Source organism: Ranitomeya imitator, chromosome 10, assembly GCF_032444005.1.
Source record: "Ranitomeya imitator isolate aRanImi1 chromosome 10, aRanImi1.pri, whole genome shotgun sequence".
Lineage (NCBI taxonomy): Eukaryota > Metazoa > Chordata > Amphibia > Anura > Dendrobatidae > Ranitomeya > Ranitomeya imitator.
Genome location: NC_091291.1, coordinates 30456959 through 30745316, shown reverse-complemented (window position 1 = coordinate 30745316; position 288358 = coordinate 30456959). Strand labels below are relative to the sequence as shown.

At 43.0% G+C, this 288358-nt stretch overlaps 4 protein-coding genes across 7 annotated transcripts in view; all 4 read right to left on the bottom strand.

The window, feature by feature from the left end:
- LOC138651878 (pleckstrin homology-like domain family A member 2) overlaps positions 1 to 26797 on the bottom strand; it is a 32553-nt gene extending 5756 nt beyond the window's left edge. The window contains exon 1 of the mRNA XM_069742455.1: positions 25793 to 26797. Coding sequence (XP_069598556.1) covers positions 25807 to 26217 — 411 coding nt within the window. The 5' untranslated portion in view covers positions 26218 to 26797 and the 3' untranslated portion in view covers positions 25793 to 25806. The remainder of the gene's footprint in view (positions 1 to 25792) is intronic.
- Positions 26798 to 65320: 38523 nt separating this feature from the next.
- On the bottom strand, positions 65321 to 193023 carry LOC138651471 (tetraspanin-4-like). Of its 2 annotated transcripts, XM_069741706.1 has the most exons (8): positions 192826 to 193023; positions 131869 to 131948; positions 120820 to 121011; positions 120140 to 120214; positions 118964 to 119065; positions 83356 to 83484; positions 68372 to 68455; positions 65321 to 68287 (listed from the first exon to the last, which is right to left on the bottom strand). In XM_069741706.1, exons 2-8 carry the CDS (start codon positions 131935 to 131937, stop codon positions 68219 to 68221), a joined length of 720 nt encoding a protein of 239 aa, XP_069597807.1. In that variant the 5' UTR covers positions 131938 to 131948; positions 192826 to 193023; the 3' UTR covers positions 65321 to 68218. The 2 variants fall into 2 exon arrangements, with proteins under 2 accessions (XP_069597807.1, XP_069597806.1); XM_069741705.1 differs by lacking the exon at positions 192826 to 193023 and having other exon boundaries at positions 131869 to 132253.
- A 27960-nt stretch (positions 193024 to 220983) lies between these two features.
- PRMT1 (protein arginine methyltransferase 1) lies at positions 220984 to 231281 on the bottom strand. 2 transcript variants are annotated; one of them, XM_069742184.1, is made up of 11 exons: positions 231088 to 231231; positions 227676 to 227729; positions 226929 to 227030; positions 226685 to 226840; positions 226001 to 226064; positions 225751 to 225893; positions 225537 to 225624; positions 224944 to 225059; positions 224396 to 224546; positions 222505 to 222626; positions 220984 to 221932 (listed from the first exon to the last, which is right to left on the bottom strand). In XM_069742184.1, exons 1-11 carry the CDS (start codon positions 231115 to 231117, stop codon positions 221849 to 221851), a joined length of 1110 nt encoding a protein of 369 aa, XP_069598285.1. In that variant the 5' UTR covers positions 231118 to 231231; the 3' UTR covers positions 220984 to 221848. The 2 variants fall into 2 exon arrangements, with proteins under 2 accessions (XP_069598285.1, XP_069598286.1); XM_069742185.1 differs by lacking the exon at positions 227676 to 227729 and having other exon boundaries at positions 231088 to 231281.
- A 4528-nt stretch (positions 231282 to 235809) lies between these two features.
- Positions 235810 to 250807, bottom strand: BCL2L12 (BCL2 like 12). 2 transcript variants are annotated; one of them, XM_069742555.1, is made up of 7 exons: positions 250672 to 250807; positions 245398 to 245579; positions 243687 to 244312; positions 242886 to 243017; positions 242160 to 242269; positions 237611 to 237880; positions 235810 to 236645 (listed from the first exon to the last, which is right to left on the bottom strand). In XM_069742555.1, exons 2-7 carry the CDS (start codon positions 245565 to 245567, stop codon positions 236598 to 236600), a joined length of 1356 nt encoding a protein of 451 aa, XP_069598656.1. In that variant the 5' UTR covers positions 245568 to 245579; positions 250672 to 250807; the 3' UTR covers positions 235810 to 236597. The 2 variants fall into 2 exon arrangements, with proteins under 2 accessions (XP_069598656.1, XP_069598657.1); XM_069742556.1 differs by having other exon boundaries at positions 236458 to 236645; positions 245398 to 245576; positions 250672 to 250799.
- Positions 250808 to 288358: the final 37551 nt, after the last annotated feature.

Genomic DNA, 288358 nt, shown 5'->3' with positions numbered 1-288358 from the left:
ATGTGAGTCCTGGTCCACAAGCCTCAACGCACGTTTCACCCCAAGGCTTCATCAGGGGATATGTTTAACTGGGAGCTTAGTGTGGGTTTTTATAGGAGAACTAATGAACAAATGACCAATGCGACGCTGATGCTGAGACTAACCGGGACCAGTGGTATCTATGTATCCATATGTCACTTACCGCACCAATATCAAACTAAATCACAAAGATAAATAACTGGCACCACCAATACAAGGAAAGAACAAGTGGCAGGAAATGTGAAGGACCTGTCAGGTGACAGTCAAAACAGCAGGACCTGAGAATACAACCAATAGGAAAGAAAGGGGTGTGTACCGGCCGCAATCACCTGGGTGGCACATGCGCAGCAGGACCGCCAATAAAGAAATGTTAAGGAGTCAGGACCTTTCAAGTGAGAGTCAAAACGGCAGGACCTGAGAATACAGCCAATAGGAAAGAGACCCTATATTTTATGAGACCCATTTTTGCACTCTTTTCTCGTGTTGGTTTACAGATATGCCACCAAGTGGTAGCTTTATTTAAAAAGGACTAACTTTGATAATAAACATTATGGAGCTCTGTATATGTCGAGGAAATCTCCGGCTTATCAGGCAAACAGAAAGCCATCCATTTCAATATCATGCTGCATACTTCTTATTGAGGCGGATTTTTATGTCCCAAATTTTGTACTCGGCAAATTTTGTACTTGAACCTATCAGAGTTCAGCTTTCATTTTTTTTCAGAGTAGGTTAAGAAATGAAAGCAGAGTTCTGATTGGTTGCTGGGAGCAACAAGGACAGTTTTGACAGATAATCGTCAATGTTAATTACTGACAGAGCGAACCAAATTCCTATTGTGACTGAGCCGTCCGTGTGTACATGCATGGAGTTATAAAGGCCGGCTGTAGTAGTGTCATCAGCCCTGGCGCACATCTTCCCAGCAGCTGTCCCCGCTCAGCCCCTTCCCCCACCATAGAGAAACATTCGGAATGTGGAACAAATGACAGTCATGTCCCGTTGGGGCACGTATATAAGTATAACATAAACATGCTGAAGTATAATCAGGGACAGATATGAATGCGAAGGAGCAGTAGCCATTAGCAAAACTATGCCCTACTTAATTAGACATGTGTGACCATGTTTCGACCCTGGGGTCCCCTTATATTATGATACCTCACAATATCCCATCTCACATTATAATGTCCAGTAGTGTCCCCTCACATATTAAGATGCCTCCACAGTGTCCCCTCACACATTAAGATGCCTCCACAGTGTCCCCTCACATATTAAGATGCCTCCACAGTGTCCCCTCACACATTACGATGCTTCCACAGTGTCCCCTCAAGTATTAAGATGCCTCCACAGTGTCCCCTCACACATTAAGATGCCTCCACAGTGTCCCCTCACACATTAAGATGCCTCCACAGTGTCCCCTCGCACATTAAGATGCCTCCACAGTGTCCCCTCACATATTAAGATGCCTCCACAGTGTCCCCTCACACATTAAGATGCCTCCACAGTGTCCCCTCACACATTAAGATGCCTCCACAGTGTCCCCTCAAACACTAAGATGCCTCCACAGTGTCCCCTCACACATTAAGATGACTCCACAGTGTCCCCTCACACATTAAGATGCTTCCACAGTGTCCCCTCACACATTAAGATGCCTCCACAGTGTCCCCTCACACATTAAGATGCCTCCACAGTGTCCCCTCACACATTAAGATGCCTCCACAGTGTCCCCTCAAACACTAAGATGCCTCCACAGTGTCCCCTCAAACATTAAGATGCCTCCACAGTGTCCTATTACACATTAAGATATCTCCACAGTGTCCCATCACACATTAAGATGCCTCCACAGTGTCCCCTCAAACATTAAGATGCCTCCACAGTGTCCCCTCACACATTAAGATGCCTCCACAGTGTCCCCTCAAACATTAAGATGCCTCCACAGTGTCCTATTACACATTAAGATATCTCCACAATGTCCCATCACACATTAAGATGCCTCCACAGTGTCCCCTCAAACATTAAGATGCCTCCACAGTGTCCCCTCACACATTAAGATGCCTCCAAAGTGTCCCCTCAAGCATTAAGATGCCTCCACAGTGTCCCCTCACACATTAAGATGCCTCCACAGTGTCCCCTCAAACATTAAGATGCCTCCACAGTGTCCCCTCACACATTAAGATGCCTCCACAGTGTCCCCTCACACATTAAGATGCCTCCACAGTGTCCCCTCACACATTAAGATGCCTCCACAGTGTCCCCTCACACATTAAGATGCCTCCACAGTGTCCCCTCACACATTAAGATGCCTCCACAGTGTCCCCTCAAACATTAAGATGCCTCCACAGTGTCTCCTCACACATTAAGATGCCTCCACAGTGTCCCCTCACACATTAAGATGCCTCCACAGTGTCCCCTCACACATTAAGATGCCTCCACGGTGTCTCCTCACACATTAAGATGCCTCCACAGTGTCCCCTCACACATTAAGATGCCTCCACAGTGTCCCTGACACATTAAGATGCCTCCACAGTGTCCCCTCAAACATTAAGATGCCTCCACAGTGTCCCCCCAAACATTAAGATGCCTCCAGTGTCCATCACACATTAAGATGCCTCCACAGTGTCTCCTCACACATTAAGATGCCTCCACAGTGTCTCCTCACACATTATGATGACTCCACAGTGTCTCCTCACACATTAAGATGCCTCCACAGTGTCCCCTCACACATTAAGATGCCTCCATAGTGTCCCCTCAAACATTAAGTTGCCTCCACAGTGTCCATCACACATTAAGATGCCTCCACAGTGTCTCCTCACACATAAAGATGCCTCCACAGTGTCCCCTCACACATTAAGATGCCTCCACAGTGTCCCCTCACACATTAAGATGTCTCCACAGTGTCCCCTCACACATTAAGATGCCTCCACAGTGTCCATCACACATTAAGATGCCTCCACAGTGTCCCCTCACACATTAAGATGCCTCCACAGTGTCCCCTCACACATTAAGATGCCTCCACAGTGTCCCCTCACACATTAAGATGCCTCCACAGTGTCCCCTCAAACATTAAGATGCCTCCACAGTGTCCTATCACACATTAAGATATCTCCACAGTGTCCCCTCACACATTAAGATGCCTCCACAGTGTCCCCTCACACATTAAGATGCCTCCACAGTGTTCCCTCAAACATTAAGATGCCACCACAGTGCCCCCCAATCCTTCTTACACATTGTGATGCCTCCATAGTGCCCTTTTACATATTATAATGACATGCTTTTGCCCTCTCACTCATTATAATGTCCCTATAGAGCCCCCTCACAGATTATGTTGTTCTCACAGTGCCCCTCACACAATATTATGTCACCACAGTGTTTCCTAACATATTGTGATGCCCTCAAAGTACCCCTCACACATTATGATGTCCCTACAGTACCCCTTCAGACATTATAATGACTAATAGTGCTCCCTCACACACTGTGATGTTCCCCCAAAGTTCCTCTCATATATTATGGTGCCCCCTCAAACATTATGATGTCTCTACAGTGCCTGCACCACATCCCTCCATACGCACACACACTTTTTGGCACTCACTCATATATTTTGGTATTCCACATTGCCCCCTCAAGCATTATGATGCCCCATAGTGCCCCTCACACTGTATGGTGCCCCCTCCAATAGCGCAATGCCTTCATAGTATCCCTCACTCATAATGATGTGCGCCATCACACTGTATGGTTCTCCATCACACCAAATAATGCCCTGAGTGTTCCTCACACATCATGGTAACCCTACAGTGCCCCCTCATATTGTATTGAGGCCAATAGCACAACAAAATACCTTCAAAGTACCTCTTAAACAGTTTGATTTGCCTACAGTGTCCTCTCACACATTTTTATGTTCCACAGTGCCCGCTCACACACTTTGTTGTCCCACAGGGAATCTTCGAACATGATGCCCCACAGTGCCCCTCAGACATTAATGACCCATCAGCAGCGTCGGACTGGAGCACCTTGGGCCCACCAGAGAAAATCTTTCTTGTGGCCCACTATGTAGCTACATAGAAATAAATTCAAGACCATCAATTGTGTGGTAAAGCATGCTAATATCAGGGTGTAATATAAGGTAGTACACATCTTAATTATGTAGCAGGGGTTGCGGTTCGGTAGCCTCCTCATAGCATATAATGTAGCCTTCCTCATAGAATATAATGCAGCCCCGCTCATAGGGTATAATACAGCACCCCACAAAATATAATGCAGCCCCCCTATATAGTATAATTCAGCCCCTCTACAGAATATAATGTAGCCCCCTCAGAGTATAATGCAACCACCTGATAAGGCAGCCCTCCATAAAATATACTGTAGCCCCCTCATAGGGCATAATGCAGCTCCCCTCATATAGTATGATGTAGCCCCCTCAGGAAAAATGTAGCCCCCACATATAATATAATACAGCCCCTCCACAGAATATATTGTAGCCCCCTCAGAGTATAATGCAACCCCCTCGCAAGGCAGCCCTCCATAGAATATACTGTAGCCCCCTCATTGGGCATAATGCAGCGCTCCTCATATAGTATGATGTAGCTCCCTGAGAGAATGCAGTCCCCCCACAGAATTATAATGTAGCCCCCTGAAAGGGTATAATGCAGCCCCTTGAAAGGGTATAATGCAGCCCCCCTCCACCCCCATCATTGTACTCATCACCACCTCCATCATTGCCTTTTCACCCACTACCTTCATCATTGCCTCCTCTCCCACCACCACCATCTTTGTCCTTTACACCACAACCATCATTGCTTTCTCCCCCACCACCCCCATCATTGCCCATTCCAACACCTCCATCATTGCCTCCCCCACCACCATCATCATTGTCCTTTCCACCACAGCCATCATTGCCTTCTCCCCTACCACCATCATCATTCCTTCCCCCCACCATCATCATTGTCTCCCCCCACCAACATCATTGCCTCCCCCACCACCATTATCATCATCATTGTCTCCACCACCATCATCATTGCCTCCACCACCACCATCATTGCCTCCCCACCACCATCATCATCGTCTCCCCCACCACCATCATCGCATCCCCCACACCATCACCTCCCCCACCACCATCATCATCATCGCCTCCACCACCATCATCCTTGCCTCCACCACCATCATCCTTGCCTCTCCCACCACCATCATCATCTTTGCCTCACCCCACCATCATCATCATTGCCTCCCCACCACCATCATTGCCTCCACCACCATCATTGCCTCCACCACCATCATCATTGCCTTCACCACCACCATCCTTGCCTCATCACCATCATCATTGTCTCCCCACCACCACCATCATCATCATTGCTTCTTCCACCACCATCATCATCATTGCTTCCCCCACCACCATCATCATCATCATTGCCTCCCCACCACCATAGTCATCATCATTGCCTCCCCCTACCACCATCATTGCCTCCACCACCATCATCATTGCCTCCACCACCACCACCATCCTTGCCTCCCCCACCACCATCATCATTGCCTCCCCACCACCATCATCATCATTGCCTTCCCCACCACCATCATCATCATCATTGCCTCCCCACTGTCATCATCATTGCCTCCCCCACCCCATCATCATTTCCTCCACCACCCCCATCATTGCCAATCTCCAATACACACACACACACCACTATCACACATATAGGACCACACATAGACGCACCACTCTCTCTCTCTCTCTCTCTCTCACACACACACACACACAAAGCACCGCATCACATACACACACAGCCGTCAGCCGCACACACGCAGGCGGACACACATACACACACAGCATCTACTCACCTCTCTTCACGTTCCCCATAGTCGCAGCACATATCGGCAGCTTGAGCTTCCTCTCTGAAATAGCCGCGCTGAATGATGACGTCATCCAGTGGCGCTGAGTCAGACAGGAAGTGCCGGGCAGCGGGCAGGAAGGAGGACAGCGCTGGATCACTGCAGCTTGGCTCCGGTCCCAAGCTCCGGGGCCCCGATTCCGCATCGGCAGGCAGTGTTAGCCTCAGCATGTGGCTAACGCTGCCCGTTATTAAAGTGAAATAGTATTCACTCCTCTCCACCCCCATGGGGGCATGGGGAAGCGTGAATATTCATTTCACTTTAGCAGTGGGGACAGGCTCCTGTCTCCAGCTGCTACTCTCTAGCACCGGGAGGGCCCCCTTGACTCAGGGCCCCCATAGCAGCTGGATGTGCCGCTATTAGCGACACGCCACTGGCTGGGGGGCCCCTGGAGCAGTGGGGCCCTAGGAAGCTGCTGGCCAATATGTCAGCAGGTGTCAGTGCCTGGGCCCACCGGAGAATACTCCAGTTCTCCAGTGGGCCAGGCCGACCCTGCCCATCAGGCATGTGGAAAGAGGCTATCTAAAGTTCATTTTAGAGTTACATGGAACTATCCTTACACAGTTTATTTTTTACATATTTTGTCCTATACCGTTTTGGACAAAAATGTGTGACTTGTTGCAATTGCAATGTTTCCTCGCCACTTTTGAAGAGTAACAAGAAAAGTTGGTGTGTTTTAGTGGAGAGAGAGAGAGGGAATGGCCTCCAGTAGACCAACAGATTTACCATAACTAATCAACACCTGGCAAAAATTATGGTCTTGGAGGATTTTCATTCAGTTGTTTAATTTTGTAGAAAAAAAAGCAGATCACAGACATGGCACAAAACTAAAGTCATTTCAAATGGCAACTTTCTGGCTTTAAGAAACACTAAAAGAAATCAAGAACAAAAAATATGGTGGTCAGTAAAGGTTACTTTTTTTTAACCAAGCATAGGGAAAAAATTTATGGAATCGCTCAATTCTGAGGAAAAAATTATGGAATCATGAAAAACAACCAAAAAAACACTCCAAAACATCACTAGTATTTTGTTGCACCACCACGGTGATTCAATAATTTTTGCCAGGGGTTGTAGCACAAATCTATATCTGCTCATTTCTGTCTCACTGTCAGAGGTGGAATGATGGTGGCCACATATGACAAGCACTGTCCAAAGTCTATTGTCCCTTCTAATGACCCACTGTTAAGGAGGCTCTATTGTTGGGGATCCAATAGATCATCTGCAATCTGTAGAGGAACCTTCAACAAATGTTCAGTTTACCTGCAGCACCCCAGGTGAAATGAGGCATTACACCGTTCCAATTGAAACCGGTAGGTTGTGTGTGGGTGAGCTTGGTCCTCCAGAGTTGGAGATGCTCTTTGTAGACACTATCCGCTCTCTAGTTTATAGATTAGGAGTCTTGAACTCACTAATAGCATCTAGGATAAACAATTTGCAAAACCAGACATCTCCTTAATACTTTTAGCTTTTTTTGTACCCGGCAGTAATTAAAGTTGTGATGCTTTGAGACAAAAATCATTCATCTGAGATGTCGGTTTGGAATCCCAAGTCCTGGTTTCAATCACTATCTGTTCTTTCTCAGTTTGTTTGATCTCCCTGTCATAGTTTCTGGGCCTCATATATAAACACTCCCGGTGTCCATTGATTGCGTCTGTAACTTCTGCCCATTTTGTGTAAGCAGGGGATGATTACACAGAGGTTTGCTTACAATGTATTACATCAGGATTAGTGTTAGCAAAGTCAAATCTTAAATCTCTAAACAAGCTGCCAACATAGGAGACCATGGTTCATTAACCCCATGGTGCTCATAACCCAAGTCTGAAACCTTCCGTTACCCAGACGCAACACAGCGGGTGTAATTTATCAACCACTATTATTATACCTAAAGTCAATAGGAGAATAGCTATGGGTAAATCAACAATGAAGTCACCGGGCAAGGTCTTCAAATCGAGGAACATTTCCCTGGGGACTAAGACACAGGTCCTACATAGCCTACATAGTTTAGTCTTGTCTGGGCTAACATACGAATGCGAAACCTGGACGATAAAGAAACAAGACAGAAGAAGAATCGATGTCTTCAAAATGAGGTGCTGGAGAAGGTTGTTGTCGGTACCATGGATGGTGCGGAGAACAAACAAATCAATTTTGGAACAAATCAAGCCAGACATTTGAAGCAAGGATCACCAAGCTACGACTTGCCTACTTTGGACACATCATGCGACAAGAGAAATCACTGGAGAAGGACATCATGGTCGGAAAAATAGAAGAAACAAGGCAAAGAGGAAGACCAGCAACCCGATGGCTTGATACTATCTACAGTAGATAATGGTTGAGAAGACACTGGGGGACCTATCTAGGCTTGCACAGGATCGATCTTCCCACAGAGTGTTCATCCATCAAGTCGCCATGGCTCAAGACCAAGCCGAAGGCCGTTAAATAAATTAATAATATTATAGGAATGTGATTATCAAAGTCATTCTATACAGTTAATAATAATGGATTATGGGTGATGTAACCTAACGAAGGGTTGTCCAGTTGTGTTCTTCTGCGTGAAGGTTCACAAGTAAAATGTTAGGGAACTTTCTATGAAAGTTGTTTGTGCTAATTCCAAGTCATTCCCAATACTGTGTTCGGGAACCATCTAGCAAATTGAATTTTTCTGTGGAGCTCAGGCTTGGGTTAATAAAGACAATCTGGAACTTGGAGATTTTCTGTTTATTTGGGTCAAGCCTTCCAGGACACTTATCCACTTGTAACTGTCATTTTTAACATGTCTGCCATCCTTAAGTTCCCCTTACCCTTTAGATAGCTGTTGGCCGATTGAAGGCTCGGCAGCCATCTTACTCAACTCTCCCATATAGAGGAGCTCTCGCTCTACCAAGCACTCCTGCGTTCTCCATGAGAGAACCACAGTAAGAAATCTCTGGGGCAGCGACGCGTGTCTAAAGGATTGGCAGTCCAAAATTGGACAGGCCGGATCCGTAACTCCCCTGTCAGGGGGTCAAAAAAGAAAATATATCGTCAGGTTCATTCAACGTTAGTACGGTACTTGTCCAAGCAACTGTTTGGCATTAGATAATTTTCACAGGTTGCACCAATGATACGTCCACTCCTGCCGATTACCCATGTGTATGAGTTGGTAGAGGCTGTACGCAAAATGAATGTTTGAATGAAAGCTATCTCATGTGTATGGCCACCTTGGCTTACTTTTGGGAACTTTTGGGCCATTCTGGGGCCAGGGCTAATTTGTAAATGCACCCTCTATAGCTACGTCACTGCAATAATGCATATTTATGGGGTCATAAGACCACATGAAAACACAAGCTGTATTTCTGATCAACAACAGCCCTGTACATGTTTTAGCTTTGGGCACCATATTCTAGACCGAAATGCCCACAACTTATGGAAATGAGTTTATTCTAAGCATTTTTATCAAGCAGTTTCAAAAAGTCATCCTGTATTTAATTTTGATAGAAAATACTACAGCATACAATGCACTTGGGGTATGCGCCACAACGTCTTTTTCTGATGACTTCTGCCTGGAACCCACCTGAAAAAGTGGAAATGAGTTTATCCTATGCATTTTTCTCTGGCAGTTTAAAAAAGTCATCCTATATGTAACTCCGATAGAAAATACCGCAGCATACAGTACACTTGGGGTATGTGCACACGTCTTTTTCTGATGAATTCCGCCTGGAACCCACCTGAAAAAGCACAGGAAAAAGGCAAAAAGAAAGAACTTATGCGCAACAATGTGAGACCAACTTGCTGTGCACATATTCTGTCGTTTTTTTTACTTATTTCAACTGCTTCAAGCTTACAAAGCCACAGTTAAAAGAAGCAAACCCTCCATTCTTCTGGCTGACTATTAATCACAATTTTTTTTAAATAATCTGCCAGCCGCAAAGCTCCAGTAAAGGAAGGGAAGATGTAAAAAAAACTATCCAGATGAACAACTCCAGCATTTTCCGGAAGCGTGTTTTAAAGGCCAAACTTAGCTGTAAAAAAAGATGCGATTTTCAGGCCGATTCCGACTGGAACCCACCTGAAAAAGCACAAAAACGCTGAAAAGAAAGAACATAATGCACAGAAATGTAAAAAAGACTTGCTGTGCATTTATTCCGAATTTGGTCAGTTCTTTTACCTGCTTCAGACTTTGAAATCTGTGAGGCAACTAAAAGAAGTGTCCATTCTCCTGGCGGCTTCCGACTATTTTATATATAGAATGAAGAAAGAAAAAGGCAAAAAAAAGTCCGAAAAGACGGTTGAGGAAATACATCTCCGGTGTTTTCCTGAAGCGTCATCTCTTTCCAATATTTTATGGGTGCGCTGGCATCTAAATCCTAGAGCAATGTGTATGCTGAGTCCAAGTTTATGAGGGTTTTGAACTTTTGATTCTGATTTTGAGAATTTCCGCTCAGCAAGGGTATGTGCAGCTGACGTCTTCGTTTCGCCAGCGGACCTGCTGAGTTTTTTCTAGGCGAAACAGCTAGCAGCTGTCGATTTTTTTGAGGGGTCTACGCTGTCAACATCTTTTTTCTGCGTTTTCCAATTTAGTGTCGAGTGGTTACCCGCACAGTGAGCACATTACTTCTTTTAATCACTTCACGCTTTTCGAAACCCAGACGCAAATAAAAGAAGTGACACGAGACGAAACATGCGCACAGCAATGTCGTTTTTACATTGCTGTGCACTATGTTCATTTTTGGCTGCGGTGTTGCTTTTCTTTTTTCAGGCACTTTCCAAGTGGAATCTGTTTGAGAAAGGGTATATGCACGCAGTGTCTTTTTTTGCAGAGTTTTCAGAGCAAATTTTTGAGTAAGATTTGGTTCCAAAACCCTCCCGAAAGAACTCTGTGTTCCAATTCCGTCAATGAGGATTTACGGTAGGTTGAGACTCTGTAAAAAAAAAGTCTACCAATGACATAAGCCCAATCAGTATTATTTACCATTCTATCCTAATGTCCGGATATTGCTTGTTTACGTCTTTCACCCTCTTCGTGGCTTCTTTACAGAGCAATGTCGGAAGGGCTACGTATTGTCTTTACCATTTACTGAACACGTCCCGCAGCTATTACGTGGCTCTCACCAGTCTGCAGTGCACTCGGGATTACATTCCTTTAACGATGGACAAAAACAGGCAAATATGCTCTGAAACATTTAAGCAAACTAATTGTATCTGTCCTGGGTGTACTGGCACCGGAGCGAAGCATGTCCAGGCCTGTCCTGCCTCTGGGCCTGAAGCCTGCTCCAAACTAGCAAGGAAATCTGCAAATGCTGATGAAGCAACATTCCTGAGCAGATGCTTCTGTATCCATGTCAATTCCATGCCAGGTTGCTATGCTCCACCTGAGCCATCCACTACTATTTTGCAATTACTTTGCCACAATAAACATTCTTCATGCATACCGCCACAATACAGCTCCTTCTTGTATGGTGCCATCATACAGGTTCCATAGAGGTGCCCAAGGTCTTCACTATACCTCGATTTTATATAGAAGCATATGGACTTTCTGCTTTCTATTCTGCTTCCATCTTTTTTAAACTCTAACTTCCTGTTTCAGGAAACAACACATGTACAGTCATGGCCAAAAGTATTGACACCCCTGCCATTCTGTCAGATAGTACTCATTTTCTTCCTGAAAATGATTGCAATCACAAATTATTTGGTATTATTATCTTCATTTAATTTGTCTTAATTGAAAAAACACAAAAATAATTGTCCTAAAGCCAAATTGGATATAATTCCACACCAAACATAAAAAAGGGGGTGGACAAAAGTATTGGCACTGTTCGAAAAATCATGTGATGCTTCTCTAATTAGTGTAATAACAGCACCTGTAACTTACCTGTGGCACCTAACAGGTGTTGGCAATAACTAAATCACACTTGCAGCCAGTTGACATGGATTAAAGTTGACTCAACCTCTGTCCTGTGTCCTTGTGTGTACCACACTGGGCATAGAGAAAAGAAAGAAGACCAAAGAACTGTCTGAGGACTTGAGAAACCAAATTGTGAGGAAGCATGAGCAATCTCAAGGCTACAAGTCCATCTCCAAAGACCTGAATGTTCCTGTGTCTACCCTGCGCAGTGTCATCAAGAAGTTTAAAGCCCATGGCACTGTGGCTAACCTCCCTAGATGTGGACGGAAAAGACAAATTGACAAGAGATTTCAACGCAAGATTGTGCGGATGTTGGATAAAGAACTTCAACTAACATCCAAACAAGATCAAGCTGCCCTGCAGCCCGAGGGTACAACAGTGTCAACCCGTACTATCCGTCGGCGTCTGAATGAAAAGGGACTGTATGGTAGGAGACTCAGGAAGACCCCACTTCTTACCCCGAGACATAAAAAAGCCAGGCTAGAGTTTGCCAAAACATACCTGAAAAAGCCTAAAACGTTTTGGAAGAATGTTCTCTGGTCAGATGAGACAAAAGTAGAGCTTTTTTGGCAAAGGCATCAACATAGAGTTTACAGGAGAAAAACAGAGGCATTCAAAGAAAAGAACACGGTCCCTACAGTCAAACATGGCGGAGGTTCCCTGATGTTTTGGGGTTGCTTGGCTGCCTCTGACACTGGACTACTTGACCGTGTGCATGGCATTATGAAGTCTAAAGACTACCAACAAATTTTGCAGCATAATGTAGGGCCCAGTGTGAGAAAGCTGGGTCTCCCTCAGAGGTCATGGGTCTTCCAGCAGGACAATGACCCAAAACACACTTCAAAAAGCACTAGAAAATGGTTTGAGAGAAAGCACTGGAGACTTCTAAGGTGGCCAGCAATGAGTCCAGACCTGAATCCCATAGAACACCTGTGGAGAGATCTAAAATTGGCCGTTTGGAGAAGGCGCCTGCAAATATCAGGGACCTGGAGCAGTTTGCCAAAGAAGAATGGTCTAAAATTCCAGCAGTTGCAATTCTTCAATTGTAAGAAACTCATTGATGGTTACCGGAAGTGGTTGATCGCAGTTATTTTGGCTAAAGGTTGTGCAACCAAGTATTAGGCTGAGGGTGCCAATACTTTTGTCTGGCTCATTTTTGGAGTTTTGTGTGAAATGATCAATGTTTTGCTTTTTTGCTTCATTCTCTTTTGGTTTTTTTCATTTAAGACAAATTAAATGAAGATAATAATACCAAAGAATTTGTGATTGCAATCATTTTCAGGAAGAAACTGAATATTATCTGACAGAATTGCAGGGGGTGTCAATACTTTTGGCCATGACTGTACATAGCTACAATCATCAGACTCCCCCCAATCCTATCTTTTGTACTGAAGCATCAAATGAGCGTGTGCTAAGATCATTGTGAAAGGAAGAGGAGCAGGTACGGCTGTGACATCACCTATTATTATTGGTAAATCCTGTGTTATCAGCTGTTAATAAAGGTTTTATAATCCTGCCTGTGATGATAATGAGCCTGCTGAAAACTCTTCCTGAAAGGACAGTCTAAAAAAGATGCAGTGGCCAATGTGAAAATTGCAAAATTACTCATTCTTTTTTTTTTTTATGAAGATCGTGACTTGACAATTTTTTTTTTCAAATATCAGTAACAAAATAGGTCATTTTTTGATGATAGCTTCCATTTAAGGTTGTGGTTACATGTTTCCCCTCAAGTCACAAAAATTCTGTAACATTTGCCAAAATTTTAGGCATGTTATTTTTTGGGGTAATTGTGGTACAATTATTTTCTTCATATTATAACACTGAAACCGAGTTCAAAAATAGGGAAAAAGGAAAAAATGGGAAGAAAATAAGTCAGCTCACCAATCCCTCAACAGTGCAATGATGTCCATGCACGGAGCCGCCTTGGTCAAGGGCGTAGTCCAGAGCCAGCAATGAAAAAGAAAAAATAATCTCCAGCATGGATCTTCTAAAAAGTCAATTTATTGAAAACACTTTAAAATGCAAACATTTGCAAAAAAGAGATGGGGGTCCCAGGTGGTCAACGCCGACGCGTTTCGACCATCAGGTCTTAGTCATGGCATGACTGAAACCGAGTTAGTCCAAGTAATGGCGGTCGGCCAAATGTAGCCATGGAGATCTGGCCTAAGTAATAAACTTATCTTTTAAGTATACTTGCCAACTCCCCTGGAATGTGTAGGAGGCTCCTGGAAAATAAGTTAGCAATATCCAAAAAAAAGTAAATTCATCTTACCGTGCCACACACAACGCAGCACTCCAAATGGTTTCGGGTGAAGCTCCAGGATCTAGACGCACGTTTAGGGCAAGGAAATTGGGGTATGAAAGGGGTTTGGTCTGTAAAATTGGGAGGTAATTCTGGGAAAAATTTTGGTAAGTAATCTTCCCCAAGACAATTTTTAAAAATTGGTCAGTATGTGTTTAGGTGATAAAATCGTCGCTGTAAAAGGTAAATGATGTCCATGAAATATTTATGCTGCTTTTATCAAACGTGACATGTGCAAGTCCATTGATCTAATTAAAATTAACATTTTTATTTACTTTTTTATTGTTATTTAATGTGATATTTTTATTCATAGTCAGATGAAATGCTAATAATTCTAATTTCCTGCTAATCGTGGATCATACAACCCAAGGATCCTGGTTCCAGCGGACATTGGTAAGCTGTCCTGCTGCTTTCCGGGAGGTTGGGGGGGTATGTCCTAGTTCCAACCATATCTGGGTCCATAGGATGCAGATACAGTTGGATGCAATGGTGGAGTAGGAAGCTGTCAGCATTACTAAAAGGCATCTGCTGCTCCAAGCCTCACAAGGCATAAAGCGCCACAGGTCTGCGCCGATCATTGTGGGAATTGGGCTGTTGGAGCAACATATTGTGTGAAAGACACTGTGGGGGTATCATAATAAGTGTGGGGGGGAATATACGGTGGGGGCATCATAATATTTAAGGAATACTGTAAGGGCATTATACAGTGTGAAGGGGCACCATAAAGTAAGATGAGGCACTGTAGGCACATCATTGTTTGAGAGGGGTACTGTGAAGGCATTATGCTGTGTGAGGGGGCACTGGAAGGTCATTATGGATCGCCCCCAGACACAGGGCCACAGGTTACTCGGTACCGGTCCTTTCTGTCTCAGTTCTGGTGTTGTCACCGTGGCTGGACCCGGTCCGTGACCCTGCTGAGGGGCATCCAATAAAAGGTGATAGGAGTCTGTCAAGGTTTCGTGACGCCATCTGTGGTGTTCGGTCAGGATGACCGACGCTGCTTGGGGTCCGCTGGGGTGATGGAATGGCAGCTGGATGGTATACCTTCCCACAGGTGAAGTATGTCCCCAGGGCCTCCCGGTGATGTAGATGGCGATGGTGTGAGGTGCAGACAATAACGAGGATACAAGGTTGCAGTCTCTTTACCTCTTTACTGAAGACTTCAGGATCCGCAATCCAGAGCACAGTTAACAGGGCTGTCTGAGACCGGCCGGTCCGATGGCACATCCAGAGTTCCCTTTACAGGTGGAAATCGTTGCCTACCAATAGCGCCTGTGTGTTGTAGTGCTACCCTGCTGAGCATTCGGTATAGTCCTCACAACTTCTGTTCTGGTTTGTTCGTTCGTTCTTTCTAGTTCTTTCTCTTTCTTTCTATTTCGTTCCAGATGTTACTAGTTTCTCGTCCCCGAGGTATGTTATGGCTAGGACGCACCCGTATGACGTGATGGCTCGGAGCTCTTCCGGGACCCTAGAGACGCCCCTCTCCACGCGTTGCCCCCTATGTCTTTGTGGGAAATTTAAGGTAGACAGCCAACCTATAATTAACTGTCCTGCGGAGTTTGAAGTAAGGCATAGAGTCAGTTACTTCCTCGGTGTTCTGGCCACCGGCTACACGCCTCAGTAGGATGTTGCCGTTCTCGGGGCACGACTCCTACTGGCTCTCCTTTGTGCTTGATCTCGTTTCTCACTGTTCCACAATATCCTTCGCTTCGTGTCTCTTTCTTAGGATACCGCCGCAAGGTAGTGCAGGCGCGGTTCCGTTACGTTCTGTTCGCTAGGTAGCTACCAGGTTCCCACGCCTGACAGGCACCCCCCTGAATCTTCTCCCTGTAACACCCCCTGCCACGGGATGTTGCCTGAATCCAACCCAGTCAGCTTCTGACTAACTTCCTATCCAACCCCTAGTTTTACCAGTGTGAGGAGTGGCCCAATAAATAAAGCCTTTTTCTCCCCCTAGTGGCCGGAGTGTGAAGTGTAATGTGTGCTGGTGATACCTGCTCAGTAGAATTCCTTCAGTGCCATCAGACGTACCATCACTCCCCTTAGCGGCAGAGTGTCATACTGCAACGACCAGATCTCTGGGGCGCTGCAATTACATTGTGTGACAAGGCACCATACAGTAAGATGGAGTACTGTGGGAACTGTTATGGACCTGGTGGTTAGGAGCACCCGGAATGACCTGATGGTTAAACTAACACAAGACAAGCTCTGGGAAGTGAGAGCTCTGCTGACCGCAACCCCTAATCCTATCACACACACTAGAAATAGCCGTGGAGCGTACCTAACTCTGCCTAGACGCCTCTTCACAGCCTAAGAGCTAACTAACCCTAGAGATAGGAAATAAAGCCTACCTTGCCTCAGAGAAATTCCCCAAAGAAAAAGGCAGCCCCCCACAAATATTGACTGTGAGTTAAGATGAAAGTCACAAACACAGGAATGAAACAAGTTTCAGCAAAGGGAGGCCAGACTTACTAAACAGACTGAAGATAGAAAAGGTAACTTTGCGGTCAGCACAAAAAACTACAAAAAGACCACGCAGAGTGTGCAAAAAGACCCCCGCACCGACTCACGGTGCGGAGGTGCCACTCTGCATCCCAGAGCTTCCAGCTAGCAAGGCAAAATCATGATAGCAAGCTGGACAAGAAAACAAAGAACAACAAATAAACTAGCAGGGACTTAGCTTCTGCTGGAGAAGACAGGTCACCAGAAAGATCCAAGAGCGAACTGAACCAGTACTAGAACATTGACAGCTGGCATGGAGTAACGATCTGAGTGGAGTTAAATTGAGCAGCCAGCCAAAGAATAAACTAGGTCACCTGTGGAAGGAACCTCAGAACCAGCAGCTCCACTCAGAGCCACCAGAGGGAGTCCATGGACAGAACTCGCCGAAGTACCATTCATGACCACAGGAGGGAGTTCGATAACAGAATTCACAACAGGGAACATCATTGTTTGTGAGGGGTTCTGTAAAGGCATTATGCTGTGTGAGGGGGCACTGGGGGCGCATCATAATGTGTAAGGAGCACTGTGAGGTCATTACGTTGGGTGACAGGGCACCATACAGTAAGATGGGGTACTGTGGCAACATCACTGTTTGTGAGAGGTACTTTGAAGGCATTATTCTGTGTGAGGGGGCACTCTGAGGTCATTATGTTGTATGACATGGCACAATACCGTAAGATGGGGTAATGTGGGAACATCATTGTTTGTGAAGGGCTCTGTAAAGGCATTATGCTGTGTGAGGGGGCACTGTGGGCGCATCATAATGTGTTAGAGGCACTGTGAGGTCATTACGTTGTGTGACAGGGCACCGTACAGTAAGATGGGGTACTGTGGGAACATCATTGTTTGTGAGGGGCACTGTGAAGGCATTATGCTGTGTGAGGGGGCACTGTGGGAGCATGATAATGTGTAAGAGGTACTGTGAGGTCATTACGTCTTTACTCTGTGTGACAGGGCACCATAAAGTAAGATGGGGTACTGTGGGCACATCACTGTTTGTGAGGGGTACTGTGAAGGCATTATGCTGTGTGAGGGGGCACTGTAAGGTTGTTAAGTTGTATGACAGGGCACCATACAGTAAGATGGGGTACTGTGGGAACATCATTGTTTGTGAGGGGTACTGTGAAGGCATTATGCTGTGTGAGGGGGGACTGTGGGAGCATCTTAATGTGTAAGGGGTACTGTGAGGTCATTACGTTGTGTGACAGGGCACCATACAGTAAGAAGGTGTACTGTGGGAAAATCATTGTTTGTGAGGGGTACCGTGAAGGCATTATGCTGTGCGAGGGGGCATCATACAGTGCAAGGGGGCACTGTGGGCATATCATTATCTGTGAGGGACATTGCAAGGGAATTATAGTGTGTGCGGACATCATACTGTTTATAAGGGAATTGTGTGTGGCCATGTAAGGGGTATCATTACTGGGTGAGAACAGTAAGGGGCATCAACAGGGGCACTATTTTGGTGTGGATGCACAGAGACAACTGGGCAAGGTTAGGAATTAGAGAAACAAACCCTCTTTTAAAGTTGGGTGCTATGGCTGAAAGGCAAACTCCCCGCACTTCAGAATTAATTTACCCCCACCAATTTTGTTGAAATACAGTAAATTTTGGGGAACTGACAGGTCAGACGATGCTGTCAAAAATTGCTGCTTTGACATACTGCATATTTATCTGTCAAATCAATAGTGAAACTCATGGTCAGCATAACAATACTTGTGGCCCACCTGTGCTAGTATAGGCCATAAAGCATATCTTGGGCTGTGTCTTTATGGCGGAACAGCTGGTGATTTAGTGCACCTTTATGGCGCCATAACAAACTGATTACATTGTGTTTCAGAAGCAGGTGTTCTGCGATGGAGGAGAAGATGGAAACCAGAGACGGCTCTCAGCGGCCATCTGTGCTGAAAGGTGCCGCCAGGCTCCCATTACTATGGAGACAGAGTAATGGCCCCTCATTAAAGCTAGGAAGCCATTGTTCATGTTAGGACTTATCTTGGGACTTTGCATGACATATGTATTGGGATTTGGGACTATTCAAGTGAATGAAGCAACTAAAGGAGAACTATGACAGGAAATAGTCTTCATATACTCTTCATGTAGTACAATATATGACTAAAACATCGATGGCCGCCATTTTATTAGAAAGATTCACTACTGAATAAATAGTAGAAAAATCTGATTAATAGACTTCACGGCTGCTAAACTACTGCGCCCTGTCTCCTTTATCCACTTAGTTTAGTCCAGAGAGCGAAGCTATTTGAGACAAACTGGTTGCTATGGACTATTAAGGAGAACATCCTTAGCAACCAGTCTTTCTTTGTCCTTCCCGTCTTCCAAGAGCCATAACATTTTTACTTTTCCGCCGACATGAAGGCTTCATTTTTGTGGGACGAGTTGTAGTTTGGAATGACACTATTCACTTTACCACATAATGTACAGCAAAAACAGATAAAATGACCAAAATGGCAAAAAAAAATCTGGATTCCGCCATTTTGGAGGGTTTAGCTTTTACGGTGTTTATTGTGAGGTAAAAATGATTTGATGATATGATTCTTGACATTACTGCAAAACTAAACTTGTATATTTTCTTACTTAAATGATAAAAAAAAAATCAGAATTTGGTAAAAAAATAATAAATTTAGTTTGTATGACCATTTTACTGAACCCATAACTTTTATTTCCATTGATGGAGCTATGTGAGGGCTTGCATTTTGCGTGCCGATCTGTAGTTCCCAGTGGTTACCATTTTGTGGTACTTACAACATTTTGACCACTTTTTATTGCATTTTTTTTAGGAGTGGTGACCAAAAAGCATCAATTTTAGCTTTTCGTTTGTGATCGTGGTTTGATTGGCAAGTGTCAGAGGAGAAAGGGGAAATGTAGACTTTTGTTTCTGGGGGCATAACTTCATCACTAGTAGCGTAGCTCTCGGGGGTGGGTCGCCCCAGGCCCCGCACTCATTGGGCCCACCCAGAGTGACACTACACTTAACTGCATGGTCGATATAGTTAAGCTCCGCGGTAGAGCAGGAAGACACGATCGCCCTGCACTACCGCTCTCGTTTCTGTTCTGTAGACCGCAGGTCGCTTTCAACCAGTGGTCTACAGAATGGCCGAGCCGTCTATGCACTCGCAGGATGTCAAAGTCACGGCACGGTGAAAACATCCTCCCGCGCCGGGACTCTGATGTCATGTGTGCGTCAGCACTTTGACAGCACGTTGGGCCGCTTGATTCTAGCCGGTAGAGTTGTCAGGGTCCTTGATTAGGTGAATATATGATGGTTTTTATTTTAATTAAAACTTGGGGGGACATCATAAACAAATGGGGGTCCTGAAACAGTGCGGGTCCCTCATATATTAAAGGGAGTACTGTGGGGGCCCTTACAAAGTCTGGGGCCCATTATACAGTATAGAAGGTAATGTGGACCCATTATACAGTGTAGGCGCTAATGTGGGCCCCATTATACGGTGTGGGAACTAATGCCAAGGCCGTTACACAGTTTGGGGCTTACTGTTAGGGCCATTATACAGTTTGGGGGCTAATAGTGGGGCCATTATACAGTTTGAGGCTTACTGTGAGGGCCATTATACAGCGTGAGGGCTTCTGTGGGGGGTCGCTATACTGTGTTTTGGAGGAGCAGTGGTTATATCATACTATCTATAGAGGAGCTCTGGCGGTATCATACTGTGTATAGCAGAGCTGTGGGTCCACCATACTGTGTATAGAGGAGCTGTACATTGTGGCACTTAGTGGACATTATTAAGTGAACATTATTAAGTGGACATTATTAAATGTTAAGTGGGCACTTAAGAAGCATAATGGCACTCAGAGTATTGTGGCCATCAACAGGGCAAAACATGAACACTGTTTTCTAGGGCATTTCGACAGGGCATTAATATTTTCTAAGGGGCAAGTTCACCATCTCTAGGGCACAAGAAGGCATCGTTACTATGTAAGGAGCACATTTGGGGCATTACTGTGTGGGGCATTAAGGGGACCCTGGTTATTGTGCCAAACAGCAGGCGAAGCAATAGGGACACACATGGCAGCAGCGGCTCAGTTTTGCCATGACAGCAGTTGGGGATAGATGGGGACGGTGCAGGAAATATGACAAGTCAGGTGTGTCTTTGTTGAAATCTCTGCAGCCGAGTCCTGGCTGGAGAAGCTGTCATGTCGGTCTGGGCCAGATGGAGAAGCGTGAAAAATGACCGACTCCATAAGAAAGAACATCAGCTGTAAGTCACTACATATAATTATATTATTGGGTTCCCATGCAGAAAGTAGTTGCTCTGTATTGACTCTCTTAATCTCCTGCACTGATTGAGATCTGATGCAGTTGGATTCAATTATTTGGGCGTATCTAAGCTATTATATGCTATTATACCACAGTATAAATGTATAATTGTTCAAAAATGACATAGAAGAAGTGATTTAAATGACTGTGCCCAAATTCTTTAATTGAGGATTAAAAGAGGTATTGTGAGTCAACGCCGTTCTCCAGCATTGATGTGTGAGCGCTGCGCCTCGTATTTTATGACGACTATTACGGTATTTTATTTTCAGTAAAAGGCTATTTCCCCTCCTACTCGTCCTAAATCTTAATGGTTGACTTCTATGTCTTTTACTCAGAAATTAAAAAGTCCCCGCTGAAGCAATTCTCCATTAAAGAATAATAAACCTTTTAATCAGACTGCAGGTTTACTGTCCTGCACAATAAAAAAAAAAACACGTTGTACAAATTAAAAGCCTTAAATAGCATCTACAAATTGATTTTAAAGGGTGTATTTAAGCCCGTCAAGCCTTGACGCTTGCAACTAAAGGCGGTTTTCTTTTTTTTTGTGACCTTTTGCATTAACGGGGTAATTATTTCCAGTGGGCACATTTCACAGTGCATGGTAAACACATGCTTTATTGCTATTTTGGTAACAAAAATACATGGCATTCTGGTCATTAAATCCTTCGTGCGGAACCCAAGAACAAGTTGCAAACAGGGCCGATACCAGTATTTTTCAATGATAAGCTAATAATAAGTGTTAAAAAATCCTACCGTTTTGTGTATGCTGCTCCATTGCTGGCTAATGTGTCTCTATGGTTTGAAACCCTGTGTAATATGATCGTAAAGTCATGTGTAGCTCAATTTCCATTTGCATCATCTTCTTGATATCCTACAATCAGTAGGACAGGAGGCAGATGAACTGCAATCCTGACGACACCAGTCTGTATGTAGTCTGTAACCAATATTTTCATCAAGGGTTTTTTCCTCTGGCTCAATATGCACTAAGGATCTGTTGACCCTGCCGAAAGTCATCCTCTGGTACTACGGTCACCTCTAAAGGCAAGAATAGTGCAGCATGCAGAAACAACAGACACCACGATATAACCCCGTTATGAAATGGTTTGGGATCCATCATTCAATTGACCAAGCAACTGTCGGCGGAGAGTTGAGAGGTCCCTATGTCCATAAGATACTCAAATAGTCCTATTGATATCGTCAATTTTACTCAAAAGGATTTGGTCCACTTAAGGAGTTGTTTCGATTGGATTGAAAGAATTTATCATCTAACCACAGAAGAACTACTAGAGGTTCCTTCCATTGGAAGAAGTTATCGCGTAACTTCAGAATAACTTCTACAGGTTCCTTCCATTGGAAGAAGTTATCATGTAACCACGGAATAACTTCTACAGGTCCCGTCCATTAGAAGAAGCCATCATGTAACCACAGAATAACTTCAATATGTTCCTTCCATTGGAAGAAATTTTCAGATAGCCACTGGATAATTTATAGAGGGTCCTTACATTGGAAGAAGTTTTCACATAGCCACAAGACATCTTCTAGAGCAGAGGTCCCCAACTCCAGTCCTCAAGGCCCACCAACATGTCATGTTTTCAGGATTTCCTTAGTTTTGCCCAGGTAATAATTGCATCACCTGTGCAATGCAAAGGAAATCCTGAAAACATGACCTGTTGGTGGGCCTTGAGGACTGGAGTTGGGGACCTCTGTTCTAGAGGGTCCAGATGGTAGGGATCCCAACTAATCTCCAGAATGCGGCACTTTTATCTCATTGCGTATGCTTGACCTACGCACCATCCATCTATAGGACTACTGTGGTGCTGTTGCTCAGCTTTCTCCAGTTGTACCATAGAGAACGAACAGAACTTTAGTAGAGCATGCGCACTGGGATAAAAGTGCCCCATTCTGGAGATCAGGGCAAATCCCAGCAGTCAGTCACCCACCTATCTAGACACTAGAACCTATCCTGGTCACCAGTGTGACTTTACACTTAAAGTGGCAGGCTATTAATTGCTCAATTGCCACAAATTATTCTTTAGCATTACCGAACATCCAACCCATCACGTTTTTCTAACTTTTTACAACCCCTTTAACACTCTAAAGGTACCGTCACATTTAGTGACGCTGCAGCGATCTAGACAACGATGCCGATCACTGCAGCATCGCTGTGTGGTCGCTGGAGAGCTGTCACACAGACAGCTCTCCAGCGACCAACGATGCCGGTCCCCGGGTAACCAGGGTAAACATCGGGTTACTAAGCGCAGGGCCGCGTTTAGTAACCCGATGTTTACCCTGGTTACCAGTGTAAATGTAAAAAAAAAAAAAACAATACATACTTACATTCCGGTGTCTGTCGCGTCCCCCGGCTTTCTGCTTCCCGCACTGTGTAAGCACCGGCCGTAAAGCAGAGCGGTGACGTCACAGCTGTGCTATGCTTTAAGGCCAGCCAGCGCTGACACAGTGCAGGGAAGCAGAACGCCGGGGGACGCGACAGACACCGGAATCTAAGTATGTAGTGTTTTTTTTTTTTTACATTTACACTGGTAACCAGGGTAAATATCGGGTTACTAAGCGCGGCCCTGCGCTTAGTAAACCCGATGTTTACCCTGGTTACCGGTGAAGACATCGCTGAATCGGCATCACACACACCGATTCAGCGATGTCTGCGGGTGATCCAGCGACGAAATAAAGTTCTGGCCTTTCTGCTCCGACCAACGATGGCACAGCAGGATCAAGATCGCTGCTGCGTGTCAAACACAACGATATCGCTATCCAGGACGCTGCAACGTCACGGATCGCTAGCGATATCGTTGTTAAGTTGTTCAGTGTGAAGGTACCTTAACTATATACACGCCTCAATAAATTGTAACACCAAGAAGGAAAAGTCATGGAAATATGGAAATCACAAAATTGGTAGATCAAGATCCGCTGCTGGCAGCTTTCCAATGGTTGACCAATAATGTCCCAGATATGCTCGATGGGAGACAAGTCCGAAGATGCTGCAGCACCTTTAGGCAACACAGGCTGCTCACAGTAGCACCAGCAACACGTGTTGAAAAATGGCTCCTGGGATACATTGAGAAATGGCCACACCACTGGTTCCACCACCAAATCAATGTAACACTGAGCTGTTAGTACCTGGAATGAAGACTTGGTGTCCGGCTACCGTACATTATACCACCCAACCATCATTCCAGACCAGTGTAACGTTCCCTCGTGATAGCAGCCAATGCGCAAAGCGCGTGTGTTTCTACACATGGTGCTCATACTCGATACTGAATAAATCGAGATGTTTGCAAAATTTAGTTTTCATTTTTTCATCATTTGCATATCATTAACACGTCTATCCATCTTGTAATTTACATAATTCCATGACTTTTCCTTCTTGGTATTGCAATTTTAACGTTAAGGAATGCAATAGAATTAAAGTTGTTGTATGTCAAAAAACCTAAAATACCTAATTAGAAAATGCAATTATTTTTACAAGAATGACAAAGTGCCTGAAGATCTTGCTTTTTAGAGAACGGCATAATCGCAAGAAACAATACCCAGAAGCCACTAGTTGTAGTCACCTTGGCAACCGAGGTTGACAGAATTTGAGAAAATCCTTGAAAAAAACAAAACAAAGGAAATGAAACGCGCTGCAGATTTTCAAACCACACGATGAGAAAGACACTGGAACTCTTGTGTAGCCTTGTGATCCGGTTTGGCCTGACTTTCTGTTCTCAATCAATTACGTAAAAATGTATCTCTGCAGCTCCGACTGTAATTGGGACATTGCATGTGAGATTGAAAATGATTCAAAAAACAATGAAAGGGAGATGCTACTGCCCTTTAGCTGACTGAGCATAATAATCCCACAGAACAAAGCTTTACACTGCTAAACCCTCTGACAGGGATAACCTGAACGTAGGATTAAAACATATTACTGGGCTTCTCGAGCTAAGAACTCAATTGCAGGTAGTTCAACAAAACATCTCTGTACTCTCATATAACTTTCTGTTTATTGTATCTGACATCATAACGTCACATCAAGTCGTGAAAAAGATGCTACTATCTAATTTCTAAAAGATTCACAAGTCCATACACTTCTACCGATCAACAAACACCAAAAATACAAACTTAAACACTCAACGCAAGGGATGACCTAGGTCGTTGTGGACTTCATTCATGGCCATAGCAATTTCTTAACGAAAACCACCATGCCTACGTCTACTCAAAACCTGGATTTTATGGAGTCTCTGCTAAAAGCCCTAAAAGCCCTAATTTTCCATTTGTGATAATAAATAACTGTCCATGAAACTTAGATATGGGGAGCTTTTAGACATCGGTGGCCACAAGTAAAGTCAGTACGAAGAGTAACAATTAATTAATGGCTATGTAAGCTTCCCGATATAGAGACCAGACCATCCAGCTCCCTAATATCTCAACTTACTACACCCTGCCTCTGTTGGAGTAACAAAAGACATGATTTAGGTAGTTGTGGACATTATGGCCTAAGCAATTTCATTCCGAAAAACTCCATGCCTACATTTACTCAAAACCTGGATTGCATGGTGTTTCTGCTGGTAACCCTAATTTCTCATTTGTGAAAATTAATAAACACCCAGGAAATTTAGATATTGTTAGCTTCTAGCCATCGATCACCACAAGTAAAGTCAACACTATGAGCAACAATAAAATTTGTAGCTGTATTGACTACGTTCTCCAATGTGGAGACCAGACCAACCAGCTCCCTATATCTGAACTTTACTAGACCCGCTCTCTGAGGGAGCACATAGATCTTTAAGTGACCAATGGTAGATTAGCAAAGTAACTGGATCCAGTGTATTCTCAAATAAATCATATTTGACTGGATCAAACTAGCCTTCATCTATAGAGAAGAACAAGGTTACTTTTTGTTTTTAAAAGTATCTCTTACCCGATATAGGACAGTCACGGTCCCCAGCTTCTTAGGCGGTCCCCTGAATCCCGTGCCTGATGCTCTTTTCGCGCTCTTAGTTCTTGCACTGCTCTTCTATTTTGGAAGCCCACCAACGCCAGGGTGATTTCTGCGTTCCATCGGCTTCGTTCCCTGCAGCGAAAGTCTATCTCCTGTCCTTCCATGGTGACCAATGTAAAGTAGACACGTTCCCCTTTTCTCTCCACGCATTCCAACTTGGCCAAGGAATCGAATCGTAAAACCTTGGCCTTGCCTTTCTTTCGAGAGTCTGTGTACAAATGTAGACCTTCAGGAGTCAGCACACATCTGCGTTTCTTCCATAGCTGAAGGAAGCTGTCGCTCCTTTTTTCCAAGTCCCCTTCCTTGATGGTCACAGGAGATGATGCCATGATGCATTGATTCATTAGTCTTTAATAATGAGTGGTCTTTATTGTTGACGTGAACTTTAGGATGGATTGGACCAGTTTTAGGCCTTCCAATGGATATATCTCTCAGCCATAACCATTTCTGAGTTTACAAAACTGGAATCTTGTTGTGGTAAACAGGAAATTTTCTATTCGAGAAGTCTTCTTTCTCAATGCAGAACTTCTTTAGGGCATGACAGCCGATTTTTGTAGACTTCCATAAAATTTTAAACTTCACTGCAGATAACACCACATCTTTCCAAACCTTCTTCGCCTACTAGCAAGGTGGCAACAGTACATGACATGTAAAGCTTTGCAAATGGGTCAGGGAGCAATGTAACAGCTCGGAATCCCAGGAAAGGAAATATCCAGATCTTCTTTAGGTGATAAGAGCAATGCAAACCAAGGAACTGTTTGCAGAGGGAGAAAGCTCTGTGCTTGTAGGATGGATCTATGACTCCCTCTCTCCTCCTCATTCATGCCCCAGGCTTCTGGGTGGGACTGAATAGGTAGACGCTGTAAGTTCTTCCTAGTCACTCACACAAATGCAGCTGCAAGGAACAGTGCCCAACCTAATAGGGTGACTGTAGTTATTCACAGACTGAGATGTAGTAGACTCCTCCTCGCTAGAAGGCAGCTAAACACACTGCAGATCAAATACATAGTGGATTAACTCCATTACATGCTATTGACGGGCAGGCTGAGCACAGGACACTGAAAAAAGGTCAATGTTCAATCAACTCTACGTAAAGGGGGTAAGAGTTATGTAGAAATGGAGCAAGGGAATCTAAGGAGAATAAATTATTCCTAATGACTCTGTGCATCAGGAATAACGTTAGTATCGTAAGTCACCAGTTTATCGGAATCCTTCCAAAATTAATAAATCATCTCCGGTACTTATGTTGTGATCATCGATTCCTGTAAAGGAAAAGTATTACACCCAGCAATTGAAACAGTTAATGACCACAGAGCTTCTTTTAACTTTTTTTTTAAACTTTACCATAGCTTTCTATTTTTTTACCGAATCTTTTTTCTTTTTCCAACACTTCTCTAGAAGTTGACGAGCTCGATGAAAAGACTATAGTACTTTCATATTCTAGAAGCAACCTCATCACCGAAGAAGACAAAGGCCATACATTTTTGTTTCGAGATCTATGTTTATTTAGTAATTTCTGAGGTTTCAACCAACAAATGGTCTATTCCAAGGACATCTGTAATATGAAGAGGTAGTAGGGTGGTCAGTGCTGTGTGTCCATTTTATATTTTTCCTTCATATTGTTTTTTTTAGGATGAGTTGCATTTCTTTAAGGCCCCATTTTTGAGTGTATACTGTATGCAAAGAGCAATCAAGACAGCTCACTACATCCTGGGTGCTTAGCTCGAATAAAACCCGACACTCCATCTTCCTTGAAAGAATTCTTTATCGCTTAATCCATTTGCTTAAACATCATAGAAACAGATAAATAACATCGGACGCCTTTCGGAAATGCATCTATTATTATTATTATTATTATTATTATTTATTTATATAGCACCATTGATTCCATGGTGCTGTACATGAGGAGGGGTTACATACAAGTTACAAATATCACATACAGTAAACAAACTAACAATGACGGACTGATACAGAGGGGCAAGGACCCTGCCCTTGCGGGCTTACATTCTACAGGATTATGGGGAAGGAGACAGTAGGTTGAGGGTTGCAGGAGCTCCGGTGTTGGTGAGGCGGTAGCTTCGTTGGTGATGAGGCAGCAGCGGTGTCAGTGCAGGCTGTAGGCTTTCCTGAAGAGATGAGTTTTCAGATTCCGTCTGAAGGATCCGACTGTGGTTGATAGTCGGACGTGTTGGGGCAGAGAGTTCCAGAGAATGGGGGATATTCGGGAGAAGTCTTGGAGGCGATTGGATGAGGAGCGAATAAGTGTGGAGGAGAGAAGGAGGTCTTGGGAGGACCGGAGGTCACGTGAGGGAAGATATCTATGAATAAGCAATGTATTTCCGAAACGCGTCAGTGGTATTTATCCTTCTTTATGATGTCTAAGCACAAGAATTAAGCCATAAAAAATGTGGGGGCCATCATACAGTGTGTTTGTGGTTGGTGGCCTGTGGAATGCATCATACTGTATATGTGTGTGGGGGGCTGTGGGGTATATCATACTATGTGTGGGGGCCATCATACTGTGTGTAGGGGATGTGGGGTGCATCATACTGTGTGGTGATGTGGGTTGCATCATACTGTATGGGGGACGTGGGTGCATTTTACTGCGTGGGAGTTGTGAGGTGCATCATACTGTGTGTGGGGACTATGGGATGCATCACACTGTGTAGGAGCCATCTTACTGTGTGTAGGGAATGTGGGGTACATCATACCATGTGTGGAGGCTTTACACTGTGTGTGGGGGCTGTAAAAATATATGTGGGGAACTGTAGGAGCTATCACTGTGTGGAGAGCTCTGGGTGCATCATACTGCAGGGATAAGCAGTCAGACATTATACTATGTCAGCTATCATACTGTGTTCGGGGAGGTGCATCATATTGTGTGTGGGGGACTGTGGGGCATCATACAATGTAGGGGTGGTGTTGTAGACATATCATAATGTGTGTGGTGGCATCATACTGTGTGGGAGGCGCTGTTGATCAACTTACAAGGGTTGAATAACAGGAACAGTATGATTTGTAAACTTTATGAAAAACAGTAAAAGATATGGTTTTCATTAGCTGCTGGTGATGAGAATATGTGACAATAAACCCCAGGAGTCCGGTTGCCACAGTGGCATTGCCTTCCTGACAGGGGGTGATGTCATGCTTGGAATCAAGGAGGGCTCCACTTACCAGGTAACTCCAGCATCCAACACTTTTCTTACTCCAGAACAGAAGAGGGAGCTCTAACACCCGGTTTCAGGGGAGCTTCCCTATAAGTTCTGGCCTGGAGGCAGAGTTGGTGAGTCAAAGTCAGAGTCTGAAGGGAGAGGAGCAGAGACAACGGCTCTGGGGAATTGCAGCTGCATCAGAGCTGACCCCGGAGCGCTGACAAGGAGGACGCCAGAGTCCTTGACTGTGCAGGTGCTGTACGCACCGACAACCGAATCTGGAGGGCAAGGGCCTGCAAACTCCCTGGCCACACGGAACACCTGTAGGCACTGCAGCAGACCAGGAGCCTGGGGCTGCCAGTGAACAGGCAGTGCCCATGATAGGTTTGCGTTGGCTGCCATACGAGTCAAAGCCAACATGCAGGAGAGGGTCCCAGCTTAGCCACAGGCAGCAGGGACCAGAAAAGAGAGCACAACAGGAAGGCTTCCAACCCAACCTGGCTGGCTGGACCCCCTGAATGCTTCCAGGCTAGCCGGACTCCTTCGGTCATCCGTAGCTGGTACTGCGGACTGCCTAGTCATCTATTAAGAAGTAAAAAGGTAAAGGAAACTGCACTTTCCTGCGTCCCTTGCTTACTTTCTGCACCCCAACGTTCAGCACCACCTGAACCGACTGTTATATCTGCCCTGGGGCCCCGCTGTACCCGGGGGAGCTGTACCATCCTTGCTGCGTCACCACCGGCCCCAGTGGACCTGAACTGCAACATCGGCCATCCCTTGCCATACACCACCGGTGGCGTCACAAATCAATCCCATTTAACTTTATTTCCCCCTACAATTAATTTTATTGCGTGCCCAGGGCCACAGAGACTGCTGCCGTGACAACCCCCCGAAGAACTGCCCGACCCGGACTGAGTACCCCACAGCCCTAGTGGGTGTCGCATGAGCCCTATAGTAATATGTATTAGCAGGAACAGCAATTCAACAGAATTCATTCTGTTCCATATTAAGGGATAACATGAATATAATAATAATAGACAAAATTAGTTTTGACCTGTTGAGTTGGCTTTCCACAGCAATCATAATGGCTCATGTGGCCACTTGGGAAAATTAATTGCTGGGAAAATGCAATGTAAGAGGGATACTCGGCTTGCAGAGACCAGCGCCGCCCTGGCAAGTGACGACAGACACTGCCCTCTAATGATGCTTCAATTGAAAAAAGGAAGTTGTTAAAAAAAAAAAAAGAGAAAAAAAGAACAGCCACTAGATAGTGTAGGCAGAGAAGGATAAGGACTTTTTAATTAAACTATATTAGAAAATAGATTAGATGATGGCATTAGATAGAGATTAGGATGAAAATTAAGCTGTATTTCGGAGCACCCCTGTAAACAGACCAGCTGTATATGCTGTCTTATACGAAATTCTTTGAGTCGCCCACCAGGGCCGTGGGGTACCCGGTACCGGGTCCGGTATTCACAGGGGGAGGTCACGGTGTCGGCGACCCGGTCCGTGGCCCTGGGCACCCATGTAAAAGGGGAAAGTCTTTAAATGGGGTTTGGTGAATAGAGTTTGTGACGCCACCTGTGGTATTCGGTCAGTGGGGACCGACGCTGCTTTTAGGGGTCCTCTGGGGTGATGTTATGGCAGCTAGATGGTATAACTTCCCACAGGTGAAGTATATCCCCAGGGCTCCTGGTGTGTAGATGGAAGATGGTGAATGGTGCAGTAAAGAACGAGGACACAGGTTTGCAGTCTCTTTACCTGGTTTACTGTAGGCTTCAGGCAACCGCAGTCCAGGGTACCAGATCACAGGGCAGGCAGGGTCCGGCCAGCTTGGAAGCGAATCCAGAGTCCCCTTTACCAGGTGGAGTTAAAAGCCTTCCTCTAGTGCGGTGGTGTTGTAGTCCCTTACTGCCTATGGCTTCAGATAAGGTCCTCACTGTTCTCTCTGTCCCCCATATAGGATAGGACACAAATCCATATGGCAGGTGACGCGAGCCTTTTTCCAGGGACTCTATCATGCCCCGGGCTCTATGTGTCACTGTGCCTCCTGGGTATTGTGGCGGACAGGTAACTTGCAGTTCAGCAGTCCTGCCAGTCTCTGCTGTAAGTCGTAGAGTCCCTTACAATCTCGGTGTTCCGGCTACTGGTTATCTGCGCTTCAGAGGGAGGCAGCTTATTCGTAGCTGGTCTCCCCTGATATCACTCTCCTGTGCTTCACTCTCCTTCATGCTCACTGAACGATGTCCTTTCCTTCTGTATGTCTCTTTCCCCAGGGGTTGTAGTACCTCGGACTACAGGGCCCCTTCAGACCTTCTAACACTCCATGTCGGTCTGCACTCTCCTCTGTCTCTCTCTGACAGGAACTAACTGACTTTCCCTCCAAACCACAATATATGTATAGGGGAGTCACCTAGGAATAGGATCAAAAGCTCCCCCTTGTGCCCTGGAGTGTGAACATGTTGTGTGAATTGTGATACCTGATAAAAGAAGATCTTTCATAGCTTCTAAGCGTAACATCACTCTCCCCGTGAGGAAAGCAATGTCACTGTGACGACCAGGACCCCGGGGTGTCACAGCTACATGGGAAAAGTAAGAAAATGAGCTCTCCTGCAGAATGAAGAAACTATCTGTCTACTACGACCTACAGTGGCAGAGGAGGCTACATCATAAGTCAATGTCTGACACTTTGAAGGGAACCTGTCAAGTGAAAAAACGCTACTTAAGCACAGATATGGGGTTAATATGTAGATCAATAGCGTTCTGAACCTGACAAGCGCCTGTACTTAGACCTCCGCTGTTGGGAGGAACTTAACTTTATTCCTCCCGGTAGCGTTCAGGTTTCAGTCATGAGGGGTGGGGTCGGAGTGGGTTCAGTCACTGCTCTGTGTACAGAGAGTTTCAGCTGTAATTGCGCCCCCAGCACTGACTGACAGCAGCTCAGCATTACGACATGTTGTCAGTCAGTGCAGGAGGCACGGTTACACAGAGCAGTGTCTGAAGCCATGCCGGTGCCACCCCCGTGACTGAAACCTGTACGCTACCTGGAAGAATACAATTAATTTCCTCCCAGCAGCGGGGGTCTAAGTACTGGCGCCAGGCAGGTTCTGAACTTGATTAACCCCATATCTGTAGCTTAACAGCATTTTTTCAGGTGACAGGTTCCCTTAAACAAGTATTGTTAATTTGCATACTTTTCCCATGGAGCATTGCTGTAAGATCCCAAAGTCAGCTGGTCTTTTTAAGGAGTACCAGTTTGTCCCCAATGCTGTCTTAAGGGCATCACACCCAGCCAGGCAGAGTCTGCTCTGCGCTAATCAGGGGGCAAACGGGCCATCTGTAGATGAGTTTCTGAGAATAGTGGTTCCGTGTCCTCCATTTGAATGAAGTGGTGGTCTATATATGCTCACTAATGCTCTGTTAATTGTCTATGAGCAGATAAGTAAGTAGGCCCTTCCTTTTCTTAAGTATAAAGTTTCAGTTCTCAGCCGCCATTAAAGACAGAACTTATTGCATACTGGTTCTCAATTGAACCAAATAATAATACAATATTGTCACGTACTCACCTACCCCTGCTCCATGACATGTCCATGTGAGGCATCAAGATCCACTCAACCAGTTAAATGGATAGTTACCATGGCCAAATAGGTGGTCTAGTTGACTAGCCGCAGACTTGAGACAGTCAGTGAACCAACCAAACCACAGGTTTGGTGGCCAGTCATTCTTTTTCAATCCCCTTTGTCTTGTAACCTTTTTTTGGATAATGCCCTTTTTGGATTGCTTCTTTGTGTTTGTTGACATTTTTCCTGGATACCCTCTTTTATTTGACTCCTGGACTTCCTGACTCGTCTCCGTCTTGAATCTTATTGAGCTCCTGACAGTGATGTGACTTGAAGCACCTTAGCCCTAATGCAAAGTCTCCAAGATGGATCTCAGTTATTATGAGGGATTAATAACATTGATCTACTCATTGGGACCTTTTGGATTTTGAGGCCTAGGCAGGAGTGGAATCCCTGTGCAACCTATACTTACCCCCTCTGACTTCTTTACACTGATCCTAACTAAACACTTGTATCGGGTTTTATGCTTGCCCCAACTTCTGATCCTGACCCGGCTTGTTTAATTTTTATTTTGCCACGCTCCACCAGCCAGCAGACATAACTTTTGGGCCCTGCATTGGAACCCAAATACCCAATAGAGGTTAAAAGGTAAAAAAAAGCAGGGTATAAAAACCTTCCTAAGCACAGTAGCTAGCGCTAATCCTTTTGGATCCCACATACATTTGTTTGAAGAACTCAACTGATATGATCGTTCCTGTAGATGAGCTGTCGGGAGAGATAGTTGTAAGCCAAACAGACGTTCGGCCGACAGCTATCTAATGTGTATGGTGGCCTTTACTGTGGATTCTCACAAGTATGCTGTGAAAACTATAAAGATATATTAAGAATTTAATCATTTGGAAACTAAATTGACATGACGATATAAGGTAGAGATTGGTACACTGTCAATGCCGTTAAGGTTTTGGCAACGGAGAGCGGCACCAATTCTGAGAACTAGAGGATTAGAGGATAAACTCATTTCCATTTATTACTTCCTCAGAGCCTAAGGGTACCGTCACACAGTGCAATTTTCATCGCTACAACGGTACGATCCGTGACGCTCCAGCATCGTAACAATATCGCTCCAGCGTCGTAGACTGCTGTCACACTTTGCAATCTACGACGCTGGAGCGATAATTTCATGACGTATGTGCGATGTAGGAGCCGTTGGTTACTATGCGCACATCGTATACGATATATGTTACACCATGCGATCATGCCGCCACAGCGGGACACTAGACGACGAAAGAAAGTTTCAAACGATCTGCTACGACGTACGATTCTCAGCGGGGTCCCTGATCGCAGGAGCGTGTCAGACACTGCGATATCGTAACTATATCGCTCGAACGTCACGAATCGTGCCGTCGTAGCGATCAAAATTGCACTGTGTGACGGTACCCTAAGAAGAATAAATTAAAAAATACCTTGACTTGTACCTGTGAAGAACACTGTAGGTGTGGTGTCATGTAGTCTTTTTTTTACAAGTTGAGAGCATCTTCACTTCCTTCCATAGTTAACTCTATAAACATTATAGATTTGTTCCCAGGCTTCCCACATAATCTCACTTCAAAGATTGGAACGGTTTGTTATTTGAAGCAACCTCTTGTCTTCCAATGACTTTTAGCAAATTACCACCTACCTGGAAATCCCCGAAGACTTTCGGAGAAATTAGGTTGTGTCACCACAAGAGGAGTTTAAATATTTACCAATCCTCCACCTATGATGTTTTAATTAACTAGTCAAAGAAGAAGCCATTCAGTAGATATTCATTTATCTTCTGTGACCCAGACAGCAGGAGTTACTGGAAATATTTGGGACTTTGATGTCCAAAGAAGAGAAATCACTTTGAACGCTTTAAGGAAATGTTCACAAAAATAATGAAGACTAGAATAGCTCGGTTACCGTACATTGTGCCACATCTCACCATAATCCCAGGAGTAGGAGCGGTGTGATGTTCTCTGGTGAAGGCCTCCTTTTCGTGATGCCCACGTGGTCTCGTCAGATTAGAAGAATGGAGCATAGTGATCCATTATGTAGCGCAAGTGGAATTAAACATCACATACTGAGCCTAAGTTGTCGCATAGTGTCTATACAACCTCAGAAGGCATTTGCACGAAATTGGTCTACTAGTCGGACGTCCAGCTACAGGTGACCATTGACCTCGTACCACCGCTCTCAAAGGCTATTATGGTGCAGAGCAAGCTGGTAATGGAGCTCTGTTCTCTTCAACGATGAGTCTGCTTTTGTTTTGGACACAATAATAGCCGGAGACTAGTCTGGAGACCACGTGGACAACGTCATGAAGAGGAGACATTTAATAATAAGAATAAGTTAGTAATTGAGAAAAAGAAAAAAAATGTAAAAAAAATACATAATGTAAACATAATAAACCATTGTTAAAACCGATATTTATATCTTCCAATGAGCAATATGAAAAAAAAATAAATAAATAAAATGGTATACTCTCTGCTCCCTTCTTAAAAAAAAGTAGGTTACCATTAAAAAATGTAAAAAGGTTGGTTCTGATGAGGTTAAAATTAGTTTAGCAATTTTCAGCAAGATTTTAATTAAAATGCCCTGACATGCCAGTGACAACCAATTGTACATTCAGTGAACCATCAAACCAAGGACAACAAAATGATTGTTTCTTTGCCTTTAGTATCCTTCCAATCTGATCTGCCTGATTGAATCTGAATGACTGGAAAAAAAAAAACAAAAGCTCGAAAGCTGATTTGTTCTAGTTTTGAAACAATGTGAGTCCTGCTACCAGTCATTCCAACCAGTAATGGTAGCCTCGTTCAATCAAGACTAGTTCGACATACCAGTCGCATAATGTGGATTTCCAGTAGTGAGAGCAAGTCAAGAATTATGCTCCTTAACTTAATAGTAATAAAAACAAATAATGTCCCCTGAGTATCCCCTACAAAAGCATTGAGTCTCCCCTTCAACAGTAATAATGATACCTTTGTGTAATCTCCTACACAATAAAATAAAATTAATGTTCAACTCTCCACAATTTGGCCCGAAAGAGTGCCATACAAGAAGCACAAGCCGGCAAAAAAAGATATTTCCACTTTTTTACATGTTTTTCCACCCTGGAGCTCCATCAGATGATATGAGATTCCTGGAGGCATGCCCAAGAAAGCTTTATGAAGTTCCAAAAGGCTTTGGAGGGAATTTGGAAGATACCGACTCTACCCGAATTGCAGGAGGTCACCTTTATTGGGAGATTTTTTGTTATGTGCTCACCTCCTGAGTAAGGATTCTCTAAGCCAAAGGTCAAAGTGAGAAACATGGACCGAAGGTGATGGCATGTGGTATAGAGAGGTCCAGGACAGCAGGTTATGCTTGTCAACAGAGAAGCATGTCCAGACGGAGTTGTATGTTGAAGACGGAGTTGTATGCTCACAGCAGACAGATGGTCCTAGGCCGGGACGTAGGTAGCAGAGATGAACAGGCAAACAGATTACTTATAGAATAGATGCACTCTGCAGCAGGGTTAGTAGTGTGAACATCAACAGAGAAGAGTTTGATATGCTTACAGCAGTCGAAGGGTTGATCAGCAGGTCTAAAGGTACCGTCACACTAAGCGACGCTGCAGCGATACCGACAACGATCCGGATCGCTGCAGCGTCGCTGTTTGGTCGCTGGAGAGCTGTCACACAGACCGCTCTCCAGCGACCAACGATGCCGGTAACCAGGGTAAACATCGGGTAACTAAGCGCAGGGCCGCGCTTAGTAACCCGATGTTTACCCTGGTTACCATTCTAAAAGTAAAAAAAAACAAACAGTACATACTTACCTACAGCCGTCTGTCCTCCAGTGCTGTGCTCTGCACTCCTCCTGTACTGTCTGGGTGAGCACAGCGGCCGGAAAGCAGAGCGGTGACGTCACCGCTCTACTTTCCGGCTGACCGACGCTCACAGTCAGTGCAGGAGGAGTGCAGAGCACAGCGCTGGAGGACAGACGGCTGTAGGTAAGTATGTAGTGTTTGTTTTTTTTACTTTTAGGATGGTAACCAGGGTAAACATCGGGTTACTAAGCGCGGCCCTGCGCTTAGTTACCCGATGTTTACCCTGGTTACCAGTGAAGACATCGCTGAATCGGTGTCACACACGCCGATTCAGCGATGTCTGCAGGGAGTCCAGCGACAAAATAAAGTTCTGGACTTTCTTCCCCGACCAGCGACAGCACAGCAGGGGCCTGATCGCTGCTGCCTGTCACACTGGACGATATCGCTAGCGAGGACACTGCAATGTCACGGATCGCTAGCGATATCGTCTAGTGTGACGGTACCTTAAGCCAAGAAGTAAATGCTGATAGTAGCGAAACAAAACAGGCATTTGTTGAAGAGATGATTATCCAACTTGGATAAGTGAATGGGGAGGCAAAGCATACGGTAAGTCAACACAAAGCTTACCGAATAATCAGACAAATCAACTACTACAGCTGGAGAAACAGAAAACTCAATAGTGTATTATCTGATAAACAAATGAAATAAAATATTGTAGGTTCGCTCACCTGAAAAGGTTGTGACAGTCACATTCATGTAAGGGCTGTTGTCGGACCAACAATAAAATGCCCTGCAGAAAAAGAGGGATACGGTGGTTCAGAGTCCGCCCATTGTGGTTTGGTCCTGATGAAGAGGTTTGGAAACATCAACGCATTGACACAATAAACCGCATTCATGCTTTAACCTTGTATGTGACTCCAGTTTTGAATCTTGGACAGGGTGGACTCTGAACCACCATATTCTTCTTCATTTTCTGCATTAATACTCAGACATGCTGAGCTGTCTGAGTCGGCCTTGAAAGCTGAGTATGTCTCGGGAGTTTGGGAAACGTGGTGTGGACCATAGCAAAGGCTGTCAGTTATAGGGAAATGAAGCACGAACCGGCCCTGGAGCCAAGACAGGTGAGTAACACTCCCAGATGTTCCAGGGGGCCTGTTTGTTACGGTTGTTTGTGCACTGTATGCCCATACATACAAAAGACGTAAGACAGTGGAAAAAACCTCTGCAAATATTATTGCAATGCTCTCCAGAATAGCATTTAGGTCAGTAAGAATCGAAGGACAAGACGATCTCCTCTGTCATCAACATTGGGGGAAAAAAAGTGTTGACATTGCATTGCCCATAACAGCAGGGCTTAGACAATGGCATGCCTGGAAACAGGATTACTGTGGAAAGCAGCTCAGCGTTTCGCTGGTCATATACATCTGGCACAGTGCACACAGACATTAATCTCGCCGGCTTAAAGTGAAACGATTATTAAAAAAATGTCCAATCCTATTTTATATCTTAACACAATCGTAAAAAGAAAACTGTGTAATCCAAATTACATTTAGACACCAACTTAAACTGCATCTGTCACCTACGCGTCGTATGACACAGGCGCACATTTTAGGTGCAGCCTTTCTTTTCTCAAGGAAGTATGCATCATGCCTTAATGATATCTTAAAGAGAGTTTACTACTGACTCACCCATTAACGCAAAGTCTTAAAGGGGTTGTAAAGGGATAGAAAAAACTACTGATTTCATTGCTTCCCTGTCCATGTGTTGTGTATGGTATTGCAGTATAGCTTCACTCAAGTTAAAGGGATTTTCCAGGCTTGGGGCTGAAGTCGGCAGTCACTCTGTGTGACTGAGGACTTGTGAATCCTCACAGAGCGCACCATGTGTTCTGTCAGGATGCTCCGGTGCCAGGAGCATATTTGCATACTTTCGGCCACATTCAGACTAGACGTATCTAACTTCACTCAATGCACTTATATTGAGAGAGGCCGGGCACATCTAGTCGGCATGTGACCACATGTATGCAAATCACTCCCAACACCGACTCCGGAGAATCTTCACAGTGTACACTGAGCACACTGTGATGAGTGACAAGACTACATAAAGTTATCCCAGACTTGAATCCCAAGCCTGGAAGCCTCTTTAATGGCGCTGAGCTCCAATACCTCCTATCGCTTGTGTAACATGCCATCCAATCAGTCAGTGTAGAATAAATGCATTGGAATACATTGCCGGAATCTGGAGAAATCCAAAATGTTTGCCTTATGCAAATGAAGCGTTAAGTGCTTTGTCACACCCGTAGCACTTAAAAGAGGTTATCTCCATTCTTAGCGCCTCCCTCTCTCTGAGTTATAGCTCAGTGCGTCTGTGACATCAGGTGCCGACTACGAGATCTAGTGCCTTCGTAGATCACCGCTTTTCTCTCTTCCGCACACCATGGTGCCCTGCTATGGACATTGGCTTCAGCCCTGTACTGTGCATGTGCCGCCTAACCATGCCGTACATGGACAAGCACCAAGCATCCTCCTTGCACTACATTATTTCCTGATGTGAAGGATGGCACCAGAGACATCACGCAGAATCGCACCGCTGCCACTACTTGTCGTGAACCCACACCTGGCCACCCCATCTGATGTCACCATTATGTCAGATGGATCACGTAATGCAATCTCCCCACTTTCACCAACATGACGTTCCGCACTCCCTGGGGATCATAAGGTCAGCTTGGTACAGTTTTACACAGAGACCTCCTGTCGACATAGGCCAAAGTAGTCACGGGGAGTGAAATGATGCTAGGCCCCTTTCACTAGCACCAGTGAAATAAAACCTTATCAGCCGGGTAGGACTGCCACCAGTTCCTTGTTAGATATAAGCTCGGTCCGTTAACAGGATTATATTGGGCCAGAAACCAGCCTCAATACACTATTTACACAATGGTTATACATATACAATGGTCAGATATGCAAATACAATAGTGGTAGGACAACCGGGTTGATGTTCGACCATGTGTGCGCTGGGCCGCAGGGGGCATGGGCTGCCAGCTGTCTCCTTGGTCCCTTCACAGCACATTAATTGTCGCAGCCCCCACTGTAGAAGTGAACAGCGAGCATAACAGAGAGAGAGACCACATGGCCTTACACTAGCCTTTATCCCCTTTGGGTCACTTCTCTCTCTCCTGCCCTCTAAGCCGAACCTAAGTCCCCTCCTCTTGCCTCTAGCAGCTAAAAACTCCAAAACCTAAGATGAGTCACAATTCCTTAGTGTACTGTCCTAGGGAGACGGTTTTGGTGCCATCGGATCCGGCTGGGCCCCTGCTATGAGTTGAGACTAAACACATCTCTGCTATCTGGTTTCTACTAGCCATTTTACAAATCTCCCCTCACTGGGGTGTTAGAACGGATCCCGAAAATGTACATGTTGTGCCACTTGGACGTATAGCATCTCCATAACTCCTTATGAAATTATGTTTCTAGAATGTTCTTTGGCAGCTTCAGCATGACTCTATATTACAAGCAAGAATTTGTCCTGCTCTGAGATGGCTCAAGGTGTGATATCTGTCACTTCACAGCCTTTGGAGGCTTGACCCCCCCTGGTGAGCTAGGTGCCAGCTTTCTCCTTGACACTTGTAGAATATTGGACTTCCTGCTGAGTCCCTGCTGGACAAAGGAAAGAGGGTTTAATAATCCTAGGCTAAATAGGATACAAATAATTGGCATGAAATTAAATCTTTAATATTCTTCACACTTGACATGCTAAAGTTGGAAGATCAGAAGATCGTTCTCACTGAATTGTCACTTTAACAGTCGGGTTTCACTCTGTAAGTAATATTGGCATAGTACGCCGTGTAATACCACGCCTTATTGTTCTTCTCTCCTTTCTATCTTCCTTCCGTCAGGTTTGGCACCGGGTAACTGTTTGTCTTTGTTCTGCCCAGTGAATGAGGCGATCATGTGAATGTGGTTTAATGAATGGGGCTTTACAGGAGCTCAGATACTGTATAAGTCAGACCGTGCCAGCCAGTAACGATCATTGGGAGGCCCAGATACAGGCCGCGGATTGGGCCGGGGATTACCTGCGCTCTGCCCGGAGGGGTGGGGGCCACATTCCATCTTGTGCCATTCACCTTTTCTGAGACACAGCGAGATGTTATCTGAAAACCTCAAAGTCTGCGAACAACTCTTTGATTACGTAGTCATGCACCAGGAGTAGATTGTGTTTCTGTAGACGCTGTAAGGCTAGGTTCACACTAGCGTTGCGCCGCCCTGCGTCGGCGACGCAACGCGCGACGCACGTAAAAACGCGCGCAAACGCGCGCAAAAACGCGCGCGTTTTGCGACGCGTGCGTCGTTTTTGACGAAAATCGGACGCACAGAAAATGCTACATGTAGCGTTTTCTTGCGTCCGACGCTAGCGTCGGAAACGACGCACGTGGCGAAAAACGCCACCAAAACAACGCACGCGTCCCCTATGTTAAACATAGGGGCGTGTCGCCGCTGCGTCGCCACTGCGTCGCCGACGCAACAGCGGCGCAACGCTAATGTGAACGTAGCCTAACCCAGCTGCCGGCGTAGTATCGGCCTCCAGGATTTCCTGAAAATAAATATATACTCTCACGTTGGCCATTAGAGATGATAAAATCTTTGGAAACGCACGAGAACTTGGTTAGAAGAAAATCGGTCTGAATCAAAAGTGTCCCCATTGCCATTTGTAAATTTCTGAAAGTCTGAGGTCTCCCCAGCTTCCAAAGCATTATACAGAGAGGAAAGAAGAGCTTAAAAGAAAACACCCCCAAAAAATCTAATATGCCTGGCAAGCTTGCTCATGTCATGTAGGTGTCATAGTGTCATAGCCATGACTAAGGACCCTGTGTGGTCTGAAATGGCGAAAGCAAGATGTTTTTATGAAATTACAATAAAGGACAAAGGTTTTTTTTTTTTTTAATCATGGCCTAATTTTCCTCTACCTCTCACGTCATTTTGCTGGTGACGGGACTTCCTCCATTTTGTGTAAATGATGGGAGACGGAATCGTCAGCTGATGCTCCCCCTCCCATAATTCCCCCTCTGCATCTGAGCTCTGTAACATCTCAGTGCAGAGAGCGCGATGACGTCACTACAATGCGCCCTCTGTGTTGGCAGTGCAGACGGTCAGAAGATGCAGAAGAGACCGGAGCAGCAGGGAAACGGGGAGAGGTGAGTATTTATAGATTTATATTTATGTATGGAGCACTATATGGTGCCCATTACACTGTATGGAGGACTATGTGAGGTCCATAATACTGTATGGAGGACTATGTGGTGCCCATAATACTGTATGGAGCACTGTGTGGTGCCCATAATACTGTATGGAGCACTATTTGGTGCCCATAATACTATATGGAGCACTATGTGGTGCCAATAATACTATATCGAGGACTATGTGGTGGCCATAATACTGTATAGAGGACTAAATGGAGCCCACGAGTACTAAGAGAACTAAGTAATGTAATAGATAAACCATTATTTCTTATTTTTAGGGACTCTATAGCAACGGGGTCTGTTCCACAGGACTGGCGCATAGCAAATGTGGTGCCAATATTCAAAAAGGGCTCTAAAAGTGAACCTGGAAATTATAGGCCAGTAAGTCTAACCTCTATTGTTGGTAAAATATTTGAAGGGTTTCTGAGGGATGTTATTCTGGATTATCTCAATGAGAATAACTGTTTAACTCCATATCAGCATGGGTTTATGAGAAATCGCTCCTGTCAAACCAATCTAATCAGTTTTTATGAAGAGGTAAGCTATAGGCTGGACCACGGTGAGTCATTGGACGTGGTATATCTCGATTTTTCCAAAGCGTTTGATACCGTGCCGCACAAGAGGTTGGTACACAAAATGAGAATGCTTGGTCTGGGGGAAAATGTGTGTAAATGGGTTAGTAACTGGCTTAGTGATAGAAAGCAGAGGGTGGTTATAAATGGTATAGTCTCTAACTGGGTCGCTGTGACCAGTGGGGTACCGCAGGGGTCGGTATTGGGACCTGTTCTCTTCAACATATTCATTAATGATCTGGTAGAAGGTTTACACAGTAAAATATCGATATTTGCAGATGATACAAAACTATGTAAAGCAGTTAATACAAGAGAAGATAGTATTCTGCTACAGATGGATCTGGATAAGTTGGAAACTTGGGCTGAAAGGTGGCAGATGAGGTTTAACAATGATAAATGTAAGGTTATACACATGGGAAGAAGGAATCAATATCACCATTACACACTGAACGGGAAACCACTGGGTAAATCTGACAGGGAGAAGGACTTGGGGATCCTAGTTAATGATAAACTTACCTGGAGCAGCCAGTGCCAGGCAGCAGCTGCCAAGGCAAACAGGATCATGGGGTGCATTAAAAGAGGTCTGGATACACATAATGAGAGCATTATACTGCCTCTGTACAAATCCCTAGTTAGACCGCACATGGAGTACTGTGTCCAGTTTTGGGCACCGGTGCTCAGGAAGGATATAATGGAACTAGAGAGAGTACAAAGGAGGGCAACAAAATTAATAAAGGGGATGGGAGAACTACAATACCCAGATAGATTAGCGAAATTAGGATTATTTAGTCTAGAAAAAAGACGACTGAGGGGCGATCTAATAATCATGTATAAGTATAAAAGGGGACAATACAAATATCTCGCTGAGGATCTGTTTATACCAAGGAAGGTGACGGGCACAAGGGGGAATTCTTTGCGTCTGGAGGAGAGAAGGTTTTTCCACCAACATAGAAGAGGATTCTTTACTGTTAGGGCAGTGAGAATCTGGAATTGCTTGCCTGAGGAGGTGGTGATGGCGAACTCAGTCGAGGGGTTCAAGAGAGGCCTGGATGTCTTCCTGGAGCAGAACAATATTGTATCATACAATTATTAGGTTCTGTAGAAGGACGTTGATCTGGGGATTTATTATGATGGAATATAGGCTGAACTGGATGGACAAATGTCTTTTTTCGGCCTTACTAACTATGTTACTATGTTACTGTACGGAGGACTATGTGGAGGTCAATACTGTATGGAGGACTATATGGTGCCCATAATACTGTATGGAGGTCTATGTGGTGCCCCTTAATACTGTTTGGAGAGCTATGTAGGGGCAATTATACTTTTTGGAGAGCTATGCGGGGGCCGTTTTACTGTTTGCAGGTCTATGTAGGGGCGTATTATACTGTTTGCAGGGCTATGTTGGGGGCCTTTACATTGTTTGGAGGGATATGTGAGGCCCATTATACTGTTTCGAGAGATATGTGGGGACCATAATACTGTTTGGAGGGATATGTGGGGGGTCATTATACTATTTGGAGGGCTATGTGGGGGCCATTATACTGTTTGGAGGGATATGTGGGGGCCATTATACTGTTTGGAGTGCTATGTGAGGGTCATTATACTGTTTGGAGTGCTATGTGAGGGCCATTATACTGTTTGGAGTGCTATGTGAGGGCCATTATACTGTTTGGAGTGCTATGTGAGGGTCATTATACTGTTTGGAGTGCTATGTGAGGGCCATTATACTGTTTGGAGTGCTATGTGAGGGCCATTATACTGTTTGGAGTGCTATGTGAGGGCCATTATACTGTTTGGAGTGCTATGTGAGGGCCATTATACTGTTTGGAGTGCTATGTGAGGGCCATTATACTGTTTGGAGTGCTATGTGAGGGCCATTATACTATATGGAGTGCTATGTGAGGGCCATTATACTATTTGGAGTGCTATGTGAGGGCCATTATACTATTTGGAGTGCTATGTGAGGGCCATTATACTATTTGGAGGGCTATGTGGGGTCCATTATACTGTTTGGAGTGCTATGTGAGGGCCATTATACTGTTTGGAGTGCTATGTGAGGGCCATTATACTATTTGGAGTGCTATGTGAGGGCCATTATACTATTTGGAGTGCTATGTGAGGGCCATTATACTATTTGGAGTGCTATGTGAGGGCCATTATACTATTTGGAGTGCTATGTGAGGGCCATTATACTATTTGGAGGGCTATGTGGGGTCCATTATACTATTTGGAGTGCTATGTGAGGGCCATTTTACTGTTTGGAGTGCTATATGAGGGCCATTATACTATTTGGAGGGCTATGTGGGGGCCGTTGCAGGTTTATGTGGGGCACATTACACTGTTTGCAAGGCTATGGTGGGGGTGTTTACATTGTTTGGAGGGATATGTGAGGCCCATTATACTGTTTGGAGAGCTATGTGAGGCCCATTATACGGTTTGGAGAGCTATGTGGGGACCATTATACTGTTTGGAGGGTTATGTGGGGGCTACTATACTGTTTGGTGGGCTATGTGGGGCCCATAATACTGTGTGGGTTTCTTTGTGGGGGTGAGTATGCTGTTTTTGAGGGCTGGGTGGGGGACATTATACTATGCGGAGGGCAATTATACTGTATGGGGAGCTGTGTGGTGATCACAGTTGAGGCGTCATACTGTGTTGGAGTCACCATACTTTGCCAGGGGAGACGGGTACAGCAAAGTCATGGACATCATAGCTGATATCATACTTATGGGGGCTATCTAGAGGCTTCTGGAGGAAATTACTTTGTAATACAACTTTGCAGCTAAGACATGTTCTTCTATGACCTCGATAAATATTACTTTTTGTTTTGGGGGGTGGGGTGGAGGGGGTCCCTAAGTTGAACTTCTGCAGTTGCACTTCTGCTATGGGGCCCCATGATTTCTACTAACGATAGAGGCCCTTTGTCAGAAGATCCTAATTGATCCCATATACTTTGCTGCCAGGTGCAAGAACCTACACAAGACTTTACTATTAACCAAAAAGGAATAATGGGCTCAAAGTAAAAGGGGGAAACAAACACCAGACCCTTCTGTTGTAAATCTGAAACGTTGAGGCCTATTTTGATCTTTGCAGTGGATCTTCTTTAAGAAAAAAAACCAAAAACAACAAAAGTGTAGTAGCAACAAAAAAAGGTGGATTCTGCCAAGTTAATGTGTTTTCTATAAGCTTTACATTTCTAGTTTTCTGTGACTTTATACATCGCAGTGTGGCTTCCATCATAGAGTTTATTTCCAAACATTCTTGATTAGTCATTGGATCATGATCTGATCTTCAAGGAACTCTCTAGTCCCAGTTGAACGTCTCGATCGCTGCCATCTTGGTACACCTAGACGCTGTGCTGATTTTCACTATAATACTATATATACGCTGTAGTATAAAGCACAAATAATCACAGATTCAAGTTTTTAAAAAGAAAGAAATGCAAAATAAAAATTTTGCATATTCGGTGTTGCCGCATCTGTAAAAATCAGACCTATCAAAATGTATAATTATTTAATCCATAAGGTAAGGCGGGGAACAATCAAAGCACTAAAATGGCTTTTTTTTGGGGTACTGAAAAATAATTAAAAAGCAATCAAAACAACATATTTTCAGTGGCTGAAAAGTACAGCTCAGTACAAAAAAATAATCCACTACACAGCTCCTTCAATAGAAAAAATGAAAAAGTTATGGATCTCGGAAAATGATGACACAAACCACTATTCAGATTCAGATCTTTTTAAAGTCACTAATAATAATAATAATAATAATAATGAGGTCTGCTAATGGTGCTGGAGATGCATCAGAAACACTTGCTCCTGTGATAAAACAGGCAGGGAAATGTGTTAACTCACAGAAAGAAACAGCTGCAATCCCGTACTCTCCTGCCTGTATACTCTCTTTTGTTTCCTCCGCTGCCCAGGAGATGTGGTAAGTAACTATAATAATAATAATATCCATGGTAATATAATATGCATCGGGTATAACTTTCAGACTTGAGAATACTCCTTTAACTTCCTCGATTGTCCCAATTTCAGTAATAATATTTTTGAAAATGTGCCGTTTCCTTATTGCATTTATTTTAAGAACATATATTGACTTAATAGAAGAATTTTCACTTAGAGCTGATTTATAAAAGAAGGAGCCGCTTCTGGGATTCTAATAATAAAAAAAATGTGAGAATAAAGTCCGGTTCATAGCACAGATATACCCTAAATAACAACAATTCATTTTGCTTAAAAATAGCATTGGCAGGAGCTGCGGGGCCGAGCGCCAGCAGCTGCGCCCTATTAAATCCACGTGTAGGATTTCAGTGTTTACCAGGGCTGTGTATAACCGCACCATTATAAGGAGGCAGGGTAAACCGTGTAATCTGTTCCTGATAAGAGCGGCACTTCAGAAGACTTATGACTGGCGTTTTGGCAACAGAATATATCGGTTTCTGTGCTTACTAGAGAAGAGCGGTGTTCGAGACAAACTGTTCGCCAATTTCAAATTCGAGCTGTTTTGGGCGGTGTTCGAGTCGTTCGACAAACCCGAACAATTTGCTTAAAATTCGGATGTTCCAGTTTCTGTTCGATAACTGTTCGTTCACCAAAAGCCTCGCTTGATTTGCACATTAAAACTGTTTATCATTGTTAATAGACTGTTTCAGTGTATAGTGGGCGGGGGATAGATCTGTGCTGAAATAACGCCGATCTCCATTTTTTTTTCCCCGCATTTACAGTGGGGCGGTGCAGTCTCTCAGCCTATCAGCAGTGCGCACACACAGCAATGTGCATGTGATGCACACAAGCAAGGGCATGTGTCATTGGCTGTGTATGTCATATGTCCTTGCCCTATAAGAACCAGCCATTTGCCTCGTCGCCACCATTTCCTCACTGCTGCAGCTTAGTGTTAGACGGCACCGCTGCTGCTGTGGGCGCTATACAGACTAAGAGTGTTTTTTTGAGCAAATTTTCAGAGAGATTAGGTTTAGAGAGTCGGGGGGAGTCGGGACTAGTTGTAATATCAGCCCTTTTCAGGGTAGGTTACAGCAGTTCATGGCACTGATTGCCAGGCAGGTCTGTGCCAGTGCTGTGCATGTGTTTGTCACAGCATTTGGTGTAATGTAGCTCAGCCAATCCTTTTGGGCTAGTAGCATTGTCTGATAGTCATCTGAGTAGCCCGCCTGTGAAGCTAACTACACCGCCTGTGTATCTCAATTTTTACTGCATCTAACTCAGTTAATAGTTTTGGGCCTAGGAGCAGTGTCTGCACGTCAGCAGAGTAGCCCGCCTGTGAATCTAACTACACCGCCTGTGTATCTCAATTTTTACTGCATCTAATCCAGTTAATAGTTTTGGGCCTAGGAGCAGTGTCTGCACGTCAGCAGAGTAGCCCGCCTGTGAAACTAACTATATCGCCTGTGTATCTCAATTTTTACTGCATCTAATCCAGTTAATAGTTTTGGGCCTAGGAGCAGTGTCTGCCTGTCAGCAGAGTAGCCCGCCTGTGAAACTAACTATACCGCCTGTGTATCTCAATTTTTACTGTATCTAATTCAGTTAATAGTTTTGGGCATAGGAGCAGTGTCTGCACTACGTATTTAGGGATGTGGTATGAAGGGGTATAAGAAGGAAAAAAGGCGCCAAGGGCCATTCAGCCAGTTTTTACCTGAAGAAGATGTCCAATTTGGAAGAGCATCTCCAGGAGAGGATTGCCTAGGAGGGCATGGGATGGCTGCAGAGCTTCTTATCGCCTCCCCCAGAGTCCACAGGAGCTGTGCAGGGAAGCGTTTGCCCAGCAGTCATCCGAAACAGTGTGTGAGGCCTCCATCGCGCTTGAGCCCCAATCCTGTGCCGGGACTGGAAGACGTCGGGCACACACTGATGATGCCACTGGACAGCGCACGGCTCAGCAAACGGGCCACGCATCTGGCAGAAGGTTACAAGGGCCAGCAGTGGCGGTGAGGGCAATGGTCCTCAACTAAAGGAATTGCAGTCTGCTGGAGGTATCCTGCGGATGCCCTGTAGTAGAGGAAATGGGCAGCACACGCAGTCAGAAGTCATGGATTAGAGAGGGGTAAGTCACAAACACCCATTTAACCATTGCTGGTGGGCCTCAGACTTATAGTGAGTTGCAGCTGGACACATGAATGATGGTGAGAAGAGAGGACATAGCAAGGGGAAGTCGAGTATTGGTAAGTCGGGTCAGAACGAGCCATAGACATGGTAGGGAATCTGGTTGCTACACAGAATAGAATAGGGCTCGATTCACATCCAGATGTGGGACTGAATGCTACAGGGAAAGGAAGAAAGATCTGTGAGGGATGAACATGGTATTGTAAGAGGAAGAACCAGTACGGGGGTACCTTTCCCACGCCGGCTCCTGAACTGCCGGGGCTGTCACTCATGTTGCAGGGGAGAAGAGATTCTTTCCAGGACGGACCCTTGTATGTGACTCTAGTAGACGGAGCTGATATAAGTAGCACAGCATGCGGGAAAAGACTCAGACCTGGGGCGGGAAAGCTGAGCGGTGAGTCGAGGGCAGTGTCTGCCGACAGGGCAGAGCGTGTCATACATACAGCCCGACCCGACAGTACTCCTCCACACAGGCCCACCGCAGATGAACTACTACGTGACAGACCCTTGCCATCCTCTGACTGAAGGAGTCTCAGCCTTGACATCGGGGACCGTGACAGGGGTGCGACGCAGAGAGAGGCAGGCGTTTAGGCCCGAGCCCTGTCACTCTGGACCAGTGTACGACATGGAGCGAAGTCTCGGTTTAGCAGTCTCATATGTTGGACTTAGTACCGTGCCAGACACACGTGGGCACGGGAAAGAGACTGCCTCCTGAAAGACTGCACCAAGACAACACATGCCGCTGTTGTCGGTGCCATCATTGGATCCCCGCTCGTCACATACGACCTCTAGACATCACGTGCCGCTGTTGTCGGTGCCATCGTTGGATCCCTGCTCATCACAGACGACCTCGAGACATCACGTGCCGCTGTCGTCGGTGCCATCGTTGGATCCCTGTTCATCACAGATGACCTCGAGACATCACGTGCCACTGTTGTCGGTGCCATCATTGGATCCCCATTCATCACAGACAACCTCGAGACATCACGTGCTACTGTTGTCGGTGCCACCGTTGGAACCCTGAGACGCCGTACAGAAGACTGCAGTCTGATAAGTTTCATCTCCCTAGTTATTGTATTAAAGTTCGTCCCTATTCCGTCATTACCCTGCCAGCTATCACTCCCTGTGTGGAGTGGGATTTGTTGTTAAATAAAACTGTTAACTCTTGATCTGCCTTATGTCCGTCCCGCGTTCCTGCAAGTTCTACAGTATCATCCGCTCTCATTGCAAATATGACAGTGTTTGGGAAGCAATTTGGCCTTCGGACTATTATTTTGCAGGTTCCAGCAGTGGCGTTGGAAATAACGCTCGGAGTCGGAAAGTTAGATGGGGACGTCACAGGTCTAGTAGAAGACAACACGATGGGAGAAAAAGGTCACCAGTTGACAGTCGTTCATCTTCTCAGTCCATCACTTCGGCCTCTTCACCAGAAAAAGGGTGAGAGTCCACTAATACACATGATTCAAATAAGGATTTAGTCTCTGCTTTAAAAATTATTCTAGCAGGTTTAGAACAAGAACCTTGGGCAAGGTAATCCACCTTTAATACCGGGTGGATAATTTTCTCCTCATCCTGGTGTGGATTGAATGGCTCAAGGTTTAGTTTTTAGAGATTAGATTTTTTGTGGGATGGTTCCTTTGGGTACTCACCTGGTCGGTGAAACAAGGAAGAAGATTAGACATGGAGAGTGTGCTGATATTTGGTTCCTTGCTTCTTCTGATCAGGTGACCATCAGTAAGGAGTGCTCTTTTGAAAGGAGTGGAAGGAAGGTTAAAGTGGCTAAAACATTCGGTAATTGGTTGCAGGCCTTTCTAGTTTTGGTTCACGAGATTTGTCGTCTACACCACATTGTTGTCTACACCATCGTTAGTGCTCATAAATTACATTGGGGTCGGCTTGGTGGAAATATGATGAGGAGTTCCGCCGACATCTGGCACCATGTCCAGGTGTGGGTTGGGCAACAAAAGCTACCGATGTATGGATTCAATTAATTTTAGTCCAAGGTTCAAAACAACATTCCTTTCCCGTTGGTGCCTCTTCCATCAGCCAGTCCCAAGTGGCAGTAGCATCCAGATTCAGTGGGACATGTTGGTTATAGAACGAAGGGCCCTGCCAATTCTATGCCACATATAAGTTCAAACATGAATGTACAGTATGCAGGGGAGCACATGCAGCGTTGTGGTGCTTCCGTAGACAGAAGCAGAACACTAGAATGGGTGCCACTACTGGTACGTGGGTACGCCAGTGGAAAAGGAAGTTCTGCTGTACTGGCTAGAGGGGTACCCAAAGATAGAGGAAGCAAAGGTGTTGCGGGAGGAGTTGTGTGTGGGTTTCCGGATACCGTTTCAGTTTTCGGCAGTGTCATTGTTTATTTCGAATTTAAAATCCATTCAAGATGATACGTTTTAGTTAGGGAAAAGTTGATGAAAGAGGTAGTACTTGTCAGGTTGATGGGACCTTTCGAAAATCTGAGAGTATCTCCTCTTGGTTTAATGCCAAAGAAGGAGCCAGGCAAGTACCGCCTCATTCATCATCTTTCATTCCCACCAGGATCATCTGTCAATGTTGGAATATCGAAAGAAGATACAAGGGTAAAATACACATCTTTTGACAAGGCGATTTTCTTGGTCAATCAAGCAATTAGAGGTGCTTTATTGGCAAATTCGGACATAGAAGTGGCTTTCAGGCTTCTGCCGACACATGAGCATGAGTATTTCCATTTGTTAGGTAGCTATTTGGAAGGCGATTATTTTGTGGATATGTGCTTAACAATAGGGTGTTCTATTCTTGTTTTTACTTTGAGATATTTGTTGTTTTTTTTAAAATGGTTACTGAAATGGGAGACAGGTTTATCTTCATCGACACATTATCTCGATTATTTTCTGTTTGTAGGTCCAGGTGATTCACAAATCTGTCAGTGTTTGTCGCATACTTTTTGTAAATTGATGCAGAAGTTTGGTGTCCCCTTGTCAAAGGAAAAAAGCTGAGGGACTGTTGAGATGTTTGACTTTTGTAGGTATAGAGATTGATACAGATCAGCTGGTTTTCAGGTTGCCCATAGTAAAGGCTAGAAATTACAGCTCAGCGTGGTTCAAGTCAGTAGTGCTAAGAAAGTCACTTTACACCAGTTACAGGTTTTGTTGGGTTTGTTGATTTTTGCAAAGTGATTTACATGCATAGAGTTTTTACCAGGAGATTGGCAACCAGGGGTATTTTGCAACCGCCATTTTTTCACGGCGACACGGAACATGAAGGATGTTCTAATGGTTTGGAAAAAATTTCTACAAACCTTCAATGGTAGGACACTATTCCAAGAAGAGGAGGTGGCCTGTTTGCGGATTCAGCGGGAAGTGATGGATTTGCAGCAGTATTTTTGTCAATTAGTGGTGTAGGAGGCAATTGCTGTACTATTGGTTGGAAATGGGTCTGACCAGAAACATGACAGTCCTGGAGTTATTCCCAATAGTAGTGGGGCTGGAACTGTGGGGCGTAATGCTTAGCAACAAAAGGATTTGTTGCTGGATGGACAGTACAGTGGTGGTATCGGCTGTCAGCACACAAACGTTAGCATCCTTCCCAGTTTTAGCATTACTAAGAAATATAGAGCTTAGGTGTCTTCAACATAACATTTGGTTGAAGGCCAAGCATGTCCCGAAATCACAGAATGTTGTGGATGATGCTCTATCCCATGCTCAAATGCAGGTCTTCAGAGAGCTTCATCCGTCAGCGGATCCTGTTGGGTCAAGGTGTCTAAGTGTTTAGCCGGGGTAGCCTTTTTTCAGAAATTATATGAGAATAGAGACGTGACAAATTTTTCGCAGTGAGACAAACAGTGCTGGGTTGGCATAAAGAGACGGTGGCTTTGGAGAAGCCTTGTGGTACGATGGTATTTAAGAATGTGGATGAAGTAGCTTTATTTAGAGAAGTTTTCTCTTGGACATTTTTTGGGGGTATTGAGGATTGCGGATCCGCACACAAAGAAGTCAACAAAAGGTCTTCTTCTTAAGGATGTGGATATCTGCAGAAAAATGTTAAAGATCTGAATATCAAAAACGGATGTGTTTGGACGAGGCACATGGTGGTCGGTGAATGAGTTGCAATCCGAATACTGCCCAGTTAAAATGCTGAAGGAGTACATGAGAGTCAGATGTGAAGGTAGAGTTCCACCGTTGACTCGCGACCAATTTTCAATGATTTTTAAAAAGGGTTTTAGTGAGGTAGGTTTAGTTCTCTCGGAATTTGGTACACATTCGTTCCATATTGTGGCGACTACATCTGCAGATGCATGTGGCATGTCACCCTGGAAAGTTATAGCACTAGGTAGGTGGAAATTGGATTGTTTTAGAAATTACATACGCCCCGATCTTGCCATTTAAGTCGTTTTTTGGATTGTTTATTTCTATAGATTTGGCCTTTATTACTGGGAGCATCATGTAAGCATGGGTCTTTTTATGGATCGACGTTTCTTTCCATTGTAGGGTTTGCGCCGGCAAAAAATGATATTTGTTATACAGTAGGACATTTTTCATTTTCCGGACAGAGAAGAGAGCAGTCCGGTGGACATCATTTGGGCAATTCGTAGGTTTGAATTTTTGGGAAAGTGAATAGAGGCCTTCGATGGACACAGGTTCTCCCATTGATCGTGCAATGTAGCCGGCAGTTTGGAGGAAACGTTATACTTATAATCCATGCGGGGGGCAATGACTTGTGTAAGATAAAGGTAGGACGTTTGTCGGCCTTGATGAAACCGGATTTTTCAAGATTTAAGGATTTTCTTTACAAGTGTCACAATCGTCTGGTCGGAAATAGTGACCAGGATCAATTGTCGAGAGGCCAAGAGTGTAGTGAGGGTTGAAAGGGCAAGATGGTTACTCAATGTTAGAATTTCGAAACATGTTCAGGAAGGATGGGGCTCACCTGAAAGAAATATGGATGGATATTTTCCTATCAGGTTTGCAAGATGGTTTGGAAAGAGCTTTATTAGTTTCACGTGGGGTTGGTCGGAATACAGTGTAGGGTTAGTAGGGTTACGTTGCCTTCTGCCGTGGAGGTTCTCGATAAGTTTTGTTTGCCCGGCTGTACAGCAGTGGTCGGCCTTTGGATTTTTGGTTTGGTGTAAAGCATAAAATGGGCATGGACGGTGAATGATTTTTGGCAATGGATGTATTGTGTGTTTTGGTTAAATAAAAGCTGTGGCCAACCCACATGACCCAGCATCGGAGTATAGTATCTTTTATTCAAAGGTTTATCTTTGTGATGTTTTGTTTCGTTAATCCAGCCCAGTTTTATGATTAATAAAGGGTTGTGATATCTTACACTCCCTGCAGTCAGTGGGGACAATTGGGGAAGGCCCCTTCATGCCAATATGGGTGCTGGACATCTGTTGTATAGGTGTCTACATTGTGTATCTCTGAAGCAAGAGCAATATTTGGACCCTCGAGAACTGGGAATCTCCTGAGAGTTTACAATTAGTGATGAGCGATGGTGCTGGGATAAGGTGTTATCCAAACATCCTCGGGTGCTAATCGAGTGTCTTTGGCGTGCTCGAAAAATATGTTTGGGTCTCCGTAGCTGCATGTCTCCTGGCTGTTCGACAGGCTAACAAATAGGCAATCCCTTCATTTGTGGCGGATGTCAAACAACCGCGAGACATGCAGCGGCGGGGACGCGAAGACGCTCGGTTAGCACCCGAGCATGGAGTATAACACCTTATCCCAGCACATTCCTTCATCACTATTTACAAAGCATTGCTAATGTAAGATATCCATGTGCATCGCAATTGGAGACTCGTTTTTCGTTTGTTGGTTTTCTTCTTTTACCATTTAGAATGGAAGCTGATAAATATGATTATAAGATCTGAAGAATTCTGAAACTTTTTTGTTGCTTTCAGTAGAACATGCAAATGAACCGAACTGCAAGAATTAGGAGTTACCTTGAGATTAGCGCCACCTAGTGTGGAAATGCCATTATTCCACATTAAAATCTGTTTATTACAGTGCCTTGCGAAAGTATTTGGCTCCCAGGGACTTTTCAACCTTTTCCCACATATCATGCTTCACACATAAAGATACCAAATGTAAATTTTTGGTGAAGAATCAACAACAAGTGGAACACAATTGTGAAGTTGAATAAAATTTATTGGTTATTTTACATTTTTGTGGAAATACAAAAACTGAAAAGTGGGCGTGCAATATTATTCGGCCCCTTTACTTTCAGTGCAGCAAACTCACTCCAGAAGTTCATTGTGGATCTCTGAATAATCCAATGTTGTCCTAAATGCCTAATAATGATAAATATAATCCACCTGTGTGTAATCAAGCCTCCGTATAAATGCACCTGCTCTGTGATAGTCTCAGGGTTCTGTATGAAGCACAGAGAGCATCATGAAGACCAAGGAGCACAACAGGCAGGTCCGTGATACTGTTGTGGAGAAGTTTAAAGCAGGATTTGGATACAAAATGATTTCCAAAAATTTAGACATCACAAGGAGCACAGTGCAAGCGATCATATTGAAATGGAAGGAGTATCATACCACTGCAAATCTACCAAGACCCGACCATCCCTCTAAACCTTCATCTCAAACAAGGAGAAGACTGATCAGAGATGCAGCCAAGAGGCCCATGATCACTCTGGATGAACTGCGGAGATCTACAGCTGAGGTGGGACAGTCTGTCCATAGGACAACAATCAGTCATACACTGCACAAATCTGGCCTTTATGGAAGAGCGGCAAGAAGAAAGTCATTTCTCAACGATATCCATAAAAAGTGTAATTTAAAGTTTGCAACAAGCCACCTGGGAGACACCAAACATGTGGAAGAAGGTGCTCTGGTCAGATGAAACCAAAATCGAACTTTTTGGCAACAATGGTATAACTTCCCACAGGTGAAGTATATCCCCAGGATTCCCGGTGTGTAGATGGAAGATGGTGGAAGGTGCAGTAAAGAACGAGGACACAGGTTTGCAGTCTCTTTACCTGGTTTACTGAAGACTTCAGGCAGTCACAGTCCAGGGCACCAGATCACAGGGCAGGCAGGGTCCGGCCGGCTTGGAGGCAAGTTGGGAGTCTCCTTATCCAGGTGAAGATTAAAGCCTTCCCTCTAGCACGGTGGTGTTGTAGTTCCTTACTGCCTATGGCTTCAGATAAGGTCCTCTCAGATCATCTCTGTCCCCCAAATAGGATAGGGCAATACCTGCATGACAGGTAACTCAAGCCTTTTTACAGGGACTCTAGCACGCCCCGGGTTCTATGTGTTACTGTGTCTCAGGTGTGTGTGACGGACAGGTAACTTGCAGTTCAGCTGTCCTGCCGGTCTCTGATGTAAGTCGTGGAGTCCCTTACAACCTCGGTGTTCCGGCTACCGGTGTCTGCGCCACAGAAGGAGGCAGCCTGCTCGTAGCTGGTCTCCCACTGGTCTCCTCGCCTGTGCTCCTCTCTCCTACATGCTCACTGCAATATATTCGGCTTTCGTACAATCTCTTCCCAGGAGCTGCAGCACTGTGGCTACACAGCTCCGTACACCTTCTTCTGCCTCAGACTGCTCCAGTCTGCTTCCTGGCACTAACTGTTCTGACCTTCCCTCCAAACCACCATATATTTACATATACAGGGGAGTCACCTGGTAAATAGGATGAAAAGCTCCCCCTTGTGGCCTGGAGTGTGAATATGTTGCATGCTTGTGTTTACCTGGTGACAGTTATCCTTTCTTGCCTCCAAACGTAACATCACTCCCCCCGTGAGGGAAGCAATGCCACTGTGATGACCAGGACCCTGGGGCGCCACATATCTATTATCTATCTATCTCTGTAAATGTGCTAAAAAAGTTTTTTTGTTCCATGACTAAGGTATACAACATGTTGCCTCTAGGCCTGAACCTCTTTCAGGTGAGTAGAGACCAAGCGTGAATATTGAAATGCAGACACCATGTTGGAGTAATGTAAACCTCCCATGCACATAGTGATGTACATAGTGTTTCGCGCTTGCGCTACTGAATGCACACTGGTATATATATCATGTGTAATGTTAGAGACATTTTCCATTTATTTTTCCGTTGTCTTGACCAATATAAATGTGATAAAAGAAGCTTTAATCACTCACCGCAGGTCCGGTATCGCCTCTCTGCTGCACCTGGTTTTTGATGACTGGCTGCAGCGGTGACGTCACGACTACAGCTGTCGGGACATGCTGGGAGTTGTAGTTATCCAATAGCTGGGGAGATAAAGATTGATCTACCTTATCTCTACGGGGGATGCTAGCAAGAATGAATGGGGTGTGACGATTCTGACTAAGGACCTCTATATCCAAAAAAAAAATCGGGAGGGACCCTGTGAGTAGGCGCCAGTGCGGAGGACGCCTCGCCTGGTGGTGCTTTAGTGTTGTAAAAAGAGCATTTTATGTCTTCGCAGTACATTGCGTCTTGTGTTCTTTTCTTCGCCATTGATTCTTAAGGTCACGATAAAACAATTTTTCATCATATGTTTCCCAATGTGAGCTGCTTTACCGAGCAGAACAATCGGCTTTTAAGCCTAATGCCAAAATATATCTGTATCCCAGGCATCGGGCCAGATTGTTATTAATTATGTATTTGTCTGACTGTGTCACAACATAAGTGTTTAAGAAATGCGCCTAGATTATATTGAGAGCCTCCAGGATTAGGAAAACATGGCTGCGTTCTTCATAAAAAAAACAGCGCCACGCCTGTCGGCAGGTCGAATGTAGTATTGCAGTTTAGGTGCATTGAAGTGAAGTTGCATTCCCATAAACAACCTGTGGCCAGGCGTGGTGCTGTTTTTTGGCAGAAAATAACCCTTTTCTGAGAAATCAGTTCCATAATGAGATTTTGTATTTTTATTTCTAACAGTGGTGGCCGGATGTGATCAGTTGCTAGGCTGCACAGTTTCATCAATTGTGTAGTGGCCGCAGCTTATTACTGCACATCCGCCACTTGAATGAATGGGAGTTGATCAGCAATACCCACTGCGGCCACTACACAGTCGATAGAGCTGGATTCACAGTGGCACTTCTCAGTACTGCTGTATAATATCCTCCATGCCCCTTCTGCTTCTGTCTGTGCGCTACATAGAGAATGAAGAACAGGAATTCCTCATGTCTATACAGTATGTGGGGCACATGAATTAAAAAACCTATGCATAGCTGAATTCACAGTTGCACTGCTCAGTACTGCTGTATAATATCCTCCATGCCTCTTCTGCTTCTGTCTGTGCGCTACATAATGAAAAACAGGAATCCCTCATGTCTATATATGGGAAAAATCTATGCAAATCTGGATTCACAGTTGCACTTCTCAGTACTGATGTATAATATCCTCCATGTCACTTCTCCTTCTGTCTATGCGCTACATAGAAACAGGAGAACAGGAATCCCTCATGTCTATGTACGTGACACATGAATAAAAAAACCTATGCAGCGCTGGATTCACAGTTGCACTGCTCAGTACTGCTGTATAATATCCTCCATGCCCCTTCTGCTTCTGTCTGTGCACTACATAGAGTCAGGAGAACAGGACTCCCTCATGTCTATGTATGGGACACGTGAATCAGCAAACCTATGGAGGTGGGAGAATAATGAGGAACAGGAGCAGAGGTATACACAGAAATGTGCTACAGCTTTTAGGAAGTAATGTATCTCATTGCAGAGCTGGATTCACAGTTTCACTGCTCAGTACTGCTGTATAATATCATTCATGCCATTTCTGTCTGCGCGCTACATAAAGACAGGAGAACAGGAATCCCTCATAAATATGTATGGGGCACATGAATAAAAAAAAATCCTATGCAGGTGGGAGGAAAATGAGGAACAGGAGCAGAGGTATACACAAATGTGCTACAGCTTCTAGGAAGCAATGTATCTCATTGCAGAGCTGGATTCACAGTTGCACTGCTCAGTACTGCTGTAAAATATCCTCCATGCTGCTTCTGTCTGTGCGCTACATAAAGACAGAACAGGAATCCCTCATGTCTATGTATGGAACTTATGGAAAAAAAATCCTATGCAGGTAGAAGGAAAATGAGGAACAGGAGCAGAGGTATACACAAATGTGCTACAGCTTCTAGGAAGTAATGTATCTCATTGCAGAGCTGGATTCACAGCTGCACTGCTCAGTACTGCTGTATCATATCCTCCATGCTGCTTCTGTCTGTGCGCTACATAAAGACAGAAGAACAGGAATCCCTTATGTCTATGTATGGGACACATGAATAAAAAAATCCTATGCAGGTGGGAGGAAAATGAGAAACAGGAGCAAAGGTATTATACATAGATATGTGCTACAGCTTCTAGGAAGTAATGTATATCATGGCAGAGCTGGATTCACAGTTGCACTGCTCAGTATTGTTTTATCATATCCTCCATGCCGCTTCTACTTCTGTCTATGCGCTACATAGAGACAGGAGAACAGGAATCCTTTTTGCCGGTGACACGAATCATAGGCAGCTAGTTTCAACCCACTAGCTCAGAGGAAACTAAAATTAGAGATAAAGCCGTATGAGTCATATATTGATCAGAAATAAAGGGGTTTACCAGTTAAAACAAGGGGATAGGTGATAATGTCCTGATCAGTGGGGCTCTCCCTTATATAAGAGGAGCGCAGCCATTAGGTGTCGGTTCATTAGGTGAACTGAATCTAAAAAATACAAATCCATTATCTTTCCACATCCGGTGGTTTCACAGCTACACGTCTCCCCGCGGTGCAAACCGAGCCCGTGTCTGTGTGTAAGGGAGACGCGACTAATGCAGATTTAATGATGCCTCCATTTCCTTCCTGTCACCGGGACCGCAGGTAGCCGATCCTGTTGCCCTATTAGTGAGATCTATCAAGCAGCAAGAAAGCGCCTCCGGTTCTGTTCAGATGAGCCGCCGTCTGCATGCATGGATTTGTGCACCGCTTGCATTAATGAATTATTCGTGGGTTGGAAAGAGAGAGAGGTCTGCAGAAGCAAAAGGGAGTTAATGATCGTAAACTGCTACAGTTTAGCAATATGTACTCATCTAATTAAGGTTTCGGTGTGAAAATATTAAGGTTTATTCTTCCCTGCGCGAAGAGGAAGCTAAAGGCGGCGCAGAAATGTGCATAAATAATGATTAACAGAAGGTCTGCAAACATTTAAAGGGCAATTACAGTAAAAAAAAACAAAGTTATTGGAGTACTGAGAACTGCCCCAGAATATACAGTGGGAAAAAAGTATTTAGTCAGCGACCAATTGTGCAAGTTCTGCCACTTACAAAGATGAGAGGCCTGTAATTGGCATCATGGGTAATGAGAAAACAAATCCAGAAAATCACCGCGTCCGATTTGGATTTATTTGCATATTATGGTGAAAGATAATTATTTGGTCATTAACAAAAGTTCATCTCAATACTTTGTAATATATCCTTTGTTGGCAATGACAGAGGACATAAGTTTTCTGTAAGTCTTCACAAGGTTGCCACACACTGTTGTTGGTATTGTGGCCCATTCCTCCATGCAGATCTCCTCTAGAGCAGTGATGTTTTTGGCTTTTCGCTTGGCAACACGGACTTTCAACTCCCTCCAAAGGTTTTCTATAGGGTTGAGATCTGGAGACTGGCTAGGCCACTCCAGGACCTTGAAATGCTTCTTACGAAGCCACTCCTTCGTTGACCTGGCGGTGTGCTTTGGATCATTGTCATGCTGAAAGACCCAGCCACGTTTCATCTTCAATGCCCTTGCTGATGGAAGGAGGTTTACACTCAAAATCTCACGAGACATGGCCCCATTCATTATTTCATGTACAACGATCAGTCAACCTGATCACTTTGCAAAGAAACAGCCCCAAAGCATGATGTTGCCACCCCCATGCTTCATAGTAGGTATGGTGTTCTTTGGATGCAACTCAGCATTCTGTCTCCTCCAAACACGACGAGTTTTGTTTCTAACAGTTCCAGTTTGGTTTCACCAGACCATAGGACATTCTCCCAATACTTTTCTGGATAATCCAAACGCTCTCTAGCAAACTTCAGACGGGCCCGGACATGTACTGGCTTAAGCAGGGGGACACGTCTGGCACTGCAGGATCTGAGTCCATGGTGGCGTAGTGTGTTACTTATGGTAGGCCTTTGTTATGTTGGTCCCAGCTCTATGCAGGTCATTCACCAGGTCCCCCCGCGTGGTTCTGGGATTTTTGCTCACCGTTCTTGTGATCATTCTGACCCCACGGGGGGGAGCTCTTGCGTGGAGCCCCAGATCGAGGGATATTATGAGTGGTCTTGTATGTCTTCCATTTCCTTATTATTGCTCCCACAGTTGATTTCATCACACCAAGCTGCTTGCCTATTGCAGATTCAGTCTTCCCAGCCTGGTGCAGGGCTACAATTTCGTTTCTGGTGTCCTTTGACAGCTCTTTGGTCTTCACCATAGTGGAGTTTGGAGTGTGACTGCTTTAGGTTGTGGACAAGTGTCTTTTATACTGATAACAAGTTCATACAGGAGCCATTACTACAGGTAATGAGTGGAGGACAGAGGAGCCTCTTAAAGAAGAAGTTACAGGTCTGTGATGGCAAGAAATCTTGCATGTTTTTAGGTGACCAAATACTTATTTTACACCACAATTTGCAAAATAAATCTTACCAAATCAGGCAAGGTGATTTTCTGGATTTGTTTTCTCATTGTGACTCTCATAGTTGTGGTCTACCCATGATGCCAATTACAGGCCTCTCTCATCTTTTTAAGTGGGAGAACTTGCACAATTGGTGGCTGACCAAATACTTTTTTTCCCCACTGTATACTGGCCAGTAATGGTCCTAATCACTAATATATGGCGCCATTTAGTGCTTGATACATTTTTATCGATATGCCACAATTAAATATCAACCGTAGAGTCACATGTATGCCTTTTGGCCCTTGGTGAGAAGGGGGCCCATCTCTAAACGCCCCTCCATTAGCCACTTAGGGTAGATCCATTGGATCATCACAGAACAGCTTCAGTTAGTAGCTGTCTACATCCATATACACAGAGCTCCATCTAGTGGTGGTTACAGGCGACAAAAAGACACAAGGAACCAATAATTATTAGGGTCGTTAGTAACAATTCATATTCTGGACCGCCTCTGGATTACAAACATTTTGGCAAAATATATTGTATATCTTCCAAAAAATTTTGGCAAATTCATACTATTTTTTTTAACATTTTTATCGACCGTTGAAAGGACTCGAGTTTTAAAGAAGTCAATGGATAGACTTAAATTTGGAACTTTAGTTAAGAAAGTCAAAAAGTTAATCAGAAGTGGATCACAATATTCGCCTGTTATTTATTTATTTTTTAGGTGGAAATCGTGGGCAGTATTTGGGATTTTACTATATTTTTGGCTAATTCATCAATTGCAACTTTTTAAAAAGTTGCAAATGTCCGCCAGTCCTTCCCACTGAGTTACCATACTTATTTTTTTTTTGCACCCCTTTATTTTGTCGCCAATTTTTTGACCCTGTTACGAAACGTTTGCGCAGAAGAAATTAAAGACAAAAATTAAAAATAATTTTTTACTTCGCACTAAAATCATGAACCACTTGCGCCATGTTGAAAAATTTGGCGCAAAAGATGGTAAAGACCGCCACAATACAAAAAAAGGATTTAAAAAATACAAATGATAAATCGGCACCAAAAATCACTCCAGGATAATTAATTGGAGTATAATTAGCACCAAAATTTTGCTTTTTTTTTTTTTTAAGTAGCAATTGATGAACTGGCTGGAGATATGTGAAAACCTCAAACCTTGAAAATAACAAAAAAAATTGCCAAATGAAATAGATAAAAAATAGAAAAATAAGTTGCAAATTTAAAAACAAGCAAAAAAACACTGAAAACAAGATAAAAAAATAAAATTACCTAACACAATAGACGTAAAATAGAAAAATAAGTTGCAAATGAAAAAGCAAGCAAAAAGAACACCAAAAACGAGATACAAAATATAAAATTGCCAAATAAAATAGACATAAAACAAAAAAATAAGTTGCAAATGAAAAAACAAACGAAAAAACATCAAAATCTAGATAAAAAAAATATAACAAGCCAAATAAAATAATACAAAAAATAAAGTTGCCTATTAAAAAACAAGTAAAAAAAACAACAATGAGATATAAAATAAAAAATTGCCAAAAATTTAAAAATGAGTTGCAAATTAAATAACAAGCAAAAAAAAAAAAAAAAAAAAAAATGAGATAAATAAAAATTTGCCAAATAAAATAGACAAAAAATAGAAAACTAAGTTGCAAATTAAAAAAAACAAGCAAAATCACACCAAACACGGGATAAAAAAATAAAAAATTGCCAAATAAAATAGAAAAAATAGAAAAATAAGTTGCAAATAAAAAAAACAAGCAAAAATACACCAAAAATGAGATAAAAAATTGCCAAATAAAATAGACAAAAAATAGAAAAATACGTTGCAAATAAAAAAATAGCAAAAACGCACGAAAAACTAGAGAAAAAAGTTTAAAAAGGCCAAATAAAATAGGCAAAAAATAGAAAAATAAGTTGCAAATTAAAAAACAAGCAAAAACACACCAAAAACGAGATAAAAAAAATGCCAAATAAAAGAGAAAAATAATTTGCAAATTAAAAAACAAGCAGCAAAAACATAAAAAATACCAAATAAAATAGACATAAAATAGAAAAATAAGTTGCAAATTAAAAAACAAGGTAAAAAAACCACCAAAAACGAGATAAAAATAAATTGCCAAATAAAATAGACAATAAATAGAAAAATAATTTGCAAATTAAAAAAACAAGAGAAAAAAACACACCAAAAATTAGATTAAAAAAAGCGCAAATGCAATAAAGAATCCGGGTCCTAAGATCACAGAACAGGGCCCTGAGCCCATAATATGGGTGTATCTCACCGTGGGGTAATTACATCTCAACGGTGACAGTGCAGGGGTTAATTCTGCAGTCTCCGCTCAGTAATGTCCAGGACTTGGCTGCTAAGTAAACGTTCAAACCTGACAGCGTCTATTGATCCGGCCCTTAATGTATTTGATAGGATTCCCGGACGATGGAGCCCTCCCGCCATCAGGCAGCTCGTATTGAGGACATTGTAATCACATCATGAAATAACATTATTACCTTAATTTCTGCCTAATTCATTTACCTCTGTGTCCCCTATTAATAATGCAAGTGACTTTTAACCGCTCGCTTGCTGCAATCGTTGCCCCGATGATGAAATGTGCCTTAGCCTCGCATACAAGCGAATTAGACAATCGCTTGAATTGCAATTCCTCTATGCAGTTGTATCATATTTGGAGCTGCTGGGATTGAGGCTTAGCTCTAGCTGCAGCGATTTAACCCCTTAGATGCCTCCGGAAAAAAAAAAAACGGAAGAGTTACAAACTCTCCGATGATGACGAGCTCACTGACGGATTCTCAGAGAACTCATTCTACAGTCAGAACTTGTAAAAGTCAAAGGGCCGGATTCATCATCTGCATTTTTTTTTTTTTTCGTCTTGTGGTATTTGTTGATGTAGACGTAAAACAGGAGCAAAACTAAAGAGAAATAGGCGCGAATGCGATTATGAATCGGGGCCAAACGGTGCAAAATTTTTAATGCAGCCTAGCATGCAACAATGATTTTAGCCCAAAACAGAAAATTGTTTTAATATTTATTGCAGAAATTAATAGGACACACGAAAATAAGAAATGTTGTAATATATCAGAGAAATCTGCTTACAATCTTTCACTATTTAATTTGCTGGTAAAATCTGTAAATTCTGTGATCCTTGATGTCACGCCGCAGCTATGCAGGTAAATGCATGCTCCACTAGATGGCAGTAGAGTAGAGGGAAGACTACATCACTTGCCAGAGCAGCGCTGCAGCGAGGCCACCACCGGGTGGCAACAGGGTAGTAAAACAAGCCGCGTCAAAACCGGGAGAGTAACGTAGTACAAAGGGGAAAAACAAACTCAGAGTCAGAGACGCGCCAGAGGGTCAATACCGGACAGAAGCAGAAGTATCAGGAGCAAAAGACAGAGTCAGAGACAAAGCCGAGTCAAGTACCAGAGTCGGAATGGGGGAAAGGGAATGAACAGACATGGGAACAGTCAGGAATCACAGCAGGAAAAATCAGGATATAACTAGAGTCAGCTACTCACGCCGTAGGCAGAAGCTATAAGTGACACCGCTTGCATGATGCAGCAGAGATAAATAGCAGACCTGAGACCAGACTGTGGCTGAGAAAAGTTAACCCCTGACATGATCAGACGGGGAAAGGGAAGACAGGACTCAAAACCCGGTCTGGATCACGACACGTCAAATCAAATTTTCCCATTACTGAGATAAGAGAGGACAGTTGGTGCTCAAAAGATTGTGTGTAGAGGGGAGGAGCTGTCTCTGGCTCCGCCCTCCATCTACATAGAACATTATGAGCACCAACTGTCATCTCTCATCTCAGTAATGGGAACATCTGACTTCACTGATATAATTTTTACCTGGGTATTGAGAATTTTGAGAATGAAAGATCAGTCCAAGAAGCAGATTTCACTGATAAGATAAGTTACAAAGCTTCTGATTTTCACGTGTACTAATGATTTATTACACAAAAATGTAAGCGACGGTTACTCTTTATGTATTAAAAATATCTAAAAAAAAATTGTCCCCAATTGTCCCCCTTTAAGCTAAAAATCACAGACATTTTCTAAATTTTTTTATTTTTTATTTTTTTACTAATTTATTTTGGAGTTCATAACTAGCAAGGGCACCCGACTTTGATAGGAGGGGTTATGGTGTAAATCAATATTGAAAAAAAAAAAAAGGAAGTAATGGTGATTTATAGAGGTTTTAATTGTTTTCACGTCTTCCCCTGTACAGGTGAAACATGGAAAATATAATGACGGTTAATCTAATTATCACTTGTAAGGAGGTGATGGCATCACAGGGAATAGAAAAGATCAGCCATCCTAAAGATGACCCCACCCTGGGCCACCACACGAAGCATCTCCACATATGGACCAAGTATAATACATGTTTTATTGGCATATTACACAGATCTGGATAATCGACATACTTTGTGCTGAGCAGTATTTACACTCCGAGCGAATAGGGGAAAAAAAAAGAAAAAAGAAAAAAGTAAAATAAAAAATGGGACATGGTACAGGGTAAGAATAAACACATTGAATACATCGGATGACACAAAGCTGGAGAAAAGTAAAGAATGAGAGGCGTAATACAACATCCATCCAGCAGGGGGCGTAGGTTGAAATTGAAAATGTCGCCCCTGCCCATCACCTATGAAGCCATTAGCCGAGATGTCATATTAATATTCTACAAAAATTAAAGAGTGACCATCATTTTATTTATTTTTTTTCCCCCAGAAATCAATTGTACAAGTGAAAATAAGCAACTTTGTAATCTATCTTATCAGAGAAACCTGCCTCTTTCTCCTCCTGGACTGATCTTTCATTCTCAGTTCATGGGTAAAATCAGTAATCGGCAAAGAGAGATATTTAAATGACTGAGATAGGAGATGACAGTTGGTGCTTATGAGGTTCTATGGAGAGGGAGGAGCTACACATTCTATTCAATAGACAGTTACAGTTCTCCATAGAACTTTATGAGCACCAACTGTCACTTCCTATCTCAGTAATGGGAAAGTCTGTAGTCACCGAAGACACATTTTACCCAGGAATTGAGATTTTTTTTTTTAGAACGAATTATCAGTCCAGGAGGAGAAAGAAGCAGATTTCTCTAATACGATTTATTACAAAGTTTCCTATTTTTCGGTGAACTATGGATTTATGAAAAAAATAAATAGATTAAAAGGATTACTCTTGAAACAGATTCTACAGGATTAGAATAAAACATGGCTCTTTTCTTTCAAAAACAGCACCACACATGTCCACAGGTTATGTCTGGTATTGCAGCTTCGTACCAGTCACCTCAATGGAACCAAGCTGCGATACCAGGCAAATCCATGGACAAAACTGGCCCCCTATAAGAGCTTGGCTATAAGGGGTATACTGTAAGTGCTGTGTGCCCATCATGTAACATCAAAGGTCTAGAAGAAGACAATCCAAATTAAAGGGGATGTCCGGGACTTTAATATTGATTACCTGTCCTTAATATAGGTCACCAATGACCGATCATTGGAGGTACGACACTTGGAACCTACGCCGATCAGTTGTTCCCGGTGTCGGCTGTATCTGGAACTGCTCAGTGGTCATTCCAGGAATAGTGACAGTGGCCGGAATAGTGACCATGGCCGGAATAGTGACCGTGGCCAGAATAGTGGCCGTGGCCGTAATAGTGGCCATGGCCAGAATAGTGGCCGGAATAGTGACCGTGGCCGGAATAGTGGCCGTGGCCGGGTACTGCACATCCATCCCCTATTGATTAGAATAGATGGGCAGTACCCAGCCGCGACCGCTATACATTCGATGGAGTAGCTCCGTAACTGAGCAGTTCCGGCCAACATCGGGAACATCATATCGGTGGAGGTGCCAAGTATCGCATTCCCACCGATGTGACATTGATGCCCTATCCTAAGGGTAGGCTATCAGAGATAAAGTAGTGGACAACCCCTTCAACCTTTGGGACCACTGGGGTCTATTTTTTATGGGTTTACTCCCATATGATGATGAGAAGAACCAAGATTAATGATGTCAGACATGGACATGATCACTGAAGATGAAGGAGATGGACGAACCCTAGTCCGGTACTGGGAGGAACCTCCCCATGGAATAAAAGGATGACCCAACCTGAGTTGGGGATCCCTTAGTGACCACATTTTCACTCAATATCTAAAGCCGCCACTTTGGTTGTGACGTATGTATGGCAAATTTTCACATTACCGGCGGTGACCAAATCCATCCATCAATGGTAGTGTCCAATCACGATACATAGTATATAGTCTTTTCTCTCCCCGAATTAAAGTTGAAGTTATATAATCTTCAATACCATTGAGGAAACCTAACTTAATGCCATTGTAATACCCTTTGTGCCCCCCACATGGGCCAAATTACATCATGAGAGATTGTGACCACAGTCGAGGATCGTATACATCTGATATTGTACGGAAGAGGAAATTTTGCAGTTTGGATAGGAAATGTAGGATGCCGAGAGCTGAACGGTGGAGTAAATTGGCATCTTATAAATACAGACTAATGAAATATAGATAATCCACATCTAAGAATTAAACCCACCCTCCTCCCATGACCCCGTTACACGTGGCACCACCTACATGGCGCAGCTGCTATGGCACTTACCCACCCATTGCTCTATTGCATTATTAGTCCTTAAATTGAGCATCTCATGGATAGATATATAGATAGATATATACTGGTACATAAAAAAGAGCAAAAATAGCCACTGCAAACTATAATAATCACTTGCGTCCTCCTCTGCAGTCAGCTGAGTCCAGTAACGGGTTCTGGTGTTTATGACCGCAGCATAAGAAACTAGTTCTTTATTTAAGACTGAAAGCTTTTGTGCTATTTCTACATAACCTTGCTTGGATGCCGCGTGGCAATGCCGTGGACATTTTTTCCTGACCTCAATGGATCCATGTATCTGGACGAGGAGTGAGGGGAGGGAAGGGAGGAAAGGTCCATTTAATGGCTTTGGTGCTTTAAAAAAAAAAAGGAGAAGACAAGCCCTTATTTCTCCTTGAGGAGTTCAGAAGCTCTATGTACACGTTAGAAAAGCTAATCTCATTTACTCGTTGGTATAGGACTAAGACGAGAGATGACACAACGTGGAGAACGTCAAGGTAAGACTGGCCCTTGAGGAAAGAGAAGATGCTGAATTCTGCTTTGCAGTTCTAGGAAAGCATGAAGATTGTCCTTCATCCAGTTGGTTGGATATGGACAGTCATACCAACGCTTGGGGCTCATCCTTCACAACTTCCGGGATTATTCATAATACTTTTCCGCCTTGAGAACTTGGCAATACATCAACATGGAGAAAATCAAACCAAATACCTGCCAAGATAAGGAGAAGAAACCCAAGTTTACCCACGTGTACTATAAACTTGGTCAAGAAAAATCCTCGGTGGCCTCACTCACCTGTACGATAAGGATACAGATGCCAAAGATCCCGACAGAAGAGATGTTACTCCCAACCCATCGTTTCACTTTCTCATAGCAGGGCTGAAACACAAAGAATGGCACCACTATCAAACAGTGAAATGTTACCTCTTTGGATAAGTTTAGTTGACAGTACCAGGGCAGGTCAAAAGGTCCCGACCCTCTGCCAAATAACCGAAAAAGTGAAGACCTCCTGGATTCCCAAAAGATCTGGAAAGAAGGAAGAAGGTTTCCTGTGCATGATGACACCAAGATGTTCCACCATCAGACGGAGCTCGAATGATCGAGCGCCATGATGACACCAAGATGTTCCACCATCAGACAGAGCTACAATGATCGAGTGCCATGATGACACCAAGATGTTCTACCATCAGACGGAGCTACAATGATCGAGCGCCATGGTGACACCAAGATGTTCCACCATCAGTTGGAGCGCCAATGATCGAGCACCATGATGACACCAAGATGTTTCACCATCAGACGGAGCTCCAATGATCGAGCGCTTTTATGACACCAAGATGTTCCACCATCAGATGGAGCGCCACTGATCAAGCACCTTGATGACACCAAGATGTTTCACCATCAGACGGACCTCCAATAATTGAGCACCTTTATGACACCAAAATGTTCCCCATCAGACGGAGCTCCAATGATGGAGCGCCATGATGACACCAAGATGTTCCATCAGACGAAGCTCGAATGACCGAGCGCCATGATGACACTAAGATGTTCCACAATCAGACGGAGCTCGAATGACTGAGCGCCATGATGACACTAAGATGTTCCACCATCAGACGGAGCTCCAATGATCGAGCGCCACGATGACACCAAGATGTTCTACAGTCAGATGGAACTCCAATGATCGAGCACCATAATGACACCAAGATGTTCCACAATCAGACGGAGCGCCAATTATCGAGCACCATGATGACACCAAGATGTTCCACAATAAGACGGAGTGCCAATAATCGAGCGCCATGATGACACTAAGATGTTCCACCATCAGACGGAGCTCCAATGATTGAGCGCTATGATGACACCAAGATGATCCACCATCAGACGGGACTCCAATGATCGAGTACCATGATGACACCAAGATGTTCCACCATCAGACGGGACTCCAATGATCGAGCACCATGATGACACCAAGATGTTCCACCATCAGACGGGACTCCAATGACCAAGCGCTATGATGACACCAAGATGTTCCACCATCAGACGGGAGCTCCAATGATCGAGCGCCATTCACGGGTGAAATCGGAGCATTGAGGGGAAATCCGATGGGCAAGGCGAGAAAAAAATGATGGAGTAAGTAACAGATTTTGCATAACGACCCAAATCATCAAGATCTGCTGCTTTTCTTTCCTGTTTTTTTTTTTTACAAAGAGGATGAAAACGCACTTGTTTTGCCTTCAGAAGGAAATTCAGCATTTTACAGCACCAGCAAAGCGAAGGAGATTTCTCATTTTAACCATAAAAAAAAAACAACCCTTAAGTGTGTGGATGACAATTTTGGAATCTCCTTCCCTTTGCCTGTACTACATTTTTGCAGAAAAAAATAAAAGGTAGCGAAACAAAAAAAAAAGAAAGAAAAATCTGCAAATACTGGAGTGTGTATGTGTTGGTAGGAAAAACGCTGCTCAAAGTCCGAGCATTTTTGTGTGCGTTTTTTTAATGATTTTTTCCCACATTCATTTGAACAGTTAAAAAGTGCTGCAAAAACGCTGAAAGAATTGACATGAAACTGCTTCAAATCTGCAAGGAAAAAAATAAGCATCGTGTGCATGATTCTTCAGAAAATCTGATTCACTGTAAAATGCTGCTTTTTTTTACGTGCAGGAATAAAAAAAAAAATGCAATAAGTTTTCTACAATTGTATCCATCCTTGCAAAAATTTTGCTAGGAAAAATAATAATCTGGAGAATTTATTGATACATTGTAGGAAAAAGAGCGTGGGCGCAATCAGCTGCGGCAGGCACATTACAGAACAGACGTGGGCAGCAAACAATAGCAGGACAGGCGGGCAAGCAGGCAGGCGGGCAGGCAAAATGGTCTTCTAAATGTAGACTCAAATGTGTCCCCAAGACTGAGACAAGACGGGAAATTTCAGACTTTCTGGGTTTAATATATGCAAACTGAGTATTGTAGACGCACAGCGGGTCCAGATCATCTCGTTTAGCGAGGACGGAACATAACAATAAATTAGTTGGCATAAATAAGCCGTCATGTTACTCATCATGTCAGATCGTGCAGACAGTCTGTGTTCTGCTTTGGCAGCGCAATTTTACTACAGATTGCACAGTAACTGCTGGAGGCGAGGACAATGCAACATCGCCAGATTAGATGGAGGCTCCAAATGTGGCGTCCGATCTCATACACTTCTTATATTTGGAGAGGAGGAGTCGCTCATATCTGAAATTGCAGGACCTTCATTACCAGGGGTGCTGACCTGCAGACATCTTGGAGACTCTTTGTGGCATTATGTCTAGTTGATATCCCTAAGAGCCTTCCGTGATGTAATCAGGTGGTACTACTGCAGTGATGTCATCAGGTGGTACTACTGCAGTGATGTCATCAGGTGGCACTACTGCAGTGATGTCATCAGGTGGTACTACTGCAGTGATGTCATCAGGTGGTACTACTGCAGTGATGTCATCAGGTGGTACTACTGCAGTGATGTCATCAGGTGGTACTACTGCAGTGATGTCATCAGGTGGTACTACTGCAGTGATGTCATCAGGTGGTACTACTGCAGTGATGTCAGCATGTGGTACCACTGCAGTGATGCCATCAGGTGGTACCACTGCAGTGATGTCATCAGGTGGTACTACTGCAGTGATGTCATCAGGTGGCACTACTGCAGTGATGTCATCAGGTGGTACTACTGCAGTGATGTCATCAGGTGGCACTACTGCAGTGATGTCATCAGGTGGCACTACTGCAGTGATGCCATCAGGTGGTACTACTGCAGTGATGTCATCAGGTGGTACTACTGCAGTGATGTAATCAGGTGGTACTACTGCAGTGATGTCATCAGGTGGTACTACTGCAGTGATGTCATCAGGTGGTACTACTGCAGTGATGTCATCAGGTGGTACTACTGCAGTGATGTCAGCATGTGGTACCACTGCAGTGATGCCATCAGGTGGTACCACTGCAGTGATGTCATCAGGTGGTACCACTGCAGTGATGTCATCAGGTGGCACTACTGCAGTGATGTCATCAGGTGGTACTACTGCAGTGATGTCATCAGGTGGTACTACTGCAGTGATGTCATCAGGTGGCACTACTGCAGTGATGTCATCAGGTGGTACTACTGCAGTGATGCCATCAGGTGGTACTACTGCAGTGATGTCATCAGGTGGTACTACTGCAGTGGTGTCATCAGGTGGCACTACTGCAGTGATGTCATCAGGTGGCACTACTGCAGTGATGTCATCAGGTGGGACTACTGCAGTGATGTCATCAGGTGGCACTACTGCAGTGATGTCATCAGGTGGTACTACTGCAGTGATGCCATCAGGTGGTACTACTGCAGTGATGTCATCAGGTGGTACTACTGCAGTGGTGTCATCAGGTGGCACTACTGCAGTGATGTCATCAGGTGGCACTACTGCAGTGATGTCATCAGGTGGGACTACTGCAGTGATGTCATCAGGTGGCACTACTGCAGTGATGTCATCAGGTGGTACTACTGCAGTGGTGTCATCAGGTGGTACTACTGCAGTGATGTCATCTGGAGGTACTACTGCTATGTTGTCATCAGGTGGCACTACTGCAGTGATGTCATCAGGTAGTACTATTGCAGTGGTGTCATCAGGTGGCACTACTGCAGTGATGTCATCAGGTGGTACTACTGCAGTGATGTCATCAGGTGGTACTACTGCAGTGATGCCATCAGGTGGTACTACTGCAGTGATGTCATCAGGTGGCACTACTGCAGTGATGTCATCAGGTGGCACTACTGCAGTGATGTCATCAGGTGGCACTACTGCAGTGATGTCATCAGGTGGCACTACTGCAGTGATGTCATCAGGTGGCACTACTGCAGTGATGTCATCAGGTGGTACTACTGCAGTGATGTCATCAGGTGGTACTACTGCTATGTTGTCATCAAGTGGCACTACTGCAGTGATGTCATCAGGTGGTACTACTGCAGTGATGCCATCAAGTGGTACTACTGCAGTGATGTCATCAAGTGGCACTACTGCAGTGATGTCATCAGGTGGCACTACTGCAGTGATGTCATCAGGTGGTACTACTGCAGTGATGTCATCAGGTGGTACTACTGCAGTGATGTCATCAGGTGGCACTACTGCAGTGATGTCATCAGGTGGTACTACTGCAGTGGTGTCATCAGGTGGTACTACTGCAGTGATGTCATCTGGAGGTACTACTGCTATGTTGTCATCAGGTGGCACTACTGCAGTGATGTCATCAGGTAGTACTATTGCAGTGGTGTCATCAGGTGGCACTACTGCAGTGATGTCATCAGGTGGTACTACTGCAGTGATGTCATCAGGTGGTACTACTGCAGTGATGCCATCAGGTGGTACTACTGCAGTGATGTCATCAGGTGGCACTACTGCAGTGATGTCATCAGGTGGCACTACTGCAGTGATGTCATCAGGTGGCACTACTGCAGTGATGTCATCAGGTGGCACTACTGCAGTGATGTCATCAGGTAGTACTATTGCAGTGGTGTCATCAGGTGGCACTACTGCAGTGATGTCATCAGGTGGTACTACTGCAGTGATGTCATCAGGTGGTACTACTGCAGTGATGCCATCAGGTGGTACTACTGCAGTGATGTCATCAGGTGGCACTACTGCAGTGATGTCATCAGGTGGCACTACTGCAGTGATGTCATCAGGTGGCACTACTGCAGTGATGTCATCAGGTGGTACTACTGCAGTGATGTCATCAGGTGGCACTACTGCAGTGATGTCATCAGGTGGCACTACTGCAGTGATGTCATCAGGTGGTACTACTGCAGTGATGTCATCAGGTGGCACTACTGCTATGTTGTCATCAAGTGGCACTACTGCAGTGATGTCATCAGGTGGTACTACTGCAGTGATGCCATCAGGTGGTACTACTGCAGTGATGTCATCAGGTGGCACTACTGCAGTGATGTCATCAGGTGGCACTACTGCAGTGATGTCATCAGGTGGTACTACTGCAGTGATGTCATCAGGTGGCACTACTGCAGTGATGTCATCAGGTGGTACTACTGCAGTGGTGTCATCAGGTGGTACTACTGCAGTGATGTCATCTGGAGGTACTACTGCTATGTTGTCATCAGGTGGCACTACTGCAGTGATGTCATCAGGTAGTACTATTGCAGTGGTGTCATCAGGTGGCACTACTGCAGTGATGTCATCAGGTGGTACTACTGCAGTGATGTCATCAGGTGGTACTACTGTAGTGATGCCATCAGCCGGTACTACTGCAGTGATGTCATCAGGTGGCACTACTGCAGTGATGTCATCAGGTGGCACTACTGCAGTGATGTCATCAGGTGGCACTACTGCAGTGATGTCATCAGGTGGCACTACTGCAGTGATGTCATCAGGTGGTACTACTGCAGTGATGTCATCAGGTGGTACTACTGCAGGGATGTCATCAGGTGGTACTACTGCTATGTTGTCATCAAGTGGCACTACTGCAGTGATGTCATCAGTTGGTACTACTGCAGTGATGCCATCAGGTGGTACTACTGCAGTGATGTCATCAGGTGGTACTACTGCAGTGATGTCATCAGGTGGTACTACTGCAGTGATGTCATCAGGTGGTACTACTGCAGTGATATCATCAGGTGGTACTACTGCAGTGATGTCATCAGGTGGTACTACTGCAGTGATGTCATCAGGTGGTACTATTGCAGTGATGTCATCAGGTGGCACTACTGCAGTGATGTCATCAGGTGGTACTACTTCAGTGATGTCATCAGGTGGTACTACTGCAGTGATGCCATCAGGTGGTACTACTGCAGTGATGTCATCAGGTGGCACTACTGCAGTGATGTCATCAGGTGGCACTACTGCAGTGATGTCATCAGGTGGCACTACTGCAGTGATGTCATCTGGAGGTACTACTGCTATGTTGTCATCAGGTGGCACTACTGCAGTGATGTCATCAGGTAGTACTATTGCAGTGGTGTCATCATGTGGCACTACTGCAGTGATGTCATCAGGTGGTACTACTGCAGTGATGTCATCAGGTGGTACTACTGTAGTGATGCCATCAGGCGGTACTACTGCAGTGATGTCATCAGGTGGCACTACTGCAGTGATGTCATCAGGTGGCACTACTGCAGTGATGTCATCAGGTGGCACTACTGCAGTGATGTCATCAGGTGGCACTACTGCAGTGATGTCATCAGGTGGTACTACTGCAGTGATGTCATCAGGTGGTACTACTGCAGGGATGTCATCAGGTGGTACTACTGCTATGTTGTCATCAGGTGGCACTACTGCAGTGATGTCATCAGGTGGCACTACTGCAGTGATGTCATCAGGTGGCACTACTGCAGTGATGTCATCAGGTGGCACTACTGCAGTGATGTCATCAGGTGGTACTACTGCAGTGATGTCATCAGGTGGTACTACTGCAGGGATGTCATCAGGTGGTACTACTGCTATGTTGTCATCAAGTGGCACTACTGCAGTGATGTCATCAGTTGGTACTACTGCAGTGATGCCATCAGGTGGTACTACTGCAGTGATGTCATCAGGTGGTACTACTGCAGTGATGTCATCAGGTGGTACTACTGCAGTGATGTCATCAGGTGGTACTACTGCAGTGATATCATCAGGTGGTACTACTGCAGTGATGTCATCAGGTGGTACTACTGCAGTGATGTCATCAGGTGGTACTATTGCAGTGATGTCATCAGGTGGCACTGCTGCAGTGATGTCATCAGGTGGTACTACTTCAGTGATGTCATCAGGTGGTACTACTGCAGTGATGCCATCAGGTGGTACTACTGCAGTGATGTCATCAGGTGGCACTACTGCAGTGATGTCATCAGGTGGCACTACTGCAGTGATGTCATCAGGTGGCACTACTGCAGTGATGTCATCAGGTGGCACTACTGCAGTGATGTCATCAGGTGGTACTACTGCAGGGATGTCATCAGGTGGTACTACTGCAGTGATGTCATCAGGTGGTACTACTGCAGTGATGTCATCTGGAGGTACTACTGCAGTGGTATCATCAGGTGGTACTACTGCAGTGGTGTAATCAGGTAGTACTACTGCAGTGGTGTAATCAGGTAGTATTACTGCAGTGGTGTCATCAGGTAGTATTACTGCAGTGATGTCATCAGGTAATATTACTGCAGTGATGTCATCAGGTAGTATTACTGCAGTGATGTCATCAGGTGGTACTACTACAAATTTCTATGCATATGCGAAGATGGCAGGTGCCAGATGATACTTATGATATTGCAGTGAAGATCGCACCAGTGAGCAGAGGGACAAAGACAAGTGAGGGCTAGGTGATATTAGATTTTTTAATTATACTGTTACCCCTTCTGGTCCTTTTAATTCTGCTAAATTTGCCTTGAAGTGATTCGCTCATCTCTACCCACTTCATCCAGAAAGTGAAATTTGAGACATTTAAAAAGGGAATATATCATTAATATCAATCCAACAAACCACAAATATGGGCATGCAGGGCTTTTAATTGTAAATCCAGTGCCACCTTTATATCATCTATCTGTTGCTGCATTCCTGAGAAATCAATGTTTTGATAGATTTGCAAATGAGGAGTTAGGTGCTCTGGGCTTGACAGAGCACTTCACGAACCTCAGCCTCCTGAGGCTGATGCTGGGCGGAGAAACATCCCAGAAAGGCTGAGGGCTGTGGAAGTGCTCAATCACTCCCAGAACACTTAATTTCTCCTCTGCATATGAATTAACCCTGCTGTTCTGTTCGGTCTGGGGAGACCTATTTTGAACTTTGGTATTTTTTGGGGTGTTCAAGATGCGGTTCTGAAACTTGTGGTTGATTGACTTAAATGAGGATGTTTCGTTCGGCCACGGGTTTCAGAGCCGCATCTTGAATATTTTAAAGAATATTGAAGTTCAAAGTCGGTCATTTTTGACCAACAGAACAGCAGGGTTAAAATGCTGATTTCCCAGGAATGCAGCAGCAGATAGAATATATAAAAGTGTCCATTGATTTAGCTTTCAAAGCCCTGCATGTGCTTGACAACCCATGCTGCGGCTATAACCCCATCAATGTTGGTTGTCACCTAGCTTTCTCAAAAACTGGTATTCATTAATAGAATTTTTCAGAATATCACAAAGGAAGAAGACTCAGGGCTTTTTATTTACTGGCAAATTGGCAATGTAGGTAGAAATGTTCTATTATATGATTAAAAACTCAATAAAAAAAAAAGGAAAACAAACAATATAAAACACTTGAACAAGGGACGAAGAAAAAAAAAATCACAATCTGTACTCTGAACACGTAGAGGTGTATTTATCAGAAGGAGCACGAGAAAATCCCCCAGGAATAAAAAGGAGAATCAATTCATAGACAAGAACGCGGCTGACAGAGAACGCTTTCTGGCCCTAATTGCTGCTATACGTGCACCGTGACGCCGGCTGTGCAGCCTATTGACGCCACTGAGACACATATGGAACTGGAGATCACACTGTCTCCCCAGTCAATAAATACATGTTTACAATCTTATATATATATATATATATATATTTTTTTGTTTGTTTGCTTTATACATTTTTAATTGTTTATTTTTTTCCATGATCTGAATGTTTTTAATTTAAAGGAAAATTATTGCTACATTTATTGTGGCATTTCAAAATGTGCAAATGAGTCCACTAAACGGCAAACTACCTGGATGTCAACGAGTCTAAATGTTTTTGCTAGATGTGAGGACTTGTTTCCAAAATGCATCAGACTTGTTTAGAAGTTCTTTTGTATACTTCTGACGCTGAATTTTATGGTGAGGACACAGGAGAGGTTTTCTTCTGATGACTCTTCCATTAAGGCCATATTTCTCCAGCTGTTTCTGAACAGTAGAACAATGTACCACAACTCCAGAGTCTGCTAAATCTTTCTGAAGGTCTTTTGCAGTCAAGTGGGGGTTCTTATTTGCCTCTCTTGCAATCCTACGAACAGCTCTCACTAAAATTTTACTTGGTCTTCCAGACCTTATCTTGACCTCCACTGATCCTGGTAACTGCCATTTCTTAATTAGATGTCGAACTGAGGAAAGGGCAACTTGAAAACGCTTTGCTATCTTCTTATAGCCATCTCCTGCTTTGTGGGCCTCCACTATTTTAATTTTCAGAGTGCGAGGCATCTGCTTAGAAGAACCCATGGCTGCTGTGTTTTGGCACAAGGTTAGAGTAGGCTGGAATTTTATAAAGCTGGGAAATTTGTATCACCTGACCTTTCCTAATGATGATAGTGAACCAGGCATAACCCTGATAGGATAATTAAGGTCTGAAACCTTGCTCTAAGGTATCTGAACACACAAATCTCCAAGGGTGCCTAAACTTTTGCATCGGCCCATTTTCCTTTTTATAATTTTTAAAACGTAAAAGATATGTATACTTTTGGCCTGAAATACAAGGGAATGTGTCATCTGTAACTTTAGGCCTTTTAGAGATCATTTCATCTTCATCTTCCTTAACAGTAATTTTGACCAGGGGTGCCCAAACTTTTACATGCACGTCAGGGATACTTATTCTCCCCCGTGCGCCAAGTATAATATTGGGTATTTACCAATACATCGGAATTTCGGGGCGCTGTCATCATGTCTTATAAGTCTCTCTTAAGGACTTTTTGCATGAAGGTTGTACTTCTGCCAGCACAGGGCAAAACTTGACGGGGTTTTCCATTTTTTTCCATCATTTCGACGGCGCTGCAGCCAATCACTGAGCTCAGTAGCTCATACCACCAGAGCCCCTGAGCTCAGTTTTTGGCTGCAGCCTGTCAGCATGATGTCAGCGCTGCACACATATCAGACACCAGGAGCTCAGCGCCGGACCTGGGGAGGGTGACTAAAGCATTGTACTGCAGATGGGGAACAGGAAAACATTTTTTGACTCCAATAATGCCGACCTATTAGGGAATTGCTATTCAAGCATTTATTTCAGGAAAAGTTGCAGTTTTTGCTTCTCTAGAGCTTTTACCGCGCAGATCTCATTAAATATTGAGATACCTGATGTGTTTATGTTCAGGGGATGAGTAATTTCACATTGTGATTTATTACTTAACCGGATTGAATCGAAATGAAATTTTTTTTTTCTCAAAAAGTCAAACTCTGCCGCAATGAGAGATTCATGGCCAATTAATCTGATCAGTGACTGTACCGGAGCTGCCCCGATCTGCCGTATCCAACATGTCCACTGCCGGGTTAGAAGAAAAGATTTATACAAGGAGTTAGAACGCCTGAGGGATAATCCATGAATCTCGGACCCCCGTCATCTCACCATAAATAACGCCACTGAATATCTGCCTTCTAGGAACAAGCCTTGGAAAATAGCAGTGCTCTGGATGGTGCCAAGAATAGCTCTGCCTGTGTAAGTGCCAGTCTTTACTGTGGTTCTGATTCACGAACCAAGGTCTCAGGATGACCAAGGCTAAAGGCCAAGTCTAAGTAAGTGCCCTGCCAGTGTGTATAGGAGTTCTTCTTTCCTGGCGACAGCTATTCCTTTAGATCCCCCCCTATACATGAATGCTCGCTTTATCAGAGTGTGCATGTGTTTACAATGGGAGAGCCGCTGCTGGACATCACCATGAGGAGCAAATGGATTTTGCCTTGAAATTCAATATGTTAAATTCATCTTTCTGTTATCATCATCTGTTGGGGAAGAGTTAGGAGGCCACATGCACAGTACATTGTCCTGAAATACTCGATTTAGGCCAAAAATAATTTTTAATGTCTATCGGGGCCTCTAGGCCATTCAGTGTATGCGCCTAAGGGAGTGATATTGTGTATGAGCTGAAGGCAGTGATAGTGTGTATGGGCCTAAGGGAGTGATATTGTGTATGAGCTGAAGGCAGTGATAGTGTGTATGGGCCTAAGGGAGTGATATTGTGTATGAGCTGAAGGCAGTGATAGTGTGTATGGACCTAAGGGAGTGATAGCGTGTATGGGCCTAAGGGAGTGATATTGTGTATGAGCCTAAGGGAGTGATATTGTGTATGAGCTGAAGGCAGTGATAGTGTGTATGGGCCTAAGGGAGTGATATTGTGTATGAGGCTTATGGCAGTGATAGTGTGTATGGGCCTAAGGGAGTGATATTGTGTATGAGCTGAAGGCAGTGATAGTGTGTATGGGCCTAAGGAAGTGATATTGTGTATGAGCCGAAGGGAGTGATATTGTGTATGAGCCTAAGGGAGTGATATTGTGTATGAGCCTAAGGGAGTGATATTGTGTATGGGCCTAAGGCAGTGATAGTGTGTATGAGCCTAAGGAAGTGATAGTGTGTATGAGCCTAAGGGAGTGATATTGTGTATGGGCCTAAGGGAGTGATAGTGTGTATGGGCCTAAGGGAGTGATAGTGTGTATGAGGCTTAAGGCAGTGATACTGTGTATGGGCCCAAGGGAGTGATATTGTGTATGGGCCTAAGGGAGTGATATTGTGTATGGGCCTAAGGGAGTGATACTGTGTATGGGCCTAAGGGAGTGATATTGTGTATGGGCCTAAGGGAGAGATACTGTGTATGAGCTGAAGGCAGTGATAGTGTGTATGGGCCTAAGGGAGTGATAGTGTGTATGGGCCTAAGGGAGTGACACTGTGTATGGGCCTAAGGGAGTGATATTGTGTATGTGCCTAAGGTAGTGATAGTGTGTATGGGCCTAAGGGAGTGATACTGTGTATGGGCCTAAGGGAGTGATACTGTGTATGGGCCTAAGGGAGCGATATTGTGTATGAGCCTAAGGGAGTGATAGTGTGTATGGGCCTAAGGGAGTGACACTGTGTATGGGCCTAAGGGAGTGATATTGTGTATGAGCCTAAGGTAGTGATAGTGTGTATGGGCCTAAGGGAGTGATACTGTGTATGGGCCTAAGGGAGTGATACTCTGTATGGGCCTAAGGGAGTGATATTGTGTATGGGCCTAAGGTAGTGATAGCGTGTATGGGCCTAAGGGAGTGATACTGTGTATGGGCCTAAGGGAGTGATACTGTGTATGGGCCTGAGGGAGTGATACTGTGTATGGGCCTGAGGGAGTGATATTGTGTATGGGCCTAAGGGAGTGATACTATGTATGGGCTTAAGGCAGTGATAGTGTGCATGGGCCTAAGGGAGTGATATTGTGTATGAGCCTAAGGTAGTGATAGTGTGTATGGGCCTAAGGGAGTGATACTGTGTATGGGCCTAAGGGAGCGATACTGTGTATGGGCCTAAGGGAGCGATACTGTGTATGGGCCTAAGGGAGCGATACTGTGCATGGGCCTAAGGGAGTGATACTGTGTATGGGCCTAAGGGAGTGATACTGTGTATGGGCCTGAGGGAGTGATACTGTGTATGGGCCTAAGGGAGTGATATTGTGTATGGGCCTAAGGGAGTGATAGTGTGTATGGGCCTAAGGGAGTGATACTGTGTATGGGCCTAAGATGGTGACATAGTGTATGAGTCTCATTGGAGTGATACTGTGTATGTGGCCTAAGGGAGTGATACTGTGTATGGGCTTAAGGGAGTGATATTGTGTATGGGCCTAAGGGAGTGACACTGTGTATGGGCCTAAGGGAGTGATACTGTGTATGTGGCCTAAGGGAGTGATACTGTGTATGGGCCTAAGGGAGCGATACTGTGTATGGGCCTAAGATGGTGACATAGTGTATGGGCCTAAGGGAGCGATACTGTGTATGGGCCTAAGGGAGTGATACTGTGTATGGGCCTAAGGGAGTGATAGTGTGTATGGGCCTAAGGGAGTGATACTGTGTATGTGCCTAAGGGAGTGATACTGTGTATGGGCCTAAGGGAGTGATATTGTGTATGGGCCTAAGGGAGTGATACTGTGTATGGGCCTAAGATGGTGACATAGTGTATGGGCCTAAGGGAGCGATACTGTGTATGGGCCTAAGGGAGTGATATTGTGTATGGGCCTAAGGGAGTGATACTGTGTATGGGCCTAAGGGAGTGATACTGTGTATGGGCCTAAGGCAGTGATAGTGTGTATGAGCCTAAGGGAGTGATATTGTGTATGGGCCTAAGGGAGTGATACTGTGTATGGGCCTAAGGGAGTGATATTGTGTATGGGCCTAAGGGAGAGATACTGTGTATGAGCTGAAGGCAGTGATAGTGTGTATGGGCCTAAGGGAGTGATAGTGTGTATGGGCCTAAGGGAGTGACACTGTGTATGGGCCTAAGAGAGTGATATTGTGTATGAGCCTAAGGTAGTGATAGTGTGTATGGGCCTAAGGGAGTGATACTGTGTATGGGCCTAAGGGAGTAATACTGTGTATGGGCCTAAGGGAGTGATATTGTGTATGGGCCTAAGGGAGTGATAGTGTGTATGAGCCTAAGGTAGTGATAGTGTGCATGGGCCTAAGGGAGTGATACTATGTATGGGCTTAAGGCAGTGATAGTGTGCATGGGCCTAAGGGAGTGATATTGTGTATGAGCCTAAGGTAGTGATAGTGTGTATGGGCCTAAGGGAGTGATACTGTGTATGGGCCTAAGGGAGCGATACTGTGTATGGGCCTAAGGGAGCGATACTGTGTATGGGCCTAAGGGAGTGATACTGTGTATGGGCCTAAGGGAGTGATAGTGTGTATGGGCCTGAGGGAGTGATACTGTGTATGGGCCTAAGGGAGTGATATTGTGTATGGGCCTAAGGGAGTGATAGTGTGTATGAGCCTAAGGGAGTGATATTGTGTATGGGCCTAAGGGAGTGATATTGTGTATGGGCCTAAGGGAGTGATACTGTGTATGGGCCTGAGGGAGCGATACTGTGTATGGGCCTAAGGGAGCGATACTGTGTATGGGCCTAAGGGAGTGATACTGTGTATGGACCTAAGGGAGTGATATTGTGTATGGGCCTAAGGGAGTGATACTGTGTATGAGCCTAAGGGAGTGATATTGTGTATGGGCCTAAGGGAGTGATATTGTGTATGGGCCTAAGGGAGTGATACTGTGTATGGGCCTAAGGGAGTGATACTGTGTATGGGCCTAAGGGAGCGATATTGTGTATGGGCCTAAGGGAGTGATACTGTGTATGGGCCTAAGGGAGTGATATTGTGTATGGGCCTAAGGGAGTGATACTGTGTATGGGCCTAAGGGAGTGATACTGTGTATGGGCCTAAGGCAGTGATAGTGTGTATGGGCCTAAGGGAGTGATATTGTGTATGGGCCTAAGGGAGTGACACTGTGTATGGGCCTAAGGGAGCGATACTGTGTATGTGCCTAAGGTAGTGATAGTGTGTATGGGCCTAAGAGAATTACATTTTGAGAGGAAACATGTAACTTCAATGTTGTGGTGCAGGATTTGCCAGTGTCCAGGATGAGAAGGAGCAGATATGAGATGGCGGTGACTGGGCAGGTACCGTGCGTCAGTGGAGCCTGCAGATCTGTTACCGGAAAACTAGGTCAAATGCTGTAAGAACGAAGGCTTAGAGACGGGCCCAGGAGACGCAGCTCTGACATATAAAGGCCAGTGCTAAATACTGTAAGTAATGACAAGAAGCAAACATGACACAGATGACACCGGAAGATGATGGGACACGGATTGTTCTAATGGGGGACAGGCAAAATCATCTCATTTTTGATGTATCCAAAAACAGCACCACTCTGCAATACCAGACGCGGCCACAAGACAGGGGTGGTGCTGTTTTTGGAATAGAAGCGGACCGTTTTTTTCTAATCTCATGGGAGAACTTTAAACTTGAAGTTGAGCAGGGGCCTAAATTTTATCAAATATTCAAGGGAGACCCCCGCGTAACGACCTGTCCTATCACAAAGAGCATGCAGCACTCACATCTTTCCACCAGGTGCCGGGGTTGCTTTGGCAGGAAGGGCTGTGCTCCATACAGCAAGAGTGCGGCACAAGGGTGCTATTACGCATCTCCAGCCAATCGGTGTAGTTCTTCACTCCGCAACATCGGAACTGCAAGATAAAAGATAAGAAAGCTGATCCAGGAAAGAGGACACATCAGGCGCCATTCAATAATCTACTGACAACAGCCATAGATGTAACCACATAGCAGGACTATTCTGGTAATGGTCGTAGTAACATTAACTGTATGTCATATGACCGCTGCAGACAATCAGTGGTCGCTGCAGCCTTCACTAATCCACAATATTGACAGAATACTGGTGTAATATTGATAGAATACTGGTGTAATATTGACGGAATACTGGAGGAATATTGATGGAATACTGGCCGAATATTGATAGAATACTGCTGGAATATTGATAGAATACTGGTGTAATATTGATGGAATACTGGTGGAATATTGACGGAATACTTCTGGAATATTGACGGAATACTGGTGGAATATTGACGGAATACTGGTGGAATATTGACGGAATACTGGTGGAATATTGACGGAATACTGGTGGAATATTGATGGAATACTGGTGGAATATTGATGGAATACTGGTGGAATATTGATGGAATACTGGTGGAATATTGACGGAATACTGGTGGAATATTGACGGAATACTGGTGTAATATTGACGGAATACTGGTGTAATATTGATGGAATACTGGTGTAATATTGATAGAATACTGGTGGAATACTGGTGTAATATTGATGGAATACTGGTGTAAAATTGATAGAATACTGGTGGAATATTGATGGAATACTGGTGTAATATTGATGGAATACTGGTCTAATATTGATAGAATACTGGTGGAATATTGACAGAATACTGGTGTAATATTGACGGAATACTGGCAGAATATTGATGGAATACTGGTGTAATATTGATAGAATACTGGTGGAATATTGATAGAATACTGGAGGAATATTGATGGAATACTGGTGTAATATTGATAGAATACTGGTGTAATATTGATAGAATACTGGTGGAATATTGATGGAATACTGGTGTAATATTGATGGAATACTGGTGTAATATTGATGGAATACTGGTGTAATATTGATAGAATACTGGTGTAATATTGATAGAATACTGGAGGAATATTGATGGAATACTGGTGTAATATTGATAGAATACTGGTGTAATATTGATAGAATACTGGTGTAATATTGATAGAATACTGGAGGAATATTGATGGAATACTGGTGTAATATTGATAGAATACTGGTGTAATATTGATAGAATACTGGTGTAATATTGATAGAATACTGGAGGAATATTGATGGAATACTGGAGGAATATTGATGGAATACTGGTGGAATATTGATGGAATACTGGTGGAATATTGATGGAATACTGGTGGAATATTGATAGAATACTGGTGGAATATTGATGGAATACTGGTGTAATATTGATAGAATACTGGTGGAATATTGATAGAATACTGGTGTAATATTGATGGAATACTGGTGTAATATTGATGGAATACTGGTGTAATATTGATAGAATACTGGTGGAATATTGATGGAATACTGGTGTAATATTGATAGAATACTGGTGGAATATTGATAGAATACTGGTGGAATATTGATGGAATACTGGTGTAATATTGATGGAATACTGGTGGAATATTGATAGAATACTGGTGGAATATTGATGGAATACTGGTGTAATATTGATGGAATACTGGTGTAAAATTGATAGAATACTGGTGGAATATTGATGGAATACTGGTGGAATATTGATGGAATACTGGTGTAATATTGATGGAATACTGGTGTAATATTGATGGAATACTGGTGTAATATTGATAGAATACTGGAGGAATATTGATGGAATACTGGTGTAATATTGATAGAATACTGGTGGAATATTGATAGAATACTGGAGGAATATTGATAGAATACTGGTGTAATATTGATAGAATACTGGTGGAATATTGACGGAATACTGGAGGAATATTGATGGAATACTGGTAGAATATTGATAGAATACTGGTGTAATATTGATAGAATACTGGTGTAATATTGATGGAATACTGCTGGATTATTGACAGAATACTGGTGTAATATTGATGGAATACTGCTGGATTATTGACAGAATACTGGAAAAACATTGATGGAATACTGGTGTAATATTGACATAATATTGGAGGAACATTGACGAAATACTGGTGTAATATTGATAGAATACTGGTGTAATATTGATAGAATACTGGTGGAATATTGATAGAATACTGGTGTAATATTGATAGAATACTGGTATAATATTGACGGAATACTGGAGGATTATTGACGGAATACTGGTGTAATATTGATGGAATACTGCTGGATTATCGACAGAATACTGGAAAAATATTGATGGAATACTGGAGGAATATCGACAGAATACTGGTGTAATATTGACGGAATACTGGTGGAATATTGACATAATATTGGAGGAACATTGACGGAATACTGGTGTAATATTGATAGAATACTGGTGTAATATTGATAGAATACTGGTGGAATATTGAAAGAATACTGCTGGATTATTGACAGAATACTGGAAAAATATTGATGGAATACTGGTGGTATATTGACATAATATTGGAGGAACATTGACGGAATACTGGTGTAATATTGATAGAATACTGGTGGAATATTGACGGAAAACCGGTGTAATATTGACGGAATACTGGCGGAATATTGATGGAATACTGGTGTAATATTGATGGAATACAGGTGTAATATTGACAGAATACTGGTGGAATATTGACGGAATACTGGTGTAATATTGATGGAATACTGTTGTAATATTGACAGAATACTGGTGTAATATTGATGGAAAACCGGTGTAATATTGACGGAATACTGGCGGAATATTGATGGAATACTGGTGTAATATTGACAGAATACTGGTGTAATATTCACGGAATATTGGTGTAATATTGATGGAATATTGTTGTAATATTGACAGAATACTGGCGGAATATTGATGGAATACAGGTGTAATATTGACAGAATACTAGTGTAATATTGATAGAATGCTGGTGTAATATTGATGGAATACAGGTGTAATATTGACAGAATACTGGTGTAATATTGACGGAATACTGGTGTAATATTGATGGAATACTGTTGTAATATTGACAGAATACTGGTGTAATATTGACGGAATACTGGTGTAATATTGATGGAATACTGGTGGATTATTGACAGAATACTGGAAAAATATTGATGGAACACTGGTGGAATATTGATGGAATACTGGTGGAATATTGACGGAATACTGGTGGAATATTGATAGAATACAATAATTTCTGCACTGTATGGTGGTATTGTATGTGCTGTATATAGCTTTGTTATCTGTGCACTGTATGGAAGTATTGTATGTGCTTTATATAGCTTTGTTATCTGTGCACTGTATGGAGGTATTGTATGTGCTGTATATAGCTTTGTTATTTCTGCACTGTATGGTGGTATTGTATGTGCTGTATATAGCTTTGTTATTTCTGCACTGTATGGTGGTATTGTATGTGTTGTATATAGCTTTGTTATCTGTACACTGTATGGAGGCATTGTATGTGCTGTATATAGCTTAGTTATATGTGCACTGTATGGTGGTATTGTATGTGCTGTATATAGCTTTGTTATCTGTGCACTGTATGGAGGTATTATATGTGCTGTATATAGCTTTGTTATCTGTGCACTGTATGGAGGTATTGTATGTGCTGTATATAGCTTTGTTATCTGTGCACTGTATGGAGGTATTGTATGTGCTGTATATAGCTTTGTTATCTCTGCACTGTATGGTGGTATTGTATGTGCTGTATATAGCTTTGTTATCTGTGCACTGTATGGAGGTATTGTATGTGCTGTATATAGCTTTCTTATCTGTGCACTGTATGGAGGTATTGTATGTGCTGTATATAGCTTTCTTATCTGTGCACTGTATGGAGGTATTGTATGTGCTGTATATAGCTTTCTTATCTGTGCACTGTATCGTGGTATTGTATGTGCTGTATATAGCTTTCTTATCTGTGCACTGTATGGTGGTACTGTATGTGCTGTATATAGCTTTGTTATCTCTGCACTGTATGGTGGTATTGTATGTGCTGTATATAGCTTTGTTATCTGTGCACTGTATGGAGATATTGTATGTGCTGTATATAGCTTTGTTATCTGTGCACTGTATGGAGGTATTTTATGTGCTGTATATAGCTTTGTTATCTGTGCACTGTATGGAGGTATTGTATGTGCTGTATATAGCTTTGTTATCTGTGCACTGTATGGTGGTATTGTATGTGCTGTATATAGCTTTGTTATCTGTGCACTGTATGGAGGTATTGTATGTGCTGTATATAGCTTTGTTATCTGTGCACTGTATGGAGGTATTGTATGTGCTGTATATATCTTTGTTGTCTGTGCACTGTATGGAGGTATTGCATGTGTTGTATATAGCTTTGTTATATGTGCACTGTATGGAGGCATTGTATGTGCTGTATATAGCTTTGTTATCTGTGCACTGTATGGAGGTATTGCATGTGCTGTATATAGCTTTGTTATATGTGCACTGTATGGTGGTATTGTATGTGCTGTATATAGCTTTGTTATCTGTGCCCGGTATGGAGGTATTGCATGTGCTGTATATAGCTTTGTTATATGTGCACTGTATGGAGGTATTGTATGTGCTGTATATAGCTTTGTTATTTCTGCACTGTATGGAGGTATTGTATGTGCTGTATATAGCTTTGTTATTTCTGCACTGTATGGAGGTATTGTATGTGCTGTATATAGCTTTGTTATCTGTGCACTGTATGGTGGTATTGTATGTGCTGTATATAGCTTTGTTATCTGTGCACTGTTTGGAGGTATTGCATGTGCTGTATATAGTTTTGTTATATGTGCACTGTATGGAGGCATTGTATGTGCTGTATATAGCTTTGTTATCTGTGCACTGTATGGACGTATTGTATGTGCTGTATATAGCTTTGTTATTTCTGCACTGTATGGTGGTATTGTATGTGCTGTATATAGCTTTGTTATTTCTGCACTGTATGGTGGTATTGTATGTGTTGTATATAGCTTTGTTATCTGTGCACTGTATGGAGGCATTGTATGTGCTGTATATAGCTTAGTTATATGTGCACTGTATGGTGGTATTGTATGTGCTGTATATAGCTTTGTTATCTGTGCACTGTATGGAGGTATTATATGTGCTGTATATAGCTTTGTTATCTGTGCACTGTATGGAGGTATTGTATGTGCTGTATATAGCTTTGTTATCTGTGCACTGTATGGAGGTATTGTATGTGCTGTATATAGCTTTGTTATCTCTGCACTGTATGGTGGTATTGTATGTGCTGTATATAGCTTTGTTATCTCTGCACTGTATGGTGGTATTGTATGTGCTGTATATAGCTTTGTTATCTGTGCACTGTATGGAGGTATTGTATGTGCTGTATATAGCTTTCTTATCTGTGCACTGTATGGAGGTATTGTATGTGCTGTATATAGCTTTCTTATCTGTGCACTGTATGGAGGTATTGTATGTGCTGTATATAGCTTTCTTATCTGTGCACTGTATCGTGGTATTGTATGTGCTGTATATAGCTTTCTTATCTGTGCACTGTATGGTGGTACTGTATGTGCTGTATATAGCTTTGTTATCTCTGCACTGTATGGTGGTATTGTATGTGCTGTATATAGCTTTGTTATCTGTGCACTGTATGGAGATATTGTATGTGCTGTATATAGCTTTGTTATCTGTGCACTGTATGGAGGTATTTTATGTGCTGTATATAGCTTTGTTATCTGTGCACTGTATGGAGGTATTGTATGTGCTGTATATAGCTTTGTTATCTGTGCACTGTATGGTGGTATTGTATGTGCTGTATATAGCTTTGTTATCTGTGCACTGTATGGAGGTATTGTATGTGCTGTATATAGCTTTGTTATCTGTGCACTGTATGGAGGTATTGTATGTGCTGTATATATCTTTGTTGTCTGTGCACTGTATGGAGGTATTGCATGTGCTGTATATAGCTTTGTTATATGTGCACTGTATAGAGGCATTGTATGTGCTGTATATAGCTTTGTTATCTGTGCACTGTATGGAGGTATTGCATGTGCTGTATATAGCTTTGTTATATGTGCACTGTATGGTGGTATTGTATGTGCTGTATATAGCTTTGTTATCTGTGCACTGTATGGAGGTATTGCATGTGCTGTATATAGCTTTGTTATATGTGCACTGTATGGAGGTATTGTATGTGCTGTATATAGCTTTGTTATTTCTGCACTGTATGGAGGTATTGTATGTGCTGTATATAGCTTTGTTATTTCTGCACTGTATGGAGGTATTGTATGTGCTGTATATAGCTTTGTTATCTGTGCACTGTATGGTGGTATTGTATGTGCTGTATATAGCTTTGTTATCTGTGCACTGTTTGGAGGTATTGCATGTGCTGTATATAGCTTTGTTATATGTGCACTGTATGGAGGCATTGTATGTGCTGTATATAGCTTTGTTATCTGTGCACTGTATGGAGGTATTGCATGTGCTGTATATAGCTTTGTTATACGTGCACTGTATGGAGGCATTGTATGTGCTGTATATAGCATTGTTATATGTGCACTGTATGGAGGCATTGTATGTGCTGTATATAGCTTTGTTATTTCTGCACTGTATGGAGGTATTGTATGTGCTGTATATAGCTTTGTTATCTGTGCACTGTATGGAGGTATTGCATGTTCTGTATATAGCTTTGTTATCTGTGCACTGTATGGAGGTATTGTATATGCTGTATATAGCTTTGTTATCTGTGCACTGTATGGTGGTATTGTATGTGCTGTATATAGCTTTGTTATCTGTGCACTGTTTGGAGGTATTGCATGTGCTGTATATAGCTTTGTTATATGTGCACTGTATGGAGGCATTGTATGTGCTGTATATAGCTTTGTTATCTGTGCACTGTATGGAGGTATTGCATGTGCTGTATATAGCTTTGTTATATGTGCACTGTATGGAGGTATTGTATGTGCTGTATATAGCTTTGTTATCTGTGCACTGTATGGTGGTATTGTATGTGCTATATATAGCTTTGTTATTTGTGCACTGTATAGTGGTATTGTATGTGCTCTATATAGCTTTGTTATCTGTGCACTGTATGGAGGTATTGTATGTGCTGTATATAGCTTTGTTATTTCTGCACTGTATGGAGGTATCGTATGTGCTGTATATAGCTTTGTTATCTGTGCACTGTATGGAGGTATTGTATGTGCTTTATATAGCTTTGTTATTTCTGCACTGTATGGTGGTATTGTATGTGCTGTATATAGCTTTGTTATCTGTGCACTGTATGTAGGTATTGTATGTGCTGTATATAGCTTTGTTATTTCTGCACTGTATGGAGGTATTGTATGTGCTGTATATAGCTTTGTTATATGTGCACTGTATGGAGGTATTGTATTTGCTGTATATAGCTTTGTTATCTGTGCACTGTATGGAGGTATTGCATGTGCTGTATATAGCTTTGTTATATGTGCACTGTATGGTGGTATTGTATGTGCTGTATATAGCTTTGTTATCTGTGCACTGTATGGAGGTATTGTATGTGCTGTATATAGCTTTGTTATTTCTGCATTGTATGGAGGTATTGTATGTGCTGTATATAGCTTTGTTATCTGTGCACTGTATGGAGGTATTGTATGTGCTGTATATAGCTTTGTTATCTGTGCACTGTATGGTGGTATTGTATGTGCTGTATATAGCTTTGTTATTTCTGCACTGTATGGTGGTATTGTATGTGTTGTATATAGCTTTGTTATTTGTGCATTGTATGGTGGTATTGCATGTGCTGTATATAGCTTTGTTATATGTGCACTGTATGGAGGTATTGTATGTGCTGTATATAGCTTTGTTATTTCTGCATTGTATGGAGGTATTGTATGTGCTGTATATAGCTTTGTTATCTGTGCACTGTATGGAGGTATTGTATGTGCTGTATATAGCTTTGTTATCTGTGCACTGTATGGTGGTATTGTATGTGCTGTATATAGCTTTGTTATTTCTGCACTGTATGGTGGTATTGTATGTGTTGTATATAGCTTTGTTATTTGTGCACTGTATGGTGGTATTGCATGTGCTGTATATAGCTTTGTTATATGTGCACTGTATGGAGGTATTGTATGTGCTGTATATAGCTTTGTTATCTGTGCACTGTATGGTGGTATTGTATGTGCTATATATAGCTTTGTTATTTGTGCACTGTATAGTGGTATTGTATGTGCTCTATATAGCTTTGTTATCTGTGCACTGTATGGAGGTATTGTATGTGCTGTATATAGCTTTGTTATCTCTGCACTGTATAGAGGTATTGTATGTGCTGTATATAGCTTTGTTATCTGTGCACTGTATGGAGGTATTGTATGTGCTTTATATAGCTTTGTTATTTCTGCACTGTATGGTGGTATTGTATGTGCTGTATATAGCTTTTTTATCTGTGCACTGTATGTAGGTATTGTATGTGCTGTATATAGCTTTGTTATCTGTGCACTGTATGTAGGTATTGTATGTGCTGTATATAGCTTTGTTATTTCTGCACTGTATGGAGGTATTGTATGTGCTGTATATAGCTTTGCTATCTGTGCACTGTATGGAGGTATTGCATGTGCTGTATATAGCTTTGTTATATGTGCACTGTATGGAGGTATTGTATGTGCTGTATATAGCTTTGTTATCTGTGCACTGTATGTAGGTATTGTATGTGCTGTATATAGCTTTGTTATTTCTCCACTGTATGGAGGTATTGTATGTGCTGTATATAGCTTTGCTATCTGTGCACTGTATGGAGGTATTGCATGTGCTGTATATAGCTTTGTTATATGTGCACTGTATGGAGGTATTGTATGTGCTGTATATAGCTTTGTTATCTGTGCACTGTATGTAGGTATTGTATGTGCTGTATATAGCTTTGTTATTTCTGCACTGTATGGAGGTATTGTATTTGCTGTATATAGCTTTGTTATCTGTGCACTGTATGGAGGTATTGCATGTGCTGTATATAGCTTTGTTATATGTGCACTGTATGGTGGTATTGTATGTGCTGTATATAGCTTTGTTATCTGTGCACTGTATGGAGGTATTGTATGTGCTTTATATAGCTTTGTTATTTCTGCACTGTATGGAGGTATTGCATGTGCTGTATATAGCTTTGTTATTTCTGCATTGTATGGAGGTATTGTATGTGCTGTATATAGCTTTGTTATCTGTGCACTGTATGGAGGTATTGTATGTGCTGTATATAGCTTTGTTATCTGTGCACTGTATGGTGGTATTGTATGTGCTGTATATAGCTTTGTTATTTCTGCACTGTATGGTGGTATTGTATGTGTTGTATATAGCTTTGTTATTTGTGCACTGTATGGTGGTATTGTATGTGCTGTATATAGCTTTGTTATCTGTGCACTGTATGGTGGTATTGTATGTGCTGTATATAGCTTTGTTATCTGTGCACTGTATGGTGGTATTGTATGTGGTGTATATAGCTTTGTTATCTGTGCACTGTATGGTGGTATTGTATGTGCTATATATAGCTTTGTTATCTGTGCACTGTATGGTGGTATTGTATGTGCTGTATATAGCTTTGTTATTTGTGCACTGTATGGAGGTATTGTATGTGCTGTATATAGCTTTGTTATTTCTGCACTGTATGGTGGTATTGTATGTGCTGTATATAGCTTTGTTATCTTTGCACTGTATGGTGGTATTGTATGTGCTGTATATAGCTTTGTTATCTGCACTGTATGGAAATATTGTATGTGCTGTATATAGCTTTGTTATTTGTGCACTGTATGGTGGTATTGTATGTGCTGTGTATAGCTTTGTTATCTGTGCACTGTATGGTGGTATTGTATGTGCTGTATATAGCTTTGTTATCTGTGCACTGTATGGTGGTATTGTTGTGCTGTATATAGCTTTGTTATCTGTGCACTGTATGGAGGTATTGTTGTGCTGTATATAGCTTTGTTATCTGTACACTGTATGGAGGTATTGTATGTGCTGTATATAGCTTTGTTATCTGTGCACTGTATGGTGGTATTGTATGTGCTGTATATAGCTTTGTTATTTGTGCACTGTATGGTGGTATTGTATGTGCTGTATATAGCTTTGTTATCTGTGCACTGTATGGTGGTATTGTATGTGCTGTATATAGCTTTGTTATCTGTGCACTGTATGGTGGTATTGTATGTGCTGAATATAGCTTTGTTATCTGTGCACTGTATGGAGGTATTGTATGTGCTGTATATAGCTTTGTTATCTTTGCACTGTATGGTGGTATTGTATGTGCTGTATATAGCTTTGTTATCTGCACTGTATGGAAATATTGTATGTGCTGTATATAGCTTTGTTATTTGTGCACTGTATGGTGGTATTGTATGTGCTGTATATAGCTTTGTTATTTCTGCACTGTATGGTGGTATTGTATGTGCTGTATATAGCTTTGTTATTTGTGCACTGTATGGAGGTATTGTATGTGCTGTATATAGCTTTGTTATCTGTGCACTGTATGGAGGTATTGTATGTGCTGTATATAGCTTTGTTATCTGTGCACTGCATGGTGGTATTGTATGTGCTGTATATAGCTTTGTTATCTGCACTGTATGGAAATATTGTATGTGCTGTATATAGCTTTGTTATCTTTGCACTGTATGGTGGTATTGTATGTGCTGTATATAGCTTTGTTATCTTTGCACTGTATGGTGGTATTGTATGTGCTGTATATAGCTTTGTTATCTGTGCACTATATGGAGGTATTTTATGTGCTGTATATAGCTTTGTTATCTGTGCACTATATGGAGGTATTGTATGTGCTGTATATAGCTTTGTTATTTGTGCACTGTATGGTGGTATTGTATGTGCTGTGTATAGCTTTATTTCTGCACTGTATGGTGGTATTGTATGTGCTGTATATAGCTTTATCTGTGCACTGTATGGAGGTATTGTAAGTGCTGTATATAGCTTTGTTATCTTTGCACTGTATGGTGGTATTGTATGTGCTGTATATAGCTTTGTTATCTGCACTGTATGGAAATATTGTATGTGCTGTATATAGCTTTGTTATTTGTGCACTGTATGGTGGTATTGTATGTGCTGTGTATAGCTTTGTTATTTCTGCACTGTATGGTGGTATTGTATGTGCTGTATATAGCTTTGTTATTTGTGCACTGTATGGTGGTATTGTATGTGCTGTGTATAGCTTTGTTATTTCTGCACTGTATGGTGGTATTGTATGTGCTGTATATAGCTTTATCTGTGCACTGTATGGAGGTATTGTATGTGCTGTATATAGCTTTGTTATCTGTGCACTGTATGGTGGTATTGTATGTGCTGTATATAGCTTTGTTATTTCTGCACTGTATGGTGGTATTGTATGTGCTGGGTATAGCTTTGTGATTTCTGCACGGTATGGTGGTATTGTATGTGCTGTATATAGCTTTGTTATTTGTGCACTGTATGATGGTATTGTATGTGCTGTATATAGCTTTGTTATCTGTGCACTGTATGGAGGCATTGTTGTGCTGTATATAGCTTTGTTATCTGTACACTGTATGGAGGTATTGTATGTGCTGTATATAGCTTTGTTATCTGTGCACTGTATGGAGGTATTGTATGTGCTGTATATAGCTTTGTTATCTGTGCACTGTATGGTGGTATTGTATGTGTTGTATATAGCTTTGTGATCTGTGCACTGTATGGTGGTATTGTATGTGCTGTATATAGCTTTGTTATCTGTGCACTGTATGGTGGTATTGTATGTGCTGTGTATAGCTTTGTTATTTCTGCACTGTATGGTGGTATTGTATGTGCTGTATATAGTTTTGTTATTTGTTCACTGTATGGAGGTATTGTATGTGCTGTATATAGCTTTGTTATCTGTGCACTGTATGGAGGTATTGTATGTGCTGTATATAGCTTTGTTATCTTTGCACTGTATGGTGGTATTGTATGTGCTGTATATAGCTTTGTTATCTGCACTGTATGGAAATATTGTATGTGCTGTATATAGCTTTGTTATATGTGCACTGTATGGTGGTATTGTATGTGCTGTGTATAGCTTTGTTATTTCTGCACTGTATGGTGGTATTGTATGTGCTGTATATAGCTTTGTTATTTGTGCACTGTATGGTGGTATTGTATGTGCTGTGTATAGCTTTGTTATTTCTGCACTGTATGGTGGTATTGTATGTGCTGTATATAGCTTTGTTATCTGTGCACTGTATGGTGGTATTGTATGTGCTGTATATAGCTTTGTTATTTCTGCACTATATGGTGGTATTGTATGTGCTGTGTATAGCTTTGTTATTTCTGCACGGTATGGTGGTATTGTATGTGCTGTATATAGCTTTGTTATTTGTGCACTGTATGATGGTATTGTATGTGCTGTATATAGCTTTGTTATCTGTGCACTGTATGGAGGTATTGTTGTGCTGTATATAGCTTTGTTATCTGTACACTGTATGGAGGTATTGTATGTGCTGTATATAGCTTTGTTATCTGTGCACTCTATGGAGGTATTGTATGTGCTGTATATAGCTTTGTTATCTGTGCACTGTATGGTGGTATTGTATGTGCTGTATATAGCTTTGTTATCTGTGCACTGTATGGTGGTATTGTATGTGCTGTATATAGCTTTGTTATTTCTGCACTGTATGGTGGTATTGTATGTGCTGTGTATAGCTTTGTTATTTCTGCACGGTATGGTGGTATTGTATGTGCTGTATATAGCTTTGTTATTTGTGCACTGTATGATGGTATTGTATGTGCTGTATATAGCTTTGTTATCTGTGCACTGTATGGAGGTATTGTTGTGCTGTATATAGCTTTGTTATCTGTACACTGTATGGAGGTATTGTATGTGCTGTATATAGCTTTGTTATCTGTGCACTCTATGGAGGTATTGTATGTGCTGTATATAGCTTTGTTATCTGTGCACTGTATGGTGGTATTGTATGTGTTGTATATAGCATTGTTATCTGTGCACTGTATGGTGGTATTGTATGTGCTGTATATAGCTTTGTTATCTGTGCACTGTATGGTGGTATTGTATGTGCTGTATATAGCTTTGTTATCTGTGCACTGTATGGTGGTATTGTATGTGCTGTATATAGCTTTGTTATCTGTGCACTGTATGGAGGTATTGTATGTGCTGTATATAGCTGTGTTATTTGTGCACTGTATGGTGGTATTGTATGTGCTGTATATAGCTTTGTTATCTTTGCACTGTATGGTGGTATTGTATGTGCTGTGTATAGCTTTGTTATTTCTGCACTGTATGGTGGTATTGTATGTGCTGTATATAGCTTTGTTATTTGTTCACTGTATGGAGGTATTGTATGTGCTGTATATAGCTTTGTTATCTGTGCACTGTATGGAGGTATTGTATGTGCTGTATATAGCTTTGTTATCTGTGCACTGTATGGAGGTATTGTATGTGCTGTATATAGCTTTGTTATCTTTGCACTGTATGGTGGTATTGTATGTGCTGTATATAGCTTTGTTATCTGCACTGTATGGAAATATTGTATGTGCTGTATATAGCTTTGTTATTTGTGCACTGTATGGTGGTATTGTATGTGCTGTGTATAGCTTTGTTATTTCTGCACTGTATGGTGGTATTGTATGTGCTGTATATAGCTTTGTTATTTGTGCACTGTATGGTGGTATTGTATGTGCTGTGTATAGCTTTGTTATTTCTGCACTGTATGGTGGTATTGTATGTGCTGTATATAGCTTTGTTATCTGTGCACTGTATGGTGGTATTGTATGTGCTGTATATAGCTTTGTTATTTCTGCACTGTATGGTGGTATTGTATGTGCTGTGTATAGCTTTGTTATTTCTGCACTGTATGGTGGTATTGTATGTGCTGTATATAGCTTTGTTATCTGTGCACTGTATGGTGGTATTGTATGTGCTGTATATAGCTTTGTTATTTCTGCACTGTATGGTGGTATTGTATGTGCTGTGTATAGCTTTGTTATTTCTGCACGGTATGGTGGTATTGTATGTGCTGTATATAGCTTTCTTATTTGTGCATTGTATGATGGTATTGTATGTGCTGTATATAGCTTTGTTATCTGTGCACTGTATGGAGGTATTGTTGTGCTGTATATAGCTTTGTTATCTGTACACTGTATGGAGGTATTGTATGTGCTGTATATAGCTTTGTTATCTGTGCACTGTATGGACGTATTGTATGTGCTGTATATAGCTTTGTTATCTGTGCACTGTATGGTGGTATTGTATGTGCTGTATATAGCTTTGTTATCTGTGCACTGTATGGTGGTATTGTATGTGCTGTATATAGCTTTGTTATCTGTGCACTGTATGGAGGTATTGTATGTGCTGTATATAGCTGTGTTATTTGTGCACTGTATGGTGGTATTTTATGTGCTGTATATAGCTTTGTTATCTGTGCACTGTATGGAGGTATTGTATGTGCTGTATATAGCTTTGTTATCTGTGCACTGTATGGTGGTATTGTATGTGCTGTATATAGCTTTGTTATCTGTGCACTGTATGGTGGTATTGTATGTGCTGTATATAGCTTTGTTATTTCTGCACTGTATGGTGGTATTGTATGTGCTGTATATAGCTTTGTTATTTGTGCAGTGTATGGTGGTATTGTATGTGCTGTATATAGCTTCGCTATCTGTGCACTGTATGGTGGTATTGTATGTGCTGTATATAGCTTTGTTATCTGTGCACTGTATGGTGGTATTGTATGTGCTGTATATAGCTTTGTTATCTGTGCACTGTATGGTGGTATTGTATGTGCTGTATATAGCTTTGTTATCTGTGCACTGTATGGAGGTATTGTATGTGCTGTATATAGCTTTGTTATTTCTGCACTGTATGGAGGCATTGTATGTGCTGTATATAGCTTTGTTATCTGTGCACTGTATGGAGGTATTGTATGTGCTGTATATAGCTTTGTTATCTGTGCACTGTATGGTGGTATTGTATGTGCTGTATATAGCTTTGTTATCTGTGCACTGTATGGTGGTATTGTATGTGCTGTATATAGCTCTGTTATCTCTGCACTGTATGGTGGTATTGTATGTGCTGTATATAGCTTTGTTATTTCTGCACTGTATGGAGGCATTGTATGTGCTGTATATAGCTTAGTTATCTGTGCACTGTATGGAGGTATTGTATGTGCTGTATATAGCTTTGTTATCTGTGCACTGTATGGAGGTATTGTATGTGCTGTATATAGCTTTGTTATCTGTGCACTGTATGGAAGTATTGTATGTGCTGTATATAGCTTTGTTATTTCTGCACTGTATGGAGGCATTGTATGTGCTGTATATAGCTTAGTTATCTGTGCACTGTATGGAGGTATTGTATGTGCTGTATATAGCTTAGTTATCTGTGCACTGTATGGAGGTATTGTATGTGCTGTATATAGCTTTGTTATCTGTGCACTGTATGGAGGTATTGTATGTGCTGTATATAGCTTTGTTATCTGTGCACTGTATGGAGGTATTGTATGTGCTGTATATAGCTTTGTTATCTGTGCACTGTATGGTGGTATTGTATGTGCTGTATATAGCTTTGTTATTTCTGCACTGTATGGTGGTATTGTATGTGTTGTATATAGCTTTGTTATTTGTGCATTGTATGGTGGTATTGCATGTGCTGTATATAGCTTTGTTATATGTGCACTGTATGGAGGTATTGTATGTGCTGTATATAGCTTTGTTATTTCTGCATTGTATGGAGGTATTGTATGTGCTGTATATAGCTTTGTTATCTGTGCACTGTATGGAGGTATTGTATGTGCTGTATATAGCTTTGTTATCTGTGCACTGTATGGTGGTATTGTATGTGCTGTATATAGCTTTGTTATTTCTGCACTGTATGGTGGTATTGTATGTGTTGTATATAGCTTTGTTATTTGTGCACTGTATGGTGGTATTGCATGTGCTGTATATAGCTTTGTTATATGTGCACTGTATGGAGGTATTGTATGTGCTGTATATAGCTTTGTTATCTGTGCACTGTATGGTGGTATTGTATGTGCTATATATAGCTTTGTTATTTGTGCACTGTATAGTGGTATTGTATGTGCTGTATATAGCTTTGTTATCTCTGCACTGTATGGAGGTATTGTATGTGCTGTATATAGCTTTGTTATCTGTGCACTGTATGGAGGTATTGTATGTGCTTTATATAGCTTTGTTATTTCTGCACTGTATGGTGGTATTGTATGTGCTGTATATAGCTTTGTTATCTGTGCACTGTATGTAGGTATTGTATGTGCTGTATATAGCTTTGTTATTTCTGCACTGTATGGAGGTATTGTATGTGCTGTATATAGCTTTGCTATCTGTGCACTGTATGGAGGTATTGCATGTGCTGTATATAGCTTTGTTATATGTGCACTGTATGGAGGTATTGTATGTGCTGTATATAGCTTTGTTATCTGTGCACTGTATGTAGGTATTGTATGTGCTGTATATAGCTTTGTTATTTCTGCACTGTATGGAGGTATTGTATTTGCTGTATATAGCTTTGTTATCTGTGCACTGTATGGAGGTATTGCATGTGCTGTATATAGCTTTGTTATATGTGCACTGTATGGTGGTATTGTATGTGCTGTATATAGCTTTGTTATCTGTGCACTGTATGGAGGTATTGTATGTGCTTTATATAGCTTTGTTATTTCTGCACTGTATGGAGGTATTGCATGTGCTGTATATAGCTTTGTTATTTCTGCATTGTATGGAGGTATTGTATGTGCTGTATATAGCTTTGTTATCTGTGCACTGTATGGAGGTATTGTATGTGCTGTATATAGCTTTGTTATCTGTGCACTGTATGGTGGTATTGTATGTGCTGTATATAGCTTTGTTATTTCTGCACTGTATGGTGGTATTGTATGTGTTGTATATAGCTTTGTTATTTGTGCACTGTATGGTGGTATTGTATGTGCTGTATATAGCTTTGTTATCTGTGCACTGTATGGTGGTATTGTATGTGCTGTATATAGCTTTGTTATCTGTGCACTGTATGGTGGTATTGTATGTGCTGTATATAGCTTTGTTATCTGTGCACTGTATGGTGGTATTGTATGTGCTATATATAGCTTTGTTATCTGTGCACTGTATGGTGGTATTGTATGTGCTGTATATAGCTTTGTTATTTGTGCACTGTATGGAGGTATTGTATGTGCTGTATATAGCTTTGTTATTTCTGCACTGTATGGTGGTATTGTATGTGCTGTATATAGCTTTGTTATCTTTGCACTGTATGGTGGTATTGTATGTGCTGTATATAGCTTTGTTATCTGCACTGTATGGAAATATTGTATGTGCTGTATATAGCTTTGTTATTTGTGCACTGTATGGTGGTATTGTATGTGCTGTGTATAGCTTTGTTATCTGTGCACTGTATGGTGGTATTGTATGTGCTGTATATAGCTTTGTTATCTGTGCACTGTATGGTGGTATTGTTGTGCTGTATATAGCTTTGTTATCTGTGCACTGTATGGAGGTATTGTTGTGCTGTATATAGCTTTGTTATCTGTACACTGTATGGAGGTATTGTATGTGCTGTATATAGCTTTGTTATCTGTGCACTGTATGGTGGTATTGTATGTGCTGTATATAGCTTTGTTATTTGTGCACTGTATGGTGGTATTGTATGTGCTGTATATAGCTTTGTTATCTGTGCACTGTATGGTGGTATTGTATGTGCTGTATATAGCTTTGTTATCTGTGCACTGTATGGTGGTATTGTATGTGCTGAATATAGCTTTGTTATCTGTGCACTGTATGGAGGTATTGTATGTGCTGTATATAGCTTTGTTATCTTTGCACTGTATGGTGGTATTGTATGTGCTGTATATAGCTTTGTTATCTGCACTGTATGGAAATATTGTATGTGCTGTATATAGCTTTGTTATTTGTGCACTGTATGGTGGTATTGTATGTGCTGTATATAGCTTTGTTATTTCTGCACTGTATGGTGGTATTGTATGTGCTGTATATAGCTTTGTTATTTGTGCACTGTATGGAGGTATTGTATGTGCTGTATATAGCTTTGTTATCTGTGCACTGTATGGAGGTATTGTATGTGCTGTATATAGCTTTGTTATCTGTGCACTGCATGGTGGTATTGTATGTGCTGTATATAGCTTTGTTATCTGCACTGTATGGAAATATTGTATGTGCTGTATATAGCTTTGTTATCTTTGCACTGTATGGTGGTATTGTATGTGCTGTATATAGCTTTGTTATCTTTGCACTGTATGGTGGTATTGTATGTGCTGTATATAGCTTTGTTATCTGTGCACTATATGGAGGTATTTTATGTGCTGTATATAGCTTTGTTATCTGTGCACTATATGGAGGTATTGTATGTGCTGTATATAGCTTTGTTATTTGTGCACTGTATGGTGGTATTGTATGTGCTGTGTATAGCTTTATTTCTGCACTGTATGGTGGTATTGTATGTGCTGTATATAGCTTTATCTGTGCACTGTATGGAGGTATTGTAAGTGCTGTATATAGCTTTGTTATCTTTTCACTGTATGGTGGTATTGTATGTGCTGTATATAGCTTTGTTATCTGCACTGTATGGAAATATTGTATGTGCTGTATATAGCTTTGTTATTTGTGCACTGTATGGTGGTATTGTATGTGCTGTGTATAGCTTTGTTATTTCTGCACTGTATGGTGGTATTGTATGTGCTGTATATAGCTTTGTTATTTGTGCACTGTATGGTGGTATTGTATGTGCTGTGTATAGCTTTGTTATTTCTGCACTGTATGGTGGTATTGTATGTGCTGTATATAGCTTTATCTGTGCACTGTATGGAGGTATTGTATGTGCTGTATATAGCTTTGTTATCTGTGCACTGTATGGTGGTATTGTATGTGCTGTATATAGCTTTGTTATTTCTGCACTGTATGGTGGTATTGTATGTGCTGTGTATAGCTTTGTGATTTCTGCACGGTATGGTGGTATTGTATGTGCTGTATATAGCTTTGTTATTTGTGCACTGTATGATGGTATTGTATGTGCTGTATATAGCTTTGTTATCTGTGCACTGTATGGAGGCATTGTTGTGCTGTATATAGCTTTGTTATCTGTACACTGTATGGAGGTATTGTATGTGCTGTATATAGCTTTGTTATCTGTGCACTGTATGGAGGTATTGTATGTGCTGTATATAGCTTTGTTATCTGTGCACTGTATGGTGGTATTGTATGTGTTGTATATAGCTTTGTGATCTGTGCACTGTATGGTGGTATTGTATGTGCTGTATATAGCTTTGTTATCTGTGCACTGTATGGTGGTATTGTATGTGCTGTGTATAGCTTTGTTATTTCTGCACTGTATGGTGGTATTGTATGTGCTGTATATAGTTTTGTTATTTGTTCACTGTATGGAGGTATTGTATGTGCTGTATATAGCTTTGTTATCTGTGCACTGTATGGAGGTATTGTATGTGCTGTATATAGCTTTGTTATCTTTGCACTGTATGGTGGTATTGTATGTGCTGTATATAGCTTTGTTATCTGCACTGTATGGAAATATTGTATGTGCTGTATATAGCTTTGTTATATGTGCACTGTATGGTGGTATTGTATGTGCTGTGTATAGCTTTGTTATTTCTGCACTGTATGGTGGTATTGTATGTGCTGTATATAGCTTTGTTATTTGTGCACTGTATGGTGGTATTGTATGTGCTGTGTATAGCTTTGTTATTTCTGCACTGTATGGTGGTATTGTATGTGCTGTATATAGCTTTGTTATCTGTGCACTGTATGGTGGTATTGTATGTGCTGTATATAGCTTTGTTATTTCTGCACTATATGGTGGTATTGTATGTGCTGTGTATAGCTTTGTTATTTCTGCACGGTATGGTGGTATTGTATGTGCTGTATATAGCTTTGTTATTTGTGCACTGTATGATGGTATTGTATGTGCTGTATATAGCTTTGTTATCTGTGCACTGTATGGAGGTATTGTTGTGCTGTATATAGCTTTGTTATCTGTGCACTCTATGGAGGTATTGTATGTGCTGTATATAGCTTTGTTATCTGTGCACTCTATGGAGGTATTGTATGTGCTGTATATAGCTTTGTTATCTGTGCACTGTATGGTGGTATTGTATGTGCTGTATATAGCTTTGTTATCTGTGCACTGTATGGTGGTATTGTATGTGCTGTATATAGCTTTGTTATTTCTGCACTGTATGGTGGTATTGTATGTGCTGTGTATAGCTTTGTTATTTCTGCACGGTATGGTGGTATTGTATGTGCTGTATATAGCTTTGTTATTTGTGCACTGTATGATGGTATTGTATGTGCTGTATATAGCTTTGTTATCTGTGCACTGTATGGAGGTATTGTTGTGCTGTATATAGCTTTGTTATCTGTACACTGTATGGAGGTATTGTATGTGCTGTATATAGCTTTGTTATCTGTGCACTCTATGGAGGTATTGTATGTGCTGTATATAGCTTTGTTATCTGTGCACTGTATGGTGGTATTGTATGTGTTGTATATAGCATTGTTATCTGTGCACTGTATGGTGGTATTGTATGTGCTGTATATAGCTTTGTTATCTGTGCACTGTATGGTGGTATTGTATGTGCTGTATATAGCTTTGTTATCTGTGCACTGTATGGTGGTATTGTATGTGCTGTATATAGCTTTGTTATCTGTGCACTGTATGGAGGTATTGTATGTGCTGTATATAGCTGTGTTATTTGTGCACTGTATGGTGGTATTGTATGTGCTGTATATAGCTTTGTTATCTTTGCACTGTATGGTGGTATTGTATGTGCTGTGTATAGCTTTGTTATTTCTGCACTGTATGGTGGTATTGTATGTGCTGTATATAGCTTTGTTATTTGTTCACTGTATGGAGGTATTGTATGTGCTGTATATAGCTTTGTTATCTGTGCACTGTATGGAGGTATTGTATGTGCTGTATATAGCTTTGTTATCTGTGCACTGTATGGAGGTATTGTATGTGCTGTATATAGCTTTGTTATCTTTGCACTGTATGGTGGTATTGTATGTGCTGTATATAGCTTTGTTATCTGCACTGTATGGAAATATTGTATGTGCTGTATATAGCTTTGTTATTTGTGCACTGTATGGTGGTATTGTATGTGCTGTGTATAGCTTTGTTATTTCTGCACTGTATGGTGGTATTGTATGTGCTGTATATAGCTTTGTTATTTGTGCACTGTATGGTGGTATTGTATGTGCTGTGTATAGCTTTGTTATTTCTGCACTGTATGGTGGTATTGTATGTGCTGTATATAGCTTTGTTATCTGTGCACTGTATGGTGGTATTGTATGTGCTGTATATAGCTTTGTTATTTCTGCACTGTATGGTGGTATTGTATGTGCTGTGTATAGCTTTGTTATTTCTGCACTGTATGGTGGTATTGTATGTGCTGTATATAGCTTTGTTATCTGTGCACTGTATGGTGGTATTGTATGTGCTGTATATAGCTTTGTTATTTCTGCACTGTATGGTGGTATTGTATGTGCTGTGTATAGCTTTGTTATTTCTGCACGGTATGGTGGTATTGTATGTGCTGTATATAGCTTTCTTATTTGTGCATTGTATGATGGTATTGTATGTGCTGTATATAGCTTTGTTATCTGTGCACTGTATGGAGGTATTGTTGTGCTGTATATAGCTTTGTTATCTGTACACTGTATGGAGGTATTGTATGTGCTGTATATAGCTTTGTTATCTGTGCACTGTATGGACGTATTGTATGTGCTGTATATAGCTTTGTTATCTGTGCACTGTATGGTGGTATTGTATGTGCTGTATATAGCTTTGTTATCTGTGCACTGTATGGTGGTATTGTATGTGCTGTATATAGCTTTGTTATCTGTGCACTGTATGGAGGTATTGTATGTGCTGTATATAGCTGTGTTATTTGTGCACTGTATGGTGGTATTTTATGTGCTGTATATAGCTTTGTTATCTGTGCACTGTATGGAGGTATTGTATGTGCTGTATATAGCTTTGTTATCTGTGCACTGTATGGTGGTATTGTATGTGCTGTATATAGCTTTGTTATCTGTGCACTGTATGGTGGTATTGTATGTGCTGTATATAGCTTTGTTATTTCTGCACTGTATGGTGGTATTGTATGTGCTGTATATAGCTTTGTTATTTGTGCAGTGTATGGTGGTATTGTATGTGCTGTATATAGCTTCGCTATCTGTGCACTGTATGGTGGTATTGTATGTGCTGTATATAGCTTTGTTATCTGTGCACTGTATGGTGGTATTGTATGTGCTGTATATAGCTTTGTTATCTGTGCACTGTATGGTGGTATTGTATGTGCTGTATATAGCTTTGTTATCTGTGCACTGTATGGAGGTATTGTATGTGCTGTATATAGCTTTGTTATTTCTGCACTGTATGGAGGCATTGTATGTGCTGTATATAGCTTTGTTATCTGTGCACTGTATGGAGGTATTGTATGTGCTGTATATAGCTTTGTTATCTGTGCACTGTATGGTGGTATTGTATGTGCTGTATATAGCTTTGTTATCTGTGCACTGTATGGTGGTATTGTATGTGCTGTATATAGCTCTGTTATCTCTGCACTGTATGGTGGTATTGTATGTGCTGTATATAGCTTTGTTATTTCTGCACTGTATGGAGGCATTGTATGTGCTGTATATAGCTTAGTTATCTGTGCACTGTATGGAGGTATTGTATGTGCTGTATATAGCTTTGTTATCTGTGCACTGTATGGAGGTATTGTATGTGCTGTATATAGCTTTGTTATCTGTGCACTGTATGGAAGTATTGTATGTGCTGTATATAGCTTTGTTATTTCTGCACTGTATGGAGGCATTGTATGTGCTGTATATAGCTTAGTTATCTGTGCACTGTATGGAGGTATTGTATGTGCTGTATATAGCTTAGTTATCTGTGCACTGTATGGAGGTATTGTATGTGCTGTATATAGCTTTGTTATCTGTGCACTGTATGGAGGTATTGTATGTGCTGTATATAGCTTTGTTATCTGCACTGTATGGTGGTATTGTATGTGCTGTATATAGCTTTGTTATCTGCACTGTATGGTGGTATTGTATGTGCTGTATATAGGTTTGTTATCTGCACTGTATGGTGGTATTGTATGTGCTGTATATAGCTTTGTTATCTCTGCACTGTATGGTGGTATTGTATGTGCTGTATATAGCTTTGTTATCTGTGCACTGTATGGTGGTATTGTATGTGCTGTATATAGCTTTGTTATCTGTGCACTGTATGGAGGTATTGTATATGTTGTATATAGCTTTGCTATTTCTGCACTGTATGGTGGTATTGTATGTGCTGTATATAGCTTTGTTATCTCTGCACTGTATGGTGGTATTGCATGTGCTGTATATAGCTTTGTTACTTCTGCACTGTATGAAGGTATTGTATGTGCTGTATATAGCTTTGTTATCTGTGCACTGTATGGAGGTATTGTATGTGCTGTATATAGCTTTGTTATCTGTGCACTGTATGGAGGTATTGTATGTGCTGTATATAGCTTTGTTATCTGTGCACTGTATGGTGGTATTGTATGTGCTGTATATAGCTTTGTTATCTGTGCACTGTATGGAGGTATTGTATATGTTGTATATAGCTTTGCTATTTCTGCACTGTATGGTGGTATTGTATGTGCTGTATATAGCTTTGTTATCTGTGCACTGTATGGTGGTATTGTATGTGCTGTATATAGCTTTGTTATTTGTGCACTGTATGGAGGTATTGTATGTGCTGTATATAGCTTTGTTATTTGTGCACTGTATGGTGGTATTGTATGTGCTGTATATAGCTTTTTTATTTCTGCACTGTATGGTGGTATTGTATGTTCTGTATATAGCTTTGTTATTTGTGCACTGTATGGAGGTATTGTATGTGCTGTATATAGCTTTGTTATTTGTGCACTTGATGGAGGTATTGTATGTGCTGTATATAGCTTTGTTATTTGTGCACTGTATGGGGTATTGTATGTGCTGTATATAGCTTTGTTATCTGTGCACTGTATGGAGGTATTGTATGTGCTGTATATAGCTTTGTTATCTCTGCACTGTATGGAGGTATTGTATGTGCTGTATATAGCTTTGTTATCTGTGCACTGTATGGAGATATTGTATGTGCTGTATATAGCTTTGTTATCTGTGCACTGTATGGTGGTATTGTATGTGCTGTATATAGCTTTGTTATTTGTGCACTGTATGGAGGTATTGTATGTGCTGTATATAGCTTTGTTATCTGTGCACTGTATGGAGGTATTGTATGTGCTGTATATAGCTTTGTTATCTGTGCACTGTATGGTGGTATTGTATGTGCTGTATATAGCTTTGTTATTTGTGCACTGTATGGAGGTATTGTATGTGCTGTATATAGCTTTGTTATCTCTGCACTGTATGGTGGTATTGTAAGTGCTGTATATAGCTTTGTTATCTGTGCACTGTATGGAGGTATTGTATGTGCTGTATATAGCTTTGTTATTTGTGCACTGTATGGTGGTATTGTATGTGCTGTATATAGCTTTGTTATTTGTGCACTGTATGGAGGTATTGTATGTGCTGTATATAGCTTTGTTATCTCTGCACTGTATGGTGGTATTGTATGTGCTGTATATAGCTTTGTTATCTGTGCACTGTATGGAGGTATTGTATGTGCTGTATATAGCTTTGTTATTTGTGCACTGTATGGAGGTATTGTATGTGCTGTATATAGCTTTGTTATCTGTGCACTGTATGGAGGTATTGTATGTGCTGTATATAGCTTTGCTATTTCTGCACTGTATGGTGGTATTGTATGTGCTGTATATAGCTTTGTTATCTGTGCACTGTATGGTGGTATTGTATGTGCTGTATATAGCTTTGTTATTTGTGCACTGTATAGAGGTATTGTATGTGCTGTATATAGCTTTGTTATCTGTGCACTGTATGGTGGTATTGTATGTGCTGTATATAGCTTTGTTATTTCTGCACTGTATGGTGGTATTGTATGTGCTGTATATAGCTTTGTTATTTGTGTACTGTATGGAGGTATTGTATGTGCTGTATATAGCTTTGTTATCTCTGCACTGTATGGTGGTATTGTATGTTCTGTATATAGCTTTGTTATTTGTGCACTGTATGGTGGTATTGTATGTGCTGTATATTGCTTTGTTATCTGTGCACTGTATGGAGGTATTGTATGTGCTGTATATAGCTTTGTTATCTGTGCACTGTATGGTGGTATTGTATGTGCTGTATATAGCTTTGTTATCTGTGCACTGTATGGAGGTATTGTATGTGCTGTATATAGCTTTGTTATTTCTGCACTGTATGGTGGTATTGTATGTTCTGTATATAGCTTTGTTATTTGTGCACTGTATGGAGGTATTGTATGTGCTGTATATAGCTTTGTTATCTGTGCACTGTATGGTGGTATTGTATGTGCTGTATATAGCTTTGTTATCTGTGCACTGTATGGAGGTTTTGTATGTGCTGTATATAGCTTTGTTATTTGTGCACTGTATGGAGGTATTGTATCTGCTGTATATAGCTTTGTTATCTGTGCACTGTATGGTGGTATTGTATGTGCTGTATATAGCTTTGTTATCTGTGCACTGTATGGTGGTATTGTATGTTCTGTATATAGCTTTGTTATCTGTGCACTGTATGGAGGTATTGTATGTGCTGTATATAGCTTTGTTATTTCTGCACTGTATGGAGGTATTGTATGTGCTGTATATAGCTTTGTTATCTGTGCACTGTATGGAGGTATTGTATGTGCTGTATATAGCTTTGTTATCTGTGCACTGTATGGTGGTATTGTATGTGCTGTATATAGCTTTGTTATCTGTGCACTGTATGGTGGTATTGTGTGTGCTGTATATAGCTTTGTTATCTGTGCACTGTATGGTGGTATTGTATGTGCTGTATATAGCTTTGTTATCTGCGCACTGTATGGTGGTATTGTATATGTTGTATATAGCTTTGATATCTGTGCACTGTATGGTGGTATTGTATGTGCTGTATATAGCTTTGTTATCTGTGCACTGTATGGTGGTATTGTATGTGCTGTATATAGCTTTGTTATCTGTGCACTGTATGGAGGTATTGTATGTGCTGCATATAGCTTTGTTATCTGTGCACTGTATGGAGGTATTGTATGTGCTGCATATAGCTTTGTTATCTGTGCACTGTATGGAGGTATTGTATGTGCTGTATATAGCTTTGTTATTTCTGCACTGTATGGAGGCATTGTATGTGCTGTATATAGCTTTGTTATTTCTGCACTGTATGGAGGTATTGTATGTGCTGTATATAGCTTTGTCATCTGTGCACTGTATGGAGGTATTGTATGTGCTGTATATAGCTTTGTTATCTGTGCACTGTATGGAGGTATTGTATGTGCTGTATATAGCTTTGTTATTTGTGCACTGTATGGTGGTATTGTATGTGCTGTATATAGCTTTGTTATTTGTGCACTGTATGGAGGTATTGTATGTGCTGTATATAGCTTTGTTATTTGTGCACTGTATGGAGGTATTGTATGTGCTGTATATAGCTTTGTTATCTGTGCACTGTATGGTGGTATTGTATGTGCTGTATATAGCTTTGTTATTTGTGCACTGTATGGTGGTATTGTATGTGCTGTATATAGCTTTGTTATTTGTGCACTGTATGGAGGTATTGTATGTGCTGTATATAGCTTTGTTATCTGTGCACTGTATGGTGGTATTGTATGTGCTGTATATAGCTTTGTTATTTCTGCACTATATGGTGGTATTGTATGTTCTGTATATAGCTTTGTTATCTGTGCACTGTATGGAGGTATTGTATGTGCTGTATATAGCTTTGTTATCTGTGCACTGTATGGAGGTATTGCATGTGCTGTATATAGCTTTGTTATCTGTGCACTGTATGGAGGTATTGTATGTGCTGTATATAGCTTTGTTATCTGTGCACTGTATGGTGGTATTGTATGTGCTGTATATAGCTTTGTTATTTCTGCACTATATGGTGGTATTGTATGTTCTGTATATAGCTTTGTTATCTGTGCACTGTATGGAGGTATTGTATGTGCTGTATATAGCTTTGTTATCTGTGCACTGTATGGAGGTATTGCATGTGCTGTATATAGCTTTGTTATCTGTGCACTGTATGGTGGTATTGTATGTGCTGTATATAGCTTTGTTATCTGTGCACTGTATGGTGGTATTGTATGTTCTGTATATAGGTTTGCTATCTGTGCACTGTATGGTGGTATTGTATGTTCTGTATATAGCTTTGCTATCTGTGCACTGTATGGTGGTATTGTATGTGCTGTATATAGCTTTTTTATCTCTGCACTGTATGGAGGTATTGTATGTGTTGTATATAGCGTTGTTATTTGTGCACTGTATGGTGGTATTGTATGTGCTGTATATAGCTTTGTTACCTGTGCACTGTATGGTGGTATTGTATGTGCTGTATATAGCTTTGTTATTTGTGCACTGTATGGAGGTATTTTATGTGCTGTATATAGCTTTGTTATCTGTGCACTGTATGGTGGTATTGTATGTGCTGTATATAGCTTTGTTATCTGTGCACTGTATGGAGGTATTGTATGTGCAGTTTGTGCTGTATATAGCTTTGTTATTTGTGCACTGTATGGTGGTATTGTATGTGTTGTATATAGCTTTGTTATCTGTGCACTGTATGGAGGTATTGTATGTGTTGTATATAGCTTTGTTATTTCTGCACTGTATGGTCGTATTGTATGTGCTGTATATAGCTTTGTTATTTGTGCACTGTATGGTGGTATTGTATGTGTTGTATATAGCTTTGTTATCTGTGCACTGTATGGTCGTATTGTATGTGCTGTATATAGCTTTGTTATCTGTGCACTGTATGGTGGTATTGTATATGTTGTATATAGCTTTGTTATCTGTGCACTGTATGGTGGTATTGTATGTGCTGTATATAGCTTTGTTATCTGTGCACTGTATGGTGGTATTGTATAGGCCGTATATAGCTTTGTTATCTGTGCACTGTATGGAGGTATTGTATGTGCTGTATATAGCTTTGTTATCTGTGCACTGTATGGTGGTATTGTATGTGCTGTATATAGCTTTATCTGTGCACTGTATGGAGGTATTGTATGTGCTGTATATAGCTTTATCTGTGCACTGTATGGTGGTATTGTATGTGCTGTATATAGCTTTGTTATCTGTGCACTGTATGGTGGTATTGTATGTGCTGTATATAGCTTTGTTATCTGTGCACTGTATGGTGGTATTGTATGTGCTGTATATAGCTTTATCTGTGCACTGTATGGAGGTATTGTATGTGCTGTATATAGCTTTATCTGTGCACTGTATGGTGGTATTGTATGTTCTGTATATAGCTTTGTTATCTGTGCACTGTATGGTGGTATTGTATGTGCTGTATATAGCTTTGTTATCTGTGCACTGTATGGTGGTATTGTATGTGCTGTGTATAGCTTTGTTATTTGTGCACTGTATGGAGGTATTGTATGTGCTGTATATAGCTTTGTTATCTGTGCACTGTATGGAGGTATTGTATGTGCTGTATATAGCTTTGTTATCTGTGCACTGTATGGAGGTATTGTATGTGCTGTATATAGCTTTTTTTATCTGTGCACTGTATGGTGGTATTGTATGTGCTGTATATAGCTTTATCTGTGCACTGTATGGAGGTATTGTATGTGCTGTATATAGCTTTATCTGTGCACTGTATGGAGGTATTGTATGTGCTGTATATAGCTTTGTTATCTGTGCACTGTATGGAGGTATTGTACGTGCTGTATATAGCTTTGTTATTTCTGCACTGTATGGAGGCATTGTATGTGCTGTATATAGCTTTGTTATTTCTGCACTGTATGGAGGTATTGTATGTGCTGTATATAGCTTTGTTATCTGTGCACTGTATGGAGGTATTGTATGTGCTGTATATAGCTTTGTTATCTGTGCACTGTATGGTGGTATTGTATGTGCTGTATATAGCTTTGTTATTTCTGCACTGTATGGTGGTATTGTATGTTCTGTATATAGCTTTGTTATCTGTGCACTGTATGGTGGTATTGTATGTGCTGTATATAGCTTTGTTATTTGTGCACTGTATGGTGGTATTGTATGTGCTGTATATAGCTTTGTTATTTGTGCACTGTATGGAGGTATTGTATGTGCTGTATATAGCTTTGTTATCTGTGCACTGTATGGTGGTATTGTATGTGCTGTATATAGCTTTGTTATTTCTGCACTGTATGGAGGTATTGTATGTTCTGTATATAGCTTTGTTATCTGTGCACTGTATGGTGGTATTGCATGTGCTGTATATAGCTTTGTTATCTGTGCACTGTATGGAGGTATTGTATGTGCTGTATATAGCTTTGTTATCTGTGCACTGTATGGAGGTATTGTATGTGCTGTATATAGCTTTGTTATCTGTGCACTGTATGGATGTATTGTATGTGCTGTATATAGCTTTGTTATCTGTGCACTGTATGGAGGTATTGTATGTGCTGTATATAGCTTTGTTATCTGTGCACTGTATGGAGGTATTGTATGTGCTGTATATAGCTTTGTTATCTGTGCACTGTATGGTGGTATTGTATGTGCTGTATATAGCTTTGTTATTTCTGCACTGTATGGTGGTATTGTTTGTTCTGTATATAGCTTTGTTATCTGTGCACTGTATGGAGGTATTGTATGTGCTGTATATAGCTTTGTTATCTGTGCACTGTATGCTGGTATTGCATGTGCTGTATATAGCTTTGTTATCTGTGCACTGTATGGAGGTATTGTATGTGCTGTATATAGCTTTGTTATCTGTGCACTGTATGCTGGTATTGCATGTGCTGTATATAGCTTTGTTATCTGTGCACTGTATGGTGGTATTGTATGTGTTGTATATAGCTTTGTTATCTGTGCACTGTATGGTGGTATTGTATGTGCTGTATATAGCTTTGTTATTTCTGCACTGTTTGGTGGTATTGTTTGTTCTGTATATAGCTTTGTTATCTGTGCACTGTATGGAGGTATTGTATGTGCTGTATATAGCTTTGTTATCTGTGCACTGTATGCTGGTATTGCATGTGCTGTATATAGCTTTGTTATCTGTGCACTGTATGGAGGTATTGTATGTGCTGTATATAGCTTTGTTATCTGTGCACTGCATGGAGGTATTGTATGTGCTGTATATAGCTTTGTTATATGTGCACTGTATGGTGGTATTGTATGTGCTGTATATAGCTTTATCTGTGCACTGTATGGTGGTATTGTATGTGCTGTATATAGCTTTGTTATTTCTGCACTGTATGGAGGTATTGTATGTGCTGTATATAGCTTTGTTATATGTGCACTCTATGGTGGTATTGTATGTGCTGTATATAGCTTTGTTATCTGTGCACTGTATGGAGGTATTGTATGTGCTGTATATAGCTTTGTTATCTGTGCACTGTATGGAGGTATTGCATGTGCTGTATATAGCTTTGTTATCTGTGCACTGTATGCTGGTATTGCATGTGCTGTATATAGCTTTGTTATCTGTGCACTGTATGGTGGTATTGTATGTGTTGTATATAGCTTTGTTATCTGTGCACTGTATGGTGGTATTGTATGTGCTGTATATAGCTTTGTTATTTCTGCACTGTTTGGTGGTATTGTTTGTTCTGTATATAGCTTTGTTATCTGTACACTGTATGGTGGTATTGTATGTGCTGTATATAGCTTTGTTATCTCTGCACTGTATGGTGGTATTGTATGTGTTGTATATAGCTTTGTTATCTGTGCACTGTATGGAGGTATTGTATGTGCTGTATATAGCTTTGTTATCTGTGCACTGTATGCTGGTATTGCATGTGCTGTATATAGCTTTGTTATTTCTGCACTGTATGGTGGTATTGTATGTGCTGTATATAGCTTTGTTATCTGTGCACTGTATGGAGGTATTGTATGTGCTGTATATAGCTTTGTTATTTGTGCACTGTATGGAGGTATTGTATGTGCTGTATATAGCTTTGTTATCTGTGCACTGTATGGTGGTATTGTATGTGCTGTATATAGCTTTGTTATCTGTGCACTGTATGGAGGTATTGTATGTGCTGTATATAGCTTTGTTATTTGTGCACTGTATGGAGGTATTGTATGTGCTGTATATAGCTTTGTTATCTGTGCACTGTATGGAGGTATTGCATGTGCTGTATATAGCTTTGTTATCTGTGCACTGTATGGAGGTATTGTATGTGCTGTATATAGCTTTGTTATTTGTGCACTGTATGGTGGTATTGTATGTGCTGTATATAGCTTTGTTATTTGTGCACTGTATGGTGGTATTGTATGTGCTGTATATAGCTTTGTTATCTGTGCACTGTATGGTGGTATTGTATGTGTTGTATATAGCTTTGTTATCTGTGCACTGTATGGTGGTATTGTATGTGCTGTATATAGCTTTGTTATTTCTGCACTGTTTGGTGGTATTGTTTGTTCTGTATATAGCTTTGTTATCTGTGCACTGTATGGAGGTATTGTATGTGCTGTATATAGCTTTGTTATCTGTGCACTGTATGCTGGTATTGCATGTGCTGTATATAGCTTTGTTATCTGTGCACTGTATGGAGGTATTGTATGTGCTGTATATAGCTTTGTTATCTGTGCACTGCATGGAGGTATTGTATGTGCTGTATATAGCTTTGTTATATGTGCACTGTATGGTGGTATTGTATGTGCCGTATATACCTTTGTTATCTGTGCACTGTATGGAGGTATTGTATGTGCTGTATATAGCTTTATTATCTGTGCACTGTATGGTGGTATTGTATGTGCTGTATATAGCTTTATCTGTGCACTGTATGGAGGTATTGTATGTGCTGTATATAGCTTTGTTATTTCTGCACTGTATGGAGGTATTGTATGTGCTGTATATAGCTTTGTTATATGTGCACTCTATGGTGGTATTGTATGTGCTGTATATAGCTTTGTTATCTGTGCACTGTATGGAGGTATTGTATGTGCTGTATATAGCTTTGTTATCTGTGCACTGTATGGTGGTATTGTATGTGCTGTATATAGCTTTGTTATATGTGCACTGTATGGTGGTATTGTATGTGCTGTATATAGCTTTGTTATTTCTGCACTGTATGGAGGTATTGAATGTGCTGTATATAGCTCTGTTATCTCTGCACTGTATGGTGGTATTGTATGTGCTGTATATAGCTCTGTTATCTCTGCACTGTATGGTGGTATTGTATGTGCTGTATATAGCTCTGTTATCTCTGCACTGTATGGTGGTATTGTATGTGCTGTATATAGCTTTGTTATATGTGCACTGTATGGTGGTATTGTATGTGCTGTATATAGCTTTGTTATCTGTACACTGTATGGTGGTATTGTATGTGCTGTATATAGCTTTGTTATATGTGCACTGTATGGTGGTATTGTATGTGCTGTATATAGCTTTGTTATCTGTGCACTGTATGGAGGTATTGTATGTGCTGTATATAGCTTTGTTATCTGTGCACTGTATGGTGGTATTGTATGTGCTGTATATAGCTTTGTTATTTCTGCACTGTATGGAGGTATTGTATGTGCTGTATATAGCTTTGTTATATGTGCACTGTATGGAGGTATTGTATGTGCTGTATATAGCTTTGTTATCTGTACACTGTATGGTGGTATTGTATGTGCTGTATATAGCTTTGTTATATGTGCACTGTATGGTGGTATTGTATGTGCTGTATATAGCTTTGTTATCTGTGCACTGTATGGAGGTATTGTATGTGCTGTATATAGCTTTGTTATCTGTGCACTGTATGGTGGTATTGTATGTGCTGTATATAGCTTTGTTATTTCTGCACTGTATGGAGGTATTGTATGTGCTGTATATAGCTTTGTTATATGTGCACTGTATGGAGGTATTGTATGTGCTGTATATAGCTTTGTTATATGTGCACTGTATGGAGGTATTGTATGTGCTGTATATAGCTTTGTTATATGTGCACTGTATGGAGGTATTGTATGTGCTGTATATAGCTTTGTTATATGTGCACTGTATGGAGGTATTGTATGTGCTGTATATAGCTTTGTTATCTGTGCACTGTATGGTGGTATTGTATGTGCTGTATATAGCTTTGTTATTTCTGCACTGTATGGAGGTATTGTATGTGCTGTATATAGCTTTGTTATATGTGCACTGTATGGAGGTATTGTATGTGCTGTATATAGCTTTGTTATATGTGCACTGTATGGTGGTATTGTATGTGCTGTATATAGCTTTGTTATCTGTGCACTGTATGGAGGTATTGTATGTGCTGTATATAGCTTTATCTGTGCACTGTATGGAGGTATTGTATGTGCTGTATATAGCTTTGTTATTTGTGCACTGTATGGTGGTATTGTATGTGCTGTATATAGCTTTGTTATTTGTGCACTGTATGGTGGTATTGTATGTGCTGTATATAGCTTTGTTATTTGTGCACTGTATGGAGGTATTGTATGTGCTGTATATAGCTTTGTTATCTGTGCACTGTATGGTGGTATTGTATGTGCTGTATATAGCTTTGTTATCTGTGCACTGTATGGTGGTAATGTATGTGCTGTATATAGCTTTGTTATCTGTGCACTGTATGGTGGTATTGTATGTGCTGTATATAGCTTTGTTATTTGCACTGTATGGAGGTATTGTATGTGCTGTATATAGCTTTGTTATCTGTGCACTGTATGGTGGCATTGTATATGCTGTATATAGCTTTGTTACTTGTGCACTGTATGGAGGTATTGTATGTGCTGTATATAGCTTTGTTATCTGTGCACTGTATGGAGGTATTGTATGTGCTGTATATAGCTTTGTTATCTGTGCACTGTATGGTGGTATTGTATGTGCTGTATATAGCTTTGTTATTTGTGCACTGTATGGTGGTATTGTATGTGCTGTATATAGCTTTATCTGTGCACTGTATGGTGGTATTGTATGTGCCGTATACAGCTTTCTGTTTGTTGTTTATCATTGTTATTTTGGCACTATACGTTGTATAAGTTATACATGGCATGCTATGGTTGGCAAAGCTCCATGTGGCACTATTATGTGCTGTAAGTACTAAATCTTCCATTAAATTGGGTTTCCACTCCAAGCTTGCTCCCTAATTTATAACCACAGCAGTTGGAAGGAAAGAAATCGCTTTCTAGTCACTGAGCACAATATGCCTACAAGAGACTGTAATTGGAATGGGAGCAATTATATCTCCTCCGTCCTGTTCCTCGATCTGCAGGTATGAAGGCACTAACCCTCCCTGGGGTGCGGGGAAACTAAGGATGGGGAGGCCGCAGCTGTATGTGCTGGACTGAAGGCCCTGTGAAGGAGGAGAGGAGCACAGTTTTTATTTTTTAATACACTGGGATTTATAGGCTTCTGTATAGCGTTGGTATTTGGGAAATATATGGCGGTATTATTTATGCTGTGTAATTAGGAGTTCTCCATTACAGGAATTTTCCAATTTTCGAAAACCCGAGGCTGCAAAATAAAACATTCCCCGTCCAAGGGTTGAGCATTGATGCTGCTCAGCAGCGCTGAAGCCAATCACTGACCTCAGCGGCTTGTGCTGTCTATTCTGGAAGAGCCACTAAAGCTCAGTGATCGGGTCGACAGTACAATAACAGACCCCGGACCTGAGAAGGATGAGTGAAGCACAGTTTGTTCAAATTTTTAAACAAACTGCAACCTTGGAAGAGAGGTTTGCCGAAACAGTAAAATCCCTTTAACTACTCTACTCTGAGGGTTCGTTATATCATTTATTCCGTGTTACGCTCTTATTCTTTATCTGAAATTACAATATTTCATATACTCATTATGTCCTTCCTATAGGACTTGTCGGCCGTTTCACTGCCATCAATTCTATCTTAAGCAGCAGATATGCAAAGCACTGCGGGTGCAGCACCGGAGCACATCATCGCGGCCCGTCCGCACCGCTACGCACAGTCATAAAGCATTTACAAAGCGTATCAGCCTTCTCCGCGTCTTCGATTTATTTCAATATTATTCATTTCGCATTCCCCGTCCTATCTGATTACAGACGACCCACAAGCTCCAATACATCACCATTCGGTTCAATGGGGGATTAGTGGGATTTGTTAACCACAAATTATATGACAAGAGCTCTCCGACAAGACGAGAATAATGGATCAAAGCGTACGGCGGCTCTGAGTTTGTCTTCTAGAACAGCCACGACTGATTGTTTTTATTCTATATAGATTTACTCAGAACAGATGTGCTGGAGAGCTTCAGAGAATTGGATTTTTATGGCGTCCATATTTCATATTTGCCTTGAGATTTATTAAAGATTTGCCAAGGCAGACTGCAGGAGATTTGTTACTTTGATTCGAGATACTACAGCGCTAGAAGAATTCTGAACTCCTGATAAAATTCTGTCTGCACAGAACCGCCACCAGAGGGAGCTCAAGAGCACACAATGTGTACACAATGGTAGTGGTCAGGATAACGTATACCTCCGTCTGTACGATGTCCCACGCGTTGGTCAAGCCAAGATTTCCCTCTGTCTGATAGAGTGATAGTCCTTTCTTTAGATCTTCTTGAGCATATTTGTGGAACTGTGCAAGAAAGCATAAAAAAGTGTGCACTTCAGTATATGACATGAGCAGGTTCTTTCCAATATTGTGAGTCGCGTGCAGTTTTTTATTCAGGAACATGTTTCCATGAAGTGCCCACTTTTCGATGGGGTTTAAAAGGTTATCCTTAAAAAAAAAATAAGTTAACCCTATTGCTTATTTCCAGGGGTATAACAGATGGGACCCCCGATAATCCAGAGAATGGGGCTCTGCAGCCGTGATTGAATGGAGCATTCATTGACTATGGAACTGCCACAGTGCCATATACAATTAACAAAGAGTCGGTCAGGCACTTGTACCTCTGCTGCATTCAAGGTGGAGCTGCCGAGCCCTGTCCTCAGGATTGGTGGGAGTCCTGGCTGTTGGACCCCCAGCGATAAGCAGGGTAAAGCCATACAGGGGCCCAAGAGGTAAGGGGGCCACTGCCACCTCTAGGGCAGTTGGAATCATATATTGTCCTTGCATAGGGGCTCTTTCCTGTCTGCGTCCGCCAGTGCCAAAGGTCAATGTGGGCCCAGTGTCGGGGTTGGCAAAGGCCCACCAGTAATATTGATTCTTGGGGCCCACTGTTCAGCTACATACAAAAATAACTTTTACCCCCAGTACACAAATTTCCCTTTGCTTCTATGTAATATTAATTTGGCTAGCTTGTTTAATGAATGATTAGATGATACATTTTTCTGCAATCAAGTATAATAGCACTGCTCATCAGCACTGCTTCAGAGCGGCCCACCGGAGGATTCTCCGGTTCTCCGGTTGGCCAGTCCGAGCCTGTTTTATTCCCTAATTTCTGCACCGGATTAACATTTTGCAGAACTAATGTTGAATCATTTCATAAAGTCAAAGCGTTTCCTCCGGGCATCTGAACGACTGAGATACGCTAAATGGGTGAAAAATATTGGCAACTCTTTTTATAAGCCCCATTTTTTTTCCCGCAATATTATCCGCCGTGTCACATCTCGTAAATTTGACGGCTGAATGAGATCTTTCACGTATGGATTTTTCAAGGGTCATAAAATGTCATTTCTTTTCAGAAATAAACGTTTCAGCGCTCACATTGTCGTTGTAGGTGAAGAATAGCACCATGCTGATGATTTCCAGGAGGAAGATGATCAATAGCACCACGAAGAACTGACGGGGAGACAAAAGGAGACATTTTTATCCATCCGTATGTATCACACGTTATATCATGATCACAAGGGTTACATTAAAGTCACTTATGGATCTGCCATGTTTGCACTTTGTACAGCGCAGAATTGCAGATACTAGGGCAGAATACTAAATTGTAGGGCAGTGAGAATGTTCTTCATTCAATAAACCATAGGACCCCATGCCGATTTAGCATTGCACCCGCTCTAATCCCCGTGCAGCAGCGCCTCCTTCATTTTCACGAGGGTCCAGACTTCTACCGATCACAAACAGAAGACAAATCCTACAGATATGCTTCATTTTATGAGATGTCGTCTGTATTTGCAATGAATAGAAGTTGAGCTGCAGTACCCAAGAATGGCCACTATGCGGTGTATGGAGCAGAGCTTTTCTGATTCCATATACCATGAACTTTCGGCATTGGCGCCGGGTATCAGCTCATCGATGCGGTTGCCGAATATTAAATTCTCACCAATCTGATATTAATCTTCAGGATAGGACATCGATATTGTAGTCCTGCATAACCCCTTTAATTGATGGCAAAAGTATAGACTGATAGGATACTGGATAAAAAAAAAAATACTTACAGTGAGCAAAAGACACCGGTGTTCCGTCACGGCACCAAGGCAGCCGATGAAGCCCACCACCATTATCACTGATCCGGTCACCATGAAGAGGCTGGCGGCAGAAAGTGACGGAAAAGAAATGGAGAGGGTGGCAAACTTTCCTTGGGTGACTGCCAACCATACTCCAACTCCAAGAATCCCACATCCTCCGAGCTGCGGTAAAAAGAAAAACAATCTCAGAAAGTCAATCACCCCCATGGATAAATTATATAACAGACCAGACGTGTACTTAAATAAATGGGGCTAAAAGTCATTTTTGTAATTGGGTTTTATTAAACATTTTACTAAAGTTTGCCTTCTGCAGCCTCTGTTGCTCACTGTCTATTGCAGGCTCCAGAATGAGTTAACTGAGAATCTGTCAGTGAGCTCCGCGGAGAGAGTTTCTAATCTTTGTATCTATCTTTTTCTATGCTCCTTTTAGCTGATTTATGACCACATCAAAGTTGATTTTGCAGAGAAACAAAGAGGGTTGCAAAAGCTATACGGTGCACCATTTTCAATTAAACTGAATTGCAAAAATTGTGTTTTGTTAGCCCCAAATACATGCATTTAAATAAAAAATATATAAATTGTCCCCAGAGGTGGACAACCCACTTAATCTGGGTCTCCGTACATCACACAATGCCCGAGTCTAAGCACTGCACCCGGAGTCAGTCTAACCCCCGTAGATGCCACGGTCAATTGTGGCAGCGGAATTTAAGCAGTTGGAAATGCAGTTCTGACGGTATTGTGGCAGCCAGGACCCTACTGAAAGCCCCCGTAATTCTACAATGAGCTGCAATGGTACTGTACTGCAGTGTATAAGCAATGGCAGGTTCAGGTCCCCATAATAAAAAAAAATGTTAAAAAAAAATTAAAATATTTACAAAATAATAATAATAAAAAAAGTATTTGTAGAATGTAAATAAAGCAAAAATAAATAAAAGGAAAATATTTGGTATTGACTTGTGCAAAATATTATAGTTATCCCAACAAGGGAATGACAAAATAAAAAGTAAAACTAAAATATCAGAATTGCTGTTTTTTTTATAGATATGATTTCTCCTAGAAGTCCATTTTACAGTTCAGGGGGGAGGGGGGAGAAAGAGGGAGGGAGGGGAGAGAGAAAGAGAGAGGAGGAAGGGGAGAGAGAGAGAAGGGAGAAAGAAAATGAGAGGGAGGAGAGAGATAGAGGGAAAGGAGAGAGATGGAGGGCAGAGAGAGACAGAGGGGAGAGAGGTAGGGGAGAGAGAGAGGGATGGAGGGGAGAGAGTGAGGGAAAGAGGGAGGTGGGAGAGAGGGGAGAAAGAGGAGAGAGGGGAAAGGAAGAGGAGAAAAAACTAGAGAGAGAGGGAGGGGAGAAAGGGAAAGGAGAGAGACAGAGGGTAGAGAGACAGATGGGACAGGAAGGGGGGAGAGAGAGTCAGAGAAAAGGGAGGTGAGAGAGAGAAGGTGGGGAGACAGGAAGGGGAGAAAGAGAAGAGGGAGGGGAGAGAAAAAATGAGAGAGGGCGAGCAGAGAGAGACAGAGGGGAGAGGGAGGGGAGAGAGAGTGCTGCGCCCAAGGCGTCGCAGTGGTACTGCTTTCCTCTAAGGGAGAGTGATGCTACGTTTGGAGGCAAAGAAGGATAACCGCATCCAGGTACCACAAACATGCAACACATTTCACACTCCAGACCACCAGGGGGAGCTCCTGCTCCTATTTCTTAGGTCACTCCCCATATATATAACTGGTAGCCTGTAGGGAAAGTTAGTCAGTTCTAGACCAGAGTCTGAGGAGGATGGAAGGTTAAAGGAGCTGTGCATGCCCTCAGAGCTGCAGCTCCCGGGAAGAGACATTGAAAGGCAGAACTGTATTTCAGTGAGCGTGTAAGGAGAGGAAGCAAAGGAGAGGATACCAGGAGGGGACCAGCCCCCGCTCAAGCTGTCTCCTTCTGAGGCGCTACATCCCGGTAGCCGGAACACCGAGGGAGTAAGGACCGCTACGCCTTATTTCAGAGACCGGCAGGACAGCTAATTGCAGGTTACCAGTCCGCACCAATACCCAGGAGGCACGGTGGCACCTACAGAGCCGAGTTATCTAAGAGACCCTATAAACAGGCTCAAGTCACCAGTCCACCAGTCATACGGGTATTGTCCTATCCAAATGGGGGACAGAGAGAGCGAAACATCGCATCTGTGAGACCCTTATGTGAAGACATAGGCAGTAAGGAACTACACCACCGCAGCGCAAGAAGAAGGCTACTGATTTCCACCTGGACAAGGAGACTCTGGATTTGCCTCCAAACCAGCCGGACTCTGCCTGCCCTGTGATCTGGTGCTCTGGACTGTGGATGCTGAAGTCTTCAGTAAAGGTAAAGAGCCTGCAATCCTGTGTCCTCTTTTTTTCTCTGCGCCTCTCACCATGACACCATCTACACTTTGGGAAGCCCTGGTGACACACTTCACCTGTGGGAAGGTATACCATCTAGCTGCCATTCCATCACCCCAGCGGACCCCTTAAAGCAGCGTCTGTCACCCTGACCGAATACCACAGGTGGCGTCACGAACATTCCCCTTAAAGACCTTTCCCTTTTACATGGGCGCCCTGAGTCACGGACCGGGTCGCAGCAACCGTGACGTCCCCTGTGAACACCGGACCTGGTACCGAGTACCCCTAGCCCGCGGGGCGACTCAAGAGCGACAGAAAGATGAAGGTGAGAGAGAGGCAGGGGAGAGAGGGAGGAGAGATAGGGAGGAGGGTGAGGGGGTGGAGAGAGAGGGATGGGATAGGGAGGAGGGAGAGAGAGGGGGATAGAGAGGGAGGGAGGAAGGAGAGGGAAGGGAGAGAGGGAGGAGAAATAGGGAGTGGAGAGAGAGAGGGATGGGATAGGGAGGAGGGAGAAGGAGGAGGAAGAGGGGGAGAGAGAGGGGGAAGGGAGGCAGGGGAGAAAGGAGGGAGAGGGAGGTAGGGGAAAGGGATAGAGAGAGGGATGGGATAGGGAGGGGAGAGAGGGAGAAGGGAGGGAGAGGAAAGAAAGGGAATGGAGAGAGGAGACAGGGAAGAGAAAGAGATTTTCCAGCTCCAAAGTTCAGGTCCCTATTGAGTTCTATGGGGCTCAGGTTCAGGTCCAAGTTCAGGTATAGTTCTGGCACCTGAACTGAACCTTGGACTAAAGTTCAGTCGAACCAGACGAACTCGAACTTCCACAGGTCCGTTCATCCCTACTGTTTTTTGGTTACTTAATCTCCTCAAAAAAAATAATAAAAAGAGATCAGAAAGTAATATGCCCCCCCAAAAATGGTAATAACTAAAAGGCAGAGGAGCTGAATGGGACTCTGTTGACCCCAGGGGCCAAATAAAGCTGGAGGTGCCCGTCCGAAGGCCGAATCTGAAATAGGGCCACACCTAGCGTATACCACATGTAATGGTGGCATCTTGTGCGGCAGAGGCTCCCCCGGGACTTGGGGGCAATGGCTCTCGATACCCCAGTAGCTCTACCGCTGCAGGATCCTAACATGCACATGTATTCTACCCGAGCTTCTACACACACACAGCAGCTTTGTGCCAATTTATGCCCCAAAGACCAGCGGCAATCATAAAAATTATGTTCAGCAAAATGTATGCAGAGCTTGAAGGGTATTGCTGTGAATTTCATGCTTCGGTGAACACACAGTAAACTTAATAAACACCTATCGAGCTTCCAGCGCCGCGAACAGTAATTCTAATCAGCCTTCCGGCGCCATTTCCAATATTTTATAATGACTGCCTGGTGATTATTTCAAGGAAAAAAGCCATTACTAAGGGGCTTTTAAACCATCTTTCTTTTGCGGCTTTAAAATTTAGGAGCAGCAAATTTTATTTTAGTTTCTGTTATTTATTTTTTTTTGTTGTTGCTATTTTGCATAGTTAACTATAACGCTCCTCCTAAAAAAGAGGGGATAATTAAAGGGAGGCTGCACCTAAAGTGAATACATGTCGGGAAAGGAAAAATTTATTATTCTCATTATGCAGAGAGAGAACGGGGAATCATATGGTATATAGCCGGAAAGGAAATATAAAAAAAAAGGTCTGGCAGTCGTTAACAGACCCTTTTATGCTCAGAGGTGGAACTTAAAGGGGTTATCTGGCAAGCGCAACATTTTTACAAAATGCTCAGAATAGGGAATAATAATTATAAAAAAAAGAAACCCTACTCATTTCAACAGTCTCACCCCCAAAATTTTCCTTCTGATGATGGTAAGTCCTCCACCAGACTTTACTTCCTGCTGCAGCAATGACTGCTTGACACAGAGACATGTGATCACTACAGCCAATCACTGGCTACAACAGTGACCTGTAACAGCCTGTGATTGGCTGCTTTAGACACACCTCCCCTGAATAGTGACATCATTGCTATAACAGGAAGTAAAGGTGGCGGGAACTGTTTAGCTTCAGAGCAGGAGAGATGAAAACTAATGGAGAACAGTGGGTAAAACTTTATATATATATATATATACACCCATTATAAAGGGTTTTTATATACCCCTTTTAAGATTTCGTACTCCAATGCAAAATTTGTAACAGCCCCCTTCCCAGTGGATATAAAAGATTTAACAAGCCAATTATCTCTATAGCCAATTCACAACACCCCTGTGCACTCAAAGTACTAGAGATACATAATACTGACCCCCAGTCGATATAAAGGGTTAAGGAGCCAATTACCTCTGCAGCCTGTTCACAGCACCCTTGAGCACTCAAAGTACTAGCCATACATATTAATGAACCTCAAAGGATATAAAAGGATTAATGAGGCGGTAAGCCCTGCAGCTTGTTCACAGCACCCTTGTGCACTCAAAGTACTAGAGAAACATAATGATGAACTCCAAAGGATATAAAAGGGTTAATGAGCCAATTAGCTCTGCAACTTGTTCACAGCACCCTTGTGCACTCAAAGTACTAGAGATACATAATTATGATTCCCAGAGGATATAAAAGGGATAATGAGCCAATTAGCTCTGCAGCCTATTCGCATCACCCCTGTGCACTCAAAGTACTAGAAATACATAATAATGATCCCCAGAGAATACATATTAATGAACCTCAAAGGATATAAAAGGATTAATGAGCCAGTTAACCCTGCAGCTTGTTCACAGCACCCTTGTGCACTCAAAGTACTAGAGAAACACAATGATGAACTCCAAAGGATATAAAAGGGTTAATGAGCCAATTAGCTCTGCAACTTGTTTACAGCACTCTTGTGCATTCAAAGTACTAGAGATACATAACATTCACCCCCAAAGGCTATAAAAGGAGTAATGAGCCAATTAGCTCTGCAACTTGTTCACAGCACCCTTGTGCACTCAAAGTACTAGAGATACATAACATTCACCCCCAAAGGCTATAAAAGGAGTAATGAGCCAATTAGCTCTGCAACTTGTTCACAGCACCCTTGTGCACTCAAAGTACTAGAGATACATAATAATGATTCCCAGAGGATATAAAATGGTAAATGAGCCAATTATTCCTGCAGCCTATTCTCAGCACCCTTGTGCACTCAAAGTACTAGAGATACATAATTATGATTCCCAGAGGATATAAAAGGGATAACGAGCCAATTAGCTCTGCCACCTATTCACAGCACCCTTGTTCACTCAAAGTACTAGAAATACATTATAATGATCCCCAGAGAATATAAAAATGTTAATGAGCCAATTAGTCCTTCAGCCTATTCACAGCACCCTTGTGTCCTCAAAGTACTAGAGATACATAGTACTACTACTAAAAATAATATTACCTAGTAGCAAATAACATGCTTATTGATGGTTTGAAGTCAAGATTTTTTTCCTACAATGTAACATGAAAACAAGCAATACAGAAATAATAGGTGCTGAAGATGTGCTTTAAAGGGGAAATATTTTATAGTCAACATTAAAGGGCTGTGCTCCTGAGCTTTCCTCCATCTTCAAAAATCATCAAATGAAAGAGACGTTTGGTTTCCATGACTTGATGTGTTTGCAGCTGTTTTCACCCACTCACTCTTCAAGCCGAACTCCCCCAAGAGCTAAAGCGGTTGTTAGATTGTCAATAACAATGTAGGAAGATGACAAAGCTCAGGACCTGCTAATCGCAAAGGTAGCCTTAATGAAAGTATTAGTCCTCTCCCGCCATTCCAGAATAAGTAGGCATCTCTGAAATCAGGGAGCAACACACAGGACATTCTCCTTCAAGGGAAAGTATCAACAGAAAATATCTAGCTTAAATCAGGTTTTTTTGCTACATGATTTATTTTTTACATTTTATATATTTTTTTTCATTTCTCATATCAGTTTGTATTAAAAACAAACAAGCGGAAATCTTGCAATTTTCACATTGGTCACTTGGCCTAATTACTAAATAATTTTCGATAGATAGAAGACTTTTTGGCATTTTCATTATCATCCCAGACAGCATTACAATGAAAGCTAACATGTTTATATTCAGTAAACGACACAGAATCTAGCATTCACAATAGGTGATGTCACAGCTCACCTCCTCCTCCTCCTATACAATGACTGATAACACCTCTATATACAGTAGATGATACAGGATCCACCATTCACAATAGATGATATCACAGCTCACCTCCTCCTCCTCCTGTACAATGACTGATAACACCTCTATATACAGTAGATAACACAGGATCCACAATTCACAATAGGTGATGTCACAGCTCACCTCCTCCTCCTGTACAATGACTGATAACACCTCTATATACAGTAGATAGAACAGGATCCACCATTCACAATAGATGATATCACAGCTCACCTCCTCCTCCTCCTGTACAATGACTGATAACACCTCTATATACAGTAGATAACACAGGATCCACAATTCACAATAGGTGATGTCACAGCTCACCTCCTCCTCCTGTACAATGACTGATAACACCTCTATATACAGTAGATAGAACAGGATCCACCATTCACAATAGGTGATGTCACAGCTCACCTCCTCTTCCTGTACAATGACTGATAACACCTCTATATACAGTAAATAACACAGGATCCACCATTCACAATAGGTGATGTCACAGCTCACCTCCTCCTGTACAATGACTGATAATAACACATCTATATACAGTAGATAACACAGGATCCACCATTCACGATAGGTGATATCACAGCTCACCTCCTCCTGTACAATGACTGATAATAACACCTCTATATACAGTAGATAACACAGGATCCACGATTCACAATAGGTGATGTCACAGCTTACCTCCTCCTCCTGTACAATGATTGATAACACCTCTATATACAGTAGATAACACAGGATCCACCATTCACAATAGATGATGTCACAGCTCACCTCCTCCTCCTGTACAATGACTGATAACACCTCTATATACAGTAGACAACACAGGATCCGCCATTCACAATAGGTGATGTCACAGCTCACCTCCTCCTCCTCCTGTACAATGACTGATAACACCTCTATATACAGTGCATAACACAGGATCCACCATTCACAATAGATGATGTCACAGCTCACCTCCTCCTCCTGTACAATGACTGATAGCACCTCTATATACAGTAGATAACACAGAATCCACCATTCACAATAGGTGATGTCACAGCTCACCTCCTCCTCCTGTACAATGACTGATAACACCTCTATATACAGTAGATAACACAGGATCCACCATTCACAATAGATGATGTCACAGCTCACCTCCTCCTCCTGTACAATGACTGATAGCACCTCTATATACAGTAGATAACACAGGATCCACCATTCACAATAGGTGATGTCACAGCTCACCTCCTCCTCCTGTACAATGACTGATAGCACCTCTATATACAGTAGATAACACAGGATCCACCATTCACAATAGGTGATGTCACAGCTCACCTTCTCCTCCTCCTGTACAATGACTGATAACACCTCTATATACAGTAGATAACACAGGAACCACCATTCACAATAGGTGATGTCACAGCTCACCTCCTCCTCCTGTACAATGACTGATAACACCTCTATATACAGTAGATAACAGGATCCACCATTCACAATAGGTGATGTCACAGCTCACCTCCTCCTCTTCCTGTACAATGACTGATAGCACCTCTATATACAGTAGATAACACAGGATCCACCATTCACAATAGGTGATGCCACAGCTCACCTCCTCCTCTTCCTGTACAATGACTGATAACACCTCTATATACAGTAGATAACCCAGGATCCACCATTCACAATAGGTGATGTCACAGCTCACCTCCTCCTCCTGTACAATGACTGATAACACCTCTATATACAGTAGATAACGCAGGATCCACCATTCACAATAGGTGATATCACAGCTCATCTCCTCCTGTACAATGACTGATAACACCTCTATATACAGTAGATAATGCAGGATCCACCATTCACTATAGGCGATGTCACAGCTCACCTCCTCCTCCTGTACAATGACTGATAACACCTCTATATACAGTAGATAACACAGGAACCACCATTCACAATAGATGATGTCACAGCTCACCTCCTCCTCCTGTACAATGACTGATAACACCTCTATATACAGTAGATAACAGGATCCACCATTCACAATAGGTGATGTCACAGCTCACCTCCCCCTCCTGTACAAAGACTGATAACAACTTTATATACAGTAGATAACACAGGATCCACCATTCACAATAGGTGATGTCACAGCTCACCTCCTCCTCCTGTACAATGACTGATAACACCTCTATATACAGTAGATAACAGGATCCACCATTCACAATAGGTGATGTCACAGCTCACCTCCTCCTCCTGTACAATGACTGATAACACCTCTATATACAGTAGATAACACAGGATCCACCATTCACAATAGGTGATGTCACAGCTCACATCCTCCTCCTCCTCCTGTACAATGACTGATAACACCTCTATATACAGTAGATAACACAGAATCCACCATTCACAATAGGTGATGCCACAGCTCACCTCCTCCTCCTCCTGTACAATGACTGATAACACCTCTATATACTGTAGATAACACAGGATCCACCATTCACAATAGGTGATGTCACAGCTCACCTCCTCCTCCTGTACAATGACTGATAACACCTCTATATACTGTAGATAACACAGGATCCACCATTCACAATAGGTGATGTCACAGCTCACCTCCTCCTCCTGTACAATGACTGATAACACCTCTATATACAGCTTTAGCGATGTGGCGCTGATTTCCTAGTAATCAGTATTTTCCTTCTTTTTTTTCTTAAATGAACCCTTTTTTCAATGTTTCCCGGCATGATATAATTAGAGCCGCCCACCACACCGCGATTACATACCCTGCATGTTAATTGAGAGGCTGTGCATGAAAATATCGTAAAGCAACGGGACCATTCGTCTTTGAACATTCCGACCGCTCAGTATTTGTATTGGCAGATTATAATTAACCAATTTCTTTTGTTTCATTGGTTACATTGAATTTAAGGTTTTATGTGAAATATTAAAACTTTCTGGAGAAGGAAATTATTTTATTACAAAACCTTGAGTTTGTGATTCACTCAACTCTTTCTGTAACTTCAAAAGACTTGAATGGGGAGAGATTTGTACACTGAATTTTTTTGCGGACCCTATAGACTTCTATGGGGTTCATCAGACCTTCCATCATGGATACTTAAAATGTATCCATAAAAAAAGCCATAAATGTCCCATAGATGACCCTCTTACCTCTGAGACACGGAACGTTCTTGAGAATGATGCTCCATCTCATGGCCGCTGGGAATGGAGAAGTGGTTGGGCATACTCGACTGTGTATTTACTTCTATGGGAGTTCCAAAGAAAAAGCTAAGCATCCTCCGTGTCCATTTTTGAAATTCCCATAGAAATGAATGGAAAGAGTCTGCGTGGCCACTTATTCTTTTTGATGCTTTGCTTTTTTTTTTGCTTTCTTTGTATGTATTATTTTAAGGTGCATATAAATTTTCATTTAATCTTCATCATCATTCATTTAATCTTTCATATAATTTCTGCACTGGAAGTGGGGGTGGATCTTTGTCTCTGTACAGGAAGTGGCAGGTAGGTATTTGTCCCTGTACAGGAAGTGGGGGCGGGTCTTTTTTTGTACAGGAAGTGGGGGTGTTTCTTTGTTTCTGTACAGGAAGTGGTGGGCAGGTATTTGTCCCTGTACAGGAAGTGGGGGCGGGTCTTTTTTGTACAGGAAGTGGGGGTGTTTCTTTGTTTCTGTACAGGAAGTGGGGGTGGATCTTTGTCTCTGTACAGGAAGTGGTGGGCAGGTATTTGTCCCTGTACAGGAAGTGGGGGCGGGTCTTTTTTTGTACAGGAAGTGGGGGTGTTTCTTTGTTTCTGTACAGGAAGTGGGGGTGGATCTTTGTCTCTGACCAAGAAGTGGTGGGCAGGTATTTGTCCCTGTACAGGAAGTGGGGGCGGGTCTTTTTTTGTACAGGAAGTGGGGGTGTTTCTTTGTTTCTGTACAGGAAGTGGGGGTGGATCTTTGTCTCTGTACAGGAAGTGGTGGGCAGGTATTTGTCCCTGTACAGGAAGTGGGGGCGGGTCTTTTTTGTACAGGAAGTGGGGGTGTTTCTTTGTTTCTGTACAGGAAGTGGGGGTGGATCTTTGTCTCTGTACAGGAAGTGGTGGGCAGGTATTTGTCCCTGTACAGGAAGTGGGGTGCTTTTTTTGTCTCTTTACTCCTGCTCTCCTGTCTGTCAGGACAGGTTTTCAGTTTGGTGGAGGTAAGCCATTTCATAAAAGCAGATGCAATGCTTATTGGCAAGTGATGAGGAAAAAAAAGTTCCATCACTAATAGTGCTGGTAGAATGCTAACATAAAGGATGCGGCTATTCAAAAAGAGTGTATGGCAAGTTGCAGAGCATGAGACTCAGAACAGTTCCTGCACATAATAGACTGGCAGGTGAACAAAAAGCAGTTTTATCTTGTCGTGGGGGACAAGGACAGCAAAATTATGTTTTTCTACAGGTTCTATGTGAAAGGACAGCCACAGTTTAATAACTTACATTCCATAAATATATTTTAATAGTATAACCGTTGTGAATATTTACTCACCCAGAAGATGAGGTTGAAGATGAACATGGTGATTTTGATGCAGAGTAGGCACCCACGCGTCATACTCATTTTCTTGAGTTCTAAAAGCAAAAGAAAAGAGAGATCCAGATACAGGACAATAACTCTGTTCTCCTTTTTGGTCTCCCCCGATGTTTGCTCTTCTGGATTAGACTGTACCCCGCTGAAGGAACAGCTGTCCGCAACCCCCCATCGGCCCCTGTAGACTCCTTTCCATCGAGCTCTCCGACCCCGGGGTGGAGAGCTCTGACTGTAGCTGGGGTCATCGCTACTGGACGTTTGCATTGTCTCTGCTTTAGGCTAAAATCCTACTGTAGAAAAATCTCTTAAGTTTCAGTCCACGGCACAGTCCACAATAGCTGAGCTTTTCCCTTGTAATTATATAGAAACACTTATTTCCATTTTTTTTTCTTCTATATATCCAGACCAGGAGTTCCTATAAGAATGTTACGGCTCCTGAACATGATTTTTGTCCAAAAAATATATATACGGTATATATTTCGGGGAAAAAAAATCCAGCAAGTAATGTACAGAGAACGCCGGAAAGGAGTCAGCGCTCCACATCGTCGAGTTCTGTCTGCGTCAGGAAGCTTACGCTTTAAGGGAAGAGAGCCATGAATTATACATATTGGAAAAGTGAATATATTTAGGTTACCACCGAAAGAGGAGAAATAACATTCCTGTATTAAATATGATCAAATTCTAATCATTACCGCCTTTGATCTCCTACACTAGTTTGTAGTTCACCCCCTGCTTGGTGGTTGACAGCCCACACTAATTAGAGTTTTCGGTTTCCACATACCCCTGGGCCTACTTTCATGTTATCTGTTACAAGTATTAGATGCAAAGGGAAGTCAAAAAGTACAAAAATACTTTGAGAAATAGTTAAGCAATGCTAAGAAATACAATGAAGGTTTCGCAGGTTTCATCATAGGGGAAGAGGTTATGCTGGACCTTTGATGAAGCCTTCAAGGGAAACACAAAGCTTCCCTGCCTAAAAAAAAATAGATCACAGAGTTTAGCTCCTATTAACTTTTTCTATTTTACTGCTGTTATCTTGTTTCCTCATAGGTCAAAGTGGAAGCAGAGACATCCACATTCAACATGACCCTTTTAGATCAATGGCACAGCTCCACGGGACAGCCAGGAAGAGATAACCAGATGGTCATAAACAACAAACAAAGAAGAGCAGATATCTATTATCGCATCTTTTAATTTCCGAGCGGCTCCAGTTAAAATGTCAGCAGAAACTACTTAAAAGCTGATAAAGCTGATTCCGAGCTTACCCATAATTCTAAAAAAACTGAGCTCCGGAAAAGGAACAAAAAAATGTCATATTAACATTCAGTATCCCTCCTCTATATGCTAAAGTTGATAAATCTGCCCTTTAGAAATGTCTAACAATGAACAATTGAGATCCTCAGTGGGGTATGCCCCCCATGTAGGTCCTTGGCAGGAAGTATGTAAAGATATTCTTGCCCCTTACAGAGTTCCTGGCAGATCTAATGTAACCCTCCAAAACTAAGTGTACGGGAAGGAACTCCAAAAGATCTAATGTAACCCTCCAGAACCAAGTGTACAGAAAAGAACCTCAAACGATCTAAGGTAACCCTCCAAAACTAAGTGTAGAGGAAGGAACTCCAAAAGATCTAATGTAACCCTCCAAAACTAAGTGTAGAGGAAGGAACCCCAAAAGATCTAATGTAACCCTCCAGAACCAAGTGTACAGAAAAGAACCTCAAAAGATCTAATGTAACCCTCCAAAACTAAGTGTACGGGAAGGAACTCCAAAAGATCTAATGTAACCCTCCAAAACTAAGTGTAGAGGAAGGAACTCCAAAAGATCTAATGTAACCCTCCAGAACCAAGTGTACAGAAAAGAACCTCAAAAGATCTAATGTAACCCTCCAAAACTAAGTGTACGGGAAGGAACTCCAAAAGATCTAATGTAACCCTCCAAAACTAAGTGTAGAGGAAGGAACTCCAAAAGATCTAATGTAACCCTCCAGAACCAAGTGTACAGAAAAGAACCTCAAAAGATCTAAGGCAACCCTCCAAAACTAAATGTAGTGGAAAGAACCCCAAAAAATCTAATGTAACCCTCCAAAACTAAGTGTAGTGGAAGGAACCCCAAAAGATCTAATGTAACCCTCAAAAACTAAGTGTAGAGGAAGGAACCCCAAAAGATCTAATGTAACCCTCCAAAACTAAGTGTAGTGGAAAGAACCCCAAAAGATCTAATGTAACCCTCCAAAACTAAGTGTAGAGGAAGGAACCCCAAAAGATCTAATGTAACCTTCCAAAACTAAGTGTAGTGGAAGGAACCCCAAAAGATCTAATGTAACCCTGCAAAACTAAGTGTAGAGGAAGGAACCCCAAAAGATCTAATGTAACCCTCCAAAACTAAGTGTAGAGGAAGGAACCCCAAAAGATCTAATGTAACCCTCCAAAACTAAGTGTAGAGGAAGGAAACCCAAAAGATCTAATGTAACCCTCCAAAACTAAGTGTAGAGGAAGGAACCCCAAAAGATCTAATGTAACCCTCCAAAACTAAGTGTAGAGGAAGGAACCCCAAAAGATCTAATGTAACTCTCCAAAACTAAGTGTAGAGGAAGGAACCAAAAAAATAAACTAAAAATAAAATAATTCATGCAGGATACAATTTTGGATGATGGTGCTCCAACATAACTCTAGACCGAAGACCACTAATATCCAAAAAGATACATATGCAAAAATATCTTTCTATGAAGACATTCTACAAGCTGTAAAATATGGATCTCTCGGGAAATAAGAAAAGATATGAAAACTAATCAAAAAGACTTACGGTTTGTAGGACTATGACACTAGAAGACAAGGTTATTAATATGCACAAAACTTTATGCCTAAAACTAAACAAAAAAACCCTTATACTTTAAAACTATACGACCATTCGTGGTTGGAGGAAGCTATTGTCCAACTAATAAGGAGAAGACGTTACGGTAATTAAACATCCAAAGTTGTAGGAGGTTAATTGAGATAAAAGAGGGTGATAAAGAGAAAAAAAAACAAAACCAAGAAGGAGTTTCCAAAGCAGAACTAAAGTTGTGAAGAAAGTCAAAGAACATGAGAAGTCGAGAAGCAAGACATGATGGATAGGGAAGAGGTGAGGAGGTTGTGTTTTCCCAGTGTGCTCCTCATTTAGCTTCCACTGTTTAGATATTCATGATGAAGCACTTGATGGATAAACTCCTCCATGTGTGGATGGTCCTCATGTGTAAGAGGATTCTCGGTGGGGTGCCAATTTTTAAAGTGCGGTCTTCTTCTTGTAGGTTCTTTCAATAGAACATCATGGTGGGGTGCCAATTTTTAAAGTGTGGTCTTCTTCTTGTAGGTTCTTTCAATAGAACATCATGGTGGGGTGCCAATTTTTAAAGTGTGGTCTTCTTCTTGTAGGTTCTTTCAAAAGAACATCATTTCTTAGAGGGGTACCAGCTCATGTTCTCCGCAGAGGTGTCCGCATAGTCCTTTGTCAGCTCCAGGGGGACAAGCAGACCCTCTGAAATGAAAGCTTTGCTCCTCACGTTGGGATCACCAAGGTTATGCCTGGTACATTGCAGATGTAAAAGAAATAGTCACATTTTAGAAGCTGTAGGATACTTCTAAATTGAGCAAGTTCTAAGTAGACGTCCTTTAAGACCATGCAAAGAAGAAAAAAAGATCGAGAGTTGCAATCAATGAAAAATATTAATGGAGAGAAACCCTACAGGGGGCTGAGACGAGGAGACGGGATGCAGAGCGGAATTGCAGGCAAGGGTTGCAGTAACAGTATGCATCTTGGATGGATTTTCTTGTCGTCAGAGGATCTTTTTCATTGTCTGTTCTGCATTCTCAGCAAATAACCACTTTCCTCTTTTTTCTCTTGGAGTTTGCTTTCAGACCCTCCAGCTCTCAGCGGTTGAAATCTTCAGGGAGCTCTGTACAGTCCAAATGCACTTTCCAGATGCATCTCATCGGTAGGCTCGTGAATCCCATTATTAGCAATTAGGAAAAAAAAAAAAGAATTCCGATTATAAGATCCGCAGGAATCTGTGCAACATCAACGATGTATCGAGGAAAAGAAAAATGATTAAAAAAAATAAAATAAAAAAATCCTTCCAGCGCCGACGGCTTGTGATGTTGATCCTTACGAGGCACCGAGGTAAAAGGAACGTGGGGGAAAGAGGACAAGGGGGGAAATATTGGTAGTCAAGGCACAGAGAGGCTCATGGATGTGAGAGGAGGGAGCAGCGGATGAGGGAATTGGAGAGACATCAAAGTGGATATGGGGAGAGAAGAAGAATCTATTCCGAGAGGAGAGAGTGTGGGTTAGAGCGGATAACTGGGACAGATGGGAAGAGACGCAGGCAGCCGGGAAGGCTCCTGTATATATACATGGAAAAAAAAAGATACTCAAAAGAAAGTGGAGCTGAGTGCAAGGCTGGGATGTCACCCTGCACTGCAATGCAGCAACTTGGACTTTTGACGGAAAAAGCAGCAAAAAAAAAAATCTTGCACAGCCATAGGGTCAGCTGCTCCATTGTGGGGCTGCCATCCTACAATCACAGACAGATGGAAGGTGACAGACGCAATATGGGCCGCTATGTAAATTATCATCTGTCCCTGTAAATCCCAAAAGTAGGAGAGTGAAGGCTCTTGATGCATCACGCTCCTCCTGACTAACGCATTTTGTGCTGCAATGTCGGAGGGTTACAATGACCTCATTAGCGGGGGATAGAGAGGCCACCACTTCCACCACTTGTTTTACGTTGCCAGCCTCAATACTTGAATAGTATCAGTTACGTTATTTTTTGTTTGCAGGTTTTGGTGGGCCCTTGAATGGCGCCCTCTTTGCTTTACTATTTTTCCTACTCGTGTTCACGAGCTATAACTTTTTTCATTTTTCGATAGAGTTGTATCGAGTCTTGGTTTTTTTTTGCTGTCTTTTTTACCATTACGATTTTGAGTCTTTTTTTTCACCATTTCTGCCATAAAACAGCAATTCTGCCATTTTTACTTTTTTTTTATTTTGGTGTTAAATATTCTGATGAGGCTGTGACTCTTGGGTCGGGAGAGCAGCGGCCTGTCCTTGGTCCGAGATTGGACCGATTTGCATAGATGTCGGCATGAGCCCTTAGGATAAATTTCGATGTGTGGACACCTCCCGGAAGAGAGAAGGATCAGGAATAATGAATTACTCTTGATACTTTACCCTTCTTTTTGTCTACATAGGTGATAAGCAGTCATCTGGGGTCGATAGCAACAACCTATTCCTCTCTCCCCATTGAAAACTGTATGGGGTAGTTAGGGCAGATAGCGTAGTAGGTATATGGGCAGATCAAAAGGTGTACTTACACTAGATGAGTCCAGTGTAACCCTCCACAAGCTTGTAGCAATACTGAGAAATTTAGGAATCAAGGCACCAGACGTCCTCCTTCAATAACTTTACTAGTACAGAAAAATCACAACCTTTCGGCAGGACAGGGCCTTCATCAAGTCATAAATGCATATTTCTCTTTCTTTATGACTTGATAAAGGCCCTGAAAGGCCAAAACGTTGTTTTTCTATGTACTAATAAAGTTATCAAAAGAGGACACCTGGTTCCCAGGTTCCTGGATTTCTCTAGACCCTAATGGTGGCCAAACGATTTAGTGAGATGTGGGTTGATGGTTGAACAACTGTCGAATAAATGATCATCTGGTGAATGATCATTTCGTAGCAGCATCTTATGCATATTGACCAATATTGACATCTACAGTCATTCAAACCAGCCATAAATGTTGACGGATGTTCAAAGAAAGGCAAGATGGCAGATGACGGTGGATAAATTATCACTTTTTGTAAGATTTCCCCTAAAGAATGATCATTATGGTAGAAATCGTCCTTTTTATCAACTTTAATCTAATTTGGATTGACACCATTGGTTTTGAAAAATGGTGAAACTCCCCGTCCAATTTAACCCCGACCTAGAACATTAATGGTTGGCCAAAAAAAGTAACCAAAATCGTACCGCTTGTATAAAGAAGCACTCCAAGGACGATATCAAATCCTTGCTTGTTTTTTGTTCATTCCTTCCGTGGTGACGTACTGGGTGATCCATCTCGGGAGGTGTTTATTTTAATTTACCCAGGAAAAGACGAATAGCGTTATTAACATTCATTGTTATAATCTGGTATTAGTTTTACAAACTGGCTGACAGACTCTTCTCTCCGTTGCAGCGTAATAAATGCCAATATAAACTCCTATTACTGACGGAGATATTATCCAGGGAATGAGAACCAGCCGCGGCAACGTCAAGCTGAGCAATGGTTTCTTTACTAGGCCGGCTTGGACATATCCCACCTGCAGGTGACGAGCTTGTCTCCATATAAATATTTATTCTCCCGTATTCTGACCAACATTCCCTGAATTGTCCGCGAGGTTCTGTTTTCATTGGACGAATGAGATATTAATGGGTTGGAATGAGTAGCAGGACAGCTAACTGTATGTACGTGACCATGTAGATGTCTGCAGCACATCTGTAGGACATGTGAAATTCCAGACATAGAAATCCATGTCTTAGGGTTAGGATCAATGATGTGACCTCCAGAGACCTCCTGACCTTCTTGGGAAGTGGACCTTCAGACTCCAGGTTAGCCAAACAGATCTTGTGGTTTGCAGATGAACTCAATTAAAAAAAAGTTCCTTAGATCCACATTTCTTCCATTGTCGAGGTCCTATTGGGGTCTGGATATGAGTGTAGACTTTGCATATTCAGTAAGGCCACTAACTCCTCTACCATCTTCCTTGAGACCCGTCAGACGATTGCATTAGTTTCCGATGATTTAATTTAATATTTTCTTATAAACAGAATGTTGCCAAGACGGCTCATGGAAAACAAGACTCACAGGCTCATGGAAAAGAGGACTCATAGGCTTATGGAAAACAGGGCCCACATGCTTCTTTAAAATAGGACCCACATGCTCCTGGAAAACAGGACTCACAAGCATATGGTAAACAGGTTTTAAAAACTCATGGAAAACTGGACTCACAGGCTCATAGAAAAGAGGACTCACAGGCTCATAAAAAACAGGACTCATAGGCTCATGGAAAACAGAACTCACAGGCTTATGGAAAACAGGACTCACAGGCTCATAGAAAATAGGACTCACAGGCTTATGGAAAACAAGGCCCACGTGTTCCTGGAAAACAGGACTCACAAGCATATGGAAAACAGGACTTAAAACTCATGGAAAACAGGACTCACAGGCTTATGGAAAACAGGACTCACAGTCTTATGGAAAACAGGACTCACAGGCTCATAAAAAAACAGGACTCATAGGCTCATGGAAAACAGGACTCACAGGCTTATGGAAAACAGGACTCACAGGCTCATAGAAAACAGGACTCACAGGCTTATGGAAAACAAGGCCCACGTGTTCCTGGAAAACAGGACTCACAAGCATATGGAAAACAGGACTTAAAAGCTTATGGAAAACAGAACTCACAGGCTCATGGAAAGCAGGGCTCACAGGCTCATGGAAAACAGGACTGACAGGCTCATTGAAAACAGGACTCACAGACTTTCGTTAAAAGTGGGGGGAGCATAAAAAGACTCACAGGCTTTCTCGATAGGTGGGAGAGGATGCAGGACTCACAGGCTTTCTCAATAAAAGGGCGAAGGACGTAAGACTCAGTAGTGATGAGCTGGATCAATTGGCTATGCTCACCAAAAAGAATCTGTTCTTTTGGATCTAAAATGAATCCCTTGCAGGTGAACATATGTTTATGGTAAAATCACCGCAGTTTGATGCGGTCAAAATTTCCATTAGCAGCCAAACACCATCATTTTAGCCCTCAGTGAGAGCCATTTATAAAACTGCATGTGGCTCTTGCTTGGGTGCCCACTCCATCACTCACAGAGGGAGCCAGCTCTTGGGTCATAGGCTTTCGCTGTGAGTGAGCAGAAACAGCAGGATTCACAGGTTTTTCTCCGTTAGGAGGGACAAAGAAAGTAGGACTCACAGGTGGTTTGGAGAAACAAGACTCATAGACTTCCTCAAATAAGGGGCACGGGGAGCAAAATTAACATTCTTTCAATATGATCAGGCAAAAAAAGTAAGACTCACAGGCTTTATCTATGAATGAGCAGAAGAAGAAAAGCAGGACTCACAGGCTTTTTGTAATAAAGAATTTTTGGCGGGGAAACTCACACACTTTATCAGTAAGGGTGGAAATAGGACTATCAGTCTTTCTGTATAAGGGGGCAGGAGCAGCAGGACTCACAGGCTTTCTGTATTAGTGGGTGGACCAGGAGCAGGACTCACAGGCTTTCTCTATAAGAGGGAAGGAGAACCAGAACTCACAGGCTTTCTCTATAAGCGGGTAGGAGAAGCAGGATTCACAGGCGTTCTCTATAAGTGGGTGCGGGAAGAAGGACTCTCAGGCTTTCTCTATGAGAGGGCGGAGGAAGCAGGACTCACAGGCTCTCTCTATGAGTGGGTAGAAGAAGCAGGACTTACAGGCTTTCTCTATAAGTGGGTAGGAGAAGCAGCATTCACAGGCGTTCTCTATAAGTGGGTGTGGGAAGCTGGACTCACAGGCGTTCTCTATTAGTGTGCGGGAAGAAGGACTCACAGGCTCTCTCTATGAGAGGGCGGAGGAAGCAGGACTCACAGGCTCTCTCTATGAGTGGGTGGAGGAAGCAGGACTCACAGGCTTTCTCTATGAGTGGGCGGAGGAAGCAGGACTCACGGGCTTTCTCTAAGAGAGCAGTGGAAGCAGGACTCACAGGCTCTCTCTATGAGTGGGTGGAGGAAGCAGGACTCACAGGCTCTCTCTACGAGAGGGCGGAGGAAGCAGGACTCACAGGCTTTCTCTACGAGAGGGCGGAGGAAGCAGGACTCACAGGCTCTCTCTATGAGTGGGTGGAGGAAGCAGGACTCACAGGCTCTCTCTACGAGAGGGCGGAGGAAGCAGGACTCACAGGCTTTCTCTACGAGAGGGCGGAGGAAGCAGGACTCACAGGCTCTCTCTATGAGTGGGTGGAGGAAGCAGGACTCACAGGCTCTCTCTATGAGTGGGTGGAGGAAGCAGGACTCACAGGCTCTCTCTATGAGTGGGTGGAGGAAGCAGGACTCATAGGCTTTCTTTATTAGTGGGGGGAAGCAGGACTCACGGGCTTTCTCTAAGAGAGCAGTGGAAGCAGGACTCACAGGCTTTCTTTATTAGTGGGGGGAAGCAGGACTTGTGGGCTTTTTCTATGAGTGTGTAAGAAAAAAGGAATCACGGATTTTTCTATGAGTGGGTGGGGAAAAAGTAATCATGGGCTTTCTCTATGTGTGGGTAGAAGAAACAAGACTCACAGGCTTTCCTTGTTAAAACATGGAGGAAGCAGGAATCACATACTTTATGAGTCTTGACAGCAAAGAAAGTCTCTGTCTCTATCCTATGATGGTCTGGGATAAATCACAGAGACATTTTACCATTATAATGCTGGTGGAAGAAAGAACCAATCAAAGTCACTTGAAATACATAGATCAGGGGTAAAGTTGACACGTGTATTTCCATTACAGAAGGTGGTGTTGAGTCATATTACATATTAGAAGGGGAAAAATCCTACTGAATATGTGACCAAGTGGTATATTGACTGGAATATTATGATATCAACGGTCATACGACTGTATAATAGTATGTGCAGCTGCCATCAGTTGGGTAGACAAATGAGGGGACAAGCTTATCGCATAGTTTTCCGGAGATGTTACCCGTACTTTGTAAAGGTTTTATTCTCTTTTTTTTCACAATTAAGCACACAATTTAGTTTCAAAGTTCAAAATAGAATTTGTAAACTAAAACTTACTAACCCCCAAATTAATCATGTAAACTAGGTCCAACAGCCAAGAAAAAAAAAACCTATCCGAGCAGATTGACCCCATGCTGGTCTCACATTTCATATCCAAACTAATCACGCTCTGGAAGAAAACATTAGGCGCACTACGGATGATTGCCCGGCTGCCTGTAATCTTCAGTCTACTTTCCGTCAAGGGATATTTTGGAGCATATATTAAAATGCCGAAGCTAAAATGTCCTTTTTTTTTTCTAACCAACTTGTAGACCTTTGCCACAAATCAGCAAGCCTGACTTCATTTTTCTGTAGGCCATATGACTCAAACGTAAAACACATCTGCACATGAGAAGTTCATAGTTTCCGAAAAACAGGCACCGATAGTGGAAGGAAAGAAATAACCCGTAAGTCCACCCATAAATGTCCTGTCTACAGTCCAAATAATGTTCAGCCGGTTGACCAGGAATAATGGTTAAAACCAGTGGGTGACGCCGGTAGACCACCGCACTACTACTGGAAGACCATACAATGTCAGTACTTCTGGTCTGGAATGGGGGAAGGGTTGATGTAAAGGCTGCTCTCCGGTGATGGGCCAAGCAAAACCAGGCAGGGAAGCTCTTATTCTGTGTTTGAAGGGTTTTCAAAGCATGGTTTATGACTATCAATGGGAAAAGATCATAAATATTGATTGAAATCCGACCATTATCAAGCCCAGCGATCCCAATTACAGGACAGGTTTAGTATCGTTCTCTTGGGGGGGAGCAGGTTGAGCGTAAAAGCGCTGCGGAATAGGTTAGCGCTATATAAAAATAAAGATTATTATTATTATGCATGGTCTTCTACTATGAAAACAAATGTGAGCTACAAAGACTGTTGGGAGTATTTAAAGGTGTTTTCTGGAAAGGAAAAAAGAAAGGAAGGGAGAGAGATAGAGAGAGCAAAAAGAAAAGAAGAAAGAGAGAGACAGAATGAAACAAAAGAGAAAGAAAAAAGTATAGAAATCAAAAGTAGAAAAAAGAGAAAAAGAAAGTCAGAGAAAACGAAAGAGAGAAAAAGAAGCTAAAGAAAGAAATAGAAATAAAGAAAGAAGTTAAAGAAAAAAGAAAGCCGAAAAAAAGAAAGAAAGAAGACAAGAAAGAAAAAGAAAGAAATAAAGGAGAAAAATAAAAGAAAGAAAAAGAAAGTAAGAAGAAATGAAAGCCAAAGAAAAGAAAAAGGAAAAAAGAAAGCGAAAGAAAGGAAAAGAAGGAAAAAGGCAGAACGAAGAAAAGAAAGAGAAAGAAAGAAGAAAAGAAAAAAGAAGGAAAAAAGATAAAGATGAAAAGAAAGAAAAACGAACAAAGAAAAGAAATAGGAAGAAAGTAAAAGAAAGAAAAAAAAGAGAACATAAGAAAATGAGAAAAAAGAAAGAACGATGATGCATTAAGTACAGAAGATCAATCCACTGTCACAACCTGCCCCAGTTATAAGCTTCTTTCGCACCATTGGCTTCTTTGACATTTTACATCTCGAATAGAACACCGGTCATAAAAACTAACTTCTGACAATGGGAATGACTTTCAGACATATAAAAATTTCAAGTCTCCTCTTTTATTAAAAATGAATCCTGCAAAAAGTTTTTTTTTATTTTTCTTTTACAGGGATTGTAATTTTTTTCTCCAATATAAGTGGTATCCTTTTAATAAAAGCTCCAGTTGGTGCCAGCTACCATTTCAGATAAGCACGATCCCAGAATAGCACTACTGTGAAATCGATGCAATTTATCAATAAAGACATGAAGCCTGGAGCTGGAGAACCAAGCTCATCCCCTACCCTCTATCACTCCCCGCCAATGTCGACGTTTAGTCATAGATCACACTACCAAGAAATGTATTAATTCCCCCAAAAAGAAAGGTTTACCGTGATCTTGATAAGAGGAGTCTGTCACTGGGACAGCCGGCTTTAAAGGGCATCATCCATCACTTCGACAAACTTCTCTAATTTACAAGATGCCCTTAGAAAGGTAAGTCAATGGGGCCAATTGTAAATCCTACACTAGGACCTAAAGGAAGAGAGGGCTAACAGATAACACTCCCTGACCTCTAAATGAGATCTCTTAGGCAATCAAAAAGATTCTCTTACGTTCTTGTGGACCCACCCAAAATTCTCGATGGCCAAGGGAGTTTGGTGTTTTTAGGGTGGTATAGATTAGAAAGTTACTCAAGTTGCAAGAACAAGTCCACAACACAAAACATGTAGAGGGATCCTTGAGAATGAGCAACTGGACTTTGCTAGTGTTTCTGTCCTACACCACCTGGGAAAATAAGATGAATAGCATCTCTGATTCCACCTCGAAATGTATGATTAAGGAGGTTGTCCAGGTTGGAATGGTCTACAGCATTATACCCAACATTCCTAACCCCTCACCGGTCTTTGTTTGCTGGTAACCATGTGTCAACTGGCTGTGGAAATGATTAGTCAACACCATTGAGGCCACCACTGCAGTCAGTCAGATGAAAATCAAGTGAGTAAAGATGCAGACCTGGGGGTGAGATTAGTTTTGTATATTAGACCATGGAAAACTCTTTGCTAAAAAATATATTGTATTGAACAACCCCTTTAACCTGCTTCACAACACCAGACTTTTCCAATATTCTGAAAATGCCTTAATCAGGGGTGTCCAACCTTTGGACCAAGGGCCGAATGTGGCCCAGCATGGCTGTTAATGTGGCCAACACAGATTTCCAGTGGGCTGTAGTGGTTAATTGCATTGTGGGCCTCAACCTAGTCTTTCTGGCCGCTGACCATTTAATTTTTCAGCAGTAAACTGTGCGTGCGTGTAGTCTTCTGTAATGAATGCTGCCGTGGCACACGCAAAACTTGTCCAGCTCTGGCCAGTTCTAGCGGCAGGATGTTCTTTGTTGGTGATGTTAGTGCTAAGCTCTCCTATCCCACTTCTGCCATCACAGTTCTCTAGCACCTGTAGTTCTGCATCTCGAGAATCTAGGTGAGTCTATATACAGCACTCTTAGTGTATCATCTGATGTATATAGCAGTCTAATGCCTCCTATGTTATGTATATACAGCAGTCATAGTGTCTCCTGTGTTATGACCTGGTGGTCAGGACAATAATGGACCTGGTGGTTAAGAGCACACGGAATGACCTGATAGTTACTGATAATAAAGGACGAGCTCTGGGACGTGGGAACTTTGCTGACCGCAATCCCTAAACCTATCAACCACACTAGAAATAGCCGTGGATTGCGCCTAACGCTCCCTATGCAACTCAGCACAGCCTAAGAAACTAGCTAGCCCTGAAGATAGGAAAATAAAGCCTACCTTGCCTCAGAGAAATTCCCCAAAGGAAAAGGCAGCCCCCCACAAATAATGACTGTGAGTAAAGATGAAAATACAAACACAGAGATGAAATAGGTTAAGCAAATTGAGGCCCGACTTACTGAACAGACCGAGGATAGGAACGGTTACTTTGCGGTCAGCACAAAAACCTACAAAAAGACCACGCAGAGGGCTCAAAAAGACCCTCCGCACCGACTCACGGTGCGGAGGCGCTCCCTCTGCGTCCCAGAGCTTCCAGCAAGCAAGACAACAAATTAAATAGCAAGCTGGACAGAAAAATAGCAAACCAAAGAAATACAAGCTGGAACTTAGCTTCTGATGGGAAGACGGGTCACAAGAACGATCCAGGAGTGAACTAGACCAATACTGAAACATTGACAGGTGGCGTGGAGCAAAGATCTAAGTGGAGTTAAATAGAGCAGCAGCTAACGAATTAACCTCGTCACCTGTGAAAGGAAACTCAGAAACACCCACCAGAGGAAGTCCATGGACAGAACCAGCCGAAGTACCATTCATGACCACAGGAGGGAGCCCGACAACAGAATTCACAACAGTACCCCCCCTTGAGGAGGGGTCACCGAACCCTCACCAGAGCCCCCAGGCCGACCAGGATGAGCCAAATGAAAGGCACGAACCAGATCGGCAGCAGGAACATCAGAGGCAAAAACCCAGGAATTATCTTCCTGACCATAACCCTTCCACTTGACCAGGTACTGGAGTTTCCGTCTCGAAACACGAGAATCCAAAATCTTCTCCACCACATACTCCAACTCCCCCTCAACTAACATCGGGGCAGGAGGATCAACGGATGGAACCACAGGCGCCACGTATCTCCGCAATAACGACCTATGGAACACATTATGGATGGCAAAAGAAGCAGGAAGGGCCAAATGAAATGACACAGGATTGATAACCTCAGAAATCTTATACTCTCAGTCGAGGGGTTCAAGAGAGGCCTGGATGTCTTCCTGGAGCAGAACAATATTGTATCATACAATTATTAGGTTCTGTAGAAGGACGTAGATCTGGGGATTTATTATGATGGAATATAGGCTGAACTGGATGGACAAATGTCTTTTTTCGGCCTTACTAACTATGTTACTATGTATACGGACCAATGAAACGAGGCTTAAACTTAGGAGAGGAAACCTTCATAGGAACAAAACGAGACGACAACCAAACCAAATCCCCAACACGAAGTCGGGGACCCACACAGCGCCGGCGGTTAGCGAAACGTTGAGCCTTCTCCTGGGACAATGTCAAATTGTCCACCACATGAGTCCAAATCTGCTGCAACCTATCCACCACAGTATCTACACCAGGACAGTCTGAAGACTCAACCTGCCCTGAAGAGAAACGAGGATGGAAACCAGAATTGCAGAAAAACGGTGAAACCAAAGTAGCCGAGCTGGCCCGATTATTAAGGGCGAACTCAGCCAACGGCAAAAAGGACACCCAATCATCCTGATCAGCAGAAACAAAGCATCTCAGATATGTTTCCAAAGTTTGATTAGTTCGTTCGGTTTGGCCATTTGTCTGAGGATGGAAAGCCGAGGAAAAAGACAAATCAATGCCCATCCTAGCACAAAAGGATCGCCAAAACCTTGAAACAAACTGGGAACCTCTGTCAGAAACGATGTTCTCCGGGATACCATGTAAACGAACCACATGCTGGAAAAATAATGGCACCAAATTAGAGGAGGAAGGCAATTTAGACAAAGGTACCAAATGGACCATCTTAGAAAAGCGATCACAAACCACCCAAATGACCGACATCTTTTGAGAGACGGGGAGATCCAAAATAAAATCCATAGAAATATGCATCCAGGGCCTCTTCGGAACCGGCAAGGGCAAAAGCAACCCACTGGCACGAGAACAGCAGGGCTTAGCCCGAGCACAAGTCCCACAGGACTGCACAAAAGAACGCACATCCCGCGACAAAGACGGCCACCAGAAGGATCTAGCCACCAAATCTCTGGTACCAAAGATTCCAGGATGCCCAGCCAACACTGAACAATGAATCTCAGAGATAACTCTACTAGTCCATCTATCAGGGACAAACAGTTTCTCCGCTGGGCAATGGTCAGGTCTATCAGCCTGAAATTTTTGCAGCACCCGCCGCAAATCAGGGGAGATGGCAGACAAAATTACCCCCTCTTTGAGAATACCCGCCGGCTCAGGAACACCCGGAGAGTCAGGCACAAAACTCCTTGACAGGGCATCAGCCTTCACATTCTTAGAGCCCGGAAGGTACGAAACCACAAAATCAAAACGGGAGAAAAATAACGACCATCGAGCCTGTCTCGGATTCAACCGTTTGGCAGACTCAAGATAAGTCAAATTCTTGTGATCCGTCAAGACCACCACGCGATGCTTGGCTCCTTCCAGCCAATGACGCCACTCCTCGAATGCCCACTTCATGGCCAACAATTCACGATTACCAACATCATAGTTACGCTCAGCAGGCAAAAACTTTCTAGAAAAGAAAGCACATGGCTTCATCACCAAGCCATCAGAACTTCTTTGCGACAAAACAGCCCCTGCTCCAATCTCAGAAGCATCAACCTCAACCTGAAACGGAAGCAAAACATCTGGCTGGCACAACACAGGGGCAGAAGAAAAACGACGCTTCAACTCCTGAAAAGCCTCTCCAGCCGCAGAAGACCAATTGACCACATCAAGTAAAAAGGGCAGCACACTGCAGCGCCAAAACATGCAAACTTGAAAACACGAAATTTGAACTGCATTACTGCACTAGAAATATGAAAAATGAGAGCTTTTAGCGCATAAAAATGGCCATATTTATGTGTACCTCGTAGCCACTTTACGGCATCTCTCTTATACGAGGTCCTACTCTAAACCTACCTCGCTGAGAATAAACGTCTCCATCTGAATGGGTACATGTGACACCTCTTCTTGGACTCAAATTCTCACTCTCTGTGGACACCCTTCTTGGTCAAATCAGTCAACGGTTTAGCAACAGTAGAAAAATTAGCGATGAAGCGCCGATAAAAATTAGCAAAGCCCAGGAACTTTTGCAGGCTCTTCACAGATGTCGGCTGAGTCCAATCGTAAATGGCCTGGACTTTAACAGGGTCCATCTCGATAGTAGAAGGGGAAAAAATGAACCCCAAAAATGAAACCTTCTGAACTCCAAAGAGACACTTTGACCCCTTCACAAACAAGGAATTCGCACGAAGGACCTGGAACACCATTCTGACCTGCTTCACATGAGACTCCCAATCATCCGAAAAGACCAAAATATCATCCAAATACACAATCAGGAATTTATCCAGGTACTCTCGGAAGATGTCATGCATAAAGCACTGAAATACTGATGGAGCATTGGAAAGCCCGAATGGCATAACCAGGTACTCAAAATGGCCCTCGGGCGTATTAAATGCTGTTTTCCATTCATCGCCTTGTTTAATACGCACAAGATTATACGCCCCTCGAAGATCTATCTTGGTGAACCAACTAGCCCCTTTAATACGAGCAAACAAATCAGACAGCAACGGCAAAGGATACTGAAATTTGACTGTAATTTTATTAAGAAGGCGGTAATCAATGCAAGGTCTCAAAGAACCATCCTTCTTGGCCACAAAAAAGAACCCTGCTCCTAATGGTGATGACGACGAGCAAATATGGCCTTTCTCCAAGGATTCCTTTATATAACTCCGCATAGCGGCGTGTTCTTGCACAGATAAATTGAACAATCGGCCCTTAGGAAACTTACTACCAGGAATCAAATTATTTGCACAATCGCAATCCCTATGAGGAGGTAGGGCACTGGCTTTGGGCTCATCAGATACATCCCGATAATCCGACAAAAACTCTGGAACTTCAGAAGGAGTGGAAGACGAAATAGACAAAAATGGAACATCACCATGTACCCTCTGGCAACCCCAGCTGGACACAGACATAGATTTCCAGTCCAATACTGGATTATGAACCTGTAGCCATGGCAACCCCAAAACGACCACATCATGCAGATTATGCAACACCAGAAAGCGGATATCCTCCTGATGTGCAGGAGCCATGCACATGGTCAATTGGGTCCAATACTGAGGCTTATTCTTGGCCAAAGGCGTAGCATCAATTCCTCTCAATGGAATAGGATACTGCAAGGGCTCCAAGAAAAAACCACAGCGCCTAGCATACTCCAAGTCCATCAAATTCAGGGCAGCGCCTGAATCCACAAATGCCATAACAGAATAGGATGACAAAGAGCAAATCAGAGTAACAGACAATAGAAATTTAGACTGTACCATACCATTGGTGGCAGACCTAGCGAACCGCTTAGTGCGCTTATGACAATCGGAGATAGCATGAGTGGATTCACCACAGTAAAATCACAGCCCATTCTGACGTCTGTGTTCTTGCCGTTCAGCTCTGGTCAAAGTCCTATCACATTGCATAGGCTCAGGCCCATGCTCAGATAGTACCGCCAAATGGTGCACAGCTTTACGCTCACGCAAGCGTCGATCGATCTGAATGGCCAAGGACATAGACTCATTCAGACCAGCAGGCATGGGAAACCCCACCATGACATCCTTAAGGGCTTCAGAGAGACCCTTTCTGAAGATTGCTGCCAAGGCACATTCATTCCACTGAGTGAGCACAGACCACTTTCTAAACTTTTGACAATATATCTCCGCTTCATCCTGACCCTGACACAGAGCCAGCAAGATTTTCTCTGCCTGATCCACTGAATTAGGTTCGTCATAAAGCAATCCAAGCGCCAGGAAAAACGCATCAACATCACGCAATGCCGGATCTCCTGGCGCAAGGGAAAATGCCCAGTCTTGAGGGTCCCCACGTAACAAAGAAATAATGATCTTTACTTGTTGAACAGGGTCACCTGAGGAGCGAGGTTTCAAGGCAAGAAACAATTTACAATTATTTTTGAAATTCAAGAACTTAGATCTATCACCAAAAAACAAATCAGGAATTGGAATCCTAGGCTCTGACATCGGATTCTGAACCACAAAATCTTGAATGTTTTGTATCCTTGTAGTGAGATTATCCATCCAAGAGGACAGACCTTGAATGTCCATGTTTACACCAGTGTCCTGAACCACCCAGAGGTAAAGGGGAAAATTGAGACAAAACACACTGCCAAGAAAAAAAAAATGGTCTCAGAACTTCTCTTATCCCTCTATTGAGATGCATTAGTACTTTGGGCCACCTGTACTGTTATGACCTGGTGGTCAGGACAATAATGGACCTGGTGGTTAAGAGCACACGGAATGACCTGATAGTTACTGATAATAAAGGACGAGCTCTGGGACGTGGGGACTCTCCAGACCGCAATCCCTAAACCTATCAACCACACTAGAAATAGCCGTGGATTGCGCCTAACGCTCCCTATGCAACTCGGCACAGCCTAAGAAACTAGCTAGCCCTGAAGATAGGAAAATAAAGCCTACCTTGCCTCAGAGAAATTCCCCAAAGGAAAAGGCAGCCCCCCACAAATAATGACTGTGAGTAAAGATGAAAATACAAACACAGAGATGAAATAGGTTAAGCAAAGTGAGGCCCGACTTACTGAACAGACCGAGGATAGGAAAGGTTACTTTGCGGTCAGCACAAAAACCTATAAAAAGACCACGCAGAGGGCGCAAAAAGACCCTCCGCACCGACTCACGGTGCGGAGGCGCTCCATCTGCGTCCCAGAGCTTCCAGCAAGCAAGACAACAAATTAAATAGCAAGCTGGACAGAAAAGTAGCAAACCAAAGAAATACAAGCTGGAACTTAGCTTCTGATGGGAAGACGGGTCACAAGAACGATCCAGTAGTGAACTAAACCAATACTGGAACATTGACAGGTGGCGTGGAGCAAAGATCTAAGTGGAGTTAAATAGAGCAGCAGCTAACGAATTAACCTCGTCACCTGTGAAAGGAAACTCAGAAACACCCACCAGAGGAAGTCCATGGACAGAACCAGCCGAAGTACCATTCATGACCACAGGAGGGAGCCCGACAACAGAATTCACAACACTCCTGTGTGATATAGATACAGCAGTCACAGTATTTCCTGTGTGATGTGTATGATGTATACACAGCAGTCTCATATGTAATGTATATACAGCAGTATCAGTGTCTACTGAATGATGTATATGCAGTAGTCTCATGTCTCCCATGTAATGTATCTACAGAAGTCTCAATGTCTCCTGTGTGATGTATATACAGCAGTCTCAGTGTCTCCTGTGTGATGTATATGCAGCAGTTTCAGTGTCTCCTGAGTGATGTACATACAGCGGTCTCATGTCTCCCATGTAATGTATCTACAGCAGCCTCAGTGTCTCCTGTGTGATGTATATACATCAGTCTCGGTGTCCCGTGTGATGTAAATAACGCACTCTGAGTATATCTTGTGTTATGTATATACAACAGTCTTATGTCTCGTATGTAATGTATATACAACAGTCTGTGTCTCCTGTGTGATATATACGCAGCAGTCTCAGTGTTTCCTATGTGGTGTAAACACCAGGCTCAGTATGGCGCTTTATTTTACATTTTCTATATTAGTTATTACAATCTTGGGACTTGCTTGATGCTTTTAAAAGACTCTCTGAATGGGTAAATATTATTATATGAGGACTTTTTTTTTATCTGTGGTGGGGAAATCACAAAAATGATGCACAGACCTTTTTTTGCTCACCAGCTTTCGTTAGTGTTTGTGCATTTAATGTACGGCCCAAGACAACGCTTCTTCTTCCGATGTGTCCCGGAGAGGTTAGGCTACGTTCACATTAGCGTTTCGCTAATGTGCGTCGCTGTTGCGTCGGCGACGCAGCGGCGACGCGCCCCTATGTTTAACATGGGGGACGCATGCGTTTTTTTTGTAGCGTTTTCCGACATGTGCGTCGTTTTCGACGCTAGCGTCGGACGCAAGAAAATGCAACAAGTTGCATTTTTCGTGCGTCCGATTTTCGTCAAAAAACGACGCACGCGTCGCAAAACGCAGCGTTTTTGCGCGCGTTTTTGGTGCGTCGTGCGTTGCGTCGCCGACGCACCGGCGCGTAACGCTAATGTGAACGTAGCCTTAGACACCCCTGGCTTAGATAAACTGTCTTTGCATCCCACAGTGATTCACATCCCACAATATATTAAGTACTGAGTTATGGCTGCGTAAAAATTATTGTTCTAATTATTATTGCAAAAAAAAGTTACTTTCAGAAAAAATAAGAATTAAAATTATTATTATAAAAATCATCACCATCTTAGAAGAATTACTTAAAACGAAGTTATTCACTTCTCGTACTTGGAATTTCCTTTACATCATATTCTCCAGTTGTTAAATGACTGAAAGTCTTCTGACATTGAGCACATTTCTTAGTCGTCAGTGGTGCTGGGAGGGTCCCACATCTGTATAAACATTTCACAGTGACCATGATATAGCGCAGGAATCCGGAAAACTAATGATTACAAGTGGCGGGAGCTAAATCGGGCTTCCTGAAAATGTCCATGTAAATTGGCATAAAAAGTTGTCATATGACTGACTGCAAGCAATTATATCCAAGCCTTGGTTAGAATTCAGAAGATGGACAATAATATTCAGTAATTTACATTACTTTTAAAGAGGACCCGTTACTTGTCAAAAATATGTAATTTTTTTCTACTTGGTGTTCCCCATGAATCCGGCGTTTTCAGTTTCTTTCTGCGTCTTTCCGTTCCTGAGATGTGGTTCCCTCTTCTTTGTATATAAATCTGGACTTATTATTCAAAGGGGAGTGGACTGTCTTGTAGACCACACCCACTTGTCTTGATCATTTATATACAGGGAAGAGGAGGCAATATCTCAGGAACGGAAAGGCGTAGAAACAAAAGAAAAACATCAACGAATTCAGGAGAACAGCGGCATTCAGACAGTGGTAAAAAATTACATATCTATAGCAAGTGACAGGTTCTCTTTAAATGGATAACAAATGTCCCTTTAAGCTTTCCATAACTCAGCTATTTATATAGCAAATTGATATTACTGCAAAGCCAAATGTAACAGCCCACCATGGAAGTCACTTGCCATCTTAGAAGGAGCAGAATTTCCAAATATTCAGGATTTATTGTAGAATCTCAAAAACAAAAGGTGTAGTCAGATGATAACGGTATTTTGCTGGCCCCTAACCATTGCCTAGAAGCAGAAGGGGGATGGGGAGGCAAGCTGTTTGGCTACTCTTGGTCCCAATTGTTCTTTCTCCCAGGTCTAGTATTTATAAATAGACCCTGTCACGGATCCATTCTCCGTGGTGTCACTAATTCGTCACATGCCTGCTCTCAGCACGTGAATTGGGTTGTGCCTGCAAGGGTTAATCTATCTCCCCACTCTCAGTCCAGCATTCAACCTCTGTCCTATGCTGTAATGGGAGCATAAATCACACACCTACCAAGGCCACACACCCGCTCATATACGCTGCCACCAACACCGAATACATGGGCGATGAGTCCCGGAAATATTAATACTAATAATGTCTACCACTCATAAAGGTCACACACCTTAGGATATAGATTCTTTTAGGACATTCAAGGTTCAACTTGTTAAAGTTTTATACTTTAATACAAAAAGGGTCAGTGCTTACAGTAAGAAAAGCTATAAAAATATGATAATAAAAAGACATACAACTTATGCAAAACAGTATAAAATAACAGGAGAAAAACTTACAGAAATCACCTAACTGGTAGTTGCTTTCTGCTCCCTGAGGGTAGGATGAATGTAGATTGGATAACACCAGCTTCTCAGGCTGCCCCCATTATGTGAACACAATTCTCTGTATACAGCCTTAATTTATAGCTTTGGTCTGGAGGTCAGGTTTCTAGACCGCCCCTCAGGTTAATATCATAATTGCTTGGTTTTTGATTGGACCACGGCCGCGCCCCTCAATGAATATATTATTTTCTCTTGAGATCCTTTGTGTAACAGCTCTCCCAGAGATACTATCAGGCCGTAATTAACATCTCTCTTCCAAGACCCAGGAGGTGTCAAGTGTTACCTTTCTTCTTGGGGTCCCGCAGGACTCCCTGGTGAGATTGGGGACAGAGTCTACTTGTCCCAGGAAAATACATATTAACACTTGGGTGCGACATGCAGCTCTTCAAGACAGATGTTACATCATTGCCAGTGACACAATAAATCTATACATAGCCCACTGCACACACACACACACATATATATATATATATATATATATATATATATATACACACACATATTTCACCACAGACCCGTTAAGTGCAAAGAACTCTGATCCAAATGTCAGACCCCCACACTGATGCTTCTCATTAGGATCACCACTTATATCTCAGCTCCTTTAAATGTAACAGTAAGAAGGACAGTGTAAGATTCAAAAACACCAAGGAATAATCCTGTTGCTTAGCAACCATGGAACTGATTCTATAGGTAGAACATTCTATTTACTTCAATCAATTTTTACTGTCTCAGTGAGAATCAAGGAGGGAGGGAGATCGGTGCCGAAAAAGCGGAGCAGGGTTATCAATGCTGTTGTTAGGATGGCTTGGGCCCACTTCTGCTCCGCATGTTGAGGTCTTAAATTATATATAATTTTTTTAACATTGTTAATGACTTTTCTTAAACATGTATTTCAAATTGTTAGAGTTTTGTCTTAAAATATTGACGAATGCATTGCCCAGTGACTAGAAAGCAGCCCCCCCTAATAAAGGATCAATTAGAAACTACTCAAGCTATTAGATATTTCTAACAAAAAATTTAAAGGGAACCTGTCACCAGTTAGTCTCAGATCACATGCCAGCACCTTTATCTGCTCCTTTGCTGCATTCCACAAACGTGTCTATCATCTTCTGACTCCCCCTGTATATCCCCAAAAATACCATTTTCATTTCTCCCATGCTTTATGTGAGGATGGTCCGTTCCCACTGCGGGGTCTGTGCCTCCTCTCTGATCCTAATCGCCGTCCTCTGGCTTTGATTAATGTTGATGACGTGTCCTGCGTCATCCACATAGCAACACGAAACATTGCGCCTGCGCCGTAGCCTCTTTGCAACGTCACTCCGGTCAGGAAGGAAGAAAATTGTTGGAGCTGGAATAACATTAGATACAGTTTGGCCCAAAAATACTTGCTCCAAACTCAGCCTCCACCATTGGCAGTCCCCCAGGCCAAAAGGGAATCCTTTCCGGCGACTAGTTCCCTCGGCTCACTGACTGACCTGGGATAAGTGGTGGCGCTGGAGAGCCGATCTCTGCGGGGTCATCCTCTCCCCTCCCCAGACGTGAGTGAAGTCGACACACCCCTTCCCCTGTGCGATCCGTCACACAGGGGAAGTCAGAAGATGATAATGCAGCACAGGAGCGGATAAAGGTGGTGGCTGTAATGTGCTGCTGCAGTGCAGTATAGAGCAACCTCCACCAGGGGGTGCTGGTTAAGGAAAAGAGGTTGTACACACAGTGCAGCAACACTGAACAACAACACAGGTGTCACAGGTAATGAAAGGGACGTCAGACAAGCCAAGGTCATGCACGGAGATAGCAGCGCGGTATAGAAGGGGCGAGCAGAGAATAGTCGGGGACAAGCAAGTAGTCAGAGCCTAACGGGAACGTGGTAACCAAAACATGAGACATAAGACGGAGTTGGGGTACAAGCCAGAGGTCAGAATAAGTCATAAACGGGTGCAGGCAGACAGAGGCAAAAGGAACACTAGTACAAGTATCCAGGTCAAGTGCTCAAACCGTGCAGCATGAACTATAGCTGACACTGGCCCACAGGCTGCAGCGGACTTAAATAGCTCAGCCAGCTTCAAAATGAGGCAGAGGGGATTAACTCCCACATGACCAGTCCAGAGATAAGACAGCTGAACATAAACTCAGAACTGGATCATGACAGTGGCATTTGTTCAGAGACTCAAAAAATTGTAACGGGTTCCCTTTACATATGGTAGAAAGGAAAAAAAATATTGACTGTACCGATCTTCAACTGCTCCCATGCAACCACTTTCTAGGTTTCCCGCCTGTCTCTGTATCCTGGCTATGACCGATGACCAATGACTGGCTGCAGTGTGCCGCTGAGGTCACATACATCATTGCTGGAGGCCAGGATACAGAGGCCGGCGGGGAACCCAAGAACCGGTTGAACAGATGCGGCAAGGGTTTGGTAAGGTGAATATTATTCTATTTAGTTAGCTATATAATTATAGCTTTGGCAGATTTTGGTAAAAATTTTTAGGGTGCTGGGCAACCCAACCAATCAGCAACTCATTGGGAGATAAAACGAATGTCTCAAAGGAATAGGAAGGTATAGTGGTAAGTGGTTGGTATTTTGGAGAGGGGATTCCATTAATTGCTCATTGCAGCCTGATCGCAGTTGTTTGGAGCAATTTCCGAAATTTTTTTTAACTTGCGGCACAAAGACAAATCTGCCACAGACAATGTCTGCTGTATCAGCTCGTTTCTTCACGTTCTCTATCTCGGCAAGAAAGATGTTAAAACAACTTGGCCTTTACACCCCTGATATCCTTTTCCAGAACAGGAACTTAACAATAGGAATGTTCCATTTATCAGATATTGCACAATATCCTACATCCTAAAAGCCGCAGAATCTCGATGTTAATTGAGCATGACAGTGTGCTGTGCAAAGTAAAAACCGTATCTCCTGATATAAAGTCTGGGAAGTTTTATCAGTTGTTTGACTTTATGACAAGCTGAAATTTCCCTGTCGACAGTGGCATTTATGGGTTGTCAGCACCCAGGGTAAGGCAATTATTGCCCCCCCACTAACCCGGTATTAACACGCCCTGAGTGCCCCCCTTAAAATAATTCCCCAGAGTGCCCCCTTAAAACAAATAATACCACAGAGTGCCCCCTTAAAACAAATAATGCCCCAGAGTGCCTCCTTAAAACAAAATAATGCCCCAGAGTGACCCCTTAAAACAAAATAATGCCCCAGAGTGCCCCCTTAAAACAAATAATGCCCCAGAGTGGCCCCTTAGAACAAATAATGTCCCAGAGTGCCTCCTCAAAACAAATAATGTCCGAGAGTGCCCCCTTAAAACAAATAATTCCCCAGAGTGCCCACTTAAATCAAAACATGCCCCAGAGTGCCCCCTGAAAACAAATAATGCCCAAGAGTGGCCCCTTAAAACAAATAATGCCCCAGAGTGCCCTCTTAAAATGAACATTGCCCCAGAGTGCCCTATTAAAACAAATAATGTCCCCGAGTGCCCTCTTAAAACAAATAATGCACCAGAGTGCCCCCTTAAAACAAATAATGTCCCTGAGTGCTCCCTCAAAACAAATAATGCCCCAGAGTGCCCTCTTAAAATGAACTTTGCAACAGAGTGCCCTATTAAAACAAATAATGTCCCCGTGTGCCCCCTTAAAACAAATAATGCACCAGAGTGCCCCCTTAAAACAAATAATGTCCCTGAGTGCTCCCTCAAAGCAAATAATGCCCCAGAGTGCCATCTTAAAATGAACATTGCCACAGAGTGCTCCCTTAAAACAAATATTGCCCCAGAGTGCCCCCATAAAACAAATAATGTCCCAGAGTGACCCATTATAGAGTAGCGCTACAGCATCCTGCGGCTAGTTAGTGGTTGGGCAGCTAATGGCTCTCTGCTCTTCCACAGGATCCAACTGTAGCGGCATCTTGTTAACGCCGATATAGTTCTAAATGGAGCTTCTGGAAATAACCCATCCCAAATGAGCACGTTTACAGCTGCACCATTACCATGTTCCTGCCAACTGTCCTGAAACTACTGGAACCATCCCAAATTTTCAGACCCAATCTCAGCAAATTTGGGGCACTCTGTACAGAAAGGGGGAGAGTTTACATAAACCTCTCCCAAAATCGGGTGTCCTGGGGTGGATCAGGGCATATTTGGGCAGGTTTTGTAGAAGGGACTTAAATATCCCTATTCCCCAACAGAAATGTTGTTAAGTATGTTACAACAACCTGCAGAGGAGAGGCTGGTCTCTGCTTGCCGGGTTATCTCCTTACAATGCACACTGACAGTGCGCTCTCTTTACCGCTCATCACTTCTCATCAGAGTCGTGCGGGAGCGCACTGTCATTATGCACTAAGAATAGTGCATAGTTATAAGATCCTACTTAGCATCTGTTGGAATTGAGAACCGATGCAGGGACTAACTCAGTCCCTTTGTTTCAGGGTGGAGACAGAGACTGCGGCAGTGACCACAGCCTTTGTCCCCTGTTAACTGGTTTGAATATCCCTGTACGTACTGGGGATTTTCAAGCAAAGCATCATCACATAGGAAGTAGTAAAAAACAAATAAACAACAGTAGAAAAGAAATAATAGAGACTTTTTAATTAAAGCATATTAGATTTAAAAAAAATTACAATATGATGACATTTAAATAGATGAAGATTTAGGATTAAAATAGGTTTTAGTTTCAGACCACCCCTTTAAAGCTTGTGGACCCCCATGCAAAATCTTCAACAGGACTGCCAACTATCCTGGGTCTTTAATATTATTGGTCCTATACTATATTGACTGCACCCACTATGATGAAGCCCCTGTGCGTAGAGGTAGATTTATCAAAGCTGTCCTTGTTTCCCATAGCAACCAATCACAGCGCAGCTTTCTTTCTATCTGAGCTGTTTTAAAAATGAAAGCTGCACTCTGATTGGTTGCTAAGGGCAATAGTCAGATGGTTTGATAAATGAGGCCTAGTGATTTTTTAATACATGTGTAAATTACAATGGCAGTGGATCACAGAAGCCGAGAAGGGCAGTGCTGGTTATTAGCGAATATATAGCAGCAGAAATCCACACGCCATGCGCCTTCCTTCCTGTACTGAAATACTCTTCCATGTAAACATTGCAGGAGGCCGTGCGAATCTGAGCCAACATTTTCAATTACTCGAGACGTATCCTATATATCAAGAGGAAAGGTTCTGTCAGCCTCGCTGCTGGTACCTGGACATTTTCATACAGGATGCATTAAGGCTAGATGTGCTGATCAGTCTCATAAATGAGATAGTACGTCCACCGTGGATGTGCTGCGCTTACCATGGGGTGAATTATATCAGCGGCGTATGAAAAACGTATCTGACGCTGCCTTTAATGCAAAAGTATCCTCCCCATATGAACTCAGTCACACGGCCATTTTTTTTTGTGTATGAAAACAATAGATCGCTTTGATGATCGGTGTTTTTTGTCCGTGATACATGGACTAACCATGGGTCTACTGATCCGAACTGGACAGCCCCATATAAGTCCGAATATGGATCACAATACTAGGAATGGCTGTGGGTCTTCTGACCTTAACTGGACGACCTCATATGAATCCAAGGACAGACCGTGATGCATGGACTAACCATGGGTCTCCTGATCCGAACTGGACAGCCCCATATAAGTCCGAATATGGATCGTAATGCTAGAACTGACTGTGGGTCTTCTGACCTTAACTGGACGACCTCATATGAATCCAAGGACAGACCGTGATGCATGGACTAACCATGGGTCTACTGATCCGAACTGGACAGCCGCATATAAGTCCGAATATGGATCGTAATGCTAGAACTGACTGTGGGTCTCCCTCCTGACCTTAACTGGACAACCTCATATGAATCCAAGGACAGACCGTGACGCATGGACTAACCATGGGTCTACTGATCCAAACTGGACAGCCGCATATAAGTCCGAATATGGATCACAATACTAGGACTGATTGTGGGCCTTCTGACCTTAACTGGACGACCTCATATGAATCCAAGGACAGACCATGATGCATGGGCTAACCATGGGTCTCCTGATCCGAACTGGACAGCCCCATATAAGTCCGAATATGAATCGTAATGCTAGTACTGACTGTGGGTCTCCTGACCCGAACTGGACAGCCTCATATGAATCCAAGGACAGACCATGATGCATGGGCTAACCATGGGTCTCCTGATCTGACTGCCCCATGTAAGTCCGAATATGGATCGTAATGCTAGAACTGACTGTGGGTCTCCTGACCCAAACTGGACAGCCTCATATGAATCCGAGGACAGACCGTGATGCATGGACTAACCATGGGTCTCCTGACCCAAACTGGACAGCCCCATATAAGTCCGAATATGGATTGTAATGCTAGGACTGACTGAGTCTCCTCACCCGAACTGGACAGCCTCATATAGTCTGAGGACAGACCGTGATGCATAGACTAGCAGTGGGTCTCCTGACTGGAACTGGATAGCCTCATATGAGTCCGAGGACAGATCGCAATGCATGGACTTGCAAGCCTGACATGCCAATGTAAGGAGACTTTTAAGCCTTGCAATGCAATTAAATATGCAAATTGCCAGGCTTGGTATGTCCCTCTCCACAAGGAGAAACTTTACCCATTGGATCCTGGTCAGACGTCTCTCACCTGGCCAAACCAGATCTCACACTTTGCACTGATGAGGGGCAGCACCCTGAAACACTGTCTGCAAATTGAGATTCTGGTTTGGCTTTTATCCTAAGTCATGTAGGAAGGCTTGTTAAAGATTCGATATCGACTTTAAAGATTGCTACTTCCAGTAAGTGGTGCTACAGTTCTAATTCTCTTCCTTTCTGAAGTGGCAATTTGCATATATAATTTCCCAAAGGAGCACTGCAAGGCTTAAAAGTCTCCTCAAATTGGCATGTCACTCTCCACAAGAAGAAACGTTACCTCTTGGATTGCAGTATTAGAATGTATTACACGAGTGATTAAGTGATTTGCTCAAGTCCTATATAGAGTAACCAATTTAAAAAAAAGAAGAGAAATGTTTAGAAAATATTTAAAAATTATGAGTTCATATTATCCTCCTTTTCCCCCAGAACATAAAGTCTAAAAAAACTTACTTGGTATTACAAACGTAACTGACCGAACTTATAAAAATGTCATAATATTCATTCTATGTGGTGAATGCCCAAATGGAAAAAAATCAAAATTGAAAAATTGCTCTTTCTTTGTTCTCTCTGCCTCCCAAAAAGAGAATGAAAAGATCAGAAAGTCATATGGTCTCCCAAAATGATAATTAAAAAAAAACAACAGCAAGTTCTGATACAACTCTGTCAAATGAAAAATAAAAAAGTTATAGCTTTTGAAAAGTGAGGAGGAAAAATTCAAAGTGACGAGGAGCCCACCAGGACTTTAGAGCCCACCAGGACTTTGAAGCCAGTCATTTAGGTTGTCAGTCACTTGGTAATTTTTTTAGTGCATACGTAACATAACAATCTAATAATTGCCTAATTAATTAGAATGCATAGTAAAGATGGGATAACGGGGATCTGATTGGCTGATGCAGTCAATGCCAAATTCCCCAAAATTACCCTTAATCTATAGGCTGTACACAAGCCATCTAGGGTAAATGTCTGGAGCTGGCATCTTGATTGATGGGAGGACACATGATGAGTCGGCACAATACTGTACGGTACAGCGCATACACTGTATATACAATGCTTCACTTCCTCAAGTGACCCTGACATGTCCTCTTGTGAATAGGGACGCTGGCTCAGCATTCGAGATAATCATTATGGATACTAGGTCCAAAGTTAGCTAAGTTTTAATCTGCCTTCCTCCACCTCTACTAAAATTTTTGACCTTTGTGGTCACTAGAATTTGCAAAAATGCTCATCAGCTGGTTTGCAAGCACAAAATTAAAAGGGGATTAGTCTTGGCGGGCAGTGACATGGGTCATCATGCTGCTGCTGCGGTATGATTCTGATTTCTGTTATGTTCAGATTCTTCTAAAGAAGAAATATACAAAGGAAAGTGTTTTATCGCAAGAGACTATCCATGTTTCCACCCTCCCCCAATAATTAAAGCCCCCGTAAGTCATTAATGGACATGATAGATTTCAGATTTCCAAGTGTGAGGCTTTGGCCTCAATGTGCAATATTGCTGTATGCTGCTGCTCCATCACATCATAGGGCTAGTGAATCGGATCGCATTGCAACAAGTTGCAAAAAGTGGAAAATAGTTGATTTCTTTGTGACTTGTCATTGTCACGATATCTTGCAGGATACAGTGTGACCCCATTCACTCACATTATGCTGCACTTGTGTCACAGTTAAAGTCGCTGTCTAGTCCCAGCCTAAGACCTCATTCAGGTGTCTTTTTCTTATCGTTCAAGTCTGGATTCGAGTATCGGCCGCTGGTCTCCTGGCCCAAACTGGACAGCCTGAGGCTATAGAGATCTGGTTAGGAGACCCGCAGCCAGTCAATGCATGGTTTGCATAAGGAGACCTTTGGCCAGTTCATGCATTGCTGTCCCTAAATTGACTCATTTGAGGGCTTGCCAGTTCTGGTCAGGAGACCCTTGGCCAGTCCGTACATTGACGTCCATCATTGGACTCATATGAGGCTGTCCAGTTAAGATCAGGAAACCCTTGGCCAGTCCGTACATCGATGTCCATCACTGGACTCATTTGAGGCTTTCCAGTTCGGATCAAGAGACCCTTGGTCAGTGCATAAATGGACTCATTTGAGGCTTTCCAGTTCTGGTCAGGAGACCCTTGACCAGTCCGTACATCGATGTCCATCATTGGACTCATATGAGGCTGTCCAGTTCAGATCAGGAGACCCTTGGCCAGTCCATAAATTGACTCATTTGAGGCTTTCCAGTTCTTGTCAGGAGACCTGCAGCCAGTTTGTGCATAGGGATCCATACTCTGACTCATATGAGGCAGCCCAGTACAGGTCAGGAGACCCTTGGCCAGTCCGTACATCAATGTCCATCATTGGACTCATATAAGGCTGTCCAGTTCAGATCAGGAGACCCTTGGCCAGTCCATCAATTGACTTATTTGAGGCTTTCCAGTTCTGGTCAGGAGACCTGCAGCCAGTTCATGCATAGGAGTCCATACTCGGACTCACATGAGGCAGCCCAGTACAGGTCAAGAGATCCTTGGCCAGACCGTACATCGATGTCCATCATTGGACTCATTTGAGCCTTTCCAGTTCTGGTCAAGAGACCTGCAACCAGTTTGTGCACAGGGTCCAAACTCAGACTCATGAGGCAGTCCAGTGCAGGTCAGGAGATTCCTTGGCCAGTCCGTACATCGCTGTCCATCATTGAACTCATATATGGCTGTCCAGTTCAGTTCAGGAGACCCTTGGGCCAGTTCGTACATCGATGTCCGTCATTGAACTCATATGAGGCTGTCCAGTTCAGTTCAGGAGACCCTTGGGCCAGTTCGTACATCGATGTCCATCATTGAACTCATATGAGGCTGTCCAGTTCAGGAGACCCTTGGGCCAGTTCGTACATCGCTGTCCATCATTGAACTCATATATGGCTGTCCAGTTCAGTTCAGGAGACCCTTGGGCCAGTTTGTACATCGATGTCCATCATTGAACTCATATGAGGCTGTCCAGTTCAGTTCAGGAGACCCTTGGGCCAGTTCGTACATTGATGTCCATCATTGAACTCATATGAGGCTGTCCAGTTCAGTTCAGTAGACCCTTGGGCCAGTTCGTACATCGATGTCCATCATTGAACTCATATGAGGCTGTCCAGTTCAGTTCAGTAGACCCTTGGGCCAGTTCGTACATCGATGTCCATCATTGAACTCATATGAGGCTGTCCAGTTCAGTTCAGGAGACCCTTGGGCCAGTTCGTACATCGATGTCCATCATTGAACTCATATATGGCTGTCCAGTTCAGTTCAGGAGACCCTTGGGCCAGTTCGTACATCGATGTCCATCATTGAACCCATATGAGGCTGTCCAGTTTGGATTTGTGGCCAGTCTGTGCATTGTGGACAGTCCATACTTGGACTTATCTAAGGCTGTCCAATTCAGGTCACGTGTCACTCTCCACAAGGAGAGTTTACATCTACATTATATTACTTCACCGTGCCTGGTGTGAATGCAACGTAGTACAAAACGTAAATTAAAGGGGTTGTCCAAGCTTGGGCCTCTGTGTGGCTGCAGACTTGTGTATCCTCATAGCGTGCAGTGACGGCAATGGGAGATGGATGACGCGTAACCGGAAATATGCAATTTTTATACATGTGGTCACATGCCAAATAAACGTGTGCAGCCTCGCTCAACGCAAATGAATTGAGAAAAGCTGGAGACGTCCAGTCGGAATGTGGCCACCAGTGAGCAGATCACTTACTTGCGATCACATGGCCGCTGGCACTGGAGAATCTTGAAGGCACATGAAGCGTGCTGTGAGGATCCACAAGTCTGCAGTCACAAAGTGATAGGAGATTGAAGCCCCAAGCCTGACCAGACAAGAGATGCTGGGAAACGTCAGCTCTGAAGCCTGCAGAATTGTTAATATGTTCTATGACACAAGCTGTAACTCAAGGTCAAAAATGTACAACTCATTATCCAAAGCCAGTCATATACTTTGAGGCTGGGCTTAGATGTAGCGGCCAAAGTGGGGAAAACTGGGGTTTGCACGTGAACCCCGCTAAAAAAACAATTTCATTGATGATGACCACATTATGAAATGGTGTTTCTTGCATAACCGCGTGGCCATTGACAATGACATTCATTCCAGATGGAGTCGTTTGCGAACTGCTCGGATCTGTGGGTCATCCAGGTTTCCATCCATATTGCAGACCCCCCTTGTCCCCTACGTCTCTTCTTTCTGCCATCCCTGTATTCTCTATATTAGGACTGTCGGTACAATGACAGTTGTGTAAACGCATGGCGTTCTATAGTAAAGGCTCAGACGTGGAGCTGGTGACGACTGCGGTCACTGCCGGACCCTCTGCATCCTGTTTCAGCCCTATCTATAAATATTACTTTTTGCGCCGCTCCCTTTTCCGTTCCTCAACATGAACTTAATGATGTTACTTATTAGGTAAGGGAGAAATTGACAGAGCTGCTGCTCCGAATCCACGAAAAAAACCAGAAGATCGCAAACTAAATCACTGTACAAAACATGATTCTACCTACACCCAGAGGCTGAAACGAGTCACTAGTCATCATCCAACGAGCAGATATGTAGCATTTAACTACAGGACATAACTTCTAAAATTCTTAAAAACAACATAATGTTAGAAAATATATATTTTTTTTTCCGTAAATAGCGCCACCCTTGGGCATAGGCTGTGTCTGGTATTGCAGTTCCATTCGGTTAAATGGGGATTATAGTGACGCTCTTCTCGGTGAGGTTCTAGATCAGATGTTCCTCTATATACTGATGGTTTTATGCATACAACCCTAACATCAGAGTCCCAGGGAATCGCTGGAGAATGAACAAGAACCTATAACGAGACGGAAGGAAAATAGTAAATGTGGACGCATCAATCATCCACATGTTTGCACACCTTCTGCCAGTCTGGTATTGTTCAGCCTGAAACCACTCCAAGGAACAATGGATAAAATTTAAAAAAAAATTAAAAAAGCAAAGAACGGGGGTTTAAAGTGAAGAACACAAGTTCAACTATCAAGTCTACGACATTCTGCGTCCAAACAGATCTTTGTAACTTCACTATGTATGGTTTATTTTAAAGAGAAGTTATCAGAAAACGACCTAATTGTATATATAAGGTTTTTGTGTTACATATATGTTTAAAAAAAAAATAGTAATTTAGCAATTTTAACCATGGCCATATTGGCCACTAGAGCCTTTTTAGACATAGTTTCCAGTGATCTCATGATCACCAGGGACATGATTACCATGACAGGCAACACCTTTATACACAGCTGATAAGAAAGAATTTAACAATCACAATCGGCGATTTCACAGCTCCTTCTCCCTTCGCAATCACACGCTCATTAGACCCTTCAATACAAAGATAGAGTTTGCTCATTGCTGCTAATGTACATGTGTTGTTTCCTGAAACAACAGGAAGTTAGAGTCTAAAAAAGCCCCGGTGGTCAGTGTGAGAATTACAAGAGTTTTACTTTTTTTTTTTTTTTTAATAGATTGTGATATGTAAAATAAGCATTGCCAAATAAAACCATTTAACAGTAAAACCTGATTTAAACAATAGAATGTTTTTTTTGATGATAGCTTTCCTTTAAGTATTAGATGAGTATTATACGAGCAGGGAATTTGCCGTCAGGGATATGGTTAATGGTTATCAGCACGGCATCAAACTGGAACAAGAACCAGAGCAAGCGGCCAACTAGGGACAGAAAAAAATCTTTCCTCTGGACAATCGCTGACACCCGTGAGCAGATATGGCGGTAGAACAATGGCGCTGTGACATGACGGACTGCAGTCACTTCCCAGGCCGAGCTGCGCTTCCTGTGCTGCGCATATTTCCCTGGCCGAGTCCCTTGTCAGCTGCTTCGGGCTAACCCCGCTCGCAGGGAGGTGTGGCTGGGAGCGATGCTATCTCCTCTGTGCCAGCGCAGGTTGGCGCTCGGTCATTTCTATTCAGATGTGGATTACGGGATTAGGAGCCGCTGTAATATATGTTATATTAATGTCCATAAATCCAAGTTTGCAAGAACTAGGACTTAACTCGTGAATGACATCCACGCTAACAGGATTTACAAAGCAATCCCACATATTAGGAAAGACTGCGGCTTACAGATGTGTGGATGTAGCAGAGCTGAGCGTGCCATTGGAAACGTAGCTGCAATGATAGGCGTCTGACCCAAAAAATGATGTATCAGTCCGATATAACATTAATTATTTATTTATTTTGACTGATCAAACCAAGCACAGGCGCTTGGCGCACCCTTAGAGTGTCCTACCTTCTTGTTTCCTCTCTTTCTACGCTCCCGATTTCCTTGATTGACAATTCTCGCTTTACAGGATGGATACCTGATGAAGGAGACGGACTGAGTGCGAAACGCGTACTCCAATAAAAAAACATTATCCTCCTTTCTGACTCCGGTGTCCTACATTCCGGCCAGCGCCCGGACAACACCGCAACCCTTTCCTCCATCAGTCATGCTAAAAGCAGAGGCAACTTTGCTTCCGCCAGCATCTGAGGAGTACAGGGGCGCTGAGGTTGGCCAGATTAAATGATCCTGTCAGCTTCAGAGCAGCGCTCACAAGCTGTATATAATGCTCCTCGCCAAGGAAGTCATCCAGCTTCTCTTGTATGAATGGCAAAACTTTCTATGTATGCATCTTAGAAAGCTGTGTGATAACTTCTGCCAGTAGCAAAATATAAAGCTCTTGTGCTCCTATGCAAAAATACATAAAGCTCTTGGGCTCCTATGTAAAAATACATAAAGCTCTTGGGCTCCTATGCAAAAATATATAAAGCTCTTGGGCTCCTATGCAAAAATATATAAAGCTCTTGGGCTCCTATGCAAAAATATATAAAGCTCTTGGGCTCCTATGCAAAAATATATAAAGCTCTTGGGCTCCTATGTAAACACATATAAAGCTCTGGTGCTCCTATGCAAAAACATATAAAGCTCTTGGGCTCCTAGGTAAAAATACATAAAGTTTTTGGGCTCCTATGCAAAAAGACAAAGTTCTTGGGCTCTTATGTAAAAATACATAAAGCTCTCAAGCTCCTATGCTAAAATATATGAAGCTCTTGGCCTACTATGCAAAAATACATAAAGCTCTTGGATTCCTATGCAAAAATACATAAAGCTCTTGACCTTCTATGCAACAATACATAAAGCTCTCAAGCTCCTATGCAAAAATATATAAAACTCTTGGGTTCTTATGTAAAAATATATAAAACTCTTGGCCTCCTATGCAAAAAATACATAAAGCTCTTGGGCTCTTATGTAAAAATACATAAAGAGCTCTCGAGCTCCTATGCAAAAACATATAAAGCTCTTGGGCTCCTATGCAAAAATACATAACGTTCTTGGGCTCCTATGCAAAAAGACAAAGCTCTTGGGCTCCTATGCAAAAATATATAAAGCTCTTGGGCTCCTATGCAAAAAGACATAAAGAGCTCTCGAGCTCCTATGCAAAAACATATAAAGCTCTTGGGCTCCTATGCAAAAATACATAACGTTCTTGGGCTCCTATGCAAAAAGACAAAGCTCTTGGGCTCCTATGCAAAAATATATAAAGCTCTTGGGCTCCTATGCAAAAAGACATAAAGTTCTTGGGCTCCTATGCAAAAATACATAAAGCTCTTGTGCTCCTATGCAAAAATACATAAAGCTCTTGTGCTCCTATGCAAAAAATATATAAAGCTCTTGGGCTCCTATGCAAAAATACATAAAGCTCTTGTGCTCCTATGCAAAAATATATAAAGCTCTTGGGCTCCTATGCAAAAATATATAAAGCTCTTGTGCTCCTATGCAAAAATACATAAAGCTCTTGTGCTCCTATGCAAAAATATATAAAGCTCTTGTGTTCGGTGCTCCTATGCAAAAATATATAAAACTCTTGGGCTCCTATGCAAAAATATATAAAGCTGTTGCGCTCCTATGCAAAAATACATAAAGCTCTTGGGCTCCTATGCAAAAATACATAAAGCTCTTGTGCTCCTATGCAAAAAACATATAAAGCTCTTGGGCTCCTATGCAAAAATACATAAAGCTCTTGTGCTCCTATGCAAAAATATATAAAGTTCTTGGGCTCCTATGCAAAAATACATAAAGCTCTTGTGCTCCTATGCAAAAATACATAAAGCTCTTGTGCTCCTATGCAAAAATACATAAAGCTCTTGTGCTCCTATGCAAAAATATATAAAGTTCTTGTGCTCCTATGCAAAAATATATAAAGTTCTTGGGCTCCTATGCAAAAATACATAAAGCTCTTGTGCTCCTATGCAAAAATACATAAAGCTCTTGTGCTCCTATGCAAAAATACATAAAGCTCTTGGCCTCCTATGCAAAAATATATAAAGCTCTTGTGCTCCTATGCAAAAATATATAAAGCTCTTGTGCTCCTATGCAAAACATATAAAGCTCTTGTGCTCCTATGCAAAAATATATAAAGCTCTTGGGCTCCTATGCAAAAATACATAAAACTCTTGGGCTCCTATGCAAAAACATATAAAGCTCTTGGGCTCCTATGCAAAAATAAACAAAACTCTTGGGTCCTATGTAAAATATGTTAATCCTCTTCATCAGACCCACCATGTGCCACTTATAATACTGGTGTCTTCTTATGGAGCCAGACAGGCCTTTGGGGCCCATTTGGCAGCAGTGCCAGGGTAAAGCGTGTTTCTGGAGAACCATATACAGAACAGAGAAACTCCCAAAGGAAAGAACATGCTCCTGCAGAAAAGATAACCAGTAAGAAAAATAATCTTATATTTCCGGAACGTTCTTGACATTAAACAAGTGGGAGTCCCGATTGCTTCTCTGAAAAAAATTCCCATGGTGCATAAAATGTGTATATCTGTATCTAAACGTGAGCTCACCGCAGTGCGAGAGAAGCCGGAGTCATTAAAATTGTTCTTTCATCATTAGTCAATTCTCCGGATCCTGTGTGAGCGGAATGTATCAGCAGTGCAAATCTCCTACATTGCAACAATGTATCAGTGCAGGAAGAAAGTGTCAGTGTGGGGCTCACAGGAGAATGTCCGGGCTGGATACAATAGTACCAAACCTTCAGCTGCGAGCAAGAATAATGTTTCCATCAATGATGATTCAAATGGGTTCTCCACTACTGGACTTAAACAATGTAGGATGAGACCGGCTCCTCAACTCTGATTTCTGTGTTCCCCATACCGCTGCAGCCAATCAGAGGCTGCCATCTTCAGAAATCCGTCACAGCGGAGGTCCGCTCTGACGGAATTGTGAAGGCTGCAGACGATCACTGGGACATTGTTTATGCTACAATGCCAGCGACGGACACAGGGGTCAGCGCGGAGGAGAGCCGTCTGTCCAGGAAGAAAATATACATTTATTTTTATTTTATGCTTAGAAACTGGGGCCATTAATAAAGGGTTGTCCTGTACTGGACAACCCCTTTAATGACCAGTATATAGCATTTTGCCCATTTGCAAGCCGATAGGCAGCATCATTATTGACCTAATCAACTTAACGCTCCAAACTGATACATTGTAGCAAACGAACATAAATATTTGTGCAGCTGAATTTTTTTTTTTTTATACATCACTGTCTAGATCGGATACAATTGTACAACTATATTAGAAGGTTGTATTGTATTTTTTTTAAATTATTATTTATATATGAACCTTTTTTTTTTCAAATCCGAAAACCCAATGGGCTGACGTAATTAATAGTAAAAGGTCCAGCTCCGCTTTCTAGAAAAGAAAAAGAAGCAAATTATATTTGCTCCGTAATTTACAACTTTTTAATACTAAAAAAGTTTGAGTAGGAGGAATAATTAAGAATAACTTCCCCGCCCCCGAGGTATCTAAAATAATCAAGAGACTATGAGGAAGTAGCCAAAGCTGCAAGGAGCTGAGAGATAAGGAAAGTTTGAGACCCCCCACGTCATCATAACTTAGTTTTAAGTCTGAGTGTCATAACTTCTCATAAAGTCAGTAGTTTCCATTGTGTATTTCTTTTTGTCTTCGCCTTTCTTTTGATATATGCGATTTCAGACTCATCTACCCAAAGTAAGAGATACAATAAAACCAAAGACGAGTCTCATCTTTATTTTGTTTTTGTTTTTGTTTTTTTTTTATACCAGGGGCCAATAAATTTGTCCTGGAGGGTTTTATAGCTGCGTCTCGCCTGACTTCTTCATTTCATTATTTCTTATTTTTAGACAAGAGTCTTCCAAGGAAAACACTGTTTATCCGACAATCTATTACCTTGTTTTATTACAAAGTGAAATGAAGGCGCCGCTGCCGTTAAAGGCGGGGAGGCGTGTACGAGGAATGGCGCGGATGTTATAAGTGGACTGTCCTGAGAATACTTTTTTTTTTTAAAAACTTCTCCCATTCAACTGAGACATAAGTATAGGGGGCACGGAGGAAACTTTCACATCAGGTCCTGATGATTATAGAAGAAGACACCAGCGTTAGGAATAGGGCATACTAAATTGGGGGCTTGTACAAATTTGGCATTGGGGCCAGTAATTATAACTGCAGCTTGGGGTACACGTTTGCAGTCACTCTATGTGACTGCACACTTGTGAGTCCTCACAGTGCGCAGTGTGCATGCTGTCAGGATTCTCCAACGATAGCACCGGGAGCGGGCAGGTCATGCCACATACAGTCACATGTCGACTAGACATGCATGTCTAGTCGGAATTTGGCCCAAAGCGTGCAAATCGCATACTTGTAGTCACGCACCCGCCAGAATCCTGACTGCGCGTGCACTACCCACTGCGAGGATTCACAAGTGACTGCAGATGTGTGAGTCCTCACAGTGCACAGTGTGCATGCTGTCAGGATTCTCCACTGATTGCACCGGGAGCAGGCAGGTGCATGCCACATGCAGTCACATGTCGACTAGACATGCACGTCTAGTCGGAATTTGGCCAAAAGTGTGCAAATCGCATACTTGTAGTCACGCACCTGCCTTAATCCTGACTGCACGTGCACTGCCCACTGCGAGGATTCACAAGTGACTGCAGATGTGTGAGTCCTCACAGTGCACAGTGTGCATGCTGTCAGGATTCTCCACTAATAGCATTGGGAGCGGGCAGGTCATGCCACATGCAGTCACATGTCGACTAGACATGCACGTCTAGTCGGAATTTAGCCCAAAGCGTGCAAATCGCATACTTGTAGTCACGCACCCGCCAGAATCCTGACTGCGCGTGCACTGCCCACTGTGAGGATTCACAAGTGACTGCAGATGTGTGAGTCCTCACAGTGCGCAGTGTGCATGTTGTCAGGATTCTCCACTGATAGCATTGGGAGCGGGCAGGTGCATGCCACATGCAGTCACATGTCAACTAGACATGCACGTCTAGTCGGAATTTGGACAAAAGCGTACAAATCGCATACTTGTAGTCACGCACCCGCCAGAATCCTTACTGCGCGTGCATTGCCTACTGTGAGGATTCACAAGTGACTGCAGACCTGTACCCCAAGACTGGACAACCCCATTAATCACTTTTTCCCCTTAGACTCTAGCATGGAGCTAATTACAACAGTCACAAATAGCAGCGATCACTTTGTCACAGGGTCACCCAGGCTTCTTGGAAACGCACAGTCCCCGCCACTTTTGTCCAAGTGTTAGGAGTCAGTCCCATTCCAAAAAACTCTGCCATACCAAATACGACCTATGTGCAGAAATTGTGTTATTTCTAGCGGAAAAAAAAACAGATGCTTTCTTCTATTTGTTGGCTAGCCCTTCCTTACAGGAGCCCGTTGAGTCAGTGCCATACTATCGTACCCATCCCAAGAGAGATCAGCTTGTACACAATTAGTCTGCACCCACAAAATTGCAAAAATTGCTCTCTTAATAGACAAAAATTACATTTGCTGTAACTATTAAAACATGTTTTTAGACTCGGTTCCTTCTAACTTTTAACAATTCCGAGCAATGAGAAGCAAAGTTCTTGTTTCATGAAGTCAACGCTGACCAATGCGATCGCAACTCAACATCATTTTCCTATTTCAAGCACGCTGCACTGTTTTCCATCAGTTGTTTGTACACCGTAGGGCTTTCTTAGTGATATTATTAGAAAAGAAAGAAGTGAGCAGCCAAAACAGTCCGACGTAATGTAAACCAGATGTTAGTTCTTCAGGATTAAATACCAGAGGATTGGGAGAGAATCCCTACTGCAAGGCACACTTGTGGAGGGGGCCTAATCCTTCTGTTCTGGCATTCAAGGCTAAACAACCGTTACTTATACTGTAGGACCCCCATATTAATTTCTTTATTGTTTAGACCTCATCTACATTTTCAGTAAAATATTGGATACTATTTTACATCTAACGACCCCTAGGCTTTTGGCCGAACGATGCTTCGGTTCATCGTTATGTCGACAGCTCATCATTCTGTCGACAGGAGCAGAGAAAACTCGGCTCTGTGAGAAAACTCCTGTGTCCCCCTGCAAATTCTGTAACGAGCATCTCCACTTACTATGTGAATATTTACGAACAGTTCCTGAATGTTTAGAAGGTTCCCATTAAAGGGTAGACCTGTCTAGAAGGCTCCCATTAAAGGGTAGACCTGTCTAGAAGGCTCCCATTAAAGGGTAGACCTGTCTAGAAGGCTTCCATTGAAGGGTAGACCTGTCTAGAGGGCTCCCATTGAAGGGTAGACCTGTCTAGAGGGCTCCCATTGAAGGGTAGACCTGTCTAGAAGGCTCCCATTGAAGGGTAGACCTGTCTAGAAGGCTCCCATTGAAGGGTAGACCTGTCTAGAGGGCTCCCATTGAAGGGTAGACCTGTCTAGAGGGCTCCCATTGAAGGGTAGACCTGTCTAGAAGGCTCCCATTGAAGGGTAGACCTGTCTAGAAGGCTCCCATTGAAGGGTAGACCTGTCTAGATGGCTCCCATTGAAGGGTAGACCTGTCTAGAGGGCTCCCATTGAAGGGTAGACCTGTCTAGAAGGCTCCCATTGAAGGGTAGACCTGTTTAGAAGGCTCCCATTGAGCGATAGACCTCTTGGACTCACAAAAGCCTCCTGGAAAGTAGCGCTCCAGGAATGCTGCATCATAATACTCAGTCCCAACTTCTTGAAGCTCATTCATAAAAAAAAAAAATTCAAGGGGTAGGAATGGTGTGTGGAAATGTAGCGAGGCTCGTAAAAAGGGACAGGTTTATGCTTTATAAAATGTGGCACACCCTATACTCCTAGAAGGGAATTTCTTAACCATGGCAAGCATGTAAAATCAAAACGTCTTGGCCGAATGGTCTTCCAGTCCCATCAGGCACCAAGGTCCGGGTGCGATGCCACCTATGCACTCTCTATAACTGTGCCCGATACCACCAAAACATGCAACATATAAGGAGACAGCCCCGGTAGTGTAATGGGAAGCTTGTTGGTCTCATTGCAAAATCTCCAACAGGTCCCTCAACTATCATGGGACTTTTTGGTCTTCTCATATGGGCCAAAGAGCCCTTTTGGGCCCATCACTAAGTTCCAGGATCTAGGACTCTACTGCAACCTCTACACCCACTATAGTTATAGTGCCCCTAAAGTTGACTCATATATCTTGTACTTTTTGACCCTTCAAAGTCCTGACAGGTGAAACATTACACCACACAGAGTCTGTCATTTGCTATTTTGCCCAAAGTGTCCCCTTTTGGCGTTCTTGTATGAACTAAGCCTCAGTGAGGTTCACAGAATTGGCAAATTTTGGGAAATCTCCGAATCTCAGGTTTTGTAAACTGTACTGAAAAAAAAAATCACACGTACACTTACTGGCTTTTATGTTTAACAAGACCAAAGGAACCAATTCACAAATCTTAATACCCAAGACCCAACCTATATATTTCCAAATAATAGTAAGCAGTCAAAGCCAAAAAGGCCTCATTTACGAAAACTTGCACCACAATTAGGCCAATTTCACAATTCCGACATTCATGGTCTGAGTATGGACCAAAATGTCTGGACCGCTCGCAGGTCTGAAGATAGAGATATATCAGGCTGTTGTGTTCAGGTCTGGAGACCCACGACTGGTCAAGAAGACATTGCAGTCCCTACTAGGACTGTGAGCATGCTCATATAAACCAAAGTTCAGCTTTTCATATTCTAGATAAAAGAAAAGATGTCATCTACTCCTGACCAACTGGTCAACAAAGGACAAATTTCATATAAAGCTGCATCCTCAGATGTCAGGATCTACGGCTTGGCTTCAAGGGTTGAGCACCGAGACATTGTCTGTTTTTGAAAAAAGCTTCCTTTGATAACAAGTGACCTAATATTTTCCTGTTTTTCTTATTGTTCCTTCTCCCTTGGCTGAGAAATGTAAAGTTGCTTTTTATCACCATTCACAAAATATGTAGATCCATCCAGAATTTCCTAAACTCCATAACAAATATCTGCCCCAGAAAAGTATCATTGACAGTAATAGTTGACATCACAAAAATACTCGCCAGCTGTAGATATGTAATTTAGACCCACCACAAACAAGACCCAAAACATGAAAAGTAGATTTATGAAGATTATTCCCACATATGGGTGTAACAACCCTAAACATATCCATGGAACTAGGTAGCCAATGTGGCAACAAATCTGCTGCTGGCACCAACTTGTTGGGTTGATGTCTTCTGATGTCTATAGACGTTCTTGCCTGATGCCCCCAAAAAATCCAACTGGATCTTTTTTTTTCCCCAAGAACTCAAGTATGTGCTAAAAAAAAGTGAGTAGTAAAAATACTATAAAGTGCACAGATCTATTGTAGCCCACTCGGAAAGGACAAGGGCCCCCAATAAACCTTTCATTGTCCCTTAGAGACAGGTATCTGTGACCTCCCCTCACCAAAGATTGAGGAGAATCCATCTTGCTCCAAGCATCCCGAATAGTCTTTGTGACTGGTTCTTAAGCCTCCAGTCTCATTAGACTAACCCATTGATATCAGCAGGCTTGGGTAAAACGTTGTGAGAGAGAGGGAGCCATCATGTCTGATTTTGAAATGCTGATCCTTTTGTTCTTGGGGATGTAAGTCACCATTAGTGGCTCTCTCAGAAAGCACACCGGAGCGCTAGGCTGAGCGCTCCTCTGTATGGAGGAGTTGGGAGATATAGCTGTTGGCCAAATGACCGATGAAACCATAGTTTGACCGACAGCTATCTATCATGTATTGGGCATTGTGTATGGATTTGTTTTAAGGGCATGTACACCTTTAACTATATCTTAACATGCCATAAAACCATTAGTATCCACTGAGATGTAGAACCTGGAACTTTTGCAAGAAAGAAGAGGCCAAGTGCCATGACCTTACAGATTAACTCAGATATCTTATCTCGGAGATGTCCCGATGGTTCTCATATGAAACCATAAGATTGAAACCATAAAATTGTAATAACCATATGACCTTTTTTATTCTTATATTAGATGTTGCTACCAAATCATGGACAACCACCCATCATTGGTATCATCTGACATAGGAGAAGATAGTTAAAATTGAAAATATCCTTTAAATTTAGTTGTATCCTCCTTCCGGTAACCTTGACAGAACGTTTCCTTACATCCATTTTAAGGATTCTATGTAGACTTTCATGAAAAATTTCAATAGGTCATTTAGAAGTGAGTGTTCTTCTTCATCAACCCTTCAACCAGAAGGAGAATTTACACAAAAAATGACAGGCTTCCAAATTAGAAAATTGTTGGCCAAAGCCACCCATTTTTGGCAGGATTGTCTCTATTATCTCACCCTTAGACAGCAGATATCAGGGGACAAACGATGGATTTGGTCTATTGAAAAAAAATATGTTGAAGGTGTTTGGCAGTGGCTTACGTCTTTCTGCCAGTTGAGAACTCATGAATGGATTGGCAGAGATGAGAATGCATGGGGATGGAGTAGAGTTGATTCACATGGTTTTGCGGGATCCAGTCCAGCCAGACGCAAGCCCTAGAAACCTTCTCTTGCTTCCAGACATCAACGGCTGTGATTTTTATTAGCCAAACCAGGCATGACATCACATGTACAGTGGGGCAAAAAAGTATTTAGTCAGTCAGCAATAGTGCAAGTTCCACCACTTAAAAAGATGAGAGGCGTCTGTAATTTACATCATAGGTAGACCTCAACTATGGGAGACAAACTGAGAAAAAAAAAATCCAGAAAATCACATTGTCTGTTTTTTTAACATTTTTTTTGCATATTATGGTGGAAAATAAGTATTTGGTCAGAAACAAAATTTCATCTCAATACTTTGTAATATATCCTTTGTTGGCAATGACAGAGGTCAAACGTTTTCTGTAAGTCTTCACAAGGTTGCCACACACTGTTGTTGGTATGTTGGCCCATTCCTCCATGCAGATCTCCTCTAGAGCAGTGATGTTTTTGGCTTTTCGCTTGGCAACACGGACTTTCAACTCCCTCCAAAGGTTTTCTATAGGGTTGAGATCTGGAGACTGGCTAGGCCACTCCAGGACCTTGAAATGCTTCTTACGAAGCCACTCCTTCGTTGCCCTGGCGGTGTGCTTTGGATCATTGTCATGTTGAAAGACCCAGCCACGTTTCATCTTCAATGCCCTTGCTGATGGAAGGAGGTTTGCACTCAAAAGCTCACGATACATGGCCCCATTCATTCTTTCATGTACCCGGATCAGTCGTCCTGGCCCCTTTGTAGAGAAACAGCCCCAAAGCATGATGTTTCCACCACCATGCTTTACAGTAGGTATGATGTTTGATGGATGCAACTCAGTATTCTTTTTCCTCCAAACACGACAAGTTGTGTTTCTACCAAACAGTTCCAGTTTGGTTTCATCAGACCATAGGACATTCTCCCAAAACTCCTCTGGATCATCCAAATGCTCTCTAGCAAACTTCAGACAGGCCCGGACATGTACTGGCTTAAGCAGTGGGACACGTCTGGCACTGCAGGATCTGAGTCCATGGTGGCGTAGTATGTTACTTATGGTAGGCCTTGTTACATTGGTCCCAGCTCTCTGCAGTTCATTCACTAGGTCCCCCCGCGTGGTTCTGGGATTTTTGCTCACCGTTCTTGTGATCATTCTGACCCCACGGGGTGGGATTTTGCGTGGAGCTCCAGATCGAGGGAGATTATCAGTGGTCTTGTATGTCTTCCATTTTCTAATTATTGCTCCCACTGTTGATTTCTTCACTTCAAGCTGGTTGGCTATTGCAGATTCAGTCTTCCCAGCCTGGTGCAGGGCTACAATTTTGTTTCTGGTGTCCTTTGACAGCTCTTTGGTCTTCACCATAGTGGAGTTTGGAGTCAGACTGTTTGAGGGTGTGCACAGGTGTCTTTTTATATTGATAACAAGTTTAAACAGGTGCCATTACTACAGGTAATGAGTGGAGGAAAGAGGAGACTCTTAAAGAAGAAGTTACAGGTCTGTGAGAGCCAGAAATCTTGATTGTTTGTTTCTGACCAAATACTTATTTTCCACCATAATATGCAAAAAAAATTATAAAAAAACAGACAATGTGATTTTCTGGATTTTTTTTTCTCAGTTTGTCTCCCATAGTTGAGGTCTACCTATGATGTAAATTACAGACACCTCTCATCTTTTTAAGTGGTGGAACTTGCACTATTGCTGACTGACTAAATACTTTTTTGCCCCACTGTATATCAAAAGATGAGCCGCGGATGTCAAGAGGTAGGAGGCCATACCCAGAGCTCGTGTCCAACAGAATTGATTCACACCAACTCTACCATGGAGGAGTCGGAAAGTATAACTGTCGAACAAACATTCATCTGACAATTATCTACAGAGTGCGGTCAGCCTATCGTATTGAAGTTATATAAGGATGACCATGTAAAAAAGCTCATCACAGCGCACACAGAGCCTCATTTCCAGCTGCTGCCTTTCTACAAAGAGTGAAAAAATGTCAAACGTTTTGAGCTCTTTAGGATGAAGTACAGACCACAAGGGCCATTTGGTTCATATCTCCTGTCAAATTCTCAGTTTCTCCCGTAATTGCATTTGTGAACAGTTTAATGTCTGGGGTGAGGTACATGCATTTGCTGAAAGCTTGGTAATAAAAAAAAAATAAAGAGGAACGTGGCGGGAACTTGGAAAGGCCTCACCAACACCTCTAATATTGAGATCCCAAGGGGCTCCAAAGGCAGCAGGAAATCTGTGCGCCTCGGAGGTGAATGAGACACAACGCACAATGCCTCGCACGGCTCCATACAGACTGGCCAAGGGAGTCGCTGCTGGCAGCACGTGTGTGTGTGTGTAATAAAAAACTGAAAAAGTGGATTGATTCATGCGAATTCCAGATGTGAGTTTTACATTTCCACCTCAGGGCCCTCGGCGTGTGGGAGCCATGGAGGGTTTAGGTAGAATCCTTTTCGACAGTGAAGGCTTCATGTTCTACACAAACGGTAAATGTTTTAGAGGACTCCGGTAATCCAAGAGAAGGAATTACAAGTTTCACTTTATTTGTCCTCAGGTCCAGATATGTGGATTTTACAGTCGTTTTTACCAACTCTCAATTTTTTTTAATGGAATTTCATGTATAAGAGACGCGACAAGACACGAAACAAATCAGCGTCTGCACGAGATAAATCATCGCTCCTCTATCGTGAAAAATTCTTGCAAAACTAAAAAAAACTCTAGTATTTTTATTATTCCATGGAGAACATTGACCAGGTTAACGGCTACCACTATATTATCCATGGACAAGGTCTTCACTGTCAGCCCACTCTGATGGTTGCTCAGTGATCCCATTAAGTACAAAGGGTGGCCATCAATGAGTCTTTGGCTCAAATGTCTCAGAGTTCAGGGCCACATACGAGAACCAGTAAGTTTCAGATATATGACTGCAAAAGGGGATTAGGTGAAGTCTAAAATCAATATTTTGACATTTTTGATGATGACCACCATTAATCTTGGACATTTTGTTGCTCCCTTTGGATCTATCCTTTTTCCCATGAACTTGCCTTTGACTACCTCACTATACAAGTTATGCAACATAAGCAAACAAAGGAGAGCAAATCTGGCCTAATACTCATTGGCAAAAATTTGGTAAGTGGAAGAGAAAATGGTTGGACCCCAAGCTGAGATTGGTGGAGTGGTGGAAGGAAATGGCGCCAGGTAAATGGTACTAATTAGAATTCCTTTTCTCACGTATGCTGTTCAGAGTGTACCTCTCCCCTGCCTCCTGCTTGCCAGGGTAGAGGGAAGCAGTGTGCTTCTGATGACTGACAGTTTGGACAAACGCCATGGCCAAGTGAGCGCTTCTTACCTTAGGAAACCGGCCAGATCTGATAAACTGCAGCGGTGGTCGGTAACCCAGGCAACGAGCATGAAACCATAAAATACAAAATCTTTAGAACAACGGGTTTTTCTTTTAATAAGAGCAAAATTGCAAAGTTTTTTTGGTTTCTACAAATTTTACTATTCAACACCTTGTGGGAACCTCTTTAAATAGGCGAACAACTAAGTGTTTTAAGCTTCAGACCAAATGCCCATTCCGACACAACCATTATACATTTTTAGTAGTTTAATATGGAATCGCTTGGGGTATTTCCTGTCAAGAGATCTAACGTACAGTCTCCGTTTCCACAAGTGCTGCTGCCAAATCACTAAAGTACACGGAGAAAGGGGCAATTGGAAACAGAGGTCACATGACCCCCAATTTTCTCAATAGGTGAGTGTCTTAGAGGTGCTTAATTTGGGAAAACTCATTAAAATATGTCATCTTGTATGTGTTATGATATACTTAGAGAGCAAAACGCATTTACAAACACGTGGGGGTCCTGATCGCTTTCATCAGAAAATAATCTACTGTTTAAATCGGGATTTTGTGTTACATATGTCTTTAAAATTATTTTGACAATGTATTTTTTTCATATTATGATCTTTATTAAACCAAAAAAAATTGATCTTGCAATTTTCACATTGGCCACTGGGGATATTTTAGACTTTAACTTCCTGCCCATTCAGGAAGTGTTTTCGGCTGACTCCTTATCAGCAGAGGCAGGATTACAAAGACAAGTAATAATCTTTACATACAGCTGATATCACAATAGGTGATGTCACCGCTGACCCTGCTCCCCCTTCCTTCACAATGACCTTTTTCACATGCAGATTAGATGCTTCAATACAAAAGAAGGGGTCAAAGTCGGTTCATTACTGCTAATGTACATGTGTTGTTTCCTGAAACTACAGGAAGTTAAAGTCTAAAAAGAGTCCCAGTGGCCAATGTGAAAACTGCAAGACTTTAATTTTGCATTCAAATAATAAAAAAAACTTGCCCCCCCCCCCCCCTTCCTTCACAATGACCTTTTTCACATGCACATTAGATAGTTCAATGCAAATGAAAGGGTCAAAGTCGGTTCACTATTGCTAATGTACATGAGTTGTTTCCTGAAAGTACAGGAAGTTAAAGTCTAAAAAAGCCCCATTGGCTGGTGTGAAAACTGCAAGATTTCTATTTTTTAGTAAAATAAAAAAAATAATAAAAAAATAATAAAAAAACATGGAGTTCCTTCATAATGACCTTTTTTTTCACATGCACATTAGATGCTTCAATCCAAAATAGAGTCATGTTCTGTTCATCATTGCTGCTAATGTACATGTGTTGTTTCCTGAAACTACAGGAAGTTAAAAGTCTAAAAAAACAAAAAAAGCCCCGGTGGCCATTATGAGAACTGCAAGATTTCTATTTATTATTAAAATAACATAAAAAAAATTCAAAAATTGAATATAAAATCTGATTTAAAATAATAAAATAAATTAATAGCTTATTTTTTTTACAATGTCTCCCCTTAAAGAAACGATATGAGATTAGAACCACGTCTACTTTCTTACAAAAACAGCGCCACTTTAACCAGTGGCTGTTCCTGGTATTGCAGCTCGGGTAAATAAACCTATTCTGCATAAATACAACTTATGGACACGTTGTTTCTGGAAGAAATAAATGTTCATTTTTATTTTTCCTGTGACGCATACATTTCGGAGTACTGTCCTGCTGGTCTGCAGCTGCATATACTCCTTTTTTTTTTTCACGTGCAAAATCGAAATGGCCATAACGTTTCCAAAACTGACCACAAAGTGACCACATCAAATATGTGAATTTCTTGCCCACGTGTTAGGTTTGGATGCAGACAGTGATGGTTGATCACGGGGGCTTTAATCTTCCCTTAGATGTAAAAAAAACCGAAGTGGTGACTACAGACATACAGGATGTGGAGAGGTCATGGAGAAAACCCTTACACTAATGGTAAGTACACAACACCGGCCTGAGACATGGTGCCGGGCAGATGTGTCCAGGATCCTTCCGTCTGATGGAAAACACATGCTGATCATATGATCCTGCATAAACTGTGAGACTTGGCCACAAAAACCCAAAAGGACCAGTAAAATCACACAACTAAGTAAATAAAGTCGTAAAATGTCCTACAGATACAATAAAAAAAGGTGAAAAAATAATATTAAAAGCGTTCTTCTACAATAAAAAATCATTATCATCTGAGCAGATTTATGGCCATAGATGACACCAAAGGGCGTGTGGAAAGTCCTCTGATTTTAGTCCATATTTTTAGCTCAGGGTTTTCCCAGTAGTGACGACCGAAATCTGCATTTACGGCCCCGTGTTTCCTGAAATATTCTATCAATTCTGGAAAGACTAAAGTGAACTGAAACGCGTGGTAAGATTTAATTACCCATTTACCAGCTCATGTTCCAGGAATTTGGCCATGAAACCTACATGTTGGGTTTTTTTTTTTTCGGTATGAGTGGATGAGATGACAAACTTAAAGAATTATGACCAATTCAACCATACTGAGCTTGAAAGCATTACATTAGCAGTGCTTAAAGGGGTTGTCCAGTGAAGATCCATGGCATAAGACCTATGGGACCTCCACAGATTGGCACAACAGGGCACTTTTATTACCATTAGTGCACATGTTCGATCACCGCTCCAGTCATTTTCTATGGCTCTGTCGGAAAAAGCCAAGCGCAACGCTTGGCAGTACCTTAGGGGGTTAATAGAATGGCGGATACACTGTCGTTCTCTTCTAACATAAAAAGGGATAAACGTTCTACATTCTGTCAATTGATGTGAGACCGACCAATCTAAAGTTATCACCTTTCCATAACTTTGTCTTCCATGAACAACCCATTTAGGACAAGACCATGAGGACCAGAATTTTTCCTCGAAGGTCAACTAGGAATTTTAAAAAATTCCATCTAAAACTAGAGTCATGAGTTTGCCAACCTCAATAAACTTCTCCAACCTGTAGTCATTCATGTGGAAACAAGGTTAGGGTAGTCGGTTCTCATAATAGACAAGTGATGGTTCTGTGGTCACTATATTGGTTTCATGGTTTTCTTTAACTCCATCACCATTGGTGGTGAGGAGGTGGACGTTGCACCCTGACCCTGATGTTTGGATGACCGACAGACCTGTCTGTAACATAACTAATGGTATTAAGTGGTCTTCAAGTTATGAAACTGTCCCTAACTCCATAGAACCAGTGTCCTCTACAAAGACCCTACAAGTCAGACCCCAAATCTCAGCTTCCTCCACCTCTATAACATTAGAAGGGGAAAGGATGGAATATTAAGGTTACACAGTTTGGTCGATCCTCCAGATATGTGATAAATATACGATCTGCTGAGATATTTAACGATCCTGAGAGTTGGGGTCCAAAGAGCCCCTGGTTAACTTGAGGTGTGGTTACTACAGAAGGAAGTGTGGTTTGATGATGGTTTTAAGAAACACAATATGACATTACAGTTGATTGAGAAGGTTTGCAGGACTTGGTGTCCATGTCTGGACTCCATTGCTGCCGGACCGGAGCACGGTGAACTTCCTTGGTTGACACTCAAGTGTCAACATCCTGGGCACCTTACGCGATGTCATGACATTGCAGGAGCTATCCCAGGATGTGCCAACCGGGAATGTTGGCACTGTCCTAATCTGGCCGCCACAGAGAATGACTGTAGATCAGGGTCCTGCAAATCTTTTGGCTCATCTCTGTATGACATCCATTTTGCCAAAACTAAATACCATGTACATTGCTACCTACAGTTCTCCTGATGCTCCCATTTAAGGGGACTGAGGTCCCCACTGCAATCATGTACCATACTGGTCACACTGCAGTCAATCACTCACTGGCCACAGTCCTGATGAAGGTATGGGCAGAGAGTCACTGATGCTGCCATGTTATGCAGCACAGAAGGAGGGTGCATGTAACTGCACGGCTTTTAATAAAGCAAAATCTACATTCTCAGGCATTTGAGGGACATTTGGCTATTTTTGTCTAGTCTAAGTTTGCACAGCGTGTGACCTGTGACTTACAGGCGTCACTTGTATACACATCTGTAGCTTTCCCATGTGCTGCATTTGAGATATCAGTCCGATGTCCTCGCTTCCTCATTGGATCCTCCTTGAAGTTTCCAACTTTTACGAGTTTTTATCTTCTTCTAGCACCAGATCTAATTAGCAGACTTGAATATCTCTGGGTGAACATGGAGAAATCTCAAGCCCGGAGCATCCGAATTGTTGGATGAGATGATGTCACCATCTCCACAGCAGAAGAACATCGTTGGCCGCTCCAGAGACTATGTGCATGGAATAGTAATCATTACTGATTGTCTCTCCCCTCCTCCTTGTCTGTACTTCCATCCAAGTGACATTTTTATTAGTTGACGAGCTTAGTGGGTCCTGTGGTTTTCTCGTAAAATCGGCTTCTACCAACACCCATAAAAAGTGATGTTCCATCCAGTCGAAAACACATCAGTTCTTCTTCCAACCAAAACAATGTAGGATTTAACAACGCTTTAAAGTGCGGACGTCTGGTTTGGTGGAAACCGTATCTATCCCAGCAGAATAACTGGAAACACATCCCGTTGCTATTCACATTGGGAAGACTTGTTCTTGGGGTACGCGGCCAAGATAGGGACCCCTGGTCATCAATTATACGGGACAAGTGCATAATATATGGCCAGTTTGGATCCTGCAAACCGAAATGGACTAGTCTAGTAGACTTCTAGATCGATAGGACAAGATCGGAACTTGCCAATATCGCAAAAAAATAGTAGTGGAGGAGGTTTTGGAGTGGATGCCCCCTTTCCATATGTCATATTATGAAATAATAAAGTTAGGGGGCCTCCAATAAGTTACTGGTTGTCATATAAATATGGGAATGAACCTTGATGGCTTCCTACGTTGAAAGAAACTTGCCCAACGGTACTATCGCTCTAAGCCGCAACCTCCCTGTTTAGTAACTAGTTACTCATGAATGATCCTATATTTACCCCTTTTTTCCATAATCATCCTCCCTATTGTCTTACCTTCTATTAACCCCTTCAACATGAGTGATACATTCCTTGAATTTAATGGGCGCCATATTCCAAATTTTCCGCTTAACGTTTCCTCGCATGACCCAAACCCAGCTTTTCTAAGCCAACGTATAAGTCAACATGGCATGGCTACTCAATGCCAAGTGCCAGTGTAAAGGGGGGTAGTTTAATGTAGTGGTTTTTTTTCTATCAATAAGAGATCTATACGCCCTGCCCAATTTTTTTTCCTACTGACAGTTTTAGCAGTGGAAGAAATCATGCCTTTCCAAAACCCTGCCGTGAACTGTGCCGATTCATCAATAGAGTCCCAGATATTACTCAACCGTCACCAAGAAACAGATAGAAAACACTGACGACACGCGCCGTTATGTCCCATAACTCATCCAGGCTTTAGGCCTGTCAATATCTCTGTTGCCGCAGCCAGTAACGTTGTGTGCTTCAGACACTTGGCTACCACCACACGCACGATTATCCCTGCCAGTATCAGTCCATGTAATAGCAGTCAGTAAAAAAGGAAGTCCTGGTAGTAAAACCTAGCACTGGCAAACCGCAGACAACGCACCACAAAACTATGGTTTTACTGTAATCTGCGGGTTCAGTGATCCCACATCAATTACATGACACCTTTTAGAATCACCATTTTTGAAGCAGGGCAAAAACGACAAAACGTCTTCCTTGTCGTCTTTTGCGTCATTTTTGCAGCGACATCTTTTTTTCTTTTTACGTATAAGATAGAGACGACTGAAGAATGATCAGGTCACTTTTTTTAAATTTCCGAAGCCTGACACGGTTAAAAGAAGTTGTTTTTGGCTTTCTGTTTTTTTGCTTGGTTCCAGGCAGAATCCGCCTGAAAAAAAGATGTTGTGTGCACATACCCTAAAAGAAGCAAACTAAAGCTTTGCATGGGGTGAAAAAAAGATAATACAGATTATGCAATTGTTTACACAGCAATTACCTAAGGGTGGAGTTCCACTTTGAGGGGGCAGTCAGACGGCCGTATAAATGGGACCATGATCGGTACACAGTGCACGGACTGGTCGGCAACTCTCCCAAGACGAGCATGACAGTTTCATGTATTTCTTGGGTCCGGATGGGAGAGTCCGTGCACTGCGTTCCAATCACCGTCCGATTTATGCGGCCGTCTGATATCCTCAGATATCACAAGTCTCTTCTTACATCTGGAGACATCTTTAGGATGGTGGGTACACTATGCAATATAACAATATTCACCTGTGACGTATATATCCTCTGATATCACAAGTCTCTTCTTACATCTGGAGACATCTTTAGGATGGTGGGTACACTATGCAATATAACAATATTCACCTGTGACGTATATATATCCTCTGATATCACAAGTCTCTTCTTACATCTGGAGACATCTTTAGGATGGTGGGTACACTATGTAATATAGCAATATTCACCTGTGACGTATATATCCTCTGATATCACAAGTCTCTTCTTACATCTGGAGACATCTTTAGGATGGTGGGTACACTATGCAATATAACAATATTCACCTGTGACGTATATATCCTCTGATATCACAAGTCTCTTCTTACATCTGGAGACATCTTTAGGATGGTGGGTACACTATGCAATATAACAATATTCACCTGTGACGTATATATCCTCTGATATCACAAGTCTCTTCTTACATCTGGAGACATCTTTAGGATGGTGGGTAAACTATGTAATATAGCAATATTCACCTGTGACGTATATATCCTCTGATATCACAAGTCTCTTCTTACATCTGGAGACATCTTTAGGATGGTGGGTACACTATGCAATATAACAATATTCACCTGTGACGTATATATCCTCTGATATCACAAGTCTCTTCTTACATCTGGAGACATCTTTAGGATGGTGGGTACACTATGCAATATAACAATATTCACCTGTGACGTATATATCCTCTGATATCACAAGTCTCTTCTTACATCTGGAGACATCTTTAGGATGGTGGGTACACTATGCAATATAACAATATTCACCTGTGACGTATATATCCTCTGATATCACAAGTCTCTTCTTACATCTGGAGACATCTTTAGGATGGTGGGTACACTATGCAATATAACAATATTCACCTGCGACGTATATATCCTCTGATATCACAAGTCTCTTCTTACATCTGGAGACATCTTTAGGATGGTGGGTACACTATGTAATATAGCAATATTCACCTGTGACGTATATATCCTCTGATATCACAAGTCTCTTACATCTGGAGACATCTTTAGGATGGTGGGTACACTATGCAATATAACAATATTCACCTGTGACGTATATATCCTCTGATATCACAAGTCTCTTCTTACATCTGGAGACATCTTTAGGATGGTGGGTACACTATGTAATATAGCAATATTCACCTGTGACGTATATATCCTCTGATATCACAAGTCTCTTCTTACATCTGGAGACATCTTTAGGATGGTGGGTACACTATGTAATATAGCAATATTCACCTGTGACGTATATATCCTCTGATATCACAAGTCTCTTCTTACATCTGGAGACATCTTTAGGATGGTGGGTACACTATGTAATATAGCAATATACACCTGTGACGTATATATATCCTCTGATATCACAAGTCTCTTCTTACATCTGGAGACATCTTTAGGATGGTGGGTACACTATGCAATATAACAATATTCACCTGTGACGTATATATATCCTCTGATATCACAAGTCTCTTCTTACATCTGGAGACATCTTTAGGATGGTGGGTACACTATGTAATATAATAATATTCACCTGCGACGTATATATCCTCTCATATCACAAGTCTCTTCTTACATCTGAAGACATCTTTAGGATGGTGGGTCCACTATGCAATATAACAATATTCACCTGTGACGTATATATCCTCTGATATCACAAGTCTCTTCTTACATCTGGAGACATCTTTAGGATGGTGGGTACACTATGTAATATAGCAATATACACCTGTGACGTATATATATCCTCTGATATCACAAGTCTCTTCTTACATCTGAAGACATCTTTAGGATGGTGGGTACACTATGTAATATAGCAATATTCACCTGCGACGTATATATCCTCTGATATCACAAGTCTCTTCTTACATCTGGAGACATCTTTAGGATGGTGGGTACACTATGCAATATAACAATATTCACCTGTGACGTATATATATCCTCTGATATCACAAGTCTCTTCTTACATCTGGAGACATCTTTAGGATGGTGGGTACACTATGTAATATAATAATATTCACCTGCGACGTATATATCCTCTCATATCACAAGTCTCTTCTTACATCTGAAGACATCTTTAGGATGGTGGGTCCACTATGCAATATAACAATATTCACCTGTGACGTATATATCCTCTGATATCACAAGTCTCTTCTTACATCTGGAGACATCTTTAGGATGGTGGGTACACTATGTAATATAGCAATATACACCTGTGACGTATATATATCCTCTGATATCACAAGTCTCTTCTTACATCTGAAGACATCTTTAGGATGGTGGGTACACTATGTAATATAGCAATATTCACCTGCGACGTATATATCCTCTGATATCACAAGTCTCTTCTTACATCTGGAGACATCTTTAGGATGGTGGGTACACTATGCAATATAACAATATTCACCTGTGACGTATATATATCCTCTGATATCACAAGTCTCTTCTTACATCTGGAGACATCTTTAGGATGGTGGGTACACTATGCAATATAACAATATTCACCTGTGACGTATATATCCTCTGATATCACAAGTCTCTTCTTACATCTGGAGACATCTTTAGGATGGTGGGTACACTATGTAATATAGCAATATTCACCTGTGACGTATATATATCCTCTGATATCACAAGTCTCTTCTTACATCTGGAGACATCTTTAGGATGGTGGGTACACTATGTAATATAACAATATTCACCTGCGACGTATATATCCTCTCATATCACAAGTCTCTTCTTACATCTGGAGACATCTTTAGGATGGTGGGTACACTATGTAATATAGCAATATTCACCTGTGACGTATATATATCCTCTGATATCACAAGTCTCTTCTTACATCTGGAGACATCTTTAGGATGGTGGGTACACTATGTAATATAACAATATTCACCTGCGACGTATATATCCTCTGATATCACAAGTCTCTTCTTACATCTGGAGACATCTTTAGGATGGTGTTTACACTATGTAATATAGCAATATTCGCCTGTGACATATATATCCTCTGATATCACAAGTCTCTTCTTACATCTGGAGACATCTTTAGGATGGTGGGTACACTATGTAATATAGCAATATTCACCTGCGACGTATATATCCTCAGATATCACAAGTCTCTTCTTACATCTGAAGACATCTTTAGGATGGTGGGTACACTATGTAATATAGCAATATTCACCTGCGACGTATATATCCTCTGATATCACAAGTCTCTTCTTACATCTGAAGACATCTTTAGGATGGTGGGTACACTATGTAATATAGCAATATTCACCTGCGACGTATATATCCTCTGATATCACAAGTCTCTTCTTACATCTGGAGACATCTTTAGGATGGTGGGTACACTATGTAATATAACAATATTCGCCTGCGACGTATATATCCTCAGATATCACAAGTCTCTTCTTACATCTGGAGACATCTTTAGGATGGTGGGTACACTATGTAATATAATAATATTCACCTGTGACGTATATATCCTCTGATATCACAAGTCTCTTCTTACATCTGGAGACATCTTTAGGATGGTGGGTACACTATGCAATATAACAATATTCACCTGTGACGTATATATCCTCTGATATCACAAGTCTCTTCTTACATCTGGAGACATCTTTAGGATGGTGGGTACACTATGTAATATAGCAATATTCACCTGTGACGTATATATATCCTCTGATATCACAAGTCTCTTCTTACATCTGGAGACATCTTTAGGATGGTGGGTACACTATGTAATATAGCAATATTCACCTGTGACGTATATATATCCTCTGATATCACAAGTCTCTTCTTACATCTGGAGACATCTTTAGGATGGTGGGTACACTATGTAATATAACAATATTCACCTGCGACGTATATATCCTCTCATATCACAAGTCTCTTCTTACATCTGGAGACATCTTTAGGATGGTGGGTACACTATGTAATATAGCAATATTCACCTGTGACGTATATATATCCTCTGATATCACAAGTCTCTTCTTACATCTGGAGACATCTTTAGGATGGTGGGTACACTATGTAATATAACAATATTCACCTGCGACGTATATATCCTCTGATATCACAAGTCTCTTCTTACATCTGGAGACATCTTTAGGATGGTGTTTACACTATGTAATATAGCAATATTCGCCTGTGACGTATATATCCTCAGATATCACAAGTCTCTTCTTACATCTGGAGACATCTTTAGGATGGTGGGTACACTATGTAATATAGCAATATTCACCTGCGACGTATATATCCTCAGATATCACAAGTCTCTTCTTACATCTGAAGACATCTTTAGGATGGTGGGTACACTATGTAATATAGCAATATTCACCTGCGACGTATATATCCTCTGATATCACAAGTCTCTTCTTACATCTGAAGACATCTTTAGGATGGTGGGTACACTATGTAATATAGCAATATTCACCTGCGACGTATATATCCTCTGATATCACAAGTCTCTTCTTACATCTGAAGACATCTTTAGGATGGTGGGTACACTATGTAATATAGCAATATTCACCTGCGACGTATATATCCTCTGATATCACAAGTCTCTTCTTACATCTGGAGACATCTTTAGGATGGTGGGTACACTATGCAATATAACAATATTCACCTGTGACGTATATATCCTCTGATATCACAAGTCTCTTCTTACATCTGGAGACATCTTTAGGATGGTGGGTACACTATGTAATATAGCAATATTCGCCTGTGATGTATATATCCTCAGATATCACAAGTCTCTTCTTACATCTGGAGACATCTTTAGGATGGTGGGTACACTATGTAATATAATAATATTCGCCTGTGACGTATATATCCTCTGATATCATAAGTCTCTTCTTACATCAGGAGACATCTTTAGGATGGTGGGTACACTATGTAATATAATAATATTGACCTGCGACGTATATATCCTCTCATATCACAAGTCTCTTCTTACATCTGGAGACATCTTTAGGATGGTGGGTACACTATGCAATATAACAATATTCACCTGTGACGTATATATATCCTCTGATATCACAAGTCTCTTCTTACATCTGGAGACATCTTTAGGATGGTGGGTACACTATGTAATATAGCAATATACACCTGTGACGTATATATATCCTCTGATATCACAAGTCTCTTCTTACATCTGAAGACATCTTTAGGATGGTGGGTACACTATGTAATATAACAATATTCGCCTGCGACGTATATATCCTCTGATATCACAAGTCTCTTCTTACATCTGGAGACATCTTTAGGATGGTGGGTACACTATGTAATATAGCAATATTCACCTGCGACGTATATATCCTCTGATATCACAAGTCTCTTCTTACATCTGGAGACATCTTTAGGATGGTGGGTACACTATGTAATATAGCAATATTCACCTGCGACGTATATATCCTCTGATATCACAAGTCTCTTCTTACATCTGGAGACATCTTTAGGATGGTGGGTACACTATGTAATATAGCAATATTCACCTGTGACGTATATATATCCTCTGATATCACAAGTCTCTTCTTACATCTGGAGACATCTTTAGGATGGTGGGTACACTATGTAATATAGCAATATTCACCTGCGACGTATATATATCCTCTGATATCACAAGTCTCTTCTTACATCTGGAGACATCTTTAGGATGGTGGGTACACTATGTAATATAATAATATTCACCTGCGACGTATATATCCTCTCATATCACAAGTCTCTTCTTACATCTGGAGACATCTTTAGGATGGTGGGTACACTATGTAATATAGCAATATTCACCTGCGACGTATATATATCCTCTGATATCACAAGTCTCTTCTTACATCTGAAGACATCTTTAGGATGGTGGGTACACTATGTAATATAGCAATATTCGCCTGTGACGTATATATCCTCTGATATCACAAGTCTCTTCTTACATCTGAAGACATCTTTAGGATGGTGGGTACACTATGTAATATAACAATATTCGCCTGCGACGTATATATCCTCTGATATCACAAGTCTCTTCTTACATCTGGAGACATCTTTAGGATGGTGGGTACACTATGTAATATAGCAATATTCACCTGCGACGTATATATCCTCTGATATCACAAGTCTCTTCTTACATCTGGAGACATCTTTAGGATGGTGGGTACACTATGTAATATAGCAATATACACCTGTGACGTATATATATCCTCTGATATCACAAGTCTCTTCTTACATCTGGAGACATCTTTAGGATGGTGGGTACACTATGTAATATAGCAATATACACCTGTGACGTATATATATCCTCTGATATCACAAGTCTCTTCTTACATCTGGAGACATCTTTAGGATGGTGGGTACACTATGTAATATAGCAATATTCACCTGCGACGTATATATCCTCTGATATCACAAGTCTCTTCTTACATCTGGAGACATCTTTAGGATGGTGGGTACACTATGTAATATAGCAATATACACCTGTGACGTATATATATCCTCTGATATCACAAGTCTCTTCTTACATCTGGAGACATCTTTAGGATGGTGGGTACACTACGTAATATAGTAATATTCACCTGTGACGTAGGAGCGCTATGCAACGATCTTTTTGCTGTGTCGCAACCAAAGTCGCCATGTCTCCCCAGCCTTAAAGGGAGTCGTAGAATATGAAATTGCTAACCAAGCAATGACCTAAGGATGGAGTTCCACTTCAGCATCTGGTTACACTTTTGCTAAAAACTAATAACAAAGGAGAGCGGACCCCCTGCGTAATTCATACATAGGTTCCAAGTTTGCGACACTTTTTCGTAGAGTGGCGTAAAACTCGACAAATCACTACTGACTCGATTCTGGACCCCCAAACGGAACAACGATGCAACTTTTTTTAAGGAGCCCCCCTCTCGCTATGGAAGTTCAGCCGATGCCGCTTACCTCTGTACAAGACGTAGAGACAAGGGGGGGCCGCCTCACGAATCTCTAGTCGATGGCTGGACCCCGCAGATAGGATGTTATTCTTGCTCTTCTGTCTTTCTCCACCCCACCATGAACTATAGAATAATCCCCTTTTTCAGTGGCAGAGCTCTGTAGTTCCCCAGTGTGGGCTCAGTAGTGTCTGGCTGGGAGGGTAGTGGCGCTGCTACAAGAGGGGCTGGGACTAGTCTTGTGATTGGGAGTTGTTAGGTGAGGGTCTTACAGGAGGAAATGGGAGGGGGGCACGCACTCTTATGGGAGCAACACAAGGGGTGCTGGATAATTCAGACAATATGTGTGCGAAAGGTTATTTTTAAAGTTTTCCGAAAACTTTTTTTTTTTTCCACTTCACAAACTTCAGGAATTTCTGTTTAGCAAATAACCTCGTCTCCATACTTGGACGGGATTCAGACTGAAAATGTCCCCCGAGTTTTGTCTCTTTTTTTTTATTTTTTTGGCACTTTTTTTTGGATGCCATTCAGACTAGTAATATATAAAATCATTTGGGGGGGGGGGGGGGATTGTTAAATTCCTATTTTGTATTGTCTGCTCACATCTGGTTTAACTTGGAGAACGCTCAGTAATATGATCAGGAAATAATAGAAAAGAAATGCGGATGTAAAAAAAAAAAAATCAATATAGGAACGAAAAGGGAAAGAAGTGAGAGGTTACTATGCAGAGCGCCAAAGAGAAGTCTCTCCTCGCCATGCTTTACACTGCAGCTCAGGAAGTGAGGGCATGGGCAAATAAGCCTCAATAAAGGAGATTTATCAGTTGTGCGATGTGGACACCTGGGGTCTCCCAGAGTTTCCTTGCCATTGTTATGCTACGAGTGCTGCAGCTCATCAGTGGTCGGTAATGGATTGGCTGCAGTGCTTACATGACATAACAACGTCATGCAATCTCTGGGAGACCTGGTGCCAAATTCACTAGAAAGGCCCCAGTGCGGGAGGTGAGTATCTGTTACACCAGGGAATATAGTATTTAAGAAAGGGGTTGTTCACTACTTGGACACCTTAAAGGGTTATTTTCCATCCTCACAAATGGGTACTTGTTGGATAGGGCTTGTAAAAAACAAGCAATTTTGCAATTTACTGCTTGTTAAAATTTTCAACCGTTCTTGAGATATTAACATTTTTCTTTTGATTAAAGCTCGTTGCCTTGGAGACCGACCACCGCTGCTAGACAGCAAAACACACTCAGTGCTGAGAGGCTCGTTTCTATTAACCATGTAAGCACTGATTTGAAGCCAGCCAAGATTTCTTACCTTGTAATCCCGGCCAGCTTCAGCATAGCGCTTACGATCTAGATGGCAGCGTTGGTCGGTCTCCAAGGCAACCGGCAAAGTGTTAATATCTCAAAAACGGCTGCAAATTTTAAGAAGCAGTAAATTGCAAAAGTGCTCCTTTATAATAGCTCTATCCGACAATAGCCATCTGTGGAAATGGGAATAATCAGCCTACAGCCTGCAGTGATCCTCAACCTACTGAACAGCCGTACAACCAGCTCTTCCCTCTCCTAGTGTATCCTCACCCACCCCCTGCAGACTGTGAGCCCTCGCGGGCAGGGTCCTCCCTCCTTATGTACTCGTGTGCCTTGTTATCTGCTCATGTTTAATGTATTTGTCTATATTTGCCCCGTATTCACATGTAAAGCGCCATGGAATAAATGGCGCTATAAAAATGTATTATAATAAAATAATAATAAATAATAATCACTTTAAGGAGACAAATTAATATTGGGGAAAAAAATATGCATATTAGTTTTCTCTAGGTGGAACGAAGACTATGCCACTGGTGTCATCTTTTGGATAGCCGATATCTAACCCTTTTACCAGTCATAAACTCATTTGCAGCTGGTTTGAAAGAATTAGACCCCCAATTCCCGATGTATTTAGTCCCTGATGCAGTTTTGGAGGGACTGGTTCTTCTTTAGAAGACAACTTGTGCATGAAGTCCTATTGACCATGACTTTTGCTAATGTTTGTCAGTCTTGTCCACATGTACACCCAGGGCCCCAAATATTGCATTAATATTTTATTTATTATATATACAGTAGAAACCAAAAGTTTGGACACACCTTCTCATTTAAAGATTTTTCTGTATTTTCATGTTCAAAACAGCTGACATATCGCGGCTTTGATGCGGGCTCACCGCGGAGCCTGCATCAAAGCAGGGGATCTGACCTCGGACGTACTATCTCGTCCGAGGTCAGAAGGGGGTTAAAGATTTTTCTGTATTTTCATGACTATGAAAATTGTACATTCACACTGAAGGCATCAAAATATGAATTAACACATGTGGAATTATATACTTAACAAAAAAGTGTGAAACAACTGAAATTATGTCTTATATTCTAGGTTCTTCAAAGTGGCCACCTTTTGCTGTGATGACTGCTTTGCACACTCTTGGCATTCTCTTGATGAGCTTCAAGAGGTAGTCACCGGGAATGGTCTTCCAACAATCTTGAAGGAGTTCCCAGAGACGCTTAGCACTTGTTGGCCCTTTTGCCTTCACTCTGCGGTCCAGCTCACCCCAAACCATCTCGATTGGGTTCAGGTCTGGTGACTGTGGTGGCCAGGTCATCTGGCGTAGCACCCCATCACTCTCCTTCTTGGTCAAATAGCCCTTACACAGCCTGGAGGTGTGTTTGGGGTCATTGTCCTGTTGTAAAATAAATGACGGTCCAACTAAACGCAAACCGGATGGAATAGCATGCCGCTGCAAGATGCTGTGGTAGCCATGCAGGTTCAGTATGCCTTCAATTTTGAATAAATCCCCAACAGTGTCACCAGCAAAGCCCCCCCCACACCATCACACCTCCTCCTCCATGCTTCATGGTGGGAACCAGGCATGTAGAGTCCATCCGTTCACCTTTTCTGCGTCGCACAAAGACACGGTGGTTGGAACCAAAGATCTCAAATTTGGACTCATCAGACCAAAGCACAGATTTCCACTGGTCTAATGTCCATTCCTTGTGTTCTTTAGCCCAAACAAGTCTCTTCTGCTTGTTGCCTGTCCTTAGCAGTGGTTTCCTAGCAGCTATTTTACCATGAAGGCCTGCTGCACAAAGTCTCCTCTTAACAGTTGTTGTAGAGATGTGTCTGCTGCTAGAACTCTGTGTGGCATTGACCTGGTCTCTAATCTGAGCTGCTGTTAACCTGCGATTTCTGAGGCTGGTGACTCGGATAAACTTATCCTCAGAAGCAGAGGTGACTCTTGGTCTTCCTTTCCTGGGGCAGTCCTCATGTGAGCCAGTTTCTTTGTAGCGCTTGATGGTTTTTGCCACTGCACTTGGGGACACTTTCAAAGTTTGCCCAATTTTTCAGACTGACTGACCTTCATTTCTTAAAGTAATGATGGCCACTCGTTTTCTTTACTTAGCTGCTTTTTTATTGCCATAATACAAATTCTCACAGTCTATTCAGTAGGACTATCAGCTGTGTATCCACCAGACTTCTGCTCAACACAACTGATGGTCCCAACCCCATTTATAAGGCAAGAAATCCCACTTATTAAACCTGACAGGGCACACCTGTGAAGTGAAAACCATTCCCAGTGACTACCTCTTGAAGCTCATCAAGAGAATGCCAAGAGTGTGCAAAGCAGTCATCAAAGCAAAAGGTGGATACTTTGAAGAACCTAGAATATAAGACATAATTTCAGTTGTTTCACACTTTTTTTAAGTATATAATTCCACATGTGTTAATTCATATTTTGATGCCTTCAGTGTGAATGTACAATTTTCATAGTCATGAAAATACAGAAAAATCTTTAACCCCCTTCTGACCTCGGACGAGATAGTACGTCCGAGGTCAGATCCCCTGCTTTGATGCAGGCTCCGCGGTGAGCCCGCATCAAAGCCGCGATATGTCAGCTGTTTTGAACAGCTGACATGTGCCCGTAATAGGCGCGGGCAGAATCGCGATCTGCCCGCACCTATTAACTAGTTAAATGCCGCTGTCAAACGCAGACAGCGGCATTTAACTACCGCTTCCGGCAGGGTGGCCGGAAATGATCGCATCGCCAACCCCCGTCACATGATCGGAGGTCGGCGATGCTTCAGAATAGTAACCATAGAGGTCCTTTAGACCTCTATGGTTACTGATCCCCGGCAGAGCCGATCATGCTATGCCTGCTTCTAGCCTCCCATGGAGGCTATTGAAGCATGGCAAAAGTTAAAAAAAAAAGTAAAAAAAAATGTGAAAAAAATAAAAAAAATATAAAAGTTTAAATCACCCCCCCTTTCGCCCCAATCAAAATAAATGAATAAAAAAAAATCAAATCTACACATATTTGGTATCGCCGCGCTCAGAATCGCCCGATCTATCAATTAAAAAAAAGCATTAACCTGATCACTAAACGGCGTAGCGAGAAAAAAATGCGAAACGCCAGAATTACGGTTTTTTTGGTCGCCGCGACATTGCATTAAAATGCAATAACGGGCGATCAAAAGAACGTATCTGCACAAAAAATGCTATCATTAAAAACGTCATCTCGGCACGCAAAAAATAAGCCCTCAACTGACCCCAGATCATGAAAAATGGAGACGCTACGAGTATCGGAAAATGGCGCAATTTTTTTTTTTTTTTTTTTTAGCAAAGTTTGGAATTTGTTTTCACCACTTAGGTAAAAAATAACCTAGTCATGTTAGGTGTCTATGAACTCGTACTGACCTGGAGAATCATAATATTAGGTCAGTTTTAGCATTTAGTGAACCTAGCAAAAAAAACAAACAAAAAACAAGTGTGGGACTGCACTTTTTTTGCAATTTCACCGCACTTGGAATTTTTTTCCCGTTTTCTAGTACACGACATGCTAAAACCAATGATGTCGTTCAAAAGTACAACTCGTCCCGCAAAAAATAAGCCCTCACATGGCCAAATTGACGGAAAAATAAAAAAGTTATGGCTCTGGGAAGGAGGGGAGTGAAAAACGAACACGGAAAAACGAAAAATCCCAAGGTCATGAAGGGGTTAAATGAGTAGATGTGTCCAAACTTTTGGTCTGTACTGTATCTACTATATAATTGCCTAAGGGTCACTTCTGTTTGTCTGTCTTTCTGTCTGTCACGGATATTCATTGGTCGCAGCCTCTGTCTGTCATGGAAATGCAAGTCGCTGATTGGTCTCGCCAGCTGCCTGTCATGGCTGCCGCGACCAATCAGCGACTGCCACAGTCCGATTAGTCCCTCCCCTACTCCCCTGCAGTCAGTGGCCGGCGCCCGCTCCATACTCCCCTCCAGTCACCGCTCACACAGGGTTAATGCCGGTGGTAACGGACTGCGTTATGCTGCAGGTAACTCACTCTGCCGCTATTAACCCTGTGTGACCAAGTTTTTACTATTGATGCTGCCTATGCAGCATCAATAGTAAAAAGAACTAATGTTAAAAATAATTAAAAAAAACAAAAAGCCTGCTATTCTCACCCTCCGTAGTCCGACGATGCGCTCGCGCCGGCCGCCATCTTCCGTTCCCAGAGATGCATTGCAAAATTACTTAGAAGACTTAGCGGTCTCGCGAGACCGCTAAGTGATCTGGGTAATTTCGCAATGCATCCTGGGAACGGAAGATGGCGGCAGCCGCGCGCATATCGCCGGAGCTTCGGTGGATCCCAGGGGGTGAGTATATAACTATTTTTTAATTTAATTATTTTTTTTTAACAGGGATATGGTTCCCACACTGCTAAATACTATGTGGGCTGTGTTATATACAGCATGGCTGCTATATACTACATAGGCTGTGTTATATACTATGTGGGCTGTGTTATATACTATGTGGGCTGTGTTAGATACCGCGTGGCTGCTATATACTACATAGGCTGTGTTATATACTATGTGGGCTGTGTTATATACTACGTGGCTGCTATATATTACGTGGGCAATGTTATATACTACGTGGCTGCTATATACTGCATGGCTGCTATATACTGTGTGGGCTGTGTGATATACTATGTGGGCTGTGTTATTTACTGCGTGGCCTATATTAACGCATCGGGTATTCTACAATATGTATGTATGTATATAGCAGCCACATGGTATATACCACAGGCCACGTAGTACTCCTATATACTATGTGGCCTGTGCTATATACTATGTGGCTGCTATATACATACATACATATTGTAGAATACCCGATGCGTTAGAATCGGGCCACCATCTAGCAGATATATATAAATATATTATGTATATATTGCGCCACCTGGTGGTGGAAGCTGGTATGAGCGCCAGCTGCAATAATCCCTATAGCTGCACATTGAAGTTAGAAGTCGCACAGAGACTTTTTGTCAGACTGGAAAATGTAAACAATGACTTTAGAACACTAAGGCCATGTTCACACAGTGCGTTTTTTACCGCGGAACCGCGGCGGTTTGGCCGCTGCGGTTCCGCAGCTGTTTTCCATGCAGGGTACAGTACACTGTACCCTATGGAAAACAGGACACACTGTGCACATGGTCCGGAAATTGTAAAACAAAAGCCGCGCTGAATAGCTCCCGGAAAAAAGAAGGAGCATGTCAATTCTTCTTCCTGAACCGCAGCGGTTCTGCACCCATAGACCTCCATTGTGAGGTCAAAATCGCAGTAAAACCCGCAGATCAAAAATATATCTGCGGGTTTTACTGCGATTTGATGTGCAGAACCGCTGCAGCAGGAAGTGCGGGGGAGCGGGTGGAAGTGCGTGGGCGGAGTGTGGCTGCCCCCCCGTGCTCCGATCCCGCCCCCCCGTGCTCCGATGCCCCCCCCCCCCGTGCTCCGATGCCCCCCCCCAGTGCTCCGATGCTCCCCCCGTGCCCTAATCTCCCCCCTTTATACTTACCCGGCGTCCCGGTGTCCGTCCGGCCGTCTTCTCCCTGGGCGCCGCCATCTTGCAAAATGGCGGGCGCATGCGCAGTGCGCCCGCCGAATCTGCCGGCCGGCAGATTCGCTCCAAAGTGCATTTTGATCACTGAGATATAACCTATCTCAGTGATCAAAATAAAAAAATAGTAAATGACACCCCCCCCACTTTGTCACCCCCATTGGTAGGGACAATAAAAAAATTAAGAATTTTTTTTTTTTTCACTAAGGTTAGAATAGGGTTAGGGTTAGGGTTAGGGTTAGGGGTAGGGTTAGGGGTAGGGTTAGGGGTAGGGTTAGGGTTAGGGGTAGGGTTAGGGGTAGGGGTAGGGTTAGGGGTAGGGTTAGGGGTAGGGTTAGGGGTAGGGTTAGGGGTAGGGGTAGGGTTAGGGGTAGGGTTAGGGTATTTTCAGCCATTTTAGCCCTAAAAAGCTTCCTAGGAAACACACAGTAAAAAAAGGATAAAAAAAACGCATCAAAAAACGCATCAAAAAACGTATCAAAAACGCATCAAAAAAGGACAAAAAAAGGACCTGCGTTTTCTGCCAAGAGCTGCAGTTTTTTAAAAAAACTGTCCTGAAAAAAAAAGGATGGAAATCCTGAACGTGTGAACATACCCTAATTTATTTTTTTGCAGCAGCAAACAGGGTACACTATGCACCATTATATGGTCACATGCTATAAAAAGTCAGCTCCGCAGTAAGACAAGTGTTCCTTTGAGCTATGTGACAAGTGACTGTAGCAGCAATCCCCTGGCATCTCAGACAGGCGGGGGGCGCTCTACATTCTTTGTGACATTTGAAGTTACAGTATATGCATGTGGCCAGGAGATCATAGGGAATGCATGAAAGGTATGCGACCTGACCTATTCCCACAGTAGATCACAAGCTACTCAGTTCTTCAGGATATGTCGGGTGCACACGGGTCATGGCCGGAAAGTGTTGGCTTCATTGAAATTGTTCCGAAAAATGAAGTCTTTCTCCCAGATTATTGCAATTACTAGTTTTCTTATACACATGTTTATTTCCTTTGTGTGTATTGGAACAACACAAAAAAAAAAAAACAGAGAAAAAAAGGGCAAATTTCACACAAAACCCCCAAAATGGGCCGAACAAAATTGTTGTCACCCTCAACATAATATTTGGTTTTACACACTTTGGGATAAATAACGTCAATCAATTACTTCCAATAACCACCAACGAGCTTCTTACACCTCTCAGCTGGAATTTTGGAGCGCTCTTCTTTTGTAAATTGCTCCAGGTCTCTCATATTTGCAGGCGCCTTCTTCCAACAGCAATTTTCAGATCTCTCCACAGGTCATCAATGGGAATCAGATCTGGACTCACTGCTGCCACTTGAGAACTCTCCAGCTCTTTCTTTCCATCCATCATTGTCCTGTTGGAAGATCCATGACCTAGGACGTAAACCCAGCTTCCTGACACTGGGCACTACATTGTGACCCAAAATCTTTTGGTAGACTTCATATTTCATGATTCCTTGCACACAGTGAAGGCACCCAGTGCCAGTGGCAGCAAAACAGCCCCAAAACATCTTTGAACCTCCACCATGTTTGACTGTAGGTACTGTGTTCTTTTCTTTGTACGCCTCATTCCATTTTTGGTAAACAGTACAATGATGTGCTTTACCATAAAGCTCTATCTTTGTTTCATCTGTCCATAAGATGCTTTCCCAGAAGGATTTTGGCTTACTTACGTACATTTTGGCAAACTGCAGTCTATATTTTTATGATGTCTCTGTGTCAACCTTGGGGTCCTTCTGTGTCTCCTGCCATAGCATTTCATTTCATTCACATGTTGATGGATAGTTTGCACTAACAATGATGCATCCTGAGCCTGCAGGACAGCTTGAATTTCTTTGGAACTTGATTGGGGCTGCTTATCCACCCTCCAGACTATCCTGCATTCCAACCTTTCATCATTTTTTTGTCTGCTATCCACATACAGGAAGCTTAGCTACAGTGCCATGGGTTGTAAACTTCTTGGTTATGATGCACACTATGGACAAAGGAACATCAAGATCTCTGGAGATGGACTTGTACCCTTGAGATTGTTGCTATTGTTCAGCAATTTTGGCTCTCAAGTCCTCAGACAGTTCTTTTCTCCTCTTTCTGTTCTTCATGCTTAGTGTGGCACATGCAGACACACAATGCAAAGATTGAGGCAACTTCTCCCCTTTTATCTGGCTTCAGGTGTGATTTTCATATTACCCACACCTGTTACTTGCCACAGGTGAGGTTAAACGAGCATCACATGCTTGAAACAAAGTTGTTTACCCACAATTTTGGAAAGGTGCCAATTTTCACTCGGCAACATTCATTGGTGCTTGGTTCTGGAAAACACCCATGGAGTCAAAATCAGCATTACACCTGTAGATAAATTCCCAAAGGGGTATAATTTACAAAATGGAGTCACTTGAGGGGGGATTCTGCTCTTCTAGCAATTAGGGTCTCTGTATATGGAGTTCACAAACCGCTCTAGGAAAATCTAGGATTCAAATTGTGCTCCGTCCCTCCCGCAATTATCCGTATGGCTAAGCAGTACTGTACAACCACATATGGGGTATTTGCCACGCTCAGTAGAAATTGTGGGACAAATTTTGGTGCCATTTTTACCCGCTTCTTGTGTGGAAATGTAAAATTTGGGGCTAAAACTAAATTTTGATGGCAAAAACGTAGTTATTTTTCTTCACTGGTCAATGGTATAAAATTCTGTGAGACACACATGATGTCAATATGATCACTGCACCCCTAGATGAATTCATTGATAGGTGTAGTTCATAAAATGGGGTCACTTATGGGGGATTCTGCTATTTTGCACCTCATGGGCTCTCCCAGTGGATCATGCCACCAGCAAACCATAACCGTAAAATCTGGCGCTCCTTGACTTCTGAGCTTTGCACTGTACCGTTTCCCGATTACATGCAGGGTATTGGCGCACTCAGGAAAAATAGGACCTCAGTTTGTTGTAAAAAAAAATTCCTATTAGTCCTTACAAAAAATCTAAACACTTGAGGCTAAAACAACATTTTTGTGAGGAAAATGTGATTTTATCATTTTCACGGCTCAACGTTATAAACTTCTGTGAAGCACCAGGGGTTTCAAGGTGCTCACCATGCATCTAAATACATTCCTTGAAGGGTCTATTTTCCAAAATGGTGTCACTTGTGGGGGGTTTCCACTGTTTAGGCACATCAGGGGCTCTCCAAATGGGACATGACGAGCGCTAATGATTCCAGAAAATTTTACATGCAAAAAGTCAAATGACCCTCCTTCCCTTCTGAGCCCTGCCGTGCACCCAAACAGTAGTTTTCTCCCTCATTTTGGGTATCGGCGTACTCAGGAGAAATTGTACTACAAATTGTATGAAGCAATATCTCCTGTTACCCTCATGAAAATGCAATATTTTGTGCTAAAATCACATTTGTGGGTGAAATTTGATTTTTTTTATTTTTATTTTTACGGCTCAACGTTATAAACTTCTGTGAAGCACCCAGGGTAGATAAGTTCCCAGAGGGGTCTAGTTTCCAAAATAGGGTCACTTGTGGGGAATTTTCACTGTTTAGGCACATCAATGACTCTCCAACTACGACATGACATCCGCTAATTAGTCCAGCAACTTTTGTATTAAAAAAAGTCAAATGGCGCTTCTTCCCTTCCGAGCCCTGCCATGCGCCCAAACAGTAGTTTTCTCCCTACTCAAGAGAAATTGCACAACAAATTTTGGGGACAAATTTTTTCTGTTACCCTTGTCAAAATAAAGAATTTTGGATCGGAAGTAAATTTTGGGGGAAAGTAAGTTAAATGTTCACTTTTTTTTCCAAAAATTCCTGTGAAGCACCTGAAGGTTTAATAAACTTCTTGAATGTAGTTTTGAGCACCTTGAGGGGTGCAGTTTTTAGAATGGTGTCACTTTTGGGTATCTTCTATCATATAGACCCCTCAAAGTGACTTAAAATGTGACCTGGTCCCTAAAAAATGGTGTCAAAATGAGAAATCACAAAACAATTTGGTTCCAAAATTGTGCTGATGTAAAGTAGACATGTGGGAAATGTTATTTTAGTATTTTGTGCGTCATATCTCTGTGATTTAAGGGCATGAAAATCCAAAGTTGGAAAATTGCAAAATTTTTGTAAAATTTCAAGTTTATTTCATAAAAAAGCCAAAATGCTGGAGATGACGGATCCATCGGAAGGGTTCACACACGTCACCACGGGATTGCAGTTATTTTATTCTCCGCTCCTTGGGTTCATATTTCATGTACCTGCAGATATTATTGTAAAGGGCAGAACATCTCGGTGATAAATAGCGCTGACCTAGGAGACCCCATGCCCAGATATCTGCCACCGCACATTTATATATCGTGTTTCCCTCATTACATGGATGAGACCTTTTACTGCATCTTATTTTATGAAGGTACGGCCTGGAAATAATCATGGAGGAAATTAAAGTCAAGCCCTTGATTAACTGCTGTGACCTTGATGATAATGATTATAAGCAGCCATTAAATGCACTGCGTACGTAGCGATATGATATAACACAGGGATCTGCTACAGACAGAGGAAGGACTGGGGAAGTTTGTACAAATGGCACAGCAGCAGTCAGCCATGGGCCATGTATGAGGTATCGGGATCTGGCCAGCATTAACATCTTTAAATTTAAGTTTCAATGAGGACCTGGTGGTTAAGGGAGCGGTGTAAGACTTGTTAGCTGGGAGCCCTGATACCTCATGCAACACCTAAAATTTTCTTTTCCAGCCACACTCCCAAGTGGCACGAACATCAGTTTCATACAGTACTATTGGTAGAAAAAAGTAAGGAAAGTAACGCAGGTAGTTGAGTGAAAGTAAGCACAGGCCTGACTGTCTAAGAGCTCTACTTACACGAGCAACCACCAGATGGACACCCAACTTGGAGTCTCCACATTTCAAAAAATAATTGTCACGCACCACTAAAGTGGCATCAATTTCCACAGAGTGGAAACAATATAATAGGCTTCTGGCACACCTTCCACTACAGGCAACCCAACCCAACCCAACTTCGAGTCTCCACATTTCCAAAAATTGTTTGTATCATCAACAGCAGTAGCAACAGCAGGCACAGAAGACATCACGAAGGTGTCACAGACTGCTATAAGGTGAGATCAATGCATGACACTAAAAACGACACCATCGCCTAGTCTGCCCAGTCTGCAACAGGGATGCAAAAGTCATTGGAGAGCCATGACTTGTTCATTTTGGTGAAAGTTAGGCGGTCTACACTTTCAGAGGACAGGCGAATGCGCTTATCCGTCAGGACACCTCCAGCAGCGACGAAGACACGTTCAGAGAGAACGCTGGCTGCCGGCAGGACAAAACCTCCAAAGCATGACAAACGAGCTCAGGCCACTCTTCCATTTTTGAAGAACAAAATAAAAAAGGGTCCAAACACACCCTAATGGTATTGATAATGAGCGCCAGGCGGAGATGTCATGGTGGGTTGAGAAAGATGTGTTGTGCTAGGTGACAGAAAAAACAGCAGTCATGTCCACTTCCATAACAGCTGACGGGCTCTCACTCACCGTGACTGTAGGTGGTGAACAAATGCAGTTTCTGCATCTGTAGGCCTGTGTGAGAAGACGTGGCACAGTGAAGAAGAAGCAGCTGATGTAGTTGATGGGATGGGCAGTGGTTGTCAAGGTCCTCTAGTCGGCATTTTAGAGCAGTGAGATTCCCGCACTAAGGCATGTGGATCACGCATGTGCCGGTTCATGCATGTAGTTGTCTCTGCTGAGTTTTTATTGCAAATTTGGCAGATAACGCGAGCTGGATCATCCTTTGCAGACTCAAGAAAGGTGTAGGCTAGGCAACCCTTGCCGCCCTTGCAAACTGCACACTCACGACGAGTGCTAGCCACCGCCGGAGTTGGGGCTGAGGATGCAGGGCTTGTCGTGGTTGCATCACTTTGTGTCTGTGCGGGAAGCCGCAACGTAACCTCCTTATCTTCTTCTTCCTCCACCTCCTCTGCTGAGCTACTCAGCTGCGTACCTCTGAGTTCACACCAAGTGTGATCTACAACCTCATCATTATCCTCTCTGTTCTCACACTCCTCACTGTAAGAGTCACGATACTGCTCTTCCTGCCCTGACACCACAGTATGGTACGTGTGCGCCTCTGGTATCTGAGTCTCATCAGGATCACCTCCACCCTTGGTAACGTTTGGTGACGAGGTCTGGATTCGGCTTGGACCCTATTTCATCCGGTCCGGATCCAACATGAAAAGATTTGGGTCATCAGTGCAGATACTTTCCTCCTCTGGATTCTGTGAATTTTCAGAGCAGATCTCTGATGCCCATGGAACAGAATGTGTGACGAGCTCAGCAAAATGGCCAATCTGTGGTTAATAACAGTCAGTTGGGCATTTGGAAATTTGTGACGTGGGGAGAATCAAGGGTGATTGGGGTGCTACCTCTGAGGATTGTACTGTGTGAGATGTTAAAGTGAAGGAAGAGGAGAGGCCACTTGATTGCTTGCCATCCACTGGGGCAAATGCTCTTTCTGGCCCTCATCTACAAGGCGTACCGCTTTGTGGCTGACAAAGAAAGGGAATGGAGTAGCGGGTCCATTAACAGATGTTGTCAGTGGTCTTTGGACTGGACGAGACGGTGTTTCTGCAGTTGAGCTTTCATTTACATTAACACCTAACCCACTTACACCTCGAACACCAAGCCTATTCCTCCTTCCACCATGACCTCACTTTTTCCCACTCATGTTGAATGTACCCTTCTCTTCTTGTAATCTGCTCTTTCACAACCTTAACCCCTTTACCCCCAAGGGTGGTTTGCACGTTAATGACCGGGCCAATTTTTACAATTCTGACCACTGTCCCTTTATGAGATTATAACTCTGGAACGCTTCAACGGATCCCAGTGATTCTGACATTGTTTTCTCGTGACATATTGTACTTCATGACAATGGTAAAAATTCTTTATTTGTGAAAAAAACGGAAATTTGGCGAAAATTATGAAAATTTCGCAATTTTCCAACTTTGAATTTTTATGCAATTAAATCACAGAGATATGTCACACAAAATACTTAATAAGTAACATTTCCCACATGTCTACTTTACATCAGCACAATTTTGGAACCAAAATTTTTTTTTGTTAGGGAGTTATAAGGGTTAAAAGTTGACCAGCAATTTCTCATTTCTACAACACCATTTTTTTTTTAGGGACCACATCTCATTTGAAGTCATTTTGAGGGGTCTATATGATAGAAAATACCCAAGTGTGACACCATTCTAAAAACTACACCCCTCAAGGTGCTCAAAACCATATTCAAGAAGTTTATTAACCCTTCTGGTGCTTCACAGGAATTTTTTGAATGTTTAAATAAAAATGAACATTTAACTTTTTTTCACAAAAAATTTAATTCAGATCCAATTTGTTTTATTTTACCAAGGGTAACAGGAGAAAATGGACCCCAAACATTGTTGTACAATTTGTCCTGAGTACGCCAATACCCCACATGTGGGGGTAAACCACTGTTTGGGCGCATGGCAGAGCTCGGAAGCGAAGGAGCGCCATTTGACTTGTCAATGCAAAATTGACTGGAATTGAGATGGGACGCCATGTTTCGTTTGGAGAGCCCCTGATGTGCCTAAACATTGAAACCCCCCACAAGTGACACCATTTTGGAAAGTAGACCCCCTAAGGAACTTATCTAGAGGTGTGGTGAGCACTTTGACTCACCAAGTGCTTCACAGAAGTTTATAATGTAGAACCGTAAAAATAAAAAATCATATTTTTTCACAAAAATTATCTTTTCGCCCCCAATTTTTTATTTTCCCAAGGGTAAGAGAAGAAATTGGACCCCAAAAGTTGTTGTACAATTTGTCCTGAGTACGCTGATAGCCGATATGTGGGGGTAAACCACTGTTTGGGCGGATGGGAGAGCTCGGAAGGGAAGGAGCGCCGTTTGACTTTTCAATGCAAAATTGACAGGAATTGAGATGGGACGCCATGTTGCGTTTGAAGAGCCACTGATGTGCCTAAACATTGAAACCCCCCACAAATGACACCATTTTGGAAAGTAGACCCCCTAAGGAACTTATCTAGAGGTGTGGTGAGCACTTTGACCCACCAAGTGCTTCACAGAAGTTTATAATGGAGAGCCGTAAAAATAAAACAAAATTTTTTTCCCACAAAAATTATTTTTTAGCCCCCAGTTTTGTATTTTCCCGAGGGTAACATGAGAAATTGGACCCCACAATTTGTTGTCCAATTTGTCCTGAGTGCGCTGATACCCCATATGTGGGGGGGAACCACTGTTTGGGCGCATGGGAGGGCTCGGAAGGGAAGGAGCTCCATTTGGAATGAGGACTTAGATGGAATGGTATGCAGGTGTCACATTGCATTTGCAGAGCCCCTAATGTACCTAAACAGTAGAAACCTCCCACAAGTGACAACATTTTGGAAACTAGACCCCCTAAGGAACTCATCTAGATGTGTTGTGATAGCTTTGAACCCCCAAGTGTTTCACTACAGTTTGTAACGCAGAGCCGTGAAAATTAAAAAAAAAAATTTTCCCCCCAAAATTATTTTTTAGCCCCCAGTTTTGTATTTTCCCGAGGGTAAGAGGAGAAATTCGACCCCAAAAGTTGTTGTCCAATTTGTCCTGAGTACGCTGATACCCCGTATGTTGGGGGGAACCACCGTTTGAGCGCATGGCAGAGCTCGGAAGGGAAGGAGCGCCATTTCGAATGCAGACTTAGATGGAATGGTCTGCAGGCGTCACATTGCGTTTGCAGAACCCCTAATGTACCTAAACAGTAGAAACCCCCCACAAGTGACCCCATATTGGAAACTAGACCCCCCAGGGAACTAATCTAGATGTGTTGTGAGAACTTTGAAACCCCAAGTGTTTCACTACAGTTTATAACGCAGAGCCGTGAAAATAAAAAATCTTTTTTTTTCCCACAAAAATTATTTTTTAGCCCCCAGTTTTGTATTTTCCCAAGGGTAACAGGAGAAATTGGACCCCAAAAGTTGTTGTCCTATTTGTCCTGAGTACGCTGATACCCCATATGTTGGGGTAAACCCCTGTTTGGGCACACGGGAGAGCTCGGAAGGGAAGAAGCACTGTTTTACTTTTTCAACGCAGAATTGGCTGGAATTGAGATCGGACGCCATGTCGCGTTTGGAGAGCCCCTGATGTGTCTAAACAGTGGAAACCCTCCAATTATAACTGAAACCCTAATCTAAACACACCCCTAACCCTAATCCCAACAGTAACCCTAACCACACCTCTAAACCTGACACACCCCTAACCCTAATCCCAACCCTATTCCCAACTGTAAATGTAATCTAAACCCTAACTGTAACTTTAGCCCCAACCCGAACCCTAACTTTAGCCCCAACCCAAACTGTAGCCCTAACCCTAGCCCTAACCCTAGCCCTAACCCTAACCCTAGCCCTAGCCCTAACCCTAGCCCTAACCCTAGCCCTAACCCTAATGGGAAAATGGAAATAAATACATTTTTTTAATTTTTCCCTAACTAAGGGGGTGATGAAGGGGGGTTTGATTTACTTTTATAGCGGGTTATTTAGCGGATTTTTATGATTGGCAGCCGTCACACACTGAAAGACGCTTTTTATTGCAAAAAATATTTTTTGCGTTACCACATTTTGAGAGCTATAATTTTTCCATATTTTGGTCCACAGAGTCATGTGAGGTCTTGTTTTTTGCGGGACGAGTTGACGTTTTTATTGGTAACATTTTCGGGCATGTGTAACATTTTTTGATCGCTTTTTATTCCGATTTTTGTGAGGCAGAATGACCGAAAACCAGCTATTCATGAATTTCTTTTGGGGGAGGCGTTTATACCGTTCCGCGTTTGGTAAAATTGATAAAGCAGTTTTATTCTTCGGGTCAGTACGATTACAGCGACACCTCATTTATATCATTTTTTATGTTTTGGCGCTTTTATACGATAAAAACTATTTTATAGAAAAAATAATTATTTTTGCATCGCTTTATTCTCAGGACTATAACTTTTTTATTTTTTTGTTGATGATGCTGTATGGCGGCTCGTTTTTTGCGGGACAAGATGACGTTTTCAGCGGTACCATGGTTATTTATATCTGTCTTTTTGATCGCGTGTTATTCCACTTTTTGTTCGGCGGTATGATAATAAAGCGTTGTTTTTTGCCTCGTTTTTTTTTTTTTTTCTTACGGTGTTTACTGAAGGGGTTAACTAGTGGGCCAGTTTTATAGGTCGGGCCATTACGGACGCGGCGATACTAAATATATGTACTTTTATTGTGTTTTTTTTTTTAATTTAGATAAAGAAATGTATTTATGGGAATAATATTTTTTTTTTTTCATTATTTTGGAATATTTTTTTTTATTTTTTTTTTACACATTTGAAAAAATGTATTTTTACTTTTTTACTTTGTCCCAGGGGGGGACATCACAGATCAGTGATCTGACAGTTTGCACAGCACTCTGTCAGATCACTGATCTGACATGCAGCGCTGCAGCCTTCACAGTGCCTGCTCTGAGCAGGCTCTGTGAAGCCACCTCCCTCCCTGCAGGACCCGGATCCGCGGCCATCTTGGATCCGGGGCTCGAGCAGGGAGGGAGGTGAGGAGACCCTCGCAGCAACGCGATCACATCGCGTTGCTGCGGGGGGCTCAGGGAAGCCCGCAGGGAGCCCCCTCCCTGCGCGGTGCTTCCCTGCACCGCCGGCACATCGCGATCATCTTTGATCGCGGTGTGCCAGGGGTTAATGTGCCGGGGGCGGTCCGTGACCGCTCCTGGCACATAGTGCCGGATGTCAGCTGCGATAGGCAGCTGACACCCGGCCGCGATCGGCGGCGCTCCCCCCGTGAGCGCCGCCGATCGCGCTGGACGTACTATCCCGTCCATGGTCATGGGGGCCCACCCCACCTCGACGGGATAGTACGTCCGATGTCAGAAAGGGGTTAAGGTACCTTCACACATAACGAGATCGTTAACGATATCGTTGCAGCGTCACGTGCTTGTGACGTAGCAACGATCCCGCTAATGCTCTCGTTATGTGTGACAGCGACCAACATTCAGGCCCCTGCTGGGAGATCGTTGGTCGCTGGGGAATGATCAGGACCTTTTCTTGGTCACTGATCACCCGCTGTCATCGCTGGATCGGCGTGTGTGACGCCGATCCAGCGATGTGTTCACTTGTAACCAGGGTAAATATCGGGTTACTAAGGCTAGTTTCACATTTGCGTTTAAAAACGCAGCGTTAAAAACACAAACGCAGGTGGTGAAAAAAACGCATGTAAACGCGTGCAAATGCTGCGTTTTTTAGACGCATGCGTTTTCGTATGCGGTTAAAAAAAAAGTGGCGTTTTGACGCGTTTACATGCGTTTTTTCCTGCGTTTGCGTTTTTGAAACGCATGATGAGAAGTGTGTGACAGCTGCCAATCATCAAAATCAACTAGAAAACCCACTAGAAATAGCTAGGGTTAGGGTTAGGGTTTGGATCCCTAGGGTTAGGGTTAGGATCCCTTTATCACCTTGATGGTGGGGGGTTAGGGTTAGGATCCCTTTATCACCTTGATGGTGGGGGGTTAGGGTTAGGATCCCTTTATCACCTTGATGGTGGGGGGTTAGGGTTAGGATCCCTTTATCACCTTGATGGTGGGGGGTTAGGGTTAGGATCCCTTTATCACCTTGATGGTGGGGGGTTAGGGTTAGGGTTACGGTTTGGATCCCTTTATCACCTTGATGGTGGGGGTGGCTTATCAGTGTGTAGACTTGTTTTTTTCTATGGAAACGCATGCGTTTAAAAACGCAACCAAACGCATTTTGCCGCAAAAAAAACGCCTCTAGAAATTACTACGTTGCATTTCTGCAACAAAACGCGGCAAAACGCATACAAAAAAAACGCATGTGTTTTTAATGTTAAATATAGGAAAAAAAACGCATTTTTTTTGCGCTAAAACGCAGCGCCAAAAAACGCAAATGTGAAACCAGCCTAAGCGCAGGGCCGTGCTTAGTAACCCGATATTTACCCTGGTTACCATTGTAAAAGTTAAAAAAAAAAACTGTACATACTCACATTCCGATGTCTGTCACGTCCCCCGCCGTCAGCTTCCCTGCACTGACTGTCAGCGCCGGCCGTAAAGCAGAGCACAGCGGTGACGTCACCGCTGTGTTCTGCTTTACGGCCGGCGCTGACACAGTCAGTGCGGGAAGCTGACGCCGGGGGATGTGACAGACATCGGAATGTGAGTATGTAGTGTTTTTTTTTTCTTTTACAATGGTAACCAGGATAAATATCGGGTTACTAAGCGCGGCCCTGCGCTTAGTAACCCGATGTTTACCCTGGTTACCCGGGGACTTCGGCATCGTTGAAGACAGTTTCAACTATGCCGAAGTCTTTCCCCTGATCGTTGGTCGCTGGAGAGAGCCGTCTGTGTGACAGCTCCCCAGCGACCACACAACGACTTACCAACGATCACGGCCAGGTCGTATCGCTGGTCGTGATGGTTGGTAAGTCGTTTAGTGTAACGGTACCTTTAGGCCCACAGCTATCAGTCACCTGTCACTATCTGGACTTCTGTTTTTTTTCACTGAAACACAGTTTTATCACAAACAATTTGGATTATCAAATGGAGACTGCAACACAGTTTTAGCACAATCTAGTTAGATGCTGGAAGATCAGTTTCATACAGGACAGGATCCTATCTAGCTGACAAGCTCACTTGCAGCACTTTCAGGAGGGGCTACTCTGTACTGTGACATTGAGAAAATGGCGCCAGCAAAACAAGATGTCCGCTTTTTTTTTTTTTTTTATATAACCAGGGACGTGATTTCAGCAGCCAAAAACAGAAGACCTTGTGTCATGACGTAGAGGATGGTTTCTGTGCCCTTATTGGCTGCTGGAATGTACACACACTAAGTTATTAAAGAAAAAATAAAATTACGCTCCGCCACTCCTCTGACCTAGACACACCCCCCCCCCCATCAAACAAGTCACCCCATCCCCCCACTCATCATACAGCACCATCATCCTAGCCAAAGTAATAACAGAAGCATTAGTGACTGAATTTTGCCGACTTTGCGTAAAAATGCTTGTGAAAGCCAACACGAATCCGAATGTGCTACGTTCGTGCTGATTTTGACATTGGTGAACGTTTTTCAAACAAGTTCTCTCATCTCTAGTGAAGAGCACTGATATCTGAATATGTGCCGAATCAATGGCGGTGAAAGAAGTTGTGGAGAGTGACGCCGCGCCACTCCTTTATGATGTCCCGAATCAGTGAGGGTGAAAGAACTGTGGGGAGTAAAGCAGCGCCACTCCCTAAGATATCCAGAATCAATAGTGGTGAAAGAAGCAGTGGGGAGTGACGCCACACCACTCCCTAAGATATCCAGAATCAATAGTGGTGAAAGAAGCAGTGGGGAGTGACACCACACCACTCCCTAAGATACCCTGAATCAATAGTGGTGAAAGAAGCAGTGGGGAGTGACGCCACACCACTCCCTAAGATACCCTGAATCAATAGTGGTGAATGAAGCAGTGGGGAGTGACGCTACACCACTCCCTAAGATACCCTGAATCAATAGTGGTGAAAGAAGCAGTGGGAAGTGACGCCACACCACTCCCTAAGATAGCCTGAATCAATAGCGGTGAAAGAAGCAGTGGGGAGTGACGCCACACCACTCCCTAAGATAGCCTGATTCAATAGTGGTGAAAGAAGCAGTGGGGAGTGACGCCACACCACTCCCTAAGATAGCCTGAATCAATAGTGGTGAAAGAAGCAGTGGGGAGTGACGCCACACCACTCCCTAAGATACCCTGAATCCATAGTGGTGAAAGAAGCAGTGGGGAGTGACGCCACACCACTCCCTAAGATACCCTGAATCAATAGTGGTGAATGAAGCAGTGGGGAGTGACGCCACACCACTCCCTAAGATACCCTGAATCAATAGCGGTGAAAGAAGCAGTGGGGAGTGACGCCACACCACTCCCTAAGATACCCTGAATCAATAGTGGTGAAAGAAGCAGTGGGGAGTGACGCCACACCACTCCCTAAGATACCCTGAATCAATAGTGGTGAATGAAGCAGTGGGGAGTGACGCCACACCACTCCCTAAGATACCCTGAATCAATAGTGGTGAATGAAGCAGTGGGGAGTGACGCCACACCACTCCCTAAGATACCCTGAATCAATAGCGGTGAAAGAAGCAGTGGGGAGTGACGCCACACCACTCCCTAAGATACCCTGAATCAATATCGGTGAAAGAAGCAGTGGGGAGTGATGCCACACCACTCCCTAAGATACCCTGAATCCATAGTGGTGAAAGAAGCAGTGGGGAGTGACGCCACACCACTCACTAAGATACCCTGTATCAATAGTGGTGAAAGAAGCAGTGGGGAGTGACGCCACACCACTCCCTAAGATACCCTGTATCAATAGTGGTGAAAGAAGCAGTGGGGAGTGACGCAACACCACTCCCTAAGATACCCTGAATCCATAGTGGTGAAAGAAGCAGTGGGGAGTGACGCCACACCACTCCCTAAGATACCCTGAATCCATAGTGGTGAAAGAAGCAGTGGGGAGTGACGCCACACCACTCCCTAAGATACCCTGAATCAATAGCGGTGAAAGAAGCAGTGGGGAGTGACGCCACACCACTCCCTAAGATACCCTGAATCAATATCGGTGAAAGAAGCAGTGGGGAGTGATGCCACACCACTCCCTAAGATACCCTGAATCCATAGTGGTGAAAGAAGCAGTGGGGAGTGACGCCACACCACTCACTAAGATACCCTGTATCAATAGTGGTGAAAGAAGCAGTGGGGAGTGACACCACACCACTCCCTAAGATACCCTGTATCAATAGTGGTGAAAGAAGCAGTGGGGAGTGACGCAACACCACTCCCTAAGATACCCTGAATCCATAGTGGTGAAAGAAGCAGTGGGGAGTGACGCCACACCACTCACTAAGATACCCTGAATCAATAGTGGTGAAAGAAGCAGTGGGGAGTGACGCCACACCACTCCCTAAGATACCCTGTATCAATAGTGGTGAAAGAAGCAGTGGGGAGTGACGCCACACCACTCCCTAAGATACCCTGAATCAATAGCGGTGAAAGAAGCAGTGGGGAGTGACGCCACACCACTCCCTAAGATACCCTGTATCAATAGTGGTGAAAGAAGCAGTGGGGAGTGACGCCACACCACTCCCTAAGATACCCTGTATCAATAGTGGTGAAAGAAGCAGTGGGGAGTGACGCAACACCACTCCCTAAGATACCCTGAATCAATAGCGGTGAAAGAAGCAGTGGGGAGTGACGCCACACCACTCCCTAAGATAGCCTGAATCAATAGTGGTGAAAGAAGCAGTGGGGAGTGACGCCACACCACTCCCTAAGATACCCTGAATCAATAGCGGTGAAAGAAGCAGTGGGGAGTGACGCCACACCACTCCCTAAGATAGCCTGAATCAATAGTGGTGAAAGAAACAGTGGGGAGTGACGCCACACCACTCCCTAAGATACCCTGAATCAATAGTGGTGAAAGAAGCAGTGGGGAGTGACGCAACACCACTCCCTAAGATACCCTGTATCAATAGTGGTGAAAGAAGCAGTGGGGAGTGACGCCACACCACTCCCTAAGATACCCTGAATCAATAGCGGTGAAAGAAGCAGTGGGGAGTGACGCCACACCACTCCCTAAGATAGCCTGAATCAATAGTGGTGAAAGAAGCAGTGGGGAGTGACGCCACACCACTCCCTAAGATACCCTGAATCCATAGTGGTGAAAGAAGCATTGGGGAGTGACGCCACACCACTCCCTAAGATACCCTGAATCAATATCGGTGAAAGAAGCAGTGGGGAGTGACGCCACACCACTCACTAAGATACCCTGAATCCATAGTGGTGAAAGAAGCAGTGGGGAGTGACGCCACACCACTCCCTAAGATACCCTGTATCAATAGTGGTGAAAGAAGCAGTGGGGAGTGACGCCACACCACTCCCTAAGATACCCTGTATCAATAGTGGTGAAAGAAGCAGTGGGGAGTGACGCCACACCACTCCCTAAGATACCCTGTATCAATAGTGGTGAAAGAAGCAGTGGGGAGTGACGCCACACCACTCCCTAAGATACCCTGAATCAATAGTGGTGAAAGAAGCAGTGGGGAGTGACGCCACACCACTCCCTAAGATAGCCTGAATCAATAGTGGTGAAAGAAGCAGTGGGGAGTGACGCCACACCACTCCCTAAGATACCCTGTATCAATAGTGGTGAAAGAAGCAGTGGGGAGTGACGCCACACCACTCCCTAAGATACCCTGAATCCATAGTGGTGAAAGAAGCAGTGGGGAGTGACGCCACACCACTCCCCGATGATGTCCCAAATCAGTGGTGAAAGACACTATGGGGAGTGAAGCAGCGCCACTACCTCATGATGTCGTGAAAGAATCTTTGGGATGTGGCGCCGCGCCACTTCCCGATGATGTCCCGGGGCAGTGTAAAAAGTCGCGAGGCGTGAAGCTGCAGCACCCCTTGAAGCAGCGCTGTGGTTTTTCCCCCCTACCTTTTTCATTGCCACCTCCAGAGAACATCTCAAATCAATGGCAGACACAGAAGCTGTGGGCAGTGACTGCAGGGAGGGAAAGGTAGAGAATTAGCAAGTGAATTACAAAAAAAAGTGTTTGTTTCAGAAACGTATACTTAGTTTTAGGTATCGGGGAACCCCTTCAACTCCATTCAAGTAAGCTAAAGTTTTTTTTCCCTCACAGAAACTATTGTAACATCCTAAGAGGGAAGCCATCGGTGGATTATTTCCATCAGGTCAGCATCTCTAGGCTAAGTTCACACACCTTATGTGAGAGCCACCTAAATATCTGCATTCTGGCATGAATGATCAATAACGACACCCACGTCCCAGACTTATAATTTACAGCTCCAGGGATCATTACTAGTTTTCTCAGCTCTCCCTCCTTCCCTACCATGCAGCAGCGCCCATCACCTGCACAGTCAGCGTTACATAATCAGCGCGCAGCCTGAAATAATCCGCGTCCTCTGCTGCCCCCAGGCGGAAACCTGTAGGAACTGCAAAAACAACTGCATCGCACGCATGCGCGCAGAAGCCAGCCAGCCCAGAAAGTTCCCTGCCTGCTGGTGAGTGCACCTTGTCCATTGCTAGGAGAGGAGGAAGCTGAAGGTGTCTGGTGAGTATGGAGGGTGGAAGAAGGCTGAGGATCTAATGCTCGATCTGTAGTAGACATTATAAGCAGTGCAATGTATAAAATATTATAGTTGTGATCCGATTTCCTATATATAGCGCCAACCTATACCGCAGGGATGAGATTACCGCCATTCACAGCAATGTAATTTTTGGAATTTCAGATTGGGTGTTAATTTGATAGGAAGCCCCTTATGAATGATGGCTGGAGACCCCTGTGAGCCGTCGTTCATACATGTGACATCATAGTCTATGGCGTTCACTTTCCGTATTTTTTATCATAAATAGCCGGCGTCCTCACCACAAGTCTATGATGTTCATATATGCAGTCACACACCGACTAGACGTGAATTGAACGAGGCAGGACACGTCTAGTCTGCATGTGGCCAGAAGTACGCAGATTGCCGGAGAATCCTATGAGGATACACACAGGTCTCCCGTTACATATAGCCATGGTAGGCCCTGCACCCCAAGACCTAGTTTAAAAAAAACAAAAAACAGCGCTTTAGTCACCCTTCCCGGGTCCAGCAATGAGTTTCAGTGCTCGGCTACTGAGTCCACGCCATACTCCCCCACCTGGCATAGGGCAGGCATACTCGTATGCGGGGGAGGGGTTAATTTAAGGGGATCAGATCTCTGAAACTAAAGGAAGAAAAAAACTGCAGTGGAGGATATAATGATGGAATTCTGTTCCTTTGTGATTGTTCCAGCTTTTTGTCACCGGCGCAGAATGATTATACCGGTCCGATGCTTCACCTGCGGGAAGGTGGTTGGAAACAAATGGGAGGCGTACCTGGGTCTCCTGCAGGCCGAGTATACGGAAGGGTAAGGACTCGGCAGTACTAGCCCCTGGAGAAATCAATACTTAGGCTTTTATATGAGCAGTGGATGTGTCCAACTCTGTGCTTGCTCTGAGGTTTCCATGGTGTCGTCAAGAGGAAATCCTAGGCAACCCCAGAGCAAGCAAGTCTTATTGCATCAGAAAGACTACACATAATAAAGGGGCTGACAGCCGGCCTTCACTTGTATTTTATCCTTAAGAATACATAGGAACTTGGTGTCCTGATCTATGCGTGAGAATGTTGGCTTTGGGTTGAGGCTAATCTGTGCATCACGTGTGAATTCAGCCTTTACCGATTTCCAATAAGACACCGACTAACCGGATGATCCTCTGTTCTCAGGGACGCCCTGGACGCTCTGGGATTGAAGCGGTACTGCTGCCGCCGGATGCTCCTCTCTCATGTGGACCTCATTGAGAAGCTACTGAACTACGCACCGCTGGAGAAGTAGCGTGGGCCTGCCCGGCGTCCCGCAGACGAAGCGCCAGACTGCCCGGCGCCCCGCAGACGAAGCGCCAGACTGCCCGGCACCCCGCAGACGAAGCGCCAGACTGCCCGGCACCCCGCAGACGGAGCGCCAGACTGCCCGGCACCCCGCAGACGGAGCGCCAGACTGCCCGGCGCCCCGCAGACGAAGCGTGAGCCTGCCCGGCACCCTGCAGATGAAGCACCAGACTGCCCGGCGCCCCGCAGACGAAGCGCCAGACTGCCTGGCGCCCCGCAGACGAAGCGTGAGCCTGCCCGGAGCCCTGCAGACGAAGCGCCAGACTGCCCGGCACCCCGCAGACGGAGCGCCAGACTGCCCGGCACCCCGCAGACGAAGCGCCAGACTGCCTGGCGCCCCGCAGACGAAGCGTGAGCCTGCCCGGCGCCCCGCAGACGAAGCGTGAGCCTGCCCGGAGCCCTGCAGACGAAGCGTGAGCCTGCCCGGCACCCCGCAGACGAAGCGTGAGACTGCCCGGCACCCTGAAGACGAAGCGTGAGCCTGCCCGGCACCCCGCAGACGAAGCGTGAGCCTGCCCGGCACCCCGCAGACGAAGCGTGAGCCTGCCCGGCACCCCGCAGACGAAGCGTGAGCCTGCCCGGCACCCCGCAGACGAAGCGTGAGCCTGCCCGGCACCCCGCAGACGAAGCGTGAGCCTGCCCGGCACCCCGCAGACGAAGCGTGAGCCTGCCCGGCACCCCGCAGACGAAGCGTGAGCCTGCCCGGCACCCCGCAGACGAAGCGTGAGCCTGCCCGGCACCCCGCAGACGAAGCGTGAGCCTGCCCGGCACCCCGCAGACGAAGCGTGAGCCTGCCCGGCACCCCGCAGACGAAGCGTGAGCCTGCCCGGCACCCCGCAGACGAAGCGTGAGCCTGCCCGGCACCCCGCAGACGAAGCGTGAGCCTGCCCGGCACCCCGCAGACGAAGCGTGAGCCTGCCCGGCACCCCGCAGACGAAGCGTGAGCCTGCCCGGCACCCCGCAGACGAAGCGTCAGTCTGCCCGGCGCCCCACAATTAAGCTTTTTTTTTTTCGTGTGTTAAAGTAAAACTGTAACTTTCAACTATACTGAGGGCAACAATAAAATATTTATTTCTGCGTTTCTCACTGTCTGAATTCGGTAAGTTGATGCGCTTCGTGAAGGTTTAGGAGTGAAGAAGTTGGTTTTAGTTTGACGGATCTCCGTGTTTATTGTTTTACATTCTTGTAGAACTGTAATGTTTTTTGCCATGTGGGGAAAAAAAAACAAACAGCAATGAGTCAGTGTACTAACAGCAGGTGTATACGGTATGTCCAGGTCTCTGGTCTTGGATGCAGTGATGTCTGGAGACCACGTGGGCAATGCCATGAAGAGGCCTTCTCCTCACACCAATCCTGCTCCCTAGTGGCTCCATGTAGGGTAGCCAGATTCCTCATTGCAGGTACTAACAGCTCAGCGTCACATTACTTTTGTGGTGGAACCAGTGGTGCTTTCATTTTTTCAACACCAGGCCGCCAGTTGTGTCTCCAGACTCGATTCCCAGCGACCACATCTGGGACGTCATTGGTCACATAGGAGCTGCCAGCAGTGGATCTTGATGATTTGCCAGAGTTCCTTCAGTGCGGCATTCCTCAGACGACCATTAATGACCTCACAGATAGTAGCTGAAGCTGGAATTTCTGCACGTGGCTCGTAACTCCAGACTTTTTGAAACATTTTCTTCCATGACTTTTCCTTCTTTGTGTTTTACTATCAGTGTGGAGGAGAGTATATCTGAGCTGGGCGCTTACAGTATGTCACAAAACTGAGTACACCCCTGACATTTTTGTAAATATTTTGCTGTATCTTTTCATGGGACCACACTGAGGATCTGACACTTTCATAGTGTACGGCTTGTATAACACTAAATTTGGTGACCTCTAAATAACTCACAGCTTTAAATGTCCAAACTGCAGGCAACAAAAGTGAGTACACCCCTAATTGTGCCCAATTATCAGTTTTCCCTCCCCGGTGTCCATTAGTGTTACAAGGGCTCGGGTGTGTAACATTTGGTGTCACTCATACCGGTCCCTGGAAGTTCAGCATGGCTCCTGATGGCAAAGAACTCTGAGGATCTGAAAAAGGTGAGCACAAAAACCAAGTGTCCTACCTACAGTCAAGCATGATGGTGGGAGTGTCATGGTTTGGGGCTGCATGTGTTGCCAGCTGTGAGGAGTCCATTGACAGAACCATGCACTATGACACTGAAGCAGAGCATGATCCCCTCCCTTAAAAAAAAAACAAAAAAAAACACTGGGCCACAGGGCAGTATTCCGACATGATAGGCACACCAAGGAGATGCCTTGCTGAAGAAACTAGGGGGGGGAACTGGACTGACAAAGCATGTCTCCAGACCTAAACTCTATGGAACAGTGTTCCCCAACTCAGATCCTCAAGAGCCACCAACAGGTTATGTTTTCAGGATTTCCTTAGTATTGCACAGGTGATAATTGCATCACCTGGACAGGCAATCACCTGTGCAATACTAAGGAAATCCTGAAAACATGACCTGTTGGTGGCTCTTGAGGACCGGAGTTGGGGAACACTGCTATGGAGCATCCTCAGAAGGAAGGTGGAGGAGCGAAAGGTCTCTAATGTCCACAGCTCTAATACAGTGTATAAGTTGTGACCCCTCATTTGGTGCAGATTTCTTTACCCCAAAACCCTGACGACTTGATTTCACAAATAGAAGAACCAGAAGACCACGTCACAGTTCACTTTTTAATTTCTTTATGAATGTAACCATATAAAAACCATAACTTATGAAGGTCACAATGGACAACCGATCTGTAAAACAAAAAAATAACACCTTTCTGAGTCTGTATCTGAAGAGGACGTACAAATCCTTACAAAATGGCAGATTATGAGGCCACCGCTCCATGTAATGACGTGGAGAGGGGGGGGGGGAGCGTCTATAGGAGACGAACACCGCTTGTGATTAGGAGCGACCGATGTGTCCACATCGAGTCCTGACAGTCCTTCCCTTTCATTCCAGCAGCATCCAGACAGGTTGATGGCTTCTGCGGTTTTGGAAACGGAAGAGATATGCTTAGTAGGAGGTACTGTAGAAGACGAATGCGATGACCAACCCTTGGGAGGGGGGAAGGGGAGTCCATCTATAGTGTAAGGGGGACGCAGCAGTCCCCGTTTGCTCAAACGGTTCTTTAGGCATTGCCAATAGCTGCAGGCGGCTCCATAAGGGCACGGAGGCCTTTATCATAGCGGCACCTGCGGTCTTAGCAAGGCCTGGTAACAGTTTAAAAGGACGGTGAACAAAACCCGTTCATGACTAGTATTTACACGGCGTTACGCCAGATTTCTAAAGCTAAATGATGTTCCCACCTCACGCCATGAGGGAGGTCAAGACCGAGTCAGCGGTGTGGCCAAAGCACCAGTTTAAAGACTGGTCCAGAAGGGGGCGCTAAAAAGGTATTCTACCCCACTGAGGAAGACAGCAGGGAGTTTAAAAAAAAAAAAAAATGTATGCTATATGTAAGTAAAACCACACAGCTAATGTATAACTTGATGCATTGTTTTCTTCTGCCTGGTCAGATGGTTTCGATGTCTTTGTATCAGCGCATTCTGTAGTCTGTGGAACAGGACAATTCGCAGAGCTGACCTTTGAAGTCGATGTCCATGGTGAAATCCAAGTCTCGCTGTAAAGAGAAAAGCAGGAATAAGTGGCATCAGTCTCAGGAAGATTTAGGGTATGTGCACACATTGCGGTTTTTGCTGCGGATCCGCAGCAGTTTTCCATATGGCTTACAGTACAATGTAAACCTATGGAAATCAAAAACCACTGTGCCCACAATGCGGAAAAATCCGCACGGATTTGCTGCGGAAAAAAAGGAGCATGTCACTTCTTTGTACGGATTCCGCAGCGGTTTTCAACATGCACCAATAGGAAACTGCAGTTGAAAACCCGCAGAGGAATCCGCACAAGAAACCGCATGAAAATCTGCAGTGAAAACTGCAGTGGTTTTGCACTGCGGATTTTCCAAATCCGCTGCGGAAAAATCCACAGCAGAATCCGCAACGTGTGCACATACCCTTACACTCCTGGCATGTAAAAGGGCTTCGAGAATCAAGCTGGGTACAAGGAGGACATGCCCAATTCTTCCCCAACTGTGATTAGACCCAAATGATTGTGGTCTAGACTCTCACGTTTCTTATTGTCCAGGCAGCTCAAGACAACAGACAGGTTCCCATCAAGTAACACAAAACTTACGTTGTTCTTGGCATTTGGCTTCATGCCTATTGTTCCAAATATCTCCTCCCCGGTCTTAACAGTCAAGTAGTCCTCCATGTAGAAGACCGTCTGCTTCCAGTGAGTGTAAGGAGACTCTGGGCCTGAAAAAAAACCAAGATAATGTTAGGCAGGAACATATACTTGGATGGATTGGGCTCTTGTGTCTTAAGGAGACCCTTCAGCCATGTTTTAAGATAAATGGACTTCTTGTTTGCTTATTAGACAAAGCATCAAGTTACTTTAATTAAAAATATAAAACAATTCATCTAATCTTATCACTATATTGGTGCCAAAACTGCATTTTTGGGCTATCATGCAGAAAAAAAAAAGATGGTAAGAGTTTTGCTGCAATGTAGTGAAAATTGTAGAAAAGATGCAGTTTCATCACAGATTCTAAAAGTTGGAAGATGCAGGAGGAGCATTTTGTGCATCTGAAGTTTACACAGAAAACAAGACCAAGGGATTGTGGCTTTTTTTTTTTTAACACCTTCAGGATTTAATGACAGTTATGTCATATGTTGTGTACCCAACTTTGACACGGAGCCCTCATCTTTCCCGCACATGATAGCTCAGTTAATCAGCCGTCATGTGCATTTAACAGCCGTGGGTGGATTGGAGCTGCACCCGCACCACCAGTTAATTCCTGCAATCATGAATAGCAGGATTTAACACAAGGCAGCAGAAAGTCACAAGTTCCATATAATGGTGCCCCCATCACACGATCAGGAAGCACCAATACGTTTAGGACAGCCAGGGGTTTGCAGAAGACTCATGCGCTGATCATGGTACATCTGTGAATGTCAGCATTCATAGATCGTGATTTTTGTCATACATAGCAGGGCTTCGGCCTGACTTTGTATAGCATAGACAATTGCAGATTCAAGACTTAAAGGGACAAAAAAAAAAAAAGCTCAGGGCACAAGAAATAAGCCATTACTCAGACCCAAATTGCAAAAAAAATTGAGATGCTAAGGGTCTTGTAAAATGGCATCATACAAAAGATATCTACTAAGTAAACTATATGAGGTTTGGTATTTATTTGCCCACTAGATGGTGGCCAGATTCTAACGCATCGGGTATTCTAGAATATGTATATAGCAGCCACATAGTATATTGCACAGGCCACAACATATTCTTGAATAACCGATGCGTTACAGGCCAAACAGTATACAACAGTGGCCAAACAGTATACAACAGTGGCCACGTAGTATATAGCGCGCCACGGAGGGTGAAAATAACTTTTTTTATTATTTGTAACATTAGATCTTTTTTACTATTGATGCTGCATACACATCATCAATAGTAAAAAGTTTGTCACACAGGGTTAATAGCTGCGTTAATGGAGTGCGTTACACCGCGGCATAACGAGGCCCATTAACCCTGTATGAGTGCTGACTGGAGGAGAGTATGGAGCGGACACTGACTGCGGGGGAGGAAGGAGTGGCCATTTTGCTGCCGGTCGCTGATTGTTGTGGCAAAACGCCCACGACCAATCAGAGACTTGGATTTCCATGACAGACAGGGGCCACGACCAATGAATATCTGTGACAGACAGAAGTGACCCTTAGACAATTATATAGTAGATACTGACCTGGGGAATCACATTGCTAGGTCAGTTTTTCCATATAGTGAACATGGTAGATAGACTACTGTGGAATTGATTTTTTTGCAATTTCACTGTACTTTGTAAAATCAATGGCATCATTCAAAATTACAGCTTGTCCAAAAAAAAAAAAAAAAAAAAAAAAAAAAAAAAAACACCCCACACAAATCTTTATATGGCTGGATTGATGGGGCAGGGAAGGAAAACATGAAAAAAAGGTGTGTGAAAGGGGGAATAAAGCATCAGTGACCCTCTAAAAGCACTTACTAGTAGAGAAGCCCGTCCTCTTATGACAACGTGTGAACTCGATGTTGAAATAAGCGACCAGGGCATGGATGTAGTCGTTCCTCTTCACTTGGAGGCAGAATGGAGATGTGAAGCTCAGGTCATCCACCTTTACCGTGTAGATATCCACTTCCTAGAATCAGAAAAGCATTAATATCTGGACAGCTGCGCACCACAGCTCTGCATTTCAATACATAGGACACATTTATAGGAACTCCATGGTTGACACTGAGGTTTGCTGCATCAATAGATGTTTAATTGCAATAATAGCAGTAATCCGTGCAGCTATAAACAATAAGCCATCCATCCCCATACTCATGCGAGCTCTGCTTGGCTCACCGAGCACATAGTCTCAGTAGGGAGAGTGGAATAAGTTTCAGCCGGACACCTGGCGGTGTTAACATACAACAATCCGGACACTTTACACCCCCACATCTGAAGTTTGGGAGAGTTAGTCACACCACCGATGGTACCAACATTGGAATAGCACTTTTTACTAAGAGCTGATAATGGTATGGCGGTATACAAACCTTGATGAGACATGCATTTGTGACCTGCTGTTTGGGGTCAACAACATCAACTAGAGGCTCTTTGATGGCGACATCTTTAATACAGGACATGTCAAATCCATAGACGTTCTCCCACCCTGAAAGATAAAGTGTGTTTAGGTTTTATAACAAAAGAGTATTCATTACAGAACTATTAAGGACCCCCAAGAATGGGGGCCGCAGATTCTCTACAGCCTCATACTACGGAGTTAGATCAAGTCTCAGTGTTACTCAGTGAGTGCATGGTGTTTTAATAAAACATGACCCCTTCCGTTTCAGAATTATTTCATAGGATGTCACAAAAGGTTCACAAGAGGCGCTGCATCGAGTCCCTAACTGATCCAAAGCAATGGACAGTGTCTGCACAGGGCGATTTATACTGGGAAGGGGCGAGCCATAGTTGGTGGATTGCAGACTATCCGCATCGATGGAAGATGTTTGCTGAGCAACAAAGATTGCAAAATAAATCTATACAGATAAAACTTGCATAATTTCAGGTGTCTGGGTTGTTTGGAAACCCCTTGTAATGCGAGAAGCTGGAGGGGTCAATCACCATGCGCAAGGAGACGACTTACAGTGAATTTTGTAGTCTTTGTACTGTCTGTCTTCAATAGCTGTCACATACAGAGTGGCACGATCAGGGAATATAAGGCCATCGGGTGTCTGAAGGGGGAGATATAAAAAAAAAAAAAAAAAAATGGTTGAACTAATAGATTTAAGTCAATATAAAAAAAATGAAGATGGTTACTTGATAAACGCAAATGTGCAGCTTGGAGATGCGGGACTTACCAGCCATTTATCCCGGGCGTAGATTACCGTGTTCAGCATGGACTCGTAGAACAGACAGTAGCCCATCCACTCACTGATTATTATGTCCACCTTCTCCACAGGCAGCTCCACTTCTTCCACTTTCCCTTTGATGATCGTTACAACTGTACAAACATCACACAAAGTTTCAGCCTCAGATGACGGATACAGCAAATCCATAAATAGATTCTCCATCATTACACAGCTAGCAAGCCTGGAACGATTATCTTACTGTGATCCAGTTTGTTTGCCTTGACGATCTTGATCGCGTAGTCAGAGATACTTGAGCACTCGATCTATAAACAAGAAAAGCGGGAATTACAGATCTGGTTTACCAACAATCCAACAAGTTTAATTGATAATTAGCTATTCATTAGTGGAGGTGACATGTCTGATCTTCAATGAATCGGAGAGAGAACTGGATCGCTGCCTGAAGAGGGAATAGAGATTGTTTCCACCCGGCAGCACTATTAGTCTGCAGATTAATATGGTTGTGTGTTTTTTTTTTTCAGATCTCTGGGTCTCATTAAAGGATGAGGTAGCCTAAGGCTAGGTTCACATTGCGTTAGTGGGTGTCCACTCACGGACTCCGTTACATGGCGCAATTGTCACAATTAACGCTATGTAACGGATCCGTTAGCGCACCCATTGACTGCAATGTGCTAACGGATCCCTAACGCATGCCATTTTTGGCATGCGTCTGCGATGTCCCGTTAGTTTCGGACAGACCTCAAACGCTGCTTGCGCTAGCAGGATTGCCAAACGCAATCCCTTTTTGGACATTGCGTTAGCGTATCCGCTGAACGGATTGCACTAACGCAATGTGAACCCAGCCTTAGATGGCCATGGTTAGGCCTTGCCTCTATTGCACAGTGCTGTGCATTGTACATGTAATACTGAGCAAATAGATCCTTACCCCAATAACCTTCTTTGCTCCGGCCTTAGCTGCAAACATGCAGAGGATCCCCGTCCCGCTCCCGACATCCAGGACAACCTTATCCTTAAACAGGTGTCTGTTGTGGAACATGGAGTTGCGGTAGGTCAGCGTCCGAACTTCATCCTTTAACATTTCCTGCAATGAAGCCATAAAGCCCATTAGGAGACTGAACACTCGAATATAAAATAAACCATTGTGTTAGCCCAGAAAGTAGAAGGCTTACCTCGTGGATGCCAAAATGTGCATACGAGTCAAAATAGTAATCTTTAGAGGTCATTTCTTCTGCTGAAGGCTTCACTGTGCTCTCTGGTTGTGTACAGGAAACCTGATCAAAGAGATGGTGGAAGATCAGCAATCATCTCCAGAACCGAGATTATAGTCATCCTCACATTTCTAGGACAGATGCACGGAAGACCGTGAAGGGTCTTTTTTTTTGGACCCCAGCTGAATTAAAGTGGTATTCCCAACTCAAGTAAGTGACCACATGCCATCACTTAATGATAGGTGGAGACGTGACCTCTTGGGACACCAGCACTAGATCCCTTTGTTTCCCAGCCGGTCCTATTCCCTTGAATAGTGCAAATAGTGTCCATGTGAAGGGGACGAGGGACAAGGCTGGGACCCTCCATTCTGACCTCTAGTACCACCACTAAGTGATTGTATATTTACATGCCATCACTTACTGAGATATGGGAATACCCCTTTAAGCCCGTGGAGCAAGTTCCAAAATAGGGAGTGATGTACTTGGGGACAGTGCAGTAAAACAGGAGACTGGACGACCAATGTGAAAGTTGCCTATCAGTGTTAGTAGAAGGGGGCTCTACCCTCACCCCTGTCACCCTATGGCCGATATGTGCAGGTTTCTGCGAGGAATGAGCCCGGTTTGGAAACCAGGACCCCCATGGTCTGCACCAAAGTGTACGGGGCGCTCTACATAAAACCTCCGTAGCCCTGTGTAAAGGATATTTACATCTTCTACTGCAGACGACAAGTTCATTCCATTGGCCAACTTGGCTACAAAGTTCTAGGAGAAAGTGACAAGGAAAGACATTGTATTAAGCTCCGATCCCAAAGTAATGTCATAGGGCAGAAAGAAGGGCAAAAACTAACAGGTGCATTTACATTACATGCCCGGTAGCCAAACAGCATGCATCGGTCAGCAGGATCAACTCCCCGAAGAGACTAGGCGGGAGATCTGTGCCCCTCCCAGAGATCTCACCGGATCATTTACATAAAACTTGCAGATCTGTTAGTCACCGTTCAATGCGTGCCCACATAGACTGCTCAGGAGGGTTGATCCTACAGAGATTCCCTTCAGTATCCCATTGCACACAGAACAATTGTTAATAGATCACTGTGCACATAGGATACAATTGTTCTCGGCGGCACGTGTGCTGCCAAGAGGTTTCTTTTAAAAGTGTGCAGTGTAAATGCACCAAAGACTATAGACCTAGATGATGGATATGCAACTTTTCACAATGGCTCCGGGGAAGGAGTGTGGCATATGAGACCTAGGGTGAGAAATTGTACAAGAAACGTATCCCAACAGACCAATAGCTGCCCCGTTCACTACACCTACAAGGTGCTACTGCACCAGTACAGCAGGGGTGGGTTAGTGGAGGAGCTTTATAGGAGCCGATCGTAGACATCTAGGTGCACCAGGTTGGTCCCATATGAGGCAAGAATACCATCCAGCCCTTAGATACAGCTGCTGGATCAAGGCGATGCCCACCAGACCACCCTCATATGGGACCAGCCTGGTGACCGCTTCCCTTAACTTTGCCCACGACAGTGGGTATCTGATGTTACATCCTCACTAGAAATATTATTCCTGGACCTTCTAGCAGAGCATGGACAGGTAATAGCTGCAGCAAGAGCGATACCCAGCACACCACCATCCCATGTAAAGTCCTAAGTTACCGTAATTGGCCAGCTAATAGTCAATTACTATAACCTGAAAGCGGGGCTTTAAGAGCTCACTACACTTGGCCATCTCCGGGGGTCCCATAGATGCCGAATAGGAGGTGGGCATGCTTGACCTCCACATTCAGACCTGACTCCAATCCTCACAGGAGAAGCCAACCACCATCATCCCATCAATAGAGAACATGGAGGTTTCATCATACCACCATCATTCAGGAAGTTATCACCAAGCCCTGTAACTTACTACAAACCCATCAGTGTTAGGAAATGTATAGAGGGTCTGGTCCCAAGCACATAGGGGGGCGGAGACAGACCACCTGAACACATTCTAACCTATCCCATGGGGGGGGGGGGGGGGGTTGTAATCTATAAAGAAACTGATTTTTATTTAAGGGAGAGGGTAGAATCTTACCAGATTCCATAATTGCACCTCAGGAGGAGGGTCTGAGCAGTCCCTTCCCTCCATCAGTAGGACTGGTGAGGGGCTCCGTAGCCCCCCGGTCAGTATGAGGGGCCTGGACAGTCCCTCCCCTCCATCAGTAGGACTGGTGAGGGGCTGTGTAGCCCCCCGGTCAGTATGAGGGGCCTGAACAGTCCCTCCCTTCATCAGTAGGACTGGTGCGGGCCCTGTAGCCCCCCGGTCAGTATGAGGGGCCTGAACAGTCCCTCCCCTCCATCAGTAGGACTGGTGAGGGCTCTGTAGCCCCCCGGTCAGTATGAGGGGTCTGGACAGTCCCTTCCCTCCATCAGTAGGACTGGTGAGGGACTCTGTAGCCCCCCCGGTCAGTATGAGGGGTCTGGACAGTCCCTTCCCTCCATCAGTAGGACTGGTGAGGGACTCTGTAGCCCCCCCGGTCAGTATGAGGGGCCTGGACAGTCCCTCCCCTCCATCAGTAGGACTGGTGAGGGGCTGTGTAGCCCCCCGGTCAGTATGAGGGGCCTGAACAGTCCCTCCCTTCATCAGTAGGACTGGTGCGGGCCCTGTAACCCCCCGGTCAGTATGAGGGGCCTGAACAGTCCCTCTCCTCCATCAGTAGGACTGGTGCGGGCCCTGTAACCCCCCGGTCAGTATGAGGGGCCTGAACAGTCCCTCTCCTCCATCAGTAGGACTGGTGCGGGCCCTGTAGCCCCCCGGTCAGTATGAGGGGCCTGAACAGTCCCTCCCCTCCATCAGTAGGACTGGTGAGGGGCTCTGTAGCCCCCCGGTCAGTATGAGGGGCCTGAACAGTCCCTCCCCTCCATCAGTAGGACTGGTGAGGGGCTCTGTAGCCCCCCGGTCAGTATGAGGGGTCTGGACAGTCCCTTCCCTCCATCAGTAGGACTGGTGAGGGGCTCTGTAGCCCTCCGGTCAGTATGAGGGGCCTGGACAGTCCCTCCCCTCCATCAGTAGGACTGGTGAGGGGCTCTGTAGCCCTCCGGTCAGTATGAGGGGTCTGAACAGTCCCTTCCCTCCATCAGTAGGACTGGTGAGGGGCTCTGTAGCCCCCCGGTCAGTATGAGGGGTCTGAACAGTCCCTCCCCTCCATCAGTAGGACTGGTGAGGGGCTCTGTAGCCCCCCGGTCAGTATGAGGGGTCTGAACAGTCCCTCCCCTCCATCAGTAGGACTGGTGAGGGGCTCTGTAGCCCCCCCGGTCAGTATGAGGGGTCTGAACAGTCCCTCCCCTCCATCAGTAGGACTGGTGAGGGGCTCTGTAGCCCCCCGGTCAGTATGAGGGGTCTGAACAGTCCCTCCCCTCCATCAGTAGGACTGGTGAGGGGCTCTGTAGCCCCCCGGTCAGTATGAGGGGTCTGAACAGTCCCTCCCCTCCATCAGTAGGACTGGTGAGGGGCTGTGTAGCCCCCCGGTCAGTATGAGGGGCCTGAACAGTCCCTCCCTTCATCAGTAGGACTGGTGCGGGCCCTGTAGCCCCCCGGTCAGTATGAGGGGCCTGAACAGTCCCTCCCCTCCATCAGTAGGACTGGTGAGGGCTCTGTAGCCCCCCGGTCAGTATGAGGGGCCTGGACAGTCCCTCCCCTCCATCAGTAGGACTGGTGAGGGGCTCTGTAGCCCCCCGGTCAGTATGAGGGGTCTGGACAGTCTCTTCCCTCCATCAGTAGGAGCCCCCCGGATCCCTGCCCAGTGGCTGATAGCAGCTCAGCCCCGGCTCAGCACTAGGCCCCGCACAGGGCAGCACCATGCGGCCTGACACAGCGCGCCATTCCCACAGGCCGGAGCCGCACACGTGGGGCGCACACAAGGCCGCCCTTTGTTACCGGCATGTGGGCGGGGACAGCTGCCGGAGGCTACTATCGCGGCCCCCGGCCCTAATCACGATAGCGGCCCCTTCCCCTCATCACGCCGGCCCCGTGCCCCCCATTACCGCCTATGGCGGCCTACTTCCTCGCTCTCCTTCCTTCGCCCCCTCCCTTACTATGAATGAGAGCGGCCGCCATTGCGCTCCCGCCCTCAGCTCTTTACCTCCATACTGCAGGTGCTTGCCTCCGCCATGCTGTCCACCTCTCTCTCTCGTTCGCCTCCCAACCGTGCGAGTCTCCGGTGCGACTAAAACGACAACCGGCGAGAGAACTGCGACATGCGGCGAGGCCCGTCACTATATAAGGGAGAGGGAAGCCCCGCCCACCGCTGCAACCTTCTGGCGCTCATGGCGCTTTACATACCCATGGCTTGATTGGCTGACGTTCGAAATGTGGGCGTGTAGTGCAAGGAAGCGCCGCCCCTTATCGTGAGACGATGGATGCGGGGTTTCTTGGGATGCGGCGGAGGCGCCAGTGCTGGAAGGAGCAGCGATGTGCGCGGATGTGGCGCTAAAGAGCGCGATAATCAACGCATCTGCTGATTATCTGTGCACTGCATCCAATCTGATCGGCACAACCGATTGGACGATTTATTCAAAACTCGACCAATTCATTCCATTTCCACTGATCAAATAAACTACTTTTATTTCCAATGTGAGTGGCCACAACCCAATACAATCAGTCCTTGACATCTTTCCAGGATGATTTCACACATTAACGGTTTTATGTACCGCAACATCAGATCCAAAATTAACAGATCGTTGTAAAAAAAAAAAATCAGATCCTGTCCCAAAACAGCGCCACACATGTCCACAGGTCGTGTCTGGTATCACGCCCAATTCTGCAATACCAAATACACACTGAGGGTTTTGAGTAGTTTTTGGAGCAGAAACCCTCCAAAAATCCTCCTCCAAACCTGGAAAATCGAGAAAAATTGACCAGCGTGAACATAACCCTACAGGTCATGTGCAGACTTTTTTTTTCCCTAAGTTTTTAGAGCAAAAATTGCCAAGTTTAAAAAGGAAAAACTTGTTTTTTTTTTATTTTTTAGGAGTTTTTTTGGGAGGCGAATAAAAAACAAAATGGAAAAATGGCTTCAAAAACACTTGAACGGCTTTCTCTATTCATTTCTATGAGGAAGTCACTCTTTGGAGGGTTTTTATTTTGGTTTAGGTTTTCACAAACTTTGGTGGGAGAAAAAAAATCCATGACACTTCGAGAAAGCGGATTCCGTTGGAAGACACTACACATTTGGCACTGTCCAACCAAAAACTTGCAACAACAACAAAAAAAGTTAGGAAAATGCCTAAAATTACTAAAGGAATCAAAAAACTTCACCAGGGAATTTTATTTTTTTTTTAAAAAAAGGTGGATACTGAATTTTTGACCACGTAAAAAAAAAAAAAAAAAAAACTTAGTTATAAAATGATTTGTCTCCCTAGGAGACATAAGCAGGGCCAGACAAGCGGCAGATTTTTATTTTTCACACTCTTTGATCGGGCTCGATTTATCATTTGTGGGGGGGTTTAAGTCCATATACGTTTTTGTTTTTTTTGCTGAGTTTTCTGTGATAAGTTTGTTAAATTATTTTACTCTTTTTTTTTTTTTTTTTTTTTTTTTAATTCATTACATTTTTGCCAAAAATAGGATTTTGTTCCTGAACCCTAACCGATTTTGTGACTTTTTAGTGCAAAAAATGTGCAAAAACTGGCATGCATAAAATCAGTCTAGAAGACTGTAGTAGAGTTGTGCTAAATTTTGCCACTTTTTAAAAAAGTTAAATATCTCAAAAATACACAATGACGTAAAAAATAAAAATCAGAAAACGAACTAAATCACAAAAAAAGCCACAAATTGTTTGATTAATTTGTCGCAAATCATAAATTTAGAGGTAATTTGTTAAAAAAAAAAAATGGCAGAAATGCAATGATGAATCGGGTCCTATGGTGGCAAACACTTGCCTGTTAATTGGGGGTCATTTTAGTGAAGTTCTGCAGATTTCGTGGTTCTGTCTGACGGTTGCGTCATCTTACCGCTGTCCATTTCATATGGTTTAAGGCTATGTGCACGCGTTGCGGATTTTGCTGCGGATCCGCAGCGGTTTTGACGCTGTGGATTCGCAGCGGTTTCCCATGCGTTTACAGTACCATGTAAACCTATGGAAAACAAAATCCGCTGTGCCCATGGTGCGGAAAAAAAATGCACAGAAACGTAGCGTTGTTTATTCCGCAGCATGTCAATTCTTTGTGCGGATTCCGCAGCGGTTTACACCTGCTCCTCAATAGGAATCCGCAGGTGTAAAACTGCAGGTGGAATCCATACAAAATCCGCAAAAAAATTGCGGTAAATCCGCAGTAAGGTTTACCTGCGAATTTACCAAAATCAGTCCGGAAAAATCCGCAGAGTAATCCGCAACGTGTGCACACACCCTTAATGGGTAGAAAAAAAAGATGGAAAAGCTTTCCTTTTTCCTTGAGAAAATTGCATGGCACATTGATGCAGAAAATGGACACACGGGACAAAAATGGCTGAAAATCAGATTTACTAATTTGGGGTTCTATCCTGAAGAAGTGTGATAACTTCAAAACGCGTCAATAAAAAAACCGCCAGTACGTCCATCTTAAGGGTATGTGCACACGTCAGGATTTCTTGCAGAAATTTCCTGACAAAAACCGGACATTTCTGCCAGAAATCCGCATGCGTTTTTTTTCACGTTTATGCATTTTTTTTGCTTTTTTTCCCCAATGCATAGAATAGCGGGAAAAACCGCAAAAAATCCGCAAAATTAATGAACATGCTGCTTTTTTTTTACCGTGATGCGTTTTTTTTCGTGGAAAAAACGCATCATGTGCACAAAAATTGCAGAATGCATTCTAAATGATAGGATGCATATGTATGAGTTTTAATGCGTTTTTATAGCATTTTTATCGTGAAAAAATGCAAAAAAAACTGAATGTGTGCACATACCCTTATGTGTCCTGGATCTTTCCTGCGGCAGCAGCGCAGAAAAAACACCTAATATTCCTCTAGTGAAAATCGGATTTGGCACCCTTATGAAAAATGGGTATTTTCTCCCCCCAAAAAACGGATGTCTGATGGTCATCATTTTTCTGACGTAGGCCAGTGTGTTTTTCTGGATGAGGTCTCTGCAAGTTGACAAAAAAAAGTAGACAAACCCTTTAAGGAAAGCAATTGTATATTAGGTCAGAGTACAACATGCGTGGGCCGAATCATCCCATACAACATGGAGTATTGAGAAGATAAGGTGTGAAGCGCTGCTAGTATAAACATCGTGGTCTGTACTTGTATGAAACCAGCCTTAGGCTTCATTCAGACTTCCATTTTTTTTTTGCATTCAAGAAAATTGGACCAATTATTCTGACCAGCATGCCATGAGCGTCATCCAATATTCTTGTACGTGGAAAAAAAAAAAAAAAAATGAATTAAAAAAATGTCTCCACCTTCTTTATTCTGACAGTCCATGAAAATCGGACCACGCTCTGATGTCATCTGAGTGCAGTCCGATTTTTTTCACAGACCCAAAGACTCCTAGGATCAAAATCGGACATGCCTCCGATATTTTCTGCAGACTACATGGTCCGATGGGGTGGGGGAGGGAATGGACATGTCAATGGCCCCACAGACTATCACAGGTACAAAAAAAAAAAAAAAAAAAAAAAAAAAAGGATAGCACTTGTACGCGAAAACGGGTGTGAATAAGGCCTTAGGCGTTTCAGCTCGCTTGCTCGGTCAGGACAGTAGCAGTCACTTGCGACTTTGAGACATTTTCAGGCACAGGAGTCTACTATCCCTCTACAGTTTGAGACATTTTTCGTCGTATGACTGGAGCATTATAAATTACCTCAGTGCTGTCATGACAATTTTTCGGGTAGCAGATAGACGTCAATTCATCACCTCAGTGCTGTCAAAGTGATGAATTTATTAACCTTTTTTTTTTTTTTTTTTTTTTTAAATGTATAACTGGGATTTGAATACTGGAGCCTGGTCTGAGTATTATTGTTTTTTTCACAGGCCGTGATTTACCACCCATAGCAACCAATCACAGAGCAGCTTTCAATGAACCACAGCTGTTTAAATGATGAAAGTTCGTCTCTGATTGGTTGCTATTGGCAACAAAAACACTTGTTTTAGACAGTTTAGGCCCAAAATTTTGACAAAGGTGTGCGGCCCTGTGACTTCACACTACAGGGATTATATTTCGGCCCACTATACATATCTATGACAGACAGAATTCATTGACCAGTCTTGAGTCTGCAGATTTCCCTACATCTAGATTTTTTAACTGGAAAAAATGTAAAAAAAAATTGAATAAAAGTCAAATAAAATTAGAATTTTATATCTAGTTCAGAAATTTCATCAATTTATTCTCAAATCATTGGATTTGTGTTAATATTTGCACTCCTTCAGTACAGTCTGTGAGAACCATAATATGGCTATAGGTAGAAATCAGGGGACATCATCTCACAGAAGGCAGCGCCTGCACCCATCTATGGTGTGAACGAGCACATGCAGCTACTTCATTTGAGGCTGTGACTGATTGATTTTTAATATGGAGTCTAAACCGGGGCCTAAAAGTGTCGTTAAGCCTTGGAAGCAAGGGTCTCCTTAAAGGGAACCTGTCACCTGAATTTGGCGGGACTGGTTTTCGGTCATATGGGCGGAGTTTTCGGGTGTTTGATTCACCCTTTCCTTACCCGCTGGCTGCAATATTGGATTGAAGTTCATTCTATGTCCTCCGTAGTACACGCCTGCGCAAGGCAATTCAGGTGACAGGTTCCCTTTAAAGGAAAACTTCCTGTACTAGGGGGGGAATGGTCAGTCTTTTACACAAAACTTAATGTGGACCGTAAAAATTATATCAAAAGAAACTTAACATTCACTTTAATGCCAGGCAAACATTAAAACCAACACGGTGCAAATTACACCCTATGGGTAAATATCTGCTGACAGGAACCAATAGTTTTCAATTACAAAAGTTAAAAAATAAGTATTTCCCTTCAGATATTAGAAAACAGATTAAAAAGTGCAAGTCGGCATCTATAGTGTTTTTCTTTAGTCCTGCCCAACATGGCGGCAGAGGCGGTCAGTATACGGCAGCAGGGTCACACATCATTCAGGCGTCTGAATAATTAAATAGCTACACCACACAATTTGTCAATGTTCAGAACGTATTGATTACAGTAATATTGATACTGGCACCGACAGGCTTTGGACCCACACATTACAGTAGTGGGTGTGCGTCCCAATCTCAAGACATCTCACACAGAAACTTGGTATAAAAATTCCAAAAGTGGTTAAAAAATTTTTTTCTTCGGCCTACGTTTGTAGGCCGGTTTGGAATTCGGTTCCAAGAAAAAAAATAACACAATGGCACGTGCCCGCAGATGCCAAAGTTTTAGAAAAGTCTTAATTCGAAAAGGATTAAAAAAAAAAAAAAAAAATAGTCACAGGAGGTATTTTGGCAGATTTTGTTCCCTGATCCATTGTAAGATGTCCGTACGATAACATATCGGGCCACAGAAGTAGTCGAGGTCGACCATGTTGACAGTATCACGCACAGTATTCCTTTAGACATATGGAACAGGTTTAGGCAACAGTGTAGACCTGCCCAGGCCTGGATACAATGGAGGTATTCTTGTTGTTTTGGTCAAATTAGTCAATTTGCAAGTCGGAAATATCTCCGTCGGAAACTAATTTTTCCTGTTCGAGAAAAATGAAATTACGAGATTAAAAAAATTGACATGTAAATTGATTAAGAGAATGACATAACGAGGATCTCTAGTTTGGGAGTGGGGAGGGCCGAGAATCAATTACTATACAGGTATAAAATAAATATTTGCTAGTCCTATTAAAGCTGGAACCTCTTTGCTGTTAATATGTTTCTATTTTTTTTTTTTTAATAAAATGTTCATTATATGCACAAGCCACATTATTTTAAGGCTGGAGCTACACTGTGAATATTGAGTTGATACAGGTCGTGCAGCCAAAGATAACTGTAGTCTGCGGCTACATCACAGCCTAATGCAAGCTATTGGGTTCTCATTGCAAAGGTACCCAAGCGAATTGTAAAAAGCTCCGCACCAGTTGGATTGATTGTCACGGTTGCAAGACCTTGTAGGTAGCAATGCAACCCCATTCACTTGCATCACCTGAGTAAACCAGTGACTATCGCCATTATGATTGCCTGATCTATAGTTATCAAAATGGCAGGATTAATGTGACCATGTGATCGGCTTTTTTGACTGCATCCTCTTCATACACCTACAGCGATCAGAGAATGCGCGGATACAAGATGTTCTGCAGCCTATATGGCCATATGTGCTGAACGAGCTGGAGAGGAGTCAGATAGGTCATTAATTATACCATTCAGATGCAAATTTCCCTGCAGCACCTCCAGAGGGAAAATTAAGCATTACATAGTTCCTATTAAAATTAATGAGCTATCGGTGTAATGCATAGAAGTGTCGGGTCCTCCAGGGGCTTTTATAAGAAGCTCCGGCAACTAATTAAGGGTCCTCAATTAAAAGGGTACACCGATGGCCTATCCCAAGGGTTAGTTCACCAATATCAGATTAGTATAAAAGTGCTGGACAATTCCTTTAACTCAGAATTCCTTAATATGGAATCGTGTGTAGTGGTCAAAACAAAAAAACAGGATAGATTACCCAGCCTCCTTGCTTCTGTAGCCAGGGAACAAACATGTCCATGTATTGAAGACTGTAGCCCATTAGTGTGTGAACGGCATGGCTATTAATCCCGGCCACCTTCCTGGTCAGCTCCATAGTCAGAGCAATTTTCGTCAGTTCCGGGCTCACACTTGAGCCCGCTTCGTCCTTTTCGACCTCGGCATCTCTTGTAAAAACTTCTGCAAGACGGAAGAAGCTGCCGTAGGACATCCTGCTGAGGGTATTCCTGAGGAAGGGATCCTTACTGATCTACAGGATAAAATATATATAAATCACTTTCCAGCTAATCGAGTGCTCCATAAAGTCACCCAGAAATGACAATTAGCATTCCCTCGAGCAAAAGTACAATTACAAACTAATGATAATGTTAACATACACTCAGACGAAGCAGGCTCCATTGTTCTTATGGACAAAGGTCTATACGAGAAAGAAATCTTAAATACTGTATGTTAAAAGATTCCAAGGCTTATCAGTCATTGGTTTCTGATCCTATTACCGAAATCAAAAAATCGTTAACAAAACCTTTGGATGTAGGCGTACACCTTGGGTCTTATTCCAACTAGACAAGCTGAATATTTAAATCCTCCCTGTCCGAGGACTCTTTAATTCCATGCTTCCTCAAAAATACACAAGGAGAAATTTCCACCACGATTTAGACCAACTCCAGGCATTGGATCTATGTCGTAAAGTCTCTTGCAAGACGTTATAGGCTAGACTTCAACCTTTGGTATAGTTGTCCCCTAGTTACATTTGTGATTCAAAACAGGTTTTAAATGCTATGAAAGGACATTTAATGGTTGGAAAATTATACCTGGATAACGTGTGATATGAATGCACTGTACACCTCGATACTGCATAATCTAACAATAGTTGCTTTGACTGATCAAATCTGCAAATACACAGATTATATTGAGGAATTTCAGCAATTTATACTTAATGTCACTCACTTTTTATTGACAAAACAATAATTTCTCTTTTCGGGATACATTTTCATTACAATGCCAAGGATGTTCTACAGGTGCCAAATTTTCACTCTTGCTGGCTAATATCTTTATTAAATCGGTGAAAAGATAAATATGTATATACATATTCATTTATCTCTGATGTGTGATTTTTTTTTTTTTATGTGGAAGTTTCATCGACGACGTTCTCGTCACTTGGTGAGGCTGTGGGACGTCCATAGGTAATTTCATCACATACATAAATAATAATGTTGACTATTTTTAATATTCCCCTTTCTTTGGATATAAAATGGACTCTATACACATTGGATCTACCCAGAACCATATGGGAACTTAGGGAAGCAATCTTTATGGAGATATGAGCGGTTGTATGATACAAATATACATGGTAAATTTAGGTCTATCCATGAAGTATGGTTGCTTTTCCAGAGGGAATATATAACCCTGCCATGCAATATATATTAATTGAGTAATATGGAATACTTTGTGGTGTGTTATTACCTGCTGGTCCTCTAGTTTGGCTTGAGCCATCCAGCATATACAGGGTGGAGCGCGGTAATTTGCTTTTTTGCACTGCATGCTGTGGCGGCACTGTCGGTCGAAGAGAGGGGAGAGTGGGTGTGGCTCACAGTGGCTGATGGGAGATTTGTATTCCTCTGCCTTTCAGTTGCCATCATGCAGTGGACACGTGAGGAGAGGTCATTTTGTGTTGAAGCGTATTTTTCAAATGCCCACTCGATCATTGCAGTGCAGCGTGCTTTTCGTTTACAATTCGCTGTTCCTCCACGCGGACGTGTTCCTGGACGGCAATCAATTGTAAATTGGGTGAATGCATTCAGAACAGCAGGGAATGTGTCATGTGTACGAAGGGGACCTGAGAGAAGGATTACAACACCACAAAACATCGAGAGAGTTAGAGCAGCAGTACTGCAATCTCCGAAACGCTCTGCTCGGAAGCAATCATTTGCTCTTGGCATTTCAAGACGTTCTCTCCACCGGATTCTTCATGATGAACTGAATTTTCACCCGTATAAAATGTGCGTGGTCCAACATTTGTCAGCATGGGACTATTTGACACGGCGGACCTCTTGTGAAGACATGTTAGCAACGATACCCCACTGCACACACAGCGAGGGTTACCATGAATTGTTTGAGGCAAATGTTTCCTGAACGGCTTATCTCTTTGAGGGGAGATGTGAACTGGCCAGCATGCTCACCAGATTTAGCCCCATAAGATTTTTTCCTTTGGGGTTACCTGAAGTCTAAGGTGTATATCAACCGTCCCAACACCTTGGAAGACCTAAGGAACAATATTGAAGCTGAAATTGGCAGAATACCAGTGGACATGCTTGTTAGAGTTCATGAAAACTTCAGAAAACGTATGCAGCAGTGTGTGGATAGCGAAGGTCGACATTTGCCAGATACACTATTTAAAACCATGTAATTTAAAAATTCCATTACTGTTCAGTATAATTAAAATATAAAATAAATTTTTCTAATGATCATAATTTTTTTATTTCATTCCCAAATCAGCAAATTACCGCGCTCCACCCTGTACTTGAATGATTTTATGTATTTGTTATAAATAAACCTTATTGATTTTATATATACACTCCTTGTTTGGTTCTGGGTAGATGTGATATTTACGGAGTGTGACCCATTTATGCTTAGGGTATTGTAAGGACTAATATGTATATCTATACACATTGGGACTGTACTATGAATAAGACCTGAACTGTTGGAAATGCCTAAGGTCCATTCCGAATATTTTATTTTTTTTTTTGCACAATTTTCCAAAGAGGTTTTTGAATTTTTAACATGGAATAATAAAGGATTTTGCTTTGAATTATTTTTTGGACACGATGCTGGATACACCCAACATTTGCATCTTTAATGAACACATGACTCAGTACTATGTAACTATAACTTGTCTTTAATGATTAACATTACTTATTGTATTTATAGAGCTGAGTGAATCTATTTGCAGGATCCGTGCTCAGCAACCAGGTCAGTAATCCACCTTTGATTTGAATTATCTCTTTTGGATGTGATGCTGGATACACCCAACATTTGCATCTTTACCAGCTGCCGACCCAAATTCTATCCCTGCACCGCCCTAGAAGAATGTCCACAAACTGCATACTAGGCAAGTTGGATTTCAACTTTTTTTCTACCTTTATCTGTGTGCATCTTTGAACTTAGAAAAAAAGTACATCTTAGTTAAAGGGAACCTGTCACCCCCAAAATCGAAGGTGAGCTAAGCCCACTAGCATCAGGGGCTTATCTACAGCATTCTGTAATGCTGTAGATAAACCCCCGATGTATCCTAAAAGATGAGAAAAAGAGGTTAGATTATACTCACCCACGGGCGGTCCTGTCGCGGTCCGGGGCCTCCCATCTTCTTACGATGACATCCTCTTCTTGACTTCACGCTGCAGCTCCGGCATACTTTGTCTGCCCTGTTGAGGGCAGAGCAAAGTACTGCAGTGCGCAGGCGCTGGGAAAGGTCACAGAGGCCTGGAGCCTGCGCACTGCCCTCAACAGGACAGACAAAGTACACCTGCGCAGGAGCCGCAGCGTGAAGACAAGAAGAGGACGTCATCTGATGAAGATGGGAGGCGCCGGACCGGGACACCCATCGAACCGCAGCGGGACCGCCCCTGGGTGAGTATAATCTAACCTCTTTTTCTCATCTTTTAGGATACATCGGGGGCTTATCTACAGCATTACAGAATGCTGTAGATAAGACCCTGATGCTGGTGGGCTTAGCTCACCTTCGATTTTGGGGGTGACAGGTTTCCTTATAATAAAATTGCACAAAGTTTCAGTCTACACTCTTCGGTTAATTTCCTGAACCCCTGATATTCAGTTTTCACCCTAAATCCAAGTTTCAAATTTCTCTAGTCTAGGAGTGTCCTTCACAGTAATATAGGCTGGATGTGAGGTCCATGTATTGAAAGGGTGATGTGGTCTTCAGCACAGCTTCTATCCTGTACATGTGTTTTCCTCTTTTTCTATACTCTGCAGTCTCTGAAACTGTACAGGCTTCCCCACCTCTCCACTTGAGAGATTTCAGGCTGGAGCAGAAAGAGCTACCAAGAACAGGATGTCTGATGGATTTGTAACATTTTTGAAAATGCACTGAGCTAGATAATCGCTCATTATCAGCACAGCTTCTATCCTGTACATGTGCTTTCCTCTATGTCTATACTCAGCTTTCTCTGCAGTCTCTGAAACTGTACATGCTTTCTCACCTCTCCGCTTGAGAAGGATTTGAGGTTGGAGCAGAGAGCCATCAAGAACAGGATGTCTGATGGATTTGTAACATTTTTGAAAATGCACTGAGCTAGGTAAACGCTTACAGACGCTCCGCAACAGCAAAACGATAGAAGGTTTTTAATGAAGACTATTCAGAAAGTTGCATTACTTTGCCTTTAGGAAGCAAATGAACCATAAAATTCTATGTAATGGTATCCATAGCATTTACGTGCAGACGGGGGGTGGATGTGCTCAAAGTGATGGGGTAGGTAAATTTTAGAAGGAGCTAAAGGTTAGTCGGCCCTCACCTTTGCATTGATAACTACGGCCTGTTCCTGCAGTAAGGCCACCAGCTTCCGAATCACTTCATCCTTGTCCTCCACAGCCGGCCTATCATCAGTAGTGACATTATTGTTGTCTGTAAAGTGTAGAGAAACACACACTAATTTATATATGACCTACAATAACGGCACAAACAGTACAACATCTGCTTTACAGAAGTGCAACCGTCCCTATCAAACACTTAATCATTTGGAATCTGGTTTCTTTTTTAATTCTAAATGTACTGAAGCTAGAAAATCATTTGCTAGCAAAAATAATAAAAAAATAAAGTATTTAATCTGTAACTACAAGGGAGAAAGCAAAGCAAAAGGTGTTTTTGAAAGAAAAAAAAAAAAAACAAACAAAAAAAATCACATGTATCTTCCAAAATCTGCACTGTAATGACGCACGGACAATTTTTCCGCGTACAGAAAGTATAAAAAAAAAAAAGGACCTTTTTTGGGGATCGGAGTGTCAATTTTTCTCGGATGTGGAAAATAAAAATAAAAATGTTTCTCCACCTTATCTATTCTGACAGTTTGTGAAAATTGGCCTATGTTTTCACGGACTTGCATAAATGATGTTTGTATACTTTACAAGGGAAACCAAATTGTGCCAGAAAAAAAAAAAAACCTAGATATATACTAAAACACTCACTGACCATGGAAAAGTAGAAGAAATAGAAAGAAGGTAAAAGAAAAACCTCATCATACTTCCGTGGAGGACGAATACTGGAGAAGCAGGACCCTTCTGCGGCTCCTGAGGACTCTTTAATCTTTTGTGTTTGAGCAACGTCTCCAACTTTTTTGCAGCTAAAGAGTAAATCTCGGAGTCTTCAAGTCTTCCTAATAATGCATAAAGAATGAAAACCATAAGAGCCAGTACGATTATGGCCATATCAAACTTATAAGTATTTTTCCCGTCGATGGGGCTAGGTGAAAGCTTGTTTGTTTTTTTTTTGCATGCCAAGATTTAATTTTCAATAGTACCAATTTAGGGTACATAGATGTTTTGATTGTATTTTATTGCTTTTTTTGGAGGTCAAAAAGCAGCAATTCTAGCATTATGATTTTATTCTGTACCAGTTAAATAGTTTTATGTTTTGTCTATATGGTGATACCCAATATGTTTATTTTTCAATTTAATTTCTTTATGTAGTATTTTTTTTAAACTTTTTTTTTTTAACCCTTCATTAGATAGGCTGGGGGCTACAAAGAAGTACAAATATGGTGGCGTCGACTGGACCTTAACCACTCGTGACAGTGTCGAGAGATTGACATTGGCATTTAAGTGGTTAAACAGCCGTTAGAGGATTCCCAATCTTCAGAGACTTATCACCTATCCCATGAATGGGAATTAAGTGGCGACTATGGGGACACCCTTTTGACCTCCAAGTTTCCTTGAGCAATCTGAGCCGACGCCGCCGTCTAGATCTGTGTCAGTACAAGAATCTTTCGCGTGTTCTTCATTGAAAGGTAGCCAAAAAATAAATAGAATACATAACATTTCCATACCAGCTTCCTGAATCGGAGCATAAGGCTCCTCGTTCCACGATTTCACAGGCAGAAAGTCAGGCCGGGCAGGTTTGGAGTCCACCTCCGGAGTATTCTCTTTGTGCGTTTTTTTCTTAAGTAGCTTTTTAAAAGAGAAGGAACGGCTGGGCTTTTTTGGCAAGTACTTCTCATAGGAGCCTGTGTCGTATTGCTTCTGATCTTCCTCCGTTAAAGAAGTTGTAGAGGTCATCACCGTACAGGCAAGTAACGGGTTAGGAGACTTGGGCCGTTTGATGGATTCCCCTTTGGCGGTGGCTTTCCCGTGGTCCTCAAGTACAGCCTCAATAGAGTCTTTGGATTTACTCTGAACGCTTCCATTCCTGTCCTTTAGTGAACCGCCCTTTTCCTTCACCTGGCCCGGTTTTTTCAGCAGCTTCTTAATGCTGGTTTTGAAGCCGTGTTTGGTCTCTTCCACCCGATTGATCTCTTCGTGTAGGGAATTCCAGGTACCATGACGTCCCTGTGCTGGCGACTCACTGAACGCCGGGCTCCTGCTCCTTTCATCTCTTTCGGGCTCTTTGCTTCTTTTTCTATCTGACTTTTTAGATTTCTTTGGAAATAATTCCTTACTTTCTTCATGATTTAACCTTAGGAGATGGAGGTAAAAAAAAAAAGACATTCTGTGACTATGTGCATTTTACCAATCAACACCTGCACCGCGAGTACCCACTAAGTTGTGAACATCAGTCTTCCCCTTTCCTTGCTGAAAATTAATCAATTATGTCCAGCACAAGGAGGACCACATAAAAGAGAGAGGGGGGTTTAATCCCAAAAAAAGAATACGGGTCTTATGGGTGTTGTTGGATGTAGGCAAAAAGGAGGGGATTTGTATTTTGATCCATTCCATTTAAGTTTAAAGGGAACCTGTCAGAACAAAAAATGAAATTTACCTGCAGATATAGCGTTAATCTGCAGGTAAATGGCATTACATTGCTACCTGGCTGACTTACTGAAAGTGTGGCTACCAGGAGAAAATTTACTTATTTCTTCCTGGGAGCCGCCAGCTTTCAGTCATGGGGCATGGTGAGGTTGGAGTCATTGCTCTATATACTATAAGCACAGCCCAGCACTTTGATTGACAGCTCATAGAGCAGAGCCAGCTTTCAATCAAGGTAAATAGCGTTACATTTCTACCTGGCCGTCTTGCTGAAAGTGCGGCTACTGGGAGAAGATTAACTTATTTCCTCCTGGGAGCCGCCGGCTTTCAGTCATGGGGGCGTGCACGGTGTGATTACAGTCATAGCTCTCTATACTGTGAGCGGCGGCTGCAAAAATATCCCAGCACTTGGACAGCCGGATCTGCACCGCATGAGGTCAACCAAAATGCCGGGCCGTGCTTACAGCCACTGCGCACAGTATAGAGAGAGAACCCTAATTGCTCCCTGCACCGCCCCTATAACTGAAAGCCGGCGGCTCCCAGGAGGAAAGAAGTTCATTTTCTCCCAGTAGCCGAAAAATCCACAGTGTATAACAGCAGCAAAAGCGTCTGAGATATTACAAAATCTCTGACCAAGGGTGCAAAATTAATTTGCAGTGTATCAATCCATGCCGCTTTCTGAATTATACGGGGTGAAACGTGCAAATCCCAGAGTCAGAATAGATTTTATCTGCTCAATTTACGTCACACGTCAGCATACCCTAAATTTTCCTCAAAAAACTAAATGAAGCGTACCTGTGACTGTACTTCTTTGGGTCATGGTACGCGCGCCCCACGTGTCCTAGGTGCCTTCCCTCATCTTGACCCAAGGATCGCTTTAAGAAGGCTTCCAAGACGCACTTTGTTTCCGCTTTCACCTTTATCAGGCTGAGGTCGCCATTTGTGGGGTTACCGACCGCATCCATTCCACATCACTGCTATAAAATACAGCGAAAAATTATTACTAAGCATAAAAGTTAAATTCTCAAAAAATACTAAAAAAAAAAAAAAAAAGGTTTAACATCAAAACAAACAATCGGTCATTTCTTTCCCCCGTCACATATTTCCTTTGAACCGTCGTTAAAAAAAAAAAGTTAATGGCGTATTTAGAAAAGAGCCTGGGGCTCGGACTGTCTGTTTTCGGAAAGAACAATCCTGGAAGATTTGTTCTTAGAAGTCTACATTGTACAGTTTCTCCTGGAAACGTGACCTTTCTTAAAGAATGATTCTAAGGGTCTGCACAATGGCGACAACTATGAAAAAAATGATCCTGCATTGTCATTTTGTGGGGGATACAAGTATTTATGACACTGGTGCTGATCCTTGACCACAGAAACACATGGCAGTGATATCCAAGAGGCGCTAAAATTATCCTCCCCGTCATCGGGAGCATTTCTGACGCCTTGGAGGATCGGAATTTGGGATTTTCCCATTGTGCAGGTGCAGATCGCGCTGTTAATGTATCCTGACTCACTGGATACAGATCACGTCTTAGCGCCAAGGAAAGACCTGGTTTATGATCGAGGGTGTAACTTGAAAGAACTTTGCATAGTTGTCCCAGAAAACACTTCCTGATACTTTGTCCTCTCTGATTACACTGTAATCTTAGTATTAGATACTTAGACAGTAGCAATGGAAAAAAAAAAAAAAAATCAGACTGCAAGCTAATGGAGAGAAGAAGAAGGAGAAGCAGCACAAGCAGCAGCACAAGCAGCAGCACAAGCAGCAGCACAAGCAGAAGAAGCAGCAGCAGCAGAAGCGGCAGCAGCAGAAGCGGCAGCAGCAGAAGCGGCAGCAGCAGAAGAAGAAGCAGCAGAAGAAGCAGCAGAAGCTGAAGAAGGATAAGCAGCAGCAGCAGAAGAACAAGAAGAAGCAGAAGAACAAGAAGAAGCAGAAGAACAAGAAGAAGCAGAAGAACAAGAAGAAGCAGAAGGAGAAGAAGCAGAAGGAGAAGAAGCAGAAGGAGAAGAAGCAGAAGGAGAAGAAGGAGAAGGAGAAGAAGGAGAAGAAGCAGAAGGAGAAGAAGCAGAAGGAGAAGAAGCAGAAGGAGAAGAAGCAGAAGAAGCAGAAGGAGAAGAAGCAGAAGAAGCAGAAGGAGAAGAAGCAGAAGGAGAAGAAGCAGAAGAAGCAGAAGGAGAAGAAGCAGAAGGAGAAGAAGCAGAAGGAGAAGAAGCAGAAGGAGAAGAAGCAGAAGGAGAAGAAGCAGAAGAAGAAGAAGCAGAAGGAGAAGAAGCAGAAGAAGAAGAAGCAGAAGAAGAAGCAGCAGAAGAAGATGAAGACGAAGAAGAGATTATGCACTTTCCTTTCCCTTTTGCTACAAAAAAAGCCTACAACTTTGTACAGTATTGCTTAAAAAGAAAAAAAACAACAACAAAAACTAACTTTTTGTCTACAGCTCCTATGCAGATGTGTGGGTCTACATCCTGTCCCTCTGGAATTTGCACTTCAGCATTTCGGTGCATCATTTAGAGGAGGACTTTGGCAAGATCTCATCAGAGTGACGACACCGTAATATGCAGACCAGTTTCTGCTGCACATACACCTTGCGTCCATACAATGTACCTTATAAGTACAATTACACATATTGGAATTGCTGCAGATTTTCCATCAAAATTCTGGGCAAAATAAGGTAGAAGCCAAGCAGATGAGCTTTGAACAAATCCGCGGCTTGTCAATTTCTGCCATGGATTGGTCGCAGATCCATGGAGTTGGACAGGTAAGTCAAAATCTAGAACAATCCCAACAATTTGTGAGTATTATAAATTTGTAATCGTGACACAGGAGATGTAGACAAAGAATTGTTTGCAAAGAGGGAAAATATTCACGGCCATTATCTCTATGCAGGTACAACACAGCGATGACCTTTTCTACAGCAAAGCCCTCTCTGCTCAGGAATGACATTGGTCCGGATTTTGTTCAAATAGTAAATTCCACGAAATGGTCTAAAAAAAAAAAACCCTAATCGCATATTTTGCATAACATCATTGTTTGAACATGGCTCCGAGCGTTATAGATCCAAGTAAACAGACTGGTGACCTATGAGAAAAGGTCTACGCATTGTGTTTCGCATGCTGGTCTGGAATGCATAAAGGTTGACTTTGAGAAATAGCTCCCCCTTTCTCCACTGGCGGAGCCTGGTTTTGCAGTTCAGCCCCATTCATAACAATTCAACACATTGAATCTGTTGTTCATTGGCTCAGTCTTTTTTTTTTTTTCCTAACCTCACACTCAATTTTAAAGCTTGCTCCATCACGACAAGACTAAGGGCGGGTGCAGACAATTGTACATTTTCTCATCTAAGAGAATCTGGTCGATTATGAAAAAAAAAAAAAAAAAAAAAAAATCATACTGATCGCAGTATGCTCCGATTCTCTTGGATGAGGAGAAGATGGAGGAAAAAAAAACCTCCATTGTGTCAGTCTGCTGAAATCCGACTGCACTCAGATGTCATCCGAGTGCAGTAAGATGGTTTCCATTGAATGGACCGCGTGGTGGTTTCTTGTGCGGTCCATGTTTAACATTGCAAAAGGATAGGAGACACCTTATCATTTATTTAGGTGTGAGTGAAAAACACTGATGACATGGAGCCAATTTTTTTTTTTTTTGCCTAGCAGAGAGCGACCCTTCCTCAGAAGCCTAGGGTGGAATCTTGTGATTGTAGCACTGAAAATGTTGCAGCTCTGAATAATACATGATGAACACCAGAAATAAAATACAATGTTTGTTTGTTCCTTTGTGACATCAAGATGAGACGACTAAATTCCTAAGTCCGTCGCACTTTGTGCAACCTGATACTTTACTACAGGGTCACACCCGTGTCTACACAGCAAGAGCAGGCAGCGTGGAAGGAAAACAAAGTTATGTGCCGCGTCTGGAAGTGTGTGTGTAGGGGGTGACATCTGTCTAAGGGCTCATTCAGACATCTGATTTTTTTTCCCCCACATACGATGATCAAATGATCGAATTTTTAAAGAAAAAAAAAAAAAAAATTCCTCCTTTTCCATTCTGAAAGTCCATGAAAATCGGACTGCACTCAGATGTCATCCAAGTGCATCCGATTTTTTTTTCACGGATTCAACTCTGCGGATGCGTGAATGGCGCCATTGACTATCAGTGCTACCCATGAAGATCACAGACGCAAATCGGACTGCACTCAGATGTCATCCAAGTGCATCCAATTGTTTTTTTTTTTCACAGATTCAACTCTGCGGACGCGTGAATGGCGCCATTGACTATCAGTGCTACCCGTGAAGATCACAGACGCAAAAAAAATCTAATAAATGAGACTAACTATCAATATTGTGGAAACAGAAAATATTTACATTTAGAATCAGATTTATTAGTAAATATCAAAATGTTACAATGAAGGGATGAGGAAGTGAAACTTTACAGAAGAGGTAAGTGATAGGTAAAAGCCCCAAATGAATGGCCACCCTGGTAAAGAAATAAAAGCTGCGGACCCCGTCCTAGAAGTGCCGCCCACTCCCTTGTTTTATATCTAGTACTCATCATTTTACAAGCCGGGTTCATTACAGGGACGTCACAGCCTGTAAAAACTGACAGCCTGCTGGCTGCATTAATTAGTCACATAGTAAAGACCCAGACGTCATAGTGTCATTTCTCATCAGAGTCTAACCCCCCATGCTTTACACTGCAGCTTCTGCAATTGTGTAGAAGTAAAGCCTATCTGAATGATTGCAAAAAAAAAAAAAAAGAAAACCTGATTTTTAAAGGAGAAGCTGACCTGTAAGATGTAGCAGGATCGGCCGCCCACAGGTGAACAAACCCTACAAGGGGGCAACTCAGTGATCGGAGGAGGTTATTAGTCTTAAAGGGGGATTTTCGATTTTAGAAAACCTGTTATATATATATAGGCTTTGCTCACCCTCCTTGGGTCCAGTGCTGAGTTTCCGCTGATGCTCACAGTGTGTTATTGTTGACAGCGCTGCAGACGATCACAGAGCCCCACCCAAGTAAACGGCATGAGCCATTCAGAGCTTCTGACCTCGCCGATTGGCTGCAGCGCTGTCATCGTGATAAAGCAACACTACAGACTCAGCCGCTGGTAAAAAAATGGAGGCAGACACGGGCCCTCTTACCTCTTGGGCTACAGCCAATGTCCAGCGCTGGACCAGGGGAGGGCGACTAAACAGGAAAAGCCGATTTCGATATGGGCGATCAATTTTCAGCTTGGGGGGCATGTAGGATGATTTTTTTTTTTTGGGGGGGGGGAGGGCTGATCATAAGTCCAACAAGGCGGATGCGGTGAGACTTTTACGCTTGCTGTCAGTGAACGGAAGCTTTCTTTTTTTTTTTATTCCTCAGACCTGACCCCGATCCAGGCGGATACATTGTATGGAAGGGAAGACGACGACGGCCCTATAAAAGGGATGGGGCGACGGCCCTATAAAAGGGATGGGGCGACGGCCCTATAAAAGGGATGGGGCGACGGCCCTATAAAAGGGATGGGGCGACGGCCCTATAAAAGGGATGGGGCGACGGCCCTATAAAAGGGATGGGGCGACGGCCCTATAAAAGGGATGGGGCGACGGCCCTATAAAAGGGATGGGGCGACGGCCCTATAAAAGGGATGGGGCGACGGCCCTATAAAAGGGATGGGGCGACGGCCCTATAAAAGGGATGGGGCGACGGCCCTATAAAAGGGATGGGGCGACGGCCCTATAAAAGGGATGGGGCGACGGCCCTATAAAAGGGATGGGGCGACGACAGCTCGCCGACAGCCTAATGTGAATCCCTAGGAGATAAGCGGCGCCGCACATTATAATATATATATATATATATATATATATATATATATATATATATATATATACACACACACACACACACACTATTTCTAGGGCGGTTTCACTGCCTACTGTGTGCATTATCCCCAATTATAACATCTTTTCTCATCCCCCTGCTCTCACATCATTATCACCTGCGACATTTACCAAAACAAAGTAAAAGTCGCACGACTTTCAGTTGTCGCAGACTGACCAAACAAGACCCACCCCAGCCTGTACTCACCCTCCGCACACACAGCAGCTGCTCCGGGGAACCAAGGACTGAGGACACCGGACCGTCCTCCTGCCGAACCGGGACCATCAACGAGCCGCAAAACTTCTGCAAGAGTCGGTACTGCCGACAAGTGCACTGCGCCTGCGCGATCTAGTGTCCGCCCGGGGATGGGCTCTGACGTCACGAGGGGCGGGGTTACTTTTTTTCCCCACTCCCCTTTCTGTGTGAGGTGACGAGGTTTCCGCTGTAGCTCTGTGCAGGATGTACTGGGACTACAAGTACCAGCATGTCCCGAGGAGGGCAGAAAACTATTAATGACATAACCTGAGCTCTCAGTAAACGGTCAACTATTGAGTTCCTCTTTAAAGGGCTCATTCTCAACCCCTTTAAAATTGCCAAACTATTTGCACTTTCCCTCAAAAAAATCCTCCTCAAAACTCATAAACTTGGAGTTTCCGCCAAGACATTGGGTCCACAGAGTTTTTCAAGGAGTTTTTGGAGCAAAAAGTCTCAAAAATGAAAAATTTCCTCAAAAACTGCTCAGTTTCCTCTAAAAAAAAAAAAAAAAAAAATCAGAAAAAATGCTCCGGCCGGCCTCCATTCATCATCATTTTTGGCGCCTGTTTTTTGAGTGTTTTGAGCCTTTTTTTTGTTTGCGCCCAATTAATTATTTTAGTTGCACTTTTTTTTTTTTTTACTCTTAATAATTCCAGTTTTTTTTTGCACCTGATTAATCAAGTGCGATTTTTTTTATTTATATCTATTCATTTATTTATTTTAAGTCACTACAGTTAGCATCACCCGTCCCGCTTTCCTGGAATTTTTTTGCATTAATTTGGAAAAAATAGAGACTTTTTCCACAAAAAAAGCTGCAAAAATCACCGACAAGAAGCCCTTTTTTTTTTTTTTACTGTGAACCACATGCGCCATTTTGATTATCAGTGAATAGCAAAAGATTAGAAAAAGAAAAATGGCAAAAAATAGAACGAACAAATGAAGAATCGGGGCATTTAGCCAGTTTCCGCTCCGAAAACTATTTTTGGAGCGGATCCTCTCCAAAATCCGAAAAAAAAACTATTTTTGAAGAGTTTTCGTAGCAGAAATTGAGCACAACTTCAAAGTTTTTGAGGAATTTTGAATTTTTGAGGAGGATTTGGAGAGTTTCTGCTCAGGTTCTGCTCCAAAATCTCTTTGAAAAAAGACCTCTGCGTGCACACAGCCTTTGAGCAATTTTTTTCTTGAAGAGGGTTCTGTAAGGCCGGAGTCACACATGCGAGAAACACGTCCGTGTCTCGCATGTGAACAGCAAGCTCTGGCGCCGGCACTTGGGAGCGGAGCGTGTGGCTCTATGTGTTCCTATGCGGCTGCATGCTCCGCTCCGAAGTGCCGGCGCCAGAGCTTGCTGTTCACATGCGAGACACGGACGTGTTTCTCGCATGTGTGACTCCGCCCTAAAAGACCCGTTAGGTTAAAAAAAAAAACATTAATCCCATAATCCCATAAGTGCTCTCAATAACAGTACCCCATACTATGTGCCAGGTTTCCTATTAACAGTACCCTAGAATCTGTTTCAGTGCTCTCATTGTGCTGTTCCATGTATATTCCTCAGTTTCCATGTATGTTGTTATATTTTACTCTGCTGCCACCCAATGGCCTTTTTCTGTATGGCAGCTTGTTTTTCATGTATTTCTTGTGGGCATGTCTTACATCCGGTTCAGGGGTCAAATCTTCTCTTCCTCTGGCAGCCATTTCCAGTTTACTTTCTGTTGTGAGAGGACGTGCTTTTGAACTGGGCTTAGGAAGGCATCAGTCTTTCGACCACTCTCTCTTGCTGCTCACACTTGCAGACACACTTGGTGCTACATCTTACTGTACCCTGTCTACCCTGCATTTCTGGAGAAGTTCTGTATTACCAGTTATACGCTGTATGTCCAGATCTACAAAATAAACAAGTCTGGATTACACAATCCCTGGAGTGCATCATCTCTCTGGACGCTGAGCAGCATTGGTCCTGTCTGCCTCACATCGAAGAAATACGGAGGTACGTTTCTCTCTCACAACACTTATTAATCAACCACACCTCCATTCGCCTCATGTGGGGACAGAACAGTCGAAAGACTGCCTTGAAGCCCGGCCAGAATCACCCTTAAATCACTATTCACGTGCCCGCTCTCTGCCCGCTCACATACTGCAGCCCTGCTCTGCTAAGAAATCTCCTGCAGCATCACCTCAGACTGCATTGTACATAAAGACTCTCTGTGTATTATACCACACTGCTGCAGATCGTCGGACCGCAGAACCCCACAATTCTCCAACAACACCTTGGGAAGCTTATCAGGGGGTCGCAACTAAGCTGCACCGCAATTTCCAGCCCCTAATTTAAAGGTTCAGTTTCTTAAAGGGACAGCACACCTTAAATCAAAATGGCCGAAAAGGACCTTCCACAGTTCCCCAATGCTGAAACAGAGCAAATACAACCTGATACTGTCCATTATGAAGACCAGGAAGCGGAGCCCGCTTCCACAGCAGACCCAGATGCACGACCAGTACGTTCCATCAAGCCAACATTAAAGGTCCTCGAGAATTACTGTTCCACAAGGGATGAGTTCAATGACAACTTGGACGACCTATGGGAACGAGTCGCCTCCCTTATGTCAAGCGTCCAACGCCATAAAAATGATGCAGCGGGTTTACAGGACACTATAAGACAGCTAGACGTGGCCCACGGCAGATACAAGAGACTGTCCACAAAGTATGCTGCCTTCCTAAAAGAATCTAAAATCGACAAAGCCCTATCAGAGTTAAGCAAGGCAGATTCCACAGACAGAGAAAGGGACGCCGCCGTGCAAGACGCCAAAGATAAAGCGGAGCTTCGTATCACCCATCTGCAAGAAACTAGATCGCACAGGTCAGCCTCGTCTAAACACTCTGCTCGGTCATACAAATCATCCTGCTCAAGAACTTCAGCCCTCAGCGACAGAATCCTAGAGGCCCGTTTAAATGCAGAGCGGTCCAAACTAAGACGTTCATACACCAAGAAGAAAGCAGAAGCAGAGGCTCGAGCAAAGATTCTTCAAACAGAAGCAAAAGCGAAGAGAGCAGAAGCAGAGGCTCGAGCAAAGATTCTTCAAGCAGAAGCGAAGAGAGCAGAAGCAGAGGCTCGAGCAAAGATTCTTCAAACAGAAGCAGAGGCTAGAGCAAAGATTCTTCAAACAGAAATGGAGGAAGAAATTGCATTAGCCGAAGTAAAAATACTCGAGCAAGCATTGAAGCAAAACCTCGACCCAATTTGCCTGCCACCACAGGAAGAAAAAGACGATACAGCTGTTCGTACCAGAGACTACGTGCAGAAACAGATACCTGCAGCGCACACCTTCTCCAGTGACGTTCAACCCAACATTGCGGAAACCTCCAAGTCAGCCCAACCTATGGTGCCAGTATCGCCCACAGCCCCTACAGAGACCCAAGACCAACGAAGTGATGTACCCCCTCAGGAGCAATCATCATCGCAAGACGACCACAAGGCACACTCCAGCCCGCCTCCACAGTTCAAGCAGCAGTCATCGGAATCTCTAGAGGTTAAACCACAGCTCAACCCTGCAGCGACATCATTCTACCCGGGAACAATTCACCTTTCCACGCCACACAGCTTATACGCCCGAGGGGCACCACAAGCTAATATGGTAACAAGGAGTGAAGGATCAGACATGTCCGAGTTTGCCAGGTTCATGGTGAGCAGGGAGCTAATCAGCACTAGCCTCTCAAAATTCGACGACCGTGCAGAGAACTACAGAGCCTGGAAAGCAACCTTCAAGGCCGCCATTGCTGATCTCAACCTATCCGCGGAGCAGGAGCTCGACCTCATGGTAAAATGGTTGGGTCCTGAATCCACAAACCGTATCAAGAGTCTTAGGACCGTCTATGTGGGGCAAGCTGAAGCAGGTCTCGCTGCTGCCTGGCAGAGACTTGAAAGAACCTACGGCAGCGCTGAAGCCATAGAAAAGTCCATATTCAAGAAACTGCAGAACGTTCCAAGGATCAACCTTAAGGAAGCCCACAAGCTCCTGGACTTAAGTGATCTGCTTATGGAGCTGGAACTTGCTAAAAGAGACCCTCGTCTGTCAGGACTGTGCTACCTGGACACTGCCCATGGGGTGAACCCAATCGTCTCAAAGCTGCCACATAGTCTGCAAGAGAAGTGGGCAGTGTGTGTCTCCAGGTATAAAAGGTCACATGACGTCACCTTTCCTCCGTTCATTCAGTTCTGCAAGTTCATTGACGAACAAGCCCAAATGAGGAACGACCCTAGCCTCGACTTCCTGGAGTCTAACACTGCAGCTCTAGCAACACCTCCATCAAGGTATGAGAGTGTCACACATAGACGCAAGGACTCAAGGAACAGTGTAAGCGTCAGAAAGACTAACCTGCCATCTCCTGCAGTACCTGCCGATAAGCAGAACACTATTCCGTCGAGGGATAAGTCTTTCAATCGTGAGTGTCCCATTCATAAAAGACCACACTCACTGAACAAATGTAGAGGCTTCAGGTCCAAAACCATGCAGGAGCGCAAGAAAATCCTCAGCGAACTTGGGGTATGTTTCAAGTGCTGCGCTTCATCAGAACACATGGCCAAGGACTGTAAATCTGCCATTAAGTGTGAAGAGTGTCATAGCGACAGACACCCATCAGCCTTGCACCCAGGCTCAGCCACCAGCGATCCAGCAGTCGCAGTTACCTCTGGTCCCACTATAAACCATGGCGGGGAGCCACAGAATCACGCCAAGTCCACCACAGCTGTGTCCTGCTCATGCTCAGAGGTATGTGGGGAGAATCAAAGTGCTAAATGCTGTGCCAGGATATGCCTAATCAGAGTCTATCCAGAAGGGCAACCAGAGAAGGCTGTAAAAATGTATGCCATCATTGACGATCAGAGCAATCGATCCCTAGCTGGACCTAAGTTCTTTGAAGCCTTTAGAATCAAGGGACCAGCAACGCCCTACACTCTGAATACTTGCTCGGGGCGCATAGAGACTAGCGGCAGAAGAGCACAAGGTTTCATCGCTTCTGTCAATGAAGACGTAGAAATACCCCTACCTACGCTAATTGAATGCGATCAAATACCAGACCAAAGGGATGAGATCCCTACCCCGGAAGCTGCTTTCCACCAACCACACTTAAGGCACCTAGCCAGCGTTATCCCACCTTTGGACACAGATGCTGAAATCCTACTTCTGCTCGGCAGAGACAATTTGAGGATACATAAGGTCCGCCAACAGTGTAATGGTCCTGACTACGCCCCCTACGCCCAGAGACTTGACTTGGGGTGGGTAGTCATAGGAAATGTATGCTTGGACCAAACAGGAGTCCACTCTTTTAAGACGTACGTACGCCGAGACGGGCGCACTACCTTCTGCAAACCATGTCCTCTTCACTATGAGGTGAAGGAAAAGCTTCCAGATTCCGTAGAGCTGCCTGATGTTATCCCTTCTCCCTATGCAGACGACTTGGGAAAATTGGTGTTTCATACCACTAAGGATGACAACAAAGTAGCCCCATCTATGGAAGACAAGGAATTTGTCAGGATAATGGACAATGAGTTCCTTAAGGACGAAACCAATCACTGGGTTTTCCCCTTACCCTTCCGAGCTACCAGGGTAAGGCTCCCGAACAATCGTGAACAAGCTTTGTCCAGATTTAACTCTCTCCAGCGCACGCTAAGCAATAAACCGGAGATGAAAGAACACATTGTCACCTTTATGGGCAAAATATTCCATAACAACCATGCGGAGCCAGCGTCTCCCTTAAAGGAAAATGAGGAGTGCTGGTACCTACCCTCATTTGGAGTATATCACCCGAAGAAACCTAAACAAATTAGAGTTGTCTTTGATTCAAGCGCCAAACATCAAGGCGTATCTCTCAATGATGTCCTCCTCACAGGTCCTAATCTGACAAACAACTTAGTAGGAGTGTTGATGAGGTTCAGGAAAGAGCCCATTGCCATCACCGCTGACATTGAACAGATGTTCCACTGTTTCATAGTCCGAGAGGACCACAGGAATTTCCTCAGGTTCCTGTGGTACAAGGACAATGACCCCAGCAAAGAGATGGTGGAGTATCGCATGCGGGTGCACGTATTCGAGAACAGCCCTTCACCCGCTGTGGCAACATATGGCCTGCGGAGAACCGCACAAAAAGGAGAGTCCGAGTATGGAACAGACGCCAGAGACTTTGTAGAGAAAGACTTCTACGTAGATGATGGACTAAAATCTCTACCTACAGAAGAAGCTGCAATCGACCTACTCAAAAGGACCCAACATATGCTGTACCGAACTAAGCTTAGACTGCACAAAATTGCTTCAAACAGCCCGGCTGTCATGAGAGCCTTTGAGTCAAGCGACCACGCACCTGGATTCAAGGACATAGACCTGGGACCAGACCGTCCGCCTGTGCAGAGAAGCTTAGGCCTGAGGTGGAACCTGTCAGCCGACACCTTCGGATTCCAAATCAACTGTGCAGACAAACCATTCACTAAACGTGGTGTCCTGTCAGTGGTAAATAGCCTGTATGACCCACTGGGATTCGTAGCACCAATTACCATACAAGGTAAATCCCTTCTGAGACAGCTGTCCGAAACTGTCAAGGACTGGGATACCCCTCTACCTCCTGATAAGGAACCAAAATGGGAAACCTGGAAGCAGTCTTTGTGTGCCTTGGATAAAATCCATATAACGAGATGCTACGCTGGAATCTCACTTGCTGCTAGCACTAGGACGGAACTCCATGTGTTCTCGGATGCATCCACGGAGGCCATTGCAGCTGTTGTCTACCTGAAGGTAAGGGGATCTGACAATCAAGATCATGTTGGGTTCGTTTTCGGCAAAGCAAAGTTGGCTCCCAAGCCTGACCACACTATTCCCAGGCTGGAACTCTGTGGGGCTGTGCTTGCAGTAGAACTCGCAGACTTTATTCAGCATGAGCTGGACACTCACATAGATGACGTACAATACTACAGTGACAGTAAAGTTGTCTTAGGTTACATCTACAACCAAACAAGGCGCTTCTACGTGTATGTCAGTAACCGCATTGAGAGAATAAGAAGGTCTTCCAAACCTGAACAGTGGCACTATATCCCATCTGAACTTAATCCAGCCGACCATGCCACTAGACCTATGTCTATAAATTCCTTTGCTAACTCTTCTTGGCTTTCAGGTCCAAAGTTTCTGCTGGAACAGAAGGGAAGTGAATGTGTTCAGGAATTCTTCAGCATCCAGGATCCAGACGATGATCCAGAAGTCCGCTCCGAGGTCAGTGCTCTGGCCACGAATGCAAAACCAACCTCCACCCTCGGTTGTCAGCGCTTCGAACGCTTCTCCAATTGGATGAAACTCGTCAAGACTATTGCAAGGTTAGTCCACATTGCGAGATCTTATCACAAGCCACATGGAGACAAAGACTGTCATGGTTGGCACGTCTGCCAAAAAATACTACCAATCGAGGACATTCCGGTAGGATAAACTATGAACAGAACACTGCACTACTATTTGTCCATTGGATTACAGTGGGTCAGAGATAGTTTGGCCTAGTGCGGCTTCTCTGATCCGAAGATGGGTTTTCCATTGGATTATCTCAGGAACTGACTTAATGTCTTGTTTAAAGTTATTATTGCATTACATGCATGTTTGGTTTCAATTTCTAGGTTGTTGGACTTTTTAAGGACATTGATATAGTGAAATCCCTTACGGAATTTCAGACGGGGAGTGTGCTGTTCCATGTATATTCCTCAGTTTCCATGTATGTTGTTATATTTTACTCTGCTGCCACCCAATGGCCTTTTTCTGTATGGCAGCTTGTTTTTCATGTATTTCTTGTGGGCATGTCTTACATCCGGTTCAGGGGTCAAATCTTCTCTTCCTCTGGCAGCCATTTCCAGTTTACTTTCTGTTGTGAGAGGACGTGCTTTTGAACTGGGCTTAGGAAGGCATCAGTCTTTCGACCACTCTCTCATGCTGCTCACACTTGCAGACACACTTGGTGCTACATCTTATTGTACCCTGTCTACCCTGCATTTCTGGAGAAGTTCTGTATTACCAGTTATACGCTGTATGTCCAGATCAACAAAATAAACAAGTCTGGATTACACAATCCCTGGAGTGCATCATCTCTCTGGACGCTGAGCAGCATTGGTCCTGTCTGCCTCATATCGAGGAAATACGGAGGTACGTTTCTCTCTCACAACACTTATTAATCAACCACACCTCCATTCGCCTCATGTGGGGACAGAACACTCATTAACAGTACCCTCATCAACTGTGCCAGTGGTTCTGAGTCGCCCGCCAGGGCCGTGGGGTACTCGATACTGGGTCCAGAACTCACAGGGGGATGTCACGTGGCGGCAACCCGGTCCGTGTTAAAGGGTTAGTCTTTAAAAGGGAATGGTGAAACAAAGTTTGTTCGTGACGCCACCTGTGGTATTCGGTCAATGAGGACCGACAATGCTTAAAGGGGTCCTCTATAGGGTCTCTATTACAACTTGGGCTCTATGTGCCATTGTGTCTCCTGGGTATTAGGGCGGACAGGTAATGTATAGTCCAGCTGTCCTGCCAGTTTCTGCTGTGCCTCCTAGAGTCCACACAACCTCGGTCTTCCGGCTACCGGAATCTGCGCTCTGCCAGGGAGGTAGCCCAGTCACAGCTATCGTTTATCACTCACTGCAACACAATTCCTTTCAATGTCTCTTTCTTTGGATGCTGCCACACGTGGGGCAGGCGCAGCTCCGTGAACCCTCGTTCTCCCACAGGCCTCCGTCTGCTCTCCTCTCCTCGTTCAGACTTTCTAACTTTATGTCCAGACCCCCAGTTTTACCTAATTGTGAGGAGTGCCCTAATAGATAGAAGCATGGCTCCCCCTGGCGGCCTGGAGTGTGAAGTGTGTATTTTGGTTGTGATACCTGGACAGAAGATCTCCTTCATTGCCCTCAGATGTAACATCACTCCCCCTGGTGGAAGAATAACATTACTGCAACGACCAGGACTCTGGGGCGCTGCACATACTGTGTGGCTGTGCTATATACTGCGTGGGCTTTGTCATATACTGCGTGGGCTGTTATATGCTACGTTGCCTGTGTTATATACTGCATGGGCAGTGTTATATACTACGTCTCTGTGCTATATACTACGTGGCTGTGCAATATATTACGTGGCTGGGCTAATATACTACGTGCCTGTGCTATATACTACGTGTCTGTGCTATATACTACGTGTCTGTGCTATATACTACGTGTCTGTGCTATATACTACGTGGCTGGGCATTATACTACGTGGCTGGGCAATATACTACGTGGCTGGGGAATATACTATGTGGCTTGACAATATACTACGTGGCTGGGCAATAATACTACGTGGCTGTGTTATATACTTTGTGTCTGTGCTATTTACTACGTGGGCTATGCTATATACTACGTGGGCGGTGTTATATACTACGTGGGCTGTGTTATACACTACTTGGCTGTGCTATATTTCTCTGCTGTATCTGTGTATCATGAATCGTGGTATGTGTTAAAGAGGGGGGCCCACTAAGACTCTTTCGCCCGGGGCCCTCAAATGCCTGGAGCCGGCCCTGCCCCCAACGTAGGTCTTGGGCGGGCTACAAGGCATGGCATCCAGACCCTGTCTTCGGCCATGCCAAATGGGTTTTTCTTCAGGTCTCTGTAAAACAAATCAACTTTCACAGCAACATTAGAAACAGTTTCTTGAAAGCTTCTTTGTAAAACCAGTAGGAAGCACCTAAGTAGGTGCCAACTATATACAAGAGAGTTTTGATCATGCTTAGTTCGTGATTCCACAGTTCTTTAAACTGGAACAGCAATAACACCTCACAACAGGGTTAACTTAACTATTTTCAGTCATATTCCAAATGAAAAGCAAAAACTGTTTACCTCCTTTGCCAGGGTAGCTCTGAACGGCTGCTACTCCCTGACCGGGAAAACTCTGGATCGCAACGTTCCACTGGTACTGCACACCAGGGACTGCTGGCTGGTTCTACCACCGGTGTCTGGGTGGATTGGTTGCATTTAGCAGTTGGCCTGGCCTGGCTTGCTGCGCCTGCAGGGACTGAGACTGGCACACGTTTCTTACAGTCTAGAGCGTACCACCCTTTTTCTCCGATATGGCGTGTATAAGTCGCCCTGTCACCGGGATTCAGGTCCTGACGAAGCCACTCCTAGTGGCGATACGCGTGGGGCTTCAGCCAGAGGCGTAGCTAGAGCTTTTGCCGCCCGGGGCTGTTCCCGAGTTTGGCGCCCCCCTCCCCCCCCCCCCCCGGCTCAATACACACAAAGGTTACCAAAAATGGTTTTCCTGTTTTGTAGAACTTAAACTGGGCCTAATGGTGTCACCCCCACATGCCACACCTGTGACTTAATACCACCACACCATGACCAGGCCACATAGTGACCGAATAATACTACATACAAGGGACAAATACCACAACACCATTTCCAGACCACATATTACCACCACATAGTGACTGAATACTACAATACTGATCAGTAATAAAAAAAAAACCCACAATACTATCACCATAAGTGCCAGTATTCACAGGAGATCTGTACTTAGTATGCAGTGTCTGTGTAGAGGTAATACAGAGATCACTGGTGACATTATACACAGGACCTCTATAGTATACAGTGTATAGTGTCAGTGTATAGGTAACACTGACTCACCAGTGACGTCTCTAGGTGAAGTCCTTCATCTTTCATTCAGCACAGACCGCCATCATTCCTTCCAGCCAGGACTCGTTTCTGCAGGAAATAACACAGTTATCTCGAGCTCCGCTTGCAGAACACATTACTTAATTTTTCACAACTTCTACATTACATCACATGAAGAAAAAAAATTGATATAGTGTCACTCTGCACAGTAACAGGACCGCCCCCCCATTTAAAACAGTATACTCAAAAAATAAAATAAATACATCACTGCAGTAATAATATCCCTTAATTATCCCCTATGGTAACACTATTCCCCACCCTGGCCCCGTTTATCTCATTCCTGGCTCCAGCCATATGTTCTCGCATCCTGCCCTCATGAGTATCCATTCTACCCCATATGATCTTCCCATCCTGCCCCACCAGCCTCCATCGTATCCATCCTGCCCCATGATCCAATCCTGCCCCGTGTCTCCAATCATGCCCCGTGTCTACATTCTGCCCATGCCTCAAGTCCTGCCCCCAGTGTGTCCAGCATATTACCCCCATGTTGTCCAGCAATCTGCCACAGTGTGTCCAGCATATTACCCCCATGTTGTCCAGCAATCTGCCCCAGTATGTCCAGCATATTACCCCCAGTGTGTCCAGCAATCTGCCCCAGTATGTCCAGCACTGCCCCCAGTGTGTCCAGCAATCTGCCCCAGTGTCCAGCCTTTTCCCAGTGTGTCCAGCAGTCTGCCCCAGTGTGTCCAGCATTTTACCCCCAGTGTCCAGCATTGCCCCAGTATGTCCAGCATATTACCCCCAGTGTGTCCAGCAATCTGCCCCAGTGTCCAGCATTGCCCCAGTGTGTCCAGAAGTCTGCCCCAGGGTCTCCAGCTTTGCCTCAATGTGTCCAGAAATCTGCCCCATGGTCTCCAGTATTCAGTGTGTCCAGCATTCTGCCCCATGGTCTCCAGTATTGCCCCAGTGTGTCCAGCATTCTGCCCCATGGTCTCCAGTATTGCCCCAGTGTGTCCAGCAATCGGCCCCATGGTCTCCAGTATTGCCCCAGTGTGTCCAGCATTCTGCCCCAGGGTCTCCAGTATTGCCCCAGTGTGTCCAGTATTCTGCCCCATGGTCTCCAGTATTGCCCCAGTGTGTCCAGCAATCTGCCCCATGCTCTCCAGTATTGCCCCAGTGTGTCCAGCAATCTGCCCCATGCTCTCCAGTATTGCCCCAGTGTGTCCAGCATTCTGCCCCATGGTCTCCAGTATTGCCCCAGTGTGTCCAGCAATCTGCCCCATGGTCTCCAGTATTGCCCCAGTGTGTCCAGCAATCTGCCCCATGGTCTCCAGTATTGCCCCAGTGTGTCCAGCATTCTGCCCCATGGTCTCCTGTATTGCCCCAGTGTGTCCAGCATTCTGCCCCATGGTCTCCAGTATTGCCCCAGTGTGTCCAGCATTCTGCCCCATGGTCTCCAGCATTGCCCCAGTGTGTCCAGCAATCTGCCCCATAGTCTCCTGTATTGCCCCAGTGTGTCCAGCATTCTGCCCCATGGTCTCCAGTATTGCCTCAGTGTGTCCAGCATTCTGCCCCATGGTCTCATGTATTGCCCCAGTGTGTCCAGCATTCTGCCCCATGGTCTCCAGTATTGCCCCAGTGTGTCCAGCATTCTGCCCCATGGTCTCCTGTATTGCCCCAGTGTGTCCAGCATTCTGCCCCAGGGTCTCCAGTATTGCCCCAGTGTGTCCAGCATTCTGCCCCATGGTCTCCAGTATTGCCCCAGTGTGTCCAGCAATCTGCCCCATGCTCTCCAGTATTGCCCCAGTGTGTCCAGCAATCTGCCCCATGCTCTCCAGTATTGCCCCAGTGTGTCCAGCATTGCCCCCAGACAGTCAGACATAAAGAAAAAAAAAAAGTAAAATCCTCACCTCTCCCGTTCCTAGCGCAGGTCCGGTGCAGTCAGCGTCTCTCCGGCTCTGCGACGCTCAGGACAGAGAGGCAGAGCGGCGCGCACAGTAGTGACGTCATCGCGCCCTCTGCCCTGAGACGTCGCAGAGTCAGAGGACGCTGAAGCCACAGGAACCAGGAGAGGTGAGTATTTTAGAGCGGGGGGCGGGGGCGGGGGTGGGGGGAGCTGGTCGTGGTGGCGGACGGCGCCGCCCGAAGATTTAAAGGGGCGTCTTTTTTTTTTTTCTTCTCTTGCAGCGCCGGCCGCCCCCCGCATTGTGCCGCCCGGGGCGGACCGCCCCCCCCGCACCCCCCTTCCTACGCCACTGGCTTCAGCCCCCTGGACCTCTGTATTTATTTGGTATTTGGTCATGCTCTACTGGTATTTTCTGCACTGAGATGGTAGTATATCGCCCCTTTTTGTGGGCTCTATACAGGTAGCCTCGGTTCTTATTAGATATTGGGGCAGTATTTGCATTGTGTGTCTGTGCTTAGTGGGGTTATGAACACCTTCAGGAGGTTCAGGTAATCCCTGACCTCTATATATACGTGTGGGGGTGTTTGTATGTATAGTGTTTCTCTCATTACAGACACTGTGCACCTGCTCTTTATTTTCTCCTATCTGTTTTCATCCGCTCGCAAGGCATACATGTGTTATTATTATTATTGGTATATTTGTACATCTATATATTGGTTACTCATTGTCAGGTTATTCCATACCAGCCAGTCTTGAATTTGTACCCGAATTTGTACCTGTTTAGCATAGAGTATTTGGTTCATTTATTACACCTATCTCTATCTTGAATATTTATATACATCATTGAACCTGATACTCCTTTATTAATACTTACTATTATGTGCTGCGAGCTGGACCAGGAGTAAATAAATAAATTCTGCTATTATCCCCACTTTTCATGTATACGCTTTGAATTGTTCTACCATCCGTCTATATGTGCATGTAGAGCAGCTGTGTCAGCCACTGAACCATTACCTTGTCATCTGTATATTTATATCTTTATACAATACATGTCCAGGGGGGGTTCCTTATAGGAGTCCTTGATGACCTATTTTCTGTTTTAAATGTTTTTAATTGTAGTGGTTTGTTTTGTGTGTTGGTCGATACAATAAAATATTTAACCCCTTACCGGCATCGGACGTACTATACCGTCCGATGCCGGCTCCCCTGCTTTGATGCAGGGCTCCACGGTGAGCCCGCACCAAAGCCGGGACATGTCAGCTGTTTTGAACAGCTGACATGTGCCCGTAATAGGCGCGGGCAGAATCGCGATCTGCCCGCACCTATTAACTAGTTAAATGCCGCTGTCACACGCAGACAGCGGCATTTAACTACCGCTTCCGGCCGGGCGGCCGGAAATGACGTCATCGCCGACCCCCGTCACATGATCGGGGGTCGGCGATGCTTGTGAATGGTAACCATAGAGGTCCTTGACACCTCTATGGTTACTGATTGCCCGTCGCTGTGAGCGCCACCCTGTGGTCGGCGCTCACAGCACACGTGCAATTCCTTTCCTTTTTGGAAGTGCATTTGAACAGCAAGGTTGATTGCTGTTGAGGGGAACTAGGAAAAAAAAAAAAAAAAAAATCTCTATAAATCTTCAGCAGAGCGAGTGTGAGCGAGCTGAGTGTGGCCTGAGTGTAAGTGTGGACGGCGGTAAGTGTGACTTGTGATTCAGTGACTTTGGAGTCAGGGAGTTTTTAGGGGAGGAATTACTGAATTGCTGTCTGATTTTTATTAATACTTTGTATTTATTTTTTTTTTTTATTGAACTGTTCTGTCTGGTGCAATCCCCATTAGGAAATGTGCTCCACGATTGTTAATGCCATCCAGTGCACATCTTGCCACATGTATGCAGTCCTTGAGCAGCCGATCGAGGGTGCATACTGCTGTGCGAGATGTGAGCACGTTGTGCATTTGGAAACCCAGATTCTGACTCTAAATGTGCAGCTGGCAACACTGAGATCCATAGACAACATGGAGAGGAGTCTTCTGCTCACGGAGCAGACGCTCAATGGGACAGATGAGGGGGGTGATGGTGGGATGGAGCTGCAGGACAATGAAGTAGCAAGCTGGGTGACAGTTAGGAAGCGGGGTAGAGGGAAGAGTGCCAGGGAGGCTAGTCCTGATCTGGAACACCCCAATAAGTTTGCTAAGTTGGCAGATGAGGGGGGTGCCAGTACAGGGGTAGCACTGCTGCAGCCAGGCATGTCCTCTGAAAGCCGGAGGAGTGACTGCTCCAGTAAGGAGGGAAATAGGAGAGCAGGGCAGGCCAGACAGGTGCTGGTAGTGGGCGACTCAATTATTAGGGGAACAGATAGGGCAATCTGTCACAAAGACAGGGATCGTCGAACGGTGTGCTGCCTACCTGGCGCTCGAGTCCGACACATCGCTGATCGGGTGGACAGATTATTGGGAGGGGCTGGTGAGGACCCAGCGGTCATGGTGCACATTGGCACTAATGACAAAGTTAGAGGTAGGTGGAAGGTCCTTAAAGATGATTTCAGGGAATTAGGCTGCAAGCTGAAAGCAAGGACCTCCAACGTGGTATTTTCCGAAATACTGCCGGTACCACGTGCCACGCCAGAGAGGCAACGGGAGATTAGGGAGGTTAATAAGTGGCTCAAGAATTGGTGTAGGAAAGAGGGGTTTGGGTTCCTGCAGAACTGGGCCGACTTCTCAGTTGGCTACAGGCTCTACGCTAGGGACGGGCTGCACCTCAATGGGGAGGGTGCAGCTGTGCTGGGGGAGAGAATGGCTAGAAGGTTGGAGGACTGTTTAAACTAGGGATTGGGGGGGAGGGTATTCATTTTATAGGAGGGGAAGATAGTGCAGACAGAGTCCTGGGCACAAATAAGGAAGTTGGGGGTGGCGGTGGCATGGGGGGTGGGGTCAGAACAGTTAATAATTTAAGAAATAGAAGTACAGAGAGGAACATAAAGTGCATGTATACTAATGCCAGAAGCCTCGCCAACAAAATGGACGAATTAGAACTAATGTTGTTGGAGCATAATTATGACATGGTGGGGATATCTGAAACGTGGCTGGATGAGAGCCATGACTGGGCTGTTAACTTGCAGGGCTATAGCCTGTTCAGAAATGACCGTACAGATAAGCGAGGGGGAGGGGTGTGTCTATATGTAAAATCATCCTTAAAACCCATCCTGCGCGATAATATAGGTGAATTTAATGAAAATGTAGAATCCCTGTGGGTGGAGATAAGGGGAGGGGGAAAAAATAATAAATTACTGATAGGGGTTTGTTATAAATCTCCAAAAATAATGGAAGCAATGGAGAATATCCTCGTAAAGCAAATAGATGAAGCTGCGACTCAAGGAGAAGTCATTATTATGGGGGACTTCAACTACCCTGAAATAGATTGGGGAATAGAAACCTGCAGTTCCAGCAAAGGTAATCGGTTTTTGACAATTATGAGAGACAATTACCTTTCACAACTGGTTCAGGACCCAACAAGAAGGGGGGCACTGCTAGACCTAATATTAACCAACAGGCCAGACCGCATATCAAATATAAGGGTTGGGGGTTACTTGGGAAATAGCGATCACAAAATAATAAGTTTTCATGTATCCTTTAAAAAGATGTCTAGTAGAGGGGTTACAAGGACACTAAACTTCAGGAGGGCAAATTTCCAACGGATGAGAGAGGATCTTGGTGCAATTAACTGGGACGATATCCTGAGACACAAAAATACACAGAGAAAATGGGATACGTTTATTAGCATCCTGGATAGGACCTGTGCACAGTATATACCGTATGGGAATAAACATATTAGAAATAGGAGGAAACCAATATGGCTAAATAGAGCTGTAAGGGGCGCAATAAGGGACAAAAAGAAAGCATTTAGAGAATTAAAGGAAGTAGGTAGTGAGGAGGCATTAAATAAATACAGAAAATTAAATAAATTCTGTAAAAAGCAAATCAAGGCAGCAAAGATAGAGACAGAGAGACTCATTGCCAGAGAGAGTAAAAATAATCCTAAAATATTCTTTAACTACATAAATAGTAAGAAACTAAAAAATGATAGTGTTGGCCCCCTTAAAAATAGTCTGGGTGAGATGGTGGATGAGGATGAGGAAAAAGCCAATATGCTAAATGACTTTTTTTCATCAGTATTTACACAAGAAAATCCCATGGCAGACAAAATGTCTAGTGATAAAAATTCCCAATTAAATGTCACCTGCTTAACCCAGCAGGAAGTGCGGCGGCGTCTAAAAATCACTAAAATTGACAAATCTCCGGGCCCGGATGGGATACACCCTCGAGTACTGCAGGAATTAAGTACAGTCATTGATAGACCATTATTTTTAATCTTTAAAGACTCCATAATAACAGGGTCTGTGCCACAGGACTGGCGTATAGCAAATGTGGTGCCAATATTCAAAAAGGGAACAAAAACTGAACTCGGAAACTATAGGCCAGTAAGCTTAACCTCTACTGTGGGTAAAATCCTGGAGGGCATTCTAAGGGACGCTATACTGGAGTATCTGAAGAGGAATAACCTCATGACCCAGTATCAGCACGGGTTTACTAGGGACCGTTCATGTCAGACTAATTTGATCAGTTTCTATGAAGAGGTAAGTTCCGGATTGGACCAAGGGAACCCAGTGGATGTAGTGTATATGGACTTTTCAAAAGCTTTTGATACGGTGCCACACAAAAGGTTGATACATAAAATGAGAATAATGGGGATAGGGGAAAATATGTGCAAGTGGGTTGAGAGCTGGCTCAGGGATAGGAAACAAAGGGTGGTTATTAATGGAGCACACTCGGACTGGGTGGCGGTTAGCAGTGGGGTACCACAGGGGTCAGTATTGGGCCCTCTTCTTTTTAACATATTTATTAATGACCTTGTAGGGGGCATTCAGAGTAGAATTTCAATATTTGCAGATGACACTAAACTCTGCAGGGTAATCAATACAGAGGAGGACAATTTTATATTACAGGATGATTTATGTAAACTAGAAGCTTGGGCTGATAAATGGCAAATGAGCTTTAATGGGGATAAATGTAAGGTCATGCACTTGGGTAGAAGTAATAAGATGTATAATTATGTGCTTAATTCTAAAACTCTGGGCAAAACCGTCAATGAAAAAGACCTGGGTGTATGGGTGGATGACAAACTTAAATTCAGTGGCCAGTGTCAGGCAGCTGCTACAAAGGCAAATAAAATAATGGGATGCATTAAAAGAGGCATAGATGCTCATGAGGAGAATATAATTTTACCTCTATACAAGTCACTAGTTCGACCACACTTAGAATACTGTGCACAGTTCTGGTCTCCGGTGTATAAGAAAGACATAGCTGAACTGGAGCGGGTGCAGAGAAGAGCGACCAAGGTTATTAGAGGACTGGGGGGTCTGCAATACCAAGATAGGTTATTACACTTGGGGCTATTTAGTTTGGAAAAACGAAGACTAAGGGGTGATCTCATTTTAATGTATAAATATATGAGGGGGCAGTACAAAGACCTTTCTGATGATCTTTTTAATCATAGACCTGAAACAGGGACAAGGGGGCATCCTCTGCGGTTGGAGGAAAAAAGGTTTAAGCATAATAACAGACACGGATTCTTTACTGTAAGAGCAGTGAGACTATGGAACTCTCTGCCGTGTGATGTTGTAATGAGTGATTCATTACTTAAATTTAAGAGGGGACTGGATACCTTTCTGGAAAAGTATAATGTTACAGGGTATATACACTAGATTCCTTGATAGGGCGTTGATCCAGGGAACTAGTCTGATTGCCGTATGTGGAGTCGGGAAGGAATTTTTTTCCCCAATGTGGAGCTTACTCTTTGCACATGGGTTTTTTTTGCCTTCCTCTGGATCAACATGTTAGGGCATGTTAGGTTAGGCTATGGGTTGAACTAGATGGACATATAGTCTTCCTTCAACCTTAATAACTATGTAACTATGTAACTATGTAATTCTGCTACATAGCAGCGATCAGCAGATCGCTGCTATGTAGCAGAGCCGATCGTGCTGTGCCTGCTTCTAGCCTCTCATGGAGGCTATTGAAGCATGGCAAAAGTTAAAAAAATAAAAAAAACATAAAAGTTTAAATCACCCCCCTTTCGCCCCAATCAAAATAAATCAATAAAAAAAATATCAAATCTACGCATATTTGGTATCGCCGCGCTCAGAATCGCCCGATCTATCAATTAAAAAAAAGTATTAACCTGATCGCTAAACAGCGTAGCGGGAAAAAAATTTGAAACGCCAGAATTACGTTTTTTTGGTCGCCGCGACATTGCATTAAAATGCAATAACGGGCGATCAAAAGAACGTATCTGCATCGAAATGCTATCATTAAAAACGTCATCTCGGCACGCAAAAAATAAGCCCTCAACCGACCCCAGATGATGAAAAATGGAGACGCTACGAGTATCGGAAAATGGCGCAATTTTTTTTTTTTTTTTTATAGCAAAGTTTGGAATTTTTTTTCACCACTTAGATAAAAAATAACCTAGTCATGTTAGGTGTCTATGAACTCGTAATGACCTGGAGAATCATAATGGCAGGTCGGTTTTAGCATTTAGTGAACCTAGCAAAAAAGCCAAACAAAAAACCAATGTGGGACTGCACTTGTTTTGCAATTTCACCGCACTTGGAATTTTTTTCCCGTTTTCTAGTACACTACATGCTAAAACCAATGATGTCGTTCAAAAGTACAACTCGTCCCGCAAAAAATAAGCCCTCACATGGCCAAATTGACGGAAAAATAAAAAAGTTATGGCTCTGGGAAGGAGGGGAGCGAAAAACGAACACGGATAAACGAAAAATCCCCCGGTCATGAAGGGGTTAAGGTTATCTTTATATATCTTTATTATTATTTGGTGGTTCCCCTTTATATATAGCATGACATCTTTTTCTCGGCCTTTGTGATTTGTACTACAGGTCATGCTTTGGGTTGAACCCCTGTCTTCTGGTATTAGGTTAGATGGTGCCCTCCATTTTCTTGTCAGTACCAAAATTATTGGCTCATTGTATTTGGCACAGAGTTTCTGCGGATGGCATATGTATATTTTTTTTTTAGGTACACAGAAAGTTGATAGAACTTTCTATTTGGATATTTTTATATTTACTTTGTTTCTTTGTTTTTACAACATGTGTAAAAAGTAATTTGTAAACTCCCGAAAATCCATAGACATAAATCTGATTGCACTTCTTCCACTTTTTGTGAAATGATGGTTTTCTTGCGTGAAACTGCTGAGTGCACAATTGCTACTACTGAGACCACTTACAAATTTCAAGGAATTTATGACCGAATGGGTAATTATAGTAATATGTGTCACTTTCTTCATAAAGGTCAGATTATTAATAAGGTCAGGTGTAAAATACTCAAATAATAAATATACTAATAAAAACAATATATTTAATTGTTTTTCTATTTTTTTTACAGAAAGTACTCCTCAAAACCTTTAAAACCTTTAAAAACTGTGATATTTTTGTAATGAATTTAACTAGATAATATTCATGAGGGGATAACGATCATTAATTTGGAAAAAAAAAAAAAGCAGCAGTACCAATTTTATCCACCAGGAGGTGATATAAAGCAGCAGAACCACTTTTATCCACAGGGAGGCGATATAATAAACCATTACCGCCACATTTATTATTCCCTTTACGTCTGATTTCGGCAGTAATTGGAAAAATGTACAAAAGTTGCAATTTTGCCTCAGAATTACTGAAAATTTGGGGGAAAATGTTGCATGTGTCTTTAACATTTGACATTACAAAAATTGTGGGGTGCAAAAATAATAACTCCAGTGGGGCGCTAGATCACATTTGCGCAAATTTGCATAATTTTTTTTTTATAAGTTGGAAATAATGATTTTTGCCACAATCATCTGGATTACAAAAATCACTGCCAAGCTTTTATTAGTCAGATCCATATGGAGCCAGATATGTGGCCAACGAATAGTTCTTCCACCAAATTTTGACGCAGTGGATAATTCACCCTGAAGACGATTTGCAAAAGTTGGCAAGTATGCCAAAGTCAAGCCCTTTTTTTTCCAGACTATGCCCCGTGTACAAAAGCACAGGTTTCGCAAGGATTCAGCAGGGTTCAGGAAATCTGACCAGTCTTTCCAGGAGCCGACCGTAATAATAAAATACAGCAAATTAATTTAGAGCTTTAATCCTCTTAATAAATTTGACATATATTTGCCTCTTCCTTTTGTAATAATGCAAATCTACATTTTAGGGTTGCAGGATACTAAATCCCACCTATTTCTACAAAAGTGAAAGTCATACCTCATGTGCGCAAAACAAAAAGCGTGGAAACATTTTCAACTTTTTTTTTGTCAGAAAATTGGCACAAGCATAATACATTTTGTAAAAATGATATGTACAAAAACTGGTTTTGGTCCTGTAGAACTAAAATACTTGCTCCCTGCTGGCAACCACTTCAGCAGCTCTTTCTGCACCCTGAGTCAATCTCGATGCAGCCAAGCACACACTCTCTATTTCGTTCACTTTTTCTGGCAGCATTGCACTAAATTTGCTTTCCAAGTTGTTCACTTAGGTGGAATACGCACAAACTTGGCGCGTTTTAGTCCCTCATGCAGAAGCGCCAGTCTCCTTTTATCTGTGGTATGACGATCCTTTTTACACTCAGAATAGCTTATAGACATGATTGTATGTACACCATCTCCTCACCTCTTTTGGACACCTAATGCTCTCTTGTTAGGTGGTCTTCACATTCAGAAATAACACTCTGTGCTCCACCACGGTGCTTTTTCTTAAAAATGGCGATACTCACAGATGAGTTGGTCTCGTTTACTTGAGACAACCACCACACGCTGCAGTTCAGGCTGAAGTTTTTGCCTTGCTGCTCTCAGCCCCTCTCTAAAGTAGTGCTACTCATCCCCACTTGCTAGCTAGATATGACTCAGGCATTTCTGTTTCGAGCAACTCCCGTTCCTGCAGTCTGCACATTTCTGACTGCTGCCGGCGAGAAACAAGAACCTTATACAGTGTCAGACTAAAGAACATTGGGCCCACCAGAGGATTTGATTCTGAGGGCCCACCATCCTCACCCCACTCAAGAGCCCCATAGCTGCTGCAAGGTTTGTACTATGAACTCTCCTGAAGAAGAAGCTAGGGCCCACCGGAGGATTTTCCGGTTCTCTGGTGGGCCAGTCCAACACTGACCTTATATAGTATAAGGATCAAGGCTCCGAATATGATGCCCTATGAACAGGCTCGGACTGGCCCACCGGAGAACCGGAGGATTCTCCGGTGGGCCAAGGCACTGACACCTGCTGGCATACTGGCCAGCAGCTGCCTAGGGCCCCCACTGTTCCAGGGGCACCAGCCAGTGGCTTTGGGGCCCCTGACTCAAGTGGGCCCGCCCTGTGCCAGCGTAGCAGCAGCTGGAGACAGGATCCACAGGATCCTGTCCCCGATGCTAAAGCAAAATGACTATTCACGCTTCCCCCACGCCCCTGTGGGCATGGAGAGGCGTGAATGCCATTCTCTTTAATAGCGGGCATCGTTAGCCGCAGGCTGCAGCTAACACTGCTCGCATGTAAAGCCGCACCACCACCACAACACACACACACACACACAAATCATCATACAGAATGCTGCCAGGGAGGAAGAGGCTGCCGGGATGAGCTGCTGCTGCGGGGAGGTGAGCTGTGCAGTATGTGTGCCTGAATGTGTGTATGTGGTGCGGTGCTGTGTGTGTGTGTGCGGGGTGGTGGGGAAGGACAATGATATTGGTGGAGGAAGCAAATGATGGAGGTGATGAGCAATGATGGTGGTGGGGGGAGGCAATGATGAAGGTGATGGGCAATGATGGTGAGGGAAGCAATAATGGAGGTGATGGACAATGATTTTGAGGGGATTCAATGATGGAAGTGATGGGCAATGATGGAGGTGATGGGCAATGTTGGTGAGAGGAGGCAATGATGGAAGTGATGGGCAATGATGGTGGGGTGGCAATGATTAAGGTGATGGGCAATGATGGTGGGGTAGGCAATGATAGAGGTGATGGGCAATGATGGTGGGGGAGGCAATGATGGAGGTGATGGGAAATGATGGTGAGGGGAGGCAATGATGGAAGTGATGGGCAATGAAGGAGGTGATGGGCAATGATGGTGGGGGAGGCAATGATAGAGGTGATGGGCAATGATGGTGAGGGAGGCAATGATGGAGGTGATGAGCAATGATGGTGAGGGAAGCAATGATGAAGGTGATGGGCAATGATGGTGAGGGGAAGCAATGATGGAAGTGATGGGCAATGATGGTGGGGGAGGCAATGATGGGCAATGATGGTGAGGGGAGGCAATGATGGAAGTGATGGGCAATGATGGAGGTGATGGACAATGATAGTGAGGGGAGGCAATGATGGAAGTGATGGGCAATGATGGTGGGGGAGGCAATGATAGAGGTGATGGGCAATGATGGTGAGGGGAGGCAATGATGGAAGTGATGGGCAATGATGGTGGGGGAGGCAATGATGGAGGTGATGGGCAATGATAGTGAGGGGAGGCAATGATGGAAGTGATGGGCAATGATGGTGAGGGAGGCAATGATAGAGGTGATGAGCAATGATGGTGAGGGAAGCAATGATGGAAGTAATAGGCAATGATGGTGGGGAGGCAATGATGGAGGTGATGGGCAATGATGGTGGGGAAGCAATAATGGAGGTGACAGGCAATGATGGTGGGGGAGGCAATGGTGGCAGTGGGGGGAGGCAATGATGGTGGTGGTGGGAGGCAATGATTGAGGTAATGAAATGGGCAATGATGGTGGTGGGGGGAAGCAATGATGGAGGTGTTGGAATGGGCAGTGATGCGGATGGTGGGGGAGAATGATGGGGTGGTGGGGGAGAAGGCAATGATGGAGCTGGTGGAATGGGCAGTGATGGGGTGTGGGGGAGAATGATAGGGGTGGTGGGGGAGAAGGCACTGATGGAGGTGGTGATGAGGACAATGATGGGGTGGAGAGGGGCTGCATTATACTTTATGAGGGGGCTACATTATATTCTGTGGGGGACTGCATTATTCTCAGAGGACTATATTATATTCTGGGTGGCTACATCATACTATATGAGGGGGCTACAGTATACTTTATGGGGGGCTCCATTATACTCTGTAGTGGGGCTGCATTCTTTCAGGGGACTACATTATATTCTGGGTGACTACATCATGCTATATGAGGGGGCTACAGTATACTTTATGGGGGGCTCCATTATACTCTGTAGTGGGGCTGCATTCTTTCAGGGGACTACATTATGTTCTGGGTGGCTACATCATACTATATAAGGGGGCTACAGTATACTTTATGGAGGGCTCCATTATATTTTGTAGTGGGGCTGCATTCTCTCAAGGGACTACATTATATTCTGGGGGGCTACATCATACTATATGAGGGGGGCAGCATTGTGTCCTATGAGGGGGCTACAGTATACTCTATGGGAGGGCTGCATTATATTCTGTGGTGGTCTGCTTTATACTATATGAGGGGAGCTGCATTTATACCCTATGATGGTGCTACATTATATTCTATGGCGGGGACTGCGTTATACCTGAGGGGGTTGCATTATATTTTGTGGGGTGCTGCATTATATTCTATGAGAGGGGACTGCATTATATTTTATTAGGGGGGCTACATTAAATTCTATGAGGGGGCGACATTATATTCTATGAGGGGGTTACCCCAACCCCTGCTACATAATTAAGACGTGTACTACCTTATGTTATTCTCTGATATTAGCATGTTTTACCGCACAATTGATGGTCTTGTATCTATTTTTATGTAGCTACATAGAGGGCCCCAAGAATTATTTTCTCTGGTGGGCCCAAGGTGCTCCAGTCCGACGCTGCCTCTGAAGCAGCCATGTCACCAGAAACTTAGTGCACTACCTAAAAGGAAACACTACTACCCTCTCTCCTAATATGTGACATCTCAGACTTCACCACCACCATTTCCTAAATCGGTGGAATATCTCACATATTTTACATTAGTTTTAGCGTCACCACGGCGCTTGTCGTCACCGGAAGGAGAAATTAAATGCATTGGGTTGGCCAACTGGGCAAATGACCAGGGCTCACATTTTATAGGGCACCTCCAAAGAGCCCTAAGAGCAAAAAAATAACGCTGTAACTAAATAAAAAATAGGGCTATAATGGAATAAAAATTGCATGAAAAATATTTACGACAACTAGCTGCCAAGCACCTCATTTCCTATAAAATCGTCCCGAGTTGACTCAAGTTCCCACAGAAGCCCGAGGACCGATGTTTGCATTCACAGGGCATTCGTGTGAAATAATACATACCTGACACATCTGCACATTTTCCATCTTGCCGGTGACACGCACTGATTGTCCGGACTTTACAGGGGAAGAGCAAATAAAGAGATTAGATGATAATGTCCCCAATTTAACCTCTACATCTGAAGGTCACAATTTCTTCACAGACTTTTAATTAACCCAGGAAAAGTCAAGGGGTTTGCTCCAATTATCATTCATGAGATTTTCATTCTTCCACCATTGTCCATGAATGCTGGGTGTTAATACAATTCACGCAAATAATACAATTAACATGAAGTTAGACCTCCTATGTTTACGACGGGTGGAAGACTGTGAGATTTCTATTCTGGATGCATACAATGATGGACAATCTATTCAGATGTTTATCTAGAGTTGGAAAACAAACCAAAAGACCAAGCCCAGCCCTTACAAGGAATATTCTGCTTCGTGAATAAATTGATTCCTTCTTTTTTTTCCCATAGAGATTGCTGAACCTTATCAAGTCTGTGTTGTTTTATTGATCAAGATGGTTAAGATTGGAGGTCACCAAAGTAGGAAACTGAGGGTTAAACCGACCATACACATGAGATGGCTGTCGGCCAAATGACCATTTGGACCATTATTTGGCTGGCAGACATCTCATAGTAACATAGTTAGCAAGGCCAAAAAAAGACATCTGTCCATCCAGTTCAGCCTATATTCCGTCAGAATAAATCCCCAGATCTACGTCTTTCTAAAGAACCTAATAATTGTATGATACAATATTGTTACGCTCCAGGAAGACATCTAGGCCTCTCTTGAACCCCTCGACTGAGTTCGCCATCACCACCTCCTCAGGCAAGCAATTCCAGATTCTCACTGCCCTAACAGTAAAGAATCCTCTTCTATGTTGGTGGAAAAACCTTCTCTCCTCCAGACGCAGAGAATGCCCCCTAGTGACTGTCACCTTCCTTGGTATAAACAGATCCTCAGCGAGATATTTGTATTGTCTCAGACGTTTCTCCAACACAAGGAGTGCTCTTTCGTCTCGAATGCTCCTGTGAAAGCTGTTGCCAGATATGTCTGGCGATGGCTTATTTGAAGGAAGGGAGATAAAACGATCCAGTCCAAAATCAGACATACCGGATTAATATAATTTATTGCTAAGGGTCACCATACCTGAACATCTGCCAATCCCACCGAATATCGGCCACCATACACATTAGTTGATGCGATAGTTTACACCAATATCTGTCTAATGTTCATGGGGACTTTCCAACTCCACTTGGATAGATAATGTCTGATTTTGGACTGTCGATCACTTTTGTTTTCATCTAGATAAGCCTCCTACAACTGCAAACCTCCTACTACATCCACTAGTACGCAGCTTGTAAAGGAACTCGACATAGAGATTGTTGCAATCAACTTGGAGAACTAACCACAGATCTTCTGATTTGCTTGAGCAAAGGCTTACATTTTTTCATGTAATCCCCGACAGACACAATGACAGTGAGGGTGATCAATGGGTGGAAAAGGCTGAGTGGTGAGTTCTCCTTCATGGAAGCCTTCAAACAGAGGCTGGACAGACATCTGTCTGAGATGGTTTAGTGACTCCTGCATTGAGCAGGTGGTTGGACACGATGACCCTGGAGGACCCTTCCATCTGTAACATTCTATGATGATGAGATCAGGAATCTGAGGGGCCATATCATCACATTCAGGACTCCTTACTCTTCTTTACGCTTACACTAGTTCTTAATGTTATGTTGGGTGGATGTTGGCTGTCGTTGTTTGCCTGCAGAATAAGTTTGAAGTCAATCAGATGCCTGATGGTATTACATGATGGATAAGAATCTGCCTGTATTTCTCAGCATTGATTATACAAAGTAATGGGTGACATTGAGGATCATCAGTCAGGGAAACTTAGTGCAGCAGATGAAAGACACATCTTGATTACTTCCCTTTTAAATCGGAAGATGTCCAGCAGTGCCATCAGCTCAGAATTGGTAACAATGACAACCAGTGTGGATTGAGCTACATCCATCAACTGTTTAGAGAAGTTTGGCCAGTAGTGGCCTTCATGGAAGAATTCAGACCAAAAAACAAACCTTCATCGTGGAAACAAGGCCTAGCGACTCAATGATGCATGAAAACATAGGAACTGGGCAGCAGAAAAATGGCAGCAGGGACATAATGTGAAATATTTGGCTGTGTCAGAAAACACTGTATTTGCTGAAGAGCATCACAATAATGAGGGTCTGCAGGAACAGTGAAGCATGGCTGAGGGTCCTGCAAGTTTGACGCTGGATTTCAGAAAATGGTGATGTGGATTTGATCTGGATTAATGGGGCCCTCAATGCTGGGAAATACAGTCAGGTACTTCTCCATCACGTAACACCATCAGGGAGGCGTCTGACTGACTTTAAATTTATTTTACAGCTCGAAAACGACCCCAAACGTCCAGCCAATGTCATGAAGAACCAAATATTGAGGTGATTTGGATTTCTCTTTTGCTCATTCGCTTTGCATTTTTAGAATTGATAAAAATAATATATTAACACTTGTATTTTTTTTAGAGTAGTCCTGCTTTGCAGCATTTTTTCTACTCCTGCCTTAAACTTTGGCACAATACTGCATATGTAAACGCTCGTTACCACACAAAAAATATCCTACATTGGGCCGGAGTCAAACGAGTAAGTAATTGTCCAAATAATCCATTGGCTCCAAATTCGGAGAGGTGTATGGCCGGCTGTGGGTCGCCTCCTGAGAGCTTCTGTGCATACAATATATTTCTGAGTAGATCTGGTGAAATCAGGGCTCTCTACAAAGTGACAGAGGAAATGGGGATGTGAGCTATCACCTACAGTATGTGGTCCTTATCTCCAGCTGTGAGGAGATAAGCTGGGTCCTCTCTGATTGTTCCCTTCTCCATAGTCTTCTCTATGCGTAGGGGCCGGACTGAGGTATAAGAGGCCATTGCTGCTGCTGCTGGGATCTTCATGGCTCATTTCCATCCAAATACAAAGAAGATCACCATCATAATCCTCTGCATCTCCTCACAAGGAAAAGGTAGGAGAAGCCTTCATGTCACACTCTAGGATTCACCAATTTATCAACTATCCCCTTCACCTACAGTATTGTCTTCTTTCTTATGTCTGTCTTTCTTTTCTCTTTCTTTCTATTTTTTCTTTTTTCTTTCTTTGCTTTGTCTATTTTCATTCATTCTTTTTTTATTTTCTTTCATTCATTCTTTTTTCTTTTCTTTCTTTCATTCATTTGCCTTTCTTTCTCTTTATTTATTTCTTATATTTCTTCCTTCTTTTTTTCTCTCTTTTCTATCTTTTATTCTTTCTTTTCTATCCTTCTTTTCTTTCCTTCTTTCTTTCCTTCTTTCTCTTTTTCATTTATTCATTCTTACTTTCTTTTCCATGACTTTCTTTTTCATTCATTTTTTCTTTTTTTATCTCCTTTTTTCATTAATGCTTTCTTTTTTCATTATTTTCTCTTTTTTATTTCTCTTTTTTCTCACATTTCTTTCCTTCTTTCTTCGTATCCTCATCTTTCTCTGTTTCTTTCTTTCTTTGCTTTGTCTTTTTCATTCCATCTTTTTTTTCTTTCTTTCTTTCTTTCTTTCATTCATTCATTCATTCTTTTCTCTTCCTGTCTCTCTTTTTTCTTCCTTCCTTCTTTCTTTTTTTCTTTCTTTATTTTCCATCTTTTTGTCTTTCTTTTCTATCCTTCTTTTCTTTCCTTCTCTTTCTTTCCTTTATCTTTTTCATTCATTCACTCTTACTTTCTTTTCTGTGAACTTGTCATTCATTCATTTTTTCTTTTCTATCTCCTGTCTTTCATTAATGCTTTCTTTTTTCATTATTTTCTCTTTTTTTATTTCTCTTTTTTCTCGCTTTTCTTCCTTCTTTTTTTGCTATCATTTTCTTTCCTTCTTTCTTCAGATTCTCCTCTTTCTAAGTTTATTTCTTTCTTTGCTTTGTCTTTTTTCATTCATTCTTTTTTCTCTTCTTTCATTCATTCTTTTCATTCATTTTTTCTTCCTTTTTTCTCTCCTTTTCCCTTTTTTTAATCTTTCTATTTTGTCTTGCTTTTCTTCCTTTTTATCTATCCTTTTCTTTCCTTCTTTCTTCGTATCCTCCATTGTTTCCTTCTTTCATTCTTTTTTTCTTTCATGCTTTCTTTTTCTCTGTTTCATTCCTTCCTTTTTCTCTTTCTCAAAAAAATAAGTGGAATGAGCATATCCATGTAGCAGACGGTGCCAGCCCACAGGTTGTATCCTAGCGATGTAAATGGAACTCCAAAAATGTAGGCAGATCTCCAAAAGTTGCATTGTGCAAAAAAGTGTAAAGTTTATAGGACCACGTGAAAAATGCATCATTTCGGCTTAAAAATACAGAGCCAAAGTCTGTCTATGTACACAAACCAAAAACCTGACCTGCACCTCCATATAATGTGAATAGGTGCAAGCTGCAATGACTGCCCAATATGCAAAAAAAGAGAGCACAGCAGCACTCTGTAAGGGCCAAAATATATGCAAAAAATGAATACATGAGATCTGAAATGTATTATTGCTAAATAAAATGAACTTCCAAAAATGATGGTTCTTAGCACATAAATTGGCCAATTCATGTGTGCCCATCAACCACGACAAGGTGACAATTCTCTGATGGCTACCTACTCTAATACTTAATCAAACATGCCTCTCCTGGGCAAGAAAAAAAAACATTTTGCCTTATGGGACTACTTGAGAATAAAATAATAATAAAAATATATTAAAACAAATATTATTCGACAACAATAAAAATAAATATTAAAAAAAAAAATATATTATTCAACAGCAAAAAAAAAATACATATTTGAAATAAATAAAAAATAATTTTAACACAGATACGATTAAAATTGGAAGAACTCTTCTATCAAACACATTATTTTAAATTTAGATATTTTTATTCGTGGTCAAATTAACGAAATATTCAAATGTTGCCTAGCTGAAATTATTCCATCAAAACTTTGCCAATTGTAGAAACTACAGAAATGTTTTCTGTGTATAATTTGACATTCGGTGATTTTGATCTTATTTGCAGATTCGGCGTTTCCTCGGTGTACTCAAAAAGAGTATGGGCCGACAATGGAGGACAGCTGTGATGTTTCTGGTATTGATGATTTGCTGGACGGAAACTGAAGGGGCTAGTGTTCATCATCTGTGCGGGATTCACCTTGTGGACGCTCTTCTGTTGGTGTGTGAAGGCAAAGGTCTCTATTACCAAAACTACAAAGGTAAAAAATAACATTACTGAAGAGTATTGGCCTGCAGGTACCATGGTGTTGGATGGTGGCATCACAGGAAATTATTATTAAGTCACATGTTTTTAATCTGTTAATTTTAAATAGAATAGAGAGGACCTGTCTCCAGATCTAAAGTGGCACTTTTTTTGCTCTTATTTTATTCCTTCTGCTCCCCTGAGTATTCTGCTTTTTTCTTTTTTTAAATCCGCCATACGGTTCCAGAGATATGAGACTTTTTTGTTTAGTGGCAATTGTTCTCTTCTTTACAATTGGGCGTGGCTTACAGAAATAATTATGCAGAGCACGCCCATGAGGATCCATGGCACTTCATAAAAAGCCCATATCTCTGAAACCGTATGGAGGATTTAAAAAAGGAAAAAAGCACAACACTCGAGGGAACATCAAGAATAAAATAAGAACAAAACTAGACACTTTTGATCTGGTGACTAGTTCTCTTTAAATAAAATTTTTAAAGGGTTGTTCAATACATTTTTATATACTAACAAAAAAGAACATATACTCACCTAACGGAGCACCTCTGTTTCAACACACCATTGCTTCCCACTCTTTTGACTTCTTCTTTCAGTGGGGAAGAGTCACATAAGCGCTGCAGCCAATCAGTGACCTATGATTGGCTGCAAACTTTACATTCCATCCGATCAGTGTCTGTTGGCTGCAGAGGTGACATGATGTCTCCACTGAAAAGGGAGACCAGCAATGTATGTGGAAAAGCGGAGAGGGCCTAATGGAGGAGTATATGTTCTTTTTTGCTTTAATACCCACAATTATTTTTGAGAAAAAAAAAACTTTTTTTCGTAAAAGTCAGAGATCTCATAAATTTTGCTGCTACTGTAAAATGTTGCATTTTTCAGAAGCAAATACGTGTAGGGAAAAAAAATAACCTGCGACAAAAATACACTGTGTGATCAATCCCTAAATCTCCCTATTATGTAAGAAATCATTGTTTCAATGGTCAGTTTAAAATCACAGTGGAAATTCCTGGAAAGTCCCGTTATCTCACATTTTGGTGCCTGTTATCTCAAATGTTAGATCATCTTCCCATTGTTTGTAAATTGGAGTTCTCACCTAGTGAATACCAGAGTCACATTGACAAGTATTTGCTCCTCTTATTTGTTTGAACACTCGGAGAACAGAAGAGCTTTGATTTTTTCTTTTCTTTTTTTGTAAAGTTTGTGCAGTTTGATTGCAAATAATACTCACCAAAATTTTAGGTTCCATTCACACTACAGGAATGTCATCTAACGTTTGGTATATCTATACCCTCACTGTATACCAGACTTTTGCATACATCTCCCATGTTGTAAAGGAAGATGTCTACTATACCATATTGGGTTTTTTTTGCAGATTCCTTTTGTTTTGAACCATGTAATTGACTATGCTTTCCAAAAAAGTACATAAAAAGACTGTCAAAAAAACACATTTTCTTCGAAAACATCAGGGTTTGTTCACACTCCGTTTTCTTGCCACATTATTTTTGCACGATTTTTCCATGAAAATAAAAATGCAGCATTTTATAGTACCATCAAACTGAATGAGATTTCTGAAACCTCATGCACACGCTGACTATTTTTTCCTTGCAGATTTTAAAGCTTTTTTTTTTCAAATCTGCACCATGTCATTTGTTTTAGCATTTTTGCAGCTTTTTTTCACTCATTTAAGTTAATGGGGGGAAAAAAACGCACTTAAAAAACACAATACAAAATGCATTGAAAAATTTGGCAAAAATGTGTGTATTTTACGCAGCTTTTTTTTTCTGCCAAGACATTGGTTTTTGGTGCAGAAAAATCTGCTGCAAATATTTAGCTATGGCTCATTCATACGTCTATGCAAATTCGTCCGAGATCTGACCGCAAAACCTGGATTGACCACCTTTTTGGCGAGGGTGTAATAATTGGGGTAGAAAAGACCTACCGATCTATTAAAGTGTGTAAGCTCCGTAGTAGGAAAACAAGCAGGGGAACTATGTCTCGTTGGGAGCAAGGTGGCATCAATAGCTCACGTGGGAAAAAGCAAACTGACCAGCAATATGAGCAAGACTGAAGGGGTCTTCCTCAAAATTATCTCTTTGGTAGTCAAACCACATACCCAAGCAGTGCCTAGTTATTGTCATCAACACCAGCAATATCTTAATCTACTGGTTTCCGTACTATTCCTCTTGTTCCTCCATTGCATTGTCAATTTTCCAGAAACCATGCTCAACCGTTTGTGTGGAACCTCAACTCTCACGTGTCCATGTTCACCACAATCAGTACTGTACCGCCTGGATTGTACTGACTTTTGCAAAATTATGGCATGCGGGAAATTTCTAGCCACCATTATTCCCTGAAAAAAGCCAACCCTGCTCTGTAGTTTCATATGGCAAAGACCAAGAGCCGTTCGTTGGCATTGACATTGTGCCTCAAGGTGCACTCCACCATCGACAGCGGCAATTACTGTCTTTCATGGCCCATTCAGGCAATGCTTGAATGACGGCGATGCCCTACTTGAAGCGGGAGACTCGTTTACTGGTGAGATTTCCACACCAAGTGATTCTCATGCACTTCTTCTACATCCTCCTCATTCAACATTTCCCTGTCCCCAACAACAACAGGTCAAAACGTTCAACCAAATGTCAGAGTATGACCTCTCGTCAACTACGACTGGGCAACTCTGTCTTTCATGGCTCTTTGAGTCAATGTTTGAATGGCGGCGATGCCCTACTAAAAGAGGGACACTCATTTACTGGTGCGATTTCCACACCAAGCGACTCTCATGCGATTCTTCCACATCCTCCTCAATGGACATTTCCCTGTCCCCAACAACAACAGGGCAAAATATTAAACCAAATGTCAGAGTATGACCTCTCGTCAACTACAACCAGGCAACCTAAAGAGTAACAATGCCAGAAACATCATGGCTGCCACAAAATTGGGTAACTGCATGGTTCGCGTCATCAGTTCAATCGAGCAACTTTTTTTAAACAAATATACCCACCAAAACAAGGCCTTGTTCATTGCTAAGAGAGTATGTGGTCACTTCATCTCTGCCGGCTGCTTATCCGTGGGAGAACAAAGCATCTGGCAGTCCGAAATCAGACCGAACCTCCTCCTTTAAATAAGTGTGTGGGGGGTTTATCAAGAAGCTGGATTATTTTCTTCTTATCAGCGAGGTACATGTTACATGTGGGAAATAGAAGAACCCCGTGATAATGTGATGATAATATTTTCCTCTGTATACTGGAGTTTTTATTTCGATATACATATTGTGTGTCTAACTCTACAAACCTTCTTTCCTCACCACATGAAAAAACTGTTCCTCATTTGGACATGTCGTTCCCGATTGATATCTGATTTGAGGAAATTTGGTTAAACACCAAATGGAATCTGATCCTTCACCTGAATAGTCAGATAACCCTGATATGACCTCAAGTTAGACAATTGTATCTGTAACATTAGCTCATGGAGCCAGGGTTTAGAATTTAGTTGATGGCACTATAAAATCTCTTCTACTTAAAGGGGCACTCTTACTGTATTTTGTTAATTTAAAAAGAGTACCTCCTCCAATTGCTGCTGCTCCACTGACTCTGGAACAGTTTTTCTTTTGCTTCTGCACCCCTCGGTTCAAAAGTTATGCCCCTTAGAAATAAAGATGCAAATTTTCCTTTCAACCAACTGGATGTATAGCACGGAACTTCTCTGTGGGCGTTTCCTTTTTCTCCTGCTGGCCAATAAAAACGCAGCCACGCCCACATCAAGTTGAAGGGAAAATTTTCATCGTTATTACCGGGGGGCATAACTTTGGAACGGATGATCACAGAAGAAAAAGAAAAACTGTTCCAGAATCAGTGGAACAGCAGCAATTGGATGAGATGTTCAGCTTAAATGATAAAAATTATAAAAATCCAGCGAAAGGTCCTGTTTAAAATAGACGATTATGAATTTTTACTCCCTACTATGATATATAATGTCTACAAATGTTTCTCTTCAGGTCTAGCTCCCAGTCAGGTACATCGACTTTCAGAACAAAACAGGAGGAAGGTTGGAATTGTAGAGAAGTGCTGCCATCGGTCTTGCACCTTCTTCGACCTCCAGACTTACTGCAAGACCTGAGAAGACTATAAAATAAATGATGTTTATATGGAAGTTGGACACAACACACACAACACAATGGCAAATAAAGATTTGCAGGAAAGGCAGAGTGTCATGGTTTTATATTCCCACCTTTGTGCAGACCTTGTTTGACCACTTGATGACACTTTAGACATCTGCAGCATCGATGAATTCATACAGTGCGTGAATGAGCTTTTGTGTAATATTAGGAATTTTTGCACACATTTCGTGCAGTTGAGACTATACTATGTCGTCGCCCATGTACGTTAAAGAGAACCTGTTAAGGAGAGAGGAGCTAGAGGAACCAGACATTTTTCTGCAAGATTTCCTGAAATGAAAGTCACAGTTTAAATCTATGAAAAAAAAAAAATAATAATAGTAATAATAATAATAATAATAATAAAAAGTTCAGAAAAAGTATAATTCATATATTCTGCATGAAACAATAAATCACCAGGTCCAGATGGCTCTAAGGCTGAATTTTCTAAACTTTTACTACCTGATATCGTACCTACAATTACCAGTCTCCTTAATTCGGTGAATATTGATAATTAGCAAGTTGATCGATTATTGGATTCAACAAGAATAATATTACTACCAAAAACAAGTAAAGATCACACTCTCAATCTTATCGCCCCATTGTCGCCTCTCCATAGAGTGATTGGGGATCGATGTCTCACATCGGCCCTTCACCTGCCATTTTCCCAACTGCCTGATAACTTCCGAATTAATTCTTTATGAATAACAACCTGGCGAGAATGGCAGAAAACCAGACAATTGTTATGATTACACCCCAACTATTCCACCCACCTTCCCCTAATTCAAAACCCAAACATCCAACATGGACAACACAGAAGCATTGCAGAGTATGAAAGCAACCTGTCAGTATACAGTTAATGTAATAATGTTAAAAAAAAAGCTAATCAAAATTATAATAATATATTTTTTTAAATCACAAAATAAAGAGCAAAAAAAAAAAGAAAAAATATTATTCCAATAAATATATTTATGTAAAAACAAAAATAAGCAAAAACACTACACATATTTGGTATCGTCGCATCTGGAAAGACCTGCCCTATGGAACTGTTTCACTAGTTAACCCCTTTAGTGAACACCATTTAAAAAAAAAAAAAAAACGGGGTAAAATCTATGCTTTATCATCATACCGCTGTACAAAAAGTGGAATAAAACGCAATAAAAAAGACGAATATAAGTAAAAATGGTACCACTGAACCCATCATCTTGTCCTGCAAAAAAAAACAAGCCACCAAACAGCTCCATCAGCAGACAAATAAAAAAGTTATAGCTCTCAGAATAAAGCAATTGAAAAATAAAGATTTTTTTTCTATAAAATAGTTTATATAGTGCAAAAGTGCCAAAATATATTAAAAAAAAACTATATTAAATTGGGTAATCATACTGACTCGAAGAATAAAACTGCCTTATAAATGTTACCACAAGCAGAACGGCATAAAAAAAAAATAATTCCTGAATTTCTGTTATTTTTGTTCATTCTACCTCGCAAAAATCTTAATAGAAAGTAATGTGCTCGAAAATGGTACCAATAAAAATGTCAACTTGTCCTGCAAAAAACAAGCCCTCCCATGACTCTGTGGGCCAAAATATGGAAAAATTAGAGCTACTTAAACATAGGAATGCAAGTTTTTGCAATAAAAAGTGTTTGTTAATGTATGACAGCAGCCAAACATAAATCTGTTATCGCTGTAATTGCACTGACCCGAAGAGTAAAGTCGTCTAATCACTTAAAGGCGTAGAAAATAAATAAAACCAATTCTCCACCTGCTGTTGATTTTCTTCATTCTGCCTCCCAAAGATCGCAGTAAGTCTCGGCTCACATTTATCTTGCACTCCACACTGAGCGCTTGGACTAGGGTTTCCGTGTAAATCTCTGAAATACGTCATTCAGACGGAACCCTCGGTGGAAGATTCCCTATAATGAGGCAGATGGAGGCACCATGGATGATGTCTGGCCTATGATCTGGCGGTGTCCGTCTTTTTAGGTGAGCATAAAAGCGCCATCTGAAAAGAGGCCAGACGGAGTCCAGAGTAACTCTGCTGCCTCAGTATAGTGAATGGCTCCCTCAGGGGTTTCATCTGAATTATGTCACTTAGAGATGTAGATGTAAACCCCGATGTGAGTGCTCAGAGTAGAGTGCCGGATAAATGTGATCCCAAATGTGATGTAAAATGTTCCCAATAAAAGCTTCAAATCAATCCATACAAAAAGCAAGTCCTTACTCAGGTCCGTCACCTGTCAATGGAAATATATGGGGCTTTCACATTACTTTTAGTACAAAGGCTCTGGAAAAGCGCTATAGCTCTTCACCCTCCAAAAGAAAGTCAACAAATTGTACGCTCCCAAATCCAAATGCCCCCTCTCTTCTGAGCCACACAGTGTGCCTAAATCACATTTAGCGTTCACATGTTTGGCATTTTTGTAGTGATGAGAGCCCTCCTAATTTATGGGTGTGTGTCTCCAGAAGCATGAGATGGGCACCACAACGTATTGGTCAATAAATCACAGTGGTGACTACAACATACTGGGCACAACAATGTACTGGTCACTGCAACGAACTGGACACTACTGTGGCAGTTTGCAATTCTGACTCAGCAATATCCACTACTGCTTGTTTCTGGAAAACATCCATGGAGTCAAAATCATCATTACATCTGTAGATAAATTCCTAAAGGGGTATAATTTCCAATTTGGGGTCACTTGAGGGGGGATTCTGCTCTCCTAGCAATTAGGGGCTCTGTATATGGAGTCTGCAAACTATTCTAGGAAAATCTGCGTTCCAGGATGCAAGTAGCGCTCCGTCCCTACTAAGTCTCGCCGTGTGGCTTAGAAGTACTTTACAGCCACATATGGGGTATTTCTACATTCAGCAGAAACGGTGGGACAAATTTTGGTGCTATTTTTACCCATTTTCCCATTTGAAAAATTTAAACTCTGGGGCTAAAACAAAATTTTTGTGGTAAAAATGTAATTATTGTTTCTTTACTGTCCAATGGTATAAAATTCTGTGAACCACCTGTGGTGTTAATATGATCACTGCACCCCTAAATTAATTAATTTGGAGGTGTAGTTTGTAAAATGGGGTCACTTATGGGGGGTTCTGCTATTTTGGCACCTCAGGGGCTCTACCAAAGTGACATGGCACTCTCAAACTTGTCCAGCAAAATCTAAACTCCAATATAGCGCTTCTTCTCTTTTGAGCTGTGCACTGTGCCTCAAAAGTAGTTTTAGACCACATATGGGGTATTGGTGTACTCAGGAGAAATTGCACAACAATGTTTGGGGTCACTTTTCTGCTGTTACATTTGTGAAAATAAAAAATGTGGGGCTAAAAGAA

What these genes read in the sequence shown, in the direction of transcription:
- LOC138651471 (XM_069741705.1), bottom strand. Translation starts at nt 132,171, where the DNA reads ATGCAAACGTCCAGTAGCGATGACCCCAGCTACAGTCAGAGCTCTCCA. An exon ending in ACCGGTGTCTTTTGCTCACT is followed by an intron (nt 120,215 to 120,819) that starts GTAAGTATTTTT and finishes TCTCCCCGTCAG; the next exon opens with TTCTTCGTGGTGCTATTGAT. An exon ending in TCTGTATCCTTATCGTACAG is followed by an intron (nt 68,288 to 68,371) that starts GTGAGTGAGGCC and finishes TTATCTTGGCAG; the next exon opens with GTATTTGGTTTGATTTTCTC.
- PRMT1 (XM_069742184.1), bottom strand. Translation starts at nt 231,117, where the DNA reads ATGGCGGAGGCAAGCACCTGCAGTATGGAG. An exon ending in CAAATGCATGTCTCATCAAG is followed by an intron (nt 224,547 to 224,943) that starts GTTTGTATACCG and finishes TTCTGATTCTAG; the next exon opens with GAAGTGGATATCTACACGGT. An exon ending in GAGGACGGGCTTCTCTACTA is followed by an intron (nt 222,627 to 224,395) that starts GTAAGTGCTTTT and finishes GTTTTTTTTCAG; the next exon opens with GCCCAGAGTCTCCTTACACT.
- BCL2L12 (XM_069742555.1), bottom strand. Translation starts at nt 245,567, where the DNA reads ATGGATGCGGTCGGTAACCCCACAAATGGCGACCTCAGCCTGATAAAG. An exon ending in TGCTCCGATTCAGGAAGCTG is followed by an intron (nt 243,018 to 243,686) that starts GTATGGAAATGT and finishes ATGCATTATTAG; the next exon opens with GAAGACTTGAAGACTCCGAG. An exon ending in CCGTAGTTATCAATGCAAAG is followed by an intron (nt 237,881 to 242,159) that starts GTGAGGGCCGAC and finishes TTTATCCTGTAG; the next exon opens with ATCAGTAAGGATCCCTTCCT.